A 288358-nucleotide genomic window follows, 5' to 3' on the forward strand; every position below is an offset into this window, starting at 1 on the left:
GGAACTGTATACACATCTAACCATTTGGAGTGGGCGTCCACTATTACTAAGAACATTTTACCCAAAAACGGGCCCGCATAATCGATATGTATCCTTCTCCAGGGCTTTTCTGGCCACTCCCAGGGGTGTAGCGGTGCCTCTTGTGGCCTGTGTCTATGTTCTTGACATGTACTGCAGGACCTCACCTTGTCTTCAATGTCATTCTCCATATGCGGCCACCACATGTAGCTTCTGGCCAGGCCCTTCATGCGGCTCATTCCTGGGTGTGACTGATGTAGCTGTTCCAAAAGGGGGCGTCGACCTTGTTCTGGTATCACCACCCTCGCCCCCCACAGCACACACCCATCCTGCACACTCAGCTCCTGTTGTCTCTGTCTGTAGGGCTGAAAATTAGGATGCTGCGTAGTGGGCCATCCTCTCATAGCATACTCAGGCACTCTGGAGAGTATGGGATCTTTGGTTGTCCATCTTTGCAGCTGCTCAGATGTCATCACGCCCTCCTGGTCCTGATCTACCATCAACACTTGGTCCTCAGCTGCCACCTCTTTAGGGAGGTTCTCTGGAAGAGGGAGACGACTCAGACCATCAGCATTACTGTTATTTTTGCCTTCTCTGTATTTAATGACATACTCATAGGCTCTTAATAACACTGCCCATCGCATGATCCTCTGTGACGCCATCTGAGGGACGGCCTTCAACTCATGGAACAAACTTATCAATGGCTTATGATCCGTGATAATCATGAACTTCCTGCCGTACAGGTACTTATGAAAATACTGTACACCAAATATCACAGCCAATCCTTCTTTATCCAGCTGTGAGTAGTTCTTTTCTGCTGCATTCAGGGTACGCGATGCAAACCCAATGGGTTTTTCCTGACCATCTGGCATGCGGTGAGCTAGTACTGCTCCCACTCCATAGGGGGACGCATCGCAAGAAAGAATTAAATCCTTTTGCTCATCATAGTGTACCAATACACTGCTTGACTGCAACAGTTCCTTTGATTTGCCGAAAACCTTCTCCTGTGCTGGTCCCCAACACCATGGTTCCCCCTTTCTCAGAAGCTTGTGCAGTGGGGCCAACAGTGTGGACAAGTTTGGCAAGAACTTATTATAGAAGTTCAACAACCCCAAATAAGCTTTGAGCTCTGTCACTGATTTTGGGGGTGGCGCCTCCTGCACTGCTTTCACTTTTGCCGGCACTGGATGTAAACCGGTCTTATCCACCCGATGTCCTAAAAATGTCACTTCCTTCTCCATGAATTGACATTTGCTCCTTTTTAAGCGCAGGCCCGCCTCCTCCAAGCGCTGCAGCACTCCCTCCAGTGTTTGAAGATGTTCTTTGTCATTCTTTCCCGTCAGGATGATGTCATCCAGATACACTGCGACATTGGTCAGACCTTGCAACACACTCTCCATGGTGCGCTGAAAAATGGCAGGACTTGAACTCACACCAAATGGCAACCTGGTGTATGTAAACAAACCCTTGTGTGTGTTCACTGTGACATACTTTCTAGATTCCTCATCAAGTACAACCTGTTGATATGCGTGACTCATATCTAACTTGGTGTATTTTTCTCCTCCCGCCAGCCCCGCTATCATGTCCTCCATTCGTGGAATGGGGTATTGTTCTACAGGCGACACCTTGTTAACAGTCAGTTTGTAGTCACCACAAATTCTGGCGCTGGAGTCTGGCTTTAGTATGGGTACAATGGGTGCGGCCCACTCTGAGAATTTCACTGGTTGGATGATTTTCTCCTCCAACAGTCTCTCCAGTTCCTGCTCCACTTTCTTTTTCATAGCAAACGGAACTGATCGGGGCTTATAGAAGCACGGTTTAGCATCCTTAGCTACATGTATCTTTGCCGCAAACCCCTTCAGCGTTCCCAACTCATCCTTAAACACTGTTTCATGTCTGGCCAGTATCCGCTGTAAGGCATCCTCTCCGCCTTCGATCTTATGTACAGGTTGCCAGTCTAATTGGAGGGCCTTAATCCATCCCCGACCCATCAAACTAGTTCCAGCCCCTTCAACCACCACCACATCCAGTGTTTTCTTACTGTCTCTGAATTCCACCTGCACTTGGGCTGCTCCCCACACGGGTACCTTGTGGCCTCCATACGTTCTCAGTTTGATTCCACACTTGCTTACTTTGGGCGCCTTACTGCCTTCAAAAAGTTTTTTAAATGACTCCTTCGACATGATAGTGTAACCACAGCCTGTGTCTACTTCAAATGTCACATTCTGTCCATTTACTTTTAGCTTCTGTCTGATGGGTTCTTCCCTTGGGATGCTAATCTCCTCATGCACATTATACATAGTCACACTTGCCTTTATGTGGTGCATTTCAGCTCCTTCTTCCTCACTCTCCACATTCTCCTCTTCCAAGAAATGGGCTTGTTTACCTTGTCTGCCACGCCCTCCTTTTTGTTCCATTTTCATTCGGCAAACCCTTTTTATGTGTCCCACCTTTCCACAGTTGTGGCATTTTTCTGAAACAAACCTGCAGTCCTTGGCCACATGATTTAGTCCTCCACATCTGTAGCACTTCCTGACAACCTGTTGTGACGTCGAGCCGCCGTCCTCCATCTTGTTCACGGCTCCTAATCCTTTAGTGAATCGCGACTGTTCTGTCATGCTCTTCAAATCCACAATGTCTCTGTTAGCAGCCTCCATTGCTTGAGCAAACTTCAGCGCCTTTTCAAATGTTAGCGAATCCTCTGCTAACAATCTGCGCTGTATTCTGTCGTCGCTTATTCCACATACTAAACGATCCCGCAGCATCACCGTCAGGGAGTCACCAAAGTTACAGTCCTGTGCGAGCTTCCTCAGCTCCGCTACATAATCGCCCACACTTTCCTCCGGCCTTCTATTCCGTGTGTTAAACTTCCACCGCTGCACAATTTCACTCGGCTTAGGGTGAAAATGATTGTTCAACAATCCCACCAACTCAGCATAAGAACGATCCCCTGGCTTGACCGGACTGAGTAGGTTCCTAATCAGGGCATAGGTCTGTGCGCCCACGCAACTCAACAGTACCGCTCGCTTCTTCTCCTCCTCCTTAATATCATTCGCCACAAAGAAGTAATCCAAAATCTCACAATATTCCTCCCAGGATTGCAGCTCGCTGTCGAACGGTGCCACCGAGCCCAAAGTGGTAGCCATTATTCCACACTGAGGGTTACGCTCCACTTCCCACAGATGCTAGCGCTGTACCACTTGCCAACCTCAGTTCATAAGTCACTTAGCACGGTGTAACTTCACAGCAAAACCTGGCTTTTACCCTCGTCGCCATATGTGATATCCTAAGACCAAGGAACCACGGAGACCATGTTTAGCTCACAGTTGCTTCTTTATTAAGAGAACCGGGGCATGCGCCCCCACAGACTGAAAGCTCCCCAACCACTGTTGCCCCCTGGTGGACAAATCCTTGCCACAACATAACAGCAAATGACACACACGGGGCAAACAAAATGGCTGCCATAACCAACTAATACAAAACAACTAAACAAACGTGAAACACCGCCCCCTAGAGAAGCATGTGGTTTCATCCAGTTAGGCTGCCAGTGGTACTTCAGCTCAACAGCAATAAGGGAATACGTAGTTTATTCCAAGAAGATATCGTCTCTCTCCCATATATAATATCTTATTGGAACCGATTTGTTCCAGATATCAAGTGGAAGACAGTCTGGATGGTCCCCCATAAATACTTGATTGTAAATAAGGTGAAAGAAGTCTCATTTAAAATTCTACATAAATGTTATCCAGCCAGTCACTACATGGTCAAATTTAAAAGGGACATAAATACTAATTGTACTTTCTGTGGGGATCATCCAGAAACTGTGACACATCTTTTTTGGTGCTGTTCTTTTACACAGAGATTCTGGAAGGAATTTAGCAGCTTTGTTATTGTCCATATTTTAAGGGAGTTTTCTTTACGATGGGAAAATGTTTTATTCTGTTTCTTTAAGTTCCCCAAGAAGTATGAGAAATGTTTTTTATGATAAATTTCTTAATACTTTTAGCTAAATTTTTTATCCATAAATGTAAGTTTACTAACAAAACACCATATTTCTGTCATTATTTTAAGGATGTGCACATGCACATACAATCAATATCAGACTGCACCAACAAAAAGCAATGGCGTGTCCAGCGGGGTGGCCTGGGGGGGCACAGGCCACCCCCCAAACCAGACTGGCCACCCCAGGTGCCACCCCAAAGGCAAAACAATAAAATTCAATCAAATATCAAATGTCCGATTATGTTTTCACGGTGACGCTCAGATATCCGAGTGTAAGTGAATGCAGCATCGCTTCTGCGCTATGCGCATCACGTTAGCAAAGGTAGGAGAGCCAAGCGCGAAAGATGGCACTGCAGGAAACAATTTTTCGGTGAAAGAAAATGAGGACAGAATAAATGTCCCGGTAAGTAATATCAAGTTTGTTGAGTTTAGTAAACTTCGGTGAAATTAGAATACCAAGGAAAAAAATAACACTTAAAGAATTATTGCAGCTGTGGAATATTTCAGACAGTATGCTACTGAGGGCAGCTAACATAAGAGTTATGCGTTATAAGATATAATCTAAGTCGTAACATTGCTGTATGGAGCTGCAGATTTGGTTGCAGGTTAACATAGCTGGACTGGCCATCGGGCATACCGGGCATATCCCCAGTGACTTATTTTTTATTTTTTTTGTAATGGCATGAACAATGAGAGGTGGTGGATTGGCCAGATGCAGGTCGATGTGTAGAAATAACTCCGTTGTTTGGTGGTGGCTATGACGGGGCTTCCACAGAGGCAACAGGTGGATGAGGGAAGGGGAGGCAGGAGGAGAGACCCGAAGCAGCCACCAGTCCGAGTGTCAGGTGAACTGAACTTCAGGTAAGAAGTTATGACCTGCAGTCTATCTGGGTCAGATATAAACCAAGTTTAGGTGGAGTTTATTTTCATGTTGCTGACTTTTTACTGTCAGTTGCAATAACTCATACTGCGTTCTAGCCAGTTTGACGGAGTTTTTATACAGCTGGGTGGGTGCTATGATGTTACTGATAGTGAACTTTATTTTATTCATAAGGTTAGTAGAGTTGCCAACGGCTCCTTAAAAAAATGGAATGGTCCCTCATTCAGAGAAAATATTACACGTTTCGTATTGAGCTGAGAAGAGACGCAGTTTGTCCCGGACTTTAGCTAGAATGGAAAAAAGACACAAAGCTGGATTTATTCTGTCTTTATGCTGCACAGCTGCCTCTTCTTCTTTCATTCTCTCCCCCTCCCTCTCCTGTTGCTACTTCAATCATGAAACTGATCAATGATCAGCTGATCGGCTTTTCTCTCTTGTTTATCGCCCACTTTGCGCCAGAAAGAGGAAACCAGCAGATGTTGCGCTAAACAACAGCAGCACGTTTAAGCTTGATCGGCTGTTGTTAGAATGTATTTAATATTAATTTCTAGTATCAGCTGATGTTTGCTGGAGCCACAGCTGTAAAGCTGCTGGTCATGATATCGGTTTGGATATGTGGTGAGAGGGAAACATGAAGATGAAACCAGGAGATGTCCTTACTGAACCATCAGAGCTGAACAGGTGATGGAGAAACAGGTTTACCTTTTAGGTGACATGAATGAGTTGAAGGGAAGTTATGAACTGTTTCTGAGAGACAAATAACACCAGGATCCTTTTTTATGTAGCAGACAGCTGGTAACTGTGCAGGGGCGGGTCTAGCAAAGTTTTGCCAGGGGGCAGGTAGGGCATTAACAGGGAAAGGTGGGCACAAAGAAATACTTTTCTTTCTTATTCTCATTTAAAATACCTAGTTTTTATTAAATAATTATCTAAATCTTACAACCAAAGTTTTTATCTGATGTAAAATGTATAGAAATCATACATATACCAACAAGACTGTACATCACTGTCACAACAGGGTTTGTTTTCAGTCAAAGTCTTTATGGCTTTACTACCTGGTGGGTCGGTCTGTAGTAAAAATGCCCAATTTTTTTGTCCCAGTCCAGCCCTGCAGGTTAATACTGGCAGTGTCACCATGCCAGCTGACTGTATTTTATCATCAGCCAGTGTTGTTCTTTATCAATATTACCAAAGTTTACGATAAGGCAGCATAGAAAGTATTTACTTGCTTTCAGGTTTCATTCAAATGTTAGTCTTTTCAGTTGTTTCTCCACTTTTTTCCTGTTTCAAAATCAAACACCAGTTTGTGAGAAGATTATCTTCTTTTTTTAACAGGCAGATAAAGTTTTGCATTGGCTAATTTGTCAATTGTTTGTTACAAATGTTCGTATTTTAATTTTCAAAAATGTTTTTGCCCAAAACATATGTGCACTATATGTCAGTAAAAATACTATGCAAATATTGCTGTCCTTGAATGCTGAGTAAACACTGACAAAGCACTGATTGTATCTCTTGTACTTTATCAACGCAGTATCTAAAAACTTTGCACCGTAGTGGTTAAAATCTCATTCTAATAAGAGTTAAAAGTGCATTTGGTTATTAGGTTTATAGGATTATTGAATTATGGTTAAGGGTTGGTAGAATTTTTTTTTTAAAACATTATCTGCCAATTAAATCTGCCACCCTTCTCCAAATCTGTGCCCCTACCTGGCCCCCCCAACAAAAATTTTCTAGACACGCCACTGACAAAAAGGCTCTCACAACAATATATGTATGTGAATTTTTGCGTGTATTCTTATAATTGTTACCTTTTTCTTTTACCCCTGGCTTTTTGTGTTCATGTTCTGTTGTTTTGTATACTTCATCTGTTCGTATGTTGTATACTCATTGTTTGTTAAATAAAGTTTAAAACAAAAACTTCAGCTCTTCCAGCCCTTTGCCAGACAGAAGAAACCAAACCCCAAAGAAAGATGTATTAATATAACATAAAACACAACTTTGACCATATAAACACTGGAAGGTGTGATGGAAGAATAAATACATTTAATAAAGAAACAATATTGAACAATAAGTAGAATACATTTAAAGTAGTGACTGCAAAGTAAACTAAAGTGAATCAACTGGTGGTGAAGTGTGGAGCTTACCATGTGTGGCTTGCCATCACACACCCCATTACGTTCCCTTCTTAATGTTGGTGAATTTCAACAAATTAAGTCTTTATAAGAATGTGACTTTGTTTTCAACTGTAACCCTTGTTATCCGACAATAAAAAGGGTAGTCTAATTTTCCTTTGAAACCTTGCCAGTTGCCGTGTGAAAGAAATTTTCAATCAAATAGTATTGAAAAAAGATAAATTTAGCAGCTTTCCACATCAAAAGGCGTTCTCTACTTTTTGCTAGTTTGACACAAGACGCAGTTGAACACAGCAATAATTCTTAGAAAGTAAAACCACTTTGCCACATCTGAGAGCTTTATCAGAGAGCGCTGCGAAATGGAAGAGTCCACGATGTAAGAGCCGAGAGACGGCAACAAGTTATTTTAGTCCCGGGTTAGTCTCTGGTGTAAATAAATCAAGCTCAATCTCATTACGTTCACATAAATCCTAGTTTGAATAGTAGGTTAGATTTGGCAGGTATTTCATGTCCTGACACAACCCAAAAGGCTGGTTTGTGTTGGAACTTAACCTGCTTACCCAACAAACTTAATATTGTGAAGGACATTTATTGCAAAAAATGAACAAAAACCTGTCAGTGGATGTAGTGTTAATATTACTCATGAATTGAAAGTGGTGGATTAGCACAGTGTTTAAGCAGTAACCGCTTTTACCTTACCGTTAGCTCCTTTTCATTTATCAGGTTCTTAGTATGACTTTACCTTTCTATGTGGTGGCTGCATGTTTGGAAGCTGTTACTGTCAGTTTGTTTCAGCTGTGGTGCATTCTCACTTCCTTTTTAGTTTCACTAATGCACATGTGCAACTCGCTCTCTCTCTGTGATTGAAAGCCTATAGAGGGAAGCAGAATCCAGTGCACAGGCTGGTTTTTCTTACCTATCCCTCCTCTGTTCCACATCGAGGAAAGCACTTTGATAACTGAAGAATAAAGTTGTCATCAGCATCAACCCGTCTCTTCAGTGCTGTACATACAGCATGGTCAGTATTATGTTTCGTGCCAGAAAACATAAAACTCTGTATTGTAAGTTATGTTTTCAAAGAATATTGATTTTCTATAGAAAGGTGGCTGCAGCAGTGTTTGTTTGGTGCTGTGTTTGTAAACGGATAAAAGGATTTCTGATCAGGAAGAGAGCTGGTGGGATATTTGCATGCCATAGAAGAATACGAGAGCTCAGGCAGAGCTGTGTCATTGCAGCATGAAAGCAAAAAAATTGTTGTGTAGAGAAAATCACGACTACAATCAGCATTATGTTCTCAAACCAAATGGCATATTTGAAAACAAAAAAACAATCGGTAACAGGTAAACATTTTTAATTTGCACTTTAATAAATAAATAATAAATAATATAAATAGAAAGCAACATTAGAACATATCTGAAAACAGGTCAGCATCAGTAAGTTAAATTCCACAAAAGAACTGCTGTCATACTGAGATAGTGTCTGATTTACTCACTGACAGATTAAATAGATTATTTATGAGGCACAGGGACCTACAGGGCACTTAAGATGACTTTTCTTTTGTTGAGAACTTATACAGTGGTCCATTATTTCCCAAACTACAGAGCAAACTTAAATATGCGGCCAGTCTCTACCATAGGAAAAGTGTATCAAAGGAAAGTGTAAACAATAGTATTTTTCTGTGAAAAAGTAGTTGAACACAATTTCATATAAGCTAACATCAAATGTTGCAGCAAATCACTTTAACCAGACTTTCCATGAACACAAAGGATTCAGAATGAATCTGGATGCCAGTTGTATTGCGACAGAAGAATCAGGTGGTAAATTTCGCTGTTTTTAAGCAACTGTTGTAACAATGAAACAGCGTTTCCAGTTTCTTATGAAACTCTTTTGGTTCGATTGATTGATTCGGTTCTGTCTGCACACACCCAGACGTCACGATACTCTAAAGGAAAACACATTAACAGAGATTAATGTTAAAAAGTGACATGAATGATTTTAGGTTCAACATAAATGAACAGTCATGATCGCTTACCTGAGAGAAACGTTTCAGGCGCTCTGACAGGTTTGAGATGAGTGAGTTTGGGTCTGTACAGTTGAGTAACTTGATGCCCTCGATAAAATACTGAATGGAAGAGTTCTTTCCAGAGAAACACAGGAACATTAGTACAAACGTTGGGAATCCTACTTGTAAGTAGCTGTAAGTATCCTACTTATGCTGTTTAACTCCCAGAATGTAGCAGGTTTAGTCCTGCATGTTATAACATAGTAAGTACGTCAGAATGTCAGTTTACACAGACATTCGTTAGAAATTTGATTAAAATGGTTTAAACCCCCAGACTGAATTTAAAAGTGAACAGTAAATCTCTAACATCCCCCATTTTCTCAATTTAACACTTGTACCACAATTATACTTGATTTTTGAAAGCATGCCTCAATTTATACCCTAATGGGAACTATAACTGAGAAACATAAACATCATATTTGAACTAGTTATGAGACCACACACAGGATAGTGTTTTCTGTGGTCACAAAGCAACAGAGCTGAGCCCTGTTGCTACAACACAGCGGCGACAGGACTTTTTAAATGACGAATGTACTTGTGACAATGACAATAAAGAATATTCATATTCATTCATTCAATGCAGTTCATGAAGCAGCTTTCATGCCCAGTTGTGTCCTAACAAAGTATAAATCCAAGAGTAAGCACTTTTAAAGGATCTTTGTGCTCGTTTTCATTACATGTCTCCCTATCCTACATCTACATGCACCCCTTTTAAAACCTCTCACGATTGAAAATTACGGCACTTGGTAATGATAACTCCGACTTACCGATTGTGCTACGGAGATGTTTAACTGCTGAGAAAACACAGTGAGAAAACAGAGATGAGCCATCATATTCTTGAATCAGTAAACCAGCATTTGTCCTTGTGCTGTTGTTCAGTACGAGGACAAATGCAAGAGTTACAACTTGTTTTACTTGTTTCAACTACTGACAAGAAGGAAAGTGGATGGGTGCACTTTATAAGGATGTGTTTCTGTATGTATGTAAAAAAAGAGATGAATTAGAAAGCAAGCATCCTCCAGTCAACAAAGCTGCACATGAATAGCTGAAATTAGTTCAGATGAGATAAGAGGGAAGCAAAGAGGAAGTGGTAAAGATGCAGAATAGAGCACGCATGATAGAAAATGCATTTGTGAACGTTTTTGAACATTTTTTAGTGACAGTCAAAAAAGCATTATCAGTCTGTTTGCTTATTGTATATCACATTTAACCTCGTGTGAATTATAATTTTATATTCTGTTGTTTTTTTTAGAAATGATTTATGAATGCAAGCTGTGTTGTTAGTCCAATCTCTTCCCTCCTGTTATATAACAATCACAGTCACAGAATGAAAGCACGGGAAATAAAAACGCCACCGTTAATGACCAGCGTTAGAACAGAATTTGTTGTGCACTGAAATACTTACTACTCATGGTTCAGTATCATTACTCATATGTTTTCTCACAAGTGCAAGAGCAGTGTAATTATATAAATATATAATGAATGGAAATAATGTAGGAAGCAGGAATACAGATAGACATTGTTCAGAAAGAAAGAAAGCAGAGGCCGCTAAGGGCTAACAGGCTCATGAATTTGAACTCCAATCAATTAAAATGACAGAGAAGTTGGTGAGAAAAGTCATAAGTTCAAGCAACACAAGGTGTCAAATGGGAAAAAATAAATTGTAGGCTTACAGTTTTGCTGGACTTGTCAGAACACTCCTGTCAAAAGGAGAAACAGAGTTGAAGCAACAGCAGTAACAGACAACCTAAATGTCAAATAGATGCCAAGCAGCAACATCGGCTACTTTATCAGCTATCTATTCCGCACTTCACCCACACAAAGTCAGCAGTTTTCTTGTAGCTTACATGAGAATGGTGCAGGTGAATCCCTGAGAAGAGGCTTTTGATTCACCAATTCAAAGTTTTACCCCTGACATACTGAAACCCTACGTTACACGTCTATATAACAACCTAAAACCTAAACGAAAAGAGAAACACTTTGGATAACAAAGTATGTAATCAGATAAAGCAGACAGGACACAATAACATCTGACTGCTTTTTAAAAGATGGTTTTGTGCATAATTTTGTTGAATTTCTTTATAGTTCTAAGTACCACCACATAAAAAGAATCACAATACAATTTTTCACTCACTGGTTGGTCAGCTTACCTTCAGAGCATTAAGCTCTGTTTTGGTCGATAGTACCGATCGTGCTGATGCACAATTATTGGTAGCAGGAGCTGAAAAGGATGAAATGACAAAAAGAGCCAGAAGCATTGGGAGCAGCATCCATGAAGAGGTGGAGGTAGAGGATCCAGTCATGATGACAATAATAGATATAGACCTGAGAGCTTACGCTGAAATATTCTTTTAGATTTTCAGTCAATATTTTAATTCAAATAATTGAATTAAAATATATAAACTGTTAACTGTATAAACTGTTAACTGTTTATACAGCTTTATCAGTTTTCGTCCCAAGTGTTGTTGCATGAACCTTCTACTGAGTTTGTGGATAGGTGATAGCTTGCCACCTTTTTAATACACCGGGTCGACACATTTCCAAACTTTGGGGAATCCCTACTTGTGTGTCCATTAGGTGATGCTCCCACACAGGATGTCCTTAGTCAATAGGACCCTGACATGGTGGCAAGACTGATACAGCATGTTTGTGCTCATGCTAGCCACATATCAGTGAGATCTCACTACTTATGACTGTCGCGGCATTTCCTCACCTCTGTGAAGAGCTGGCCGTCACTGTACAGAGGAAAATAAGTCAGATACTTTCTCTTTTGTAGTTTGGTGGCTGTGCACTGAAATCAGGTTTTATCCAGCCAGCAGCTCTGAGACTTGGTGTCAACTTGGTGAAACAGGTAACAATGTAGCACGATGGTAGAACTTGGAGAAAATTTAATTTGATTGTATTTATACAGCTCCAAATCACAACAAGTTCATCATATTGTAATGATAATAATGTCGTTTATTGATCCCCATGGGAAAATTACTCTCTCTGCAATTGAACCATTCTCTCAGTGAAGCAGTGGGCAGCCTCTAAGCAGGCACTGTAAAGTGCTTTGAGTGCTCAGAAGAGTAGTAAAGCACTATATAACAACCAGTCCATTTACCATTTAGCAGTAAATGCATGTAAATGTCACTTTCCAGTGATTATTTTCATGTTGACTTGTAATAAAATATCTCTGCTGTTACTGCAGTTGTAACTTTGCATACATTTCATCTTTTGGAGCATGAGAAGGACACAGTGGACTTTACAGTTCTGTGTAGCATAGCAGAGAAAACAAAAGACATGCATAGATTCATGCTTTTGTCTAGTTGGCTAAGAATCTTACAATAATAGTATTTTTGTGGGCTAAGTGAATGAGCAGTTGTATTATTTTGTTGGCCATTATATGCACAATGCCAGTTACAGAGGTTGGGGACCGCTGCTCCAGACCATGCACCTGAACATATAAAAGTGATGAGCACCTCTTTCATTGAATTTTGAGTGTTTTAATCAACCTTGTTACACCTGTGGGAATCCACTCACTCGCTTACTGACTGAATTTGGTGGCAAAAAAATGTTTTTGTGCTAATTTAAGAGCAGTTAAATCACACCGGTCCATCTTAACCAGGAACACTAAAGTAAGGGGCGGGAGGTGAACACAACCGGAGGGCTAATCTGTGCTTCTCTTTTTACTGTGTGAGAAAAGGGTGATGGAGAACACAGTGTAGTGGAAGAATGGGTGAAACTGAAGACTTACGGAGCTCAAGGCCGGAGCTGAACAACAACTCCCTGATAACGACTGTGTTGAGTCTCTTCCTTCCCATTCCATGCAAGGCCACCTGGGTTGGCTGGAAGACTGTTTACTTAGCCTGGCAGGGCGAAGGACACTGTCTCAGCTGAGCTATGGACACGCACACACATACATATACTGATAAGCACTCACTGACGCATCACCCTCCCTACCCCGGATCCAACGCTTACCTCCCCTCTGATGTGGACATCGGGTCAGCTGGAGGCGCAGTCGAAGATTGCAGCGGTGCCAGATCAGATGTACACACTGGAACTCTTTGCTATGCTGCTGTCTGTGTTTATTGTGTTATGGTGTGTTGATATCTATGCATTCCTGTATTATCCTTCTGTGTTACGTATTTCCATGTTTTTTTCCTCGCTACCGAGCCTGACCTGTCTCCCCAATGTGATGTTTGTATTGTATGTACGGTCAGCAAGGTCTGTCATCTCGGTTGTGGGCAAAAGACCTGCAGCTGACAAATAAAAGCTATCTCTCACAGGCTAGCAGTCTTGGCACAAGCAGCGAAAGCAGATATGAGGAGATGTGTGGAGATGAGAAATGAAATGAGAAGAAAAATTCTCCCTTGTTTTCTTGTGAACCTATAAACATACTGAAAAATTATGCAAGTAACTGACATTTGTTTGTTATAGAAATCTGCAACCTGCTGTTGTTTAGTAAGATAAAATGTGTCAGACAAAGTTGGATGAACAAATATTAATTTTCATGTAATTACTTGTGCTTTTGGAAACTGTAAAGTTTGACCTTTTATTATGGAAATAAATGTTGGCATTTAATAAAAGTCAAATTCACCCAAGAAAAGCTTAATAATCTTTCATGTTGTGTTCGGGTCCAATTTGACTGATTTACAACTTAAAACACTCATAAATATTGTGTTTTACATCTGATTGCCTCAAGGCCTTCTGACATCCTCCAGACCAGCGGTCTCCAACCTTTTTTTGCGCCACGGACCCGTTTATGCCCGACAATATTTTCACGGACCGGCCTTTAAGGTGTCGCAGATAAATACAACAAAATAAAACTAGTACCGGTACCGAAAAACAGAAAATTTATTCATAACACACGTGAAAAGACCCAGGAAAACAGAGTTAACGATAAAAACGATAACAAAATAACGCTGGAAACCGATAAAAACCCTGAAAACCAGACATTTCACACCTGAGCCTCAACTCTCGCGGCCCGGTACCAAACGACCCACGGACCGGTACCGGTCCGAGGCCCGGGGGTTGGGGACCGCTGCTCCAGACCATGCACCTGAACATATAAAAGTGATGAGCACCTCTTTCATTGAATTTTGAGTGTTTTAATCAACCTTGTTACACCTGTGGGAATCCACTCACTCGCTTACTGACTGAATTTGGTGGCAAAAAATGTTTTTGTGCTAATTTAAGAGCAGTTAAATCACACCGGTCCATCTTAACCAGGAACACTAAAGTAAGGGGCGGGAGGTGAACACAACCGGAGGGCTAATCTGTGCTTCTCTTTTTACTGTGTGAGAAAAGGGTGATGGAGAACACAGTGTAGTGGAAGAATGGGTGAAACCGAAGACTCGGACTTACTTAACATTCTCTTATTAACTGAAATTAAAATCAAGCCTTTCAGAACCTTAACTCTGTGTTTTATGTGACAGAAAGAAATTAAGGCAAACATCTCTAATTTGCACGTCTTCACCCGAGCCATGCAAATGATCAGTTCTGAATTTTGATCAGATTCTGGAACAGCATTCATTATGATTTTGGTAGAAGAACATTACATCAGGAACTGAAAACAAGCAGTACATGACCAAGTTTTCAGAGTTCACTAGAAGTGTTCAATACAAAGTGTATTTCACCCAGCTGCAGTGAAGGGTTGCTGCTGTGGTGAAGACAGATATTAGTAAAGTGTCAAGATTAGCTTTATGAACCATCCCCATCCTTGCATTTTGAAACTAGACACTCTGTCCGGCTTACCATTTACCAGTCACATCAGCTTTTGACATATCATGCCTTTTGAACATGTTAAAGTAGTTAAAATATGAAATAAACACAAGAGAATAAATGATCCTATTAAAATAAATACTAAATGAACATTGACGTTTTTGTAAAAACAAGTTTTGAGGAGTGATTTAAAAGCAGACAGCTTGCTAACTGCAGCTGCTCCATCCCTTTTGCATTGAGGCGGGCTGTGGGAAGAGTTAGGAGAGGTGGGGTTAGGTTAAAGTAATAAATAAAAGTTTAAATGAGTTTGGTATCTTAAACTGATTTAAACTGGTTTGGTATCTGGTGGCCAATGTAGTGGAGCAAGGGTAGGAGGGATATGCAGTCTCTGATAAAGGTTTTGAAAAGACTGGAGGGGAAATATTCCTCTTCCATACTGGTCGATTGCTTGTCATCTTTATTTTAGTCATTAGACACCATCTTGCTCAATTATTCCATTACATTCCCCTGGAATTACCGACCAAGACACTTTGTTAATGTTGGTGGCAATGTGGGTGCAAACCTCACACAGAATTCCACTGATGAAGTAAAATGATAACAACGTGGCTTTGTTTCCTCTGCAAAACTAATTTTGCTTTGAAGGTTTTCAAGCTGCCGTGTGAAAGAAAGAAGACAAAAAGTTAAAAGATCATTTTTTTAAAAGAGGTATCGTGACAAACAAAACAAAATCTAGCACATTTTCGCACTAAAAGCCTAACATATCGTTCGTTTGTGACACAGACGAACTCAGCAGCGATTCTTAGAAAGTAAAACCACCTCGCCACATCTGAGAATTGCTGCTTTATCAGAGGGATACGAAATGGAAGAGTTCAGGAAGTTAGGGCGCACAGAGGTGCACGTCGCTTTGGTATCAAGCTAGTCTCCAGTATAAATGAATTAAACTTAATTTTATACCCATAAATCTCCATTTGAACTGGTCTGTGTTATGTAATTCATTTTGCTTTGCTAGATGACCTCATACGCCTTTGTTAAAAAACAAAACTAATTACAAAAAAGAAGCAGACACCTTTTCATCTTTCTTTCAACAACATGTTATAAAAAGGGTTGTGAAGTAACGTTTTGTGTATCTACAACATTTTGCGGTGTGATGTTGGCCCGCCCTTTGCAGCTATAACAGCTTCCTCTGGCAAGACCTTCCACGAGGTGCAGCTGCGTGTTTATGGACCATGCCGGCCTGACAGGTCTTTAACACGGCAGTATCGCTTTACCCAGCTGTGCTAGCTAATTATAGGTCACTCTCCAACCTCTCTTTATTTTCAAAGATTCTTAAAATATCAGGTTTATTTGGTTTATTTAAAGCAGGGGTGTCAAGCTTAAATGAGCTGTGGGCCACTGCTATCACTGTCGTCTCCTGTGAGGGCCACTTCAGTGTTCAAGTAGCACAAAAAAACAAGCAAACAAACAAATGAGAAAGCACAAACATTTCCAAAATTCTAATGTTTTGTTGTATTTTTAAAATTTCAAATTTTGTATAACAAGACAAATTTTTTCCTCTCACTCTTAACTAACTGAAGCCTTTCATTAAACTACCAGTTAAACACTTTTTCTGTCCGGACCCGTGGCAGCACCTCTGCTATAATTTTGTTCCTATTTGTTGAAATTTAATGCAGACATAAGTGTACACATTAGTTTTTGACTGCTCACACGTGTGTACTCTCTGCTGCACATATTAAACCATTTTGTGCTTTTAAAAAAACGTATTTTAACATTGCACTCAGCAACGAACAGAACAAGTAACTTCAAGGGTCAAACTGCGTTGTATTTATTCACGTCAATATATGGGGTCACAAGTATGGGTGGCGTGGGCCACAAGTGGCCCCCGGGCCACGAGTTTGAGACCCCTGATTCAAATCATCACAGCGACAGTGATTCGGAAATCAGAGACTTTTAATATTAGGCTTCAAGCTTTCCCTTCTAATAAAGCATATAGTTAGGCCTGGATCAGGTGACCCTGTCACGCTGCACAGGCCTCGGCTGCTGGGGATTCCCATGATGCATTGAGCATTTCTTCTTCTCTTCGTTAGTAAAGAGTTGTGAACAAATGCATTTACTGAGACTTTAAAGACAAACTTCAGCTCTCAGCTTTACTTATTGCTTTTGCAATAGGAGTTGGGAAATTCAAATACAATTTCCATAACTGAACTTGTTTTTGCTTTTTTGTGATTTTAATAAATAAATCACCCTGTCTAATGTTTCTTTAACTTTATGGATGTTTTCTTCTTTCGGGACTTGATGAGCACTCGGGCCATATTTTTATACATTTACAGCAGTTGTTGTACTCGTAGATGTGACAATGAGTTTTGTTTCTGATTCACCAAAAGTCACGTTTTCTAATGTTTTCTAATGTAAATATCTTTGCAGATCTTTAATTTGTGGAGCCTTTCATTCAGACCAAAGTTCACTCTAAATGTTCTGTAAGACCTTTTCATCTGAAGTTGCTGATATAAGGTCACCAAAAACACCAGGACACAAACTTGTCAAGGGGTCATCAAAATTATTCATCATGTTGTAGAAACGCGTTGTAAACGTTCCTATGAGAGACTCACACCTCGTTTGTCAGCTCACTGAGGTTAACCACTCTGCAAATATGAAAGTGTTACTAAATAAACACAAAAGGATGTGAAATGAGTAAGAGGCCGTCGGCATTCTCTGTTTAGACATTTTGGGGAAAATACTTGTTTTACTTTTTGGCCAGATAGGATCAGACCTGTTCATCTCAGTAGGTGATGTCCATCAGAGGAGGTGGGGTTTGTGTTACTTCACCAGTAAGCTGAGCTACAGTGGAAGTGGCAAACACAATGCAGAGTTGCCCTTTCTGCTGTGGTTAGGCAGCAGAAATACGAGGCCCTTACTCTGCGATTACTGCTGATGAAATTTCAGTGTTTTACACTTGTTTCAATAACATTTGGCAAACTCAAGAAACGTATCATACATACACACAAACACACACATATATATATAATATATATTTAATATATAATTTATTACGTGATCCTCTTTGAAAGCAACAGATAAAAACAATATAGTAATATAGTATATATAATATAATGTATATAATATAATATAATATAATATAATATAATATAATATAATATAATATAATATATATAATATAATATAATATAATATATATAATATAATATAATATAATATAATATAATATATATAATATAATATAATATAATATATATAATATATATAATATAATATAATATATATAATATAATATAATATATATAATATAATATAATATATATAATATAATATAATATAATATAATATATATAATATAATATAATATATATAATATAATATAATATAATATAATATAATATATATAATATAATATAATATAATATATATAATATGATATAATATAATATAATATATATAATATATATAATATATATAATATAATATATATAATATAATATAATATAATATAATATAATATAATATAATATAATATAATATATATAATATAATATAATATATATAATATAATATAATATATATAATATATATAATATATATAATATAATATAATATAATATATATAATATAATATAATATATATAATATAATATAGCAAAAAACAAAAACAAAACTCCGATGTACAAATCCTGGAATTACCTCACATTTGACTTAAGATAACGGAAATTAGTAACAATAATAATAATAAAAAAAAACCCTACTTAGATTTTTACACATCTGGCATCAAAAATGTGTTTTTGGTGTGTGTGTCATCAACATGTAATCCATTTTTTTCAACTATTTGATGCAAACAAACAGAACTTTCTAGGGAAACAACCTCACACCATCTCTAAGTATGTCTGTGGTTTGGGGTTTCTTTAGTGCCTCGAGGTCTGGGAAACTTTGAAGCATGACACTTTGAAGATAATCTGAGGCCAACTGTCCAAAGTGTCAAAGGCTGAACACACGTTAACCTTTTCCTCAGAAAAACATTGAAAGCTAAAATGTATTTGCTCAATACCTAAATGAATGGAGGAGTTGATATTCCTTGTGATTTTGTGATTTTCAGCTTTATCTGTGGCTGATGAAAGTAAAATAAATTAAAAAAAAATCAGCAAAAATGTGATGTAGCCGACTATCTAAACTGATATGGTTTATAACACATAAATATATCACATTGGTAGGATATGCATAACATAAAATGCTACAACAATAAATAATTTCTTAATTAAATATTTTTGTTTATAGCAAAGTGTAATATACAAATCTGTACTTACCTACTTGGGCTGTGTTTGAATTGTGTGAGCCGTTGTGGAGTGCTGTTTGGTTCATTTTCTTAAGCACACATCTGGTTGTGGTCTATCCACTCCACTGGGGCACAAACTTGGGTTCATCAGGACCCTACACCACCAGGCAGAAAAAAGGGAGCATATAAAAACACAAAAAATAAAGAAAGCAAGAAGACATCAACCACGGAGAAACAGAACCACAGACAGGGTCAGTTTGAATGTCTGAGCACACCCCAGACCCGGAAACACCTTCAGACAAAAAAAACTGGTTGAGCCAAAGAAGAAAACTCCCCACCACAAGCTAAAGAACATCTGTCATGGTCCTCCGGTTTGCCTTGGGTTGCTGTCTTCACCCCCTCCCGCCAGGGCAGCGCCTTCTGCAGACTCATCATTCCTGATCATTCCAGCCTGTACTTAAGACCTGGGCGGCGTACTGTTCCTCCCTGGATCGTTGTACTTACCTCAGTTAGTGTAGTCTCTGCTTAGTGAATTCCCTTGTGTTTCCTGGTTTTCTTCAAACAGCTGTTTGTCCATCTCCTCATACAGATCTCCCTGGATCCTTCTTGGCTGAGGATCAGTGAGGATCTGCGTGGAGTAGATGGAGTACAGGGAGTGCAGAATTATTAGGCAAGTTGTATTTGTGAGGAATAATGTTATTATTGAACAACAACCATGTTCTCAATGAACCCAAAAAACTCATTAATATCAAAGCTGAATGTTTTTGGAAGTAGTTTTTAGTTTGTTTGTAGTTTGAGCTATTTTAGGGGGATATCTGTGTGTGCAGGTGACTATTACTGTGCATAATTATTAGGCAACTTAACAAAAAACAAATATATACCCATTTCAATCATTTATTTTTACCAGTGAAACCAATATAACATCTCCACATTCACAAATATACATTTCTGACATTCAAAAACAAAACAAAAACAAATCAGCGCCCAATATAGCCACCTTTCTTTGCAAGGACACTCAAAAGCCTGCCATCCATGGATTCTGTCAGTGTTTTGATCTGTTCACCATCAACATTGCGTGCAGCAGCAACCACAGCCTCCCAGACACTGTTCAGAGAGGTGTACTGTTTTCCCTCCTTGTAAATCTCACATTTGATGATGGACCACAGGTTCTCAATGGGGTTCAGATCAGGTGAACAAGGAGGCCATGTCATTAGTTTTTCTTCTTTTATACCCTTTCTTGCCAGCCACGCTGTGGAGTACTTGGACGCGTGTGATGGAGCATTGTCCTGCATGAAAATCATGTTTTTCTTGAAGGATGCAGACTTCTTCCTGTACCACTGCTTGAAGAAGGTGTCTTCCAGAAACTGGCAGTAGGACTGGGAGTTGAGCTTGACTCCATCCTCAACCCGAAAAGGCCCCACAAGCTCATCTTTGATGATACCAGCCCAAACCAGTACTCCACCTCCACCTTGCTGGCGTCTGAGTCGGACTGGAGCTCTCCTGCCCTTTACCAATCCAGCCACGGGCCCATCCATCTGGCCCATCAAGACTCACTCTCATTTCATCAGTCCATAAAACCTTAGAAAAACCAGTCTTGAGATATTTCTTGGCCCAGTCTTGACGTTTCAGCTTGTGTGTCTTGTTCAGTGGTGGTCGTCTTTCAGCCTTTCTTACCTTGGCCATGTCTCTGAGTATTGCACACCTTGTGCTTTTGGGCACTCCAGTGATGTTGCAGCTCTGAAATATGGCCAAACTGGTGGCAAGTGGCATCTTGGCAGCTGCACGCTTGACTTTTCTCAGTTCATGGGCAGTTATTTTGCGCCTTGGCTTTTACACACGCTTCTTGCGACCCTGTTGACTATTTTGAATGAAACGCTTGATTGTTCGATGATCACGCTTCAGAAGCTTTGCAATTTTGAGACTGCTGCATCCCTCTGCAAGATATCTCACTATTTTTGACTTTTCTGAGCCTGTCAAGTCCTTCTTTTGACCCATTTTGCCAAAGGAAAGGACATTGCCTAATAATTATGCACACCTGATATAGGGTGTTGATGTCATTAGACCACACCCCTTCTCATTACAGAGATGCACATCACCTAATATGCTTAATTGGTAGTAGGCTTTCGAGCCTATACAGCTTGGAGTAAGACAACATGCATGAAGAGGATGATGTGGACAAAATACTCATTTGCCTAATAATTCTGCACTCCCTGTAGATGGAGTGTGTTTTTGCCACAGACTGAACGAAGAACCTGGAGCCCCCCTTCCCCAGATCACTGTATATGTATATATTTCGCTTGGTGTTGATATTAAATTCCCCCTTCGACTGCACAGTTTGAGACATGGCTCACCCAGCGTGACAGCGTCATATCTGAAAAAACAAACAAAACACTTAAATGTTTGCTTTATTTCCTGTGTTTACCTTTACTAATAGCTCTATCTCTAATATCTCTCTGTGTGATAATAATGTCTGCTATAATGAGACACAACACATTTCCTTATGAAATTTCTCCATGCCTGCAGTAGTGGGCCTACTGTTGCTTTTAAACAAATGTTAAACTGCATGTATCTGACTGTTTTGAAGCGGTTAAGTTAAATTATATTGTACATCAAATTATGTGTGCAGTGATTTCTGTTTTTATTTCAAAGGGGAGAGGTGTAACAATTAAAATGTGCACGTTGTTCAGTGAATGAATGAAATAATTCAACCATCTGTAGCTCCGTAGCAGAAAAGACCCCATCTGTCGTTGTCATCTCTACTTTATGAACTCACTCCTCAGACTGCTGTCACTGTCAGAGAAAGTGAGAAACTCCTTGTCCAAATCTTCCCCCACAGGCCTCTGGGATGTCTGTGCGTTCCCCTCTCCTCCTCTATTTCCCCCAACTCCTGCATCTTGCTTATTTGGCTGACGTCAAAAGAGTCAACAAAGTGCATATCCACGTATACTCACAATGCTTACATATCAAAATTAAGTTCCTGGGAACCATCAGGTGAATGAAAGAAAGCTTCTTGTGATTCTCAGGTCAGAGGTGCTCCCATCATTACTGAGCTGCCAGAGCCAGACTGCACACTTCCTGCTTTCAGCTCATAGAACAACTTGAGTAGCACGTTTCCATGAAGCTGTTACCTGTAACGATAGATAGCATCAATCTCATGTCTTCATGATGAGCCTCTGAGATTAAAGTAAACTTTTATTATTTATTTAAATTGTACAAATTACTGTGAATGATGTTAAGCAAACTCTGTGTACTCAGGCTCTAATCATGCCCTGTTCTCCCTGCCTCAGCTCTTTCTGAGGGTCCTTGGCTTTAGAAAACATTGTTAGGAAAAACTTAACTTGAAATGACACAACTGCAGAACTGATCCAGCATGGTTTTATAATGATGCAAAAACAGCATTGTACGACATGTGCTGGGTTGGCTGGCAGGGAGATATCTGCAAAGTCCCTGGACTTATTAGCAACTGGTGATAATCGTTGGTAAGGACTGGAAGATGGAGACTTGTGGAAGCAAAGTCACCAGCCAAGGATACGTGGTTAGAATTGTCTCCTATGGCAGTTGGAGACACGATAACTGGCGCCTGATATCAGTCACCACCAACTGCTTAGACGGATGCACATTCTCATATAAAACTCTGTGAACTACTGGGAGAGGTTACTCTCTTCAGGGAAGTTGGCTGCAGCTGTGCCTGGTTTCTGAACACAAGAGATCCACGTACATGCTCATATTTAATCATCTAATGACTTAATAAACAACAATCACAAGTTAAGCCTTTTGGCTCGTCATTCCTCAAAGTACATCTGTTGTCACACTTTAATAATTATTTTGCTTTAACATCCATCCATTGGAGCCTGTCCAGCTTCCAGATTTATGAATGCATATATAACATCTAAGGTATTTGTATTTGATTTTAGTTTTTGAGGTATTAAAGCATGTCAGTAAATGATATGTGAGTGACCCTTGATGTGACAGGTTTCCACAGTGGCCCTTAGTAATAGTTTGACTCACCTGCTTAAACGTTTGAAGAGTTTTGGATAAGGTTGTTTTTTTTGTTTCTTTCATTTGCTCAGAAGTTGTGGTTTAAATGACACCTCATTAAATGTCATCATTCATTCTGGCAGTATAGAGTAGATTCATGATAACTAACCTATTTCCTTTGCTGAATTTTAATCTTCTCTCCATTTCTTTTTTGTTTCTCTGGAGGCCTGACTTGTTCCAAGATTTGAGCTTCCATGGAACATCGCAGAAAAACCTGTCAGTCAATTTGAAAAGTGAGAAAGGTCTTTATTTCTCAGTTCTGAAATGTTGACTAATTTATTGGTGGAAAGGGCTCTGTGTGGCCTGACCAACGTGATGGTGGTGATAGGGAGAGAGAAGAGCCGCTGGGTTGTCTTATCTTGTTTGGTTTGAATGCAGAAGCACAAAGTTTTCCACCAGTCTGTTTGTGAAAGTGAAAAATCACAATGTTTCTCTGAACAATCCACAATTCAGTGAATTCTTTTCACAAGAACAATGTTCCTCAAAATGTTTGCACTTTTTGAGGTTTTAGCTTTTTTTACTGCCTTCTTTGTGTCTCTCGGTAGTTGTACATTCATTAATAACTGAACTCAAACATCTGAGGGCTGCGATGTGTTCCTAATGAAACGCTTTGATTTTAGTGACGTCACTGAGTTAAAGTATGTTCCAGGTTTACATGCACATAATTTTCCACAATCTCATCAGAAACTACTCTTGTTGAGTTGAATGAGAAGCAATGCAGCTTATCTTATTGCTGCTCTTTCTATGAGTGTAATGGGAAAGCCTCACAGCTGAACTTGCAGTAAAGACCGTTGATGAGATAGAATCTTAAGATTCCCCTTTTCAGTGTGTAGCTTATCCAGCTGGGGGAGTTCCAGTGTGGGATGTCACAGGGCTGAGACTACAAATGAATATATATTCATTAATATATACATTTAATTTTCTATCTATCTATCTATCTATAGATATGTAGATATATCTATAGATAGATATGTGTGTGTGTGTGTGTGTGTGTGTTTGTGTGTGTGTGTGTGTGTGTGTGTGTGTGTGTATGAACAGAATCAACTTCTGGAGAGTTACTTGGATGATTGAGCATGCGTCAAGACGGCAAACATTTAGTTTTGCTCACTCAGAAGAATCAAGTTATTCTCAGTACTGTTTACTCACAATGTTGTGCTAACTTAGTTATTTTAAGTTCATTTTTTAAACTTTACTTTTTGCATAATTTCCCCCCCAGTTCTGTGGACAAATTAGATTTCCCTGTGTATGTATGCTCACCACCCAAGACTCTGTAGAGTCTTCAACAGCATCTTGAAGCACATGGCAAAGGCACACTTCATATAATTGAAGGGAATAAAATCTGCTGCCATCTTCATGATGAAGATGAAACAAAGACGTTTCAGGAAGATTATGACCCAAGACCAGCCAAGAAAACTCTTAAATGGTTTCAGAGGAATAAAAAATAAAGTTGCGCGGATGGCCCAGCCAATCGCCTGACCTGAATCCAACTGAAAATCTATAAAAAGAACAAAAAAGAAAGTTTTTCCCCTCTCGCACCTGCAGGTGATTTGGGTCCTCTACCAGAGGCCTGGGAGTTTGAGGGTCCTGCAGTATCTTAGCTGTTCCTAGGACTGCGCTCTTCTGGACAGAGATCTCTGATGTTGTTCCCGGGATCTGCTGGAGCCACTCGCCTAGCTTGGGAGTCACCGCACCTAGTGCTCCGATTAAGTTGAAAGTTGAAAGCCTTTGTCATTATACATAGTATAACGAAATTAGAAACGGCTCTATAAAAGTGCACACGTGCTTATAGCACATTATAAAGACTATACAATAATTTAAATATACACTTACTATAAATATAAATACACAGTACAGTACTGACAGAGACAGACCGGCAGAGAGTTGATGATATTTCAGTGCAGATTGCTTTTTGTACAAGTTTGAGGTGAGTACGGTGATGGCTTTGGGGAAGAAGCTGTCCCTGAGTCTGTTTGTTCTGGCCCTTATGGATCTATAGCGCCTGCCAGAGGGCATGAGGTTGAAAAGATGGCAGCCGGGGTGGGTAGTGTCCTTTAAAATCTTTCTGGACCTACTAAGACAACGGGAGTTGTAGACAGCAGACAAATGGTAAATGGCCTGTATTTGTATAGCGCTTTACACAACCTGTCATTCACCCATCCACACACACATCCACACACTGGTGATGGCAGCTACATTGTAGCCACAGCCACCCTGGGGCGCACTGACAGAGGCAAGGCCGCTGGACACTGGCGCCCCCGGGACCTCTGACCACCACCAGTAGGCAACGGGTGAAGTGTCTTGCCCAAGGACACAACGACCGAGACTGTCGGAGCCGGGGCTCGAACCAGCAACCTTCCGATTACAAGACAAACTCCCAACTCTTGAGCCACGATCGCCCACACATGGGCAGCCGATGATTTTTTGTGCTGTGTTTACCACCCTCTGCAGCTGGCGTGCCACACTGTCACTGCACAGGTCAGCAGGCTCTTGATGGTGGATCTGTAGAAGGTCACCAGCAGCAGGGTGTTTAGCTGCTCCTTCCTGAGCACCCTTAGGAACTGTAGCCGCTGCTGGGCTTTCTTGACTAGGGCCGTGGTGTTAGCTAACCAGGAGAGGTCTGCAGAGATGTGGAAGCCAAGGAATTTGAAGGACTCCACTCGCTCTACACATTCTCTGTTGATGTGCAGGCGGGCAGGGGTAGTTCTGTTCTGCCTGAAGTCCAGGATGAGTTCCTTGGTCTTGGTGATGTTAAATGCCAGGTTGTTTGATGCACACCATTCTCCCAGTCTCAGGACCTCATCTCTGTAAGCCGCCTCATTTCCTCCTGTGATCAGCCCCATCACTGTTGTGTCATCAGCAAATTTGACAATGATGTTCTCTGGGTGGGCGGGACTGCAGTCATATGTGTAGAGGGAGTAGAGTAGTGGGCTTAGTACACAGCCCTGGGGGGAGCTGGTGCTGAGAGTGCGAGGGGAAGAGAGGTGAGGACCCAGTTTCACCCGCTGGGGTCTGTTGACCAGGAAGTCCTTTATCCAAGAGCAGGTGGATGGCGGGAGCCCCAGGCTGGCTGACTTGGTGATCAAAATGTCTGGAATGATTGTGTTAAAGGCAGAGCTGAAGTCGATGAAGAGCATTCTGACATAGTTCCCCTGTTGTTCCAGGTGGCTCGGTGCTGTGTGGAGTGCGATGGCTATGGCCTCCTCAGTGTCCGGTATGTGAATTGGTGTGGGTCCAGAGTAGGGGGGGGAGGCAGGTTCTGATCATATTTCATTTAGTTGAACTTGAAATGTTTGTCAGTAAGTAAACAATTAGTATTGTATAGTCAGAAATATCAAGTTATTCTTAATACTGCAGACTTGCACTGTATAAGTCGTCCTAACAGTCATCTTAAGTAAGCTTTACTTTTTTGAGGCAACGAGTTTCCTTAATTTTTTTGAGTTCTGGGAACTAACAAGGCTGTACAGTGTACTCAAAATGAGTAAGTTGCCCTAACTTGGTCATCTTACGTAAACTTGATCCAATTTTTTTGAGTTCTGGGAACAAATGAGCTTGTACAGAGTACTCAAAATAAATAAGTTGTCCTAATTTAGTCATTTTTAGCTAAGCTTTACTCAATTTTTTTGAGTCAACGAGTTTCCCCAATTTTTTTGAGTTCTGGGAACTAATTAGATTTTACAGTGTGGGGTCTGACCCCAGCCTCTATGGATCTTGTGCTCAGAGCTTGTTCCTGTGCTGCCATGATTAGTGCCACTGTGCTGTCTTTCAGTCCAGCTTTGTCCAGCCACTGGAAGGATTTCTGCTTAGCGTACAGCCTCAGGGTGCTGGACTTAGGGTGAAACCCTCCATGCATGGTCAGGAGCTTCCTGGTCTTGATGTTGGTGGCTTCTATCTCCTCCTTTGTCCATCTTATTATCCCAGCAGGGGTGTGTTTCTTTGGAAAGGTATTTTATGTTCTCAAATGCCCCATCCATAGACATCCATAGACATCCATAGACATCCATAGACACTGGAATGCTTGATTTAGACCTCTATGTAGTAGCTTACGATGTAACCTGAAACCCCTTTTAACTCGATGCCATAATCTTCCAACCCATTCAAGCATTACGGCACCAACATCAGGAAAAATGTTCATGAGAAAATAGAGAAGTACCATGGGAAACAGCAGTCCCAGTGGTAAAGAAGCTGTAACCCACAAACTGGAAGAGTGGGTCCTGCAGATACCAGGTACAACATCAGACTCTAACCAGTCCTACGATACAGCGGCGCTCTGTTAAGACAAGGAAGGCAAGGACTGACTGCCTAATCAAATCTAAAAATAGTCATAAACTAAAATGTACTACAGTAAAAATGATGTCTCACCTTTCATTTCAGCATCATAAAGCTCCTTGTCTGTTTGTATCTATCCTTTACATACCTGCCATCTTGTGGCTGCAGATGGCTATTGTCACTGGAAGCATTCACAAGAAACCTGATTGGTTCTTGCCATAATATGAATTCTAACAGTTGTTAAATAGGGCCGCCAGCTGTGTACCAACCTGACTTCTGCACTGATGATCCCAAATCCCATGAAGAAGGCAAGAAATTCCAGAGATGAACCCTGACAAGGCAAACCTGTGGGGTGAAACCATTTCAGGTGACAACGTCATGAAGCTCAGTGAGAAAAGTGCAAGGGTTTGCACTGTCAACAAAGCAAAGCGGGGCTCCTTTCAGGAATCTCAAATATAAAACACATTTAGAGTTACTGATCATTTTTTTCTACTATATTCCCCATTTGTTGTGGATTATGGAGTTGAAGCAGCAGCTGCAGAATGCTTTGACAAAAGTTGACATATTTCAGTTACTTCATTTCAAACCCTATTTACAGGAATATCATGATCAAAATCAGAGTTCAGAACAAGCAGGCAGTCTTTAAATAACAGAAGGGCTCATAAGCACATCGAACTAAGTAAAAAGCATGTGAAATAGCAGCAGCAGGCCAGAACAACAACCTCTAACAACAAAAGACAGAGGAGGGAAGACGCAGTAAGAAATGCTTTTTCTAAGAGAGTACATCACACGTGCACCATTAAAATGCATAGTTTATGTAAATGCTGTTAAGATGAATGGAAAATGGGTAAAAATAAATGGTCAGAAAATAGAGCTCAAACTATTTCTCTCGTGTGTTGTTATGTGTTCAGAAGCGATTGTCCGTTCTTATTTAATTCACTTAATGTACAGACTTTACCTGCTTGCTGCATACATGCTACTACTGCACATCCACCTAATGTATATGTTATATTATATAATGTCCCCCCCCTTTTGCTCAAGTCAAGGAGCGTGTCAGGTTACATTTGATTGTGTGTTATAACTATGCATGTGACGAATAAAGATCCTTGAACCTGAAACATGTGGCAGGATAATGTTTTTAAGTTTGATAGCTGTCCTTAAGTGATGTCACCTGAGTCAGGGTCAGCTGCCCTTTGAGTTATTAAAAGTGCAAATTGGTTGGTGTACATTTACACTGCTCAAATCTGCTGCATGCTTACCTCCATCACTGACTGCCCTGTTGGAGGTTGTGTTCAACTGCAGTAAACTTAGGCTTTGATAAAAAATAATAATAATGTCATTTATTCTCCTTCTTCATAGATTTTTATCCTTATTTTTAAACAGTGTGTGCTTGCAGACTGTCACCTATGGGACGGCAATAAGAGAAATTAACCAGGAAGGTGAAATAATAAAACCACTTAATAAAGCCACTACTCCACTTTTTGTCTGTATAAAGAGAAACTTAGTTTAAAAGCTACGGTGGGTTTGGGGTGAAACTGGTCAAACTGAAATTAAAATATTATCAAAATGATATTAAAAATGATCTCTTTAATTTTAACTTCCCCAAACCACTTTCATTTTCTAGTGTGGTGTCTGTGATGCCTGGGATAGATTAGTATTGCTGTAAAGTACGAATGTAAAAGTAATACAGAGATCCATACATACATTTAAAACACTGATATCTGTAAATACAAGCATGTCAAATTATCAGTCAGTTAATGTCTGCGTGATTATTATTATTATTTATTATTGTTGTTTTTGTTAATAATTGATTTTGGCAACTTCAGTCCTTCACAGATGGAACCAGTTTTCTGGTCATAACTCACAATATGACCGGATGACTGGTGGACAGGTAAATAAATATGCCTCCTAATTAAAATAGCACTCGTAATTAGCACCGCTGCTACCTGAAACCAGCAGCACATTTCTAATCTCACACTCAGACAGGAGTACAGGGCGAGGATGCGAGTGCTTGTGGAAAGGTTGTACACACACTCTGTTTAGTCTAATAAAACCTCAGTTTTTTCTTTCATTGTGCACCTTTAAACAGCTAACAGTGCCCATGTAACCTGCAGCAAGGCAGCTATCAAAAATGTTGTCCTGCCCCCCAGGGCTCCGTTTCGGCATGTGCATTTTGTCCAGATGTGTGAACCTCTGTCCAGCACCTCTTTGTGTTTAGTTCCGTCTCTGACCCGCTTTCTTTTTATCAGTTCTTCCTCCTCTCCTCGATATCTCCAACTCTCCCTGAGCTCCTCTCTTCCTCCAGGTGATGACAGTGAAAAGGAGAGGTCCTGCATCCCAGGTGAGGATGAGTCAGTGCAGCCCAGCCAGTCTGCAGCAGAGGATCGTGGGTATCCATCATGCAGTGATGAACCTGGAAACATGAACTTCCAGTAGGACTCTCCTTTAAAGAGATAGACAGAGCCTGGAGAGAAATAAAAGAAACTTCACTGAATTTAGTCTGGTTCTAGTTAAATTAAGTCAACTTTGTCCGTTTATTTGATCCTTTAATAGAAAGATCTCACACATGAATCAGATCCTCACCATTAGTGTCTGTAGTGATTCCATTCACACCCTCTTTGAGCAGTTGTGTCCAGGTGTCTCCTTGATTCTCTTGTTTGGCATCTCCAATTTTTCCCCACACAGCCCCCTCCTCCGGGTCCCAGACCAGGCCCCATCTCTCTAATGCTCCTGCTGCCTGCTCGTCATCATCGTCGTTATCAGTGTCTGCTAAATCTAAGCTGACGCCCGTCCTGAGAGCAGACAGGGGCTGAGGGTAACCTTCTTGCAGAGACAGGTCCTTGAAGAGCCAGAACTGGTGACCTGCAGCGAGACGTCACATGAAAAGGTTAGTAAGCCAGTTCGATGATTCGCAGTGAAACACCATCGATTGTTTCAAAAAGGTTTAAGCTTGTCCACTGTGACTGCTTTGATGTATTATTTTGTATTTACACTCTCACTTTATCATTGCATGCATGTTCTAGGCAGTGGATGTCTGTTGCCAAAGAAATAAGAAGGAAAGGTTTAAAAACCTGAAGCCACATCCAAGGCCAGATAAAGTTTAATAATTGGACACATCAGTTTTGATGCTGGAGAATTTAGTCCTTAACTATGCTAAAAGTATTTTGGTTATAGAGAATGTAATCTACAGCCAAACTGTAGGAGATGTTCAAAGAAGCTATAGGACAGGTGCATGTAGGTCTTCTGAAAGTAGCAGGAAGTAAGTAATAATCTCATAAATCTCAACAAGTTCTGCTTTCTGAAGACATCACTATCTCTCAAACGTATCACTGCTTGCTTGAAAAGTAATTCAGGAATGGCTATAGGCAAATTCTATGAAAAAGACAATTTTGAAGAACACATTCAGTGTACTTCAGTGTGCAAAATGTAAAGGCTAGAAGAGATATGAGCTAAAAAAAACTCACGTCAATCAATTGTTACAGAAATAAAGAAATAAGGAATCTTCTTAGATTTTTTAAACAGTTTCAGTAACGATTTTAATAGCCAGTTATGGTGCGTAATCTGCACTGACTGTTGTGGCCTTTACACCGTTTTACCCCTCTCACAAGTAGGTTACTGTACTGCACCACTGATAAAGATGATCGCATGATCCGAGCGCCTCTCCAGCACAGCTTGAAGATGAAGCAGGTCAGGGGGTAGACCCCTCCACAACCTCCTCACTGAAGAACCGCGCCCCGACACCAAGCCTCCGCCATTGACCCTCCACATCATCGGACCTGAAGCGATGACCCAATGAAAATAATGAATTGTGGTATCCTGTTACTATAGATACATCTTCCATAGTTAAACTACATAAACTACATTTATAAAAATCTGTTTTCAGACCTTTGAAGAAGAAAGTTTCTCCTCGAATCTTTGCCACAGCATCAAAACTGGTGTTACAGTGATCTATGGAGGGGCTGAAGGGCAGAAGCACACAGGGATACTTGTTAAAGGAATGTCGGGGTTTCATTTGGTTAACAGTAGTAGACAGCACAGCCATACTCTTTGTCCTGAGACAGGGGCGAATTTAGCCCAAAAATGGGCTAAAATCGCCCCATGAATCAACTGACATGTCAGTGCGCCGCAGGGTGGCTGTGGCTACAATGTAGCTGCCATCACCAGTGTGTGAATGTGTGGATGACTGGATGTGTAAAGCGCTTTAGTATAGCGCTTTACACATCCAGTAAAGTGCTATACAAATACAGGCCATTTACCATTTTTTGTACAGACAGACAGCCAGGTTCATAATGGATATAAGGAAGTTTTTTTTATTATTTTTTTTAAAAGGAGCCACATTCAGGTAAAAGTGTAAAATCAAATGATCCGTCAATCAAGAATAATGTTGGATCAGTGTTTCAATATTTATCTTTTATTAGATGTTTGTGTGGTTTGGTTATTTTCCTTTTGGTTGAAAGTACACTGAGAGAGGACTTTTTGTTAGTGATCTTAATAGTATTTTTTTCATATTAATGTAATTTATCATCTAATTGAATACAATATATTTGTGTATGATTGTCAGTCCAAAGAGGGAGAGAGGAAAGAGGGAACGTGAGGAGAAAGTACAAGGTCAGGAAGAACCAGGTAAGCAAACAGACAGGGAGCAGTGACAGGCACAACAGCAACTGTTAAACTGACAAAGAGGAAAAACCTGATTTTACTCACAGTCTGGAAGTTGTGTCCTCCCTATATTAAAGCTGCTGTACAGAATCTGCTAAACAAACTGGTTTGAAACATTTCTGAGCCTCTTTAACAACATTCCAACATAACATTATCATTGATCGGGAGATTAAAATTAATGATATATTTTTATGTGGTTCAGCCACAACTCTGCTAAAACCTCAGCCAGTAATAGGGAGGCCAACCTTTGGACCGTCCAGTTGTCTGTATGACTGCCGCATGTACGTGCATCACATTTGCTCACTATCAGAAAGAGCCAAACAGCCCTGGTGGAGTGAGCAGCTGTAAAGAGAAGCAGATGCTCTGTTTCTACAAATGTTTTAAGCTTGTTTCAAAGATTCTGTACAGCAGCTTTAAATGTTTTCCAAAAGCACACACACACTTATCAGTGTTTCTCACACTTTTTACAGTGTGGACCACCTGATAAAAATGTCAAGCTCTCCTAAGGACCACTATGAAAGCATGAAACTCATAAATCTTACAACACAAAATTATTATTATTAAATTAGTAAAATTAGTGTCTGCAGTAAAGATTTTTATTTGTAACAATTTATTCTGTTTTGAGAGTGTGGTTTTTTTTGTGCATCTGTATTAAATTATACATACACATTAAAAGTGAATCTCTGTCCAAAAAATGCACTCAGTTCACTTTTTACTCACTATGAGCATCATTCATTATTAATAAACCAGTAATTAAGGCTAGGATACGTATTTTTATTATTCCAATCCATTCTTCTTTGGCAGCATTTAAATAACCTTTATCAGATTTGATGGTTTTGTTACAGACTTTGCAAAAAAGTGTTTTGCTTTTCTTTCACAAATGTGGGATTAAATTGTGCTAAAATGTACAAAACAGTGACGTCATGTTTTGAGACGAGGACCCAGGCACAGAGTGACTTGATGAATTTAAGAATCTTATGATTTATCTTGCCTGGCTGGGCAGCTCTCTGGGTGCTCAGCACCCCCAAAGCTCTGATCCTAGACTCGCCGCTGTCCTCAGATGGTAACGAATGTCTGTCTGTTGTAGCTGTTTCAGGCGGAACTTGCTAGCATTAGCTGTTAACTTAGCACTGTAAACATTTTCCTGTTTACAAAATCTATCTATTGTTTATCTAGCTTGTTTATGTAAATATCTTTGGTGGCTGAAATTAAATTTAAAATCTTAATACTGATATTAGATGATTTTGCAAAAATATGGAAGAAAAGAGGCACACAGTAAGAATTCTTGTAGCCATCTAGCATATTTATGACAAAGAGTTTTTGTCTCCTTCTGTCCGTGTGAACGTCCCTTCCCCCGTTTGGCTTTTATGGGATCTAGACCTTCTGCTGCTCTGCTCCTCGCCTCTGGAATTCCATCTCGCCAGACATTCAGAACTCTGACTCTCTCCATCTTCACATCCCGTCTCAAAACACACTCCTTTAAATGGGTTTAATTACTCATCCTGTCACATGAATCCTCTGCTTTTTTTTTTTTTTATAGTCTTATGATTTTATTTATTCTTAAATGTATTATTATTAATAATGATAATATTAATATGATTGTTATTAACAGAAAAATCTCTCAGTAAGTCATACCCATGCCTATGATGATGCTGACGACGATGATGATGATGGCCTCTGTGGTGCAACTCTGTGGTGATACGAGGAGCCTCCGTAGACAGCAGCTTGTTCATTTGGCCTAAATCAAAAATCACAACAATTTAAATGGAAAAGCTTTAAAAAAAACCTAAATTCCCCCTCCGCCCCTGTGGAGAAGAGAAGCTGTGAAGAGAAACTTCGAGCTGCAGGAAGAGAGCCATCAGTAAGATTTCAGGATAAGACAAACCCATAAATCTTACAACACAAAATTATTATTATTAAATTAGTAAAATTAGTGTCTGCAGTAAAGATTTTTATTTGTAACAATTTATTCTGTTTTGGGAGTGTTTTTCATGTATCTGTATTATATTATACAAACACATTAAAAGTGAATCTCTGTCCAAAAAATGCAGTCAGTTTACTTTTTACTCACTATGAGCATCATTCATTATTAATAAACCAGTAATTAAGGCTAGGATACGTATTTTTATTATTCCAATCCATTCTTCTTTTGCAGCATTTAAATAACCTTTATCAGATTTGATGGTTTTGTTACAGACTTTTCAAAAAAGTGTTTTTCTTTTCTTTCACAAATGTGGGGATTAAATTGTGCTAAAATGTACAAAACAGTGATGTCATGTTTTGACTACCGAAGACATCACAAGATGGTGATGGCCAGCACAGTCTCCAGACTTAAACCCCATTTAACTGGAATATAAACGTAGATTCTCAATGGAAAAATTTAGCCAATGCAGAAATGCCTCAAATCTGCTTCTATCTAAAGGGCAGCAGCCAGTGATAGATATAAAAAGTCTTGCAGCACTATATGGGTCCATAGGAAAACGTCATTCCTGACCTCTGCAAACACTTCCCTGCTGAGTTCACGGTGATCCATTTTGGGTTATACTGACTGGTTCTTCAATGCTCCTTCTGCGGTTGGCTCCATGCACCACTAAAGGGGCCCACCTGACAGTCTAAGAACCACTGCTGTCATATGCTGTGGGAGTGTCTGGTTGGGCGTGGTCCAGGTTCCTGTCATTTGTCCCTGGGAGTGGAGTTGGCCAGCTCATCACCTGTTGTCAATCTCTGGGGCTCCACCTAGAGGGTTTTTAAGCCAGCACGGCCTGCCACTCCTCGCCAGTTCGTCCTGCTACCATCTGTGATTCTCCACCCATCGCACTCACCAGTAGTGCTGTTTTGGTCTCCATCCTGTTCTCCCGTCTGCTCGGAACCCGAGGATTATATACTCCACTTCTCCTCAGCCTGCCCTTCAGTCTGTATTCTCCACCTCCTCGGAATCTGGACCGGACTCTCCACTCTTGACCCTCTCTGGAATACACCCATGGCAGCCTTTTCCCCGCCTAATAACTAGGGTCTCCAAGTAAGCCCAAGACTATCCACTGGCACTCCGTACCTCTGTCCCTTACTCGTTTTTTCCCATTCAGTAACAGCTCTCTCCTGTGTTTACAGAAGTTCCCGTTAGAAGTTTCCCCGTGCTCTACGCCGGTTTCTCCGCCCACGGATTTCCTTTAGTTTCTGCGTATGGTTTCTGTTAAACCCAGTTCCGTTCAAGTTTTGTTCTTTTCAATAAATTATACACAGTTCTAAGCAAATTGAGTCTGCTCTTGAGTCCACCGCATTCTCGCCCTTGACAGAACGAACTGGCCATTAAGTTGGCTTTGGAGGAGTGGCGCCACTGGCTGGAGGGGACGGAACATCCATTTATCATCTGGACAGATCACAAGAATCTGACTTATCTCAGAACGGCTAAGAGACTGAACTCCCGCCAGGCTCGGTGGTCCCTTTTCTTTGCCCGATTTAACTTTGATATTTCCTATCGCCCGGGTTCCAGGAATCTTAAACCCGATGCTCTGTCTCGCCAGTACTCCTCGGACTCGGACTCCCGGGACCCGGAGCTCATTCTCCCTTCCACCTGCAGGATTGGCTCCCTCACCTGGGATGTGGAGGAGGCTATACGCCAAGGACTACGGGACGACGTTGATCCGGGAACTGGCCCGCCCGGTCGGCGTTTTGTGCCCTCTGCCGCCCGGTCGGCTGTTATCCATTGGATCCATACAGCCCAGTTTACTTGCCATCCGGGAGTGAGTAGGACCACGGCTCTGTTGAAGAGGTATTTCTGGTGGCGTTCTATGGACAAGGATGTGAAGGCTTATGTGGCTGCCTGTTCCGTTTGTGCCCGTAACAAGACCTCTAATCGGCCCCCGTCTGGCTTACTCCGACCGCTGAGTACCCCGCATAGGCCTTGGTCTCATATTGCCTTGGATTTTGTTACCGGCCTCCCAGCCTCTTCGGGGAAGATGGTGGTTCTGTCCATAGTTGATCGGTTTTCCAAGGCGGCTCACTTCGTGGCCCTGGACAAGCTGCCGACGGCTGCAGAGACCACCCAGATCCTTACAGACCATGTGTTCCGTCTTCATGGCATACCCTCGGAGATTGTGTCTGACAGGGGGCCTCAGTTTGTCTCCCGAGTGTGGAGGGCCTTCTGTACGGCCCTGGGTGCCAAGGTCAACTTGAGTTCTGGTTTCCATCCGCAGACCAATGGCCAGACTGAGCGTTTGAACCAGGAGTTGGAATCCGCTCTTCGCTGCGTCTCGTCACTGCACCCGGCTGCCTGGTCGTCTCAGTTGCCTTGGGTGGAGTATGCCCATAATTCTCTCACGTCTTCGGCAACGGGTTTGTCGCCCTTTGAGGCCTCGCTGGGGTATCAGCCACCGTTGTTCCCAGAGGATGAGACGAATTTGGCTGTTCCTTCGGTCCAGCATCACCTTCGACGCTGCCGGCGGGTGTGGCGGAGGGTCCGACGGGCTCTCCTTGCAACTGTCGACCGGCAACGGGATTATGCGGATCGTCGCCGCTCTGTCGCTCCGGCGTATCGGCCTGGACAACGGGTGTGGCTTTGTGCTAAGGACATTCACTTGCGGTCGCTTTCTCGGAAGTTGGCTCCCCGCTATGTTGGCCCCTATGTGATCACTGCTGTCGTCGGCCCCTCGGCAGTCCGTCTCAGGCTCCCGGCCTCCTGGCGCGTCCACCCGACGTTTCACGTCTCTCAGGTCAAGCCGGTCCGTAGCAGTCCTCTGTGTCCGCCGTCTGTTCCCCCGCCTCCCGCCCGGCTCGTGGACGGTCATCCGGCCTATTCGGTCCGGCGGATCGTTGACGTGCGCCGCCGTGGTCGTGGTGTCCAGTACCTGGTGGACTGGGAGGGGTATGGGCCTGAGGAGCGTTCTTGGGTTCCCCGGTCGCTCATTCTGGACCCGTCCCTGATTGCTGCGTTTCGTTCCTCCCCTCGCAGGGCCCGGTCTGGGGGGTCGCCGGGTGGCGGCCCTTGAGGGGGAGGTACTGTCATATGCTGTGGGAGTGTCTGGTTGGGCGTGGTCCAGGTTCCTGTCATTTGTCCCTGGGAGTGGAGTTGGCCAGCTCATCACCTGTTGTCAATCTCCGGGGCTCCACCTAGAGGGTTTTTAAGCCAGCACGGCCTGCCACTCCTCGCCAGTTCGTCCTGCTACCATCTGTGATTCTCCACCCATCGCACTCACCAGTAGTGCTGTTTTGGTCTCCATCCTGTTCTCCCATCTGCTCGGAACCCGAGGATTATATACTCCACTTCTCCTCAGCCTGCCCTTCAGTCTGTATTCTCCACCTCCTCGGAATCTGGACCGGACTCTCCACTCTTGACCATCTCTGGAATACACCCATGGCAGCCTTTTCCCCGCCTAATAACTAGGGTCTCCAAGTAAGCCCAAGACTATCCACTGGCACTCCGTACCTCTGTCCCTTACTCGTTTTTTCCCATTCAGTAACAGCTCTCTCCTGTGTTTACAGAAGTTCCCGTTAGAAGTTTCCCCGTGCTCTACGCCGGTTTCTCCGCCCACGGATTTCCTTTAGTTTCTGCGTATGGTTTCTGTTAAACCCAGTTCCGTTCACGTTTTGTTCTTTTCAATAAATTATACACAGTTCTAAGCAAATTGAGTCTGCTCTTGAGTCCACCGCATTCTCGCCCTTGACAACTGCAGGTTGGTGGGACACAGCCAGAGCTACTGTCACTTCCAGTGTGTCACACATGCTTGGTTAAGCCCAGCCTACTGTGATGATTACTCATTTAGCTTCATTTTAGAAGGTTAGTACAACACAGTTCAATGTCCCAAACTATTGCCACAGTATTTGGTAACCAAGTATTTTACAGAAAGGCTTGTTTCCTCTCCAGCGTGCTTCATATTGTGAAATTATTCATTTATAAACTACTTGTCAGACGATAGTTTTGCATTTCACTTAAAACCACAGATACAATTCCATATCATATCTGTGGCAAAGATATTCAAGTTTAACTTCTAGGAGCCACAGACCTTAGTATAAAATGTTGTGCCAATGAATAATATATTTTACATGTTCATTAGTTTAAGTACCAAACATTAAAAAATGGATTGTGGTTAGTAAATTTTCACAATGACAAATTGTTAAACCCGAGATGCAAATATAGTTAATGAACCTGGAACGACACTGAGTGGAAGGATGTATTTTTTGGAACATGTGGGCAGAAGCTTGAATATCCACAGACACAGCGGTTTGCCTGTCAAGCATTCATGACATTATGCAAAAGCAAAATGAACTGAAAAAAGTTAAGAATGGTTTCTGAGCAACAGCGCAGTCAGACATTTCCTCGTTTTTATATTTTACAGTATGAGGCTTTCATGAGAGTCTTCGCTGAATGTGGAGGCTAAAGCTGTGAAGAAACTAATTCTGTCCTTCCTCAATAAACACACCAGAGGTCAGACCAGGGAGCTATTTCACAGCTGTCCTCATCCATCCTTTAAACTGCACTTCAGTGTTTATCCTTTTACATCAAACTTTATATTATCCTATGTGTGCTAATACTGAAATTTTACATTCAGTCTAGTTTACACATCCTCACACATCAACTATAATCAATATTAATGATTAAATCATGGTGTGAGAAGCTTCACCATAGAGCTGAGTGATGTGCTCCAGGTCTTGGGGTCCCAGGCGGTAGTGGAGAGGGTCTCCGACAGGACCCAGGTAGTATGGCCTCATGACTGAGTGACGGGATGAGGAATGAGGAAGGCCCAGTGCGTGGCCAAACTCATGAACCAGCACTGTGAACAGGTCGGTACCCTCAGAGACTGGGAAGGAAACAGAAGAGGAGGAACAGAAAACAAAATGATGACCTGATTAGAAGAAGAAGAGAAACAAGTCATGGTTTACTGGTATCCGGTTGTTCAGTCTGACGTCACTAGCCGAGTCTGGACCTAAACTCCGATGCAGGTCCATATATCAAACGATCACTGTGGCATTACTGAGAGTTGAAAAACTGTCTAAAGTCTTTCATCTTCAATAAAATGATCAGCATTCTGCTCTACTAGGTGTAACAACTGAGTTTAACATCCAGGCATCCATGAAAACGGAATTTATGACATTTAACGGAGTTAGAAGTTAGCACGGAGTTAGCTCGCTAGCTTCTATCTAAATACAATATAACATGTCCTGACTGCGGGGTTTTGGAAACAAATTAAAACGTACAGCTCTGCTATCACTTCCAACATAAATGAAGACAGAAAACTAAACAGCAGTGACGTTTGTAGGGTTACTGAAGTTGGGCTAGCTGGTATATAATGATGTGCTACGTGACCGCTAGCGACACAGCTATGTTAGCATAATATAAACAAGCTAACTTTTTTTCCACTCAATAAAAGTTAGCGTGAGTGTTCTCGGTGGTCAGGAACAAATGTAATCGCATGGCAGGATGCTGTAAAAGGACCAAACTTCAGCCAGGAGAACAACTGAGATAATCCATCCACAATACGAGGTTAGTCATTCATATACTGCTGCATGGGCTGGGCTGTAGTTACATCCTAAGGTTTTAAAAACTGAGCTTAAATAAATGATTAGCGGTAATAAAAGCTGAGGGAGGTCAACAGTGATCGCTGACTGTTTTAGGAGCTTTTTGAGATCAAATAGAAGAAAATACAAAACATTAAACATGTTAACAACACAAAAGCCATATTAAACGCAGACTACTTTAGACCCGGAAGTAGGATTCGTCGCGTCATCACTGAACAACCGGATAGTATGGCCATAGAGTGTATGGAGGTAGCATTGTGGTCCAAAGCTCACTGGTTTTGGACTCAGTGTTATTGTTTTGTCCACTGCCATTTGGCAACTTTGGAGCAAGAAAGGACCATAACTGAGTTACCGCCTAGCACTGTCAAGCTTGGTCACCAAGCTGCATTAATCTACACCATGTGAAGACACAAGACAAAAGACTCATAAAAGGTTAGACTTTTATGTTTTTGAAGTGTTGTTCTACCTGGCTGTCTGAATGCCCACTCTTCCTCCGCATCCAAATGAACTACTCCTGCCCGGGCTGGGTCTGAGGGGAAGAAAGCGTGGCCTACTGCTCCACCTGCCCCATCAAAGGGGTAGTCATCACCATGGTAACCATGGAAGAAGTCTACCCGCAGGTCAGCTGCATCTGGACTGCCCACCTGGAAACAGAATGAATGAAACTCATCGACTGTGTGACAGAATGGCTAGTTCTAGTCAAAAGTGGCATCTGACAAACCTCATGGAACTCCAGTGGCGTTGGCTCGGCCCACACTCTTAAAGCGTAGAAGATAAGTGAGCGAATTGTTTCCCGAGACAGATGAGAAGAGGAGGGATATGATTGCAACCTGACGAGGTAAGATAGACGCAAAGACCTCACCGAGTGGCAGATACTTCACCAAGCACAGCTTACTGACAATAGGAAGCCATTGTGAACTACTACATCGAACTGATCACAGTCTCCTCGCAAGTTTTATCCCACCTCCAGTTGATGTTCCTGCGCGTCCACATGGAGACAGCCCATCTTCTCCGCCTCCTCATATTTATTTTCTCTTGGTTGGATGATTCCTCCTGGTCCGGTAGTGAGCAGCGTGGCGTGTTCATCACCGCCATTGTCTCCTCATCTGGACACCAGAGAACAGACTCTATCCAATCACACAGAGAACACTAGATTTGAGAAGCAGCATAAACATCTTTTTAAGACACCATCTGTATTCCTCACCTACAACTCCGCTGTCTTTTAGGCCTGCAAACCTTTGCATGGCCCTCACAGCACTGGTGACACCTGTCCAAGCCTGCAGCTGACCGGTGGAAGGGTCTGAGGGTGGGAGGTAACCATACTTCATCAGCCAATCCTAACAAAGGGGGTAAATGATCTCTTTAACAGGGTGTTCTTCTTCCATTTCTATCCTGCAGTCCTGTATCTATATTATATATAAAGCTCACTACCAATGTAATATATGAGAGAGTTGGTAAAGATATTATTAATTTCCCATCAATAGTTGTATGGTTTCTATTACCACAAGTTTGGAGCTCTCATCTTGAGTGGGTGTCACTGGTGCAGAGGATGGTGACAGAGTCACACTAGCAGCACAAGTTGTTTGCATCCATCCACAGCTCAAGCAGAGGAAAGTCATATACATCTTCATCTTGATTACATGTTTTTGGAACTGAATATTCAGTGGAAAGCAGTATTTTCAGTGTGTGGAAATCCACTGGAAATGAAGCAAAGGCATTTTAAAACATTAAAGACAACGATACAGACAGGGCAGCAAAAAACCCTAAAGCCCGACATTTAAAGAGTTTTCCTTAAGTTATCCAAAGTAAACAAAAATATTTTAACATTTTGCACAGTGGTACAGAGGGTGGCTTGACACGGACACAAGGTCGGGTGCAGTGGTTAGTTCTGTCGCCTCACAGCAGTCACAGAAGTTTGCATTCTTTGCAGTTATTAAAATAGAAAAAACACTATATTCTCTTAAAAGGCCGCAATTCATTTGTGTCCTCTGTGAAGGACATGAACCTCTACATCAACCAGAATCTATGCAATCTGAGTCCTACTGTGGTGTCGAGGGGACACGCTGGGCTTTTATTGATGCCACATTTTGGGGGATTGGGCTAGTAGAGTAATAACAGAGTTCTTTTATAAATGAAAAGGCACTGGAGGTCCCACATTTCAGATTAAGTGATATGATATCCGGTCGTTCAGTCTGACGTCACTAGCCGTGTCTGGGCCTAAACTCCGCTGCAGGTCCATATATCAAACGATCACTATGGCATTACTGAGAGTTGAAAAACTGTCTAAAGTCTTTCATCTTTAATAAAATGATCAGCGTTCTGCTCTACCAGGTGTAACAATTGAGTTTAACATCCAGGCATCCATGAAAACGGAATTTATGACATTTAACGGAGTTAGAAGTTAGCAGGGAGTTAGCTCGCTAGCTTCTATCTAAATACAATATAGCATGTCCTGACTGCGGGGTTTTGGAAACAAATTCAAACGTACAACTCAGCTATCACTTCCAGCATAAATGAAGACAGAAAACTAAACAGCAGTGACGTTTGTAGGGTTACTGAAGTTGGGCTAGCTGGTATATAATGATGTGCTACGTGACCGCTAGCGACACAGCTATGTTAGCATAATATAAACAAGCTAACTTTTTTTCCACTCGATAAAAGTTAACGTGAGTGTTCTCGGTGGTCAGGAACAAATGTAATCGCATGGCAGGATGCTGTAAAAGGACCTAACTTCAGCCAGGAGAACAACTGAGATAATCCATCCACAATACGAGGTTAGTCATTCATATACTGCTGCATGGGCTGGGCTGTAGTTACATCCTAAGGTTTTAAAAACTGAGCTTAAATAAATGATTAGTGGTAATAAAAGCCGAGGGAGGTCAACAGTGATCACTGACTGTTTTAGGAGCTTCTTGAGATCAAATAGAAGAAAATACATAACATTAAACATTAACAACACAAAAGCTATATCAAACGTCCGTAGCCGTCGCTCAACGGTAACGCACACCTGCGGGAAAGCCCTTATGAAAACGTATCCGTCTGAACTAACACTACTCTGCCCTGTGTACTCAGATCACAACTCGGCGTGTTGTGAGCCACCTGCCTGTCCGCCTGCCCGTCTGAGATTTGGATCACGATCAGCACCCGCCGCCTCGACCCTTTTGGTTCTGCTTCTGGGTCCAGCTTGTGCGCGGAACCTCGGTTCATGACAAATATTAGATTGTTATCTTCAATTTAGTAGAATTTCAGAAATGTGCAGTAATGTTAACACTTTTGAAAGAGAACTTTTATTCAGTGTCCTTTGTAGTGGACAGAGGAATTACTAACTCTGATTTGTGAATGAGATTTTAAAGGATTTCACTCAGTTTGTAGGCAGGGAGTCAGACGAATAGCTGTCCCGGGATGGTGAAAGGTCAGAGGACACACTGGTATGTTCTGCACTCATCTTCCATTATGTATAAGAAGCAATGTGTAAGCTAGGCCTTGGAGGTTTTTTCATTAGAGTTCAACTCTTTTGAAATTGGGTAGAAAGACTTTTTAATGAGAAAACAGATCAACTACAAACCAGAGGGAGGTGCTCGTCTCTTAAAATTGAAAGCATCATTCAGCATATCTGTATATGTGACATGACTCGGATTATCTTGGGTCCTAGTTATAGCCAGGACCCGGTGTATAACTCAGCATCTGGCAGTCAGTCAAAGTCACGAGTCATCTTTATGTCTCGGGTGAGAAAGAAAGAATGTCCTCTGGCTGGTGATGCAACAAGGCTGCATTAATGAGACCAACTAAAACCTTTTTCTGGGTCTCAGAAGGATACAAAGATGAGTACATTACATTTGCACCTGCAATGTAATAAAATATAAGAGAATAATGCCTGTACCAGTGTGCTTCACATCCACCACCATCATCATAGTCCCAAAGAGGACAGCTACCTGCCTGCATGACTGCTGCCCATGGCGCGCAATCATCATGAAGGTTATTCATGGCACGTCTCTGGATGCTGTGCAATTTGCACTCCAGTCTAACAGATCCACTAAAGAGTTACTGGTAATCTGGCATGCCCGGTGTGCTGATGTGTCAATATCATTTTTTGGTCGATATAGTTACACAGGCCACAGACTGGATTGAAGGTCTGCTGTGCACTGGCCCTACAAGCACTGACAGCAGCCCATCCATTCATTTTTATCGGTGACACTAGATTACCCAATCAAATCTCTTCATGCAACCAGGCCCTTCCCAACCTTCCCTGTGTGGTGATGCACGTCCTGTGGCTACTTTTGCTACTGCTAGAAAGTAAAGTGCAAAAACTGTCACAGAAGAACAGGAAGCACACTGTGACACTCCATGTCACAATAGCACGGACGCGTTAAAGCAGTGAGTCAAAGAAGCTGATGGGAAACGTCGTATATTCCCACAGGGTGGAGAAACCTACCAGATTCAATCACGAGATGGACGAGAATTTCCATAAAATACAGAGAGGAGGGCATTGTGCCCTGCCCCATAGGACACTGCTAGATATGTGTGTGCCCATGTCAATCAGAAGATGCCTCCATTAATTAAGTTAGAGGGTGTACCATTTCAGTTAGAGCACTGGGGCAGAGAAGGAGGAGGGAGGATGAATGGAGGACAAGGCAGCTTTAAAGTAATGAGATTAAAGCAGCCACAAGAGTAGAGGGCGAAGGTCGAAGGAGCCGACTGTCAGAAAGAACATTCTGAATTAAACAAGCTGGAATGAACATTAGAGGAACTGCTTTGGTGGCAAATCACGTTGCATCAAAGCAGCTGATCAGGTAAAGTTCATGCTCTAAAATGTAAGTGCATACATTTTTGTCTTAACCCCAAAGCTGACTTATTTTTGCATTTCACAGCGTTTGACTAGTTAAGTCAGGCTTTAAATGAAAAGCAGAGTTTGGAGGAATTCGAGCAGCGGTATTGGCACAGCTGTACAGTAATTCAGGCTGTGTATTAGTCCCTGCACATGTAATATTGTCACCATCTGACAATGAAACCTAACATCTCACACCACTGACCACGGCACATTCATTCATTACATTAAGTTACACTAACTCCAAATTTAGTCTGAAAGCTGAATCACAGCAAGTTAAAGATGAGAAAAGTGCTTTTAACACTTACCTTCCTGCTGCTCTGCCTTCTGCTTCTCCCTGCTCTCTCTTCATTTGCCACAATGGGAACAGATGGGTCCTTTCTACTCTCCTGCTCGTTTCCTCAAAGCCTGACTCCTAACCCCCACCCCCTACCCCACCCACTGCCACAGCAGCATGACAAATGAAGAGTTTCATCTTTGCAGAAATATCTTCCTTCCTCTATCCCGAGATTGTGCCTTGGTTTTTCCCAACTTGTTTTTCCTCCTATCAGTCAGTTATTTGCCCTCAGTACACAATTTATGAACAAAGAAAATCTGATTTGAAAACAATTAGTTGTGGCACAATACTCTGTGAGTGCAGAATGCAACATTTGACTCGTGCAGGATTAGTGATGCACAGTAAAGATGGGTTTAGACACGTGTGTGTGCCTTTGCATGTGTGCAACATCTGCATGTTTATGTGTATCTTCTCTCATGATGACATTTTTACACACAATCCTCTTAACATGAGGATTAAAACAAAACCAAGACAGATTTGTGGCTCCCTCTCGTTCTGCTGCAGCTTTTTCCTTGTGTTTCTTCTTTGTGTTTAATCCACTGAACTGGTGGGAGGGGTGGTCTCATGTTGGCCTCTTTCTTTAAATGCAACTGATATCCTACTGTTCATGTCAATGAAAAAAGCATGAACTGCACTAAGCCATGTTCTCCATATTCTTGTCAATGCTAATGTTATTTCTTCCATTGGTGAGTCCTCTTCATGTAAACCCTGCACCATCCTGCTGGGATCATGAAGCTCAATCTAATCTGGTCTTTCTCTGCTGAGAGAAAAAAGCTGCAACTAGAAACACGTGTAGGACGAATGCAGTGTGTTTTCAGGAAACCTGATTCCTGTTATGTGTGTCTGTAGCAGAACAGGCAGATCCAGTGACGGACTGATGCTCAGGACTGACCGTTCTCTGCTCTTTGACTTCAATTTCTTAGACTGAAGTACATTTGTCACGGGTGTGCTGACACACAGGATGCATAGCCAGCAGTGATGGTGCATGTCATTCATGATGTTCATGAACATCATTAGTGGCCTATCCCTGGTCAAAACCACTAAACGAGTCTACAGATGCCCTCGCTGTAGGGGCCAAATGTTCATGTCTAACTAGCATTAGTCAAATGCTCATTTCAGGCTCCTTTTGAACCGTCTCATGTAAACTGTTATACTTGCTTTATGCTTTCTGTTGCTTTCTGTGCTCACGTCACAGCAAAGTCAAGCAGTGTTTTCAGTGGGAAACATTAAGTAATTTAAAAAGACAGCTGCTGATGAATTACTGTAACAACTTAACAACAATTTCCATCTCTGTCTTCACCAGAACCTGTTGGTCTTCATGGGTCCTGGGTTATATGTGTGTGTTTGTGTGTGTGTGTCATTTTTCTGGGTATTTAATTATAAAAATTACAGCAAAGACTGAGTGAATCGTCCTCCTGGTGTACAAGTAGAACATGACTCATGAACCAAGAGAACCAAGTCACTCCCTCATCTAACTCATCACTCTTCTGCACTTCCATGGGTTCAACTTCTGCTCGCATCCTCACACACCTCACTAATGCTCAAGGATCGCAGCCATCAATGAGCACATTGAGCAATCTCAACTCAGACAGTATTCCTGTTCAAACACTGGCCAGTCAACCAGTTTTGTGACTGAACGTTCCACCCCAACAGTGAATCCTCTGTCAAAGACCTTTACCTCTCATTATGAGAAAGATAGTAAAATGTTTTACTAATAATTTTTCCCTTTCTTTGTTGAACAAAATGTCCTTCGCTGCTTCTTTTATTGCAATACGATACGATTGGTGTGATGCAAATTTTGTGTAAACTGCAAATAAGAATGCAGTTGCATGTAAGACATGCTTTTCTTACATGCAAATGCATGTAAGACATGCTGAGGAATGCAGTTGTTTATAGGATAGTAACACAGCAGAACAAGAAGATATTTAAACTGAAGTCAACACCGTCAGGAGAGGACAATAACTCACATTCCTAATGGATCCTGTCTCTGTTTTTAATTGTGGACAGCTTCTGGCTTTGAAAAGTTGCCTTGAACCTGCGTTCTTTTTAATTACCAGCAGGGGGTTAGCTACTGCGGCAGCCAAAATAATTTTGCTTGTATAGACCTACAGGGGAAAACAACGCTAAGCTCCTTTATTCTATGATCGCAGTTACTTTCCTGGTGGGCTCATGGCTTCAGTTGCTTGTTTCAAGGGTTACTGAGTACATCATGAAGCTGATTTTGTAAAATATGGTCTCCTTTAGCTGCTACAGTATATGAGAGTGAACTGTCTGTGATATCCACGTCTAAAAAGCTAAGATTACAGTACAACAACTGTTCTAGTCCTGGTTAGTTACAGCATATGGTACTCCAGCTTAAAACACTTTTGCAGTCAGAAACATTACCATATATATTTCCATACAGGGATAAACATGTGGATAATTTACAAAGAAAGTCAGATTTTAAACTTTTTATTCCTTGTGTGTTTTTGTTCACTGTTTAAGGGGTAAATGAAAATAAAACTGCTCCTCAGTCACCATGACAACAGCCTATTTCCCGATAAATGCAGCTGCTGGGAGGTGTCAAAGGTCACTCTGGGGTAATGGGTGATGGATGATGGGTGGGGGGATCTTGGTAAATATGTGAATGGGGCTGTGTGTGGTTCATCTTGCTGTTACCCGTAGTGACAGAAATGGCCCTTTTTGGTGTGCATGGTGTCTCTGTTAACTTGTCTGAATGAGCCTTTCTGAAGCGCTGCACACATGGGATCGCTCTGAGCACATCTGTGTTGCAGTGGGACTGATGTTCTGAAGGCCATGTGGTTATTTTGAAGCTCAAGTTGTTAAAAGACAATATATTGTTTCAGTATCCATGATTTTAACAGACATGAAGTCAGGGTGTCCGCAGCTGATTACCTTATGATGGAATATGCCATTGGCCTGAGGTCAGGCTGCACTGTATGGCGCTAACAATGGCCAGCCTGGTCCTGATGGAGCTGACCTGGTGATCTGATGATGGCAAACCCCAAACAGAGCTGTGGGTGGAGGAGAGGTCATGACCACAAAGAAGGCAGTGTGAAGAGTGATTACTAATGTAGATGTCAGAACTGAGATCATCAGACTTTATGAAACTCACAACAAAGTTAACTTGATATTTCATGTAAATCTTTCTTAAATTCATAACAGGATAAAATCCTTACTTGGTTCAACAATGACACTGCTGTCAGCTGGAATAGTACAATAGCACATGCTGTATTGCCAGTTTTGAATGCATTTGGCTACGGATGCATTTTCTGTTGCCCTGAGTGTTCTCTCTGTTCCAGTAAAGGTGATGATGGTGATGAAAACTACGGGAACCTTTTTCTGACAAATCATTTGGTTCTGAATTTCTTACACAGGTGGATCTCATGATATGTAAAGTGGGCAGTGGTGTGGTTGTCCATACTGCTGACTCAGAGCAAGAAGATTCTGGGTTTTGCTCCATTCTCCATGCCCTCTCTGTGCCGAGTGGTGCATGGATTCTCTCCGTCTTCCTCCAGCAGTCCAAAGACATGCATGAGTTTGGTTAATCGGTGATCCCCCCCACTTAGAATAAATGGATGGTAGGAAAGAAGTCTCAAAGGAATTGGATTGAGCAGCCAGAACACAATGACAAAAATATAATTGTTCTTTACAACCTAAAATCGTCTTTAAAATATGGGAAACGGGGATATGTCATCTAACTGAAACAGTCACTTCCTGCACTTTGTATTTTGTCTCAGACATCGATTAAAATATATACTTTAAAATAAATAATTAACTTAATTTTACTTTGAGATCTTCCTGCTTTTGTTTTGAACATCATACTAACAGTGCTTTCAAACACAGAGTAACTAGTGCATTTGGCAAACTAGTAGCTTAACCATGAAACGAGATATATATTACTAATTGCTACTTTTTTAAAATGAGAAAATTTGACTCGGACACAGAATCCAACAGTCAATTTATGAATTTATTAAAAAACAAAAAAACAAAAAAAAACGTTGGAGATGCCGGGGATTGAACCCGGGGCCTCATACATGCAAAGCATGCGCTCTACCACTGAGCTACATCCCCACACGAGCGGAGGCTCACACCGTAGCCTATATAAACATGGCACGTTTCGTACTATTATACTCTCAACGTAAGCATAGATTGTCAGTGGCAACATTCCGTACCGTCACTTAGAAGGACTTACACAGGCTACCTTGAAGCACACGTTTCCTTAACCATACTGCGAACTACGAAACACGTGACACTAAAAATGTGCTGCCTACTAAAACTTGGGCTAAGGTTTATTTCTCATGCTAAACCTGAAATATTACATAAAGAGATAGTAAGACTTTCGATTGCTACTATTTATTTTATTGTTCTGTGGGTTCCTGTCATAGACCGGTTCGCCCGAGGCTGTGAACGCCATGACACGGCCAACAGGTGTCGCTGTTGGCCGTGCGTGCCTACAACACGCCAGATTGTGCTCTCGGAGAATTTCACAGCGTTTTGTCAGGAACTGTCATCATGCGACCGTGTAACAACGTTTTCAACATGCGGAAAAGCATGAAAGCGGACACGCGTAGATGCTTGGCTTTGACGTAGGCTAGAATCACAGTTGTGACCAGACACTAAGCGTTTCTTCTAACTTACCTGCATTTACCTGGTCCGCTCACATCCACCTGTTGTCCCATCGGCGGCAAGTAGGCACACAAAGACGGTGGGACTGTGAGTGAGGAATGAGATGAGGTTTTACCCCTATAAGTTAGCATGTCTCTTGGCGTTCGGGTGTTTTGTGTCGGTTACTTGGATTAAATCGATTCCCAGTGATGAAGGTGAGTGTACCTGCTTTTACTTTTCACATGCTGACTCAAACGGAAACTTTATACTCATCTGCTGTTTATTCTCATGGAAACAGAAAATACCGCAGGGTTAAAGTTCGCGTCACAGCGTAGCATGAGCAACTTTTACATTTTTATGTTTTTAAATTATTTATTTATTTTTACAAATTATTAGCATAACCTTCTCGATCGTCGGGCGACGGTCACTCTGTTTCACATGGAGTACAAACGTCTTATTGAAGAGGCTGTGGGAAATGTTGTTTCCTAAGAAAAAAAATGAAAGTTATACCGGTTATAAAGTCTTTCCCTAACGTCATAACATCACCGTGTGAGTTTTAGTAGTAAGCCAACACACCCACCATCTCGGCCTGCCGACCTGCTCCATTACTAACAGCGAGGTATTCAAGGAACAAACTCTTTCTGCTGTTGCTTTTTCACTCTGTTCTTCTCATTCCGAGCTCTTGTATTTTTATTGCGAATGACTTTGTTTATCTTTTAGGTACAAATACTTATTTTACTGGTAAACAGAAGGGAGTAAAATGTCTGTGAAGGTTCTCAGTCTTCCAGGTCATCGTAGTCAAAGGAGCTTGCAAAGAAAAGCGTCTGGACTTCTTTAAGTTGCTTGAAGACGTTTCACCTCTCATCCGAGAAGCTTCTTCAAGTTCTAAGGTCAAATGGTGGAGAGTCCCAGATATAAAGATAAGATAAGATAACCTTTATTAGTCCCACACGTGGGAAATTTGTTTTGTCACAGCAGGAAGTGGACAGTGCAAAAGTTATGACGCAAAAATTAGAATACAATAAGAATAAATACAGTACACAGCTGTACAGAATAGAATAAAATAATATACTATATACAGTAGAATAAAATAGAATAAAAATATACAATAAGATAAAAATAGAATACGAATGCTATATACAACTGAGTAAAAATACAACGATGCCAGAAAAGATTATTGCACTTAGTGTTATTGCACATGTGTGGATGTGTGTGTTTGTTCAGTTAACCTAGTGGGAGTGACCCCCCACAGAGGGACAAAGGACCCCCTGATGATCCTCTAATCACCTGAGCCAAGGTGTGAAACTGGGTGTGGGTCCCAATCAACCAGAGTTTCGGGTGTGTTCATTGTGAAACCTGGCCCCACCTTATCATGCGAATTCCTGAGGTCAGAAGGCCCAGGATGTGAGTGGGCGTTAAGGCGTCTGGGAAGGGATCTCAAAACTGGATTATAGATGGCAGACAGTTGGTGTCGTAAACCCCCGCCTCTGTTCAAAGATGGTCGCTCACAGTGGACTTAGATGGCTTCTTTCTACAAGAAGACAGCTCCTTGGAGGACAGGACCAACTTCACACCCGATCAGATCTGCACACTGTTAGACCTCTGCCTCACCACTACATATTTCAAGTACAACGAAGGCTTTTACAGACAAAAACATGGCTGTGCCATGGGCTCCCCCGTATCACCTATTGTAGCCAACCTTTACATGGAGGAAGTGGAAAGGAAGGCTCTTGTCTCTTTCAAAGGAAGAGTACCCAGCCACTGGTACAGATATGTGGACGACACCTGGGTCAAAATCAAGACACAAGAAGTGGAATCCTTCACTGCGCACATTAACGCTGTGGATAAAAACATCAAGTTCACCAGGGAAGACACAAAGGACAACTGTTTGCCTTTTCTGGACTGCGCCGTGCACATTGAAGAGAACGGCAAACTCAACATCGAAATTTACCGGAAGCCCACACACACGGACCAGTACCTCCTCTTTGACTCCCATCACCCTCTGGAACACAAACTTGGAGTAATTAGGACCCTACACCACCGGGCAGAACATGTTCCCTCTAAGCCTGAAGGGAAAAAGAAGGAACACACACATGTAAAGGAAGCACTCAAAACATGCGGCTATCCTAAATGGGCGTTCTTAAAGTACAGTGCAGCGAGGAATGCCCAGACCTCTACATTGGAGAGACCAAACAGCCACTTCACAAGCGCACATCTGTTATCCAACTGCAATAACACATCTGAATACTACAAAAAAATGTCCATCACGCCACTCTTGTGTTAATCTATGCACGGTCTGAAGCATGTGTGTGGGAATGTATGTGAATGTTTTACTGTTATATCTTATTAGTATTTTAAGTATTCTATCTATTTTATTTATTGAATTTTATTGTTTTATTTATATTTTGATATTGCTAGGGATGATGCAATGATCGGGGACCATTCTTAATTTCGTTGTTCTCATGACAATGACAATAAAGTTTCTGATTCTGATTCTGCATGGCACAACACAGAAGAGCCACCTCCACAGGACAAGACTCAGCAGTCCATCTGCATCTTAAGGATAAAGGTCACTCTTTCGAGGATGCCAATGTTCACATTTTGGACAGAGAGGACAGATGGTTTGAAAGAGGAGTGAAAGAAGCATCTATGCCCACTGTGAGCGACCATCTTTGAACAGAGGCGGGGTTTACGACACCAACTGTCTGCCATCTATAATCCAGTTTTGAGTTCCCTCCCCAGACGCCTTAACGCCCACTCACATCCTGGGCCATCTGACCTCAGGAATTCACATGATAAGGTGGGGCCAGGTTTCACAATGAACACCCGAAACTCTGGTTGATTGGGACCCACACCCAGTTTCACACCTTGGCTCAGGCGATTAGAGGATCATCAGGGGTCCTTTTGTCCCTCTGTGGGGGGAAACTCCCACTAGGTTTATATCTGGGACTCTCCACCATTTGACCTTAGAACTAAAGAAGCTTCTTGGATGAGAGGTGAAACGTCTTCAAGCAACTTAAAGAAGGGAGTAAAGGCCTAGCAAGCTGAAACACAGTTTTAATGAAACCAAAAGTTTTATTGAACATATAATATTTGCATGATTAATAAGGCACTGCAGCTCAGACAACAGACATCTTAACATAACAGCGAAAGCACAGGTATCTTCACAGCTGGGCTCCTCTCAGCTGCTGTCGTGGCTTATTGGGACGCTTGATGGAAATGAGCCATTGTCATTAGGCTTGTCCTTTTTCCTCCTTACCTTGACAAAGTTTTATTAATAGTGGGATAGTAGTTTAAAACCAGAAGTTAATACTAGAACTTTATTTGGTATATTTTGAATTATTTGAGGATTTTCTTTTTGACATATTCAAGCTGTGCAGGTAAATGTTCTATCATAAATACTCCAATAACTGTAGACACCATTAAGTCTGCTGCAATACTGGTGAGCTCTCATACCAGAGCTTTCATCTTAATGCCAGAGCCACACCTGTGAAGTTGGGTAGCTGCATTTTACATTGTTGTGAAGGTATTGTGTTGACAAAACCCGCCCACAGAAAAGCAGACCTATACGGCTAGCTGTAGAAAAGCTAAATGGAAAGGCACATACAGAGTGCTCTTCTAATCAATTTGAGCACCTGATGTGCTTTGTTCCTACAAGCCTGCATTACAACAATGCCTAAACAAAGTCTTATATGAGACTCCTCCTCACCCACCCTCAATTGTATTCCACAACTTAGATATTCACATTATTCACACTCTCATAACACATACATATAGGACCTTGGGGGTGGGCACGCTACACGCTACAAAAAAAAGGGATGGGTATCGTTTAGGTTTTATCCGATACCGGTGTCACACCGGTACTTTTGAAACGGTGCTGGTGCTTAAAGAATGGAGAACACAAACTTTGTCCAAAAACCTCTCATGTTTAGCTGTTTTTTTGTAAAAAGATAACAATGTTAGCCTTTTCTGCAGCTATAGTTCACCGTACATGCATTAATGTAATAACGTGGTTGGCCTACTCAACATAAATTACACACGAATATGAAGCTACTCACGCAGAGAAGAACGGCTGCTGCTGCATCATCATCATTTCTGCTACACTGGCAGGGCTAGGGGCCAGGACTCTCCTCTTCGGGTTTTTGGGGGATGTTGCTAACTCCGATAACAAGGACCACACCCGCAGTAGGTACGGTGCATTTCTCAGCTTTAAAAAAGCTGATGTTTCATCAGATTCGAGGTGTTACCTCCTTTGACAGTATTACAGTATCACCTTAAAACACTTGTTGCAGGCTGCTGAGTTTTCATCTTTTGCTGTGAAGTACAGCCAGACTTTGGACCGCTTCGCCTTGGACATTTTTAATCTGTAGCTCGGCTCTAAAAGAACGTACGTACCTGGGCCCTCCTACTATCCTCGGAAACGTAAAATGATTGGCTAGAATCCAAAGTGTATCACAGCTCAGGAAAAAAAAGCACCGAAATTAAGCACCGAAATGCAGTGTTGGTCAAGTTACTTGAAAAAAGTAATCAGTAACTAATTACTGATTACTTCCCCAAAAAAGTAATCCCGTTACTTTACTGATTACTTATTTTCAAAAGTAATTAATTACTTAGTTACTTAGTTACTTTTTAAAAACACGATTTACAACCTGAAGAGGTGATAAAGTGATAGATCTTTCAGCCCAATTCTACTTTTTCTGCATAATCCATCATACAAAATGTAATCAAATGGAAAAGTCTCTTTTTAAAACTTGTTTTATTAGTTTTAATCTTTTAACTTTATGCATCAAGCAAAAATTTTATTATATGCACCATTCTCTGAGTTGAATAAATTAGTTTAACATTTAAAGCTATTTTCTGCACATTCCAGCACATAAAATAAAATATTTTTTGTGTTTACACTCAGTCTTTCAAATAGATGCAAGTAAAACACAGCAGAACATAAATAAAGTCAAAGACTCAGCGGTCCTGTTGCTCTATTTTCACCTGTAAAGCAGGAGTGCGGTAGGCGGAGGTTTACCCTGGTGCAGGTGTGCCGCGGTCAGTTGAAGAATCCGCGAGTTTCTCTGTGAGTTTCCCATTACGTCGTTACAAGTAACGCATTACCGCCCATCTCTGCCGAAATGTGCGCTGCTTTTCGGTCTGGTTACTACCATTTATGTCAGAACCCAGTACCCATCCCTAATACTAATGTGACCCTAAGAGCCTCTACAGCTTAGGAAAACTCAAAGTCATTCATGCATATAAAAAAAATTGATTGTTGAACGTGTAACATGTCCTTTCAAAAGTAATCAACTGTCATTTATAAAAGTGGCAGATAAAAGCACAAAGTGTGAACTGATTACATGAAAATGTTCCGTGAGTGAACGTTGATGTCGGAGAGTTGAAAGCAGTTGAACAAAGAGATTGGAGTGATTGAAAACAAGAATCTCTTCAAGTGCTGCAGACGTGTCTGCACTATAAATAGAGCTGCCTGGTGTATAAACAGAGAGAGAAGCGTCTGTTAGAAACATGAATGTCATTGTGAAATACAAAAATATGGGGAGATGCTGAAATGCCAGCTCCCAAGCAAAGATGACAAAAGCTTACTGATTCCAACTTCTTTGAAGATTTGCATATTTATTTGTTTTCTGTGGTCATTCAGATAAAATAAGGAAAGTTGACTCAAGTTAGGCTTTCCACCATCTGAAGGGACATATCTGCTTAAGGTGGGCGGTTATTATGGAATGATGTGACTTTAAGTTAGAAATTAAGCCGATAAGCAGTCAGTTTGCTGACAACTAGTGTGTCTTAACTCTTTAAACTTTGCTGTATGCATCCAGGTTCAACAGTGATGCCTGACCTGCAGATCCTGTACAAGCGTCTGCTGATGGCCGAGGAGCTGGGGGGGCAGGTCAGTCAGGATCTCAGCAGCATCCTGGAACAGCTAAGGAACCTTTCCAAAACTGGCAACGACACCTATCTTTACTCTGTCCACAACAGGACAGGCTTTAAAGGTGGGTAGCAGAGAACCCAGCACTATTTGTTTTTATGACTTTGAATAAAGGCAAATGTCTTTGGAAATGCGTCATAAGAGCAAGATATTAGAAACAAAAAAGATAACTACATGGATACAGTACACAGCATCAACAGACCTAAAGCTGAAAACACTGAACACAGTCCATGCTGGATAGCATGTACTGACCAATGCTATTCTCCACTCACTGGGAATCATTCTTTTATGTGTAAGGCAACACTGGACTCAACTTTAAACACAGATTTCTTAACTTTGTAATAAGAATGATAAAAAACAATAAAAAAGACAATCGTGGTGCTAAAGTTCTACAGCATCTTTGAACTTGCCAAGGCCTGTTCATTTCTTATTAGTGATCACGATTGACTCAAACTGGCAGTTCGTTCGACTGCACTGTTTGATGGCATTTATTGGACTGAATAATAGGCCAAGTAACTCAGCGAAGATCTAAGGGGAAAAATTGTAGTTTGGAAGATCTGTTGGAGACATTTTTTAAGCAACTGGAGGTTCCAAGGTCATGAATTCAAACAACTGTAAGTTGGTACAGATTATTCAGTTGGAAGAAGACCCAAAGTGTCACTCTCAGATGAGAGGAAATTGGTTCAGAACAACTCAAAGGCCAACGAGGCTCAAGCCTGCCGAACTGAAGTTAGTTTTATATTGCTGTGGACGGAGGGCGTGCCAAGAAAAAAGGCCTCTGCTCTAAAACTGATCCCTTCGAGCTTGACTGGAATTTGCAGCTTGCGCTATCTGGCTGTAATGACAAAGGTATGTTTGGAGGAGTAAAGGTGAGGCTTTCAAACCTAAACAGTAAAGCCAAATGTGAAGCATGGTGGTGACGGTTCCATGCTCTGGGGCTTTTTTGACACCAGTGGTAGTGGAACATTGCACAAAGTGGACGGAACAATGAAGGAGGACTAGCTCTAAATTCTTTAACGTAACATCAGATGAAGAGCTAGTTGATTGAAACTTGGACACAATTAAATGTTCAAACAGGACAAACACACAGCAAAGCTGCTTTTAGAATGGAAGCAGGCTAACATTATTCTTTCAGAATGGCCTTGCCACAGCCCTGACCTCAACCCTATTAAAACTTTGTAAATGTTTCTTAACCCTGGAGAACCAATGGGGTCGGCTCTGACCCCATTGGTTTACTAGGAAACCATGGGGTCAAATTTGACCCCATGGTTTCTCCAGGGTTAAAATGTCAGTGTTCATGCAATGGTGAATACACAGTATTTCTAGGATTTCTCTGAATCTGGTTAATTAAATTGGTGTTTTTTGGCTTAATGAAGAAAAAAAAAAGTCACAACAGAGACCTCTAGCTGAAACTGTACTTTGTTTAAGCATTTCCACACAATCAAAAGAAATGTGGACCTAAGTCATTTGACTTGTAAAACATAAGGAGATCACCCAGGTTTCTCTCTGTGTAATGTACCACGGGCAGTTTATCTACAGAAGTTGCAGTTGATGGTTGACACAGGAGCACAGGTCTCAAATTTTGTCTGTCTGCCATAATTCCTATTTATTTAGTTTCCTGTATGTATAGGAAACAAAATACATATGAAAGTTAATCATATATTTTTACCTGGCCTATTAGCATGTTGTGTGCTAACTGTGCTAACTATAACACCACATGCCTCTATCCCTTTTTCTTTGTGTTTACAGAAACAGAAAAGCAACCTACAGGCTTGCAAACATTCATTCAGCCCAATATTTACATTTTCATGCCCCACCTCAGACTCCATCCGGGCAGCCTTGTACCTAATGTAGTGCTGGGACAGGGACGTCGTGGAGGTATGAAGCCCTCACATTTAATAAAAATGCACAGCCCTACTATTCAATGAATCTTGGTAGGATTATGTGCGTGCGTGTGTGTGTGTGTGTGTGTGTGTGTGTGTGTGTGTGTGTGTGTGTGTGTGTGTGTATGGCAAATGGCCTGTATTTGTATAGCGCTTTACTAGTCCCTAAGGACCCCAAAGTGCTTTACATATCCAGTCATCCACCCATTCACACACACATTCACACACTGGTGGTGGCAGCTACATTGTAGCCACAGCCACCCTGGGGCGCACTGACTGTATATATATATATGTATATGTGTATATAAATAAATAAATAAAGTGAATGCAAGAGTCAAATAAGGGATAGTCAGTTTTACATCTGCTGTGCTAATGGAAGCAGACAGTGACTATAGTTTTTCTCTGGTTCTCTATCCTGTCATCTCTCAGTGTCCGTGGTGCTTGGCATTCCCACTGTGAAGCGTGACAAGCAAAGTTACCTGGTCAACACGCTTAGCTCTCTGCTATTTAGCCTGACTTCATCACAGTGCCAGGATCTCCTCATCATCGTCTTTGTTGCTGAGGTTACACACACACACACACACACACACACTCTAGCTGGCTAACTGTCCGTAAGTTTGCTGTTACTTTACAAAACAAATGTAAGTTATTTATATCTTTGCTTTGAATCATTGGATCATTTCCTGCTAGACACAGTGTAGTTTCATATTAAACACAAGTTACTAAGAAGAGTTATGTTAGCCAGTGAAGTAATTTGGCCTGCTATATAACTTTAATTTCTGCTGCGATGCAATTATGCTAAGTTATAGTTAGCCAGCTACATGTAACTTAGCTACGGTGCATTCATGTGGTGGTGGTTAATTTATAAAGTTAGCTGATAACTTTAAAAAACAACCACCAAATCTCAAGCACAGTGGTAAAAGTTTCACATTGTGGGGATGTGGTTTTCCCCTCTCACTCAGATGGGCTTCATTGGATTAAAGTTGTTTTTTTTCCTTTCCAGTTTATGCTAGCTAATTTTAGCTTGCCTATAATAAATTCCTTGATATGCAGTGTAGCAGCTGGCTTGGCTTACCTAAGGCACATCAGTGTTTGTTAGCCTATCCTAATGCACCTGACCTCATAACACTCCTGAACTCAAACACCATAATTTAGTGGTGAACAAGGTAAATTGTTCCCTACTGCAAACCATTAATTTCAATTGCATGTCATAAATTATAATAAATCATAAATAAATACCATAAATAAGTATTCAGGACCAGAATGACCTTTGCTTCCTTCTTTGCTCCCACATGCTGATTTACATATTGGGTGAGATGTGACACACAGCTGTTATACAGTGCCACTAAAGAACTTTTTTCTGATGTCAGTCTGACTCACTGAGAGTGCTCTTGCATATGGACTATAATGTGCTGTTTGCTAGACATCTGAGAGAAAGGACACATGAACACCTAACGATTTTCATACCTGCTCATCTTTGGGGTTTTCTTTTATTGTTTTTTTTTTTTTTTGTGAGTAACAAAAACTATAAACAGGAACACAACGAGTCTTTATCAACCCCCAAACTGAAACTGATAATATGTCTGGCCTTCAAAGGACTTACAGTCTCAGTCTGTAAGAGCACCAGCGTGTATTCATTGTTGCAAAAGCCTCGAGGAGCTCAAGTTTTATATTAATTCAGTCAAATATGCCCCCTCTCCCCATCACTGACCCAGTCCTGTCTCTCTCTCTGTCTTTCAGACAAACTTAGACTATGTGAACAGTGTAGCAGAGACCATCATGAAGAAGTAAGTGAGCTAGATTGCCTCCCATGGGGCAGTTTCTCTGTTGTATCAGTGTTCACGTTAGACTTAAGTTTCATGCTCTTTATTGCTTGCAGTAACTTATCTTCATACATTCATTCATTTTTTTGAACTCAATTAGATGTTCTGGTAAAATGGAACTGGAAACGCCTGATTACATTTCTGTTTACGCAAATGCTTCAGTGTAGTCTATGTGCACTGATGCTTTACATTAGCCTCTACTACATGCTAACAAAAGCTGCCACAAAACAGGTTTTTAATGTTGTTGCTGCTCTTCCTCCCGGCAACGGGAAAGTGTGAAAGTTGGTTCCCAGCATATGTTTTCAGGAATTTGTTCTCTGATTAACCTAAACGCCTGTTGGTCAAATACAATGTTTGATCTGTGATTTAGGAAGAACTTTTCAGGACAGCTAGGTAAAGTGTGAGAATGAAACGCCCTACAGTTCATAAGACTTGTTATTACATATTTTGTTAGCATACACATAACTGTTTGATTAACCTCTAAATACTAACAAAGAATGTCTATTATTTCCTTTGTATCTTGATGTTGATCTCTGCAGTTAACTAGCTCATTCTTTGCAGTTTTCCCAAGGAGGTGCAGTCTGGATTGCTGGAGGTCATCTCTCCTTCACAGTATTACTACCCTGACTTCGCCAGCCTTAAGGAGACTTTTGGAGACTCCAAAGAAAGAGTCAAGTACGGTGCATATACAAAATCACATGATGCAGTCTCGAAATGCTACAAATGTTTTGTCAGTGATGGTAATTCTGAAGTGTTTTTTACCGTATTTTTCGGACCATAAGGCGCACCAGATTATACATTACAGAATCCTGCCATGCAATTGCATTTGTCCATAACCATCGGGAACCTTCGCATTAACATTTTTGTCGAGTGGGGAAAAAAAGTTAGCGTTCATCCTCCAGCTTCACTGTGTTTATGTTATGCTAGCATAGCTGTGTCGCCAGCGATCACGTAGCACAACATTATATACCAGGTAGCCGAACTTTAGTAATGCTACAAACGTCACTGCTGTTTAGTTTCATTTATGTTGGAAGTGATAGCAGAGCTGTACGTTTGAATTTTCTCACAAATCTGTCAGTCAGAACATGCTATATCATGTTTAGGTGGAAGCTAGCGAGCTAACTTCCTGCTAACTTCTAACTCCGTTAAATTTAATACATTCTGTGTTCATGGATGCCTGGATGTTAAACTTAATTGTTACACCTGGTAAAGCAGGAACGCTGATCATTTTATTAAAGATGAAAGAATTTAGACAGTTTTTAACTCTCAGTGATGCTGCAGTGTTTGTTTGACTTTGGGACCTGAGGATGACGGAGTTTAGGACCCAGATTACTGCGCGAGGCTCCTGCCTATGGTAGCCGTAATGCTCCAACAATCCATCAAGTTGTGCGGCTTCGTAGCAACCAAAGTCGTACTAAAACATTTTTTGACAGATTTTTGAGCACCATGTACCACATAAAATCGGTTCAAGGTCAGTAAGCACAACCAGAATTCATACATAAGACGCATCAGATTATAGGGCGCACTGTTGATTTTGGAGAATATTAAAGGATTTTTAAGAGCGCCTTATAGTGCAGAAAATAGAGTAGGTGCTGCTGCAGTGGCACAGAGGACACAAAACCAACATATACACTACATAACCTAATAAATAAATGATGAAGAGTAGGAGACTTATAATGTGTTTGGTGTGTTAAACAATAAACTGTTATTTATTGAATGCAGAGTGGTGTATAAACACACAGTGAGTACCAAAACCAAAAAGGTGAGTGAATTTCTGCTCGGGTTATATTTGTGCTTCTTGTTTGATTTTAGATGGCGAACAAAACAGAATCTGGACTTCAGCTTCCTCATGCTCTACGCTCAAGACAAAGGAACGTTTTATGTTCAGGTTAGGGTCAGACTTTAGTTATTATTTATTAAACACCTTATTTCTATTGTGTTTTGCATATCATGTTTCAGGAAAGTTATTTTTAGCACCATTTATTTGTTTGTGATATCAGCCAGAGTAGCTTTGTATGTTATAATTCTTCCTTCTATATCTTTCGCTTTCACATTGCTTGTCTGGGTAGGGGCACTGCAGATGAGCTCAGACTATAAATGCTTACAGAAGACCCAAAGATGACATCACAGAAATGTGAAATACAAAAGTCTGAAATGATAGCCTGTTGTAAACTCTTTCTCCTTTTCACCAGGAGTGGTCTGATTGGGCTGTAGCTGTGCTTATGTTTAAACTTTTTATAAATAGTGTCTACTTCCTGACACGTCTGTTTTTAACAAGCTAAGCAGATCTAAAATGTGTGGTCGAATGCCTAAGTGCAGCACAGAGTCCTGTTACGTTTAGGATAACTAAGAAAAAGGATAAAGGAGCAAATTATTATTTGTTGTCTGTTGATTTCCAGTTAGAGGATGATGTTGTTGCTAAGTCGGGCTACTATGACGAGATGAAGGCCTACGCCACAAACGAAGCTTCAAAGCCATGGCTCTACCTTGAGTTCTCCCAGCTTGGATTTATAGGTGTGCTTTTGTGTAAAATACTGAAGTAATTTTTGTGTGTGTGTGTGTGGATTTTTTTAGGTAATATTACACGAATGCATTTGTGTGTATGTGTGATTCTCCAGGCAAGTTGTTTCGCACCCGGGACCTCCCAATGATCGCCGAGTTCTTCCTCATGTTTCACAGAGACAAACCTATTGACTGGCTGCTGGATCACATTCTGTGGGTGAAGGTTTGCAACCCCGAGAAAGATGATGTAAGTCAGTTATATCAAGAGTCAAGAAATGTAAAGTATAGATTCATTTGTGTTTTGGGAAAGAGTCAGACCACTTCATTATTTTTTTTTACACACTTTGCTGTTTGTTACAGCCCTACAAATAAGAAAAAACACGTTGTTGTTGAGGATTTTTGTTAAAATGGAGCATAAATCTCTAAATAAATCTGTGGTTAAATAGATCTGGGACTCAGACTCTACACACTCTATGTAGATGACACCTCTTGTCTATACAAAGCATGGTATTTCCAGTACTGAGAAAGCATTGAACAGTACATTTTTTCCTATTGCTTGTTTTTTTTGTTGTTGTTGTAAAGAGCAGCTTTTACAGTGCGTTTCAAACTCACATGTTCTCATATTGTATATAGAAACACTGCACAGAGCAGAAGGCACTACTCAAGCAGAGGTACAAGCCTTCCCTCTTTCAGCATGTTGGTCTCCACTCTTCTCTGCCCGGGAAACTGCAGCATCTGAAGGTGAGAGTTCTGTTGGGGTTTGAATATATAATCCGAATGCGTATTTGCTGATTATATTGTTTTAATATAAGAGAGGCCTAACTCTGAGTACAGTCTGTGCCAAAAAGCACTGACAGGGAACTGCATGCTTTTGCAGAGCAAGCTTTTGCAGCCGGAAAGTGAAACTAAGCAGAGTCTTTGATTGAAACTTATAGTGGTGTGATGTAGAGAGCAAGTATATAAATACCTCCGTTTGTGCTTCAGACCTGGGGTTGTGTGTTTTGTGTTCAGGTCTCCATATCAAGGATATGTAAAATAGAGATCATTTTTAAAGTAAAAGGACCACTTCTGAGCTGTGTCTTTCTTGGCCGTAAAGAATACAAAAGAACCAGATTTAATAGTTCAAATTCAAATTTTACTGCTTTGAAAGCAGAGTTATCCAAAAGCATGAATCTGCCGTAGTCTGTCTTATGGCTTCTTTGTACACATGACTGCTCATTTTAATTTTTCATGGGTTATTGAATTTATGTTTGACGAATGTAATTGTCTGATAATTTACTCATGATTGTGTTTTTCCTTGCGAGCGACCTTTAGAATAAATAGAACTCCACAGATGTCTGCCAACCTGTATTTTACAGAGAGAGAAGGCTTGAAGAAGGTCCTTGTAAACACACAAACAGAGCTTGGTGTTCCTTCCTGGAAGTCAAGGTTCTTTATTTGTCACATGCATAGTTATACAAGTATAAGTATATATATAAATAAATATATATATATATATATATATATATATATATATATATATATATATATATATATATATATATATATATATATATATATATATATATATATATATATAGTATATACACTGGGTGAATGTGCAGTAGTAGTAGCAAGCAGGTGAATTCTGTACATTAATATGAATAGACATCTGACTATTTTACAGGATAGACAATATAAACATATTTAAAATTAAAGGAATTGAAATGTACGTTGTGCCTTGGTTTAGTGTCTGGAAGAGAGTCCTGTCTCAGTCAATTATAGATGATGTGAGTGGGCGGGTGTGTGTGTTTAGGGCACGGATGGCTTGGGGATAGAAGCTCCTCTTGAGTCTCTCTGTCCTTGCCCGGAAGATGCGGAACCTTCTACCAGATTGCAGAAGTTGGAACAGTTTGTTGCCTGGATGGGACGGGTCCTTCAGTATCTGCGCTGCTCTAGTCCGGCATCTCCTGGTGTAGGTGTCCTGAAGCGGGGGGAGAGCAATCCTGCAGCAGCGTTCTGCTGTACGGATCACTCTCTGGAGAGCTTTTTGGTCCTTCACACAGCTGTTCCCGAACCACGATGCCAGATTCTTCACTTCATCCATGTAGGCCGCCTCATCGTTGTTGGAGATGGCACCCAACACCACTGTGTCGTCAGCAAACTTCACAATGGTGTTGGAGCCGTGGGTGGCCACACAGTCTGAAGTGTAGAGGGAGTAGAGCAGTGGCGAGAGGACACATCCCTGAGGTGCTCCTGTGTTGATGGTGATGCTGTTGGAGAAGCACCTGCCCACCCTCACCACCTGAGTTCTGCCAGTGAGGAAGTCCAACACCCATGCACACAGACGGCTGTTAAGTCCCAGATCCCTGAGCTTTGTGAACAGTCTGCAGGGCACTATTGTGTTAAACGCTGAACTGTAATCTGTAATCTGAACTGTAATTTGATAACGAGGTTCAAGGGTCACATGTGCAGGGGTTGCATATTACTAGAATCTGGTGGTAATGGTGTCAGGACACCTGAGTGGGAGTAAAAGAGAAGGTGCTTTTCTAGTCATCTTTTCTTCTGTTACATTAGTAGGCCTTTATTGAAAACTTGTAAAATATTTTTCAGATTTAAATATTTAAAACCTGTTTTACAAATATGAACCAGGAAATGTGTCAAACGTGACTTAAACAACAGAAGAAGGCTAAAGGTGAACAGGGTGGTAAAACAGCTCTGTGAACTACCTGTGAAACTAGTAGAGTTAAATAAGGTGTGACAGCTGAGCAATGAAAAGCATTCCTGTGAAACACTTCAAGGCTTTGGAGCGTGATGTCACGGGAGGGGGCGTGACCGCCGAGGCGCCATTTTAGCAGGCCAAACAAAGGAGCGAAAGCATCAGCAGTGGTTCGCACTTGCTGTGTTGTCGGTTGTAATGTTAGATCGCACGATCGGGAAGGGAATAAGCTAGAAAATTGGCTCTGTTTTTATCATTTCCCCACCTGGAAGCAGCATGAGGGAGCTCATGTGTCGGATGTTACCGAAAGAAGGCGTCTAGCCTGGATAGCAGCTGTGAGATGAGCTGATATCCAGTTCTCTTCCATCTCCAGATATCTGTTGGTGCTCCAGACATTTTCATTCAGGTAAGATCTAAATAAGTTCATATTACTCTTTATAGCCTAATAGTTGTATTTTCAATGCGCTCTGAGGTCGTAGCAAATTAGAACAAACATCCTAATGAGTGATTTTGTAGATATATATATATATATAATAGAATTCAACTTTATTGTCATTGCACATGTCACAAGTACAGGCAACGAAATGCAGTTTGCATCCATCCAGAAGGGCTTTAGCCATAATATAGCTATATTACAGAAACGGGTCTGTTATAGGTATGAGGGTACAAAATATGGGTCAATTATGGGTATGTTACAGTGTACACAGTATGAAGGTATGTTATGAATATGCTATAACTATAAGTATGTACAGACTATGAACAGGATATAAATATGAAAACTATACAGAAATATGAACTATGCAAGTTATAAACAGTTATAGAATTATAATTATTATATACATTTTCTTTATAGAGTTGCTAATTGTTTGTCATTATTGCAGCAAACCAGTCTATGAAACGGATGAAACAAATCCTGACTGGGTTCCAGCGCTACACATGGGGCACTACGAAATCCCTGCTTCAAACCACATGCTACACACCACCAGGCCACTCAGATTACTTCTTCCATGTGAGGGTGAAGAGGTGACCCTTCTGGATAAGATGGTGAAGGTTTTGGTGAACATGTGCCCCAGTGTGGTAGTAAAACCAGGGGAAATGCTCTTGTTAAATACTCTCAAAAGTCTTGTGCTGTATATGTAGAGATAAGTTTTCAAAAGAGACAGAATGCTAGCAGCGGGTGATATTATTTAAATGCTCTCATGATTTTATGTGAACATTTTGTCATTTGTAAACTATACATTGATTCTACATTGTAACTGATGTGATGTTTTAATTAAAGGCAAACATTTATTTGTTTCTTTATTCAACTTTTGAACAGTGTTACTTAGTAAGTACATATTCAGTAAATGCTAATTATTTACATGGCAATGCACTTCAGGCACAAATGTAGACCCCCTAAATACAACATTATGGGTTATCCCTCCATTGAAGAATGAAGGGCTTTGGCTGGATCTGCCCCTTTGACCTAGGTCAGAGCCACGTCACCAGGCTCCTGATTGGTTGTCGCGGCGCGATTTGACGCTGGAGTTCAGATTTTTCCAACTCGAGCGGTAGACGCGAAACGCGCGTATGCACAAAATGCAACACAAAAACTGGGTTTGTTTGCGAGTCAAACGCGCCAGACGCGCTACACTGACGCGCGTTTCACGTGTTTTCGCGACGCAAATCTGCTTCGGAATTTTCGCGGGACCCGCAATCACGTGTCATCGCACTTTTCCATTGACTTTACATGTAAACCTGACGCTCTGTTCGGTGTGGACACACCGTAAGTCAATAGCGGTTGGCCTAGTGTTTCTACTCCACTGTCGTTATTTCATACGGGTCCACATTTCCAGTGCACGCTTTTTTTTGCAAGTACCGTGTCTTTGCATCCGGACGCAATCTGTCTCTATACCGTCGTTTTTATTTTGAGCTGCTTTTAAGTGTGGTTCGTAGCAATCTTCCTTCCAACACAGTGTGGTTGTTTTGATTCGTGGCCTGCTGAAATGGTGCCGCGCTCCCACAGTGCATTGCGGCGTGACGTCAACTCCAAGGCCCTATAGGATCAGCCGTACAGTTTAACCTGAGCAGAAAAAATGTTGTTGATCTGCTGTTTGCTTAGCTGACAATAGAGTTCAAGACAAGAGAAAGCGACTGAGATGAGTGTGAAAGAATGATGGTGTTTGTCATGGAGTAGCTACATGACAGCACAGCCTGATTTAACATGAACACTGGCATATAATGTGAATGTGCAGCTTTAGCATTTTAACTGTATGTGTTTTGAATTGACCCAGAATCATTCATTCATGTTGTTAAGGCAAGGCAAGTTTATTTGTATAGCACAATTCAACAACAAGGTGATTCAAAGTGCTTTACAGAGACATTAGAAACAAGAACAAATAAAAAGCATGATTTAAAATTGATTAAAACAAGCAAATAAACTAACTAATTAACAAAAAACAAACAAACAAACAAACAACAGTATATAAAATCAAAACAGATAAAATCAGAACAGTAGATAAAATCAGTAGTTTAAATGTAAGTTTTGAAATTTAAGCTTAAAGTGTGGATTTGGTGCTTTATTCAAATGCAGCTGAGAACAGGTGAGTCTTCAACCTGGATTTAAATAAACTGAGTGTTTCAGCTGATCTGAGGCTTTCTGGGAGTTTGTTCCAGATATAAGGAGCATAAAAGCTGAATGCAGCTTCTCCGTGTCTGGTTCTGACTCTGGGAACTGATAAAAGACCGGATCCAGATGACCTGAGGGATCTGGAAGGTTCATACTGGGTCAGGAGGTCATTGATGTATTTTGGTCCTAAACCATTCAGAGCTTTATAGGCCAGCATCAGAACTTTAAAGTCTATCCTCTGACGGACAGGCAGCCAGTGTAAAGACCTCAGAGCTGGACTGATGTGGTCCACTTTTTTGGTCTTAGTGAGGACTCGAGCAGCAGAGTTCTGAATGAGCTGTAGTTGTCTGACTGATTTTTTTTAGGTAGACCTGTAAAGATGCTGTTACAGTAATCAAGCCTACTAAAGATGAATGCATGGACTAGTTTTTCCAGGTCCTGTTGAGACATCAGATCTTTTATCCTTGATATATTCTTGAGGTGATAGTAAGCTGACTTTGTTATTGTCTTAATGTGTTTTTCTAAGTTTAGGTCTGCATCCATCACTACACCCAAATTTCTCGCCTGGTTTGTGGTTTTTAGATGTATAGATTGAAGTTCTCTGGTGACCTGTAATCGTTTTTCTTTGGCGCCAAAGACTATTACTTCAGTTTTGTTTTTGTTTAGCTGGAGAAAATTGTGGCACAACCAGTCATTGATTTCCTCAATGCATTTACCAAGAGCCTGTACAGGGCCTCGGTCTCCTGGTGACATTGTGATATATATTTGTGTGTCATCTGCATAGCTGTGATAGTTTATTTTGTTGTTCTTTATAATCTGTGCCAGTGGGAGCATGTAGATGTTAAACAGAGGGGGTCCCAAGATGGAACCTTGGGGAACTCCACATGTGATACTTGTCTGCTCAGATGTGAAGTTACCTATTGATACAAAGTATTTCCTGTTTTCTACGTATGTTTTGAACCAGTTTAGTACAGTTCCTGAAAGACCTGTCCAGTTCTCCAGTCGTTTGAGTAATATGTTGTGGTCAACTGTATCAAATGCTGCACTGAGATCCAGTAAAACTAGGACTGACATTTTTCCACTGTATTCAGACATATGTCATTAAACACTTTGGTCAGAGCGGTTTCAGTGCTGTGGTTCTGTCTAAAACCTGACTGGAAGGCATCGTAGCAGTTATTCTGTTTTAAGAAGTAACTGAGCTGTTGAGAAACTGCTTTTTCAATGATCTTACTTAAAAATGGGAGATTTGAGATCGGCCTGTAGTTGTTCATTTGTGTCTTGTCAAGATTGTCCTTTTTCAGTATAGGTTTGATTACAGCAGTTTTTAGTGGTTCTGGAAACACACCTGATAATAAAGAAAAGTTGACGATCTGTAACAGGTCTGACTCTAAAGTCTTTGAGACCTTTTTGAAAAAACTTGTTGGCAGGACATCTAAACAGCAGGAGGAGGAGTTCAGTTGACCTAAGATGTCCTCCAGGTCTTTGCTGTTAATCGGGTGAAACTGTTTCATGGTGTTTAAACAGTTTTTGGTGGACACAGTACATATCCTGGATCTGCTGTTGATGTACCAATTGCTTGTCTAATTTTTTGGATTTTTTCTGTGAAGAATTTGGCAAAGTCATTGCAGGCCATGGTCGAATGAAGTTCAGCTGCCACTGACACAGGAGGGTTTGTTAGCCTGTCAACTGTAGAAAATAAGACCCGAGCATTATGGCTGTTTTTAGTGATGATGTCAGAGAAGTAGGACCTCCTTGCATTCCTCAGTTGTAAATTATAATTGTGAAGTTTCTCTTTATAAATGTCATAATGAACCTGGAGGTTTGTTTTTCTCCATCTGCGCTCAGCTTTCCTACACTCTCTTTTTTCATTTTTCACCAGTGTGGAGTTTCTCCATGGAGACTTTTTCCTTCCAGAGATAACCTTCACCTTAATGGGAGCAATAGTGTCCATTACATTTAACATGTTAGCATTGAAGCTATTGACGAGCTCATTGACTGACCCTCTGGACAGGCCAGGTGTTAATGGGAAGACCTGGTTAAAAATTGCACTACTGTGTTCAGTTATACACCGTTTTGTGATCACTGCTGTTGATATATTTGTGTGGGCTGAGATTTTACTTTCAAAGAAAACACAGTAATGATCAGACAGGCCCACATCAGACACAGTAACCTTTGAAATGCTCAGGCCTTTGGAGATCAGTAGGTCAAGAGTGTGTCCTCTATTATGTGTGGCCTCTGTTACATGCTGAGTCAGCCCAAAGTTGCCCAGAGTGTTACTCAGGTCTTTAGTCCCTTTGTCCTGAGGGTTGTCCACATGAATGTTAAAATCCCCAGCAATAATTACACAGTCAAAATCAACACAGATCACAGACAGCAGTTCACTGAGGTCATTAAAAAAAGTCTGTGCAGTATTTGGGAGGCCTGTAAACATTAAGAAACACAACTTTGGATGGGGCCTTCAGCGGCCTTCTGTTAAGTGTTCTCGCCTGTGGATGTGCTGTGGTATGTGCAAAGATATTTTTCTCTTCTTTCTCTTATCCACTTCAGGACAAAGACTTTGGGAAGCAGACGCTGTACAAGGCTCACAATAACCCACCTGCAGAGGTGAGCAGCACTTTGAAACACTACCAGACGCACAGTTTGAAAAGTGCTTACGAAGGACGAGATTTCTTCTGGGCAATAACTCCCCTCCAGGGTGACTACATCCTCTTCAACTTCTCCCAGCCAGTCTACACTTCTGGGTTAGTTTGTTTAGTTATTTTCCATACATTCTGTAAATTTTGCAAATGAATGTTTTCTATTTAAAAAAAAAAAAAAAAAGAAGAAAAGAAGAGGACAAAAACACAAATGATGGTGACCCAGTCTGCACATTAAACTGCTTTACAAACTGCTTTCATTCATACACACGCATGAAACAAGCAGCAGCTAGAGGATGACAAGGTACAGCACAAATGCTGCGGCAAGGCAGAGCTAGGATGTTGGGTCAGGGGGAAATGTCATTATCACCACCCTCAGAGATTGGGTACCAAGCCCTAATAGCAACTGGTGCGTCGAAGGTGTTGAATGTGAGAGCAGCTGACCCGAAAGTGAAGGTCATGGCTAAGCTGGAAAACATGAAGTACCCTCTGAAAGTCTACTAGACGATGTGAATGCAGCATTAGAAACAATCCCTACTGTGACCATTACTGAAAGTGACTGATGTACACCACAGCAACAGTGATCATCAGTGTTGGGAAGGTTACTTTTAAAATGTATTCCACTACAGATTACAGATTACATGCCCCAAAATGTATTCTGTAACGTATTCCGTTACGTTACTCAGTGACAGTAACGTATTCTGAATACTTTGGATTACTTAATATATTATCTTGCTTTTTACAACTACATGAATGTACTATTGCTGTGTGATTTATTACTTTTACTGAAGGTTACTCTCCATATCAATACCAACTAGATTTTTAAATCTGAATATATTTGCAGCGATCTCGTATAGAAAACTATTCCTCGCGTATATAAAACAGGTCCGCGGCTCCGAACCGTAGTAAAGGGACCTCTGGCTAATACGTCGGGCTTATAGCCGAAAACTAGCTTTACTTTGTTGTCTGGGTCAAGTTTTAGAAAGAGGCGTTGAAAGGCTGCTCCAATGGAGCTTATTGTTTCAGAGGAAAACACGAACACAGCGTACAGTCGAGTCTTAACAGCTTACTTACAGCTGGGCTCGTCAGGCTCTCTTCTTGGCTGCAGTGGTTATTATTATATTTACATGCTTCCAGCTCCCGTTTCTGCTCGGTGACAGCTCGTACTTTTCCTTTTTCTCCCTCCCTCGCTCACAGACACATAACGGGTATGGCAGTCCATCCTCCCTGCAGCACGGACTACACTGCCCATCAGGCTGCATGCTTTAGGGCGATGCCTGTAACACTCTGCCTTCATATTAAATCATTTTTGTGAATAATTCTTTAACGTATTTCTTCACGTCATTATGCTGCTGCAAGCAGTGGTGACATGGGCGGCGAGATTGAGACACAGACATTAGAGCCTCTTAATGCGTGTTTTGTTTGGGGCGTGGAAACCAAAAATAGAGAGGGCATAGCCGAACATATGAAACAGGAAAAGACCGCCGTGTAATCCCTTTATTTCAGCAAAGTAACTGTATTCTGAATACCACCTTTTTAAATGGTAACTGTAACGAAATACAGTTACTCATAGTTTGTATTTTAAATACGTAACGGCGGTACATGTATTCCGTTACTCCCCGATACTGGTGATCATTCAGATGCTTGACTATAAGATGAACAACGGCTACAAGGAGCCGTACCCTCCATGGAAAACTGGAAATCAAGGCTGCATGGAGGGAGGTTAGCCAACTATCAGAATGGCAGAAAGGATTAATGAAGATTGTAGTGGCAGATTGTTGTACAACAAACTGCCACTACCTGAGGCCTTAGAGACAGTCAAACAAAGACTCAAAGCCTTGGCTAACTGCTTGAACAAGACCGATAGGACCCAGGAGAATAAACCAGCCCTGCCCCACTGAACTATCCAAGCTGTACTCTCAGTAGTAGGGAAGCAATGTGAGAACAACCCCATAGAGTCTGGAGACGGAGCAATACTGGAAGAACATATAGGAGAAGGACACAACGTATAACAACAATCCTTATTGACTAGTGGATCTAAGAATAGACCACAGCAACCTCCCTAAACAGGACCAACCATCACAATGGCAGAAATCCAAGAAAAGGTTTCCACTATAAAGAGTTGGACAGCAGCACACCCTGACATGATTCACTCCTGCTGGCTAAAGAAGCTAACTGCACTCAGTGAATGTCTAGCAGCACAAAGGAACCAGCTGCTACCGGATGAGATGCACCCAAAATTAAGGCCGGACCGCCCTTATCCCCAAGAAACCCAGGAGTACATCAGGAAGATGGCCACAACCAACCACGTGCTTGGTGAGAAACCAGAGAAAGAAGAGGAGCAAGGAGAAGAACCATAATGGACCAGGTAGAGGAAGTGTCTGACAGCACAGAGGCTGGGATCTATCACACCAGGCAAGACCCCAGGTGCAGGCTGGTGCAAGATGCTAGCATACATGGAACGCCATAACCAAGCGGCTGCCATAGTATACCGAAACATCGGTATACTATCACCCGCTAGGGTGATTGAAAATGACCGAGCTAAGATTCTGTGGAACATGTACAGACAAACGGTGATGGCTAACCAATCGGGCTTTCAAAACATGAGATTTAAAATGTGTAACTAACAGATATCAGGAAGAAGGAATATGGGTGGCTCAAGAAGTCCCAATGATTGAGAGAAGAGCGAGAGAAGATGTGGAAGGTGAACGCATTAGTAGTCCCCGTGGTAATTGGAGTACTCAGGGCAGTGACGCCCAAACTGGGCGAGTGGCTCCAGAAGAGCGCAGTCTTAAGTACATCAAAGATACTGCACAGGAAAAAGATACTCAGATAGTAATCTGAGAATCTATTTCCTAAGAATGTTTAAATCTCCTTGTGCTACTAAGTAAAGAGAAACTGGAGCATCAGAGTCAGTATGTCACTCGTTTTGTGAAACCTGTGCTGTTATGGTCGAACAAAAAGCGATGATTGGTTGCAGCACGTCTTTCTGGAAAGTCAACATTCTAACTGTATGAGCTTCATGACTTTTCCTGTACAGTACATGTGCCAGACTGTGATCCTGTGCTGACAGGACTGTCTGGTAGTCACACAGCTGTTTGCTTGGTTCCAAAGAATGACTTCCCTCCATAATATGAACCAACTACAAAAATGCATCAAGACGAAAACTAGAAAAATGACAGTTTCTTTGTTCAATTTTAAATATTTTCCTCCTGTCAAGTGATGCTGTAGCAGTTTAAAACATCTTTGCACAGGTTTCAGTTATTATTCAGAATCATTTCTGTATGTTAGAGCAGTAAAGTTTAAAGTGATAGGTTGAAGTTTGTTGGGGGTTTTTTTTTCATTGCACAAATGAACATGAACGCCAGTTTAAAGGAAAATGTAATTTAGAAATGAAACTGATATGACGTGATAATAATGCTGCGTGCAGTATTTGAGCCCAGGAGCATCTTTGTGTGTAGATGTTACCAGTTTGGTGTATTTATATTCCACCTGTGCTCTTTTCTTTAACAATGCAGGTACCTGTTTCGCAGTGGAAATATCGAGACCAATGGAGATAAATTCTTCAATACAACAGTGGAAGTACTGCCTAGCAGTGTGAGTAACGTGTGTAAGATAAGATAAGATAGAACTTTATTAATCCCTCGGGTGGGTTCCTCTGGGAAATTCGGTTTCCAAAAGCACAACACCGACAGAAGTTACAGTTACAGAATATTATATATATATATACACACACACACACACACACACACACACACACACACACACACACATATATATAAATACAGAGACAAATATAAATAAAATATACGAAGGGGATAAATAGAATAAATAGGAATAAAAATAAAAATACAAGTGAATTGCACATTTCAAGTATTGAGTCTATTGCACTGTTGACTATTTACAAAAAGTATTGCACAAAAGGTATTGCACAGTGAGGTGAAGAGGCACTACAGCTTAGTTGTTCCCTTAGTTGTGTGTGTGTGTGCGTGTGCTTATTTTCTGGGCGTGTATTCTTTAGTTCTAATGTTGCGGTTGAGTGGGCCTTGGTTTTCATCTCGGGTGTTGATGAAAAGAGTAGCAAGGCAACAAGAAACATCTACCACAACAAGCTATCTGCTATCAGCCTGCTGCCTCTATTTAGCCGTGTGTGTGTGTGTGTGTGTGTGTGTGTGTGTGTGTGTGTGTGTGTGTGTGTGTGTGTGTGTGTGTGTGTGTGTGTGTGTGTGTGTGTGTGTGTGTGTGTGTGTCACGCTGAAGGGGAAAAGTGGTCAGGCCAGCAGTGGCCTTTGAGTAAAGTTAGACAGACATGGAATCCCTGTGTGGAAGATAAGAGGGAAACCTCATCGTTTAGTTCCAGGTCCACAAGCTTTTCAGTTCACAATAACAACAAACAAACAAAGGATTGGAACAAGATTTCTGTTTTTATTTTTTATTATGAAATATCCAGTGCTAGATGTGGTTCCTTAAAGGCCAGGACAGTTGATTCTGCTCATCTGCACACAGCAGTGTCAGTGGGAGAAACGTTTCATCTCATCCAAGTGACTCAAGTCAAGTCATCTTTATTTATATAGCACATTTAAAAGACATCAAGTGTCGGCCAAAGTGCTGAACAGAGGGATAATGTGATAAAAAGAATTAAAATAGATAAGATGGAAACTATCACCACTCACAACAAGTTTTTCAGTCGCAGTCATGCACAGACAAATCCCACAGTTGTGCAACTGATCACAACCATAAAACAGCCGTTTCAAACAATAACGCTGCAGATGTGGAAGCAAAGTAATTGTGGATGTCTGATCAGGCCTCATAGCACAGAGTGTACCCGGGGAAATTACACCAAGTCTGTATAGTTTGTCTAAGATACACAGCATAAGCAGCTGAGGCCTTTAAACTTCTCATAAGTGATCGTGATTGACTGCGAGGGCTAGTTTCTTTTTGCCATTATGTATTTTAACAGAATGACATCACTAGTCCCCAGAGTCCGTGTCTGTTCCCAGATCAGCTAAATAGAACTTTTGACTCAAACAGTAAAATGATCAAATGTGGACTATCCAGTATTATGTTACTCTTTTCTAAGTTAATAAATGATTTAATAATTGATCAAAATACAGATTTATTTTGTTTTCCTTCAAAAACCTGGCTGCAGCTGGATGAATTTGTCTAAATGAATAACCCTCCCAGAGTTCTGCTAAACCGCTATCTGGGTCCTCACAGCACAGGCTGAGGACGAGTGGCAGCAAATTTTTACTCAAAGAATTATCAAGAAATCCAAATAATTTGACAGATTCATGATTCATTTGAAAGCCTCACTCTTGGCCTTGTTACCCTCTAACACATGAAGAAGTTTGGTTTTGTTTCTGTCTGATTTCTTAGACTTTTTACCTGAATTGTTGCTCATAACATTCACGTGGATGCGCCAAATGACAACCCCTACACTGCATTGTTACTCTTTGCTAAATATGAATGAACTGACTGACTGTTTTGATCACACACGACATAGAAACTGACCAATAACCCAAATCTGTCTGGACAGTAACGTCCATTTTACAATAATGGACTGCACAGTTTCAGTACACTCTTCTTCTTTTTTTTTAGGAAAGTGCTGTAAGGCAAGGCAAGTTTATTTATATAGCACAATTCAACAACAAGGTGATTCAAAGTTCTTTACAGAGACATTAAAAAACAATAAAAAGCATGGTAATCATTTTTTTTAAAGGTGCTTCCTTCTTATCTTCTTCAGTGGAAGAATATGCCACAATAATGTAGAGCAGCTATGTAAATGTTATTCTCAGAAGTCAAATATCTCGTGTTACATCCTCACTGCATACGTTGCAGAAAACTGTGGCTCCTCTGAAAAAAGCTTGAAATCAGAGGTTTGATCCCCTGATGTAAGACAGATAACTTGAAAACTGGAGAGGAAATGACATTGCACTCATTTAAAAGAACTTTGTTTTGCACGGAAGGATAGTTTGCAGCTCTACAAAAACCCTTCCACAGACTAGGTCATTTTACTACTGGCTACTGATGTAGTAAAATGAGATAACCCCAGGCTTCTTTCAGCACTGTTGCCAGGCTGACAGTCAGGGCCAAGTCTTCCTTTTTTACCTGTTTTATCTGAACTAATAATGAATTTCACCACAAATAAAATGTTCCAGTCACAAAGAAAAAAAACATGTACATTTTATTGCATATGTATACATTTTATTTTTGCGGGTCATACCCAGATGTATTGAGCTATGAAGCTGGATGACACCAATTTAAAGCAGCGGTCCCCAACAACCAGGGCACCGGTACCGGTCTGTGAGCCGTTTGGTACCGGGCCGGGAGAGTTGGGCTCAGGTGTGAAATTTATGGTTAACTCTGTTTCCCGGGGTCTTTTCCCGTGGTGTAGCTGTGTGTCTTATTTTGAAAGAAATATTTACACGTTACCATAGTGACCAGAGAGCGTTAAGGGGCAGAGAGGAGGATGTTACTCTGTGTTGTCTGCGAATTTCAGGAGGGCGCTGCTAACAAAGTTACACGATTACACAGTGAATTCACGTTTGCTATTATTATATTTACAAAATACAGTTTTTGTCTTTGTCCTATCAAAGACAGCTTAAAGGTGAAAATACCGTCTGATATTAAACCGACACGTGGCGCAAAAAACGTTGGACTGCTGATTCAAAGTCATGTCTTAAAGACATAAAAGGCTGGCTGACTTCTAATTTCTTACTTCTGATCTCAGACAAAACTGAGATTATGTTACTCGACCTGAAAAATCTTAGTAACATTGTTTCTAACCAGGATGGCATTAGCTTAGCCTCCAGCAACACTGAGAGAAATCTTGTCCTTCAGGGTCCAAATGAAGCAAATATGTAGCGCTGCTTTCATCCACAGAGCATCTCTAAAGTTATATCCTGTCTCCGAGTGATGCCGATGCTTTGGGGCTGGACTGCTGCAGACCAGGATTAGGTTGTTCTAAAAGTTCCTGAAAAGCCTCCAGTTAATTCAAAATGCTGCAGTGGGAGCACAGAGACAGAGTTATTTCTCTAATACCATGATGTCTTACCAGTTTGGATTTGGGAGACAGACATCCTCTCTTCTTTTAAGATTAGATTCAAAACTTTTGGATAAACCTTATAGTTGGGGCTAAATCACATGACCCTGAGCCATCTCTCATTTTGAAGTGCTATGACATCAGAGACAGATGGCACCTATGTGTGCAGTCTATTCTGATTGTATGGGTAGAGAGCTGTCGGGAATATGTCGCGCAAACCTCAGCTTAAAACTGACTAAAACTCTGCAGAAGACTGCCTGCGCGTCCTCAGTCTTCTTGTGGTGACGTCTTCTTGGCACACCTTCAGTTTGGAAACGGTACTAGTGCTTGTACTGAGTTTACACTTTCAAATGATGACATATAAGCGCATGATTTCTCCCCTTATATTACTCGTTGACTCTGACTACATGTCCTGATAGGACTTCATAAAAACCTGTAAAAATGCCAAAGCAGTAAGGTAACCAAAAAGACAACACGTGTGGTCGTTACGTAAATTTACAAGTTCGTAATTGTTCCATAAACATGGGCAGCATTACCAGTGTTGGGCAAGTTGCTTTGAAAAAGTAATTAATTATAGTTACTAGTTACTTCTTCAAAAAAGTAACTGAGTTAGTGAGTTAGAAGATTCTAAAAGTAATTAATTACTTGAAAAGTAACTATTGCGTTACTTTAAAAAAAAAAAAAAGTTTAGCCCTCTGGGCTCCAGGGTATAATTGGCCATTTTTAACCACTTTTCTTCCTCACGTGTCTGAATTTACAGTTATGTTTTCATTTTGACAAACTGTAGTAACACAATTGATCTACAATCAGACAAAAAATATAACTTTCTACTCGGATTTTATATTTTTTACTGTAACAACCACAAACATGTTTATTGAATCATATTTCATAACTTTAAATTTCATGTGCACAAGTTTTGCAAACAACAAAGATATTTGCAGCCATTTACCTTTTACCCTTTTTAAAAAAAATAAAATAAACTATTTACAGAACAATCAGCTGTTCTTCAATAAGATGCCACACAAGTTATTTGTGCCACTGCAAATATTTCTGTCCACTATAAAGGAAACATCACAGCCTGATACCTGCAGGTCTGACAGCAGCAGGTGTGTCACTGCTGTTTCTACCTGGAGACAGCAGCCGCCTCATTGTTCTGACACACAACACAAAACTATCCACAACACTACACACTAACTACACAAGACAACACATGAACTACACACTCCAAACACGCTAAACGTCACATCTCAAAACTCTCTCTCTCTCTCTCTTCCTAAACAACCAAACATCATGTTGCCATGTCATTTCTGATTGGTCGACATGGTGCATTTTTCCACCAACACGAACGGGCTGTTTTTTGTTTAGTTTTTTATGTTTTGCTCATAAGCAGAGAGCGCTCGCTGCGCTGTCTTTAGACGTTAAACGTGACGAAACTATTCAGGAAAAAACACGCGTACATATTTTTTTATCATGACTCTGGTTTTACTGGCCCATCAACACAATTTAAAACCTGGTATATATCACATTGTTGCTTTGTCATCTTGAAGTGGTCATGTGATTGACCACGACTCTGAGGTCTGAGGTCTGTTGTTCGTCTGTGGCACAGTTTTTAAAATATAATCATCCATGTTTGCTTCTGTGGGGAATACGTTACCCGCTGTCTCTGGAATACCACAGCTCCTGCTGATCATGCTGAACTCCAAATGATAGGCAAATGTCAGTGTTGTGCCTTTTACACCTGAGATACTTGTTTTCTTCTTTTAGGTGCTGGCAAGACACAAAGTGGCCATTCCTCATTACAGGGAGTCGGGCAATGGCTTCATCATTGTTGGTAAGTGCATAAACCAAAGGAAGGGGCTCCCAGCGTCTCAAAAACACTCATTTATCGTACATTTAGCAGCAATCACACATTATTCATCAACCATCTGTGTTAACCCTCTCAGGCTCAAATTAAGTTTTAGTTGCTAATGCACAACCAAGTCCTGCAGTGGTACTTCTGAGTAAAAAAACCTCATAAAATATGTATGTGGGGGAATCAGGTTGTTAGTTTTTAACTGTTGTAAATCTGCAACGCCTGCCTGGAGAGGGTTGAAACTAATGAAGAAGGAAAAGCATGCCAACAGGTTCCTATTAAACGCTGTATGGCCGAGGATGAAGTAGCTACTTATTATTCTAAAAGGGAAATATTATTGTACATTTAGCCGCTGCTCAGGTTGCTCTACCTGTTGTACCAGCAGCTGGTGCTTTGAACCTCTGCTGTGATGCCTGAGTGAAGCTTCCCTGTTATAAAGCGGCAGGTAATTGGCCAGTAGTTTGATGGTGTCACAGCCTTGTAGGGATCCTTCATAATCAGGACTGTTCTGCCTCTGTTAGCCAGTCCCTTTGTGGTGTTCTTGTTCTGGGAGAGTACTTCACCAAAGCTCTGAGCAGCTGTTCTTAGTTTGTTCTTATTACCATTAAACGTGTTCACAGCACTAAGTATTTCGCATGTTTGAAAAAGCTTTTGCATTATATGAGAAAAGGAAGTTACTCTGTTACCTGTGCTTTTTATAGACACCCCCCCCACACACACACACACACACAACCAACCTACTGCTGTGTGTTTCCAGGTGAATTTGTGAATGGATTAGCTGAAGGAAAGATTGAAGCAGCACTGCAGCCGGTCTCTGCACTGCGCCTGGTGGTCCACTCCGACTCCGATGTCTGGGCTCTGCTGAGTGAGGTCTGACCCAAATACTTGTGTTAAGTGTGTTTTTATGCACTTAAAAACAATCTCGTGTAAGAAAATAAATAAATAAAAACAGTAAAAAAAAAGAAATGCACAAAACTAAAAGCAAGCAGCCATCAAACAAACAGTTCTTCCCTGTTCTTATGTCACATGATGTAATTTGATGTTATGAAACGTATGTGATCAAAGTATCTTGTTGGATTTCTGTCATTCAAGTTGCTGATTCTTAAGATGAACCTTTAAAACGGACTCAGTACCACTGTGGTCAGCTCACAGTAGTGCTAGTAGGCCACATGCTCTGGATGCAGCAGTTTCTCCCATCAGTATCCCAGCCACTTCACATACGGCTGCACCCCCACTCCCACAGAGTGCACTGAAGATCATCAGGAAACAGGAGTTGTGGCAACTAGTACAAGAAAAGAGTCAATGTTGTGGTTTCATATGGGCTCAAAATGTGGTCATAAATATTTTGTACTTGTAAAAAAGATTTGTGTGTGGACTTAGCCAAAAAAACCCTGCAAGTTACAAGTACGAATTTTGACCCTATTTTTCTTCCTTTCATCTGATTGGTCAATGTCATGTCAATCACAAATGTAACAATCCAATCAGAGAACAGATGGGTTTGGCTGTCAGAGGGGCGCTTTTTTGAACTGCAGGTCCTTGAAGGGTGATACCGTTTGAAGCTGGAGGATCTCTATATAAATATCCGATAGCAGCTAGGTCCCCTAACTTTCAGCAGCTGTTGAAAGGAAAAAGTTGTGCTATATCAGTGGTTAGAAATACCATCATTACTTTAGGATTAGTTTAACACAAAGTCAGGGCTGACCTGGGACCATTGCTGTGAGTCACAGTGCGCAGCATAAAAGTCCTTTCACATCGGACGCAGGATGTGCTGCTAATGCTAACTGCTAACTAAAAGCAAAGGATCCAGAATTTGTTGCTGGCTGCTGGGCTCTGTGGGTTTTTGCAGCAGCTCTACCTGTACTAGATGCACCTGCTCCTTGTCTTTTCTATCTCTGACTTTATGTCCTCTACAAGTAGGGTTGCCAACTTCCTGAAAAATAAATAAGGGACACCTCGTGGCCAGGGCCAGGCGACCCAGTTGTCTTCACCCTTCCCAGTGTGGTGAATTTTCTAGCTCTTTTTTTTAACCATTTGACTTGAAGTTGATTTAAGTAGATATGTTCTACTTAAATCCTATTCTATTCTTTGTGATATGAACACATGTGAAACAAATGATCATTTAGCCATTTATTTTTAGCTCAAAATGACAACATTAACACAATAAAACAGGTCTCTTTCTTAAACAGAAGCCTGTCATGCTTAACTTTTGAGAATATAAGTAAATCTTTCTTTAAAAGAACTCTGTCCTGCTTAACTTAAAATAATAGAAAACAATAGAAAGAAAAACATTCTTGTAACAGTGCACATTTAGTGCATTTAGTACAATTGGCTTCAGTTGAGGTATTATTTCAGCTTTTCTAATGCTAATCAGCTGCTCCTGTTTGTAAACCCGCTTGTTCCCATGATTACGCATCATAACTCATCATCATTATTCATCTATGTATTACTTTTATGTATTAGTCATCTATTTGTTGTAATCATCTATCCTTGCAGTTGTTTCTTACACAAAATAAGTTATATTATCACACTTCTGGCCACATAGCGCTGATATTCACTGCACATGCCCATATTAACGTTTTCCAGCCAGGTGTTTTCCTTTTCCCATTCTTCCCTTTCTCTGAGGGGAACAAACATTGCTGCTCTAACGCTGGGCTCACACTGTGCGGTTTTAGGCCCATTTTGAGCCGATTTTTGAGTCGTGCGACCGTTTTGGTGATCGGACCGTTTTTTGGCCTTCGTCGTGCGTCGTGTAGTATACGTGGGGTAACGAGAAGCGATTAACACCTCGAGCAGCTCCTGATCATCAATCGCTCGTGAGCCGCTCACACTGCTCACGCGCAAACACATAAACGTCGGTGAAAAAGCAGCATGGCTGTGCAGCGTGTGATCTGGACACAAGCGATGGAGGCACAACTTGTAGAACTTTGGAAAGCTCATCCGAGCCTTTTCGATGTGGCCTCACAAAATTATCACGACCACAACAACCGTGAAAACAGTTGGATTTACATGCTGCTTAATCACAGCTGCCTGATCATGTTTTTCATTAGCAATTTAGCAAAGTTGATGGTGGTGTGTGTGTCTGTGTGAGTGAGAGACAGAGAGCGACAGATTTTCTGCTATAACCTTCATTTTATGGAGGCACAGTGTGAGCACTCAGGTCGCATCAGAGCATCGGGCCGTATAGTGTGAGACCTGCATCGTGACCTACCAACTTCTAACCCCTGCGAGTCAATCCTGCAGTTTGAGCAGGAGCTGAATAACGTGACTGAAAAAAAAATCGCACAGTGTAAGCCCAGCATAAAGCTGGGCAGACACTGTGCGATAAGTGTGCTGTCAGCTCATTGGTCACAAAGCAGGAGAGGGGCTGGGAATTATGTTTTCAAACAAAGTGTTAATTCCATTAAAAGTTATAGACTACTTTTGATTCTCACTGTATTACGGGACAAAGTGCGTCCCTTATTAGCTCAATACGGGACGTGAACTTTTGTTTCGAAATACGGGACGATTCCGTATTTTAAGGGACGGTTGGCAACCCTATTACAAGAGTTTCTGTTTTTTTTGCTGGTTCTTCAAATGTTCAATAAAAACATGTATGCTAATTCATAACGAAGAAAGCTTTGTAATGAAGACTGTCATTTCCAAAACACTGCGCGCCCCCACCCCGCAGCGCTGTTGAAAAGGCTGTGGAAGTCCCTGTATTAAACACGTAGACCTGTGACACAAAAATCACCAAACTCGGACGACCACAGACTGTTTTCCTTCGTGGTGATGAAGGAAACCGCTGGGTTGGCATGTAAAAGGGCATTTATTCCCTTCAAAGACCTGCAGTTCAAAAAAGCGCCCCTCGACAGCCAAACCCATCTGTTCTCTGATTGGATTGTTTAATTTGTGATTGACATGACATTGACCAATCAGCTTAAAGGAAGAAAAATAGGGGTCAAAATTCGTACTTGTAACTTGCAGGGTTTTTTTTGGCTAAGTCCACACACAAATCTTTTTTACAAGTACAAAATATTTCTGACCACATTTTGAGCCCATAGTTTCAGACTACTTTCAGTTCCTGTTAAATCAAACAGGAATATTCATTAAAAACAGATCAGGTAGAAAACCAGGCTTGTTGTACAACCGGTCTGACCTCTAACTCTCTTCCTATGAAGTATGAGGTCAGACTGGAAAGAACAGAAATAATAGAGAAAAAAAAATTATGACGAAACGCCCTTATTGAGCTCCGCTGTTACTTTCACAACTGGGCTTGTGGTGGCATGCAGACGTTCAATCACACAGCAGCTAGTCTGACTGAAGTTATTCTGAGGTGCACCAAGTTGTTTCAACATATACCTCATGCATGCGTGCAGGTTTCCCTGCAATAACTCGGTCTGTGAAAATCTACAAAGCTCAGTTTTTCTTTGTGTTACTTGTTAACCTAAACAATAAGCCAGGAAGAGGTAGGTGGTGGCGTCAGTGGATGCTGTGTGTGGTTAACACTTTTCTTTTTCTTTCTGTCTGTCAGATACTCATTAAAGTTTGAAGACCACAGACAAGAAGGAAACTCTCACTCAGGCTGATTAGTGCGCCACCTGCTGCACAAAGACTTTGTCTACATGGACGTCCAATAAAAGGCTTACATGTGCCTAAACTGCCTGTTATGTGAATAATCCTTATTCACATAACAGGCAGTTTATGTGAATAAATTTGGACACTTCCATCCATCCTGGATGGAAGTGTCCAAATTGGCCACAGTGGTGGCTCATATTAGCTGCTTAAATTCACTCCACCCAAACGTTTCACTGATGTAACACCAGAGCTATTCACTGAGTAAATTACTGCACTATTCTATTTTTGTTACAAATAAAGAATATCAAGTTGTCTTGTAAGGATTTCATTTCAGCTCATTTTACATGAAAAAAACGCAAAACAGGTTCTTCAAAGTCCAAAGAATCCCCTGCAGCGACAGCACTCTTTAGTTTGATGCTCAAAGATGTCAAGTTTCATCTCATCATGCATCTGATACAGGCCATTCCTATAGGCTGTCCAAGTATGGTGACACTCTATATTTTACTTGACGCAAGCAAAATCCAGCATTAAAGCATGCAGAGGATTCTGATGTAGTGTTTGTATCCACAGTCTGATGCTATATGGATGCACAGAAGGTAGCAGCTGCATCAGTTCCCTGAGAGCTAGACACACACTGTAGTTTCTTCTGACTCAATGATACTAATGCACTGCTGATATAAATATAACCGAGCAAAATATTTTGAAATTCACATCTGCAAAAATTTTATATTGCATTTTTTTTGTTCTTGAGCAGCAGGTCTCCAGGCTTTCTTTGGATAGTGGCGTTTGATACTGGTCACTTTCACTCTAGTCCTTTAACTGACCATCCATCCATCTTCATCCGCTTTGTCCGGGGCCGGGTCGCGGGGGCAGCAGCCTAAGCAACTTTTAACTGACCACTTCCAGAGAAATCTTTTGTTTGTTAAGCCACTTAGCATAAATCTATGAACCATTCAAGCATGAGAAAGGCACCAAACTCGAGATGATCCAGTGTTGTTTAGACCAGCGGTCCCCGACCTTTTTTGCGCCATGGACCGGTTTAATGTCAGACAACATTTTCACGGACCAGCCTTTAAGCTGTCGCAGATAAACACAACAAAATAAAATGATACGACCAAGACAAAATCTGTGGTATCTTGTAAATATAATAATAAATGCAAATTCACTGTAATTGTGTAACTTTATTAGTCCTTTATTTTATTAGTCCTCCTGAAATGCGCCAACAACACTGAGAGTAGCATCCTCCTCTCTGCCCCTTAATGCTCTCTGGTCGCTATGGTAACGTGTAAATATTTCTTTCAAAATAAGACACATAGTCACAAAGCAAATATAAGGCACATGAAAATATATCGAAAAGTTATAACACACAGGAAAAGACCCAGGGAATCAAAGTTAACCATAAAAACAACTCAACTCTTACAATGCAGATGTAACACTGTAGCAAAGATACTATTTTAAATTGCATCTTTGTCATCATTTGTACATATTCTTCTTCTTCTTCTCGTTATTATATAGTTGAATATACCAAAATAGTTTCTTTCCTTTTTTTAGTTTGACCACCTTTCTGTGTTCTTATTCATACACCAGCTGTTAAATGCATAATGGATGGTATCAGGTCCTGGTGAGCACCTTTAGTTGACTCCGTGAGCGGCAAATAAAACAAAGAGATTGTTAGCTCAAGAAATATCACTTAGAAACGTCATGAAAAGATCGTAACTTTATTTAACCAAGACTTGCCAAGTCAAACTGGCAATCGAACAAAATGTAAACAGTATACAGCATGGTTAAAGAGAAGTTCATCAATCAGCGCACACAGGCTCAAATCAAAATGACACATCATGGTTTTAGCTGTGAACTCAAACAGTGCCACTAGTGTTGTTTAATCCCAACCCAAGCAGCAAGAAAGAGGAAGTGACATCACGCTGAAATGACAAAGACCAGGGGTTTGGAACTAAAGTAGCCATTCAAAGATCCACTGGAGCTGTAGCAATGGCAGCAACACTGACTCAGAATTAAAACAAGGTGTGTCAATCCCATCTTAGATCAAGCCAAGCTCCTCACTAACAAGTATCGAGAGCAGAAGACAGAATTTAATGTAAACACTTCAACATCTGTGGTGTGGAAGTTTTCTTTTTGTGTGTCAGGCCTGTGTGCAGCGCTCAGGAGCAGTAACGTCACCGGTATTTTCAAAGCATCATCTGAACTGTGACAATTGTAATCCAGTGTCAGTTCTTCGGTGATGCCTTCCTGTGTATCAGAAGATCTGCAGGAGGTGTAACACTAACCACACTGACTGGAAGCTAATCTATTATTCTTGTTTCTGCTGATTTACATCTGTGAGCACCGAATACATGAAAACACCGAGACTTTTGTCACACTCACAGAATAGCCATATAAAAGCAAACCATTATTTATTTAATGACTCCAAAACGTACATGCAGTACAGCTCACAAGACTGCTGCCCCTCGGCAGGCTTCCTAAAGGTGGAAACCTAACCACGAGTTCAGCTTGTTTGCTGATACACAAAAGGCCAGTGTAAGATTGCACTTTTGTCTTTGCTTTGTATGTGTGCAAAATGCCAAAAAACAAAGTCTGAATATATGAACATGGCACAAAAGCTGAGCTCTTACGTCTTCTGAAACTCAAAGCACTCACCGTCGCTTAAACAGGAAGCCCGTCTTACACACTGATTGGGTCTGGTTTCTTTGTTTACATCAACACATTACACAACAGGATTCTAGAAAGTCTAGTTCCAGGTATCTCACCGGTTTCCTGTTTGTGTGCCACGAGTTTGCAAACATAACTGAACTGACTAACTGTGATGTCCACAGAGTTGGTGTTACAGTTAACCAGGTGACAGCTGCTTGAATCGTATCTCATCATTTAGATATTCCAGAAGAACAAATGGGATTGACAGTGTCGTGTAGAAGTGTTCCTCCAACTTCCTGAGGTCTTTTACATATTTGTCACACTTACATGTTTCAGATCAAACAAACGTTCATATTAGACAAAGATAACCGGAGCAAATATAAAATGTCGTTTTTAAATGATTATTAATTATTTAAGGGAAATAAACGATACAAACCCACCTTTCTGTCCCTACTTATGGTTATTACCCCCAAAGACCAAATAACTGGTTGTGCAACAACTGCTGTCAATTATTTGTGTTAAGTGGCAACGAGTGTCTCACATCACTCAATCGGATCAAGTCGGGATTACTTTTCCCACATAGGTTGGTTTGCACAGCTTTAACATGTGTAACAATCATTTAAAAACTGCATTTTACTCATTTCAAAGTCTAACTTTTGATGATCTGTAACAAATATGTAAAGAAAATAAGAAATTAGGAAAGTGCTAAACACCTCACAGAACTGTACTTTATGAAATAGGACTCATTATGTGGGAAAAACAGCAAAGCATGTTTTCCTTCTGTAGACTTGCACAGATTTCAGGCACTCAGATATCAGAAGAGGATTCAGGCCAGCTGTCCTTCCTGACAAGTGTGTGTCAGCTCGTGAGTTAGGTTTAATATTAATGTGCAGCTCTGGATCAGGTCTCCCTTTCTTCTTTTTCTTCTGGACATTCTCTTTTAATGAATGCAACACTGGCCACTGCAGCCACATTACGAAAACAACAAATTCCCTTATTTGCACATGTTAGAGACAGAAACGGGTTTCAGGTTTCAGCAGTATTAAAGGGTCCGTGAGTCCAGTCCTCTGGTACGGTCTGGGCTCTGTTAGGGACGGTGGAGGGGTGGATTTAGGTCAGGCCTCTCTGAAGGTCTCCTTACTTTCGTTTGCTCTTGGTGTCAGTGGTCTGAAAGACACTGGAAGCCGACATGAGGTTCTCAATGTACTGACCCAGGACCTGGTTCTCCGACTTCAGCTTCAGGTTCTCTTCCTTTACAGCATCGACTCGGGCAGACAGGTCTGAACACGTCAACAAAAACATCAGTCAACCATACAGGAATGTGGAAACTACAAGGGTGGTAAACGTATTCATTACAGTTTAAAACATCATCATTATCCAAGAATCCATTAAAAAAACATTTAAAGCTCATTCATAGTTCAGCAAACACTGTTATGTTAGGTGCACCTATTCTGTGTTTCCTTCATTTCTGTCACACCTCCTGATCTTTCCACTCTCCAAACACAAAATAAATGTGTGTGTCTGTTCACACAACACATCTCAGTGCTGCACGTGCAACAGGGAAATTATATTTAACCATAATAAGAAGATTTGTATTGATTCAGAAAGTAAGGCAATCGCTGAGGCCACCATCGACCACTGACTTGGCGTGAAACACCAAGGACTTTGTCCACACTGCAGAGACTGTAGGGTTGTGTTGAAGTCACCTTTCCCCACTGATGTTCAAACACTGTGCAACCAGAACTCTCAGAATGAGTTTCTACTATCAGCCAGACGGTGCAGAGTTCAACGGGCCAAACTAAGCTGGTTTAAAAATGAGGCTAAACAGCTCAAATCCACTCTGAGTGATGCAGTGTTGCTGTGTGTTATCAATCTGTGAACATTCTGCTGGCACAGATACATTTATGAGTAACATTCACATAGAGAAATCAACATTCTGATGCTTCCCACCAAAAGCCCATCCACAGTGCGTAAAGTTAGGGGCAACTTTTAAAAATGTAAATGCACAATTTCATCTACAAATCCCAGCGTGACATGAAGCTGCAACACGAGTCTAAGCCACCCCACAAGAAACCTTACAGTTTATATTTAAAGAATTCATTTTCCATTTTAGCAGGTAACAGCTGTGAGGCTGCACGTGCCTACCCTCTAAAGTGTGCTGAAGCTCCAACACCTGGTTGATGAGCCTGGTCTTCTCTTCCAGCTCAGCCTGGTTCTCCATGTCACCTGCAGCAGGCGAACGGAGCCGTCAGGCGCAGGAAAGAGTGAACATGCACACTGTGGAGGGGTGTGTGTGTGTTGTCTCACCATCCTCTGAGCTCATGGTGAAGTACTCGTCTTCCTTTTTGGAATGCAGGGCTGCGACTCTCGGGGACACTGCAGGAACATTTGACAGTTAAATATCTGTAAGTTAGCTTATCCACTGTTTGTAGCAAAAGCTACGCATGCTTGAAAACGACCGTACAGCTTTTCACACGTATGTTACACAACGTGATGAAATGCTGTTTACCAAAACTGCTCTGGGCAGCTGCCTCAGCTGTCACTTGGCAGTAAACGCTTACATTTTGTTGTCATGCGGTGCACACAATTCTTTTTAATCATCACTTTTGCCACACCTATAATAATAACAACACATTTTAACAAGAGTTTATTATTCTCAGCACACCAGTGCAGCGCCGTGACTAAGAGACAGTGCCTACAACAGCGTTAATAATGCTAACAGCTAAACCCTATGACCGCTTGTTTGTCTGGTATCGGACCCTTCTAAAGGTCACGTGAACCACGGGTATTTTTAAAACTGATCAAAGAGACCAGCTGGCCAAAGTAAACCACACCGTGCTAACAGTGTGGTGCTAACTAGCTGCTCCTATGCTAATAACCGTTAGCCGGAGGCTATTTAAAATTAGCTGCCACACGCAGTTAGGTATAAGCCGTAAAATGAAAGGACCCATACCCAGCGACGTGGAAAAACAAACGTTGCAGCGCTAAATATCGATAGGAAAATTAAAGACTAGCGTAATTCAGCACAGCTTGAATGTTCTCGGCAGTGCTAGAATTCATTGGCTATTATCAGGCACTTGCACCTCACAGCCGCCAGGGGGCGCCGTACACCCCGCTGGGACAAACAACAGAACGACATCATAGTTCATCTTTCCCCCCTTTTTTCCACTGTTTGCAGTTATTTTATTGTACCACAGTTCTTGCCGGAAACAACACTTAAGGTGTTGCACACTTGAAGGTAAATCGCTTAAAGCCACTCCTTTTTTGAAGTTGGAAAATGCTGTTTTAGATAAGCTATGCAGGCCATGGTCACACAGTTAAATCTAACAGATATTTATGCTATTATATGTCTTTGTTCCAAGATTATATTAATGAATAAAAACCAAGCTAAAAGTATAGAGAAAGAAAATAGTTAACTCGAAAAGTAAAACTGAAAAGTTAATTGTAAATACACACATAGTATAATAATAAGGAAACATACAGCACTGAATCAAACACTGAAACTAATTTAGAAACAACAACAACTGAACATGTAAACCTAGTCTAAACTATAAAGAACTGAAAATATAAACATTGGAAAATAATTTTATAAAAACTTCTACCAAATACAAATAACTTTATTTGTTGGTTTGCACAGTTTGATGACATTTTTCAAAGTTAGATAAGAAAGTATTTGTATAGTATTCCACGCAGCACTCCAATCGAACCCAGCAGAGACAGAATGCCGAGGACAACCAAATTCAGAATAAAGCCAGGTAACCTGCAAACCAGAAAGTACTCAGTCAGCGTGCTGTAATAGGTCAAACATCAGATACTTTAAAGTCAGCGCTGCCACCGTGTGCTTTTAAGTATTTGATATTTTAGTATCATGAAAGACCTTTTCTTGGGGGACGTGATATATCCACTGAAATACATCTGTCGAGCGACCATGTACACTAGCCCTCCTGCAGCTGCAATCACCTCACTGAAGAAGGTACCACAGGTCCACATCGACACCAGGAAGAGAGGGTAGAACTCCACACAGTTCTGACTGAGAACAAACACAGGTAATGTTAGGACATCCTTGGAGCTCCACCTTGTCCCTACTCTGACTGCAGATCAGCTCCCTCCGCCACACTGCTGCTCACTGATTGTCAGCTCTCTTCTTAACCTAGCTTCAGAAACTCCTTTGAATAACTTCATGGTGTGGTACCAGTAAACTGTTTCTCCATTCCTCAGGCATTCTCTCCCATATCACTCTGTAATCAGACTACTACTTTAAAGTAGTCTGTTTAAACTAGTTTTACCCTTCAGTTCATTTGACTATAGCATTACAATCAGGTCTTCTTACTGTGCACGGAATGTCCTCTCAAATTCTGGAGGTCCAGTGACAACAGGAGGTACGATGTTGTAAGCCATCCTGGATCTTCCTACCCGCCGAGCCAGGTAGCCTGAGAGGAGACAGTGACAGAGGTTTCTTTACATGTTTCTTTATACAATTCACAAGTATATTTCCTATTTTAGCCACCTAATTTTTTTTTTTGCACAGTTTAATAAATTGTAGATTTTGTTTTCAAGGGATAAAATTGAACATTGGAACAAAATCCAAGCCATGAACTTCTCTCTGTAGACCACCATGATAAAACTGACCAAGCTCCATGAAGTGTCAGTTGAACAGCAGGCACTTCTCAGCTCCTCCGTCTCAAAGCAGATTCGTAGTTGTCCAAATGCTCTACAGAGTCTAGATTCTACCCAGAAGAATATTCTGAGCTTCATGGTGAGCCGTGGTGTTCGCATTATCATGTTTTTGACATTCTCCTCAGAATGATTCCACATTAGAAAATGCATCAACAACAGCCATGATCAAGAATTCCGGTTAACACTGGCCTGGTGCTAGTTAAACCTGCACACAATTTTTCTGGGCGAAGAAACGCTTGAAGCCACATTAAAGGCCCACAAGAATCAAAGTCTGAAAATACTATAAGAATACTATACTATAAAACACGGCAACATATACTGCTCAACATATGTGTAAAAAGTGGAGATTGCTCAGTATAAATCAATAAACTAGTATAAAGGGGAGGACCTTCTATCGCTGTGCCATTGAGAGCATCCTCACTGGATGCATCACCACCTGGTATGGCAACAGCACCGCTTACAACCGCAAAGCTCTCCAGCGAGTAGTGCGGTGCTCTGAACGGATAATTGGAGGTGAGCTTCCCTCCCTCCAAGACATCTACAGGAAGCGCTGCCTGAGGAAAGTGGGGAGGATCATCAAGGACTCCAGTCACCCCAGCCATAAACTGTTCAGACTGCTTCCATCAGGAAGGAGGTTCTGCAGCATCCGGTCCCGTACCAGCAGACTGAGAGACAGCTTCTTCCACCAGGCCATCAGACTGCTGAACACGTCATAGACACCTCAGCTTCACTACTGGAACTTCAACATTATGCACTCCATACTGTATAGTAATGCCACTTGTTTTGCACAATATCCAACTAACAACCTCTGTATATTTACAGATATATATAAACAAATAATTTCCCCCAGGGATCAATAAAGTATTCTGATTCTGATTTTATATATTTATTTTATTTTAACTCTATTTAATTTGTAAAATATGTGCACACACACATACACACATGTAGACATACATATTTAGTATACACATTCAGTAATGTGCATACACTCTTATATTGTACACATATTTCTTCATATAATTCTCAGATTTAGCCATTCTTATATTTGCTTATGTTATTGTACTTTGCACACCTCTGTTGCTTGTGAAGCTCGCACACAAGAATTTCACTCACATGTGCTGTACCAGTGTACCTGCACATGTGATGTGACAATAAAAGTGATTTGATTTGATAAATGCACACATTTAAAATAATAAGGATGTTGTTTGCATTTAGAATGTATGTGCTTTTCTGTGTGGGAAACCATGTTCAAGCTGCTGACAAGAGGAAATCCGCATCCTAGATGTGATCTGATGATCACTAAATGAGTGGAGTGCTAAGTGTAAAACTTGCCTAGTCTTGCTGTTGCACAGTACCTACACAGGAGTGGGAAACCACACCCACATTATTATTAAGTTGGGACAATACCTTGACATGCACAACATCCATTAAGCTGCTGTGTTTTACTTACCCATGTGCAGAACTGACAGCAGGGACACTGCAGCCAACAAAAGAGGGGAGTCCGCTTCCATCAGACTGTTGGGAAAAAACAGCCGTCCTCACAGTTTGCTCCTAAACACAAAGTCAGCTTTACATAACAAATAGGAGGTACTTCCTGGGGCAAAGGGACTTTAGCACATCCCACAAGTTGTGCAAGTAAGAAAGTCCCGTGACTCTTATGCAGCTAAAGATCTGCCATGAGTGGGCAGGGCTCTCTATGAACTCTATCACTAACACTCCACAAGAAAAACCTGGCTAAAACTTTAATACCTGCTGTTAGTTTATCATCAGCATATCATACAGTTATATATGCACATGTATAAATGCATGCACAGAACTGAACAATTAAAGTGTGATGGTCCTTAATTAATTACAGTGGCTCGAGCTTCATTTATCATGCCACTGTATACCACGCACTGTTATCAGTGTGAGTTTATTCTGCAGGCCTGGTACTGTAGGGGGGGCATTTCTTAGAGCATAGTCCAGGGGTCGGCAACCTGCGGCTCCACGTGGTTTGAAAAAATATATATAAGTATTTAACTGAAGTGTATTTTATTTGTGTTAGTTCTTTTTTAACTTCTAGTTGTAAATTGGAAGATTCTCGTGGTCTTCAAATATCAAAATAAAATCATATGTTATTATCATCGCTCAAAATAAGCGTCACACTCGCATAAACCATATCAGCCGAAATGCCCTGCATTTATGGAGAGTGTCAACCCCAGGCAGGCCAAGTATGGAGCTTCGGATCCACATACGTATGTGAGCAGCTGTTCTCCACCATGAACTACGGTAAAAACAAACAGCGCTCACGCCTCACAGATGGCAGCTTACAGTCCTGCGTAAAGACGAAGTGACTTCGTACAGCCCCGATTTGCAGACGCTGTGCGCCATGGCAGACCCAGCGATGTTTGCATGTACATGCTTTTTTTCTTTATTGAACATTTTTACACATTGTTGCTGTAGCCACACAGTCGACACAACAGCAGAGAGAGCACAGACTTTAAGCCGGGGGGGCTTGATTGCGGATGCCGCTCAGGTGCGTCCGCCTCCCCTGTAGCGTGCAGACCACGCCCCGCCACACACGTCAACCACTTAAAATAAATATTTATACAGATATTTTGCAAATATTTCTTTTTCTTTCTTTTTTTAGCAGTTGAGTGAATTTTTCCAATTACTTTTAAAATTCAGCTCAACGCTACAGTTTTTGTTTGGTATATGAATAATTTAAGATCAGCTTTTTAATTCATTTAAAAGAGACCTTCAACTGTCTTTCCTTTGTGTTATATTTTTTAAGAGTTCAAAATGTGTTCATTCCATAAATAAAAATTTATTTTTCTCTGTAGCAGTTCATTGATTTCATAAGTCAAAGTCAAGTCAAAGTCAACTTTATTGTCAATTCTGCCACATGTACAGGACATACAGAGAATAGAAACTACGTTACTCTCAATCCCTAGATAAAATAGCAAATGAACATTTAAATATAAGAGTGATTAAAAAATGCAGGTAAAATAATTAAAAAGTAAAAATTTAAATAAATACAATACAATTTTACATATAACAAGAAAGCTATACAATATACAATATAATGGGTAAATGACATTGGGTGTAAACCAGGCAGAGTAGTGCAAGTAGGCAAATAGTGCAAATGGAGATTTAGTAATGTACGGTAAGAGAAAGTGTAACAACAGAGTCTTATGAGGTAATGGCAGTCCAATGCTCCACAAAGTGACTGGTAACTGGTGCAGGCCAGTGAGTGAGTCAGAGAGTGTGTGTGTGTGACAGAGTTCAGTGAGACCGTGGAGGAGAGAGGGGAGAGGGGGCAGAATCGGGAGGGAGTTAAGCTTCCTGACAGCCTGATGGATGAAGCTGTCCTTCAGCCTGCTGGTCCTGGCCTGGAGACTCCGCAGTCTCCTCCCTGACGGCAGCAGCTTGAAGAAGCTTTGCATTGGGTGCGTGGGATCAGCCGCTATGCAAAGGGCTTTTTTAGTGAGACGGGTGCTGTAAATGTCCTGGAGGGAGGGGAGAGAGACACCAATGATCCTCTCTGCAGCTCTCACTATGCGTTGGAGGGTTCTATGACAGGACGCATTGCAGGCTCCAAACCACACAGTGATGCAGCTCGACAGGATGCTCTCGATGGTGCCTCTGTAGAAAGTGTACATGATGGGGGCTGGTGCTCCTGCTCTTCTTAGTTTGCGGAGAAAGAAGAGACGCTGCTGTGATTTCTTGGCCAGTGCTGTGGTGTTGTACGTCCAGGAGAGATCCTCTGTGATGCAACACAATACACAATACAGGTGTATACAAGGCATAACAATAACAGTGTTATCTTCATTTTAGATGACAAAAAGTATTTGCGGCTCCCAGTGTTTTCTTTTCTGTGGAAACTGGGTCCAAATGGTAGACAAAAGTCCGTCGAGACCAAGACCACGTAAAAGTGGTCTTGAGACCAAGACCGGTCTCGAGACATCCAACTCTACCAAATGGCTCTTTGGGTGTTGCTGACCCCTGGCATAGTCTGTATAAACTGCAATTGTATGTGAATGCTACGACAAAATATAATGTATGTATTTAATGTTTGAGAAATGAATGATTACATCTGTATGGAAGCTTTCACCACATATTTTTTGTTTGGACATAGTGGTGATTGGTTGATTTTAGTGGATTTGTAGGTGAAAGAAAATTGATAATGAGAAGATGTTGGGTAGGTATGGACATGAGAGTAAGAGGATGACATAAAGGAATGTTAATGAATCAGGAAGTATAAGGAGGAAGTGAGGGCAGCTGTGGAAAGGTAGTGAGTCCTGATGATTTACATGTGGAGGTATAGAGATGTCTGAGAAACAGGGCAGTGGACTTTTTAAACCAGATTATTTAACACAGTTTTGGAAAGGACGCCTGAGGAACGAAGAAGAAGTGTTCTGGTACTGCTCTTCAACAAGGATGCAGCTATAGGAAAATCAAGCTGATGAGCCATACAACGAAGTAGAAGCTAGAGAGGTGACGGTCAGCGAGCAGCAGTAGGGCTTCATGCAGAGAAACAGTGTTGAGAGAGTTCATGAAGACGTACAAAGAAGGCAGGTGTAACACTGAAGCTGCAAGTAGATGTAGGGAATGAGGAATGGTTGAAATACCAGGAGTCAACCATGTAAAGAGGCATTTTATAGAGAGGTGATGGAGAGATTGTTACAGAAGGATAGGAGTAAGAGTGAATGGGTGGATTTACAAAATGGCAGTAGGACCTGTTATGATGTTTGGTTTGGAAGTGATGCCACTGACAAAAAGACAGGTGGCAGAGCTGAAGGGGCTTTTCCCCTGGGAGTGACCGGCACTGACAACATTAGAAATGACCACATCAGAGGGACAGCTCAGGTGGACTGCTTTGGAGATGAAGCTGAGCAAGTTTGCACATGCATGTTGACAATGAAGTCGCCCGGCACAAGGAAAAGAGGAAGACCACACAGGACGTTCATAGATGTAGTAATGGAGGACACGCTGGTGTGACAGAAAAGGTTAGGGTGAGATGGCCTTTTCTTCTTCTTAGTGCAGAAAGAAGAAGAAAATGTGACCTTATAGCTATAATGGTTATTTTGTAGAAAACCCCACTTTGAGCAGCGACGGCTAAGAAATGCCATTAAATGTTTACAGAAATTCTTTATGTAAATGTTGGCTCTACTGGGGGGATCTAAGTGCACTGTCAGTTTATTTACTCTTATGATTTTTTTTTATTAAAGTAAGCTCGTTGAGATTTCTTATTTTTAATAATAACCTACTAGTTTTAAACACGCTATATTTCCGTGCAAATATAATGAAATGCCCACGAAACGTGTGGCATGTGAAAAAAGGTGTCCCCGGTTGTCATGTTACCGTCCCCAAACGACGCCACATGGGTGGCAGGAAAAGCAGTCGAAGCCGTGGTGCGGTCACAGCGGTCTCCTGCAGCATGGACAGCGACGATGAAAATGTAGAAGAGGTTGTAGAAGGTACGTAACCTCTGCCATTCGTGCCGTGTATGCGTGAACGACTGCATTTGCACCGTGGAGAAGGTATTCTCAGCACTTTGACTGAGTGGTGTCGATTGTCTTTAAACAAATCTTCATGAGTGGATCTGTCGGCGGGCCTGCTCGGGAGCTCGCAGCGCCAGGCCCTCTGTTTGACAAGGAGATCCGCCGGTCAGGCGCGTGAGGGCGGTGTGTGGGGTATTAGTGCTCCGCTGCCAGCGTGGCTGCTGTGTTTAGTCAGCAGGGCAGGAAGTGCAGAATGACACCAAATGTTACTTTTTGTTGTAGTGCTGCGCGTCTTTGTTGTTAAACTAGCACCACCGTTACACGCGGGTTCTTTCTCCCTCGTTCAGAGGCTGGACTGAGATTTCACTGCGTCGGACTAAAGTAGTGCTGTCGCGTTAGGAGACCCGGGCTGAAAACTCCGCTGTGGCGCACACAGTGCTGAAAGCTACGGACCCGAAGCCCCCGTTAGCACGCAGCCCTCACAGAGCTAATCACAGTGCTCTTTCAAAGGAAACCGACTGGACACGCTGTAAGAAGTCAGAAGGTTTAAAAAGCCCCAACACCGCCGTAAAGGGTTTCTGCCCACCCCGACTAAATAACTGCCCTCAGAGGTTGAAACGGTTTAACCCGTTTCCCTGACTCAGTACTGCTTTGCACGTTGGAAGTCTGGCCTACTGAATTCTGCAAATACAACGGTATCGTGTTGCGCTGCTGTTTGTTTGCCTCGTTTATATTCCAGCTGTAACTTAGTTTCATTTGCTGTAATCTCAGTTATCTACTCACTGTGAGTGAGTAACAATTATGTACGAATATGCTGTCAACCAAACTCTCACATAACACATATTAAGAAATGTTATTGTTACTTGGTGGTTGGTTAAAAGTGTGTCGAGTTATTATTGTTGAATTTATTTATTTCCAGGAGTGTTGTGATGTGATTAGCACGTGCAAATGAAGCTTTTATTTCCACTCCAGGGACGTACTGATGCTTCCTTTTGCAATAAAATAGATTTTAGTTGGTGTTTTGTCGCCAGCATTGCCGTTTCATTTCCTGACTGAAGTAAAATATTGTAACTGGTTCCGTGTGTCATTAACAACTAATGGGAACTGATTGAATTATTCTTCTGTTCGAGTTTTCTTTGAAAGGAACTTTAGTGCAATTAAACATAGAGGAACAACAGTGTTTGGTGTTTAATTGCATTAGAGCCTGACTGATTTATCAGCAGGCTGATGATATTTGCTGTTTGCCGGATTATCGATGGCTGATAAGAACCTATAAATCCAATAAAAAGAAGAGATGGGAGAAGCACTCAACAACTTTGAGTGTTGATGTTGCAGTTTGTCCATCAGAGGGCACTCTTCAACGTCATTGCTTTTTAATTTGCATTGTCACGATCTTATCACAAAACCTGTGATATTAGAAACCCGGGTTACTAAATCACCAAATATGAGTATCAGTCTTTAAAGAAACAAAAAAACAAACCTTGTATCAGTTGGGGTTTAATTTCTATCGCCGTGTGTAATGACCAAGTGTTTCTGCTGAGCTATGTCAGCACCACTGAAGAAACCACCTGATGTAACCTGCACTGAACTTCTGGAACATTGAAGGATACTTTGTTTATTGTGAGGATTTTGAAAATAATGACCCATCTATGCTAAATAGACTTTAGGCATCATTTGGTTCATACTTTACAAATCACAACTGATGTTTTGGTTGGATGTAACGGTTAAAGCAAGAGGTTAACAAGTAAGTTGTTGGAGTAGACCGAGAGAGTAAAAAATAGAGATGTCACTGTTAGCAAAAGTGTCCAAAAACAAATTATTAGAGCTCTAGACTGACATGTCCTTTTAGCCAGGTGCCTCTGTAATCATCCACGGGTCTTGTTGCTGCTCCATGAGGGACGTGGCTAAAATGTAACAGTAGATACAGGAAGTGCTTTAGGCGTTTAAGAAAGGAGCTTGAGGACCTCAGCAGAAACCTTTACAGGCTTTATTTGTAGTACTCGTTTAAATCAGCTGAACATGCTTTGTTTAGTATTTTATGGTAGATCCATGAAAACAAATGGATGGGCCTATCTGGGATCTATTTCTATAACCTGATTTCATTAAAAACTCATCCTCATCACACTGAAACATTGTGTCTGCATGAACTTTCAGGTCCATTGGATGAAGATGGTCAGCCCCATGGTTTCTGCACTGTGACCTACTCGTCCAGTGATCGCTTTGAAGGACATTTCACCCATGGAGAGAAAAATGGCAAGGGCAAGTTCTTCTTCTTTGATGGAAGGTACTGTAAACATAACAAACTAAGGACTTAAATAATCTGTTAGGATCACTGATGGGGACGTAAATCTGACATTACTTGAATTAAAAACATTTACTATATCTGACCGCTGTCACTGCCAGATATGAAAGATGTATGTTCTGCATTTATCTGACAAACGCCTCATTATTGTGGATATATTGGTAATAATAAAAGAAAAGTACGATTATGCATGTGACAGCAGAGGACATGGCTTTGAGCAGCGGTCAGTTTCCTCCAAGGAGAAGAGTGTAACACTGCAGGAGCAGTCAGACGCAGGTATTGTGATAGTGTGCTGTGCGATAAGTGAACATCTGTGTTACTGCAGCTGTGTAATGGCACCTTTCCAAAGCTACATATGTATTTGCCAATAGAAGGTTTTGAGACTTACTTATTAATATTGTGTTAATGCATGTGTGCTTTTCAGTAGAAAAACAGAGTAAAGTTCTTGAGCATTACAGTTACAAACATTACTGGATTACAGGCAGCGGCATCAGAAGTAAACAAGAAAACAACTACTCTCCTCCTCCAAGTCCAAACATGCAGTACAACACATGACTGAGCGGCTTGCCCCGTAGATGGAATAGATTATTAATGGGACCATTGCAGATATACCAACACAGTCTGATTGTGGGCTGCCAGAAAACCTGTCCGATGTAATTACAAAACCATCACAGATGTAATTTCCTTTTAAAACTACCCCTAAAATTGTCGTGCAGTATACATTGAGTTATTTTATGCCATACCACCACTACCTCTCTCAAAACAATACCGCAGAAATGTGAAAAAGTTTTGTTTGTTCTTTTTTAATAAATGATATCATATGGCTGATATAATGATAATATTATGTTGTACTTTTTAGAATGTCAGCACTGGTTTTGTTTTTCAGGATTAAAGTTTGTCCTGAATAAGAAGGAACAGTTAGACAAACCTCAGAAAGAAATACTGGAGACATAAATAACCTTTGTCTGGCCCTATTCACCTTGAAGATTGAATTTAGACTTCAAATGTAAAAATCTTAATTGCAGTTGTCCTTCTTTTCCCTCTCACAGCACTTTAGAGGGGTTCTATGTAGATGATGCTCTGCAGGGCCAAGGAGTGTACACCTACGAAGATGGGGGCGTCCTCAACGGGACATATGTGGACGGAGAGCTTAATGGGCCTGCTCAGGAGTTCGATGGCGAGGGTCACCTGGTGTTCAAGGGCCAGTACAAAGGCAACAACCGCTGTGGGGAATGCTGGGTCTACTACCCTGTGAGTCAGCTTACTGTCTAACTTCTGCTTATACAGAACATAGCAGAAGTATTTCTAACCATGTGTATTGTGCATGTTGGCGTGTACTGTGGTGCGTCTAGGACAGAGGCTGTGTGTTTGGGGAGGTAAACGAGGACGGGGAAATGACTGGTGACTCTGTAGCGTATATCTACCCTGACGGTCGAACGGCTCTATATGGAAGCTTTGTGGATGGGGAGCTCATTGAGGCCCAACTTGCTGCTGTCATCTCCAACCAGACTGGGAGACCACGCTTCGAAATCAGCCCCAATAGTAAGGAGTGATGCCAACGTCCACATTTGTTTGTCGAGACTTTTGTTCAGGAGTTGATGCATTTAATAAGAAATTGCCCTTTTCCTAAAATTGATTATGTTGGATTTTCAAGATGCAAAAGGCTAAAGCGTTAATAGATGTGAATAAATAATAATACATTTATTATCAAGAAACTGTGTTATGGTATAATGCATGATGACATGGATTGTTTCAGTGCAATGTAATATACTGGAAACGTAATGATAGAAACCTCAATCATGTGCACGGGCAAGCTGTTAAATTGTTTAGCAGTTTAATAGCTTGCAGCTTGACAAATGGACCAGACTAAAACATCCCATTTCATAATTTGTACTTCCTGTGTGAAAGTCTCTCCTTTGCATTTTGCTGCACTCTGCCTGGACAGCTTTACTTTCTGCTCCTACCAGGTTTAAGAAGATTAACATATAACCAAGTTCACGGTCCATGGATGCTAATATGAAAGTTTTCGGTTGAGCCAAATTGTGAAACTGTGTTAAAACCTACAAGAGCTGATCTTATGTTCTTGAAAGCTTCCCCTTATAGTTCTAAAGGATTTATTAAAACTGCTTTAAGTTATACACTAACTTCTTCACATCATCACTAAGTGCTGCTCCTCTCTCAGCTGGTCAGTGTCCAGAAACGTGAGACACAACGACTATTAATATTTAGGCTGGTTTCAAGAGCCGAAAGCCAGCAGGAGCCATGGATGCAACCGTTTATTTAAGCTGGCTAATGTGACTGAACAGTTCTGAGATATATGTAGAGGAATTACTGTCACTTTGGTATCATTCTAATTGAAGTTTGTTTTTTTACATTTCACTCATTAACCAATGCTGCCTTGCATGTGCTGTCCACCACCCATGCTCGTGTCATTTCCTCTGGCCCTGGTTAATATGGTTCCACTTGTATTTCATGGAGAAAGGCCTGTGGTTAAAGAATCCCACTAATCTGACCATCTTCTTTTACAGGTCCTGTGTACTCGTATGACAAATCCACATCCACCTGTATCGCCACCCATACTCTGCTTCCAGATCCTTATGAGAGCCAAAGGTAGATACGTTTTATAGGAATCCTGACCAATCACATTGTTCCTCTTGAATTCGTGGTCAGTATTTCATTGTCTTACCCCTGCCTCTGTTTGTCAGAGTGTTTGTGGCAGACTCTACAATCAGAGGAGCAGGACAGGGACTTTTCGCCAAGACAGATGCTGAGGCCAACACTGTGATGGCTTTTTACAATGGAGTACGCATCACCCACTCTGAGGTATGAAACACAGACCACAAACAACGCACCAAGGTCATTAAGAGTCATCATGTAGCAGTTTCAAATATCCAGTGGCCTTGAGGTTTCCAGTGATGAAGAATGGACCCACTATCGTTGTGCCCCATATACCACACCAAACCATCACTTTTGTAGTTCCAACAGTCTTGGAGGGATCCATCCAGTGTGGGTTAGTGTCAGACCAATAGCGGTGGTTTTGTTTGTTAACACCATTCACATAGAAGTTTGTCTCATCACTGAACAAAATCTTCTGCGTGAACTGAGGGTCCTGTTCCAGTTTTTGTTTTGCCCATTCTGCAAATTCTGTGGCCGATCTGGGTCATCCTCGCTGAGATGCTGCAGTAGCTGGAGTTTGTAAGGGTGCCATTTGTGTGTAGCTGATATCCGCCGAAGGGATGTTGGACTAATGCCACTCTCCAGTGACATGCGGCGAGTGCTACGCTGTGGGCTCTTGCTGAATGAAGCTAGGACAGCCACTGATGTTTCTTCATTAGTGACAGTTTTCTTGCGTCCACATTTTTGCAAATCCAACACTGAACCAGTTTCACGAGCAAGCAGTTTGCTGACTGTAGCATGGGAGATGGGTGGTCTCGTAGGGGGTCTTGCATTGAAATGTGCTGCAATGACCCGGTTACTGCGTTCACCAGATATCAACACAATTTCGATCCTCACGTGTTAACCTCTTCGACATGTCAATGGCTGTGAACAAAGAGAAACTTGTAAATAACTCATGAAAGAATAAAGTTACGTTGAAACCAAGCACACCATTGTTGTGACATTACCAATAAGTTTGATGTGTCACATGGCCCTCTTCCTATTGAAGAAACAAAAGTTGTATCCAAGATGGCCGACTTCTAAATGGCCACCATGGTCACCGCCCATCTTGAGGAGTTTGCCCCTCACATATACTAATGTGCCACAAACAGGACTTTAATACCACCAACCATTCCCATGTTGTTACGCTGTATCCATATGAATGGCCCACCCTGTAGAATTATCCCCATTAAATGCGCTTGTGTTTTCTTTGTGTTTTTATCCGTGACTCATCAGGTGGACAGCAGGGACTGGGCACTGAATGGAAACACAATTTCACTCGATGAGGATACCGTGATTGACGTCCCTCAGCCATTTGGCCAGACGGACAGATACTGCGCGTCTCTGGGTCATAAAGCAAACCACTCTTTCATCCCCAACTGCAAATATGACCCGTGAGTATAAGCTGACAGGTTGACCAGCAGAGTCTGACATTTAAAAAAAAGAAGCCTGATGTGATTACAAATTGAACAGAAATAACCTCACTCAGACCAGCTGAAGACTTTCTGTAGTCATGCACCACCAATGTTGTTACTGCTCCCGAAGACATCAAGCAATCTTTGATGAGTTATACAGAAGGGAATTATTTTTAATAGAACTGTTTTTCCTCAGCTAGATCAGTGGTTCTCAAACCTTTTCATCATTCCCCACACATTCACGCCCCATCGAAGCAAAACAGTGACAGAAAGCTGCAACTTTATTTAGATAACAAAGTCATTCACAATGAATCCTTCAGTAATTTTTGTTTTAAACAAACAACTTTCATTTAACTATTTGAGGCTTTTGTCACTAGACTGCTTCATTAGTCTGCAGCACTTCTTCAAAAACGCAACAAGTTAAATAGAACGTGAACATTGCCAAACATGGAAAAATAAAGTTCAGTCTTAGTTTTATTAAAGAAAAGAAATCCAGAAACTTGTTCACAGAGATGAAAACATATAATTCAGTGAGAGTTTAATACTCTTCACTCTTAGTGGCTGCAGTGAGCCTGTTTCTGACTGCAGAGCTGTGCTGGGGCACGGTCTGCAGCTGCAGGGGAGACGGGCACACCTGATCAAGCCGATCACGCCAATCCCCAATCATGCCTCGCTGGCTTAAAACTGAATGAACTGGGTCCTGTTGTTGTTGATGTGTGTAGGCTGTAGCACAAAAGCTGCAGCCCAGTGTGTTAGTGGACAGCTGCAATAAGAAGTATACTGAAAATGTGAACACGTGGTCGGGTCTCTCGTGACCCAGTCCTGGTTTTCGGCACCACTGTAAACGATGCACGACAGACCCGACCACGTGTTCACGCTTTTCAGTGCACTTCTTCTTCTTCTTCTTATGGACACACGGCTGCAGCTTTCAGCAGATGTGCATATTATTAATCCTAATTAATTATAAATTTCTTTGTTCTGCCGTAAAAGTTAGTTCAGCGCGACTTTTCTGCCAGGTAACTTGTGCCCCACCTGTCAGAACTGAGAACCACAGAGACAGTTTGAACAGTTCAGTGGTCATGCTGTCTTAATAACACACAGTGTCGTATAGTGGGGCTGGAGCCGTTTTCAGCTGTCGGTAGGTGAACAGTGAGCCATAGCCTGGACAGTGAACACCTGATTTGCATGTGGTTATTCCCCTTCCAGTAACAGCAAGTTAAAGATCAAGAGAGAAAAAAGTACATGTACCCCGCTTTAACCCCCTAACAGCAATGGTCCCATTAATGTTGTTATGGAAAATATCACATCAGCACCAGCAGTGGATTCTTTGGTTTTGGTTTTTTTGGGGGGCTAGTCAGTGTAAGGAGGCTAATGCTATATTCATATATACCTCTTGACACAGGTTGCAGTTATTCTGTGTAGTTGGCCACACTTGTACAAAGATGACAAACGATACAGCTGCTCAGGAAAGCCTGAGCTAAGAGCTCATTGAACTAGCGACATGTAGTGATTTGATTATTTTATTTTACTAAGCTTCAAATGACAAAAAGCTAACTTAGCATGTGAGCACTGTCAAGTTTTAAAGTTAAACCAGTAGTTGTTTTTATAAGCAAATATTAGCATTAGCAGCTTATATCTCATCTGTGTAGAGTAAACACTGAGTTCAGGGTCATCAATCAACCATCATTACTCTCATCATGCACACATTTATTTATTTACGTGTTCGTCTTTGTAAACCAGCAAGGTTTCTTTCCAGGAGCAGGTGCTTAGAGCATTGTTTGCCATCCCATTCAATAAAATAACCGTTGTACCATTCATGTGGAAGCTCCGTGTATTCTATCCTTGTGTTAGCCTGCGTTAGCCTGCTGCACCATCTGAGAGTACAATGTAGAAGTCTCTAAAACACAAAGTTAGATGCTTTGAGAATAAATTCAGGCACCTGTTTACTTTAGTTAACTTTAGTTAACTATTTTAAACAACACTTTCAGTCACTGCCACTTAGGGCAGTGGGTGATTCTAATAGGACCAGTCCATGGTACATCCTGCCTCCGGCCCTGTCTCATATCACCTTTCCTACACCAAAAATGTTCCAAAGATTTGCCCCGAGACCCAGTAATATACTAAGCATCTAACTTGTGGTACCATGACAGACGTCACTGTAGCATATCTCACAATGAAATCACAAAGTAGTGTTTCTTGCCTGACTTTGTGCATTTGTGTTTATCCTGGGTTTGCACAGGTTTGTCCATCCTCGTTTTGGGCCAATCAAGTGCATCCGAACCTTGAGGGCTGTGCAAAAAGATGAGGAGCTAACGGTTGCCTACGGTTACGATCACCAGCCAACTGGAAAAAATGGCCCGGAGGCTCCTGATTGGTACAAGCGAGAGCTAGAGGCGTTTGAGCAGAGAGGAGGGGCTCCTACTGGACAGTGAGATTGCAGATGAATACCTCTGGACAATGAAAACGTTCCCCTCTACCTGTGCTACCACCTTACAAGACTGCTGGAGCATTGTGGCAATTGATATTAGAGAAATATTTGCAAAGTTACCAAGTTTAGTATTCAAATGGAATACTACTTGAGCAATTCAGGATGATTGGAGGCCTCTCTCAGGCCAAAGAAACACAAGAACTATGCAAGAAACCAAATGATATTAGAGGAGACACATCTGTGGCTGGAGGCGCCGCTCTGTCTGACATCCTCTTCATCACACACACCCTCATTCAAGTCAAGATTTCTGTGCAATGATGACTTCCTTCAGTTTCCACTGTCTGAATCCTCACTCACTGTATGTGTCTTCTAGCTGCTGTTTACCTAACAGAGCTCCCCTCCAAACACCACTATTTGGACCCCACAGTCTTTGTGTCATCTGTTGCAAACTGTTCAGCCCACACTTCATTTGCACTAATTTACGTATCCCAATCTATACATTTCATAAAGTGTAACTTGACAGATCTGTTTACTTGCCGTACAGGATAAACATCGCAGTGGCTAATTTATTTCTAAGATCTGAAGTGGTTAGGTACTGTACGCCCTGAGCTTTGTAAAGGGCGTTTCTAATCCAAGAACTTTGGGAGAAAATAATGGAATGTCTGCCATTACTCACCTGTGAGCTTGTTTCACTTTTCTAACCAAACTATCTGTGTGCATATGCTCTCGGAAATAAAAGTACAAGGTAAGGAAACCCAGTCTGCATGCATCATCATCTTAAGACACAAGAATGGAAAGTTTCGACTTTTTTTGTTTTAATTTTTAATTGGTAGAATCTCCTGTAGCAGCAACGACCCCCATAACATCGCTGCTGATTTATAAAACGATGAGGACAGACTATTGACGAGTTCTCATCCTCTCTTTACCCATGTGCTCATTATCCTGTGTCCTGATTTATCACATCAGCCAAAACAGCGCTATCATTAATATTTTAATGTTTACAAAAACACAAATACAGTCACTGAAGAAAACAAGTTTTCACCGCTCTGGTTTCAGATGTCCAGGAGGCTACTTGGTAAACATGAAAGTAAATCTTGGCTTCCATATTTTTATTCCTTGACTCTAGCTTTGTGTGATTCACAGTTTACTTGCGTACTTGTAATAAGAGCCGTGTGCCGGACATCATACAGGTGCACGAATAGAAAGACTGTTTGGATCCTAAAGGTTTGGTTCGTGTGGATTAGGTGTAGATATCACAAAGAAAATCATGATCAAGATCTTAAAGATAACCTGTAAAAACACACTCACGGTGTACAAGAACAGCTTCTTACTGCAGCAAAACAATGTTCTGTAAACTTCTCCATAAAGCTACTTGTGCAATAACCATTAACCTGACAGAGATGAGAGATGGATCAAAATGTCTAAATCGGGAAAGTCTGGGGGCTCCAAAGCAAGTTTTATTTCAGGGAAAAGCCTAGCTTCTTCTATGCAACGTGTCTTATCGATTTAATTGATTATCGTGGCTCAAAAGTCCACACAGTTGAGAGGATCGCTGTTTTCAGAGTCCATCCATTTTCGTTCCTGGTTTTGCCCATCGTTGTGCAGCTTAGGAGACCGGGCCGGTCGCAGGGCTGAAAGTCTTTGGACCGTGGAGAGCACGGACACTCCACGCCGAAAGGACCGGGCTGGATTTAAGGTCAGGAGCTTCCACGGTGTGCGTGTTAAACCTGCAGTGAGGGTGGGGCTTGGCTGCCCACGGTCCAGACTCTGGACTCGGAAATCCCTTCCTGCTCTCCACCTGCCGCCGGGCACAGGTTAATGGATAAACTTCCTACCTGCTGAACCAACATCGAGATCCGTCGAGTGCCCGGAAGATTCACTTTACCCGATAAAAGGGCCGTCGGACGAGAACAACAACGACACAGGTGTCGGTAGCGGGACTCATGTTTCTGAAAGCCGCTGCGAGCATCAAAGTAACTTCAGGTTTCCACCGTCGAGCAGCTCCACTTTTCTTCTGACCAGAGTTGGCACACGAAGGACTTCAGGGTGCTTTGCGTCGGGTTAGCACCCGGACATGGACCGGTACAGGTACTTTATTTTTAACCAGAAGGGCGTGCTCGGCCTCGGTATCCTCCAGGTGGCTTGTGCTGGTCTCTGTGTGGTCTGCGGGCTCATGGACGCTGTTTTTCGCAAGGACACTCCGCTGAGTACCACCAGGACGCCGCTGTGGGGAGGACTGGTGAGACTAACGGGCATTCAGTATAACACAAACCCGCAGGACACCTGCCTGTTCGGGTATAAAACTAAACGGGTTTCGTCACTTAGATCTCCCGCTAGGATCCTTGTTTTGTCATCACTTTTCTTCTAAGCACTGTTTTGACCAAAGCTTTAGGCAACGAGTCTAGCGTTCTCTCCGTGAGAAATACACGGAGGATTTCCGCGTGAACAGTGTTAAAGACTTTCTCCCTGCATTTTAAACTGTGTCACTTTCTTTAGATCATGGCCTCTCCAGGTGTGCTGGCGCTGTTTGCCTCCCAGAGGAAGAACCCAGTACTGGTCAGTGTGATGGTTGCCATTTATTCTTGACTGATAACATCAGCAGGACTTTTAGAATGAATGAACGTGTCCGTTTCTCTGGAAAACAAGCAAACAAAAATAACAAGTAACACAACTAACAAGAAAATAAAAAGATTCCGCAAAGTAGGAGGAGTAAATTCAGAGTTGTACTTTAGTTAAGGTGTTGGTGCATCTCTCACATTCGCATTAAAGGCCAACCATGCACCTTTGCTGAACTCCTCTGTTATTTGATGCCTGGCCACCATTGTTATGTTTGGCCCCCACACTGCACTCTGAGCACTACAGCCAGTGAAACTTCACACAGATACAAGTGTGTGATGGGTGTTACTTCAGCAGCCCTGTCACAATAAAGAACCGTTTAAGGACCTCTGGTTAAAACTTGGATTTGGGCCTTTCCTCACCTGCCAACCTGCTAATGTTTACATATTAAATCTGCCACCAGCAGGTTCCTGTTCAGTCCATCAACAGGGCTTTGGACTAAAAATAAATTATTTGGATTATGATGGTCAAGGATGCAAGGGACCAGGCGAGGTAGATGCAGATGGTCCAGTGTGGAAGAAGAAAGTTTATGATGTACTTAATTTATTTTCCTCTTCAGACAACATGTTCTCTAATCGAACTCTAACAAACCGATACCCCGCCCTACACCTAATTCTAAACCAATACAAAACTCATACAGCTCTTTGGAGCGCTGTAAGAACCAGCCAGACTGTATTCACTTTCTAAAAATGTCCTTTCTCCAATGGTTTGAAACTCAAACTTGGCTTCATTAAAAGGTAGTCGTACACACATAAGCACAGAGTCCTCTTTCTTTGGCTGAACTTGTGTGTCTGTCCTCAGGTGAGTGTGATGGTGGTGGCCTCAGGCCTGTCTGTTTTGGCTGCAATCATCATATCAAGTTACTCCTGTCTGACCCTCACCTATGGGCAGGAGGATAAAGAGGTCTTCCATCACCACAACAGTCCTGAAGTGGTAACCTGCACACACACAATCACTGTTTTAATCAGTGACTCATTTCTTGACGAAGTCAGTTGTAGTAAATAAGACCTGGTTGCATTTCATCAAGAACTAACAGGTCCTGCTGTTGTGAATGACCAGCTTGAGGTGCTTTTACACAACGAGTTTCAGGAACTTTAACTTCTCAAGATCATCTGCAGGGGTAAAGTGGTTGAAACATTCAGGAAAATACGTTCAATCCCTGTCTGCTCCAGTCTGCATGCCAAATATCCTTTGGGAAGATACTGACCCCAGGTTGCTCTCCAGTACATCCATCGGAGTGTGAATGTGTGTGAATGTTAGATAAGAAGTGCTTGTGCAAATGGGTGAATGAGGCAAGTTGCTTTGAGTGCTCAGAGTAGAAAGTGTTATAGGAACAGGTCCATTTATCATGTTCCGGAGGTCTCCAATTATTTTAGATGTGACACTGGTCACCTGCATCTCCTGCACAGTTACTTGTGCAGGAACCTAGCATAACCTTTCTGAATGTCCTGACACATTAATGTTGTTCAGCAAACAAACGAATCAAATTCCATGTTTGGGGTTTTTTGTTGTTGTTGTTTTTCTGTTCCTCTGAGTGGGTTGATGATTTACATATTTACCAGCAGCTCATGTTAGCATGCCTTTAAGCTCACATCTTCCAACAATGTCAGAGGCGTCCTATTGGAGAGGGAAACCTTGCTATGCGCTCTCCTGATGTGATCTTGACTCACATCAGCAGCACTTCTGGCCAGCTGTTTCGCAGTAGTGCAGACACTAGGATGAAGCATGGATGTGTGAGTTGGTGTTGCTGCTAAGGATGTGGGACGTCAGTGCTGCCTGTCTGTCACATCCTGATGTTTTTTATATGCCCTCCTTTGTACGACTCTATATATGCAGACTTATCCACAGTTCATGGAAGTTGATTACACACAAACATGTCTTGTGGCTTTCCAGTTTTGTTTTGTTTTTGGGTAGTTTGCTGAAATGTGTAACAAAAATGTCCAACACATGGAGGGATAAATAAATGTGCAGCTTTTTGTTTCGGTGCTGGTGTTTTAGAGAGATAATTTCACTCTGATCTCCCCCCATTTCTTTATTACACACACACTTCATGGCTGTAACATTGTTCGTCTCCCTGCACAGACGTTTGTGCTTCATCGGATGGTGAAAGGTGCCAACGCCACCATCCTGCTAACCTGCGCCATCAGCCTGGTTTTCTCCTCTGTCATCGGCTACATGGGCTGTCGCAGCATCCCCTTGTGTGCCTGCTATGATGCCAGAACTGGACTGGTAAGGACAGCATAGTAAAAAATCATAACATGTTTTCATCTCAAATTATTTATTTAGAATGAACAAAAAACACAAAGGTCAAATTTACTCTAATGTGCTGTAATTGTAAGGAACAAGAACCCTGAAAGTCATGATTTCATTTGAAAACGCTAAGATTAAAGCAACATGATAACCCTCACATTAAAATATGAGTAACAGTGTATTTCAGAGGAAGACGACTCTGGTTTTTAACTAAAGAAAAACATGAACTAATAACACGTGCAGAATGTTTTTATGTTGCAAACATACTTGGACAAAGACACGGGTCAGGACTAAATGTGTTTGCCACACAGATTTAAACAAAAAAAGAAGCTACCTATGGTTGTTTTCGTAGGATTGTCCACATTCACTAAGGAGCTGCTAACATTAGCCTAAAATATTAGTTACAGCTTGCTAGTTCCAGCATAGCTCCGCATGTTTCCAGACTAGATGCTGCAGATTTTGGTCCATACTGACAGTTGCAGCAGTTGCTATAGATTTGCCATTTGCACATCCCTGATGCAAATCTCCCACTCTGCCACATCCCTGTAATGGATTGAGGTGTGGTGACTGTGGAGGTGATTTGAGTGCAGCGAACTCGGTGTTACTGAGCTGTTTGAGATGAGCTTTGTGACGCTGTGCAGCCATCAGAAGATGAGCACACTGAAAGACGACATGGTCAGCTTCATTTATAACGAGTCTCCAAAAGTGTCTCCACCATTACAAGTGGCACCAGCATCCTGAGGAGCAGCTGAAAGCCAGGATGGAGCCGTGCGCAGTTGATAACATTTTGGTGAGTCACTGTGACCTGATCGGCTCATAGGAGCAGCACCCAACGGCGTCTTCTGCTTTAGCCCGTTTGATTCAAAGTTCAACAAGGCTGTGCTTTCTGAGATTCTCTTCGCCACACCTTGGTCATAACGGGTGCTTATTTGAGTTCACGTTGCATCAGTGTCAGATTGAAATAGTCTGGCTCTGATCTCTGGCATCAACAGGGAAGTGCAGCACACTATACATTTACATCAAAAGGGCTTTGGACAGGCGTACCTAATGAAGCGGATCCTAAATGTTTGCAGGAAAATGGCCCAGCTGTTTGAGCTGGTTTATTGATTGTGCGATATCAGCAAGCGCTCTCTGATTAGTTTAACGTCTCATTACAAAGTGCTGTGAATTTCCCAACTGTGGGACTAATAAAGCCTATCTTATCTTACGCGTCTTATGATTATTTTCAAAATGATGGTTCCAGTTGGAGTAAACAAGGCAATTAAGGCCAGATATGATTAAGGGTGGGCGTTGTGGTTGTCAGGTTGCTGCCATATAAGTCCAGCGTGTCTTCATTTCTTAGTTGGGTCCACCCCTTGGTTCTCATGTCCAGTTTCCTAAAACCAAGCTGGTGACGTCTTTAAAAAAACCCTTTACTAACCAGTGTGACATAATCACAGTGGGGTTCTCACGAGGCCACACCTGGATGTTCTGTTTTCACTTCAGTTTGTTCACTATGTGTCGTGTGTGTGTTTTCAGGAGAGCCTGGTTCCTCAGTGTGATCCCGGGGACACGGAGATGTGCACTTTGCAGAGTAAGCTTTAAATGTGGATCCTGTGTTAGGAAATTTTCTCAATAATCAAGGTGAACCCAGCATATAACATTTTAATGTGGTGGATTTAGGTTAAGTGTGTGTTGGTGTTTTATCACCAAACAATGATAACAAAGAAAGAAATTTCAGACACTACTCAGGAAATCTCACCATGAAGCCTCTGACAGAGAATGAGACAATCATGTACAATGAAGCAGCAGGTTCAAAGGTCACGGGGGCATCCACATTAGTGTGCTGCTCTGTCAGGTTTGTGTAGCAGTGTGCCTGATTGGTCTCTAGTGGTAAAAGGAAGTAGCATGAGCACTCTTCCTCTGAAACATATTCATTAATCTTTTTTTCTTGTACTTGTCACATGAAGCATTGTGGGAGGGGCTTGAATCTAATCTGCAAAACAACAGCATCGTTTTTCTGATGCCAAACAACATAGGCTGAGCGGGCCACCATTATGATCCAGAGACTTCTAATAAACGTCCCACCCATTAACTAGTCGCGCCTTTATGCACCACAAACTCAGGGGACCTAAGTCTCGCCCGTGTTTCTGTTTTTTGTTGTCCAACTCTCAGCAGTCCTGTAATGAAGTTCTCATGTGTGTCCAGCAGGAGGAGACAACAGGCTGTTTAACTCTCCAGCTCAAACGACTCACAAAGACGATCCAGAAGAAGAGGGTTCCTCCAACCTGCCCCCATACAGCAGACTGACCTGACACCATGCCTGTTGGGGACTTCATACTCCTGCTTGCTTCCTTCTGACTGCAGGTTCATTATATTTAAAGCTAAAGTCTATGGGTTTACTTCTGAGCACAGGCAGAGGCGGAATTACATAATTCAAGTGAAGCTCAAGATGCCAAGTCTTGAAAAACAGGACTTTTTACAGATCTGTTGGAGAGACACGAATTGTTGCGCTGTGGGAGTTTCTTTTGGTTAATGGCCTCACAATTCCACAGTCAGACTCATTTAAACTTGCCAAAGCCTGAACACCTGTGTGTGCGTCGTGTCAGTACTTTCATGTTTAATTCTTTTTACGCTGTGTGAATGACTTTTGCTCTGACTTAATATATTTGATATGTATGCATTAAATACAAATTGGACTGAACTGTTGGAGAGCTGAAACATTATTGCACATAAAACCACAGAATCTCCCTTTTTCTCCACCAGTTTAATGGATTTAATTCATTTCTTTCGGCCCATTTACAGTAAGATATACAGCAATCCTGTCTTGCATCTTTAAAGAACAAAAGTAAACCAAAGGAAGTTACAGTAGAGCCCAGTGTGAAGGCGGACTTGGAATGAAAACAAAGGACACTTTGCGAACAGAAAAAAGCAGCCGAGCCCACAACAATTAAAACCCACGCAGTGCCCACCCCCCCATTCCAGTCACATCACTGACAGGCTCCACAGATGCTTGGGCTGTGAACAGCAAGTCCTGAGAGAAAGTGGTGTTTTCATTTACTGTGTGTCTCTAGTGTACCAGCTGTGGTCAGACATGCACAAACTGACACAAAGCCACAAAATGACTCTATGGACACCAGCAAAGGGGCCGTCGCTGCTTGTGGACGGAATGATGGCATTTATTGTAGAATGCTGCCAGACATGCTTAGTATTATATCACAAGCTTATGTGTAATCTAAGTAGCAGATGTAGACATTACTCCACATGTTAAGACACCTGAGCGACGCACTATGAAGTAGGGAAATCCAAGGTCAGCGCAATGTCTGCAATAACAATTTGCCTGATAGTTAATTTTCCCTTTTTTGTAAAGAAAAAACTATTTAAAACTTGAGTCCCGGGTATTTAACCCTTTGATGAACTGTCCTCTTGGAGGTGGTTCCAGAGCAGATTCACATCTCTAGGTCACGCTAGCCAAGGTGTCAGTCCTTCATCAGGTGTCCCCCCCTCCCCACCATCCTGTGAGTTGTTATGGTCACACAGACAAAGGTGTGAGTGAGGGCTTAATGACCTGGGAGGGGATCTGAAGAATGCATCGTGGGTGGATGATGGCTGGCGTCACCGCCACCACATTGATACATACTTAACTTATTTGTTTTAATCATCTGATTGGCCAGCAGAATTGTACCCTACACATAAAAAGCAGTATTTAACCAGTATTTCCCGTAAAGGTTCCCGTTTGACTGACTGAGCACATTCCTTATATGTCATTGCTCCTGAATTACAGACAAGATTAGGAATTGGAAAAGCAATAGCGCCATATTTTTGTGGGGCATCTTAGAACATTAGCATCAATCTAAAATGTTTCAAAAAGCCAAAGGTTTTTCAAGATTTATCGATATCTTAACAAAAATGTATTTAAATTTATTTATTAAGCTATAGGTCCTGTTACATTTTATATTCCTGGCAACTTCTGCAATGCCACAATCTCAGTGTTCATCAGCAGGGTATTTAGTCCCAGTTTTTATGTTATAGGAAAACTACAGATCTTGTTTCAGGAAGCAAATCCATTCAAAAACAAAAACCTGGAGAAAAGAGAGTGAAACAGTGCTAGCTCTTTTCAGACTGTGGTACTCTATTGCAGTATACAAAGGTTCATTTAAAGGCCTAATAATAACAACTGCTGCACACAGACTGTACATACATAGTGAAACAAAAACAGAGGAAATTAGCAAACTAGATTAGCAGCTAGATGGTAGCCATGATTTCCTGGATATTTTAGCTCCAATTATGAGGAGCTATATTAAGGCCTGACATGAAAAAGACTTGATCATTTCCTCACCTTTTATTGGCACAATGTTTCAGTAAAGGTGCGAAAGATAATACCATTTGTTAACTGTCCGCTAATGCTAATGCTACGTTTACAAACAATTTATTAGCAAAGATTTTGCTCAAAAAACAAATTTGAGTTGTCTCGTAATTATGTGGATGGTTTTGTGCTTCCCTGGGACATTTATCAGGACATTAAGTACCAAGTATATCTACTGGTAGCTGTGGTTAGCAATGACTGTACATGCACTGAAAACACCTTAGCAGTTTCCCCCACTGTTACGAGGAACAGGAAGTGGATTAATATCGTTTTCTCTGAAGCAGCTTCAGCTGTAAAAATAAAAGTGAGCTGACACAGACGGGAGTGGTTCACTAGGTGCGATGCCAGTAGCAGACATCACGGCATGAACTTGATGTTGAATCTTTTTGTTTGGCTGGAAAAGATGTGATGAATTGGTCATAATGGACACATGATTGTTGTACATGCTCCCAGACCCTGCTGTGGTTTGAGGTTGTCCTAATAATTGACAAATAGCTAAAATTTGCCTTTAACTTTACGAAACCACTCTGTAAAACTGTCATTGAAGTAATCATACTTCTTTACTTTCCATCTACTCTTAATATTAAACAAACTTCACTTCGGCATAATAATAAAGTTCATATAGTAGGAGGAAAAAGAAAGGTTGTCCATAACTCAATGAATCAGCCCAAAACCGAGTGGAAAAAACTCCACTTTTTCTATAAAAAGTCAATAATGTGGATATTGTTCCCTCCATGCATTTCATTCCAATTTAGTATTTCAGTGAACTCGTTATGACTAAGTTACACACAGAATATTAATATAAGTGGACAATTTTTTGATCACTGGAGTAAAAGCAACAGGATTTAAAGGCACCCTGTGAAGTTTTCAACTCATAGTTGTAGCCGCTGTTTTTAACGGTCTGCACACTCTGCTAGCACGCGCCCGTTTCTGCTTCTTATAATTAACTTTAGCATTAATGGTGATAACAAGCTAAGAAAGCAAGCAGTTCAGCAAAAACACCCTCAGCTTCTGGAGGGCGACCAGTCAGAAGAAAGTGTATGAACAGAGGGGATACACTGGAAATTCAAAGTCCCAGGAATAAAGAATTAAATGTAGTGTTACTTGAGAAAAGTTAGTCTGATGGTGTCCCAGAATAGAAACATAGACCGTGGACTGGGAAGACCAGATCCCATGTGAAATATTCAGAATACTGCATCTGCATATTCACACTCAACATAAACAAAGAGTGAAAATACTATTTAGATGCAAACTTCACATGGAGCCTTTGATGAGACAACTAAAACCAGCCACCTGTGGAGTGTTACACCCACGAGGGGGGCAGAGATAACATGACCAACACCTTTAAGATAATGCAGTCTACAAACATTATAATACCACAGTGACACCGCTCTTCTAACATACAGTCTAATTAAACGGCATGTAGTGCATTACTTTGTAAAGTGCTCTGTTATTTTGACCCTACATATCTGCCTCTACTGAAGGAGTTAAACGAATAATTACTGATTTAATATCAGATTTTTGGCCCCAGTTTTCCAATCATTCATTGGCACAGTTCATTTCCGTGAACCCTGCCAATCCTAGACAGTCACATACTGCCTCAAATGGTTATAAGTCAGTTAAGCACAAGCAGTGAACTAATATATCCTCTACTGGAAACATTCATCTGTTGTTCTGATTGTGAAGCCATTTTTTAAGAACAATTTTCTCTTTTTTTGACATCCGTTCTTCGCTCTGCCCCGTCTGCCTCCAACCTCATCAGCCATCAGCCACCTTGGGCCGAGCTCGTCTCCTTCTATCCTCTCCGTTAGCCTATCTCAGCAGCTGGTGCAGCCCCAGCTCCTGGTCCCGTCCCCCCCATCATCCTGCCCCCTGTTTAGGTTGATGGTTCCCCCTGATGCCTCAGGGGGCTGGCTGAGCACCAGGGGCTTCTGAGACTTCAGCTTATGGGCGACTGTCATGAAAATAGCCTCGACATGGTCACTATTTCCATAGTTTCTGTCTCCTTGGCTGTTGGGATTCTTTGCAGATGTCTCAAACAGCGGCATGGAGTGGGCGTCTGCGAACTGTTGAGCCAAGTCCGTGTTTACTTGCACGGAGTCTTGGAGGTCACACTTGTTTCCGACTAAGATCCTGGGTACCTCTGTGCCCAGTGCATGCTGCTTGCACTCTTCGATCCAAGCAGGGAGGCTGTGGAAGCTGGCAGCGTTGGTGATGTCATAGACAAAGACAACAGCGTGCACGTTGCGGTAGTAGTGCTGCACCATGGACTTCCTGAAACGCTCCTGGCCTGCAGTGTCCCACAGCTGGATCTGTACGAGACAATACAGAAGTGAAATCCTGCCAGAAGACAAGCAGTGATGTCATTTACTCACAAATTACATTCATTATTATAATAAGATTATTATTATTATACCGTTTTTCTAATCTTACTGACTGCTCCAAGTGGTTTTAGTTAGAACAGTCCAAACTAGAACTGTGTTTTTATCCATATTATTGTGTCACTAAGTTCTACTGTCAGCCAAAAACCATTACAAACACAACACTGACACACTGTTTCTACATTGTTGCAGGTCTCATGATCTGTGCATCAGTATTAGAAATTAGGGAAGAGTCAGTTAGTCTTGAAATGTGGCTGTCATTGTTAATGCCAGTTAACTGAATTAACTGCCAACTGGAGATACCACAGCAGCTGTTCTTATTGTATTACTTCCTATGATGACGTATGTGTCGCTGGCACTCCTGTAGTGCAGTGCCTGCAATTGTGCAGCCACAGCAAATGAAGCCCTTTACGATCACACTTATGCAACACAGAAATCCAAATATCTGTGCAGATCATTGATGCAGCTAGCTCATTAACTGAAATACCTGGTCTAAATATGTGTTCAAAGTTCTTTCTCTTATAAAGACCCCCCCCCAAAAAAAAAGGTCACATTAAGTGGTACATTGTTCTAAAGTGAGCGCAGTGGAGTAGGCGAGGTTAAACATTGGCCACACAAACATACATTTGAGTGGATTTAGGAGCCATTAAAATCTTTGATAATCAAGTCATGTTTTAAATGTTGTAGGAATGTGTGGCACTTTGTAAATATTACTGAAAACAGATTCGTTTGTAAAGAGTGGCTAATGTTAGCAAAGCTAGCAACAGCAACCTTTCCTTCTTTACAGGCTCACAACTGTACAGACAAAATCAACATGGTGTGGACCAAACTGTTGAGGCAGTAGAGTGCAGTAAAAAAAATTAGAATCACAATTGACAGAACATTTTACTCAACTCGATTAACATTCTTTTATACGCTTGTCTTCCTGCATGGTCAGTGACTGTGTAATGCTTATCTATAGCCATTTTCCACTAGTACCTACTCCGGTCGGCTCGACTCGACTCTGTTGTTAGGGTTTTCCATTAGCTGGTACTACCTGGTACAAGATACCTTTTTAGTACCTTCTCGGTTGGGGTTCCATACCAGCCAGGTGGTCTGAAAATGTGACGTCAACAGACTGCATACCAAATATTGGCTAGTCAGTGGCACCACTTCTAAAACCAGATCAAAGTGAGGTTATTGTACTTGCTCCTAAAAATCTTAGAAATATGGTATCTAACCAGATTCTTACTCTGGATGGCATTACCTTGGCCTCCAGTAACGCTGTGAGGAACCTTGGAGTCATTTTTGACCAGGACATGTCCTTCAAACAAACTTCAAACAAATATGTAGGACTGCTTTCTTCATTGTGTGTAATATGTGCACCAATATCTCTAAAATCAGAAATATCCTGTCTCAGAGTGACGCTGAAAAACTAGCTCGTGCATTTATTACTTGCAGGCTGGACGACTGTAATTCATTATTATCAGGAAGTCCTAAAAACTCCCTGAAAAGCCTTCAGCTAATCCAAAATGCTGCAGCAAGAGTCCTGACAGGGACTAGAAAGAGAGAGCAGATTTCTCCTGTTTTGGCTTCCTGTTAAATCCAGAATTCAAAATCCTGCTCCTCACATACAAGGTCTTAAATAATCAGGCCCCATCTTATCTTAATGACCTTGTAGTAGAGTTGGATGTCTCGAGACTGGTCTTGGTCTTGAGAAAACTTTTACGTGGTCTTGGTCTTGTCTCAGTCTTGCTGTCTCAGATCGACATAGTGCTCCAATCCCTCCATATTGTGGCCAATCACATGCGAGGATATAGGATAATATCATTATGTGAAAAACAGAGAGGGTGAGAGACGCGACAGTCAAGTGGAGCGTGCGTCTGTCCTCTCGGTAAGTCTTGGTATTGGTCCTGGTTTAGGCGGTCTTGACTACAAGTCTACCTTATAGTAACATATATTTTTTAAACCTGGCAACGAGGCTTTATAAATAACAACGTGGCCCCCACATGTGACAAATAGCCATAGACTAAGCAATAGGTATATCATTGCTCAACGTCCTCCATTGTTGTGGTGTTCACAACAAATGACATCACAGGACTTTTGGCCAGTTCGTGGACGAGTTGAAAATTCCGACTTCAACTGGAAAACACTACATGATTTAAAGGAGACAGAATTTAGAAAGAAAAGATGGGCAAGAGTACTTCAATTAGATCTTCTGAATGTTGGTTTTCATTTAATATCGATTAAGTGCCCATGGCTGATGTCACGATGACTACGTCCATCGTTTATATACAGTCTGTAATCACTTGCCTACAGATGAGAACTTGTAACAAGGATTAAATAGTGCTGTTTCAAAGTGACCATCCAAATGATCCTAATGACCTGCACATCAGGGTTGGTATCCAGTGAGGTCGAAGTAAAACATGTCCCAAGTACTACAGAAGGCATTTTTTACATAGCTGCTGCAGTGGACCTGATCAGAGGCCCACTGATAAGACCTGCCACTAGCTGTCAATCACCATATAGCATAAACCGTTTTGTGTTGTCGTTGAACCTTGAAGTCCAGCCAAGACACCCTGAGGAACTGGATGTGTAACAATGAAGCTCCTCTGCAGTACACACCTTGATATTTTCGCCGTCAATCTCGACCAGTCTCTCCCTGAAGTCCACCCCGATCGTGGCCTCGGTCTTCTCGGGGAACTTGCCGGCACAAAAGCGGTAAGTGAGACAGGTCTTCCCGACCCCGGAGTCCCCGATGACGATGATTTTGAAGATGCGGGTCCTCGGCGGTGGAAGACTGGAGCTCGTCAGGGAGCTGGAGAATTCAGCTGACGACCCGCTCTCCGCCATATCACAACGAAGAGCTGGACGACTCTGGGCCCAGTGTCCACTAGCTGTCAGTTATCAGGCTCCACTGCAGCTACTGCTCGGTCTGAACTCAGGCGGTTACAGGACGAGAAGAGCAGCTGCTGCGTGAGCCATCTTTAGAAAATGTCAATGTATACACTGATCTTTGTCTCTAAACGAGCGCATCCCTGTAAACACTCCTATCCGCAGCCTACCTAGGAAGACACGTTCAACGTAGTCCAAACAACGTGGCGTCTCGCGAGATTGTATTTTACGTGAGGTTCATGTCCAGTGAGAAATAATGTAAAAATGAACTTCATATAAGAAACCTCTAATCACTAAAAAAGGACACTGAATTTAACCGGTCATCCATGAGCTGTGTGGGAAATGCATAAAGATTGGGATCACTGAATTACGTCAGAAATCTTGAAGGGACAAAAACAGATAGCAGAGGATGGTTTCGATCCATCGACCTCTGGGTTATGGGCCCAGCACGCTTCCGCTGCGCCACTCTGCTGCAGCTGAAGACAGTTGACTGTTACGTGTATTCGTTTTTAAAAAAAAGCATAAAAAAGGACTAGGTTTAATTTCCGAGTTCAGACTCCGCTTCAGGTCCCAAAGTCAAACACACACTGCGGTATCACTGAGAGTTAAAAACTGTCTAAATTCTTTCATTTTTAATAAAATGATCAGTGTGGCTGATCTTTTTATTTAATGACCATTCGAGCTCGAATGCACATTGGATGTGCTTTTGGCAGACTGAAAGCGCGGTTCGGGGCATTGTGGACATTAATCTAAATGCCCCCGCGCGATGCTTGGGTTTGTTTAGCTAAACGGCCCTAAACTGTTTCCCATTCATTCTCTATGGTAGCGCTAAAGCACTACGGGTGTGATATATTTTTGGCCACTACGGTCTTCCGGCGCTGTTGCGAGTTTGAGATGCGGCGGCACTTTGAAAAAATCTCCTCTTTTACGTTTCGGGAGAGAAAACAAGTAACTCACCTCTCGCAACACATCCCAACGCTCCTCATTCATTGATCAAAGGTAAGAAACGTCGTTTGAAATAAGAATAAACAAACAGAATACATTTACAGCTGTATATTACAGGTAATAGGCGTGTTGCGATTGCATTTACGAAGCATCCATCGCTCAGTTAAAGACGGTGGGAGTTTATCTGCTGTTGTAAAGTGGCACGGTAAAAAATGAATGAACGTGATCCTTAAATAAATTGCGTGTTTCATTGACGTGTTTTACTGTTAAATAAACTTTGTAGGTTTCTGACTGCTGTGACACTGACATTACTATAATGTGGTACAATTAAATAACCGATAAGTGGCTTGTTATGAGATGACATGCTAAATGACTGAACCTGCTTAAAAAATGTATTGCTTTCATCTTGTAATGGGCAGTAATCTTATCAATGCGGAAGTCTGTCTTGATATCTCTCTAACATGAGCAATGCCCACTCGTGTATGAATAAACACGATAGCTTAAATAGATATGTTGATAATCTACCAGCAATTCTTATGTGCCATGACTGCTAAGCAGTTACCACAAATTTTGCAGATAATCATTCAACCATGAAAGGTTTTTATTTACAGACAGAACAGTTTGTTATACCTGGAGGAAAAAACAATTTTATCGCAAATGTTGTCAATGTTCTTTCAAATTGTGTCTCTTTATTGTTCTCCTGCATCCTGCTGTCTAAACCAAGCAGCAAGATTATAACCTGGAATGTCTTTGTTTCTGTTTGGAATCAATTTTGTTTAATATAATTGTTTATTTTTTCACTGCATGTCAAGATGCACAAAGGTTTGTTGCGTCATATCCAGGGAAAATCTCTGTGGCGTTCCGCAAGAGGCCACTTGGATATTAAAAATGACCCCAAGCTTCAGGACAAGTCTGCACCTGTGAGGGAAGACGATGCTCTGACTGTCATCTATCAGAGAGGAGGCGATGCCTCCAACATGAAGGAAGTGCAGGGAGAGTACATCCTGCAGTTTGGAAAATATAAAGGGAAATCTTTCCGGTGGCTTCTGGAGAATGATGTCGGGTACACCATGTACCTGATCAAAGATCTCAGGAAAGAAGTGGATGCAGGGACCTCTTTGGAAGAAGGGCATGGCAAGGAGAGCTTGCATTCATTTGTACAGTATACCCTCAGCTTTGCAGAGATAAAAGCTCTTCTGGACTATGAGGCCAGCAGAGTGAGTGTTGCTGCAGAAGCCTCTGAGGATGATCAGCTGGTTGGCTTTGGCTCATGAGCCAAGAGCACCTGGAAGGAGATTTGGGACGGCAGAGGTGACGGCTATGCAGACCTTATCATGAGGAAGAGCTGCAGTCAAGGAACACGGATGCATAAGCTGCAGCAGTCTGCGCCTGCTTCCACAAATGCTCCAACTAAACCCCTGGGTAAGTTGTTTTAATAATATTTTAATAACAGTGTTGATGTGAAATATAAGTTCATTATATATTTATCTAATTGTTGCCCGCATCATAGGGATGGATGAGGATAAAGACCTGGAGGACGCAATGCTGAGCATGTCACCTGTAAAACTACACATGCAGAGCTGTAAGTACTGCGTTATTACTAAATGTCAGAAGCGATAATTGCTAAGTCTGTTTCTGTCTCATATGTCCCTGTCCTCTGTCTCTGTATAACTAGTCACTGTGCCAGCAGCAGCAGGGTCCACACCCAGAGGAGCTTCAGGAGCAAACACAGGTTTTCAAATGAAAGGTTTCAGAACTGGAGTACAATTGTTTTACATAATAATAATGGATTGGATTTATATAGCGCTTTTCAAGGCACCCAAAGCACTTTACAATGCCACTATTCACTCACTCTCAACACTGGTGGAGGCAGCTACAGGTGTAGCCACAGCTGCCCTGGGGCAGACTGACAGAAGCGAGGCTGCCATATCACGCCATCGGCCCCTCTGGCCAACACCAGTAGGCGGTAGGGTAAAGTGTCTTGCCCAAGGACACAACGACCAGGACAGAGAGCCCGGGAATCAAACCGGCGACCTTCCGGTTACAGATACGCTTCCCAACCCCCTGAGCCATGGTCGCCCATAATTGCTCTCCAAAGCTGAGCCTGAACTTTTATATATTGTCTTGTTCTTGTTTTGTGTGTTCTGGCCACGTTCTGGCGATGTTCCGCTAATAGTATAGTTGTATGCTGGTGTTAATAGGAAAATTGTACTTAGTAGTCAGTATAATCTTTTAATGATATAAGTTTGCATATGGTAGAATGCTGCATGTAATTATTTGTGTGTAGAAGTATATAGTTGGTGGCATATTGAAAGAATGTCTCATCCTAGGAGGTCTGTAACATTCTAGGGTGTTCACCCCCACATCCTAGGAGCATGGGAGAGGTCGTACCTTGTCTTATTGTTTTACGGTAGGATTAACGTAGCTATGTCAGTTTTAGTCTAAGTGCTTTTTGGTTTGATGAACTGCTGGACTTCGAGACCAGCAGGTTTAGGGAAGTTGTTTATGGGGCCACACTCTGACCACACACACACACACACACACACACCTCCACATTCCAATGTAAGGAACAAACGCTCACTGAAGTATAAATAAAGACCGGGGCAGTTTCTCAGCGCGAGTCTCTCAGTCTGGAGGCTGCCCTTGCTAGCAAGAAGTTCTGTGTGTTTCTCTTCTCTGAGTCTTTACTGAAGAAGTGTTTTAGAATATATTTCTTAACAGCTGGCATTATGCTAACTGTCCTGAGGACTCAACCACAAAGGGTGAGTATGTGTTCTTGTTCTCTATGAATGTGTTAAAAACAAGTAGCAGTAGTTACTAACACCTGAATGCATGTTGTTCACTGACTTATACCGCTCCTCCTGCTTCGATGAGAAGAGGTTAAAATGATTTGGTTTGGCATCTCGGTTGCATATAAATAAATTACATTTGTTCTGCAATGAGAAACAGGAGAAGTAAGAGTATGGATGTGTGAGTTCCTACTAACAGCAACACTCACATACAGTGTAAATTATGAAGCTGCTGACACGTTTTCTTGTTGTAGTTCCATCTGCTGCACTGTCCATACCACCGTCCAGTACAACTGCAGAACCTCAGGCATCATCAGCCGATGGTACAAAACAACTATAATGTTTTTCATATAATTAAATGTTCTGTTTATTGTGTCTAGAGTAAAAAAATGTTTCCATTACTCTTTTCGATTACTATACCTGTAGGTGCAGCCTCAAGTGTGAAGAGGAAGTCACCTGCGCCCCTCCCACAGGAGCTGGCATTTCTACTTAAGGAGACCACAGGTCAGTGAAACAGAAAGGTCTGAGTCAAATCCTGGTCCCTCTCTATTTTCATTTACAGTTGATGTTCAGTTAAACGTCTGCTTAAAGCATAGATCATTAATGATAGCATATTATTCACGCTCAGGTTACATTTTGTCATCTTGCTCATAATTTGCACAAATGAATTACAGAATGACTGCATTCATTTGTTTCAGGACCGAGTACAGATGCTGCTTCCACATCTGTGTGCAAAGTGCTGACTTTTGAAGACAGCAGTGAAGATGGTGAGCGTATACTGCATGTCTTTTATTTTTTTCTGTGTATTCCAACAGTAACAATATAAGAGTAGCACTGTTTTGTCAAATATTTACGTTTCAATCCCAGATCCTTCAGCTCAGCCAGCTGTTCCAGTTCCAGTGGCTGGTTATGAGTATGACCTCAGCAGCTGGAATTGTTCTACTCACCAGCAGCTGTGGATGAAGACTGAGCTTCAGGACCTTGGACTGTGGCCTGGGTCTCGACCAGTGCGTCACACAGGGAACGCGACTTCACTCTGGCGTCTCCCTCCACAGCCTGAGCTCATAGATACAGTGGCTGACCTACCATCGCCAAATTTCTTCCAGCTCCACCCCTTCTTCAGCCTTCTTCTCCAACCTGAGAGTGTTAGTGCTATCATGGTCAGGTTAAGAAACAATTATATCTTGCCATGTCTCCATGATTGCTTTGGTTCACAAGTGGTCTCTGCTGGTGTGGGCAGGCCACGAGTAATTGTTGGCACCAGTGGTCAGTATTACATCCTGTCCTCACGACTCTGCTGCAGGGCTTGTCGCAGGAACTGGTTTGCTGACAATCCACGATGGCTGGAGAAACTGCCCAAAAGGTTTACCAACCTTCTCCCTGCTTTTCTTACATATAAAAAGGCCATCTGCAAGTCTGTTATGGATAAGCTCAGGAGGACTGGGAAATCTCCAGCAGATATTGCAAAACAATTAAATGAACTCATGCACCTCAAGTACGAGCGAGCTCACCTGGCGTACCTCCATGCCACAGAATCGGTCTGGGATTCTGAGGCAGGAGCCCATGGACAGAGGACCATTGGGAAGTTCCTGAGGAAGGAAAATAAGCCACAGGAGTTCAGGTCTTATGAAGACCCACATGCCTGGTGTGGTGTTTCTGTGTCCAGCCATTACCTGACTGACTGCCTGCTCGACGAATTCCGACGTCAACATCCAGTCATATCCAAACTCATCCAGGCCACATCTTCAGGTCTGACCACACCAGGAAGGTGGCACGAAAAGTCACGCTGGCATCTGGGGTCATGTCCAGTTATTACATAATGAATGAAAACTGGCTGAGTGTTTCGTGGGTCATGGTTCAGTCTGAGACAGAAAGGTCTCAGACTGAACCATGTACCAGGGAATGGCCAAAAGGTACAGTGATGCAGGAGTGGAAAAGGCCGGCTACCACTGGTACCAGTGGACCCGTTCCACTGCCTGAGGCGAGTGGAGTGTACCTCTGAGCATCATCCTCTGTTCAGCACTTTCTGCCAGCTTCTCTCTGCTGCATTCTCAGTGGTTGATCAGGCGGACCTGAAGAGGCTCCAGGATGCTTATAAGTTTTGTGGCATCCATCCTGCTAATCCCACAAAGCAACACATATGGGAGCACTGCAGGATCCAAATACCACAACCCACTGAGCTGCTGAACAGAGCGGAAAAGATCCTGAATCATTTTCACCTGGCCACAGACCCCAACAATGTCCCACTCTTCAAGCCATCCATGCTGAAGACGTGGTGCATTCAGAGAGTCCACATTCTGCGTGGCTGCCTCAGTGACCCTGAACTCTCAGAGGGTGTAATGTTTAGGTACGGTGGGACTCTTCAGCTTAACCATGTCCCTGGTGAAGGTGCCAAGGTCCCCATCTGGATTCCTGTCCGAGGCACTTCACAGCAGGAGGGTTATCATTTCCACCAGGCCCAGTGGATTACCGGGACTCATGTATCCAATGAACTATTCCAAGTCCAGGGCATGACAGGGGTGGCACGATGGAACTACCAAAGACTGGTGGACCTTAAGCATCCAGGTGTCATTCTCCCTTCTGTTTTTGATCCAGCTCTAGTGGTGGAGTTGAATGCAGCCTCCAGAAGAGTGACTGATCAGGAGAAGTACCCTGCACTTCACCTCTCTGACAGAGACACTGGAGAGCGATTTGGGCTTGAACACAGAGAGCCAGGCTGCCGTCCAGTCCCTCTGAACTGGGACAAACACAAAACCCTGAGAAAAGATGAACCGGCTGCCCTTCAGCCCCCATCCTCTGTTCCAAAACCTGTGGCTGCCCAACTTCAGGTTCCAGCAGCAGGACCCTCCTCCAGCCTGGCACCGCTAGGTGTGGCATCCCCCACACCAGCACCACCTGTCACCCACCCTTTCTCTGGTGCACTTTTAAAGCAGGAGTTAGCATCAGAAGACACCCAGCAACCTACAACAGTCATGGGTAAGTTAACATAGTGGTATTGTCAAACAATTCCGTGTACTTACTATTATTATTATTAATGTATACGTTATTATTATTAGTTCATTACATGATATATGAGTAACTATTATTAATGTTTCCCAGAAATCTCTGAAGCTCTACCTCTGCCGATGCGGGCCTCACCAAGGAGTGCTCGCACTGGACCTATAAAGACAGGTGGACGGGTTTTTGTGCTGGACCACACATGCTGGACACGACCCATGAAAGAGGCAATAGATGATCTGTTGCAAAAGTACCATGGGAAGAAGGACATCCTGAAGCTTGTGGATCAAGATTATGCAGACATGGTCCATCACTCGGCTACAGATCCCAACAGCCTGCTGCGTCCCACATCCAAGGTGCACATATCCTGGTAGTTGAAGCACTTGGCTAAGCTTCTCAACACCAGTTCATCTTTGAACATAAGCCCAGAAAAACTACTGGAGACTCAGCAGCTGTGGCACTCTTTAACTGAAGGCAGTGAAACAACTAGTGTCCCTGTAATCACCATAGAGCCTGCCGCGTTTAACCCACCTCCTCCTGCCCCGTCTACACCACTGACACAAGTCTCAACAGAGAAGATTGTGGACGGCATCTTAGAAAGGCAACAGCAGCAGCAGCCACAGCAGCAGCCTGAGGGGAAAAAGGGCAGACAAAGACTTGTCTTGCCTGTGGACAGCCCAAGTCTCAATGTGAGACAGATGGATCCACCGTCGATTATTTTTACCAGAGAGGGCCTGTGCGCTATTTCTACAGTTCCCACAAGGTGCATCAAACTTATGCTGCTGAGGGAATCACTAACCCTAAAATGACCTTTGAGGAATTTGCCCAGACAGACTTTTTCCAAAGGGAACTGGATGCTACCAGGAAGAGGTCAGAGGAAAGGATGGAGAAAAAGAGGAAAAGGCCAGAAACCCAACAAACAGGCCGCCTCTGCAGGTTCTGCCACATGGACCTGAAACAGGGCCCAAATAGCTCACATGTTCACACAGGCTTCCCTGGAGTGGCAGGGAAATATATCTACTGCCCTTCAAAAGTGCACTCTCTGCCCGGGCACAAGGGCTTGGCCAAGGGGATGACCTGGAAGGAGTTTCAGGAGTCTCCTTTCTATGAGGCAGAGAGACAAAGATGGGTGGAAGAAAAGAGGAAATAGGGGAGAAACTGTTGATATTGTACATAATATAGTTTTGTTCTAGTTTTGTAATGTTTATTTTATTTATATAAATAAAAACTGATTGTAAATATAAAAATGTGAATAAATTGTGTTCTTTAAAAATAGCAGCACAGCTCTCTTCTTTATAACCTCTTAGAGTTCACCTGTATGTTTATATACCTGTGTGTGCTCACCATCAGGTAATCAGTTTTAAAAAGCTGTGAGTGCTGCCCTGAAAGCTTACATATTATTTCTAAATCACTTCATGTAATGATAACAAGCCATCCTTTCTCTAGTGGGGTCTCACAGCTTTTATCTTTATAATCTTTCTGGTTGATTTATATCATTAGAAACATGACTGCTGTCTTGTATCTGTGTGACTGTACAGCCTATTTCAGACATGACAACCAGACAGTGTCTGAAGTTATCTTTAATGCATGAAACACAGCTGGAGATAGTCCACACACTTTCTCACTGATATTTTTGGTTTAGGTATTGTTGCTTTCTGGCTTGAAGCTTATCTACAAAAGCAGTTCAATAAGGAGAGATCATGTGGAAAAACCGAACATGATTTATTGAGATACAGAAATCAATGTAACTGTTAGGAAGTTAGACTCCAATGACCCATCATAGCAGAAGAAATCTCAGCAGTGACAGGATTTTACACAAGCCACACCCCAGTCAAAATGCTGGTAGTGATGAAGATGGAGGCTGGGACAGGGTTCTGAGTGACCACGGTGAGGAGGAGAAAGGAGAGAGGGCGGGCTGCATGGCTGTGGATCTGAAACGCAGAATGGTAGAAGCAGAAGAGCAACAGATTTAAAGCATGCAGAGTGGAGGCTGAGTTGCTCGGAGAAGATCTCTGTCTAAATAAATAAATCTGGGTAAATTCCCAGATGATTAAACATGCAACTATTTTGTTGGTAATAACTGAAATGAGTAAAGAAAATCAACAGCCTATTTATGTAAGATAAGATAATTTTATTGAAGGGGTTATATTGGTTGGGTCTGATTATTTGGAGGGGGGGGGGGGGGGGGGGGGCTGTAAATTACAAGGAAGACCTCTTACACTTAAGTCAAAGTCAAAGTGCTGTTTTGAACAAAGGATTTGAGCTGCATAATAGCTAATAGAAAACATTTAACATGCCAACAGTTGAGCATACAGATGCAGCCCCAAAAGTTCCCAACATAAGTTATTAATTTCCCAGCATAGGTAACGATGCAGATTATTTCAAATATCATCCTCCAAAAGTGCTTGTGTGAAGAAAAATTGCCCTGCTCCCTGCAAAGGTAGGGGTGGGTAGGGTGTGCTGCTTGGCAGCTCAGTTATGGTACTGTTGGGTGGAAATGAGCCAGGTACAGCGTGTGGTGGTGGTGCACATGCATAGATGTGCCCACCATGGTGTGGTGGCAGGTTGAAAGGTTGTGGTGGTGGATGCATGACTTGTCTTAGCAGTAAAAATCCATCTGCAACTGAACTTGTCTCTCAAGAGTGACTTATAATTTACTGTGATGTTCAGAAGCTCGCCTCTCAGATGTCTCCATCATATCCAGAATTCTTTTCTTCATCTGTATGTCCACCTCTGCAACATTACGCAAATGTGTTTCAGTTGAAAGTCTTCTTTCAAGTCTGTCCTGTCTGTGGCCCTTGAGTTTTGCCTTGACAAAAGGTAGAATAAAACAATGAAAAACTAATTAACCACAATAAATGTTAAAAATAAATCAGTGGTGGAATACCAAGATTAATATTTACTTAAGTGCTACACTTAAATATTTTAGGTTAAGTGTTCTCTTTTCCTATACTTTTAACTCTACAACATTCTTGAGGTAGGGATTCAACACCAACACAGTTACACTGCAGATTCAGATGAATATAAATCTGTCATTATGATGACTTCGTGTAGGTTAAGCTACACAGTAGTTAAAGAAATGAAGCCGAGCTGTATCATTACTAGGTCAAACCTAAAGGCTACTGAAATACAGTAGGGCATTCGTTTATACATGTATGGTAGGCTAACCTTATTTCCCCTGACAAGTCTCCCAGTCCACGTTTTCTTGTTTTGTTTTTTTTGCTGTTTCATATTCCAGTGTGATATTGAGGAATAATTCCACCTCACTGTCTGTCACATGTACGACTCAGTTCTGCTTCTATGCGATGTCTTATCGGATTTTGTGCTTTTTTACCTAAATGTGCTATTTGGCTATACTGACTCTAGTAGGAAAGACTCGAATGCTTTTAAGTTCTCAAGTAAGAAGCCAAACTTTTTATATTTGTTGTTATTGTTCTTAAGAAATAAAGTTGGAAGTAAAAAAAAGTTCCACCGTCTTTGTTTATGCTTTCCCGCCCTGGCTTCAAGACTTCCGATTGGCCAACATTTCTGCAAGGTTAGGATTATATCGCCACCTGTTGCTTTGGCGTGCTCATTACAGCGTTTGCCTTTGTTTTTGTTTTGTTGGAGGGGGGGGGGGGGTTACGCGTGGACTGAGATATTTTTCTCAAAACTTCACGTGTGGACGGGATTTTTTTTTTTAAAAAACGAATACGGAAAATCTCTGTTTTCAAAAATACCCGTGTACGTGTGGACGTAGCCTAAACAGTAGAGATGTTTGTAGCTTTACGTTAGCTGGACTGACCGGAAGCAGGGTCCATGCGTCACGACTAACCGGATAGAGTTTTGAATCGGTTTAGTCCTGCACGTGCTGGCAAAAGGGAAGGCAAGAGAAACGATCTCCTGGCCGCATAAGGAAATCTATTTAAATATCCGTGATATCCAGTCATCATGAACTCTGAGTACGAGGATAGCTCCGCGTTATCCCCCGTGGAATCTGGGGACGAGGAGGAAGAGGTATCGGAGGCAGAAACAGAGCAGCTGGGGTCCAGTTCCGACTCGGATGAAGATGAAAGCGAAGAGAAAATTGATGAAACAGCAGCGGCCGGAGATGAAAACGGAGAGAAAATTGATGAAGCAGCATGGACGTCAAAAAATGGAAAAATATCTTGGTCTCCCACAAACGCTGAGACGTTCCGCTACATCCCAGCAGCCACTGGTCTGACCCCGGGACCTACACGCTATGCCACTCTCCGAATCGTTGACCCCATATCCAGCTTCGCGCTGTTTCTAACGGATGAGATCGTGAAGCATATTGTGTCCATGACAAACCTGCATGGGAATCGCAAAATTCCCGGCTGGCGAGATATAGACGCAGAGGAGTTTCGGGCTTATGTGGGGCTGCTCGTTTTGTCCGGTGTTTACAGGTCAAAACACGAATCCACGTTGAGCCTCTGGAGTGAAAAATGGGGACGGAGCATTTTCCGGGCTACGATGTCACAGAAAAGGTTTAAGAACATCAGCAGAGCACTGCGGTTCGATGATAAGCTATCCCGCCCCCAACGCCATGTTGACAAGATGGCTCCCTTCCGCAAAGTCTGGAATATGTGGACGCACCGCCTGGAGATGCTGTTCAGCCCAGACAGAGATCTCTGTGTGGATGAACAACTCGTCGCGTTCAAAGGCAGGTGTAGCTTCAGGCAGTACATGCCAAAGAAGCCGGCCAAATATGGTATCAAGATTTGGGCAGCCTGTGATGTCAAAACATCCTACGCATGGAGACTGCAGGTGTACACGGGCAAAGCAGCTCCAGATCGTGTTGAAGTCAACCAGGGGATGAGGGTGGTCCTGGACATGACAGAGGGGCTCCAGGGACACGTCGTCACCTGTGATAATTTTTTCACTTCCTGTGCACTGGCAGATGAGCTACTCAAGAGGAAAATGGCCCTGGTTGGCACAATTCGCCAAAACAAGCCTGAGCTTCCACCTCATTTGCTCCAGGCAAAAAAGAGAGAGATCTTCTCCTCCATCTTTGCTTTTACAAACACCCACACACTTGTGTCTTACATCCCCCGACGGGGCAAGAATGTGCTGCTACTAAGCACAAAACACCGCCGCCCAGACGTGAGCAAAGAAGGGAAGAGAAAGCCTGTAATAATCGAAGATTACAACAAATGCAAAGGAGGTGTCGACAACCTTGATATGGTAGGTGTCATTATGAACCAGTTATGCATATATTTATTCATTCTTGCTCATATTCATGTCTAATATATATGTATGTTTTATGCTTCTTTTTTTTGTTAGGTTGTTGGCACCTACTCCTGCAGGAGGAAAACAAATTACTGGCCACTGGCCCTCTTCCACAACGTCCTTGATGTTTCACTTTACAATGCCTACGTCCTGTGGACATCAATCGAGTCATCCTGGCCGAAGCAGAAAGGACACAGACGGAGGGTCTTCATTGAAGAAGTGGGAGAAATGCTGGTGAACCCACACATAGCAAAGAGAGAGCGCCTTCCTCGCTCATCAGCCGCTGCAGCAGTAGTCACAAATCTGACTGCAGCGGCTTCATGGACCGCTCCCATCATTCAATTTAAGGGCAGGAGGCAGTGCGAACTTTGCAAAGAAAAAAGGAGAAGAGTTGTCAACACCTGCTGCAAATGTGAGAAGCATACATGCAAGGACCACAGTGTGTCCATTTGTAACGACTGTGCCGTCTGAGCAGGACTCTCACACCCAGACACATACTACCTCTCTCCCTGTCTGTCTCTCTCCCCATCCCCAACAACATAAATGTTCATGTTTATCTTTCTAAAATAAATGTTTTTCTAGTTCAAACTGAGCTTGTAATGTTATTTACGTTAGCAAGGTAATAAACATTTAGTGTGGAAAAAGTGAAAAACATCATATACCATTATAGGTTATGATTATTACATTTACTGTGCCCCTGCAAAAAAATAATGATGAATCAAAATCAACCTTGGTGCCAATCTAAAGGCCTAATTATAATAGCAATGAAATCTTTCTTGAAATGTATTTTATGGAAAATATTTTATTTTTTAAAAATAAAGGTTAAAAAATGCCAAACACGCTACGGAGAAGCAAGACAGTCATAAGAGTTAGTTGTCAATACCGGCCACCAGAAGCTGTTTTTGATACGGGCAGTTGCCCGGGGCGGCATCGTGGTGAGGGGCGGCATCACCGGCACCGGCAAAAAAAAATGCTCGCACTCATGCTGCCCCGACGTCATGCCAGCGCATAGCGGGGATGTCACAGGCACCGATCGGTTTTCTATCGCCCATTTGCTGGGAGTAAGGGCGCCCTCCGTTTGCGAGGTGCGCCTGCTGCTTGCGGCTCAGGGAGGAGAGGGCGGGGCGGCGGGGGAGTCTCTGACCGGCTGGGGCAGCGTCTAATAACCAACTCGCAAAATAAAAGAAAATAAATACAAACACGAAAACACCAGACATTATAATACAGACTTATAATTTGCACCGATGTCTTTTTCGAAATTCTATACCCGAAAAGTGAGCGCGAGAGCCCTCGGTGCGCATGCTCGCTGCTGAAGTCAAAGTAAACTTTATTGTCATCTCCGCTACATGCAGTCCAGGATATAGAGAGACGAGACGACGAGGCTCCAGTTACAGCAGTGCAAGTAAACCAACAGTATATATAAGAAGAGTAAGAAAATAAATATACACTTTAGGACTCGGGGTAAAGGATCAATAACAATTTAAAATTTATATTTATTTGATGATTTAAAGTCTCACACACAACCCGTCGAAAGGGGAGGAAGACCTGCTGCTTCCAAGTAGAGCACATTTCATTCATAATGTTGTAAATCCAAGCCCATTATGTATTCATGATTTGAATCCTGGGTTGTGTGAAATCCCAGGAATAAACAAAGTGAATCTGTGAACTAAGGTGTAGGTCTGTTAGATCATGTTGTGGTGATCCTCGAGTTGGGGGATGATTGTTCATACTGGAGTGCAAAATTAAAACCAAGATGGACAAGAAAAGTTCAAAGCCATCAGGTGCTCAGTTTAGAAAAAAGAGAAAAGAAGACGAGGAGAAACGAGCAACAGATGGAGGTAAGCAGATGTGTGATTGGATGATGGCAGGTCATCCTGAAACAATCAGAATCAGAATACTTTATTAATCCCTAAGGAAATAATGTGGGTCACAGTTGCTCCAAGAAGAAATGGTAAAAATAGCAACAGTAACAGACTAAACTCCAAACATTATGTTACAGATTTTAATATTAATTAGTCATTGTCAGTTGTTGATTTGTCCTGTTCTCATTGTATGACAAATTATGATGGCTGTTTGGTATTCGTTTGAATACCATGCATACTCTCTCTCTCTTCATATGTGTGTGTCTGTTTCTCTGGTGAAATGGTATGGTTCTGACAACAGTTTTGTGTTAATGTACAATCCTTAATATGTTTTGTGTGTGTGTGTGTCTGTGTGTGTGGTGGTGGTGGGGGTTCTGGGAGGAGGAGTTGGCCGTTCAATTGGGGTCTGTAGCGTGGGGCCTCCCTGCTGCTGCCGAGTCGGGGCGGTCTGCTTCTCTCCACCCCAGGGAAAAGGGTAACACTACCTCGGTCTGGGTGCAGTTTCCCCTCCAGGGGCAAAGGTACCTAGACCTGGGGTATAGAGTATGCTTGGGGAGTGTGATTGTGTGTACAGTGTCTATTTTTGTCTGTCTCCACATGTTGAGTAAGTGCATATGAGAGCATGAGGGTGGGAGTGGATGTTTGTGTCTGTGTGTGCCTGTTTGTCTATGTCAATATGTCAGGTTGGGTATCAGACGCCACCTCTCTGGGGACATCTCAGGCCCTCCAAGGTATGGAGGCCTATCTCCCCCCACCACTCCCCCTGCCAGTGGCAGATGCCCTCAGACATCGGTGCATTGGTGGTTCTTAGTGTCCAGGGATGGGCGTTCAGGTATGCACCGGCTCAGTCCTAATGGCTGCTTGCCGGGGCGTGGAGCCTGGGGCTCCCTTTGGGGCCCGGTCCACTCTGGCACAGCTGGCTGCCGGCAGAGCTCACGGGCGCGTCACTGCAACTCCCTCTGGCTTCTGCTCCGCGGCTGCTGAGTGACCCCTCATCTGGGGCTCTCCTCAGCTCTTTCTGAGAGAGTGGCACGGTTGCCCCTCTGTTGGTCTTCCTTGGTCTCTTGTGCTCCGAGGGACTCTGGATGTCTGGAACCTGAAACTCCTCCATACCTGCTTCATGCCCTGGAGGACGGGGCTATGGCTCCCCACACCCTCTAGCAGATCATCACAGGTGCTCACTGACACAAACTACACCTTTTTTGGCTGCTAACTCAAAGCACACTGTGCACTGTCGATCTTATGTGCTGCACAATAATATTCAATATTTAGTATTTACTGTTATATTTACATAGATCATCGCAATGATGTTGTTTATTATATTGCTCTCTTGTTGTTCTCTCTGCTTGTTGTTCTCTTTTTTGTTTCTCAACAGGTGATCCAGGTGATTGATATTTGTATTTTTTGTCTGTTTGTTTGTTTTTGTTTTTTGCCTTTGTTCCTCTTCCCTGCTGTTTTTCTTTCCCTACCTCTCTTTCTTTCCCCCAGTCATGTTTGTCCCGTGTGTAGCAAGTGAAAATAAAATAAACAATAAAGACAAAGGTCAATCGAATGGACCAATACAGTAATGATCAATTTGGTAAAGTAAATCCGTTGGGCATCTTTCTTGGCCTTTAGACAATAATTCTGATGGCAAAAGAACAAAAAGGAAAAAGAAAAAAAAAGAAAAACTCATGCCCTGTATAAACTGGAAGTATTTGTAATGACCAATGTGGTGCAACTGCTGTGGTTCCAAAGAAAAGGCCAGTTGTCTTGCCTTTGGTTTCCATGACCACTGATGTCAGAAACTTTTCAAATTGTATCATTTATTTAGAGTTTATTATTTGATTTTCTGGTTTCAGGTATTAGTGAAGACAGTATACATCATGGTTATTTTGTGATGTATGACAAAATAACCCATTACAGTCTAAATGGACAGTAAAGCAGCGTATGCTTTCAGCTTGATCTTCAGGTTGCTGCTATATAACTGTAGCAAGTCATACAATCACTTGATCAATTTCTCAGGAAGATCCCTCTCTGGCTCACAGCCAATGGGTGAGTATTGATCAAGTGTGCAAACCATTCCTCCCTCAAAGTGGTTTATGCAGTTGATTAATGGTGTCAATTTGGGTTAAAATAGTATTAAATGCCTTTTGTTTTTACTTTAATCAATGCATAAAATCTTGGTCTCGTCTCGACTTTGTCTTGGTCTTGACTCGGTCTGTCTTGGTATTGTCTTGGTCCTGGTTTAGGCGGTCTTGACTACAAGTCTACCTTATAGTAACATATATTTTTTAAACCTGGCAACGAGGCTTTATAAATAACAACGTGGCCCAACACGTTCGCACACCCAAAGCGTAACATTTTACGCTAGGTGACAAATCGTCACCATATTACGTTTTCGGCTACCCACCACGTGCCTAAATGACGACCTCGGAAAAAACAGGAAATATGAGAACCGTCTGGACTGAATCTACACATGTTCGCTCTTTTTCTTCAAATCGCTTAGAAACACGCTATTTAACATCATTAAAGTCCTGGTTACGGTCAGGAATAAGGTTATGGTCAGGGCTAGGGATAAGGTTAGGTTTAGGGCTGGAATACAGGGCTGGAACGTCTATTACCGCGGGAGCGTCATTGCACTGGATTCCAGCCATAACCCGCCACGTACCATAAGAACGCCGAAGGTCTCCTTTCGCGTTCCTCAGGAACGCCGCGGGACGTGACAAAAAGGTCGACATGTTACGCCTCGGGAGTGAGAACGGGCTGCGTGGCCCCCACATGTGACAAATAGCCATAGACTAAGCAATAGGTATATCATTGCTCAACGTCCTCCATTGTTGTGGTGTTCACAACAAATGACATCACAGGACTTTTGGCCAGTTCGTGGACGAGTTGAAAATTCCGACTTCAACTGGAAAACACTACATGATTTAAAGGAGACAGAATTTAGAAAGAAAAGATGGGCAAGAGTACTTCAATTAGATCTTCTGAATGTTGGTTTTCATTTAATATCGATTAAGTGCCCATGGCTGATGTCACGATGACTACGTCCATCGTTTATATACAGTCTGTAATCACTTGCCTACAGATGAGAACTTGTAACAAGGATTAAGTAAGTAAGTAAGTAAAACTTTATTTATATAGCACCTTTCAAGATAAAAATCACAAAGTGCTTCACAGAAGCTAAAACCTAAAAATAAAAATCAACTAAAAGCAAGTTTAAAAAGATGGGTTTTTAGCTGTTTTTTAAAAGCGACCACTGAGTCCACAGATCTCAGGCTCAAAGGGAGAGAGTTCCACAATCTGGGGGCCACAGTTCCAAAAGCTTTGTCGCCTTTTGTTTTCAGCCTCGTGTGCTGGACAGCAAGCAAGCCCTGGTCACATGACCTCAGGGACCTGCTGGGAATGTATGGATGCAAAAGTTCACTTATATATGTTGGTGCTTGTCCATGCAGGGCCCTGAAAGTCAAGGTCAAAACCTTAAACTGGATCCTGAATTTAACGGGGAGCCAGTGCAGCTGAATCAGCAGGGGTGTGACATGGGAAAACTTGGAGGACTTGGTCAGAAGCTTTGCAGCAGCATTCTGAACAACTTGCAGACGATCCAAAGAGGCTTTACATAAACAAGTAAACAAAGAATTACAGTAGTCCAGACGAGATGAAACAAATGCATGAATGACAATTTCTAATTCGGAGCGCGATACAATGGGACTCAGCTTAGCAATGTTTCTCAAATGATAAAAACAGGAGCGAACCAAAGATTTTACATGGGCATCCAAAGTCAGAGCTGAGTCAATACTAACACCAAGGCTCCTGATAGATGGTTTTGCAAATGTAGCAAGTGGACCCAAGTTTTCCATAACACTAGGTAGTTAGTTAATTAAATAGTGCTGTTTCAAAGTGACCATCCAAATGATCCTAATGACCTGCACATCAGGGTTGGTATCCAGTGAGGTCGAAGTAAAACATGTCCCAAGTACTACAGAAGGCATTTTTTACATAGCTGCTGCAGTGGACCTGATCAGAGGCCCACTGATAAGACCTGCCACTAGCTGTCAATCACCATATAGCATAAACCGTTTTGTGTTGTCGTTGAACCTTGAAGTCCAGCCAAGACACCCTGAGGAACTGGATGTGTAACAATGGTACACATATTTTCGATATTTTCGCCATCAATCACGACCAGTCTCTCCCTGGTCATTGGATGTGCTTTTGGCAGACTGAAAACATGGTTTGGAGTATTGTGGACATTAATCTGAATGACCTTCCCCTTATCATTTATGCCAGATTTGTCCTCCACAACTACTGTGAGGCTAACAGGGACATGATAGATTACAGTCACTGAAGTAATTCAGCAGGAAAAGGACAACCACCCAGACACACAGACTTACTACAGAGCTGATTGCATGACATCAGAAAGGAGGAGGGTCAGGAGAGTCCTTACTAAATTCCCCATCGATAAAAAAGGGTTTCTGTTCTATTGAAGGACTGTGTCATATCTACAGAAATTGTAAGTCAGGATATGTGACACTTTACAATCTATGCACTGTGATCCTGAACATGCATCGGTGTAACTTTGTGCTGAACATTGGGGGGGGGGGGGGGGGGGGGGGGGGGTTAAGATCTCTGTCTAAATAAATAAATCTGGGTAAATTCCCAGATGATTAAACATGCAACTATTTTGCTGGTAATAACTGAAACGAGTAAAGAAAATCAACAGCCTATTTATGTAAGATAAGATAATTTTATTGAAGGGGTTATATTGGTTGGGTCTGATTATTTGGAGGGGTGGGTAGGGTGTGCTGCTTGGCAGCTCAGTTATGGTACTTGTTGTGATATTTTGATACCATGGTAGCATTTACAGGATATTGTTTTATACAGGAAAACTGTTACTCAATAAGGCCCATCTACTAGTTGCTTTTCTCTTTCTCTCTGACCCAAGAATTAATGTGTAGGACTCACAGGCTGGTACCCCAAGGTCGAAAACACCACAGAGATGAGACCACTTCCTTACTCCCATCCTCCCTTTTTCTTTATCTCCTGGAAAAGGCTCGTTAAAGGCTAGGTGGTTTGTTTCAGAATTCACTAATGAAAGAACTCTGTATTTTATGTCTAGGAGTGTATTTTGCTGGGATGATCATAAATTGTAGCTGAACTGATAAACTACACAAGGAATACTTTGCTCAGAAGGCAGGAAGACGTTTCCTTATTTAGTCTGTACCGGTTTGAACTGGGAAAGCTGACACACGAACCTTTTTTTCTCTATATAAACTGCTGTGTATCAAATAAACCTTTGAGTCGATTTGGGAAGACAACCTGAAGCAGTCTGTGTTTCCTTGTTCTCCCAAGCTGCTCCCGACGTCGTAACTAACCCAGCTGAATGGCATACCTGAGTGTTACTTTAAATAATTAGGAATCTTAGAAGGAAAGGACAGAACTCTGCTTATCGCTCGTGCCTTGGAGGGAAAACCGGGATGGACATTTTTTCCTTCAATTTGGCGTCAGAAGTGGGATTGACTGACAGAAGGTAAATATGCGTCTTTCATATTTATATAAAGACCGTATTATACCTCTCTCAGTGATCGATCCATAAAAAAACGGGATATGCTGACGAAGTTTCACTTAGTGATCCAGAGAGATACACTGACGACTTCCTCAGTCCCCGAATAAAGTAAATTAACCCTTGTGTGGTGTTGGTGGACACAGGAAGTTGCCTGTTGTCTTGAAACGTACGTTAAAAAGTGAGAAGTTGCTCACTCAGAAAAAGTGACACAGGAAGTTGCCTGTTGTCTTGAATATTTCTCGTTAAGTGAGAAGTTGCTCACCAAAAAGTGACAGAGGAAGTTGCCTGTTGTCTTGAAACGCACGTTAAAAAGTGAGAAGTTGCTCACTCAGAGAAAGCTAGTAAATAATTAAATTTAATTTTGTTAAAAAAAAAAAAAAAAAAAACGAAAGAAAACTGAAAACGGGTCTCACAGACCCGATTACCATACAAGGGTTAAAAGCAGTAAATTAAAAGCAGAAAGACACAGGAAGTTGCCTGTTGTTTTACGAGAAGTTGCTCGTTAAGCGAGAAGTTGCTCGCTAAGTGAGAGTTGCTCACACAAACAAAAAATTGCTAGCAATAAATTTAAAGTAACCTCAGCTGTGCCGCAGCGAAAATACTAACATAAATCCTTCAAGCGTGTAAACCCCTCTGGAAATCACTGAACATGAGTCAGAATTATTCAAAGACCACAGACAGGTCCGATAAAAAATCTAAAGTACCTGTAAAACCAAAAACTAATAAAATACAAAATAAAGTCTCAAATAACGGCTCAGTATAACTCCCATTTCCGGTTACGTGTAACCCACGTCCGCGAATCGGTGAAGACGTCCATGATCACGTATCCAGAACATGCGGAAGTGCTTATGTGACTGACTTTGTTTACAACTTACGAACTGTAAGTACAATGCATTCTAATTTATTTCCGGAGCCCTATCCCGAACGATTATCGCCAGAAACCAGGTCAGTAGAAATGTTGAATATCATTTGTGATAAGAAAAGTAGTCTGCTTAAAAAGTCCTGTAGAAAATACATGATAGAATGCCGCGACGTGATACATCAAATGTTACCACTATGGAAAAAGGGACCGGAACCAGGTGTAGATGCTTTAACATCAAATAAAACTAGTGCAGGCTCTAGCAAAGAACATAAACCTACCGCAGGAAAAGCTAGTCTTGCATGTTCAGCCGTTCAGCCTACAGCCCCAACTCATTACGATGAGACCGAATTAATAGTCGCTGTAGCAGCTGCACGTAAACAATGTCAGCATTCTGATCCAACCAGCTTAAAAGACAGTGACAAAAAACCTGAATCACATGCAACGGATCTTAGCCATCTCTTTAAACAGGATCAGGAAAAACAATATATACGCCGCAAGGAAGAATTAGCAGAACATAAAAAAAAGAGAAAAACTTTTGAAAGAAGAATGTGAGGAACTTATGAAAAACAATTTAGACGACTATGAAGAAAAACTTTTGCATCAGGCAGTGTCCACAATAGACACCCACATGAAACGCCACGATATCGTAGCTAGAGGTTTAGAGGTAGCTAAAGAAATACCTGTTACCCGAACTTTAATAAAGACTTATCTAAAAGGAAAAAAGGAAAAACAAAGCCGGAATGACAAAGGTCCTCACGCCAACACTCGCGGTAGTAAACAAACAGAACCAAAATCTAGTGACGTCAATGACACTTACCCCTTTATGATAATAGGAGATCAGTGTTGTATTCAGCCCCCTAAAATCTCAGAATTAGTGACAACTATTAAAAAGCTTCCCGATCCTCTTAAAAATCCTACAGCCTTTGTCTCTGCACTACAGAGAAGTACCAGATATCACCATTTGGGTGGTCCGGATTACAGGTACATATTGTGTCAATGCATTCCTGGAGTAACCAAGTCACAACTCATAAGAGAGATAGGTGAATTAGACCCAAAGCATGATAAAGCATCCACAACTGCAGAGTTTTTGTGGGTAAATAATGACAAAATCACCGATTTCTTTAAGAATCTAAAGAAATTCCTGCTAACAATGTCCAGAGACAAAATTGACTTAAATGCAGTAACTATGTGTAAACAGAAGCCTGATGAATCTATCCTAGTATTCATAAAACGCTTTATGCACTGTTGGACAAGCTAGAGGTGCAAATTTAGCTCAGTTTTCCAGCAGCCGCAGACACCCAGAGCAAAAATGAATTTGTGTATTTAATTTAACACAAAGTGTGAAATGTTTGCTGACACTGATAACAGCTTATGTTTTCTCTGCCCTATGTACCGACATGATGGAGAAGGAACATCCTCTGTGTCAGCTGGACCCTCAGCAGAGAATGAACTCAACATCCTTTTTGTCCGGTACTCTATGTCACACACTGTGCCAAAAAAAAAACGTGTACAGACGCCACTACCAGGTAATCCCATGACTGGGAGCCACACTTTTGTTTCTCTAAGGTCAAACAGTGATTTTGTCACATAACTCAGACATAGGTTATGATATAACTACACCATGTCGTCACATAGATCTAACCTACCCTATCGACTGTACTATTTCTGCACTTATGTTGCCAGCTGAATACCAGAATATGACATTGTGGTCTAAAAGTGAGAATGATATAGGATTTATTGACTGTACACTTTATCACGTACACCTATTAAAACACAACAAGCCAGTATATGTCAAGCAACATCCCATTTCTGCCGAAAAAGCCGCAGCCCTAGATGTCATGATAGGAGATTTATTGACTACAGGAGTAATAAAGCCCACACTCCTGTCAATCCTGTGCCAAAGCCTAACAAACCTGGCGTATGGCGTTTCATACAAGACTTAAGGCAAATTAATGCAGTCAACATTCCTCTGCCACCTCTCGTTTCAGATGTTCACAGCATATTGACATGCATTGCATACACATTTTACCGTGGTGGATTTATGCTCCGCTCCTTTTTCTTAGTACCTGTGCATGAAGACACACAGCCGTTATTTGCATTCACACATAGAAATAAGCAGTACACTTGGACTCGTTTGCCCCAAGGCATGATAGACAGCTCTGCTGCTTTCTCAATGGTGCTTCACTCCTCCAGGGCTGCACCCTGATCCACATGTGGATGACCTCCTCCTCTGTGCTGAAAGTGAAAAACTATGTCAAACTGCTACACACATGCTTCTCCAGCACCTCCAAAAGACTGGCCACAAAGCATCTGCAAAGAAAATGCAGTACTGTCAGACTTCTGTTCAATATTTGGGATTCACACTGTCTCACGGAAAACGTTCCATGACTGCAGACAGGGTCAAAGCTGTGACCTCTGTCCCTCGGCCCACTACACAGAAGGAAATGTCCTTCCTGGGCATGGTGAACTATTGCAGACAGTGGATACCAGACTGTTCTTTTCATGACCACATTCTGCGTGACTGTTGTAAAAAAGACAAGCCTCCTCGAATACTGTGGTCCACAGAAATGACTGCCTCTTTCAATGCATTAAAGGGAGTGCTGACCTCCGCCACTCAAAGGTGCTGCCTGAATTGTTCAGGGAATGCCGGCCTGCCTGAGGGCAGTAGCAGCTTGCTCTATCATGATAAGGGACTGCGAGAAGCTCACACTCTCACATGACACTATTCTACACACCAATCACCAGGTCACGACCATTCTAGCAAACATAACTACTAGAGATGGCACGATACCACTTTTTTATGTCCGATACCGATACCGATATCATAAATTTGGATATCTGCCGATACCGATATGAATCCGATATAGTGTTTTTTAATCAACAAAACTGTTTTTTAAAATATCTTGCTGCATTTTGCAAGTCTGCAAGTTCATACTCAAGTTTAAAACAACAACTACACTAAAGCTATTCTGTTATACCTGTATACAAAAAAAATATTTCATAGTTCAGCAATACTGATCAATCTAATAAACTTAAACCTACACCATCCTCCCTATTCTGGTATTTTAAAGAGTACTTAGCGTAAATATTAAGCAACCTAACTAATAGGGTTCCAACTCCCAGCAACAACAAAAATAAATAAATAAAAAATAAGGAACCACCCCTCACGCTCCACCTCATGATGCTTAATCGACGTAATCAACTTTAATTTGATGCAGTGTGAAAAAAAATGCACAGAAATCAATTATTTTTCAAGAAATATTAAATAGATTCAACATCTTTCTTCAACAAAATTGCAGACTGCACAGATGGTACCTTCCCAAAGTAAAAAGTACTATAGCTTACTAGGGTATATTAGACTTAATAGTCACTATATACAGTAATTGACTTCTATTCATTTTACATCAAATTAAAACTTTGGGTGTCAGATAATTATTTATTAAAAGCTCGACATTTTAAATGAGAATAAGAAAGAAAAGTATGTCTTTGTGCCCCCTTTTCCCTGTTCATGCCCTATCGGCCCCCCTGGCTAAACTTTGCTAGATCCGCCCCTGCACAGTTACCAGCGTCAGCTACGTAGAAAAAGATCCTCGAGTAGAAAGAAATATTAAATAAATTCTAACAACAGCTTATCAAGCTTAAACGTTCTGCTGTTGTTCAGCCGCTGGTTTCCTCTTTCTGGTGCAAAGTGGGCCAAAAACAAACAAGAGAGACGGACTCGCAACAGAAAAGCCGATCAGCTGATCATTAAGCAGTTTCATGATTGAAGTAGCAGCAGGAGAGAGAGAGAGAGAGAGAGAGAGGCAGTCGCTTGTTAAGCTTAACGTGGGAATGCTTTACAAACATTCAGAGATGGACTTACACACTTGCTTTACTTCTCTCGGGGATAACTTTGTCGGAGATGAAATGCCGGGTTGCTAGCGAAGCTCTGCATGCTATCCAGACCACCGACAGGTCCGGCATGCCACAGCCGCTCTATCACGTGATGCATACTGCTCCGACTGCTAACGTTCTGAGGTGAGTTACGGCGTGTTGCAAGTTTTGTGAGGTGCTTTCGTGATATTTAATGGATCGGATTACATTTTTTATTTTTCTCCGATATCCGATCCAGTAATTTAGGTCAGTATCGGACCGATACCGATACGTAATATCGGATCGGTCCATCTCTAATAACTACACAACATATGCAAATCTCACTATAAAAGCGAGCAGCACACCTGATTCGCCAGCACATTTATTGATCCTATGCTGTGTTCTTCTGACCGACAGGATGGCTCAGACAGGCTTGACGATCATGACTGCATGACACGTATACAGGAATCCACAGCACCACGTCCAGATTTAGAGCAAACACCTATCCCAGACTCAGCCACGGTTTATGTGGACGGGTCCTGTTCAAGGCCGAGTGACAACTCATTTCTTTGTGGCTATTCAGTGGTAACAGTGCCTGACATCATACTAGAGGCTCACTCATTACCATTTCACTCAGCACAAAAAAAGCAGAGCTCATGGCTTTAATACGCGCCTGTGAGCTCCATGTGGATAAGCATGTGACGATTTACACAGACAGCCGCTATGCATTTGGCGTTGTGCATGACTTTGGCACATTGTGGAGACAGAGAGGATTTAGATCTGCTGATGGAAAATAAATTGCTAAATTCTGATTTTGTTCGAAGACTTTTTCAGGCTATACAGCTACCATCGGCCATTGCAGTTGTAAAAACGAAAGGACACAGTACAGCTGACACAGACGAAGCAACAGGTAATGCCTTAGCAGACGTGACTGCCAAGGCTGCAGCTGCATCACAGCTCCCACCTCCGCAGGAAGTATTATCTGTGCCCCTACAGCTGCCACTTGTTACACTCCCAGACTATTTAGACACAAATGTTGATTTAAAATTCATACAAGAGCAAGCCTCTGCATGTGATTACACCTATTGGGAGAATAATGACTGTACCTTAGATGACAGAGATGGCTTATACAAAATCTTAAGGGTTTGATTGCCCTCCCATATTCCCTGATGCCAGTCCTTGCCCGACATTTTCACTGTGTGAGTCATGTCGGACAAAGAGGGGTAATAGGGGCAATAAAATCAAGATTTGTAATTAAAAAAAACATCACATGCAGTAAAAAGCATATTAGCAACCTGTCTAACATGTGCGCGAACTAATGTAGGTAGCTCAAAAGCGAAACATCAGCATTTACCACAACCAGATTTTCCATTTCATACATTATGACTCCATCTGCAGTAACCAAATTATTTCCATTTGAAATAAGACTATTTCCAACACCATGGTCAGCTTCCAGAGGGGCACCGCTAGTAGAAGGTGATGTATATTGCATTGTCCACTGATGTTCACAACCTGGTAGAAAAACTGAATAATAACTATCAGAAAGTTTGTCTCTCTCAGCCTTTCCCCTCCACAGTTCCACCAGTGGAGACAAGGAGATGCATGTTGGAGAAGCCACTAAAACCAAGGACACTCTGGGAGGCCGCGCGTGTTCCAGCCCCAGACTGTACTGGCAATGACGAAGAACCAGCATCCTCACAGACGGACAACCTCAGTGGATTCATGCCAGCAGGGTTAAGACCAGCCCAATCGGACCATCTCAGGCGTCGGATCAAGCAGATGACATCTCCGGCGGGCCAACGCCCGGAACCAGAGCAAATAAACACACGGGTAGATGACATCTCAGGCGAGCCAGCGCCCGGATCCAATGTACATACACACACGCAATCACTGATTAACACACAACGTCTGAAAGAACAACAACAAGGTACTCAAACATCCAGCAGGAACAGAAAGCCAAAAGTACCACATGATGTCTAACCTGATAAAGCTAGACTCACTCCATCCTGATAATGGAGAAAATGAAATGCCCATTGTCATCATACGACGCTTATTCAATGTCTCTCGAACCTGGGACCAGGCCAGGAGACAACTGAAGAACTGTTTTTCTTATATACTTTCTTATATATTTAGGTTATTTATCATATCTATCGCATTAACCTTAGGATTTTTCTTTGCTATTTTGTATTGTAGACTGCAACCATGTTCACATTTCTGCAGGTCATATTTTGCTGACTATACCTCATGCTCTATTTTGCAAGACACCTACTTAATGCACTCATTACGTTCCCTAAAATCAGTAAATAGCAACATAGACGCCACTAATAAACCATTTTATGCACCCTCTAGAGCAGGAGCTAACGCCTGGTATGAAAATGCCAGAACAGCCGCTCGTGATTTAGGAAACAGTAACTGTTATGTCTGTTCAAAGGCTAATCCAGAACAGGTAATAGTAGGATACCCCATATCCGGTTTTCCCCTCACTGAGGGACTAGAGAAAATCGGCGGAGATAATGCTCTCTTTAAAGACGCTTTACAGTTGACTCTGAGCCCTCTCGACTGCTTACTTGGACACACACACACACACCAACTAACCCTGAGACTCCATTAGGCGAATTAGTGAAGTTATCTAATGACACCGCAGGGACCTGCGCCCCAAGAATAGGTTAAAACCCTCACTGCCCTTAGGACAGATCCCTTTCCATTTTAATACTAGTATGATATGTCTGCGCAGACTAAAGTTAACTGGCCCAGACACACACATAGATTATACAAAGGATAACTATACATTTTTCTCTGACTCCCCAGGTGCACGCTGTAATGAGACATGGCTAGCTGTCTCTGTGGCTGAAGTTGTATCATATCTGGAGGAACACACACACAGTTCAAGTTCGAGCAGAGACTCGATCATTGTTCCCCCAGACGGTGTCTTAAATGATACTGACTGGGGGGAGTTAGTTAAATCACACATGGTCACGCGCCTAACTAGAGCAATCCCTAACGCTTATTGGTTGTGCAATAATACCCTTAGATTAGCTTTACCTGTTAATTGGACCGGTACCTGTGGTCTAGTGACCGTTGATGTATGCTGTACTTTCATTCCCAATAACACCGCTCCTAACGGTTCATTCACACAAGCTATGAATAAACTTGAAGCATTGAAGATAGAACTAATTGCCAATACAAGTCACGGTCAGTGGCTAGATAAGTGGCTACAGGACACGTTTGGAAAATGGAAGGAACTAATTGTAGCCTTTGTAACCGTTGCAGCATGTTTTCGATGATTATTGTCTGTTGTGTGATACCATGTATACGCTCTCAGAATTTTTGATATTAAGCTTGCTCGAAGGACCAGTTACATTTATGATTTGTCTTTATATTATGTTATTACATTCTGTCTTTATACTATGTTATCATTTCATGATAAAAGGAGAGAACTGTTGTGATATTTTGATACCATGGTAGCATTTACAGGATATTGTTTTATACAGGAAAACTGTTACTCAATAAGGCCCATCTACTAGTTGCTTTTCTCTTTCTCTCTGACCCAAGAATTAATGTGTAGGACTCACAGGCTGGTACCCCAAGGTCGAAAACACCACAGAGATGAGACCACTTCCTTACTCCCATCCTCCCTTTTTCTTTATCTCCTGGAAAAGGCTCGTTAAAGGCTAGGTGGTTTGTTTCAGAATTCACTAATGAAAGAACTCTGTATTTTATGTCTAGGAGTGTATTTTGCTGGGATGATCATAAATTGTAGCTGAACTGATAAACTACACAAGGAATACTTTGCTCAGAAGGCAGGAAGACGTTTCCTTATTTAGTCTGTACCGGTTTGAACTGGGAAAGCTGACACACGAACCTTTTTTTCTCTATATAAACTGCTGTGTATCAAATAAACCTTTGAGTCGATTTGGGAAGACAACCTGAAGCAGTCTGTGTTTCCTTGTTCTCCCAAGCTGCTCCCGACGTCGTAACTAACCCAGCTGAATGGCATACCTGAGTGTTACTTTAAATAATTAGGAATCTTAGAAGGAAAGGACAGAACTCTGCTTATCGCTCGTGCCTTGGAGGGAAAACCGGGATGGACATTTTTTCCTTCAGTACTGTTGGGTGGAAATGAGCCAGGTACAGCGTGTGGTGGTGGTGCACATGCATAGATGTGCCCACCATGGTGTGGTGGCAGGTTGAAAGGTTGTGGTGGTGGATGCATGACTTGTCTTAGCAGTAAAAATCCATCTGCAACTGAACTTGTCTCTCAAGAGTGACTTATAATTTACTGTGATGTTCAGAAGCTCGCCTCTCAGATGTCTCCATCATATCCAGAATTCTTTTCTTCATCTGTATGTCCACCTCTGCAACATTACGCAAATGTGTTTCAGTTGAAAGTCTTCTTTCAAGTCTGTCCTGTCTGTGGCCCTTGAGTTTTGCCTTGACAAAAGGTAGAATAAAACAATGAAAAACTAATTAACCACAATAAATGTTAAAAATAAATCAGTGGTGGAATACCAAGATTAATATTTACTTAAGTGCTACACTTAAATATTTTAGGTTAAGTGTTCTCTTTTCCTATACTTTTAACTCTACAACATTCTTGAGGTAGGGATTCAACACCAACACAGTTACACTGCAGATTCAGATGAATATAAATCTGTCATTATGATGACTTCGTGTAGGTTAAGCTACACAGTAGTTAAAGAAATGAAGCCGAGCTGTATCATTACTAGGTCAAACCTAAAGGTGCTAAAGGCATCTATAATTGGGCTACTGAAATACAGTAGGGCATTCGTTTATACATGTATGGTAGGCTAACCTTATTTCCCCTGACAAGTCTCCCAGTCCGCGTTTTCTTGTTTTGTTTTTTTTGCTGTTTCATATTCCAGTGTGATATTGAGGAATAATTCCACCTCACTGTCTGTCACATGTACGACTCAGTTCTGCTTCTATGCGATGTCTTATCGGATTTTGTGCTTTTTTACCAAAATGTGCTATTTGGCTATACTGACTCTAGTAGGAAAGACTCGAATGCTTTTTAGTTCTCAAGTAAGAAGCCAAACTTTTTATATTTGTTGTTATTGTTCTTAAGAAATAAAGTTGGAAGTAAAAAAAAGTTCCACCGTCTTTGTTGATGCTTTCCCGCCCTGGCTTCAAGACTTCCGATTGGCCAACATTTCTGCAAGGTTAGGATTATATCGCCACCTGTTGCTTTGGCGTGCTCATTACAGCGTTTGCCTTTGTTTTTGTTTTGTTGGAGGGGGGGGTTACGCGTGGACTGAGATATTTTTCTCAAAACTTCACGTGTGGACGGGATTTTTTTTTTTTTTAAAACGAATACGGAAAATCTCTGTTTTCAAAAATACCCGTGTACGTGTGGACGTAGCCTAAACAGTAGAGATGTTTGTAGCTTTACGTTAGCTGGACTGACCGGAAGCAGGGTCCATGCGTCACGACTAACCGGATAGAGTTTTGAATCGGTTTAGTCCTGCACGTGCTGGCAAAAGGGAAGGCAAGAGAAACGATCTCCTGGCCGCATAAGGAAATCTATTTAAATATCCGTGATATCCAGTCATCATGAACTCTGAGTACGAGGATAGCTCCGCGTTATCCCCCGTGGAATCTGGGGACGAGGAGGAAGAGGAGGAGGTATCGGAGGCAGAAACAGAGCAGCTGGGGTCCAGTTCCGACTCGGATGAAGATGAAAGCGAAGAGAAAATTGATGAAACAGCAGCGGCCGGAGATGAAAACGGAGAGAAAATTGATGAAGCAGCATGGACGTCAAAAAATGGAAAAATATCTTGGTCTCCCACAAACGCTGAGACGTTCCGCTACATCCCAGCAGCCACTGGTCTGACCCCGGGACCTACACGCTATGCCACTCTCCGAATCGTTGACCCCATATCCAGCTTCGCGCTGTTTCTAACGGATGAGATCGTGAAGCATATTGTGTCCATGACAAACCTGCATGGGAATCGCAAAATTCCCGGCTGGCGAGATATAGACGCAGAGGAGTTTCGGGCTTATGTGGGGCTGCTCGTTTTGTCCGGTGTTTACAGGTCAAAACACGAATCCACGTTGAGCCTCTGGAGTGAAAAATGGGGACGGAGCATTTTCCGGGCTACGATGTCCGAGAAGAGGTTTCACCACATCAGCAGAGCACTGCGGTTCGATGATAAGCTATCCCGCCCCCCACGCCGTGTTGACAAGATGGCTCCCTTCCGCAAAGTCTGGAATATGTGGACGCACCGCCTGGAGATGCTGTTCAGCCCAGACAGAGATCTCTGTGTGGATGAACAACTCGTCGCGTTCAAAGGCAGGTGTAGCTTCAGGCAGTACATGCCAAAGAAGCCGGCCAAATATGGTATCAAGATTTGGGCAGCCTGTGATGTCAAAACATCCTACGCATGGAGACTGCAGGTGTACACGGGCAAAGCAGCTCCAGATCGTGTTGAAGTCAACCAGGGGATGAGGGTGGTCCTGGACATGACAGAGGGGCTCCAGGGACACGTCGTCACCTGTGATAATTTTTTCACTTCCTGTGCACTGGCAGATGAGCTACTCAAGAGGAAAATGGCCCTGGTTGGCACAATTCGCCAAAACAAGCCTGAGCTTCCACCTCATTTGCTCCAGGCAAAAAAGAGAGAGATCTTCTCCTCCATCTTCGCTTTTACAAACACCCACACACTTGTGTCTTACATCCCCCGACGGGGCAAGAATGTGCTGCTACTAAGCACAAAACACCGCCGCCCAGACGTGAGCAAAGAAGGGAAGAGAAAGCCTGTAATAATCGAAGATTACAACAAATGCAAAGGAGGTGTCGACAACCTTGATATGGTAGGTGTCATTACGAACCAGTTATGCATATATTTATTCATTCTTGCTCATATTCATGTCTAATATATATGTATGTTTTATGCTTCTTTTTTTGTTAGGTTGTTGGCACCTACTCCTGCAGGAGGAGAACAAATTACTGGCCACTGGCCCTCTTCCACAACGTCCTTGATGTTTCACTTTACAATGCCTACGTCCTGTGGACATCAATCGAGTCATCCTGGCAGAAGCAGAAAGGACACAGACGGAGGCTCTTCATTGAAGAAGTGGGAGAAATGCTGGTGAACCCACACATAGCAAAGAGAGGGCACCTTCCTCGCTCATCAGCCGCTGCAGCAGTAGTCACAAATCTGACTACTGCTGCAGCAGCTACAGGCCACTCTCCCATCATTAAATGTAAGAGCAGGAGGCAGTGCGAACTTTGCAAAGAGAAAAGGAGAAGAGTTGTCAACACCTGCTGCAAATGTGAGAAGTATACATGCAAGGACCACAGTGTGACCATTTGTAACAACTGCCCCATCTGAGCAGTAGTGATGTGCGGATCGATCCTGAAATATCGATTCCTCCGATACCAATCGTTTATGTTCTAGAATCGATTCTCATATTAAAATATCAATATTTTAGTAATTTAGGGTAAAAATATTATCATTAACAGGAACACAGAGGAAAGAAACTATATCATTCGGATTGTCTACATTCCAAGGAACTACTTCCTCTTCCGCCTTTCATAGTCATGTGCGAAATGCGGCTGTATAAATGTCTTGCTGCCCCTTGGCGCGCGCACTCACAACACTGGCTGAGCGTAATTGGAATCATGTGCGGGCGTATTTTACATCAACAAACAGCCGAGGCGTGGTTTGCGATACATGTGTCAAAAAAGGGAGGTGTTGTGGTCATACTTGCCAACCTTGAGACCTCAGAATTAGGGAGACATTCAAAAAGGGGGGGGGGGGATAAATAAATTACAGTGTTTATTTATCGGATAAAATATGTTAAATATCACCATTCTAATGGGCCGGCCCGGAAACAGCAGGGGTCCAAATTCAGAGGCTGCTTCCACCTGAGGACCCGGCCTTCGCGGTCTAAAGAAAGCCAGGTAGTGCGTCACGAGCTCCCTCGGTGGAGTGAAACTCTGCCGTCTGCTCCTTGCTATCTAAAATATAACCGGGCGCTGGTGTAAACCCTCGACCGTCTCACACTTCTATTTAATCATTTCCTGTTTGACGTTTATTCAGCTGTGTGAAAACCCCGGAGGAACCCTCCCGAGGGATTAATAAAGTTAAATTTAATTTAATCTAATAACTTTAATCTCAGCCAACCCGATTTACTCCCGAACAAATAAAACACTGAAAAAGCCAAACAATAACATTTTTAATTATCAAAGTGACTTATACATCATGTTTAACCCGAGTAGCGAAAGACCGCGGGGGTTTGAAGACGATGTGTCGGCTCAGATATTTGAAATTCACACAGCTACATTCTCACCTGAAAATATGTTAAAAGTTTTTTTGCGACCCAGAAAGAGAAATAAGAGTAATATTAAAACTAAGTATCTGGAAACTGGAATTGGCTGGGCCCTATGAATTCTGCGATATGGTTTTTCAATTTTGTTGTCCGGGTGTAAAATCGGGAGAAATTCGGGAGAATGGTGGCTCTGGGGCACTGAAATTCGGGATTCTCCTGGAAAAATCGGGAGGGTTGGCATGAATGGTTGTGGCAACATCACTAACCTTGTCAAACAGCTCAGAGTAAATCATATCACAGAATATGACGAGCATATGTTGAGGCGAACTGAAGAGGACAGGGACAGGTGCTCTCACTGAGTCCTTTAGTGCTACAGGCTGGCAAGGTGTTCAAATAGTTCAAATAACAACTTCAGATTTTTTATTTCTATATGATGAATTCTGCATTATTAAGTGATAAGAACAAGTATCTGATGTCCTGTAATCATTATGACGCTATAATTTGAGATACAATAAAAGATACAATAAATAAAATAAATTTTTGTACAAAGTATCGGTATCGGATCAGTATCGTTGATATTAGTTGGTATCAGATTGGAAAGGAAATCAGTGGTATCGCACATCACTACTGAGCAGGACTCTCACACCCAGACACATACTACCTCTCTCCCTGTCTGTTATCAGATTATTCTGTTATCATATGTTACCTTATATATGTAATCAAAGTAGTTGAATTAGAATACTGCTGTAGATCATATTATACCCTTTAATATAGAGTGTGTGATCTGTATATAGTTTAGTTCTCATTATACTTTTGAGTTAAAAGAACATATTCACTTATTAGTTTATTAGATAAATGTGCATCACTCTGTATCCTTGATCTGCTGGGAATGTATTACACTGTTTTCTTGACATGCTTAATTGTTGAATCATAAAAAGAAGGTTGTAAGCAGGAGACTCTGTGTCTAAGATAGGGGAGATAGACCACATTCCACACCCCCACCTTACAGAGAGCAGAGAAACAACTGCCGAGGTCATAACTTAGGCGCCGTAAGAGAGAAAGAATGTTAATGTTTGGGCTTGCATTTTGAGATTGCTGTGACCCTCTTCAGGCATGTCTCCCCATCATGATGTTTCTAAATGCTCTTTGTGTTGAATTGTATGGAAATAAATGATTGTTGATTGAGCATATATACACCGAGTATTGTCCTTCCTTCAGCCCAAAGATTCAAAGAATTGGGAGATTTCAACACTGTCTCTCTCCCCATCCCCAACAACATAAATGTTCATGTTTATCTTTCTAAAATAAATGTTTTTCTAGTTCAAACTGAGCTTGTATTTTTATTTACGTTAGCAAGGTAATAAACATTTAGTGTGGAAAAAGTGAAAAACATCATATACCATTATAGGTTATGATTATTACATTTACTGTGCCCCTGCAAAAAAACATAATGATGAATCAAAATCAACCTTGGTGCCAATCTAAAGGCCTAATTATAATAGCAATGAAATCTTTCTTGAAATGTATTTTATGGAAAAATTTTTAGTTTTTTGGGTGTTTTCCAGTTAAAAAACAGTGCAGCTATGTAGTGATGGGACGTTCTGTATCGAGGCTTCGGAGCGTGTGTCGAGTAATGGAGGGGGCGTTTCCGCGAAGCGCGTATCGAGGCTTGCTTCATTTATGGGAGGAGCTGAAAATGATGACGTCCGAAGCCTCGCTGCCCGGCTGTACCACGTGACTGGTTCATGAAGTGGTTCGAACTTTGCCGCGAGATATGACAGCGATATAAACCCCTCAGACTTCATTCAAAATGTGGGTGTTTGATGGAGAGTTGCGGTTAGTGAGAGTTTGGAGACCGTTTGGAGGTTTATGAGAGTGAGGAGAGAAACTCAGGAGAGAATGGAGCCAGCTAAGAAGAGGAGGATGTCCTCCCCTGTGTGGGAACATTTTGATTTTATCCCTCCCAACAAGGTATGTAAATTTCTACAGAAGATGTATTTTCATGATACTGATGGTGCAATACAATTTATGTTGAGCTGTCTTGACTTTTGTACAAGGTGAAGTGTTTGCTATGTGCCAGGGAGCTGGGATATAACAGCAACACCTCATCCATGCTTAGGCACTACAGAGCTTTGCATGAGAATAAGGGGAACACCGATTGTGGAGCAAGACCAGGTGAGCCATCAAATGCAATGATAATATAGGATGCAGTAATGTTACTAAATGATATAACAATATTATACAACTGTTATAAGTTACGTGTGTGATATTTATATTTGTGCTTTATCTTTATTGTCTTTCCTCAGGAGAACAATCTCAAATAGATGAAGACCTGGTCAGCATGGTGATTGAGGACTCCCAGCCATTTAGCATTGTGGAGGACAAAGGATTCAAAAGATTTGTTAAATCATTAAATCCCAGCTATGTTCTCCCCACTAAAAAGGTCGTAAAAGCAGTGAAAATTTAGTTTTTACAGAATAAAATGTGAACAGGCAGGACTGTCCATACCTCAACGTTACAAAAGCACAACTACTGTCCACACCCCAACCACACCTCACCTCACAGTAAATGATCATTTCCATTTCAAGCATTTCCAAATAATCATTTCCCATACTGCCACTATAAATATACACAGTATACTGCCATCACTACAATATACATGTTTTACACACTCCTTTTGTTGTTGACATTTACAGGCTGTGTGCAAAATGCCACACTCTTCAAATTCATGCCAGCTATTATTTTTACGTCCAGTAGGTGTCCTGCTAGAGCAAATGAAGCTTCATGAAGCTTCGCGTTGGGGTGAACCAATTGGATGAAAAGCTTCAGTGCTTCATGGGGCTTCATCTGCCCATCACTACTTTTTAGTTCTCAAGTAAGAAGCCAAACTTTTTATATTTGTTGTTATTGTTCTTAAGAAATAAAGTTGGAAGTAAAAAAAAGTTCCACCGTCTTTGTTTATGCTTTCCCGCCCTGGCTTCAAGACTTCCGATTGGCCAACATTTCTGCAAGGTTAGGATTATATCGCCACCTGTTGCTTTGGCGTGCTCATTACAGCGTTTGCCTTTGTTTTTGTTTTGTTGGAGGGGGGGGTTACGCGTGGACTGAGATATTTTTCTCAAAACTTCACGTGTGGACGGGATTTTTTTTTTTTAAAAACGAATACGGAAAATCTCTGTTTTCAAAAATACCCGTGTACGTGTGGACGTAGCCTAAACAGTAGAGATGTTTGTAGCTTTACGTTAGCTGGACTGACCGGAAGCAGGGTCCATGCGTCACGACTAACCGGATAGAGTTTTGAATCGGTTTAGTCCTGCACGTGCTGGCAAAAGGGAAGGCAAGAGAAACGATCTCCTGGCCGCATAAGGAAATCTATTTAAATATCCGTGATATCCAGTCATCATGAACTCTGAGTACGAGGATAGCTCCGCGTTATCCCCCGTGGAATCTGGGGACGAGGAGGAAGAGGAGGAGGTATCGGAGGCAGAAACAGAGCAGCTGGGGTCCAGTTCCGACTCGGATGAAGATGAAAGCGAAGAGAAAATTGATGAAACAGCAGCGGCCGGAGATGAAAACGGAGAGAAAATTGATGAAGCAGCATGGACGTCAAAAAATGGAAAAATATCTTGGTCTCCCACAAACGCTGAGACGTTCCGCTACATCCCAGCAGCCACTGGTCTGACCCCGGGACCTACACGCTATGCCACTCTCCGAATCGTTGACCCCATATCCAGCTTCGCGCTGTTTCTAACGGATGAGATCGTGAAGCATATTGTGTCCATGACAAACCTGCATGGGAATCGCAAAATTCCCGGCTGGCGAGATATAGACGCAGAGGAGTTTCGGGCTTATGTGGGGCTGCTCGTTTTGTCCGGTGTTTACAGGTCAAAACACGAATCAACGAAGAGCCTCTGGAGTGAAAAATGGGGACGGAGCATTTTCCGGGCTACGATGTCCGAGAAGAGGTTTCAGAACATCAGCAGAGCACTGCGGTTCGATGATAAGCTATCCCGCCCCCAACGCCGTGTTGACAAGATGACTCCCTTCCGCAAAGTCTGGAATATGTGGACGCACCGCCTGGAGATGCTGTTCAGCCCAGACAGAGATCTCTGTGTGGATGAACAACTCGTCGCGTTCAAAGGCAGGTGTAGCTTCAGGCAGTACATGCCAAAGAAGCCGGCCAAATATGGTATCAAGATTTGGGCAGCCTGTGATGTCAAAACATCCTACGCATGGAGACTGCAGGTGTACACGGGCAAAGCAGCTCCAGATCGTGTTGAAGTCAACCAGGGGATGAGGGTGGTCCTGGACATGACAGAGGGGCTCCAGGGACACGTCGTCACCTGTGATAATTTTTTCACTTCCTGTGCACTGGCAGATGAGCTACTCAAGAGGAAAATGGCCCTGGTTGGCACAATTCGCCAAAACAAGCCTGAGCTTCCACCTCATTTGCTCCAGGCAAAAAAGAGAGAGATCTTCTCCTCCATCTTCGCTTTTACAAACACCCACACACTTGTGTCTTACATCCCCCGACGGGGCAAGAATGTGCTGCTACTAAGCACAAAACACCGCCGCCCAGACGTGAGCAAAGAAGGGAAGAGAAAGCCTGTAATAATCGAAGATTACAACAAATGCAAAGGAGGTGTCGACAACCTTGATAAGGTAGGTGTCATTATGAACCAGTTATGCATATATTTATTCATTCTTGCTCATATTCATGTCTAATATATATGTATGTTTTATGCTTCTTTTTTTGTTAGGTTGTTGGCACCTACTCCTGCAGGAGGAAAACAAATTATTGGCCAATGGCCCTCTTCCACAACGTCCTTGATGTTTCACTTTACAATGCCTACGTCCTGTGGACATTAATCGAGTCATCCTGGCAGAAGCAGAAAGGATACAGACGGAGGGTCTTCATTGAAGAAGTGGGAGAAATGCTGGTGAACCCACACATAGCAAAGAGAGGGCACCTTCCTCGCTCATCAGCCGCTGCAGCAGTAGTCACAAATCTGACTACTGCTGCAGCGGCTACAGGCCACTCTCCCATCATTAAATGTAAGAGCAGGGGGAAGTGCGAACTTTGCAAAGACAAAAGGAGAAGAGTTTTCAACACCTGCTGCAAATGTGAGAAGTATACATGCAAGGACCACAGTGTGTCCATTTGTAACAACTGCCCCATCTGAGCAGTAGTGATGTGCGGATCGATCCTGAAATATCGATTCCTCCGATACCAATCGTTTATGTTCTAGAATCGATTCTCATATTAAAATATCAATATTTTAGTAATTTAGGGTAAATTTGTATATTATCATTAACAGGAACACAGAGGAAAGAAACTATATCATTCGGATTGTCTACATTCCAAGGAACTACTTCCTCTTCTGCCTTTCATAGTCATGTGCGAAATGCGGCTGTATAAATGTCTTGCTGCCCCTTGGCGCGCGCACTCACAACACTGGCTGAGCGTAATTGGAATCATGTGCGGGCGTATTTTACATCAACAAACAGCCGAGGCGTGGTTTGCGATACATGTGTCAAAAAAGGGAGGTGTTGTGGTCATACTTGCCAACCTTGAGACCTCAGAATTAGGGAGACATTCAAAAAGGGGGGGGGGGATAAATAAATTACAGTGTTTATTTATCGGATAAAATATGTTAAATATCACCATTCTAATGGGCCGGCCCGGAAACAGCAGGGGTCCAAATTCAGAGGCTGCTTCCACCTGAGGACCCGGCCTTCGCGGTCTAAAGAAAGCCAGGTAGTGCGTCACGAGCTCCCTCGGTGGGATGAAACTCTGCCGTCTGCTCCTTGCTATCTAAAATATAACCGGGCGCTGGTGTAAACCCTCGACCGTCTCACACTTCTATTTAATCATTTCCTGTTTGACGTTTATTCAGCTGTGTGAAAACCCCGGAGGAACCCTCCCGAGGGATTAATAAAGTTAAATTTAATTTAATCTAATAACTTTAATCTCAGCCAACCCGATTTACTCCCGAACAAATAAAACACTGAAAAAGCCAAACAATAACATTTTTAATTATCAAAGTGACTTATATATCATGTTTAACCCGAGTAGCGAAAGACCGCGGGGGTTTGAAGACGATGTGTCGGCTCAGATATTTGAAGTTCACACAGCTACATTCTCACCTGAAAATATGTTAAAAGTTTTTTTGCGACCCAGAAAGAGAAATAAGAGTAATATTAAAACTAAGTATCTGGAAACTGGAATTGGCTGGGCCCTATGAATTCTGCGATATGGTTTTTCAATTTTGTTGTCCGGGTGTAAAATCGGGAGAAATTCGGGAGAATGGTGGCTCCGGGGCACTGAAATTCGGGATTCTCCTGGAAAAATCGGGAGGGTTGGCATGAATGGTTGTGGCAACATCACTAACCTTGTCAAACAGCTCAGAGTAAATCATATCACAGAATATGACGAGCATATGTTGAGGCGAACTGAAGAGGACAGGGACAGGTGCTCTCACTGAGTCCTTTAGTGCTACAGGCTGGCAAGGTGTTCAAATAGTTCAAATAACAACTTCAGATTTTTTATTTCTATATGATGAATTCTGCATTATTAAGTGATAAGAACAAGTATCTGATGTCCTGTAATCATTATGACGCTATAATTTGAGATACAATAAAAGATACAATAAATAAAATAAATTTTTGTACAAAGTATCGGTATCGGATCAGTATCGTTGATATTAGTTGGTATCAGATCGGAAAGGAAATCAGTGGTATCGCACATCACTACTGAGCAGGACTCTCACACCCAGACACATACTACCTCTCTCCCTGTCTGTTATCAGATTATTCTGTTATCATATGTTACCTTATATATGTAATCAAAGTAGTTGAATTAGAATACTGCTGTAGATCATATTATACCCTTTAATATAGAGTGTGTGATCTGTATATAGTTTAGTTCTCATTATACTTTTGAGTTAAAAGAACATATTCACTTATTAGTTTATTAGATAAATGTGCATCACTCTGTATCCTTGATCTGCTGTGAATGTATTACACTGTTTTCTTGACATGCTTAATTGTTGAATCATAAAAAGAAGGTTGTAAGCAGGAGACTCTGTGTCTAAGATAGGGGAGATAGACCACATTCCACACCCCCACCTTACAGAGAGCAGAGAAACAACTGCCGAGGTCATAACTTAGGCGCCGTAAGAGAGAAAGAATGTTAATGTTTGGGCTTGCATTTTGAGATTGCTGTGACCCTCTTCAGGCATGTCTCCCCATCATGATGGTTCTAAATGCTCTTTGTGTTGAATTGTATGGAAATAAATGATTGTTGATTGAGCATATATACACCGAGTATTGTCCTTCCTTCAGCCCAAAGATTCAAAGAATTGGGAGATTTCAACACTGTCTCTCTCCCCATCCCCAACAACATAAATGTTCATGTTTATCTTTCTAAAATAAATGTTTTTCTAGTTCAAACTGAGCTTGTATTTTTATTTACGTTAGCAAGGTAATAAACATTTAGTGTGGAAAAAGTGAAAAACATCATATACCATTATAGGTTATGATTATTACATTTACTGTGCCCCTGCAAAAAAACATAATGATGAATCAAAATCAACCTTGGTGCCAATCTAAAGGCCTAATTATAATAGCAATGAAATCTTTCTTGAAATGTATTTTATGGAAAAAATTTTAGTTTTTGGGTGTTTTCCAGTTAAAAAACAGTGCAGCTATGTAAACATACTGGCCTTCAAAGGGTTAAACCCCCCAAAATATAATTATACTTGATACGAATATCTTAGGCAGAAGTAGTTTTAAAAGACTGACTCATTTAAAGTGCAAAACAATATTAATATATAACAGTATTACTGCATTTTTTTGGGAAGCTGCCAGTTTTTGTCATTAGGAACAATTACTTTAGGATATTTACAGTTTTTTCTGATTGCTTAAGCACATTTTTTGTAACTATTGGCTAATTTTGCAAAACTCTTCACACAAATAAGAAAACCTGTCACCCAATAATCAAAACATTGTAGTTCTCTTGCAAAAGCAAACACAGCTAGATTAACTCTTCACACCTTCGTAAAAATGGTGTTTCCGTATCAAACAGTACACACAAGCCATCATCTACTAAGCACACAATGCGCCAACTGCGCACTGATGGTATGAATACAAAACACATCTGGCTTTTGCTTTCTCTGTGCACAAGGTAGGCTATGTCAGTGTGAGCTCATACTTCTGTCATAGATCCATAAGCATGGAGGGATCCAAACTTCAAGTACTGGTGTTTATTCACACACATCAAAACAAACACAAGTGTTTATTTCCAAGTATAGGATTATTTGCAATCGCCATAATGACTATATGGGTTACTTGGTCTGCAGTGAACATGCTTCCTCTGCCCCCAGCATCTGGTCATCTAGCAATTCTGTAAAGTAACAATTTCAGTATTTTTACATCAATGGTATTGGTGTGTTTCTCATTGGCATATGGCAGTGCTACAAATCTTTGTGCGAAGTGACTGTACTCACCGATTCTCATTTCAAAATGTCCTTATGGTGCTTGCTACAGTGTAGCGGCTCGAGTTAGGCTGGACCCGTTGGCCAGCTTCCCTCAGGGTCATTCCACGGTTGATTACATGGTCCACTATTGTAGCTCTGATGTCATCAGCAATTCTATTTCTTACTCTTCTTACCCTTCCTCTCCCCCCTCCTCATCTTCCTCTCCCCCCTCCTCGTCTTCCTCTTGCTCCTCCTTGTCCTTGTCGTCCTCTTCATCCTACTTCTTCACCTCCACGTCATCTTCCTCGGCCTCCTCTACTTCTCACTCTTTCTGCTCCCTCCATTGTACTCCGCACACACAGCTTACCTGTATTATAGTGCTTAGGCTGATTGCAAAGTGAACTAATTATCTAAAAAAGTTTTCACATGTGAAAGTGTGCCAGACAGTTGGCAAGTTAGTGTTAATGATAGCCATACATGTGTATACTTTTGCTAGGAGTGTGTTGGAAATTTGGTAATTGAGTGTTGTGCAGTGAATTGTGCCTACAGTTTTGCAAAGTGTGTGTTACAAAATTGCAAACTGAGTGCAAAGCAGTTTTTGTGCTTTTAGTTTTGCAAACTCAGTGAGTGGTTTTGCTATAAGTCTGAATAGTTTTAGAGATTGTGCTACAGGAATCACAGTTAGGGTTTAAGCATTCAGAAAAAACTGTAAGGATCTCCTTTGGGTTAAAGGGGACATGCAATGCTACACGTAACTGACATAGACGTAACACCGTGTGTGGAGCTGGATTTAAGAAATAAGTGCTTAAAGTTTTAAAAACATGTTTACTGCCATTTTCTGTCAGTGGCGACCGTATCGATAACGTATTGATCCAATATCAGGACTTCATGTTGCAGGATCAATTCCCATATGAAAATATCAATATCTAATTTGATTACATTTGTTTTTAATCATAAATACGACGTACAGACAAAATTAAACTCAGTAGTATGTTTTGTCTGTCCACATTCACTCCGACCCACATACTGAATACATAAAAGTTGTGAGCATACTGCATGCCTCGACTGTACATTTAGTTCAGTTAGCTGTAAGGCTCAGATGAGCACAGAGCTTTTAGATATAACATTCCTACTGCTTCAGTACTATATTCGGCCACAGCGTTCACCTGGGTAGCCTGCATGTCTGTTTTCTATAGTTCTATAATATGACAACCTGCCCAAGTATCTTTATCTCTAGTTTGCTGGCATATTTTTTTTATTCATTAAATCAGGAAAAAAAAGGTTTTCATTACATTACAACAGCATTCTCATCCTTCTGGCGGACAAGGCTAGGTGCACAGTTTTGCTAAACCAAAAAGACTATGATAAGAAAATTTTGTCACTGCTCAGTGACAAAATTATTTATGAGGCCCTGAAACAAGACCCAGGAAGTGGCTACAGGAAGAGGGTGATAGATGTCTGAAGCAGTTATAACAGGACAATGCTATTAACCAGACCTCATACCACAGGATATTCTCATTACTCTGGACGTCCTAAGTTCACACGGGAGTCCAGGCTTCCCGAGAACGCAGCACGATCGTTCTACAATTGCAATGGCAGTGTACTTGATGACATCACAGCTCTATCCCCTCTTAATTTAACTGTGATTACTATTTGCAATGAAAATTACACATGACATAAAAAGTACACATGATGTAGTAGATTTATTTAAGAAAAAAGTAGTTGTAAAAAGCATGACAATATACAAGTAATCCAAAGTATTCAGAAAACGTTACTCTCATTGAGTAACTAACGGAATACGTTATAAAATATACTTTGGGCCATGTATTCTGTGATCTGTAGTGGAATACATTTTAAAAGTAACCTTCCCAACACTGTAGCGTTGTCCTGTTAAAAAAAATCCAGTCGTTACCACACAGATGAGGAGCCTCAGTCATAACAGATGCTCTCTGCAACATCTGGACACAGCCAGCAGCTGTTTGACGCCCCTGCAACTCCTTAAGCTCCATTGTTCCACTGAAGGAAAAAGCACCCCAGACCATTATGGCGCCCCCTCCACTGTGGAGCATAGAAAACATCTACTTGTCATGCCAGTAACGTTGGAAACCATCAGGACCATCAAGGTTACATTTTTTCTCATCAGAGAATAAAACTTTCTTTCTCTCTTGCAAAGTCCAAACGGTCAGTTCTGTGGAGTTCAAGGAGACGAGGCCTTTGAAGACGACAAGGCTTCAGTCGGCACCAGTAACGGCCTTAATTTGGGTGGAGGATCATCCAGTGTCTTGATAAACAGCCAACTGGATCCTCTGGCTCAGTGCTGGTGAAAATTTTTTTGGTCTTTCACTTGACTTGTTCCATAACCCCCAGGATCATTTAAGAAATGCCAAATGACTGTCTTACTGCGTCCCACCTCAGCAGTGATGGCGTGCTGCGAGACACCCCGCTTATGCATTTCAACAACCTGACCACAGTGTGACTACCTGACAGAAAATGACAGCGAATCCACACTTTTGCACAGATTTGGCCTTTTAAAGGCACGTGGTCCTAAACTTTTGCTCAGCTGTGAAACAGCCTGTCTCAGTTTAAGAGTTGTTCTCAATAAATGTTTTGTCTCACTCCCATTTCTTCTTGTTGCATGTTGTTAAGATCCATCCATGGAAAATGTGATTTTTCTTTTTGCCATTTTTCAAGTGATCTTAAACTTTTGATCGGGACTGTAGTCAGTTCTGTCTGCCTAAGTTTTTCTGTCAGTATTTCATCTCTGTCTTCATGTGTGTTGTGAGTCTTCTTATGGTCGTGTTTGATATGTTCCTGTAGGCTGTTCCTTCATCGTTCTTTATGTTTCAGTGTTAATGTTTGTATCAGTCCTAAGTTTTACTTTCCATCCTGATTTCCTGATTGCTCTCTGCTGTTTACTCATCTGATTTCTATTAGCTCTTGATATTTTTTAAAACGAAAGGTTAAAAAAATGCCACCAGAAGCTGTTTTTGATACGGGCGACACGGCCGTTGCCCGGGGCGGCATCGTGGTGAGGGGCGGCATCACGGGCACCGGCCAAAAAAAAAAAAAAGCTCGTTCTCATGCTGGCCAGCGCATAGCGGGGATGTCACAGGCACCGATCGGTTTTCTATCGCCCATTTGCTGGGAGTAAGGGCGCCCTCCGTTTGCGAGGTGCGCCTGCTGCTTGCGGCTCAGGGAGGAGAGGGCGGGGCGGCGGGGGATTCTCTGAGTGGCTGGGGCAGCGTCTAATAACCAACTCGCAAAATAAAAGAAAATAAAAACAAAACAACAAACACGAAAACACCAGACATCATGATACAGACTTATAATTTGCACCGATGTTTTTTTCGAAATTCTATACGCGAAAAGTGAGAAGCGAGCAACAGATGCAGGTAAGCAGATGTGTGATTGGATGATGGCAGGTCATCCTGAAACAATCAGAATCAGAATACTTTATTAATCCCTAAGGAAATAATGTGGGTTACAGTTGCTCCAAGAAGAAATGGTAAAAATAGCAACAGTAACAGACTAAACTCCAAACATTATGTTACAGATGTTAATATTAATTAGTCATTGTCAGTTGTTGATTTATCATGTTTGTCCCGTGTGTAGCAAGTGAAAATAAAATAAACAATAAAGACCAAGGTCAATCAAATGGACCAATACGGTAAGGCCGCGATGACCCATTTGGTAAAGTAAATCCGTTGGGCATCTTTGCCAGGTTGGGCACCTGTGCTCAGATGATTCAGTGCAAAAAATATATATAATTTTTTACACTGGCTGAAAAGCTGCGATTTGATTGGCTGATTCTATGTTACACCTATATGCGAAGGACCCCGCGGGGACATGATAGATTACAGTCACTGAAGTAATTCAGCAGGAAAAGGACAGACGCACAGACTAGATTGCATGACATCACTGATATCCCTCTCAGGCTCAAATTAAACTTTTCGTTGGTAATGCACAACCAAGTCCAGCAGTGGTACTTCTGAGTAAAAAAAACTAATAAAATATGTATGTGGGGTAATCAGGGTGTTCGTTTTTTAACTGTTGCAAATCGGCAACGCCTGCCTGGAGAGGGATATAAACGGTTATATCTACAGAAATTGTAAGTCAGGATATGTGACACTTCACAATCTATGCACTGTGATCCTGAACATGCATCGGTGTAACTTTGTGCTGAACATTGGGGGGGGTTAAGATCTCTGTCTAAATAAATAAATCTGGGTAAATTCCCAGATGATTAAACATGCAACTATTTTGTTGGTAATAACTGAAATGAGTAAAGAAAATCAACAGCCTATTTATGTAAGATAAGATAATTTTATTGAAGAGGTTATATTGGTTGGGTCTGATTATTTGGAGGAAGACCTCTTACACTTAAGTCAAAGTCAAAGTGCTGTTTTGAACAAAGGATTTGAGCTGCATAATAGCTAATAGAAAACATTTAACATGCCAACAGTTGAGCATACAGATGCAGCCCCAAAAGTTCCCAACATAAGTTATTAATTTCCCAGCATAGGTAACGATGCAGATTATTTCAAATATCATCCTCCAAAAGTGCTTGTGTGAAGAAAAATTGCCCTGCTCCCTGCAAAGGTAGGGGTGGGTAGGGTGTGCTGCTTGGCAGCTCAGTTATGGTACTGTTGGGTGGAAATGAGCCAGGTACAGCGTGTGGTGGTGGTGCACATGCATAGATGTGCCCACCATGGTGTGGTGGCAGGTTGAAAGGTTGTGGTGGTGGATGCATGACTTGTCTTAGCAGTAAAAATCCATCTGCAACTGAACTTGTCTCTCAAGAGTGACTTATAATTTACTGTGATGTTCAGAAGCTCGCCTCTCAGATGTCTCCATCATATCCAGAATTCTTTTCTTCATCTGTATGTCCACCTCTGCAACATTACGCAAATGTGTTTCAGTTGAAAGTCTTCTTTCAAGTCTGTCCTGTCTGTGGCCCTTGAGTTTTGCCTTGACAAAAGGTAGAATAAAACAATGAAAAACTAATTAACCACAATAAATGTTAAAAATAAATCAGTGGTGGAATACCAAGATTAATATTTACTTAAGTGCTACACTTAAATATTTTAGGTTAAGTGTTCTCTTTTCCTATACTTGTAAATTACAAGGAAGACCTCTTACACTTAAGTCAAAGTGCTGTTTTGAACAAAGGATTTGAGCTGCATAATAGCTAATAGAAAACATTTAACATGCCAACAGTTGAGCATACAGATACAGCCCCAAAAGCTCCCAACATTCCTACATGCTTTTTAGTTCTCAAGTAAGAAGCCAAACTTTTTATATTTGTTGTTATTGTTCTTAAGAAATAAAGTTGGAAGTAAAAAAAAGTTCCACCGTCTTTGTTTATGCTTTCCCGCCCTGGCTTCAAGACTTCCGATTGGCCAACATTTCTGCAAGGTTAGGATTATATCGCCACCTGTTGCTTTGGCGTGCTCATTACAGCGTTTGCCTTTGTTTTTGTTTTGTTGGAGGGGGGGTTACGCGTGGACTGAGATATTTTTCTCAAAACTTCACGTGTGGACGGGATTTTTTTAAACGGAAACGGAAAATCTCTGTTTTCAAAAATACCCGTGTACGTGTGGACGTAGCCTAAACAGTAGAGATGTTTGTAGCTTTACGTTAGCTGGACTGACCGGAAGCAGGGTCCATGCGTCACGACTAACCGGATAGAGTTTTGAATCGGTTTAGTCCTGCACGTGCTGGCAAAAGGGAAGGCAAGAGAAACGATCTCCTGGCCGCATAAGGAAATCTATTTAAATATCCGTGATATCCAGTCATCATGAACTCTGAGTACGAGGATAGCTCCGCGTTATCCCCCGTGGAATCTGGGGACGAGGAAGAAGAGGAGGAGGTATCGGAGGCAGAAACAGAGCAGCTGGGGTCCAGTTCCGACTCGGATGAAGATGAAAGCGAAGAGAAAATTGATGAAGCAGCATGGACGTCAAAAAATGGAAAAATATCTTGGTCTCCCACAAACGCTGAGACGTTCCGCTACATCCCAGCAGCCACTGGTCTGACCCCGGGACCTACACGCTATGCCACTCTCCGAATCGTTGACCCCATATCCAGCTTCGCGCTGTTTCTAACGGATGAGATCGTGAAGCATATTGTGTCCATGACAAACCTGCATGGGAATCGCAAAATTCCCGGCTGGCGAGATATAGACACAGAGGAGTTTCGGGCTTATGTGGGGCTGCTCGTTTTGTCCGGTGTTTACAGGTCAAAACACGAATCAACGAAGAACCTCTGGAGTGAAAAATGGGGACGGAGCATTTTCCGGGCTACGATGTCCGAGAAGAGGTTTCACCACATCAGCAGAGCACTGCGGTTCGATGATAAGCTATCCCGCCCCCAACGCCATGTTGACAAGATGGCTCCCTTCCGCAAAGTCTGGAATATGTGGACGCACCGCCTGGAGATGCTGTTCAGCCCAGACAGAGATCTCTGTGTGGATGAACAACTCGTCGCGTTCAAAGGCAGGTGTAGCTTCAGGCAGTACATGCCAAAGAAGCCGGCCAAATATGGTATCAAGATTTGGGCAGCCTGTGATGTCAAAACATCCTACGCATGGAGACTGCAGGTGTACACGGGCAAAGCAGCTCCAGATCGTGTTGAAGTCAACCAGGGGATGAGGGTGGTCCTGGACATGACAGAGGGGCTCCAGGGACACGTCGTCACCTGTGATAATTTTTTCACTTCCTGTGCACTGGCAGATGAGCTACTCAAGAGGAAAATGGCCCTGGTTGGCACAATTCGCCAAAACAAGCCTGAGCTTCCACCTCATTTGCTCCAGGCAAAAGAGAGAGAGATCTTCTCCTCCATCTTTGCTTTTACAAACACCCACACACTTGTGTCTTACATCCCCCGACGGGGCAAGAATGTGCTGCTACTAAGCACAAAACACCGCCGCCCAGACGTGAGCAAAGAAGGGAAGAGAAAGCCTGTAATAATCGAAGATTACAACAAATGCAAAGGAGGTGTCGACAACCTTGATATGGTAGGTGTCATTATGAACCAGTTATGCATATATTTATTCATTCTTGCTCATATTCATGTCTAATATATATGTATGTTTTATGCTTCTTTTTTTGTTAGGTTGTTGGCACCTACTCCTGCAGGAGGAGAACAAATTATTGGCCACTGGCCCTCTTCCACAACGTCCTTGATGTTTCACTTTACAATGCCTACGTCCTGTGGACATCAATCGAGTCATCCTGGCCGAAGCAGAAAGGACACAGACGGAGGCTCTTCATTGAAGAAGTGGGAGAAATGCTGGTGAACCCACACATAGCAAAGAGAGAGCGCCTTCCTCGCTCATCAGCCGCTGCAGCAGTAGTCACAAATCTGACTGCAGCGGCTTCATGGACCGCTCCCATCATTCAATTTAAGGGCAGGAGGCAGTGCGAATTTTGCAAAGACAAAAGAAGAGTTGTCAACACCTGCTGCAAATGTGAGAAGTATACATGCAAGGACCACAGTCTGTCCATTTGTAACAACTGTGCCGTCTGAGCAGGACTCTCACACCCAGACACATACTACCTCTCTCCCTGTCTGTCTCTCTCCCCATCCCCAACAACATAAATGTTCATGTTTATCTTTCTAAAATAAATGTTTTTCTAGTTCAAACTGAGCTTGTAATTTTATTTACGTTAGCAAGGTAATAAACATTTAGTGTGGAAAAAGTGAAAAACATCATATACCATTATAGGTTATGATTATTACATTTACTGTGCCCCTGCAAAAAAAATAATGATGAATCAAAATCAACCTTGGTGCCAATCTAAAGGCCTAATTATAATAGCAGTGAAATCTTTCTCGAAATGTATTTTATGGAAAAAAATTTATTTTTTAAAAATAAAGGTTAAAAAATGCCAAACACGCTACGGAGAAGCAAGACAGTCATAAGAGTTAGTTGTCAATACCGGCCACCAGAAGCTGTTTTTGATACGGGCGGTTGCCCGGGGCGGCATCGTGGTGAGGGGCGGCATCACCGGCACCGGCAAAAAAAAATGCTCGCACTCATGCTGCCCCGACGTCATGCCAGCGCATAGCGGGGATGTCACAGGCACCGATCGGTTTTCTATCGCCCATTTGCTGGGAGTAAGGGCGCCCTCCGTTTGCGAGGTGCGCCTGCTGCTTGCGGCTCAGGGAGGAGAGGGCGGGGCGGCGGGGGAGTCTCTGACCGGCTGGGGCAGCGTCTAATAACCAACTCGCAAAATAAAAGAAAATAAAAACAAAACAACAAACACGAAAACACCAGACATCATGATACAGACTTATATATTATATATATTATATATATATTATATATTTTGCACCACTATGCCTTCTTACTTAAATATTGTATATTGTATATTACATAGCTTTTTTTTGTTATACGTAAAATTGTATTGTATTTATTTAAATTTATTTAAATTTTTACTTTTTAATTATTTTATTTGCATTTTTCTAATCACTAGGGTTTGAGAGTAACGCAATTTCTATTCTGTGTATGTCCTGTACATGTGGCAGAATTGACAAATAAAGTTGACTTGACTTGACTTGACTTGACTTGACTTATAATTTGCACCGATGTTTTTTTCGAAATTCTATACGCGAAAAGTGAGAAGCGAGCAACAGATGCAGGTAAGCAGATGTGTGATTGGATGATGGCAGGTCATCCTGAAACAATCAGAATCAGAATACTTTATTAATCCCTAAGGAAATAATGTGGGTTACAGTTGCTCCAAGAAGAAATGGTAAAAATAGCAACAGTAACAGACTAAACTCCAAACATTATGTTACAGATGTTAATATTAATTAGTCATTGTCAGTTGTTGATTTATCATGTTTGTCCCGTGTGTAGCAAGTGAAAATAAAATAAACAATAAAGACCAAGGTCAATCAAATGGACCAATACGGTAAGGCCGCGATGACCCATTTGGTAAAGTAAATCCGTTGGGCATCTTTGCCAGGTTGGGCACCTGTGCTCAGATGATTCAGTGCAAAAAATATATATAATTTTTTACACTGGCTGAAAAGCTGCGATTTGATTGGCTGATTCTATGTTACACCTATATGCGAAGGACCCCGCGGGGACATGATAGATTACAGTCACTGAAGTAATTCAGCAGGAAAAGGACAGACACACAGACTAGATTGCATGACATCACTGATATCCCTCTCAGGCTCAAATTAAACTTTTCGTTGGTAATGCACAACCAAGTCCAGCAGTGGTACTTCTGAGTAAAAAAAACTAATAAAATATGTATGTGGGGTAATCAGGGTGTTCGTTTTTTAACTGTTGCAAATCGGCAACGCCTGCCTGGAGAGGGATATAAACGGTTATATCTACAGAAATTGTAAGTCAGGATATGTGACACTTCACAATCTATGCACTGTGATCCTGAACATGCATCGGTGTAACTTTGTGCTGAACATTGGGGGGGGTTAAGATCTCTGTCTAAATAAATAAATCTGGGTAAATTCCCAGATGATTAAACATGCAACTATTTTGTTGGTAATAACTGAAATGAGTAAAGAAAATCAACAGCCTATTTATGTAAGATAAGATAATTTTATTGAAGAGGTTATATTGGTTGGGTCTGATTATTTGGAGGAAGACCTCTTACACTTAAGTCAAAGTCAAAGTGCTGTTTTGAACAAAGGATTTGAGCTGCATAATAGCTAATAGAAAACATTTAACATGCCAACAGTTGAGCATACAGATGCAGCCCCAAAAGTTCCCAACATAAGTTATTAATTTCCCAGCATAGGTAACGATGCAGATTATTTCAAATATCATCCTCCAAAAGTGCTTGTGTGAAGAAAAATTGCCCTGCTCCCTGCAAAGGTAGGGGTGGGTAGGGTGTGCTGCTTGGCAGCTCAGTTATGGTACTGTTGGGTGGAAATGAGCCAGGTACAGCGTGTGGTGGTGGTGCACATGCATAGATGTGCCCACCATGGTGTGGTGGCAGGTTGAAAGGTTGTGGTGGTGGATGCATGACTTGTCTTAGCAGTAAAAATCCATCTGCAACTGAACTTGTCTCTCAAGAGTGACTTATAATTTACTGTGATGTTCAGAAGCTCGCCTCTCAGATGTCTCCATCATATCCAGAATTCTTTTCTTCATCTGTATGTCCACCTCTGCAACATTACGCAAATGTGTTTCAGTTGAAAGTCTTCTTTCAAGTCTGTCCTGTCTGTGGCCCTTGAGTTTTGCCTTGACAAAAGGTAGAATAAAACAATGAAAAACTAATTAACCACAATAAATGTTAAAAATAAATCAGTGGTGGAATACCAAGATTAATATTTACTTAAGTGCTACACTTAAATATTTTAGGTTAAGTGTTCTCTTTTCCTATACTTTTAACTCTACAACATTCTTGAGGTAGGGATTCAACACCAACACAGTTACACTGCAGATTCAGATGAATATAAATCTGTCATTATGATGACTTCGTGTAGGTTAAGCTACACAGTAGTTAAAGAAATGAAGCCGAGCTGTATCATTACTAGGTCAAACCTAAAGGTGCTAAAGGCATCTATAATTGGGCTACTGAAATACAGTAGGGCATTCGTTTATACATGTATGGTAGGCTAACCTTATTTCCCCTGACAAGTCTCCCAGTCCACGTTTTCTTGTTTTGTTTTTTTTGCTGTTTCATATTCCAGTGTGATATTGAGGAATAATTCCACCTCACTGTCTGTCACATGTACGACTCAGTTCTGCTTCTATGCGATGTCTTATCGGATTTTGTGCTTTTTTACCTAAATGTGCTATTTGGCTATACTGACTCTAGTAGGAAAGACTCGAATGCTTTTAAGTTCTCAAGTAAGAAGCCAAACTTTTTATATTTGTTGTTATTGTTCTTAAGAAATAAAGTTGGAAGTAAAAAAAAGTTCCACCGTCTTTGTTTATGCTTTCCCGCCCTGGCTTCAAGACTTCCGATTGGCCAACATTTCTGCAAGGTTAGGATTATATCGCCACCTGTTGCTTTGGCGTGCTCATTACAGCGTTTGCCTTTGTTTTTGTTTTGTTGGAGGGGGGGGTTACGCGTGGACTGAGATATTTTTCTCAAAACTTCACGTGTGGACGGGATTTTTTTTTTTAAAAAACGAATACGGAAAATCTCTGTTTTCAAAAATACCCGTGTACGTGTGGACGTAGCCTAAACAGTAGAGATGTTTGTAGCTTTACGTTAGCTGGACTGACCGGAAGCAGGGTCCATGCGTGACGACTAACCGGATAGAGTTTTGAATCGGTTTAGTCCTGCACGTGCTGGCAAAAGGGAAGGCAAGAGAAACGATCTCCTGGCCGCATAAGGAAATCTATTTAAATATCCGTGATATCCAGTCATCATGAACTCTGAGTACGAGGATAGCTCCGCGTTATCCCCCGTGGAATCTGGGGACGAGGAGGAAGAGGTATCGGAGGCAGAAACAGAGCAGCTGGGGTCCAGTTCCGACTCGGATGAAGATGAAAGCGAAGAGAAAATTGATGAAGCAGCAGCGGCCGGAGATGAAAACGGAGAGAAAATTGATGAAGCAGCATGGACGTCAAAAAATGGAAAAATATCTTGGTCTCCCACAAACGCTGAGACGTTCCGCTACATCCCAGCAGCCACTGGTCTGACCCCGGGACCTACACGCTATGCCACTCTCCGAATCGTTGACCCCATATCCAGCTTCGCGCTGTTTCTAACGGATGAGATCGTGAAGCATATTGTGTCCATGACAAACCTGCATGGGAATCGCAAAATTCCCGGCTGGCGAGATATAGACGCAGAGGAGTTTCGGGCTTATGTGGGGCTGCTCGTTTTGTCCGGTGTTTACAGGTCAAAACACGAATCAACGAAGAGCCTCTGGAGTGAAAAATGGGGACGGAGCATTTTCCGGGCTACGATGTCCGAGAACAGGTTTCACCACATCAGCAGAGCACTGCGGTTCGATGATAAGCTATCCCGCCCCCAACGCCATGTTGACAAGATGGCTCCCTTCCGCAAAGTCTGGAATATGTGGACGCACCGCCTGGAGATGCTGTTCAGCCCAGACAGAGATCTCTGTGTGGATGAACAACTCGTCGCGTTCAAAGGCAGGTGTAGCTTCAGGCAGTACATGCCAAAGAAGCCGGCCAAATATGGTATCAAGATTTGGGCAGCCTGTGATGTCAAAACATCCTACGCATGGAGACTGCAGGTGTACACGGGCAAAGCAGCTCCAGATCGTGTTGAAGTCAACCAGGGGATGAGGGTGGTCCTGGACATGACAGAGGGGCTCCAGGGACACGTCGTCACCTGTGATAATTTTTTCACTTCCTGTGCACTGGCAGATGAGCTACTCAAGAGGAAAATGGCCCTGGTTGGCACAATTCGCCAAAACAAGCCTGAGCTTCCACCTCATTTGCTCCAGGCAAAAAAGAGAGAGATCTTCTCCTCCATCTTCGCTTTTACAAACACCCACACACTTGTGTCTTACATCCCCCGACGGGGCAAGAATGTGCTGCTACTAAGCACAAAACACCGCCGCCCAGACGTGAGCAAAGAAGGGAAGAGAAAGCCTGTAATAATCGAAGATTACAACAAATGCAAAGGAGGTGTCGACAACCTTGATATGGTAGGTGTCATTATGAACCAGTTATGCATATATTTATTCATTCTTGCTCATATTCATGTCTAATATATATGTATGTTTTATGCTTCTTTTTTTGTTAGGTTGTTGGCACCTACTCCTGCAGGAGGAGAACAAATTACTGGCCACTGGCCCTCTTCCACAACGTCCTTGATGTTTCACTTTACAATGCCTACGTCCTGTGGACATCAATCGAGTCATCCTGGCCGAAGCAGAAAGGACACAGACGGAGGCTCTTCATTGAAGAAGTGGGAGAAATGCTGGTGAACCCACACATAGCAAAGAGAGGGCACCTTCCTCGCTCATCAGCCGCTGCAGCAGTAGTCACAAATCTGACTACTGCTGCAGCGGCTACAGGCCACTCTCCCATCATTAAATGTAAGAGCAGGAGGCAGTGCGAACTTTGCAAAGACAAAAGAAGAGTTTTCAACACCTGCTGCAAATGTGAGAAGCATACATGCAAGGACCACAGTGTGTCCATTTGTAACGACTGTGCCGTCTGAGCAGGACTCTCACACCCAGACACATACTACCTCTCTCCCTGTCTGTCTCTCTCCCCATCCCCAACAACATAAATGTTCATGTTTATCTTTCTAAAATAAATGTTTTTCTAGTTCAAACTGAGCTTGTAATTTTATTTACGTTAGCAAGGTAATAAACATTTAGTGTGGAAAAAGTGAAAAACATCATATACCATTATAGGTTATGATTATTACATTTACTGTGCCCCTGCAAAAAAAATAATGATGAATCAAAATCAACCTTGGTGCCAATCTAAAGGCCTAATTATAATAGCAATGAAATCTTTCTCGAAATGTATTTTATCAAAAAAATTTTATTTTTTAAAAATAAAGGTTAAAAAATGCCAAACACGCTACGGAGAAGCAAGACAGTCATAAGAGTTAGTTGTCAATACCGGCCACCAGAAGCTGTTTTTGATACGGGCGGTTGCCCGGGGCGGCATCGTGGTGAGGGGCGGCATCACCGGCACCGGCAAAAAAAAATGCTCGCACTCATGCTGCCCCGACGTCATGCCAGCGCATAGCGGGGATGTCACAGGCACCGATCGGTTTTCTATCGCCCATTTGCTGGGAGTAAGGGCGCCCTCCGTTTGCGAGGTGCGCCTGCTGCTTGCGGCTCAGGGAGGAGAGGGCGGGGCGGCGGGGGATTCTCTGAGTGGCTGGGGCAGCGTCTAATAACCAACTCGCAAAATAAAAGAAAATAAAAACAAAACAACAAACACGAAAACACCAGACATCATGATACAGACTTATAATTTGCACCGATGTTTTTTTCGAAATTCTATACGCGAAAAGTGAGAAGCGAGCAACAGATGCAGGTAAGCAGATGTGTGATTGGATGATGGCAGGTCATCCTGAAACAATCAGAATCAGAATACTTTATTAATCCCTAAGGAAATAATGTGGGTTACAGTTGCTCCAAGAAGAAATGGTAAAAATAGCAACAGTAACAGACTAAACTCCAAACATTATGTTACAGATTTTAATATTAATTAGTCATTGTCAGTTGTTGATTTATCATGTTTGTCCCGTGTGTAGCAAGTGAAAATAAAATAAACAATAAAGACCAAGGTCAATCAAATGGACCAATACGGTAAGGCCGCGATGACCCATTTGGTAAAGTAAATCCGTTGGGCATCTTTGCCAGGTTGGGCACCTGTGCTCAGATGATTCAGTGCAAAAAATATATATAATTTTTTACACTGGCTGAAAAGCTGCGATTTGATTGGCTGATTCTATGTTACACCTATATGCGAAGGACCCCGCGGGGACATGATAGATTACAGTCACTGAAGTAATTCAGCAGGAAAAGGACAGACGCACAGACTAGATTGCATGACATCACTGATATCCCTCTCAGGCTCAAATTAAACTTTTCGTTGGTAATGCACAACCAAGTCCAGCAGTGGTACTTCTGAGTAAAAAAAACTAATAAAATATGTATGTGGGGTAATCAGGGTGTTCGTTTTTTAACTGTTGCAAATCGGCAACGCCTGCCTGGAGAGGGATATAAACGGTTATATCTACAGAAATTGTAAGTCAGGATATGTGACACTTCACAATCTATGCACTGTGATCCTGAACATGCATCGGTGTAACTTTGTGCTGAACATTGGGGGGGGTTAAGATCTCTGTCTAAATAAATAAATCTGGGTAAATTCCCAGATGATTAAACATGCAACTATTTTGTTGGTAATAACTGAAATGAGTAAAGAAAATCAACAGCCTATTTATGTAAGATAAGATAATTTTATTGAAGAGGTTATATTGGTTGGGTCTGATTATTTGGAGGAAGACCTCTTACACTTAAGTCAAAGTCAAAGTGCTGTTTTGAACAAAGGATTTGAGCTGCATAATAGCTAATAGAAAACATTTAACATGCCAACAGTTGAGCATACAGATGCAGCCCCAAAAGTTCCCAACATAAGTTATTAATTTCCCAGCATAGGTAACGATGCAGATTATTTCAAATATCATCCTCCAAAAGTGCTTGTGTGAAGAAAAATTGCCCTGCTCCCTGCAAAGGTAGGGGTGGGTAGGGTGTGCTGCTTGGCAGCTCAGTTATGGTACTGTTGGGTGGAAATGAGCCAGGTACAGCGTGTGGTGGTGGTGCACATGCATAGATGTGCCCACCATGGTGTGGTGGCAGGTTGAAAGGTTGTGGTGGTGGATGCATGACTTGTCTTAGCAGTAAAAATCCATCTGCAACTGAACTTGTCTCTCAAGAGTGACTTATAATTTACTGTGATGTTCAGAAGCTCGCCTCTCAGATGTCTCCATCATATCCAGAATTCTTTTCTTCATCTGTATGTCCACCTCTGCAACATTACGCAAATGTGTTTCAGTTGAAAGTCTTCTTTCAAGTCTGTCCTGTCTGTGGCCCTTGAGTTTTGCCTTGACAAAAGGTAGAATAAAACAATGAAAAACTAATTAACCACAATAAATGTTAAAAATAAATCAGTGGTGGAATACCAAGATTAATATTTACTTAAGTGCTACACTTAAATATTTTAGGTTAAGTGTTCTCTTTTCCTATACTTTTAACTCTACAACATTCTTGAGGTAGGGATTCAACACCAACACAGTTACACTGCAGATTCAGATGAATATAAATCTGTCATTATGATGACTTCGTGTAGGTTAAGCTACACAGTAGTTAAAGAAATGAAGCCGAGCTGTATCATTACTAGGTCAAACCTAAAGGTGCTAAAGGCATCTATAATTGGGCTACTGAAATACAGTAGGGCATTCGTTTATACATGTATGGTAGGCTAACCTTATTTCCCCTGACAAGTCTCCCAGTCCACGTTTTCTTGTTTTGTTTTTTTTGCTGTTTCATATTCCAGTGTGATATTGAGGAATAATTCCACCTCACTGTCTGTCACATGTACGACTCAGTTCTGCTTCTATGCGATGTCTTATCGGATTTTGTGCTTTTTTACCTAAATGTGCTATTTGGCTATACTGACTCTAGTAGGAAAGACTCGAATGCTTTTAAGTTCTCAAGTAAGAAGCCAAACTTTTTCACCTTCAGGAAAGAAGTTGAACTCTATGTGAATACAATCCTTTCTTCTCACACCAAAAAACCTTTAAAAACCATCTATTTGTAATATGTTTAATGTCTTTGTTTGATTATTCAATGTCTCGCACCCCTCTCTTTTCTTTGCAGTACCGCTGCACATTCTCTGTTTGATGTTTTATATTTGTTATTATTGTTCTGACTCACTACTAATTTTTATAAATTCTTCTGGAAGGACCTAAGAACTTTATTGTTTGATGCATTAAAGGAATGGATAGAGAAAAAAGATCTGATGCCAAGCATGAAACAAGGGTTGATAACCCTGATCCCTAAATCGGGTAAGGATAAAAGAATTTTAGACAATTTAAGACCCATCACCTTACTAAACACTGACTATAAGATCCTGTCTGGAGCTGTAGCTGAGAGGCTAAAGAAAGGCATCTCAAACATTATCAGTGAAACACAATCAGGTTTTTTGAAAGGAAGACTAATGCATAACAATATTAGGCTGGTTTTGGACCTCCTTGAGTACAGTGAAATAATCCAAGAGAGAGGATACATCTTGTTCTTGGATTTTTACAAAGCATTTGACTCAGTTGAACATACGTTCATATTTAAAACTCTGCAGTCTTTTGGTTTTGGAGAGGAATTTATCAATGTTATAGAGATGCTATATAATGACATTAACAGCTCTGTTTTGCTATAACATGGTACATGTTCAAGGTTTGAGGTTAATAGAGGGATAAGGCAGGGATGTAGCAGCTCACCACTTCTGTTCCTCATGGTTGCTGAGCTGTTGTCTATTTTGATTAAAAACAGTCACATTGACGGGTTAACTGTGATGGGTGAACAGATAATAATCAGTCAGCTGGCAGATGATACCACCCTGTTTTTAAAAAATGAGGACCAGATTCCTTTAGCCTTAGAGGTGATCAACCACTTCTCCAAAGCTTCTGGCCTACAGCTGAATATTAATAAATGCGAAATTCTAGCTCTGCACGAGTGTCCCCTGCAAGCAATAAATAATATACAGATCAAAAAAGAGGTGAAGTATCTGGGCATTGTAATTTGCAAGGATAAGACATCAACAGAAAATAAGAATATCTGTGCCAATATAGAAAAGTGTAAGTCTATTTTAAACAGGTGGCTGCAATTGGACATAACTCTGTTTGGGAGAATCTTGCTAACCAAAATGGACAGTCTGTCCAGACTAATCTATCCAGCCTTTTCTCTGCCCATATCTCCAAAACTAATTAAATCTATATATAATCTTGGGTGGAATAGACTTTTTGTTACGTTGTGACTTTGCAGTTCGTTACATGTTAAACTCTCAGGTTTCCATCAGCAGGTCCTTCTCTACTGGAAATTAATCTATAAACATAACTTTATTCCTCACAATACCCCTATATGGAACAACAGGTATATCCGTTTGTGTAGGAAATCTGTGTACATGGATGAATGGAGATCTAAAGGGATTTGGGCTGTAGCTCATTTTATGGATGATAATGGGGTCTTATTAATACATGAGACGTTTTGTGAGAAATTTGAGGTAAGATGTACTGCTAAGAGATATAAATCCCTAGTGAAAGCCATCCCAGTCCCTTTGAGATCAATGATAAAAGAAGATATTGTGCACTCTAAAATTTCTCCTGGACTGAGGCAGCTCTGCATAGCTGGAGTTGAATTTGGTGACAGCAGGTTTACAAACAAAGTGATCAGGAATATTTTGATAAATGAAATTTGCCCAAATCCGGTTAAAAGAAATTATATCCTTAAAGAATTTGAGACCATGGAGGTTAAGGCGATAAGAAAAAAGTATATTTCACTTCCTCTTTCTCCTAAAGTAAAAGAGGTTCACTTTAAAATCATAAATGAGATTTATCCAACCAATGAATTCTTAAGACGGAAATTTAACGTAGATGTGAACGCATGCATATTTTGTGAAAATGATATTGAAAGTCTGGATCACTTGTTTTTCTACTGTGAATCAGTGCACTCCTTCTGGACTGACATGTGGAGCTGGCTACAGTCCAGGAGAATTCAGTTACCGCATTTGACGGTGACAGTAATAAAATTTGGAATATTTGCTGAGAATGCAGATTTTGACCTGTTGATTAGGACGTTTTTGTTAATGGGAAAAATTTTTATTCACAAATGCAGATACTTAAAAGCTAAACCATGTATAAACAGATGGCTGAATGACTTTAAACTCTGGGCTAAATTGCTGAAACTTGTGAATAACATGAAAGCCCATAAACTTGTTGTCAAAAGAGCTTGCAAAGAAAAGCGTCTGGACTTCTTTAAGTTACTTGAAGACGTTTCAGCTCTCATCCGAGAAGCTTCTTCAGTTCTAAGATCAAATGGTGGAGAGTCCCAGATTGACCTTAGAACTGAAGAAGCTTCTCGGATGAGAGGTGAAACGTCTTCAAGTAACTTAAAGAAGTCCAGACGCTTTTCTTTGCAAGCTCCTTTGACTACGATGACCTGGATGACTGAGAACCTTCACAGACATAAACTTGTTGTTTTATTTAACGAGTTTAATCTATGTTAAAAAAAAAAGAAACCTCCCTATTTTGTAATCATGACTGCCCTTTTTTGCTCATGTTATTGTAACGTTCGCAAGAACCAGATGGTTGGATCTCAGTTTGTCCGTTTATTCGGTAACACAGGCCGTTAACTCTGGGGAGAGTGCACTCGTACAACCCCTCACTTCAGCCCCGCACAGTCACACAACAACAAGGACCCCCTCCCCTTCCTGCACACATTAACTCCCTTTTTCCTGCAGCACAACCAAACATGTATCTTAAAGAAATAACAACAGTGTGCAGAGATAACCAACATGTCACTGTAAAATAACATTTAACCATCGTTACACTGCCCCCCAGCAATAAGTTCCTCGTCCCCGAGGGAACAACACAGTCTCTGAGGCGGGGTAGTTGCCTACGTTCCCTCCTTGACCTCCTGAGCCCCTGGGGTGTACACGGAGCTTCGGGGCTTTGAGGTGAAGAGTCCGAGGGAGGGGAACGCAGCTCTGGCCGGGGGCCCCTCTGAGCAGGGTCATGGGAGCTCTGTACACGTCCCTCAGGGAAGGAGGGGAGGGACTGCCCTCTGTAGGGGGCCATCCGGTCTCTGTGCAGCGCCACTTTCCTCCCTCTAGGAGGCAACTGCACCCTGTAAACAACTTCCCCCACTCGCTCCAGGACGCTGCAGGGCCCCACCCAGCTGCTATCCAGTTTAGGACACCGTCCTTTCTTCTTTTTGCTGTAGACCCACACCAGCTCCCTAGCACGGAAGTGCCTCCCCTTAGTGGTGATGTCATAATTCCTCTTTTGGCGCAGGCCTGCCTTCGCCAGCTGCTCCCGGGCGTAGGAATGTGCAGAATCCAGCCGGTCCTGCAGATTCCTTGCGTAGTCCCGGCCTGGTGGTGCCTCTGGCGCATCCGGGGGCTTCCCAAAAGCCAACTCTGCAGGAGTTCTCAGCTCTCTCCCTAACATGAGCAGGGCAGGCGTACATTGGGTGGAGTCTTGCACTGCCGACCTGTAGGCCATGAGGATAAGGGGAAAATGGTAGTCCCAGTCCCGTTGGTGTTCTGAGGTAAGGATGGCTAGCTGCTGGGCCAGCGTCCTGTTAAACCTTTCCACCAGTCCATTGCTTTGGGGGTGAAGTGGGGTGGTGCGGGTTTTCTTAGTCCCAAGGCGTTCACACATGGCAGCAAATGCCTTGGACTCAAAGTTACGCCCCTGGTCACTGTGGAGGGTCTCTGCTGTTCCAAAGCGGCTGAACATCCCCTCCACTAATACATCAGCGACAGTCTCAGCCTCCTGATCTGGGATGGCATATGCTTCCGGCCACTTGGTAAAATAGTCCATGGCCACAAGGACATAGCGGTTTCCTCTGTCTGTGCGAGGAAATGGGCCCATGACGTCCACAGCTACTCGCTCCATTGGGGCTCCTGCTGGTTGCTGCTGAAGCTGCGCCCGGGACTGGTCCTGTGGCCCTTTGTGCGAGGAACATGCATCACAGCTGCGGCAAAAGTCCTCCACATCCCTCCACTGCTGACCCCAGTAGTAGCCCTGGCGGAGGCGGCGGAGGGTCTTGGAGACCCCAAAGTGGCCGGAGCCAGCGCTCCCATGGCAGGCTTCCAGCACAGCTGACCTCAGCGACCTTGGCACCACAACCTGCCACCTCTCCTCCCCTGTGGCAGGATCCTTCCAAGCACGCTCCTACACCCCCTCCTTCAGCCTGAGAGCTGCAAACTTGGCCCACAGCCCCCTGGTACAGATGGAAAACCCAGTGACCACTCCCAAAGGGGTTGCTCCTCCCTCTCCAGCCACTGCAGGACTGGCAGCAGGTCAGTGTCTTGTTCGTGCCGTGCCCTCCACTCCACTGCATCCACCACCAGAAGAGCCCTGCAGGCGAGCTGTGTTGCTCCGTCTATTGTCGTGAGTTCCCGCTCTATCTCATCTCGCTTCTCACAGTAACGGCAGCCAGCTGCAGCACATGGGCGGCGAGAGAGGGCGTCTGCGTTAGAATGGTGCGTCCCTGCTCTGTGTTCCACAGTGAAATTGAAGGCTTGGAGCTCCTCCAGCCAGCGAGCCACCTGTCCCTCTGGCTCCCTGAAAGACATCAGCCACTGGAGGGCAGCATGATCAGTTCTGATAACAAATGATGTGCCACACAGGTAGTACTTAAAGTGTCTCACCCCTGCCACCACGGCCAGCAGCTCTCGTCGTGTGAGACAGTAGCGCCACTCACTCCTGTTCAGGACCCGGCTGAAGTACGCCACCACCTTCTCACCTTCCGGCCCAACCTGCGACAACACAGCTCCCAGCCCCACATTACTTGCGTCAGTGTCCAGGACAAAAGGCAGGGTGGGGTCAGGGGGGGCAAGGACTGGGGACTCTGTCAGCGATCTGCGGAGGGTGTTGAATGCCTGCTGACAGTCCAGATGAAGTTGTGGTCCTTCTGCAGCAGGCGGAAGAGGGGTGCAGCTATAGAGGAAAAGCCCTTCACAAACCTCCTGTAATAAGACGCCAGTCCTAGGAAGCTTTTGAGCTGTTTCTGGTCTGCTGGTGTGGGCCACTCAGTAATGGTGTGAATTTTTTCCTCCAAAGTGCTGATTGCCTCATGACCCAGCTTGTGGCCCAGAAACTCCACCTCCCTCCTCATGAAGTGGCACTTGTCGGGATGCAGCTTCAGGCCTGCAGCCGCTACCCTCCCCAACACTTGTCTCAGGGCATCCAGGGCAGCATCAAAGGAGCTCCCGTGTACTAGAAGATCATCCAGGTAAACCAGACACCGTTGCTGTGGGACGCCAGCCAGCACACTGTCCATAAGCCTCTCGAAGGTAGCAGGAGCGTTGCAAAGACCAAAGCTCAGGACTTTGAACTGCCATAGTCCCCTGTTAGTGCAGAAGGCTGTCTTCGGTCTGGATTCAGGGGCCAGTGGCATCTGCCAGTAGCCACTCCGCAGGTCCAGGGTGGAGAACCAGGAGGATCCAGCTACTAAATTGAGAGACTCATCAATCCTGGGAAGGGGGTAAGAGTCCTTTTTCGTCACTTTGTTGAGTGGTCTGTAGTCCACACAGAAACGCATCCTTGGGCTTTTTTTCTTAGGCACCATCACCACAGCGGAGGCCCACGGGCTATCAGATGGCTCTATGATGCCCGCCTTCATCATTTCACACAACTCTCTGTCAGCAGCCTCCTCATGAGCCAGGGGCAGGTGGCGGGGGCGCACTTTAATAGGCTGGGCATCCCCGGTCTCAATGACGTGCTCTACCAAGTGTGTCAAGCCAACATCACTTTCTTTCAGGGCAAAAATGTCACTAAACTCTCTTAGTACCTGCCATAGACTCTCTTGCTGCTGTGGAGTCAGCCCCTCACAGTTCTTTGACCAGATGCTCCTCACTGCTGAGAGCCTCTCCTCCTCCCCCGCTTGCTGTTCTGCTGGCGGGTCTGCGGGGGTCTCCGAGGTGGAGGTGGACGCCGCGGCAGATGCTGGGCAGACCGGGGGAGGAATAAGCTGCACCTTCTTCCCATCAGGGAGTATGAGGAAGCCTTTGCCTAAGTCCAGTACACCACCAATGGCTCGCAAAAAATCCAGCCCAATGGTAAATGGCCTGTATTTATATAGCGCTTTACTAGTCCCTAAGGACCCCAAAGCGCTTTACATATCCAGTCATCCACCCATTCACACACACATTCACACACTGGTGATGGCAAGCTACATTGTAGCCACAGCCACCCTGGGGCGCACTGACAGAGGCGAGGCTGCCGGACACTGGCGCCATCGGGCCCTCTGACCACCACCAGCCCAAGGATGCAGGCATCCTGCACGTCAGCCACCCAGGCAGCATAAGGCACACCGAAGTCCCCAACCTTAAACTGGAACACTCCCCTCCCTCTAATTGGGGCCAGATCACCGGTCACAGTCTTAAGTCGCACATTAGTTGGTTGCACAGCAGCTCTGGTTGGGACGACATCGGGTCGGACCAGCGTTGCATTGGACCCCGTGTCCAGAAGGGCCGTAGAGGACACCCCCGCAATCATCACTGGAACATGGCAAAAGTCGCCAACCTGGGTCCAGCCCACAGCGATGACCGCACCAGGTGGAAATGGCGGTGGTGTGGGGATGTCGATCTCCCTGGCCCGTGTACTCCCACCTACACGGGCCCTTGAGCGTTTCCCTGAACCGCTGCAAGCTTGGGGCACTGCCTGATGAGGTGTCCGACTTGTCCACATCCCCAGCAGCTCTGTGGTCGGCGGCGTGGTCCAGCCCGAGGGGAAGGCGAATGCCGAGAAGCCGTCTGAACCAAACTGCTCAGGCCCGCTGGCATCTCCATCTGCTCCACAGGTGCTGACATAGCCCTCACCACATGTGTCATCAGCGCCCCCAGAGGATCCTGCAAGCATCTCCCTCTCCAACGCTAGCTCCAGGGCTGCACTTAGTGTGGCCGGTCGAGCAAGCTGAGTTTGCATACGGAGCTCTTTAGGGCTCAGGGCCTGCAGGAACTGGTCCCGAGCTAACTCCGCCTGCACTGATGGTGGCATGCTGTCATACGCCCTCCGGCAAAGACACTCGACTTCATGGGCCAAAATGCGAAGGGGCTCTCCTGGCAATCTGCGTCTGTTGTGGAACTCTGACCTCAGCAGCACTGGTTGGTTATACTGCCCGAAACGTCTCTGAAGTGCCCCAACCAGAGCATCATAATCTCCCCTTTGTTCCTCGGTCAGCAGCAGCAGGCATGCAGCTGCATCCTCACACAGGCACAAAGCCAATTGGAAAGCTTTATGTTCCTCAGACAGTGCAATAAACACTTCCCATGGCGTCTTGCCGCTGAACTTAGGCGTTTTTATATTCGCCGCAGCTTGCTGGGCGCCGCCATGCTTGTTTACATCACGTGACGGTGCGCCAAGCGAGGTCGACTCCCTCCCACCGGAATCGCGGCGACTGTGCGAAAAGTTCCCGAAAAAATCCAGGCTCAGCAGACAGCCGCATCGCTGTTTCCCTCACTCTATGGGCAGGCGAGCGTGGGCGAACCTCCCTCTCCTCCGTCTCCTTCTTAATCTTGTCCGGCAACATCCTCGTGTCTCATGACGGTCAGCGTCGCCAGCAACAGGGTGTCGGGCGTTTTCTGCGTTTTTTTTTTTTTCTTCACTTCTGACACCAGTGTAACGTTCGCAAGAACCAGACGGTTGGATCTCATTTTGTCCGTTTATTCGGTAACACAGGCAAACGGGCCGTTAACTCCGGGAAGAGTGCCCTCGTACAACCCCTCACTTCAGCCCCGCACAGTCACACAACAACAAGGACCCCCCTCCCCTTCCTGCACACATTAACTCCCTTTTTCCTGCAGCACAACCAAACATGTATCTTAAAGAAATAACAACAGTGTGCAGAGATAACCAACATGTCACTGTAAAATAACATTTAACCATTGTTACACTATTTTTTGCCTTTGGTTCAAATCCTTCAATGACTGTTCTTTCTTTTTGTACTAACTCTTTCAGTTCCACCGTCTTTGTTTATGCTTTCCCGCCCTGGCTTCAAGACTTCGGATTGGCCAACATTTCTGCAAGGTTAGGATTATATCGCCACCTGTTGCTTTGGCATGCTCCTTACAGCATTTGCCTTTGTTTTTGTTTGTTTGGAGGGGGGGTTACACGTGGACTGAGATATTTTTCTCAAAACTGCACGTGTGGATGGGATTTTTTTTAAAAAAAAACGAAAACGGAAAATCTCTGTTTTCAAAAATACCAGTCTAAGGCTACGTCCACATGTACCCGGGTAATTTTTAAAACGCAGATTTTTCTATTTTCTTTACACCCTCGCCCACACGTAAATGCCGTTTTTGGTCACTGAAAACTGAGATTTTTAAAAACTCTGGCCAGGGTGGATATTTTTGAAAGGTGTGCGCCTTTTTTGACGTCACACAGTGTTATTGTTTCAGTGAAATGAATTTCGACAATACTGTTACTGTTACTTGTACTCTCTGCAGTGTTTATATGCTTACATATAACCAAAATCAAATCAAATCAAATCACTTTTATTGTCACATCACATGTGCAGGTACATTGGTACAGCATATATGAGTGAAATTCTTGTGTGCGAGCTTCACAAGCAACAGAGTTGTGCAAAATACAATAATGTAAACAAGCAAAATACAAGAATGGCTACATCTGAAACTAATAAATATATGTACAATATATGATAGTATATGCATTTCTGGATGTGTATACTAAATATTTTTCTGTGTGTGTGTGTGTGTACACATATTTTACAAATTAAATAGAGTAAACAATAAATAAAATATATAAAATATACAAAGTGAGACATGTGCAAAACAGTGGCGTTACTGTACAGTATGGAGTGCATAATGTTAAAGTTCCAGTAGTGAAGCTGAGGTGTCTATAACGTGTTCAGCAGTCTGATGGCCTGATGGAAAAAGCTGTCTCTCAGTCTGCTGGTACGGGACCGGATGCTGCAGAACCTCCTTCCTGATGGAAGCAGTCTGAACAGTTTATGCTGGGGTGACTGGAGTCCTTGATGATCCTCCCCGCTTTCCTCAGGCACCGCTTCCTGTAGATGTCTTGGAGGGAGGGAAGCTCACCTCCAATTATCCGTTCAGAGCACCGCACTACTCGCTGGAGAGCTTTGCAGTTGTAGGCGGTGCTGTTGCCATACCAGGTGGTGATGCATCCAGTGAGGATGCTCTCAATGGCACAGTGATAGAAGGTCCTGAGGAATCTTTTCAGTCTCCTGAGAAAGAAGAGGCGCTGCTGCACCTTCTTCACTGTTTTGTTTGTGTGTACTGACCACGTAAGATCCTCAGCCAGATGTACACCAAGGAACCGGAAGCTGCTCACTCTCTCCACAGCAGCGCCGTTGATGGTGATGGGGGTGTGTACTTCTCTGCACCTCCGGAAGTCCACTATCAACTCCTTTGTCTTTGCGACGTTGAGGGTGAGATGGTTGTCTTGACACCAGTGGGTCAGGGCGCTGACCTCCTCCCTGTAAGCCGTCTCATCACCGTTGGTGATAAGACCCACCACTGTAGTGTCGTCCGCAAACTTCACAATGATGTTGGAGCTGTTAGTGGCTGTGCAGTCGTAGGTGTAGAGTGAGTACAGGAGAGGGCTCAGTACACACCCCTGTGGAGCACCAGTGTTCAGTGTGATGGGGGATGAGGTGATGCTGCCCAGTCTGACCACTTGGCGTCTGTCAGACAGGAAGCTAAGGATCCAGCTGCAGAGGGAGCTGCTCAGTCCTAGATCCTGCAGTTTCCTGTCCAGCTTCGAGGGAACGATGGTATTGAATGCTGAGCTGTAATCTACAAACAGCATCCTCACATACGTGTCTCTCTTCTCCAGGTGTGACAGGGCAGTGTGTAGTGTCAGGGCTATGGCATCATCAGTGGACCTGTTGTGGCGGTATGCAAACTGTAGAGGGTCCAGTCAGTCGGGTAGTGCAGAGCAGATGAAGTCCCTGACCAGCTTCTCGAAGCATTTGCTTACGATGGGGGTCAGGGCTACAGGTTGCCAGTCGTTCAATGAGGAGATGGTGGAGGATTTGGGTACAGAGACGATGGTGGCCATTTTGAAGCAGGCTGGGACTACAGACAGAGAGAGGGAAAGGTTGAAGACACATATACACACACAGTTACTGTCCCTTAACACAGCGGTCCCCAACCTTTTTTGTGCCACGGACCGGTTTATGCCCGACAATATTTTCACGGACCGGCCTTTAAGGTGTCGCGGATAAACACAACAAAATAAAACTAGTACCGGTACCAAAAAAAAGAAGATTTATTCATAACACACGTGAAAAGACCCAGGAAAACCGAGTAAACGATAAGAATGATAACAAAATAACGCTGAAGACCAATTAAAAACCCTGAAAACTATACATTTCACACCTGAGCCTCGACTCTCGCGGCCCGGTACCAAACGACTCACGGACCGGTACCGGTCCGAGGCCCGGGGGTTGGGGACGCTGCCTTAACACATATGACTGGGTTCTGCTTCTATGCCCCAGCTTTGTTTACTTTTTCCCGCCGAGGCTTCTAGACTTCTGATTGGCCAACATTTCTACACGGTTAGGACTACATCGCCACCTGTTGGTTTGGCATGTTCCTAGCAGCGTTTTCCTTCATTTCTGCCTTCACGTGTGGACGGGATTATTTTTTTAAAACGAAAACGGAAAATCTCAGTTTTTAAAAATACCCGTGTACGTGTGGACGTAGCCTAAACAGTAGAGATGTTTGTAGCTTTACGTTAGCTGGACTGACCGGAAGCAGGGTCCATGCGTGACGACTAACCGGATAGAGTTTTGAATCGGTTTAGTCCTGCATGTGCTGCCAAAAGGGAAGGCAAGAGAAACGATCTCCTGGCCGCATAAGGAAATCTATTTAAATATCCGTGATATCCAGTGAAGAGAAAATCTCCGTCCCGGTTTCCCTCCAAGGCGTGAGCACCGATAAGCAGAGTTTTGTCCTTTCCTTATAAGATTCCTAATTATTCAAAGTAACGCTCAAGTATGCTGTTCAGCTGGGTTAGTTACAGCGCCGGGAGTAGCTTGGGAGAACAAGGAAACACAGACTGCTTCAGGTTGCCTTCCCAAACCAACTCAAAGGTTTATTCAGTACAAAACAGCTTATATAGAGGAAAAAAAGGTTCGTGTGTCAGCAGGTTCTCAGTTCAAACCGGTACAGACCAAATAAGGAAACGTCTTCCTGCCTTGTGAGCAGAGAAGTATCCTTTGTATAGTTCAGCTTCAGTTACAATTTATGGTCATCCCAGCAAAATACACTCCTAGACATAGAATACAGAGTTCTTTCATTAGTGAATTCTGAAACAAACCACCTGGCCTTTAACAAGCTCTTTTCTAAAAGATAAGGAAGGGAGGATGGGAGTAAGGAAGTGGTCTCGTCTCTGTGGTATTTTCGACCTTGGGGTACCAGCCTGTGATTCTTACACATCAATTCTTGGGTCAGAGAGAAAGAGAAAAACAACTAGTAAATGGGCCTTATTGAGTAACAGTTTTCCTGTATAATATCACAATAAAACAATATCCTGTAAATGCTACCATGGTATCAAAATATCACAACAGTCAGTCATCATGAACTCTGAGTACGAGGATAGCTCCGCGTTATCCCCCGTGGAATCTGGGGAAGAGGAGGAAGAGGAGGAGGTATCGGAGGCAGAAACAGAGCAGCTGGGGTCCAGTTCCGACTCAGATGAAGATGAAAGCGAAGAGAAAATTGATGAAGCAGCAGCGGCCGGAGATGAAAACGGAGAGAAAATTGATGAAGCAGCATGGACGTCAAAAAATGGAAAAATATCTTGGTCTCCCACAAACGCTGAGACGTTCCGCTACATCCCAGCAGCCACTGGTCTGACCCCGGGACCTACACGCTATGCCACTCTCCGAATCGTTGACCCCATATCCAGCTTCGCGCTGTTTCTAACGGATGAGATCGTGAAGCATATTGTGTCCATGACAAACCTGCATGGGAATCGCAAAATTCCCGGCTGGCGAGATATAGACGCAGAGGAGTTTCGGGCTTATGTGGGGCTGCTCGTTTTGTCCGGTGTTTACAGGTCAAAACACGAATCAACGAAGAGCCTCTGGAGTGAAAAATGGGGACGGAGCATTTTCCGGGCTACGATGTCCGAGAACAGGTTTCAGAACATCAGCAGAGCACTGCGGTTCGATGATAAGCTATCCCGCCCCCCACGCCATGTTGACAAGATGGCTCCCTTCCGCAAAGTCTGGAATATGTGAACGCACCGCCTGGAGATGCTGTTCAGCCCAGACAGAGATCTCTGTGTGGATGAACAACTCGTCGCGTTCAAAGGCAGGTGTAGCTTCAGGCAGTACATGCCAAAGAAGCCGGCCAAATATGGTATCAAGATTTGGGCAGCCTGTGATGTCAAAACATCCTACGCATGGAGACTGCAGGTGTACACGGGCAAAGCAGCTCCAGATCGTGTTGAAGTCAACCAGGGAATGAGGGTGGTCCTGGACATGACAGAGGGGCTCCAGGGACACGTCGTCACCTGTGATAATTTTTTCACTTCCTGTGCACTGGCAGATGAGCTACTCAAGAGGAAAATGGCCCTGGTTGGCACAATTCGCCAAAACAAGCCTGAGCTTCCACCTCATTTGCTCCAGGCAAAAAAGAGAGAGATCTTCTCCTCCATCTTCGCTTTTACAAACACCCACACACTTGTGTCTTACATCCCCCGACGGGGCAAGAATGTGCTGCTACTAAGCACAAAACACCGCTGCCCAGACGTGAGCAAAGAAGGGAAGAGAAAGCCTGTAATAATCGAAGATTACAACAAATGCAAAGGAGGTGTCGACAACCTTGATAAGGTAGGTGTCATTACGAACCACAGGGCTTGCGATATCGCTAGCCCGACGTCCCGGGGCTAGCGATTTTTCCAGTCAGGGTACCAAAATCTATCTCTGCCCTGCCCGTCGGGCTGTCAGAGGAAGGAAAAATATATGTCAGTGCTTTTGCATTCTTTCGGAAATGTAGCTGGGTAATTATGTCATTGGGTGAGCCACTGTCAATATGTGACATATTGAAATCGCGTTTGAATTTGCGCTTGTTTTTTGCTTTCACTTTGCAATCGCGCGAACTGTGTATAGAGAGCGACAGCACTGATTGGTGAGTGATGATAATTTGTGCACCAATTCCTCTGACATCGTCTTATTAATCGTTAGCTTACTATGCAAACATTACAAGTGAAATCTCCCCCAGCTTAAAACCCTCAGAGGTCCTTAGGGACATTTATGGTATTTTGCATTTTTAATTTTAAACCATTTTCACTGTGTTGAGTGGAATATAGCCAAATTTGTCAAAGAATTTTCTTTTTAATTATATTTTATAATTGTGGTGTAAATTTAGTTTTAGTTTGAACTAGGGGCCTTAGAATTGTAATTTTCTTATTTGTCCACCGGGTGGCGCCCTTGCTTCACATTTGACCCCTGCTGGAAAACAGCGGGCTGCTTAGACAGACCTGCGGGAAAGGAAGCCTGATTCCCGGCGTGCAGCAGCGGCTTCGCCCGCTGATCGGGTGGGACCATTTTCGGTCCCTAGGGCCGTGAGACGGTGCATTTTTTTTTAATCAACAGGAAATGACGTATTTGTTGTCACGTGGTGTGTGCTGTAGAAAGGAGTCCCCAGTGATCGTGCCCTGGTGATCGTCGCGACTTACCCCGGGAAGATGCACTTCTTTCGGCCTAGAGCAGCAGCATTGGCCGCCTGGGGACCATTTTCTGGTCCTGAAAAAAAAAAAAAAAGGCGATCGAAATGAATGTTGGTGCCAATCTTTAGTCCATCTAAAGGCCTAATTATAATAACAATTGAATATTACCTCAAATGTTTTTTTTGGAAAATATTCAAGTTTTTTGTTTTTTGGGGCAAAAAAAGCAGTGCGCTCATGTGACGAAACCGGGATATAAAGGGTTAAAATCCGCGAAATGTAATTAAAACTTTATATGAATATTTCAGGGAGAAGTAGTTTTAAAAGACTGACCAATTTAAAGTGGAAAAAAATATGAATATATAAAGTTTTTATAGCACTTTTTGGGGAATTGTCCTTAGGCATAAAGGTGGATGCATTTTTTTTAAATCTGCTCCTGCAAAAAAAATAAAAGTGGATCGAAAGGAATGTTGGTGCCAATCTTTGGTCCATCTAAAGGCCTAATTATAATAACAAACAAATATTACTTCAAATGTTTTTTTTGGAAAATATTTAGTTTTTTGTTTTTTGGGGCTAAAAAAACAGGACGCTCATGTAATAAAACTAGGATTTAAAACAACGAAAATATAATTAAAACTTTATATGAATATTTCAGGGAGAAGTAGTTTTAAAAGACTGACCAATTTAAAGTGGAAAAAAATATTAATATATAAAGTTTTTATAGCACTTTTTGGGGAATGGACATTTATGTCCATTAAAAGCAAAGGTGGATGTCTTTTTAAGGATCTCCAAGGGTTAAACATGTAAGAGGTTGATGGCGCAGAGAATCGCTGACCGTTATGTGAGTCCGTGTGTAAATGCAGCAGGATATGTATTTTAGTTCTGCTGAGCCAAATAAGACAGGTCAGGGTGAAGAAGTGACAGCCAAAGAAAAGCTTACCACAAAACGGAAAAGTTATGACAAATCAGACTATAAGGCAAAAAGAAAGTGCAGCTTTATGGTTTCATGGACAAAATAATTTCTGTGGCTGCGATATGATGAGCTAAATAACCAGGGCTGCACATAAGTGGTCCGCAGGTGTGCATTCGCTGTCAAAATAAAAAACACGCACAAGATAAGAAGTTGCAACGCGTGTTTGCGTACATAAGATTTTCTGGAGGAGGACAGACATTTGTTTAGAACTTTTCAAGATGTCGAAGAAGCTCCTTTAAGCAATTGCTTTGGCGTTCCTCCACCTCCAAACAAATGTCAGAAGGAGTCCGAACCACAAAAGAAGCACGTATTCTCGGAAAAGTGGTTGCAGGAGGTGAGCTGGCTTCAAACAAATGATGAACGCACAGAGATGTGGTGCAGAATGTGCCGTCAAAATCCCACTCTAGCGGACAAAAACTGCTTTTTATATGGACGCAAACGCGCGTTGCAACTTCTTATCTGGTGCGTCTTTTATTTTGACAGCGAATGCGGCACCTGCAGACCTCTTATGTGCACCCGTGTAAATAACATAATGTTCTGCCGGGTGTGTTGTTGGTTTTCCCTGGAAAGGCCCCCATTAGAACCCATGAGAAATGCAAGAAATGCATTATTGCTCAGTCTGCAATATCTTTCCCAGAACAAACACCAATTGCAAATAGAACAGCGTACTATGTTGCAAAGAGTGAACTACCACTGGCACAATTTAGCAGTCTTTGCAAGCTTCAAAAAGCAAATGGCCTCGATCTTGGTTCCACTTGTCTCTTACCCGTGACTTCAGTGGAAATTTCAAATTCTGATCTGACACAGACTGATTCATGTCCTACACAGTTCTTACAAGTTCATAGAAATTTCTGTTCAATTAGAACCAAGTATTTGAGTTGATGATTGTAATTTTTATACAATGTTGTAATTTGTGTTTCAACAATTTTTTGTTTAATGTTTTGTTTCCGTTACAATATTATACTTTAATGTATAATATTGTAAAGGAAACTAAACAGGAAACAAAACATCAATCAAAAAATTGCTCTCTTCTTTATTCGGGCTACTTAAATTTATTTTGGGCTACCAAAAACTGAAGAGTCCCTGCCCGAAGGGCAACCGGGGATTTTGAAATTTTGCTAGCCCTGAACCAGTTATGCATATATTTATTCATTCTTGCTCATATTCATGTCTAATATATATGTATGTTTTATGCTTCTTTTTTTGTTAGGTTGTTGGCACCTACTCCTGCAGGAGGAAAACAAATTACTGGCCACTGGCCCTCTTCCACAACGTCCTTGATGTTTCACTTTACAATGCCTACGTCCTGTGGACATCAATCGAGTCATCCTGGCAGAAGCAGAAAGGACACAGACGGAGGCTCTTCATTGAAGAAGTGGGAGAAATGCTGGTGAACCCACACATAGCAAAGAGAGAGCGCCTTCCTCGCTCATCAGCCGCTGCAGCAGTAGTCACAAATCTGACTGCAGCGGCTTCATGGACCGCTCCCATCATTCAATTTAAGAGCAGGAGGCAGTGCGAACTTTGCAAAGACAAAAGGAGAAGAGTTTTCAACACCTGCTGCAAATGTGAGAAGTATACATGCAAGGACCACAGTCTGTCCATTTGTAACGACTGCGCCGTCTGAGCAGGACTCTCACACCCAGACACATACTAGGGCAGGGATAGCTCAGTAGGTAGAGTGGTGGCCCCATGATTGGAAGGTCGAGGGTTCGACTCCACTGAACGGCTACCCTGAGGTACCCCTGAGCAAGGTACCGTCCCTACACACTGCTCCCCGGGCGCTGCATGGGTTAAATGCAAAGGAACTATTTCCCTATGGGGACTAACACGCACAATTTACTTTACTACTTCTCTCCCTGTCTGTCTCTCTCCCCATCCCCAACAACATAAATGTTCATGTTTATCTTTCTAAAATAAATGTTTTTCTAGTTCAAACTGAGCTTGTAATTTTATTTACGTTAGCAAGGTAATAAACATTTAGTGTGGAAAAAGTGAAAAACATCATATACCATTATAGGTTATGATTATTACATTTACTGTGCCCCTGCAAAAAAACATAATGATGAATCAAAATCTACCTTGGTGCCAATCTAAAGGCCTAATTATAATAGCAGTGAAATCTTTCTTGAAATGTATTTTATGGAAAATATTTTAGTTTATTGGGTTTTTTTCCAGTTAAAAAACAGTGCAGCTATGTAAACATACTGGCCTTCAAAGGGTTAAACCCCCAAAATATAATTATACTTGATACGAATATCTTAGGCAGAAGTAGTTTTAAAAGACTGACTCATTTAAAGTGCAAAACAATATTAATATATAACAGTATTACTGCATTTTTTGGGAAGCTGCCAGTTTTTGTCATTAGGAACAATTACTTTAGGATATTTAAGGATCTCCTTTGGGTTAAAGGGGACATGCAATGCTACACATAACTGACATAGACGTAACACCGTGTGTGGAGCTGGATTTAAGAAATAAGTGCTTAAAGTTTTAAAAACATGTTTACTGCCATTTTCTGTCAGTGGCGAACGTGACATGTGGTTTTTGTGGCTTACTGACTAGTGATGGGAAGTTCAGGTCTTTTCAGAGAGTCAGCTCTTTTGGCTCCAAAATGGCTCCTAATTTATTATCATCCGTAGCCTCATATTTTAGCTTTACTAGGTTAATATGAATGCTTTGTGTTTTGATAAACCCTTTTGCATTTAGTGTTTTTTATGAGAAGTCTTATAATTGCCTAATTTTGTTTATTTGTTCTGTTACAAAAGCAGGCATTCTTACTTTTGTTTAGTATTTTAATCAAACTTTTAATTTCAGTTCAACAGACAAACAAAACACTGCAAACAAATCCACAGAACAGAAACAGAACCAAACTCAGCAGCCAGACAGTCTGTCCTCAGTGCAGGTCTACATTCAGAAAGATCAAATGCCTTAGCTGATTACTACTAGTAAAAATTACGTAACAGTTTGGACATTCAAACTTGTCAAATTTCTTTCAATTAAATCATGAGTAAAAACCAATCAACAGCGTAAGTTTGACAATAGCAGTGGCAGTGTTATTAAGAACTCTGTTAGTGGAGGTTTTGTTGAGGTGTGGATTCTGACTTCTTTTCCTCCACAGGACACAGTTCTGTAAAGGGAATAAAGATTCACAGACAAACAGGAATAGATCGTTCTGGAGAAGTGACATCAAATGCAAATCCTTAGGTCCTCCCCACCTCCAAGTGTCCTTTACCCTCCATTAAATGCTAAATATACAGATTACCTTTCTCTCCAAGGGGTCATGTTCTTACACAATAGATGGCAGTGGCTGTAAATTCTATTGTTTCTCATCCTGTCTTACTTTAACTACAATGGCACAGATTCTTGTGATGAGATGAACTTTGGAGTCATTAACATTGTGAAACATGCAAAGATAAGTTTGCTGTAGTCTTTCTTACTTCATGTTTATATATGTTTTTTCTTTAACTTTCATCTTGTATTACCAGATACTGCTATAACATGGAAATCATCCAGCAACTAAACTGCAACCAACAGCAACCAGCAACTGCATGACAATCTTCTTGAGAAGCTTTGCAATCTTAGCTTGGATTGGGGACAAGCAGGGTCCAGAGTGGTATTTGAGAAAGCTGAAGTGCATTAAGAAATGTGGGAGTAAAACAAATCTTAGCTAGTCGGCCATTAATTCTGCTACCCAAAGAGCTCCATCTCCATTCACTGTGTTTTTCACTGCCTGTCCTTCAACATGATTCCCAAGATGTGTGACTGACCAGAGGGCCGACTGGATGTTACAGTGACTCACTGTAACTATCAGATTTGCATTGTGTTTGCAGTGGAGGTCGGTATAAGGATCAACATGCATTTGTGTGCACATTTCAAGTGAAAGATCAAATAATTGGGATGTTATGTTTTTCATGTGCAAGCAATTTATTTGGTAAGTCTTTCACTAGCTGGGCCCACGTCCTCATTATAAGTTGGACAGCGTTTTAGTAGTGAATGCTTTGACATGAATTGAGCTGCGGTTTGGGGAAGGCCTCGAAGGGGACTGGCAATGGCTCCCGGGCCTGGCAGATCCCCATGTACTAAATAGGAGTGAAGAAGTTGAAGAATGGAGTAGAAGGAGAGAGTGAGGGTGGGACACGTAAACGAGAATGATCAGATTGCAGAACTAGGGGAACCTATATAGATGGCAGCCGGAAGGAGCGTGTTTGGAGGTGTGGTCCTCCTCCTGAAATTCTGATACATAATCTCCAATTCTCGCTGGCCGTGAACTCTAACTCTGGTTGGAGTTGTTGGAGTGCAGACTATTGTCATTAGCTACAATTAAAGGTGGTGGAGTTGGTCCCTCTGTCTGGTTGCTCCCTTGAAACCACCACAACTGCTTGGCAAGTACATGTTTTTGTATATAGCGCTTTTCTACTATACCTGAGCGCTCAAAGCACTTTATAGAACTTGTCTCATTTGCTTTCTTTCTGTTTTTTCTGTATAATTACTTTATAACACCAACGGATCCATCAGAGAGTTATCACCTTGTCCAAGGATGCAGACTGGAGCAGGCATGGCTCAAGCCACCATTCTTGTGATAAGTAGATAACCTGCTCTACTGCCTGAGCTAAACCAACCCATTGAACCTTAAGCCTATGTGCTAACTGGCTAGCATGTTATTTTCATCTGCAAAACAATAAATCATCCATCAATTCACTTCCGCTTATCCTTATGAGGGTCACAGGGAGCCTATTCCAGCTGTCACAGAGGTGGGGTAGACCCTGGACAGATCACTAGCCAGAAGCAGGGCTAACGCTTAGAGAAAGACAACCATTTAGACCTATGGGCGATTTAGAATCACCAATTAACCTAACCCCAATGACAGCATGTCTTTGGACTGTTAGAGGAATCTGGAATTTGCTGCCCATCACAATAAATCAACAATAAATCTTTAGAATTATTTTATTTATTATCCTAATGCATGGACAGATTCTTATATATAATCTCTACTCAAGCACTATATACAATATCCCTCACTGGATGCATCCCTCATGTATTGGAGAGCATTTAGTTTCTTCACCAAGGATACATTGCATAGGCTACTGATTAGAGCAAAAAAAAAAAAAAAAAACCCTCCCAACTATTAGATGACATGCTGTACTTCCTGAGTTACAGCTACCAAATAATCTAACAAAGCTTACATTGTATTGTGCCTTTTCTTTATAGACCTCCTTATGTTAAGTTTTACTTCCTCACACTCAACTGAGAAATTGTCCATGATGTATGAGATGATTTCTTTCAGCCAAAAAATGATTAGACCCCCATCTTCCAGCACCTCTGAAGCTTTATTGTACTCATGAACCGAAATGCTAAAACAAGTTCAGGGATAACCTGTTCTACAACACCATTTTCAGTGTGTGGTAACTGTCAGGTTTATATTATTAGGTTGTCATTTATGCTTAGAAATATTTACTCATATATGCTTAGAGTTTTATAATCAATTGCATATTGATAGAGGTTTGATCCTTAGCAGTCTGTAAAGACTGTGTGCCTTCCAGAGTGTTCTGGCAAACACACTCACATCCTGGGAATTCATTTATGGGGTCACATCTTGACCACACACACACACACACACACACACACACACACACACACACACACACACACACACACACACACGCACACACACACACACACACACACACACGGTACTCTTTGTCTACATGTAAACATGTATACCTATGTAAGACTCATATGTTCATTCATGTAACCTCAATAAAAGAGCAGTGTTACGAGGGGGCAGACGAGAGCAACCTATGGTCAAGCGAAGGAACGGCGCTCGTCCAGTCCTCTCCCTCATGCATGAGTAACACAAAGAACTTTGACTACTTGTGTCTTGCTTTTGCTGTGTAGTAGAATTGTCTTGAACGTTCCAGCCAATAGGTTTATGCTACGAACCTATCAGTAACTTGCTCACTGGGCAATCTACTGCATTTAAGTTATGTAGCAGATTGATTTCATATTCTATTTCAATGTAGACGATATGTGGTGCTTACCATTGTTAGGGTTGTAGTTAAACTTGGGTGTCGTGGGAAACCTGAGGCATTCACCTTGTTTTCTGAAGGTCTCTAAATCAGAAGCTGTCACAGTCTTGTTCCTCGCTGCAGAGAACAACAGCAGGAAAAGCACCATTAGAATGTATTGTGTTCACACTAGTGTTCGAGGATGTTTGAATCCTAAAGCGTATTTTGTTTGTTTCGTGTGATCGGGCAGCTGCCTCCTTAAAGAACTACCTCCACTACTTAAAAGAGTTTACTCTATGTTGCACTTATTTGACAGCTTCAGTTAGCCTGCTGGTTACTTAAATGTTACAATATCTGTTACAATATAAACCTGCTACAATTAACACAGATGTGTTGTTTAACAATTTTATGAAATAACAACAAACAGAAGTCAGACATGTTAGCTAAATGTATTGGCCAGTACTCAGTCTGTATAGCACATGGAGGGCAGTCTGCACAGCCAGGTGTAAAAACAACCTTTTGTTTGTCCTTTTCTCACTCTTTTTTAAGTGCGTTGAGACAACTATTGTTGCAATTTGGCACTATATAAATAAAAGTGAATTGAATTTTGCTAAATAAAAAAAAAATGACAGGGAACTTTTTAAACCCAGAAATGGAATGTAATTGTGTTTTTGAAGTACTGTGACTGAGTATCGGGCACAAAGGGCGATGGTGACTTTTAGTTTTTATGTTTTTTTGTAACGGTATAAACAATGACAGGTGGTCGATTGGCCAATTGGTCATGATCGACTCTGGGCTGGAACAATTACAGCCGAGGAGGTCGGATACACTCTCCTCCTTGTTTGGGCAACGGCTCTGAAAGCAGTCTCATCACATTCAAACAGAAGAAAATGGTATTGAGGCGAAAAGGAACGCAGTTTGTCCCGTGCTTCAGCTAGAATAAAAAAACAGACACAAAACTGGAGTTAATCTGTGTCCTCCGCTGCACAGCTTCTTCTTCTCTCACTCTCTCCCCCTCCCTCTCCTGTTGCTACTTCAGTTATGAAACTGATCAATGATCAATGATCGGCTTTTCTGTCTCAGGTCCCGTCTCTCTTGTTTGTTTATCGCCCACTTTGCGCCAGAAAGAGGAAACCAGCGGATGTTGCGCTAAACATACATGCAGCATGTTAAAGCCTGATAAGTTGTTTATTTAATTTATTTATTAAATCATTTATTTAATTGATTTAATATTACTTTCTAGGATCTGCTGATGTTTGTTGGAGCCACAGCCGTAAAGCTGCTGGTCATGATGTCAGGTTGGTTATCTGGTGAGAGGGAAACATGAAGATGAAACCAGGAGATGTCCTTACTGGATCATCAGAGCTGAACAGGTGATGGAGAAACATGATAGGTGACATGAGTGAAGGGAAGTTATGAACTGTTTCTGAGAGACCAATAACACCAGCATCCTTTTTTTTAATGTAGCTGACAGCTGGTAACTGTGCAGGGGCGGGTCTAGCAAAGTTTTGCCAGGGGGCCAAGTAGAGCATTAACAGGGAGAGGAGGGGGGCACAAAGAAATACTTTTCTTTCTTATTCTCATTTAAAATGTCTGAATCTTACAACTGTGGGAGACAACGCCGCTCTCTCCGATCCTTTCGTGTTGGTAGAGATCATGCAGAGATGTTTCCAAGTTTCACACAATCCTTTTGTTACCCATTTTTCCTTACAGATACATCTGGAGATCAGCACACTGCAGTCCTTTGCAGTCCTATTCTAAAGGCTGATCTCAAGAATTCAACACAACAGCTACAGTTTTAGTCTCTGGTATCCTCCCCCTATAGTAAACACCCCCACAATGGAAAAACACTGGTACAGTAGCCAGGGGTGCTGACACCCTGACCCCCATCTCCTTTTAAGGTAGTGTCCTTTTGTTATTTGTCTGCCCCTCACCCTCAGTAACTCTTGCAGTAACTCTTGCTTCTGTCCTGGGGGTGGGGGTTAATTCTTCTCCTGCCCTGCACCCCAGTTCATTGTTCACATTCCAGGCCTTTTCTGTTTGTATTCTTACACACTAGCAAACTCCATATTATAATTTTGCAAGCCACCCTAAAATACAGTCTCTTTAGCTCTAATGTATATTCAGCAATCTATTATTCTCAAAACAACCAAAGTGGTCATCTGATGCAAAATGTATAGAAATCATACATATATACCAACAAGACAGTGTACATCACTGTCACAACAGCATTTGTTTTCATTCAAAGGTTTTATGTCTTTGTGGTTCTCTAGTCAAAATGCCCAGGACGATTTTTTGTCCCAGTCCAGCCCTGATTGAATTCAAGCTACTTTGTATTCAGACATGGCTACAATTTAGATGGAAGACAATTATAGTCTAGTTGATGAATATTAAAATGATTAATCACTTGATCAGTTAACTTGTTGAAGAAAAATCCATTTGCGAAAATCCATACTGGGCTCTACAACTAGTTTCTCATTGGTTTGGGGATTTTTATATTCTTTTCTTACTTCTTCACAAATAGGAAAGTGAGATACTAAAAGAAATGATGAGTTGAATGCCAAAGTGGTCCACCCTTCCACCCTTATTTGAAATAGCCAAAGAATTGTCAGTTGACTACAACTCATTAATTACAGTTAAAATATACAATGAATAGTCCATCAAGTAAATATTTTACTGTTTTACTTGTCAGTTCTTTTAGTAAATGCTCCATCACTGCTCATACTTACCAAACAAGTAGAACAATTGGTGATTGGCTACTTTATCGTAGGTGTGCATGAGCAGACAGTCAGGGCAGGTCTGCAGGAACCTGTGATAGGAACTGGCAATTTTCACTGTGCAACAAAACACAAGCATTCATGATGGGAGGATAACAATTCTGATCAACTGAGCATGCAAATTGTACTGTGACAAACATCACACACCTGAGTGACAGATGTAACTGATGTGATTACATGTGTACATGCTGTATGTTGTTCACTGAAGCAACTTACTGTAGAACTCTAAGTCTTTGCCATCAACTAGGGACATGTTCTGAACATTCCTGAGGCAGCGATCCTCCCTAAAACAATGATCAAGCAGAATGGAAGTGGAAAATGGCAACATTAAAATTTCATCTGGATAGATAATGAGACACCAAAAGAAATATTGACTTGCACACCATGACGTTTTTCTCATCTGAATGCATCCTTGACCGACACTTTCAAACCTGATTTGACTTTAATAATAGAAGACTGAGTTCTAAACAGAGTAATCTGTGGCATTTTTTAATCAACACAAATGAGGGCGGCATGGTGGCTCAGTAATGACCACCGTTGCTGTTGCTGTTCCTGGGTTACCCCAGAGTGGACCTCTTTGTGTAGAGTTTGCTTACGTGGGTGTTCACTGGGAGTTCTGGTTTCTTCTGCCACTGCTCTTACTATAGATACTCTTAATCTGAAGAGTTTCACTTTCTGATTAAACTAATATTTTGCAGAATATAAAAATTGCATGATGCAACCACACTAGTTTTTATATAAAGTTGCAATCAGTTCATTTCAGTATCAACCAGCTTTCTGCCAACAGTATAGCAAATTGGAAGTATTGGAATTTCAGGAGTGGGACCACACCTCCAAACATGCTCCTTCCGGTTCTGATCAATGTCCGGTCGTTAAGCGATGACGTGACGAATCCTACTTCCGGGCCTAAAGTAGTCTGCGTTTAATATGGCTTTTGTGTTGTTAACATGTTTAATGTTTTGTATTTTCTTCTATTTAATCTCAAAAAGCTCCTAAAACAGTCAGTGATCACCGTTGACCTCCCTCGGCTTTTATTACCTCTAATCATTTATTTAAGCTCAGTTTTTAAAACCTTAGGATGTAACTACAGCAGACTGAACGACCGGATATGTTCCCCCAGTTCACACCCTCCCTCGCCTTTTCAACTTCTTCTCTTCTATTTTGTACATCGGGAGCCGTCACCAGTCCCCTTCGAGGCCTCCCCCAAACCACAGCTCAATTAATGTCCAAGCCATTCACCTTTATCTACTGAAACACTATCAAACGTTAAATGAGGATGTGAAATTTGAGGTTAAAAAACCAGCAGACCTGTTGACGCAGCGCGAGGTAGGGAGTAACATGCTAGCCAGAATAAAACAGTGTAAATGCAGCTCTCTGAGTGAGAGTTGAGAAACAGGTGGAGAATAGGATATATCCAGAGAACAGCTTTGCTATCAAAAACTATTCCACCATTATCTCCGCCATTATGATTTGTAGAACAGCACAATACATCTCAGTTAATCTGATCACCTCTCAGATGAATGAGCTCCTCACCCTACAGTTAGGTCCATGATTGAAGGCTGCTTCTAACAGCTTGGATGAGTTTACGGACACTGTCACCTCCTATATCCACTTCTGTGAGGACAGCATTGTGCCATCACGCACCAGGGTGAGTTATAACAATGACAAACCCTGGTTTACTCCTAAACTCAAAAAGCTGTGGCTGGAAAAGAGTAAGGCGTTCAGAAGCGGAGACAGGGACTGCTACAGAGAGGCCAAGTACAGGTTCACTAAAGAAGTGGACGTTGCTAAACATCAGCACTCTGAGAAGACGCAGCAGCAGATCTCAGAGAATGACTCGGCCTCTGTGTGGAAAGGTTTTAGGAATATCACCAACTACAAGCCTAAAACCCCCCACTCCACTGATGACTTGCTCTTGGCCAACACCCTCAACGACTTTTACTGCCGTTTTGACGAGCCATCAGGCAGCCTTCACACCTCCAACGGCCCCAACAATAGAGACACTTTGGACACTCATTCCCCCACCTCTCCCCCCTCCATAGAGCCATCACCCCCATCAAACACTTCACCTACAACACCTCCCTCCAAACCCCACACCAAGGAGGATTTCACACCACCTCCTCCCACCACAACTCTTCATATTCATGAAGCAGATGTGAGGAAGCAGTTTAAGAGTCTGAATGCTCGGAAAGCTCCCGGCCCAGACGGTGTGTCTCCTGCCACCCTCAGACACTGTGCAAACGAGCTGGCCCCAGTGTTTTCTGGCATCTTCAACTCCTCACTGCAGGCATGTCATGTGCCTGCCTGCTTCAAGTCCTCTATCATAATCCCTGTCCCCAAGAAACCTAGGATCACTGGACTAAATGACTACAGACCCATGGCTCTGACATCTGTGGTCATGAGGTCATTTGAGCGCCTGGTTCTCTCCTATCTCAAGACCCTCACGGCCCCCCTCCTGGACCCCCTGCAGTTTGCATACAGAGCCAACAGGTCTGTATCTCGGACGGGGATGAGTCTGCCTACAGGAGGGAGGTTGAACGTCTGGTGTCCTGGTGCAGCCACAACAACCTGGTGCTGAATGCCCAGAAGACAGTGGAGATTATTGTGGACGACATCAGGAAGCACACAGCCCCACTCCTTCCTGGACTCATTCCGCTTCCTGGGTACCACCATCACCCAGGACTTGAAGTGGGAGCCCACCATCACCTCCGTCATTAAGAAAGCCCAGCAGAGGATGTACTTCCTGAGGCAGCTGAAGAAATTCAACCTGCCAACACGGTTGAATTTCTACACTGCAATCATCGAGTCCATCCTCACCTCCTCCATCACCGTGTGGTACGCTGGAGCCACTATCAGGGACAAAGAGAGACTGCAGCGTGTTGTGCGCTCTGCTGAGAAGGTGATTGGCTGCAGACTCCCATCTCTGCAGGACCTGTACACCTCCAGGACACTGGGGCGTGCAGCTCGGATCTCAGCTGACCCTTCTCACCCTGGACACAGTCTGTTTGACCTGCTCCCCTCAGGCAGGAGGCTCCGGTCCATTCGCACCAGAACCTCTCGCCATAAGAACAGTTTCTTCCCCTCTGCTGTTGGACACATGAACAATAACCGTATGACTGTTCCCACCACTAACACATGACCCTACGCTGTGTTCACTGCATCATTCCATGTTTGGCACTGATCACCACCTGCACTCATGTATATATCATGCATATATCTTTCTACGTAGCACTTTTAATTCTTATTTTTATTTTTATGTCTATTTAAGCGTAATTTATGACAGTATTTATAACAGTATGTTTTAGAGATGGCACGATACCACTTTTTTATGTCCGATACCGATACCGATATCATAAATTTGGATATCTGCCGATACCGATATGAATCCGATATAGTTTTTTTTAATCAACAAAACTGTTTTTTAAATATCTTGCTGCATTTTGTATAAGTTCATACTCAAGTTTAAAACAACAACTACACTAAAGCTATTCTGTTATACCTGTATGCAAAAAAAAAATTTCATATTTCAGCAATACTGATCAATCTAATAAACTTAAACCTACACCATCCTCCCTATTCTGGTATTTTAAAGAGTACTTAGCATAAATATTAAGCAACCTAACTAATAGGGTTCCAACTCCCAGCAACAACAAAAATAAATAAATAAAAAATAGGGAACCACCCCTCACGCTCCACCTCATGATGCTTAATCGCCGTAATCAACCTTAATTTGATGCAGTGTGAAAAAAAATGCACAGAAATCAATTATTTTTCAAGAAATATTAAATAGATTCAACATCTTTCTTCAACAGAATTGCAGACTGCACAGATGGTACCTTCCCAAAGGAAAAAGTACTATAGCTTACTAGGGTATATATATTAGACTTAATAGTCACTATATACAGTAATTGACTTCTATTCATTTTACATCAAATTAAAACTTTGGGTGTCAGATAATTATTTATTAAAAGCTAGACATTTTAAATGACAATAAGAAAGAAAAGTATGTCTTTGTGCCCCCTTTTCCCTGTTAATGCCCTATCGGCCCCCCTGGCTAAACTTTGCTAGATCCGCCCCTGCACAGTTACCAGCGTCAGCTACGTAGAAAAAGATCCTGGAGTAGAAAGTAATATTAAATAAATTCTAACAACAGCTTATCAAGCTTAAACGTGCTGCTGTTGTTCAGCCGCTGGTTTCCTCTTTCTGGTGCAAAGTGGGCCAAAAGCAAACTAGAGACACGGACTCACGACAGAAAAGCCGATCAGCTGATCGTTAAGCAGTTTCATGATTGAAGTAGCAGCAAGAAGAGGCAGTCGCTTGTTAAGCTTAACGCAGGAATGCTTTACAAACATTCAGAGATGGACTTACACACTTGCTTTACTTCTCTCGGGGATAACTTTGTCGGAGATGAAATGCCGGGTTGCTAGCGAAGCTCCACATGCTATCCAGACCACCGACAGGTCCCGCATGCCACAGCCGCTCTATCACGTGATGCATACTGCTCCGACTGCTAACGTTCTGAGGTGAGTTACGGCGTGTTGCAAGTTTTGTGAGGTGCTTTCGTGATATTTAATGGATCGGATTACATTTTTTATTTTTCTCCGATATCCGATCCAGTAATTTAGGTCAGTATCGGACCGATACCGATACGTAATATCGGATCGGTCCATCTCTAGTATGTTTGCACTGAAGCACCGCAGCAATTTCCTAATGTTGTAAACCTGCTCAACATTTGGCAATAAAACCCTTTCTGATTCTGATTCTGATTGGTTGGACAAAGACACAGTTTTCTTAGTTTTGCCTCTGTGCACACAGTGGGTTTTTAATTAAACAATCTACTGTTCAGCTACCTGCGTCTACTATGAGAACAGCTGTCTTACCTCAATTTTCTCCTGACTTGTGGTGGCTATGGTAGCTATGATGAAGCTATGCACAAACAACAACAACTCACCTGTGTATAACACATATCACCTACCTGCCTCATAACACCCTTAAAAAATCCCTCCAGAAATGTGACATTGATGAAAAACTCTGGGAATTCAGTTCTGAACAGAGGTTAGCGATTTACAAAGGAACAGATGTATGTAAATGAAAGACAAAGGCCAGAGCCAACATTGCAGAGAGTTGCTTGGAGCGTGGTTGCCTGTGTGCAGCAGACTTTGGCCTTAGATCCCACACCAGAGTACACAAATAAAAAGTGGTTGTTGTTTACTTTGACTAGTAAGTGATGAAGGTAGGGTTTAATTCTCTCTTAATAATATTAGAAGCATGGCTTACTTCATGACCAGATGGGGTGTGGAACTGCTGACAGGGTGGGAGCTAGGGTTTGAAGAAAGCTCAGGTCCCTGGGAATTGGTTGGGATGGAGGCATCCTCCATCTTTGGAACTCTAACGTCAAAATGTAAAGAATTAGCTCAATATGCAAAAAACATGTAATTTTAGTCTCTGTAAATTACAAATATAGGTAAGTTAAATGTATTGGTATTGGCACTGATATAAGAGATATATCACTTTTTTAACAGAAGCCCATGTAGGTTTGGATTTTCTTCTCCAGTGTCTCGTGTTTCCGTTGAAACAGTGTCATCATCTAGTTGTCTGCCTCAAGCAGTTTTTGACTTATGGCCATTTGCTTTTGCCAGGATCACCACTGCTATCTGAATATTTACTGCCCCCCCCCTCCCCCTCCAGATTAGAGAACAGGGAAAAATACTTAAAAATACTTACTGTGGCTGAACAGACTGGTCCAGCTGTTGAACCACTCGGCCAGCTATCTCTGCCTGCAGGGTCCGACTGTCTGATGTTGTATTCAGCACCATCCATGTACTTTCCAGAAACCTCAAAGTGTCGCCCAAGCTACCGTTACCGGCAAGCCCCTGAATAAAGATCCACCTACCCAGGATCTATTCAGAGTGAAAGAACATACAGTTAGGTTCAGAAAGGTTTGAATATGGATACAATTTTTGGTATTTTACCTCTGTATGTCACTGCAACTGCTTTCTTATGAAACTGCAAACAATAGCTGCTTTTAATGAACTTCAAAAATTAAAAAAGAGGAAAAGATATTGCATTAGCTGTTGTGAAATAACAGCCACTTTTCTACATTGTCTCACTTTTCGGGTCTCAAATGTATATAACATTACAATATCATCATGAATAAAATGCTGCCTGTCAGTATCTTGCAGACTGGAGCAGCCTGGGATCAAACCACCAACCTTCTGGTTAGTGGCTGACCTGCTCTGCCAACTGAGCTACCGCCACCCCAATCAGCCCACTACATGGCAAGGTGTGAAGAGCCAAAGCTGGGAAAACTGACAAAACAACTCTAGGCCTAATTGTCATATTGTGAGGGAGAAAGACAGCTGAGGTTAGAGGTCAAGGGACCTGTACCTGGTGAAGCTCGTTAGCTTGCAGAGGCTGGGTCAGCTGATTGCAGTCGTCTACTGTTGGTGCTGCTGCGCTGAAGGACAGCAGAGAGATGAGAGCAAAAGCCCGGTGTGTTGCAGGCATGGTGGATAGCTGTCAGCTGCTGTTTTCCCTCACATCTGAAATACCTGGCATTTAGAGGCTATTACAAAACCTACTATGTTGTGCTGTACTTTGCTCTGTATAGCAGCTAAAAACTCCACTGGATTGAAGAATTCTGGAAAGCTGAATTGTGCAAACATGGTGGAGGCACATAAGCAAACATGTCACTTATCAGCTGTTTGAGTAATGTCTGCATGTTGTTTTGCCAACATGTATTGGCCTGCAACAAACTGCCGAGCATAACTAAGTCCTCCCGGGTTTCCCTGCTACAGCTGTTTTCACATAGTGAGCTTGTGCTCATACTTCACATTCTTTTAAACATTTCAGCACAAAGTTGGGCATGCATAAACCGAAAATACATGCCTGTTCATAGTGAACGGAAGGCAGAAAACAGCTTTGGTGTGTACAAAGTTTATAGGTCTATAGAATTATTTTGGCATTTGAATTTTATTTATTCATTTATTTAGGACAGTGCATGTTAATGAACATAAATGTAAAAAAAGAATTACATGAATGTAAACATACCAGATTATAGCCAAGGGCTAATTTTCATCTGTTGTCCTTAAGCATAAAAATAGACATAATAATTCATAAAAATTCATCATTCATTCATAATAAAAACTCCGTCACCAAACTTACACATACACACCATTCTGTTCCCAAATAAAACATTAAAACTATGCAACTCATACATGATCACAAACTTGATTTGTCCATAACCAGTTTTTAACCTTTGCCTTAAACAAATTGAATGTCGAGCATTCTCTAATGGGTTGAGGAAGACTGTTCCACAGATGACCACCCTGGACAGAAAGGACGTTCTGCCCAAATGCTGTCCGTCTGTGGGGTATAAACAAGTCTCCTCGGATTGTAGCTCGAGTGGTCCTGTCTGAGCTTTCTTTATGCCTAATGAACTGCTTTAGTGGTGGTGGAGCAAGGGAATGTAAGACTTTATATATTAAACTCACTCTTTTAAGTTTCACTAAGTTATTGAAGTTCATATGAGAGATGATCATTGAGTAAAAATACGTTTTTGCTACATTCATATTTAAATTATTACGTATATGATTAAAATTTCGATTATTAAATTTAAGTACCTGGGACACTTTATGTGATAGTGTTGGGAAGCTGGGAAGAAGGCAAGAAAAGAACAGTTGCTTTGGACACAACCCTCCACACCTAGCCCTGGAAAAAGAGCCATGTGTCAGGTCAAACACAAATGCAAGAATAATCATGCCACTGTGCGATGTGTTCGCTGCTACAGATACACATGTGGTAAATGCAGACTACAGATACCATGGCAGTGCCAGGATTGTGAGTGATTGCTGAAAATGTTGAAGTGTACTCACTCACTTTTTATTATTATTTGTAAATATGTGTACAAATGGTTGGTTTTTTGTACTGTTTTTATCAATAAATCTCAGCAACAAAAGAAATACACCCATATGTGTTGATTTCTCCCTAAGATGGCAAACTGAAACACAAGTTTCCTTGTAGCTCAGGAAACTAACCACTCCAAGTGGCTCAGCATGGCCCCACCTTATTTACATAACAAAAGCAGCTGTTCACAGGTGATTAAGGATATTAGCTAAAAGCCTACCAGCCATTTGGCTGGAAGGCGGGTTTTAGAGGTAGAAAAGCCAAATGGCTGCTCTCTGAGATAAAGTGCTTGAGTAGAGATTATATATAAGAATCTGTCCATGCATTAGGATAATAAATATGTCACGGCTGCCGAGGCGAGCCGTGTGGAGTTGGAAAAAGGACCCAAGAGCAAGCAGTGTATGAAAAGATTAGTGGAGTTTATTTACAAGGTGTCAGTGGCAGGAACAGAAAACGAATAATGAGACAAACTAACGGAAACCTAAACTGGGAAAACTAAAGAGCAACTAGAAATCCACAGGACACGGGGAGAAAGGCAGAGAGACGCAGACTGACGGAGGATACAAAAACGCAGAGAGACACAGCTGAATGCAGAAAAGCGCGGACTTACATGGAGTAATACAGACAAACCGGCAACAGGCAGGAGAACACACAGGGCTTAAATACACACACCAGTAATCAGGGGATAAGAGACAGGAGGGCAACACAGCTGGGAGGAATCAGAGCTGACGGGACAGGGGAAATGTAAACTGAACACACTCACATCAGACATGAACCTTCAGAATAAAACAGGAAATTAACAGACAGAGAACCAGACAGGACACTGAATTTGACAGGCAGACTCATGAGCAGACACAAAAACACCATGGACAGACAGAGGGAACACAGAGAAGTGGGAGCAGGCAGGCAAAGAACAGAAACCTAACAAATGGCAAAATAACAACAGAATACACACTCGGAATGAACAAAAGCATAAGGAAACACAAAACACTGAGTCCTCAGACTCAGGACCATGACAAAATAAAATAATTCTAAAGATTTATTGTTGATTTAAGATAAGATAAGATAAGATAAGATAACCTTTATTAGTCCCACACGTGGGAAATTTGTTTTGTCACAGCAGGAAGTGGACAGTGCAAAAGTTATGAGGCAAAAATTAGAATACAATAAGAATAAATACAGTACACAGCTGTACAGAATAGAATAAAATAATATACTATATACAGTAGAATAAAATAAAATAAATATACAATAAGATAAAAATAGAATACAAATACAAATGCTATATACAACTGAGTAAAAATACAACGATGACAGAAAGGATTATTGCACTTAGTATTATTGCATATGTATGGATGTGTGTGCTTGATCAGTTAAAGTCTTTATTATGGAGTCTGACAGCAGTGGGGAGGAAAGACCTGCGAAATCTCTCCGTCCCACACCGTGGGTGCCGCAGTCTCCCACTGAAGGAGCTGCTCAGTGCTGTCACAGTCTGCTGCATGGGGTGGGAGATGTTGTCCAACAGTGATGACAGCTTAGCCGCCGTTCTCCTGTCACTCACCACCTCCACTGGGTCCAGAGGGCATCCCAGAACAGAGCTCGCCCTTCGGATCACCCTGTTCAGTCTCTTCCTGTCCCCAGCAGAGATGCTGCCGCCCCAGCAGACCACACCATAAAAGATAGCAGAAGCCACCACAGAGTCATAGAAGGTCTTCAGGAGTGGGCCCTCCACCCCAAACGACCTGAGTCTCCGCAGCAGGTACAGCCTGCTCAGCCCTTTCCTGTAGAGGGCGTCTGAGTTATGAGTCCAGTCCAGTCTATTGTTCAGATGAACACCAAGGTACCTGTAGCTGTCCACAGCCTCAATGTCCATACCCTGGATGTTCAGTGGTTGCAGTGGAGAATGCTTGTGCCTGCGGAAGTCTACCACCAGTTCCTTGGTTTTACTGGCGTTGATCTGGAGGTAGTTCAGCTGGCACCAGTCCACAAAGTCTTGGGTCAGACCTCTGTACTCCTTGTCGTCCCCATCAGTGATGAGGCCGACTATTGCAGAGTCATCAGAGAACTTCTGCAGGAAGCACTGGGTGGAATTGTGGGAGAAGTCTGCAGTGTAGATGGTGAAGAGGAACGGAGCCAGAACCGTTCCCTGTGGGGCCCCCGTACTGCAGACGACCCTGTCCGACACACAGCCCTGAGTCCTCACATACTGTGGTCGGTCGGTGAGGTAGTCCAGGATCCAGGTAGTGAGGTGATGGTCCACTCCAGAGTTCACCAGCTTGTCCTTTAGAACCGAGGGAAGAATGGTGTTGAAGGCACTGGAGAAATCAAAGAACATGATTCTCACAGTGCTTCCAGCGGTCTCCAGGTGAGCGAGGGAACGATGTAGGAGGTGAATGACGGCATCATCCGCTCCAATGCCAGGCTGGTAGGCAAACTGAAGTGGGTCCAGTGATGAGCTTGTTAGGCGCCGAAGCTGAGCCAGGACCAACCGCTCCAGGGTCTTCATCAGGTGGGATGTCAGAGCCACCGGCCTGTAGCTGTTGAGGTCCTTGGGGCGTGAAGTCTTTGGCACTGGTACAACACAGGAGGTTTTCCAGAGCTGTGGGACTCTTCCCAACCTCAGGCTCAGGTTGAAGAGGTGCTCCATCACCCCACACAGTTGGTCTGCGCAGGACCTGACGACCCTCGAGCTGATGCCATCTGGACCCGCTGCCTTCTTGCCATTAATCCTCCTCAGTTCCCTCCTAACCTGGGTGGTTGAGAGAGACAGGCTGGAGCCTTGTGTTGAGTGTGTATTGGATGCTGTTGTTGGGGGTGGGGGGGAGTGAGCAGGGTGAATAGAGGAGGTGTGAAGTGTCAGAGGTGGAACAGCAGCAGTGGGGGTGGGTGAGTCTGCAGCCGATGTTGCAGACTGCCTCAAACAGAGTCAAATCTGTTGAAGAAATGATTCAGTTCATTTGCCCATCTCACATCCCTCCCAGGCAGAGAGTTCTGCTGTTTGTGGCCCGAGATGGTTCTGAGGCCTCTCCAGACTTCACCAACGTTGTTTTGTTGAAGCTGGTTCTCCATCTTTATTGTGATGGGCAGCAGATTCCAGATTCCTCTAACAGTCCAAAGACATGCTGTCATTGGGGTTAGGTTAATTGGTGATTCTAAATTGCCCATAGGTCTAAATGGTTGTCTTTCTCTAAGCGTTAGCCCTGCTTCAGGCTAGTGATCTGTCCAGGGTCTACCCCACCTCTGTGACAGCTGGAATAGGCTCCCTGTGACCCTCATAAGGATAAGCGGAAGTGAATCGATGGATGATTTATTGTTTTGCAGCTGAAAATAACATGCTAGCCAGTTAGCACATAGGCTTAAGGTTCAATGGGTTGGTTTAGCTCAGGCAGTAGAGCAGGTTATCTACTTATCACAAGGATGGTGGCTTGAGCCATGCCTGCTCCAGTCTGCATCCTTGGACAAGGTGATAACTCTCTGATGGATCCGTTGGTGTTATAAAGTAATTATACAGAAAAAACAGAAAGAAAGCAAATGAGACAAGTTCTATAAAGTGCTTTGAGCGCTCAGGTATAGTAGAAAAGCGCTATATACAAAAACATGTACTTGCCAAGCAGTTGTGGTGGTTTCAAGGGAGCAACCAGACAGAGGGACCAACTCCACCACCTTTAATTGTAGCTAATGACAATAGTCTGCACTCCAACAACTCCAACCAGAGTTAGAGTTCACGGCCAGCGAGAATTGGAGATTATGTATCAGAATTTCAGGAGGAGGACCACACCTCCAAACACGCTCCTTCCGGCTGCCATCTATATAGGTTCCCCTAGTTCTGCAATCTGATCATTCTCGTTTACGTGTCCCACCCTCACTCTCTCCTTCTACTCCATTCTTCAACTTCTTCACTCCTATTTAGTACATGGGGATCTGCCAGGCCCGGGAGCCATTGCCAGTCCCCTTCGAGGCCTTCCCCAAACCGCAGCTCAATTCATGTCAAAGCATTCACTACTAAAACGCTGTCCAACTTATAATGAGGACGTGGGCCCAGCTAGTGAAAGACTTACCAAATAAATTGCTTGCACATGAAAAACATAACATCCCAATTATTTGATCTTTCACTTGAAATGTGCACACAAATGCATGTTGATCCTTATACCGACCTCCACTGCAAACACAATGCAAATCTGATAGTTACAGTCGGCCCTCTGGTCAGTCACACATCTTGGGAATCATGTTGAAGGACAGGCAGTGAAAAACACAGTGAATGGAGATGGAGCTCTTTGGGTAGCAGAATTAATGGCCGACTAGCTAAGATTTGTTTTACTCCCACATTTCTTAATGCACTTCAGCTTTCTCAAATACCACTCTGGACCCTGCTTGTCCCCAATCCAAGCTAAGATTGCAAAGCTTCTCAAGAAGATTGTCATGCAGTTGCTGGTTGCTGTTGGTTGCAGTTTAGTTGCTGGATGATTTCCATGTTATAGCAGTATCTGGTAATACAAGATGAAAGTTAAAGAAAAAACATATATAAACATGAAGTAAGAAAGACTACAGCAAACTTATCTTTGCATGTTTCACAATGTTAATGACTCCAAAGTTCATCTCATCACAAGAATCTGTGCCATTGTAGTTAAAGTAAGACAGGATGAGAAACAATAGAATTTACAGCCACTGCCATCTATTGTGTAAGAACATGACCCCTTGGAGAGAAAGGTAATCTGTATATTTAGCATTTAATGGAGGGTAAAGGACACTTGGAGGTGGGGAGGACCTAAGGATTTGCATTTGATGTCACTTCTCCAGAACGATCTATTCCTGTTTGTCTGTGAATCTTTATTCCCTTTACAGAACTGTGTCCTGTGGAGGAAAAGAAGTCAGAATCCACACCTCAACAAAACCTCCACTAACAGAGTTCTTAATAACACTGCCACTGCTATTGTCAAACTTACGCTGTTGATTGGTTTTTACTCATGATTTAGTTGAAAGAAATTTGACAAGTTTGAATGTCCAAACTGTTAAGTAATTTTTGGTTCAGGTTTTGACTCGCCTACTAGACTCTATGTGACTCCTGATAGCTTAGCCAACATGAATGGGACAGGAAAGTTATGTTTACGTATCTTCAGTGTCATATCCATCCATCAACCCATCCGAAGCTTGGATGGTCAGCTTGATATCTAAAAAAACTGAGTTAATTATAAACAACAACAAAAAGGCATTTAATGCCATTTTAACCCAAATTGACACCATTAATCAACTGCATAAACCACTTTGAGGGAGGAATGGTTTGCACACTTGATCAATACTCACCCATTGGCTGTGAGCCAGAGAGGGATCTTCCTGAGAAATTGATCAAGTGATTGTATGACTTGCTACAGTTATATAGCAGCAACCTGAAGATCAAGCTGAAAGCATACGCTGCTTTACTGTCCATCTAGACTGTAATGGGTTATTTTGTCATACATCACAAAATAACCATGATGTATACTGTCTTCACTAATACCTGAAACCAGAAAATCAAATAACAAACTCTAAATAAATGATACAATTTGAAAAGTTTCTGACATCAGTGGTCATGGAAACCAAAGGCAAGACAACTGGCCTTTTTTTGGAACCACAGCAGTTGCACCACATTGGTCATTACAAATACTTCCAGTTTATACAGGGCATGAGTTGTTCCTGATATGTTAACCATGTGTTTGGACAAAATAATTTGAGACAAGAATCTGTCAGAACTTTTGTAATTATATTTCTCTGTTATTGTGTTTTGTTTCACCAGTGCATGTGTGTGATTTATTTCCCCCCTGTGCATTTCCAAACCGATGATTAAAGTGGCCGGTATTGTCAACTAACTCTTCTGGCTCTCTTGCTTCTCCGTAGCGTGTTTGGCATTTTTTTTAACCTTTCGTTCTAAAAAATATCAAGAGCTAATAGAAATCAGATGAGTAAACAGCAGAGAGCAATCAGGAAATCAGGATGGAAAGTAAAACTTAGGACTGATACAAACATTAACACTGAAACATAAAGAACGATGAAGGAACAGCCTACAGGAACCATCAGCACCGGCTCCCCTCAGGGCTGTGTTCTTTCTCCTCTGCTCTTCTCCCTGTACACCAACTGCTGCACCTCCACCCACCAGTCTGTCAAGCTAATCAAGTTTGCAGATGACACCACCGTTATTGGGCTCATCTCGGACGGAGATGAGTCTGCCTACAGGAGGGAGGTTGAACGTCTGGTATCTTGGTGCAGCCACAACAACCTGGTGCTGAATGCCCAGAAGACAGTGGAGATTATTGTGGACTTCAGGAAGCACACAGCCCCACTCCCCCCCATCATCCTGACTGACACCCCCATCACGTCTGTGGACTCATTCCGCTTCCTGGGTACCATCATCACCCAGGACCTGAAGTGGAAGCCCACCATCACCTCCGTCATCAAGAAAGCCCAGCAGAGGATGTACTTCAGAATCAGAATCAGAATCAGAATCAGAATACTTTATTGATCCCTGGGGGAAATTATTTTTTGTTACAGTGCTCCATTTTAAACCAACATTAAGACAAGACAGACAATACACTAACTAAGAATAGTACAATATATACATATATATACATACATACATACATAAGTCACTTATAAATAAATATTTGGAAAAGAAACATGTGTAGTTGTAGCAGCAAACAGTGTGTTAAGTGGATGCGTTGTACAGGGAGATGGCCACAGGCAGGAATGATTTCCTGTGTCGTTCAGTGGTGCTGTTCGGTAATCTCAGTCTCTCACTGAATGAGCTCCTGTGACTGACCAACATGTCATGGAGTGGGTGGGAGGTGTTATCCAACATTGTCTTTATCTTGGACAGCATCCGCCTCTCCGACACCACCTTGAGGGAGTCCAGCTCCATCCCCACAACATTGCTGGCCTTACGGATCAGTTTATTAAGTCTGTTGGCATCTGCGACCCTCAGCCTGCTCCCCCAGCATGCAACAGCATAGAGGATCGCACTGGCCACCACAGACTCATAGAAAATCCTCAGCATTTTCTGGCAGATGTTGAAGGACCTCAGTCGCCTCAAAAAATAGAGACGACTCTGGCCCTTCCTGTAAAGTGCTGTGGTGTTTTTAGCCCAGTCCAGTTTATTGTCAATGTGTACTCCAAGGTATTTATAGTCCTCCACAATGTCAACACTGACCCCCTGGATTGAAACAGGGGTCAAGTGTTTCCTGGTCTTCCTGAAGTCCACGATCAGTTCCTTGGTCTTTGCCACGTTGAGCTGCAGATGATTCTGCTCACACCACGTGACAAAGGAGTCGACCACAGCCCGGTACTCTGTCTCATCATCCCTGCTGATGCATCCAACCACCGCAGAGTCATCAGAAAACTTCTGAAGATGGCAGGTCTCTGTGCAGTGGCTGAAGTCTGTGGTGTAGAGGGTGAAGAGGAAGGGGGAGAGGACAGTCCCCTGTGGTGCCCCTGTGTTGCTAATCACCTTGTCAGACACACACTGTGGGAGACGTACATATTGTGGTCTTCCTGTCAGGTAATCAACAATCCAGGACACCAGAGACTTCCTGAGGCAGCTGAAGAAATTCAACCTGCCAACACGGACGATGATGCAGTTCTACACTGCAATCATCGAGTCCATCCTCACCTCTTCCATCACCGTGTGGTACGCTGGAGCCACTATCAGGGACAAATAGAGACTGCAGCGTGTTGTGCGCTCTGCTGAGAAGGTGATTGGCTGCAGACTCCCATCTCTGCAGGACCTGTACACCTCCAGGACATTGCGGCGTGCAGCTCGGATCTCAGCTGACCCTTCTCACCCTGGACACAGTCTGTTTGACCTGCTCCCCTCAGGCAGGAGGCTCCGGTCCATTCGCACCAGAACCTCTCGCCATAAGAACAGTTTCTTCCCCTCTGCTGTTGGACACATGAACAATAACCATATGACTGTTCCCGCCACTAACACATGACCCTACGCTGTGTTCACTGCATCATTCCATGTTTGGCACTGATCACCACCTGCACTCATGCATATATCTTTCTACGTAGCACTTTTAATTCTTATTCTCATGTATATATCTCATGTATATCTCATGCATACATCTTTCTACTTAGCACTTTTAATTCTTATTCTTACTTTTATTTTTTCATGTCTATTTAAGCGCAATTTATGACAGTATGTTTGCACTGAAGCACCGCAGCAATTTCCTAATGTTGTAAACCTGCTCAACATTTGGCAATAAAACCCTTTCTGATTCTGATTCTAAATGACGCTCCGCAACGTGGTGACGTCATTCGGGGCGACTGGAATCGATAAGGGAATCGTTTGCAAAAATGGCAAAAGATTCCAAGGAATTGAAACAGTGGGAACCGGTTCTCAACAAGAACCGGGTTTCGATACCCATCCCTACTGCCAGTATTAACCTGCAGGGCTGGACTGGGACAGAAAATTGGGCATTTTGACTAGAGACCAGCCCACCAGGTATTAAAGCCATAAAGACTTTGAATGAAAACATGCTGTTGTGACAGTGATGTACAGTCTTGTTGGTATATGTATGATTTCTATACATTTTATGTCAGATAAAAACTTTGGTTGTAAGATTTAGATAATTATTTAATAAAAGCGAGACATTTTGAATGAGAATAAGAAAGAAAAGTATTTCTTTGTGCCCCCCTCTCCCTGTTAATGCCCTACCTGCCCCCTGGCAACACTTTGCTAGATCCACCCCTGCACAGTTACCAGCTGTCAGCTACGTAGAAAAGGATCCTGGTGTTATTTGTCTCTCAGAAACAGTTCATAACTTCATAACTTCAACTCATTCATGTCACCTAAAAGGTAAACCTGTTTCTCCATCACATGTTCAGCTCTGATGATTCAGTAAGGACATCTCCTGGTTTCATCCTCATGTTTCCCTCTGACCAGATATCCAAACCATATCATGACCAGCAGCTTTACAGCTGTGGCTCCAGCAAACATCAGCTGATACTAGAAATTAATATTAAATAAATTCTAACAACAGCTGATCAAGCTTAAACGTGCTGCTGTTGTTTAGCGCGACATCCGCTGGTTTCCTCTTTCTGGCGCAAAGTGGGCGATAAACAAACAAGAGAGAAAAGACGATCAGCTGATCATTGATCAGTTTCATGATTGAAGTAGCAACAGGAGAGGAGAGAATGAGAGAAGAAGAGGCAGCTGTGCAGCGTAACGACAGAATAACTCCAGCTTTGTGTCTTTTTTTCATTATAGCGAAAGTCCGGGACAAACTGCGTCTCTTCTCAGCTCAATACGAAACGTGTAATATTTTCTCTGAATGAGGGACCATTCCATTTTTTTAAGGAGCCGTTGGCAACTCTACTAACTAACCTTATGAATAAAATAAAGTTCACTATCAGTAACATGTTTTGCCTTTGGGGTGGCACCTGGGGTGGCCAGTCTGGTTGGGGGGGTGGCCTGTGCCCCCCCAGGCCACCCCGCTGGACACGCCACTGATCAGGGATAGGCACGATTGTGGCACTGATTCAGTCTTTAGCACTACGGTTACCCCGGTGTGTCGGCCAGAACACCACCTAAGGCCAAAATGTCCCAGAGTATGGAAAAAGGAGCTTGAGGTTCGGTTTGAGGCACTTTATTGTCACAACTCAGTTCCTGTGGCTGTAAAAACAGTTGCGTGTGTGTGGTTTTTCTACAAAGGAAATACACAATACAAATAAATGATAAATAAGATGAATAGATAAGTGACATATTCAGATATAGACATAATACAATATAGTATAACCATACAAAGATCAGAGCAATGTAGCAAAACTTCTACCTAAACTGTGCAAGTGAACGGCATTGCTGCGAGGTTAAGTTATCGACAGTACTCCCGATAGTTGCATAAAATAAAAGCTTCCCTATTATAACTCCGCCATAATGCTCTTATTGTGAAGAGCAAGCGGGAACGCGATACTTCCGGTCGAACTACGATCGTCATTTAACGATCCTCATAACAAATTGTCCGCTACAAACTCCGTATTATAAAGCAAACAATCACAAGCACCAGATACAACATACAGAGAGGCTCTGATAATACAGAAATGACATACGAGCGACCGTACATGTGTCAACTAGAGCTAAACCAGGATAAGCTAAAGCATAAATTAGCATATGAAATGAAGGTGAACTCACGCGTTGCATCCTATACCGCTCCAACTACGAACTACATTAGCTTCTAAATGGTAAACATAGTACAGTATCAGCATAAACAAAGGCAAAATGCAACACAGGTTAATACTCGTGTGTGATAATATTAAAATACAGAAAAAAATTAAAAGTAATGTAAAATTAAACATCATGGCTCTCGTCACTGAGTATTTAAGTCAGTGCCTTATATAATATCAAAATATGCAATTGAAAATTAATTTTTACACATTTGTTAAGTGAGGCTTGTGGCCATCATCAGGGTCATCTGACCATCATGACCCTGATGAAGGCCACAAGCTGAAACACATCGGTCAATTATTAAAGTTGTTCATCTTCCCTCAAGTGTTGCTGGAGTTCCTGCTTTGTGAATTATTTCATCCTCTCCATGCACCTTGGAAGCACGTGAAGTTGTGCCAGAAATATCTTTTTGCTGCGATAACAGATATTGTTTCCAGGTGGAGGAGATGACCATGGGACAAAGAAATGCTCTGTCTTATGCAGGTGCTCTTTGAGATTTTTGGATGAAAATACATGGGCTTGGGGTAATGGTGAGGATCGGTTTAGAGAGTTTATGAACTCTCATGATGTTTCGATTAACCTGAAATCTGAAACTAGACATTTGGAGGTCATTTATTTGGATACCACAGTGTTTTTGAAAAGGGATCAGAAGGCAAAATGATGTTAACAAAAGTTTAAGCCAGTCTGATGTCTGATTGCACGGATCGAGCTATCATTTGGCCCATACTTTTTGAAATGTGTAATCATTGTTGTGGACCTGGAGACCAATCTGGGCTGGTCCACAGGGCAGCAGATGTTGTGGGAGAATTTGGATCGGAAAGCTTGGCACATATGAACACAATGGTTTGAACAGATTGTGTAACGGTTGATTGTTCTTAAATTGATAGGTATATCTTAATATACCTATCGATTTAAAGTAAATGTTAATATGATGATATATTAATATATTAATATATGAAAATGTGTGTGTGCTGAATTTGCTTATATAAAGGAAAGAATTTAATTTAAAAATGCAAAACATCCAACACCTAAAACAAAACATCTGTTATAAATAAATGCACCTTGAGAATGATTCTTAAATTTGCATTATTTTATAGTTATTATGATTTCAGATTTAAGCAAGTTTATTTTGTTTTTTTTAATATAATTTCAGCTTCATTGTCAAAGTTTTAGATCTTTTTTTTTTTTTATTGATTGGTTTGGTGGGAGATGTTTATGAAAAAGGAATAGAACACAATTTTCCCCCTTAGTCCTGGGAAAGTGCACCTGAATTCATTCGAAATAAACTAAATAACACTTTCTAACATACCTAACCCTAACCCTTCCCCCTCCCCTAATCCCTGAAACCCTGACCTCAGGGTAAAAGGAGAGATCAAAGGGGATCAGGTGACTAAGTCAGGTGACTTCTTGCCGACACCAGGTGGGAAATAGAGGTGCAAAAGATGGGAGCAGGAATGGCCTGTGCATTACATCCCTGTCGTCTTCTTCCATTCCTCCAGGAGATGGCAGTAAAAGCCTGTATATGATGAATGATGCTGTAGTGCCAGGGCTGCTGTTGTTTCGTTAAAAGCTAAAACTTGTCATTTAAAATGCATGGATATTTAAACAGCAGTGGAGCAGGACAAGACCTCACTACACTGCCAAAACACACGAGTTCAAGCCTGAAAAAGGCAAATATATCCCGAAACGTCGTGGCGAGCTCAGTGGATGCAAACGGCCATTCTAAACCCAAGTTAGACAAGATTTAGAAGATTTGGTGCCCCCACAATCGTCAACAGATTGTTATCTGTTGGCAAGGCTCTACAGCAGGGTGGGAGGTGCTGCAACCCAACCCTACCCCTTTCCCTCCCCTAACCCCACAAAGCCTAATCTCAGGGTGAGTGATTAAATTTAAAGGGGGATGAATAAACCAGATAGAAGTGCCAGAGCCTGGAGCAGGATCCTCGATGATAAATAGTTTTTGACATCATGCAGATAGTGTTCTTGTTAACCCTCTGACCTCCACCCTTCCCTTTTTCTCCCTCTTTCTTTACCTCTCCCTGGACATTATGATGTCATGTCTCTCCCCTGCAGCCTCCCCTCCCCCCAAATCCCATGGGAATATAACCAATTAGCCAAAGTGCTGTCCTCCCACTGAACCTCTTAACTCTCCAAACCTCCTTCAAACTTCTGATCTGTCATCTCACTATCATCTGCTTGGCAACATTCATCTGACCCCTCCAGAGGGTTCAGAGAGAAAGAGTCAGAGAGCTACACTACATAGGTGGAAAGAGTATCTTTGTGGTGGCTTAAGTGGAATTTATATTCCAGCAGAGGTAACACGTTTGCTATCTGCTGCCTGTATTCCTGCAGAGAACTGTTGCTAGATGGAGCCAGTGTACAAAGAATGTGGTACAACTGATATGTGGGACCTTTTTGCCTGTGCTGTTGGTAGTCCATGGAGAAGAGCAAAATTATAATATACAAAAAGCTGGAATTCAAAATATGTATTAAAAACAATGAAAAGTTCCCACTGGAGCAAATGTCTGTGCTTTCTGCAACATGAATTGTATAAAAAGCATAAAAGATGTAACAAAGCACAGACATTTGCTGTCTAAAATTTGCTGTTTGGCGGTTCTCCCGTTTCCAGTGAATTTGGCTTTTACTCTCCTTCCTTAATTCGACCATCTTATCAGCCAGTCAGCATTCGGTATACGTACATCTGCTTCCAGTAATGCTCAGTTAGGATCTTGGAGGACTGCACAGGAGCATTTTTGGGTGAAAACCCCTCTCGCCACAGTGTCAGAACAGACTATGTGCACGCAGATTGACCATATATTATACTTTATTTATTCTGGGAAATGAGTGAGTGAATCCAAGCATTGTTGTGGGTCACACCCAAGAGCTTTCTCACTTATATATAAGTATATTTTGAATGAGTACTAACAGTTTAGTCCTATAATCACCAATAGTTGAGCCAACACTGTGGCTAATAATTCGATTATAAAAATAAATTATTTGCTTTTGTCACCCTTTCTAATTGAGTAGTCAGAAATAATCAAATCCACAGTAATCTGTCATCTAAGGTCAAATAAAAGTATCTGAAATCTACTCTGTTTGGTTCAATTAGGATCATAAGGAGACAGGCAGTGGAAACTCAGCTTCAGGAAAAACCTCCACTCAAAATGAGACACTGACGACTTAAAGGGGAAAAAAAAGTAAAATGAGTGTATTAAAATTTGAAACATTTAAATTGCCCCAAAAATGTAGGCATGAACCAAAAACATTTAAATCCTTTCAAACATTTAGTTCGACTCAATAATTCGCCCTTCAAAATGTTCAATACCGTCCCTTTAAGTGTCCACAAATGTACCAGGTACGCTGTCCATATCAGTGGAGTGCACTTATTGTTCTCTATTTGGTAAGTATTTCAACATTATTTGGATTGTCATTAGTTCACAGTTTTTCCCTCTGATGTGTCAGTTTATGTTAGGTGGTATCAAGCCTGACCCAAAAAATAAGGTAGCAACATAAGGCGCTCTGAGAGCCCAGTAAAAACGTGAATCCTGTTCCTTCGGATTGGGAGCGTCCTTTGTAGACATCTCGAGTGGCGTCCAGTCCTTAGATGACACCGCTCAGTCCTTCGCAGCAGATTTCTTCCATCTAGAAAAAAAAAAAAAAACAGCTCACACACAAATGCTCAGTGCAATCATTTGTAAAATAAAGCACATATTTCTACCAACTCATTGTTCCTGTATCCCATTTGTACAAAATCTAATTTCTCTAAGTGTTATCTTTTGTCTTCACATATCACTCATCTATACAGTTCTTATTGGTCAATAAAAATATTTCAATAACAAAAATACATTTCAGTGCAAATAAAATGAAGCATGAAAAGTGTCTCATATCGTGTATTAGCTAAAACCTCACATACAGGTGCATTAGCCCAGGGAGCGCATGCTTTCTACAGGGCTAACACAGCTAAGAAATCATTAGCAGCTTCTACAATCACATTTCTAACAAAATATCATATCCTGACTGGTTTTATACTCAGCCAGACTGTGAATCACAATCCGATTTGCAAACATACGAGACTCACCAGGTTCTCTGTCATATCGAGGCTATCTCTACACTCCGTTACATATTTTTATGTACGGATTACGGGGTATGACCCCACCCCACAGGTAGTGGTGTGTGGATACTTCTTTAAGACGCTCAGCTAGCCCGGCCACACCCCATAGCTTACGCATAAAACTACTGTGCAAATGTGAAACCAGTGATTGTTTGATCTCCACAGGTTTGTGTTTGTGGTTGACTGGTGGTACCTACGTGTGTGTGTGGCAGTGGTGTCCGCTCGTGGGAGCCTGTCTCGGCAGCCTCCCTGGACGCTGCCTATCCCCGAGCCCCTATCCCTTTAAAAACTAAGGCAATCAAAGCTGCTGTGCTCGAGTGGCTCCTGTAGGCTGTGTTCCCCTGGCGTATTGCCCGTGTCTGCCGGCTTACATGCCAGTCGGACCTCGCTGTGGTGAGTGAGAGTTCTCCATCCTACTTAACTGGGTTCTTGTCTGGCATATTGCCCGTGGTTCGCAGGTTTACACAGCCAGTGGGGCCCCACTCATTCGCTCAGCAGTTAAGTTGCCTAACTTTCTAAGCACTCCACACACCAGTAAAAAAGAAACAAAGACCTAACACACTGTGTTAGCTTACCTGAGAGTCAGTGTTTTCCACTGAAGTGAAGGCAGAGCATGCAGGCCCGTGGACGGGCTTTCCTCCCCTGCCTGCTGATTTGCTAGGCCCTCCCCACAGTGTTTCCTGGAGTACTGGAGCTGGCCCTCCCTGAGGTCCCTGCCACAGCAACCTCAACGTTTAATGATGTCACTCTGCTGCAGCCACTGCTTCCAGATTTTCAGGACCTGTATGCAGGGAGTTTGAGGCCAATGGTGCTCTGCATCGATGGTCCCCTGCCTGCATACAGTTTGCTGCCATGCATGGCTTCTCAAACCACATACTCCTGCTAGAACACTCAGATCTGCCACTCAACTACTTCTGACCCAACCCAGATCTCGACTGAAGTCCCGGGGTGACCGTGCGTTTGCTCTGGCTGCCCCGGTACTGGAATACCCTTCCTCTCGACCTCCGCGCATCTGATTCCATTGCACTGTTCAAATCACGATTAAAAACCCACTTATTCAATCTTGCCTTTCCCTCTAGTTAATATTTCTTTTATGATTTTATATCATGCACTTTTATGCTCATTTAAATTCTTGTTTGCTCTGTACCTGTTGCTTTCCTATGTATTAGTGACAGTTATCTGCTTGCATATTTAGTACTTGCTTTGGTCCTATTTCTATTATCCTCCTCCTATACTCTATCTTACTTGTTAAGCACCTTGGCACACCCTTGGTTTTTAAGTGTGCTTTATAAATAAAGTTTTTTATTATTATTATTATGGCCAGGAGCAGATTGCCCGCTGGTCGCACCTCGGGCACCTCGGGCTCCTTCCTGGAGAGGGCTGCATGTCTTAACAAGGACCTGAGGGTGATGGACTATCTGTTGGCCAAGCTGCACAGAGCCAGGGCCACTCAGTCTTGTCTATCCAACTCGACGGCCATTTTGTTGCTCCACTTGCAACAACTGGCTTGTCAGTTTCAGGCGAGCTCTGGGGACCCAGTGGAGCTTCTGGCTGCTTTCTTGCACCTAGTCTCGCTCATGAAGGAGCAAGCTACAGCTACTGGCTGCTCCTTAGCCTCATTTTAGGTGACATGCCGCCGCCTCTCTCACTCAGAAAACCAAGGTTGCAATGTAACTGTATGATAAAGACTATGTGCACCTTGCATGTGGGTGGGGGAACTCCCGTATAGCGCTTCGTTTCTGGTGTGATATTTGCTCCTTTTTTAAGGTCGGGTTTTCCCAAAACAAGTCAATTAAATGGATGAATCAAGCGGCAATTTACATATTCAAGATATCTTGGGCATTTACCGAATATATCTGTAGATGATGTTCATTGACTTTTGCGATATTTTTCCCCCCGTGCCTCAGAGCAAAAGAGAGAAATTTTATATTTTTCAGTATTTGTATACAGTGGTCCCTCATTTATCGAGGGTGTTATGTTCTAAAAATAACCTGTGATAGGTGAAATCCACAAAGTAGCCAGCTTTACTTTTTACAATTACAGATGTTTTAAGGCTGTAAAACCCCTCACTACACACTTTATACTTTTCTCTCTTGTTTAAACACTCTCAAAGTTCAAACCTTCACAGAAAGCTAAGTCCTGTATTATAGAATGAAACCAAAGATCAAACCCTGTTTTCAGGTCTAGAACACGGGAGTAGAACAGCTGCCAGAAAATTCAATATCAATGAATCATTAATGAATCAATGAATCAGAAGTCCAACTTTGTGTGTGATGGTTATCTTCTTCAGAGTCACACTGCTAGCGATCGATGTAGCAATTCTGTACTGTACTGGACGGACGGCACGGAGGAGATTGACAATGGTGAACCGCGTTATAGCGAGGGACCACTGTAATTTTGAAGGTCAGTCAAAACATACCCTTCATAAATACTAATATGGTATTCACGGTTTGTTGACATGCAGTGTGTAATTGACTGTGCTAGCTGATATCGACTTTACTGGGGAAACATCCGACTTTGACTATTGTTCACCTGTAGTTTGAATGCTGAACATTTGTCTGTTTAAATCATAAGAACCATCACTATACAGAGATGTGCTTCTGATTTTGTAATGCGGTTCTGCTTGTGCTGAATGATGTAAACAACCATCGATCCACACTCTTCAAAGGTCAAACTTGATCATTTGATTTTTTTATGACATGGCAATGGTGAGTGTTCCCACCTTCTGCTCTTGTAAAGGGACCTCTGGCTAATACGTCGGGTTCGTGTCGGGCTCGTAGCTGAAAACTAGCTTTACTTTGCTGTCTGGGTCAACTTTGCTAGCGAGAGACAGAGAGAGGCGTTGAAAGGCTGCTCCAACCGAACTTACAGGGAGTGCAGAATTATTAGGCAAGTTGTATTTTTGAGGAATAATTTTATTATTGAACAACAACCATGTTCTCAATGAACCCAAAAAACTCATTAATATCAAAGCTGAATGTTTTTGGAAGTAGTTTTTAGTTTGTTTTTAGTTTTAGCTATTTTAGGGGGATATCTGTGTGTGCAGGTGACTATTACTGTGCATAATTATTAGGCAACTTAACAAAAAACAAATATATACCCATTTCAATTATTTATTTTCACCAGTGAAACCAATATAACATCTCCACATTCACAAATATACATTTCTGACATTTCTGTTGACTATTTTGAATGAAACGCTTGATGATCACGCTTCAGAAGCTTTGCAATTTTGAGACTGCTGCATCCCTCTGCAAGATATCTCACTATTTTTTGACTTTTCTGAGCCTGTCAAGTCCTTCTTTTGACCCATTTTGCCAACGGAAAGGAAGTTGCCTAATAATTATGCACACCTGATATAGGGTGTTGATGTCATTAGACCACACCCCTTCTCATTACAGAGATGCACATCACCTAATATGCTTAATTGGTAGTAGGCTTTCGAGCCTATACAGCTTGGAGTAAGACAACATGCATGAAGAGGATGATGTGGACAAAATACTCATTTGCCTAATAATTCTGCACTCCCTGTATTGTTTCAGAGGAAAACAGGAACACGGTGTACAGTCGAGTCTTAATAGCTTACTTACAACTGGGCTCGTCAGGCACTCTTCTTGGCTGCAGTGGTTATTATTATATTTACATGCTTCCAGCTCCCGTTTCTGCTCGGTGACAGCTCGTACTTTTCCTTTCTCTCCCTCCCTCGCTCACAGACACATCACGGGTATGGCAGTCCATTCTCCCTGCAGCACGGACTACACTGCCCATCAGGCTGCATTCTTTAGGGCGATGCCTGTAACACTCTGCTATTGCCTTCATATTAAATCACTTTTGTGAATAATTAAAAAAAAAAAATTCTTCACTTTATTTTGCGGGCAGCAAATAGAGGTGACATGGGCCGCAAGATTGAGACACAGACATTAGAGACTCTTAATGCGCATTTTGTTTGGGTTTCCACCACCGTGGAAACCCAAACAGTACATGGGAAAACTCAGTACTGAACATATAAGTAACACTTAAAATAAAAATAAAATACCATTGCGAATAAATTAACCATGTGTTATATGTTGATTCTTCGTTTAATGCATAGCCCTGTTGCGCGCCGCTGTCCCCGTGTAAACACGAGTGCCTCACCCACATTTGTGACTAAAAGCAGCCCTACAATAAAAAGTATTTAGGAGCAGTGTATGAATTAAATGTCTGAAGACATTAAAGCCCACACAGAATCCAGGTGTTCAACAAAAAGACTGATAACACAACAGCAGCAGTGACGATGACACTGGCAAGGTTTAACATGGAGCCTGCTGACACACACAGACTTTAGCTCTAAGCTATTACCGAGATCGTGAGCTCAGGTCATGTGAAAAAGCATGTTTCTAGTGTCCAAAACAGTGCCACCTTATTCTGTAATCATGATTAAAACCTTTACTGGGAAAAAGCTAACTAGAGGATGTCTACAGGAAGGGCCAGAGTCGTCTCTCATTTCCTGAGATGGCTGAGATCTTTTAATATCTGTCAGATGATGCTCAGTATTTATTGCGAGTCTGTTGTGGCCAGTGCCATCCTCTATGCTGTTGCATGCGGGGCAGTAGGTTGGGGGTCGCAGATGCTCCTCGGCAGAGGCCAAAGAACATTATCAAAGCCAACCATGGGCACCAAGCAGACATCAAGAGGATCCAGGAAACAGAGACATACACAATCTTGGGAACAATCCATGTGCTGGTCGGAGAACAGCAGAAAAAAAATCCTTATTGAAAACTTTGGCTTCCTCAGCGTACTGCTTTGTTTACCACGGCACCGATGATGTCAAGGTAGCGTGAGAACCCATTATGGGTAACCTGGGATTTCCGATGCAATTGGGGCCAAGGGTTGCTGCCCTCCAGCACCAAACAACACAAAGTTATGGACCAGAGGTTGGAGGTCCAGTAGTGTCTGGCTATCAAAGCTCAGCAGAGACTTTGTTTCATGAATGACACAAGTCAGAAACATTAGAAAGAGAAACAAGCTTGGGAGTGACACACCGGCGCCATCATGGATCAGTGCCATATATTAGTCCAGCCATCCATCCATTCGCTTCCGCTTATCCTTTTCAGGGTCACGGGGGGCGCTGGAGCCTATCCCAGCAGTCATAGGGCAAGAGGCGGGGTACACCCTGGACAGGTCGCCAGTCTGTCACAGGGCTAACACACAGGGACAGACAACCATTATCACTCACATTCAGTCCCGCATTCACACCTATGGGCAATTTAGATTTTTTAATTAACCTATCCCAACAAAGTGTATGTCTTTGGACTGTGGAGTAAAGCCGGAGTAAACACGGGGAGAACATGCAAACTCCACACAGAAAGACCCTGGCCTGATGGTGGAATTGAACTCAGGACCTTCTTGCTGTGAGGCAACAGTGCTATTTCTTATATTTGTAAACTTTGTAATGTACTGTATTATTTAATTAGTTTAGTCTGTTACTGTTATTGTCTTGGAGCAACTGTAATTTCCTTAGGGATTATTAAAGTATTCTGATTTTGAGAGTCCTCCATGAAAGCACCTGATCACAGCAAACTTTGTAGCTGACAGCAGCTGTCCAATTTTACATAGAAGCAATACCTTTTTCACAAGCCAATAAAAATGTACATGAACAAAAAGTCATAAATATGGACACACACCTCATCCAGGAGATAAAATCCCAACTCTATTAAAGCCTCCAAGAAGACAGAGGAAACATACATTTTTTTATGCCTTACTTTAGATTGCATATATATTTAATTTCATTTGACCTTGCCTTGGACTCTACTTGAGATTATTATATGATTTGCATCAAAACACAGGACTTTGTTTACAGACAGCATTTTAATCATGATTTTATAGGCTGCAGGTTGAAGCCATTGCTCTAATACACTGCATATAAATGCTGGTCCTTATAGTTTAAGTACACTCAGAGGTTCAACTCTTTATTTCGCAGCAGAGCTCCTTACATTCTATGGGGTGGCTGTAGCTCAGGTGGCAGAGCAGGTCAGCCACTAATCAGAAGGTCGGTGGTTCGATCCCAGGCTGCCTCCTGGCTGCATGCCAAATATCCTTGGGCAAGATACTAACCCCATGTTTGCCTACTGGTGGTGGTCAGAGGGCCCGGTGGCGCCAGTGTCCGGCAGCCTCGCCTCTGTCAGTGCGCCCCAGGGCAGCTGTGGCTACAATGTAGCTTGCCATTGCCAGTGTGTGAATGTGTGAATGACTGAATGTAGTGTGAAGCGCTTTGGGGTCCTTAGGGACTAGAAAAGCGCTATACAAATGCAGGCCATTTACCATTACATTGAACAGCATGGCTAATTTGTATTTTTCTCTCCACAGACCAAAAGACTCATGGAAATGCTAAACAGGATAGCCAATCTGTTAGCTAATCCTATAGCAAATCCCGTAGTTAATACCAAAGCTAATACATGTGCTAATATCAGAATCAGAATCAGAATACTTTATTGATCCCTGGGGGAAATTATTTTTTGTTACAGTGCTCCATTTTAAACCAACATTAAGACAAGACAGACAATACGCTAACTAAGAATAGTACAATATATACTGTAAGAACTAATTAATTATCTAACAGGAAAGGGAAATGTAGTGAGGAAATGGATTTGAGGAGTGGAATTTGTATTTTGAATGTCTCTGTGAAGGTTCTCAGTCTCAGTCAAATGGTGGAGAGTCCCAGATATATATATCTGGGACTCTCCACCATTTGACCTTAGAACTGTAGAAGCTTCTCGGATGAGAGGTGAAACGTCTTCAAGTAACTTAAAGAAGTCCAGACGCTTTTCTTTGCAAGCTCCTTTGACTATTTTGAATGTCAAAAAAATCTTTGATTTTTGAATCAGTTTAACTATTTATGAAATTCAAATTGTCAGGTTTAAAAGAGCTTTGAAAATCTGTTACCTTGGAATTTGAAAATTTAAAAAGGGGTTTCATAATTGCTCTTTTCATTTTCCGTTTATTTATTATTATCATCTAAATAAATAAAAGTATTAAAAATGAATTTGTAAATACATTTACTAATGTATATTTTATAGCACAATTCATTATTCAAACACAGAATACTTGATGCACGTTACTCTTCTGGTGCTTCATGCTGGAGACCTGAATGTTTCTGTCCACTTTCATAACCAACTGGTCAGTATTATATTAGTTTATAGCTCTGGACTCAAATGTTTACTTTCTGCTTGCTCTCAGGTTACTCTGATTACTAGCTTGTATTGCAGTATAGCGTCTTTATTTGTACCTTCTGCAAAGTCTGTTTAACTATTCCTCAGCCTCCTTTTAGTAATAATGGCACTTGCAATAAATGTAGACTGTTTGTTACTCAATGAAGATGAAAGGCCTTGCAATGCACCCTTGTAAATCCTGTAGCTCTCCAGGCCCCAGTGGATGTAATGGTAACAACTGCTAGGTTAGCATTAGCAACCCCAACAGATTGTCCTAAGCAGCTGGAAAACAAGGCCAGCTGGCTCATGAGAGGAGGAAGTGTAACCCTAACCCTGGTACCAACCTTTCACATTTCAAAGTTTTCCCCGCTTTGCATATGTTCGCCAATGTAGTGAGGAACAACATTGGCGAACATAGTGAATTGTCTTCCAGGAGCCAGAGCAGGGGACACTGAAACAAACCACTGAAACACGGAAACTTCTGGTTTACGATAAATGTAGATTTCATAAAACTACATATAAAAAGTCTAATAACACTTGGTTGTGTCAATTGTAGCTTACCAGAATTAGTAGTGAGAATTAGTAAGTCTGTGTGTAACAATGTCAGATGCTGTCACCTCCCCTGGCACAGAATGCTGGATGAACAGCTGGATTAAAGGGCAATGTGAGATACATTTTTTTTAATTGCCTAACTTTCATACTTTATGTGATGCTATGGTTTACATGACTACTATACATATACCCCTGACTTGACTGTTCTTTTAAAGGTGGACACACCTTCAAGCACATTCACAGTGAGAATTCAGTGTTCAGAGACATGCTAATTCTGCATCAAATAGATGCAGCAGCCTGGAACAGTTATTTTGCTTTTAGGATTCTGTAACTCAGGAAAACACTTATTACATGCAGCATGTAATCAGTGAAGCAAAATAGAGGATCATGCCACAAACAAGCATGCCTGAATGAGTCTTCTGCTGGATTGACTTCATGACACTAGTTTGAGAGGTTCCCTTTTACTTCAGGTCTGTGCATCTAAAACGACCATGAACATGTGCTAAATTGAAGGTGTGAGATTGAGGGAAGCATATCTAAGTGAACTTATTTTACATGAGAAGTGTATGAGAACTGTACTAAGCAGGATTGGACTTCATCATTAATGAAAAATACACAAGTGTAACAAATATCATTAACAATGCTTCCACTATGTATCTAAGTCAGTCATGCCTGTGAGCAACCATACATCATGTTCAGTAAATAAAAGACAAGTGGAAAGCACTGATACTGACAATACCCTTTCTTTTCTTGCTTCTTGGAGCTTAATCAAGTTTTTTTCAGCCTATAGTCAAACATCCTGCTGGGATCGCTTAGATTCACACAAGGTATCTGAGAGACAACAGACCCCAGTGCCCTTTAGCACTGATCGGTGACATAGCAGGTTGTGGTGTCGCATCTCACATTTTTTGCTAAAAATCTCTAGGTTGAAAAATTATGGATTTCCTTTCTCAGAGTTCCGTTAATTTCAGAGAACCAGAAATCACAAGAGAAGAGCAGAGTTTGATGCCAGCTGTTTTATTGAACAGGCAGGTTCAGCAAAAACATAAAGAAAGCAAAAGCTCCCCTGCGGATGAAGATGGATGGATGGATGGAACAGGACCCTCAGTTCACGCAGAAGATTTTGTTCAGCGATGAGGCAAACTTTTATGTGAATGGTGAAGTTAACAAACAAAACCACCGCTATTGGTCTGACACTAACCCACACTGGATGGATCCCTCCAAGACTGTTGGAACAACAAAAGTGATGGTTTGGTGTGGTATATGGGGCACAACGATAGTGGGTCCATTCTTCATCACTGGAAACCTCAAGGCTACTGGATATTTGAAGTTGCTACATGATGATGTGTTTCCCTCTTTATGCACTGAAGCTGGCACGTTCCCTGAGTTTTTCCAGCAAGATGGTGCACCACCACATTATGGGTGCCAGGTCCGAGCATTCCTAGATGAACAGTTTCCTGGAAAGTGGATTGGTCATCGTGGGCCAGTTGAATGGCCCCCAAGGTCTCCCGATCTGACCCCCTTAGACTTTTATCTTTGGGGTCATCTGAAGGCAATTGTCTATGGTGTGAAGATACGAGATGTGCAGCACCTGAAACTACGGATACTGGATGCCTGTGCTGGCATTTCTCTTGCGGTGTTGCTATCAGTGTGTGAAGAGTGGGAGAAGAGGGTTGCATTGACAATCCAACACAATGGCAGCACATTGAACACATTTTATGAGTGGTCAGAAACTTGTAAATAAGTCATGAAAGAATAAAGTTACGTTGAAACCAAGCACACCATTGTTTTTCTTGTGACATTACCAATAAGTCTGATGTGTCACATGGCCCTCTTCCTATTGAAAAAACTAAAGTTGTATCCAAGATGGCCGACTTCTAAATGGCCACCATGGTCACCGCCCATCTTGAGGAGTTTGCCCCTCACATATACTAATGTGCCACAAACAGGACTTTATTACGGTGTATCCATATAAATGGCCCACCATGTATTCTATTCATGTATCAAGTGGCTTTCTGTTTATATTGTTGTTAGGCTCAAATGTGCAGTGTTATCAGAAGTTTTCATATGTACAGATATATAACTACACATCCTGGTCATGTTTATAAAAATCTAAAATAGTCACCACAGCTTAACTGTAAACATCATGCTATATCCAGGCATTGAGGACTGAAATTCTGTATGTCATGTGTTACTCTGGAAGTTTTAACAAGCTATCTCCCGACTCCTTATTTTTATCTACTTCCAATTTATTTTAGCCCCATTATTAAATCTCCATCTCTCAAACTCAGCTGTCTTCTCTCTTGCTCTCCCTCCAGTCCTCGCTGGCAATGAATTCTAATGACAAAACACAGGGGACCAACAGAATAATTAGTTTAATGTAGATTTGCATGCCCCCCTTCTTTGTTTCTGAGCATTTGTACACACACACACAGATGTACACAAACTTGTGTTAACATCTGTACAGTATGCACACACAGACATGAATTGTCCCGTTAGTTCTCTGCGCGCGCGCATGTGTGTATGTGTATGTGTGTGTATGTGTGTGTATGTGTGTGTGTGTGTGTGTGTGTGTGTGTCCCTGTTTCTATTTCTATGTCTCTCCGGGGAGTAACAGATAGCATCCATTACTGTCAGGCTCATTTCCCCTAATAAGCTGTGATTGGAGCCTGTCGACCCTGTAAGGAGGGGCCTCAGATTCAATTAAACCCTATGATAGGTCCCTTTAAATATTTAATATCCAGGACTAAAAACAGCCAGTGCAACACTTCCTGTAACCTAACTTGGTATGAATAATACCCTCAAGTGTTCATACATGGATACAAAGAGAGTAAATGCACAAATACACATTTGTCTTTCTGTAAATGTATTATGTATCATTGTGGTGTGTATGTGACACCCTTTTAATTTTCTTCTTCTTTATATTATTTTTTACAATTCAATTCAATTTTATTTATTCCGTGCTAAATCCCAACAGGGACCTTTTCGTCAAGGTTTTAGCCAAATTATCATTTGTGAGATGTTCACTGTAGCCTTTTGTGGCTGGTATCTGGACTGAGTTTGATTGTGGAAACTTAACCCTCTGGGTTTGTCCAAAATCACGACCCTTTCAGCTTGCTCATGGCCAAATGTGTCCACCAACAAATTGGGTCTGAAATTTTTATTATCTTTGTGTTTTTTGCCATTTTTTCTGCATAAAGCTTTTAACTAACTTTGGTTCTTTTCATAAATATAAAATAGTTATTACTTTTTACATTTCTAACCCTTTAAACACCAGTTTGTTTGTCCACTGCACTGGCTGGAAGACAACCTCAAATCTCACAATTTTGTATATTTACATTGCTACTGGAATTTCTTGTATTATTAATAGTAGAGTCTGGGAGATGTAATTGCTTCACATCAACACTGATTATAATGCATTGTTATTTTTGTGCAAGGAGAGCAAAAACATAAAAACTCCCTCTAGGCTTGTTCTTGGCCAAAAATGGCCACACCTTGTTTACGTTTAGAAAATGCTATAAAATTTATATATATTAAAAGAAAAATTCCACTTTCATTGACTTGATTTTTTAAATTGGCGTCAGTGCTGTTCATGTAAATCAAATTCAAATTTAATTCAAATTCAGAATTTTAACCCTTTAAATACCAGTTGGATCACATAATTGTTTTTTTTGTTTGTTTTTTTGGCCTGTCCCGTTTGGCTCTTTTGCCATCAGAATTGTTGTCTAAAGGCAAAGAAAGATGCCCAACGGATTTACTTTACCAAACTGACCATCCCAGCCTTGCCGTAATGGTCCATTTGATTCACCTTTTATTGTTTATTTTATTTTCACTTACTGAATACGGGACAGACTTGACTGGGGGAAAGAAGGGGAGAAAGAAAGAGGGAAAGAGAAACAGCTGAGAAGAGGGACGGGGGAGAAGGGCAAAAGACAAAAACCAACAGAACGGGCAGAAAAAAAAGAAATAAAAAATGCATATATCAATCACCTGGATCACCTGCTGAGAAAGAAAAAAGAAAGCAAGCAGAAGAGAACAAGAGTAATAGAATAAACAACATCACAATGATATATGTGAATATAACAGTAAATACTAAATATTAAACATTATTGTGCAGCACATAAGATCAACAGAAAACAGTGTGCTTTGAGGTAGGAGCCAAAAAGGGTGTAGTTTGTGGGTGTGATCACCCGTGTGTACACCTGTGAGCATGGACGCGCTTGTTTTTTGTTTTTTAAAAGGTTCCTTCATGTAATAATCTGCTAGAGGGTGTGGGGGGGCCACAGCCCCGTCCTCCAGGGCATGAAGCAGGTGTGGAGGAGATCAAAACTCCAGACATCCAGAGGCCCCCAGAACACAAGAGACCAAGGAAGACCAACAGAGGGGCAGCTGCGCCACTGTCCCAGAAAGAGCTGAGGAGAGTCCCAGATGAGGGCTCACTCAGCAGCCGCGGAGCAGAAGCCAGGGGGAGTTGCAGTGACGCGCCCGTGAGCTCCGCCGGCAGCCAGCTGCGCCTGAGTGACCGAGCCCCAGGCCGAGAGGCCGGGGGCACCCCACCTCCGAAGTGGCCCGAGCGAGCCCCAGGCTCCAGGCCCCGATAAGCGGCCGCCAAGGAGTGAGCCGGTGTGTACCTGGACGCCCATCCCCGGACACAAAGAACCACCAACGCACCGATGTCTGAGGGGGTCCGCCACTGGCAGGGGAAGTGGTGGTAGGGGGAGATAGGCCTCCAAACCTTGGAGGGCCTGAGATGTCCCCAGAGAGGTGGCGCCTGACACCCAACCTGACATATAGACACAGACATACAGGCACACACAGACACAAACATCCATTCCCACCCTCATGCTCTCATATGCACTTACTCCACACTCAACCAACGTGGAGACAGACATAAAGAGACGTTGTACACACGATCACACTCCCCAAGCGTACTCTACAAACCGGGTCTAGGTGCCCCCGCCCCTGGAGGGGGGAACTGCACCCAGACCCAGGTGGTGTTTCCCTTTTCCCTGCGGTGGGGGGAGGCAGACCGCCCCGACTCCGCAGCAGCAGGAAGGCTCCACACTCCAGACCGCAGTCGGACGGCCAACTCCTCCTCCTAGTCCTAGCCCCCCTGCTCCAGCAGGTCGCAGAGAATGGGGGTGAAAGAAGACTCCAAACCTCCCTCCACCCGCTCATTGTAATGTTGATGCATGTGTGTTCTAAGGTGCATTTAAAACCCAGGAGGGCATGGAGCTACCTGCCAGAGAGCAGCAGGTAAGCGCATGGTCCCTCCTGCTAGCCCTCAATGTCTACGTGTATTTAAAATTGAGAGGTGGGCAACAATGCCAGGGGTGGGGTGTACACCCTGATGGTACTTTGGATTCCGTGTATCGTGCCCACCCCCAAGATCCTATATGTATGTGTAATGAGAGTGTGAGTAATGTGAATGTCTAAGTTGTGGGATAAAATTGAGGCAGAGGCAGCCAGAAGGGGACAGAGGGGGGGTAGCCTCCTCTGCACCCTGGTGACATACCCCTACTCCAAGGCCCTGCATGTGTGGGTGGTTGTGGTGGAGCGGGAAGAGGGAGGCAGCTGGAGATGGGGAGGGAAGGAAGGGAGGGGCAAGTGACCCCTCCCTGGGGCCAGCTCCCCCGCTGACCCCAGTAGGCACCCCCATACTCCGCGACCCGCCAGGGAAAGGGGGCCCAGGCCCATCCAGACCGGGCCCAGTGCAGCAGCGCCGCCCGGCCCCACAGAGCCCGGGACAGTCCACCCAACCCCACCACAGAGAAAACTGCACCCACCCCACCATCCACTCATCTTCCAGACTACATAAGACAATAAACACCCAGGCTGAGATCTTCCTCCACCTCTCCTGTATCTCCCCCTCCTGCAGAGGGAGCTCCTGAGGAGAGGAAAGTTCCTGCAAGATGTGACAATCTCCCCCACCAGTTGAAGAGCCCCCCAGGTGGCTCGACGCACCGGCGGCTCCCTGCTCCAGGGCTGGGCCCCCATGCACCCACCCGCCCACAACCCCGGCAACACACCAACCAGGACCCAAGCCCCCGAGGCCCGGTCCGGGTCCCAGCCCAGAGACGGAGCGCCCCCAGAACCTCACGCCCATCCCGGACCCACCCAGGGGCAGCCAGGCTACCAGGTCAGTAACCCACGTCCGTCAGCACAGACCCTCCCCTAGCCCCGCTGCACGCAGCCGCGAGGAAACAGTCACCTGAGAGCCAACAGAGCCCCTAACCGGACATGACCGCTACCCCGGGTTGAGCCCCCCAAGGAAGATGCCTCCGGGGAACCCCCCGACGCCCTAAGCCCACATAATTGTAATGATTTACATAGGGATAAAAGCATAAAATCCCAATTTATTTTCTAAATAATACATGGTTAGAAAATAAACAGATTCATTTTCTAAGCATGTTGGAGGTTAGATGCATAGCAATAATTAACAGTATCAATGATTTTTGTGCATCATTGTTTTTTGTGCAGTGATAGAAAAACAAAAAAACTCCCTCTCAGCTTGTTCGTGGCCCAAAATGGCCACCTCCTGTCTATGTTTACAAAGTGCTATAAAATTAATATATATTAAAACATTTTTCTTTCATTGACTTGATTTTTTAAATTAGCCAAGTCATAAAAACCAAAATATAATTCACATTCAGAAATTATACCCATTTTTTTGTTTCCTGTTCTCATGCTGTCCTCCCAGGAGCCCAGCATGAGTAGAGGTCCTATTTCACTGCAGGGCAACCTGCACGTGGCGAATAAAGCCTTGATTGATTGATTGATTGAATATCACTCAGATTACGTATTATTACTACGTTTTGGGGGGAAACAGCAATAAAGATCACATTTTTTCAGCATATGAATGATGAAACCGAATATTTTTTTAATCATCATTGCAGATCAGTACCAGTAACAGTAACAATTAATTATTTTTTTTACTTTATTTTATTTTCTATTATTTTCAAAAAGAAAATCACACATGGTGTGTTAGTGGCCAGAAAGGCCATTTAATGACCAAATAACCACTGAAACGACCACTAAAATGATCAAAATTTATATTCCAGTGTGTGCTTCTGTGTGCATCCACATTAGCAGCACGGTGTGTTAACCACAGTAGAGTGGTTTTTGTAGGCACACTGTCCACACGTTTTGTTTCTGTTTTTTTTTTCTTCTCGTTTTTTTTAATTTTTTTATTTTATTTTATTTTTTCCCCTCCTCTCTTTTCCCCCTCTTGGTTTTATGCTGCTCACCCCTGTCCTTGGTTTCTTTCTTTATTCCTTTCACTGCCTCGATCACCTGCTTCGACACTCATCCACAAACATCCTTTATTTCGACACATACGCACCATGCGCTCAACGGCAGCACATTTACATCAGTCAGACAGCGCACACAGTCATATAAGATACACACACACTTAAGCCAAGCCTACTCATATTAGTAACTATGCATACACAAAGTCAGACTCAGGGAGCATATCGCCACACATTTTTTCTCTCTCTCCTTCTCTTTATTTATGAACAAGTGACGTATTCTCTCCACCTGTCTAAGCGACGCACACAGCATACATCCCTAGTTATACACAAACATCTATGGGTACACTGAGGTTCATTACATGGAATATAAATGGAGCTGGCTCCAGAGAAAAGAGGTTAAAATTATTTAACCAACTCAAAAAACTACAGGCAGATGTTGTCCTTTTACAAGAGACCCACAGACCTCTTAGAGGTTCGAATGAACTTAAAACACCTGAGTTTCCTAATGTGTTCTCAGCTTGTTATAATTCTAGACAAAGGGGAGTAGCAATTTTAATACATAAAAATATTAATTTCACAGTACTCGATACAGTTATAGATCCAGAGGGCAGATTCTTAATCATTAAACTATCTATACGTGATAAAAAGCTATGTATTGCAAGTGTATATGGTCCAAATGTTGATGATCCCTCATTCTTTCACGGTTTTTTCAGTGCACTCTCTGAACACTTAGATGGCACACTTGTTCTTGGAGGCGACCTCAACCTTGGACTAAATGAAGACATGGATAGGCTCAATACAGCTGGAACTCAGCGTAATTGGCAGTCCACAAATATAATCAAACAATATATGAGCGACTTTGGTCTTTGCGATGCATGGCGCTCCCTTCACCCCACCAGTAAGGAATATACTTTTTTCTCACATGTCCATCACTCCTACTCTCGTCTGGATTATTTTTTGGTCAGCAGCTCACTGCTGAACGACATTTCAGACACTGAGATTCACCCTATAGCTGTCAGCGATCATGGTCCTGTATCTTTAACACTAATGCACAAGAATAATACTACGCCAAGTAAAAACTGGAGATTTAATATATCACTACTTAAAGATGAAGACTTTATTAAATATTTTAAAAAAGAGTGGACTTCATATTTGAACTATAATGACACTCCCGAAACATCAGCTTCTGTTCTATGGGAAGCAGGGAAAGCTGTGATGAGAGGTAAAATAATTTCTTTCTCATCACATAAAAAGAAAAAAGAAAACAAAAATATTCAGGAATTAGAAAAAAACATCAAATCACTAGAAGAAGCCTACGCGTCCCACCAAGATCAGGAAACATTGAACAAAATACGCAAAACAAAACTAGAATTAAATGAGATAATTGATAAAAAAACAAAATTCTTAGTACAAAGACTACGCCTACAAAATTATGAACATGGTAATAAATCCGGTCAATTTCTAGCAAACCAGCTAAAAATAAATAAAGAAAAAACAACTATATGTGCTGTTCAAGATTCATCTGGGAACACATTATATGATCCGATACAAATAAACAACATTTTCAGGGATTTCTATAAAACGTTGTATTCACCACAAATAAACCCATCTAAAAAAGAAATTGATCAGTTTTTGGACAACATAACTCTTCCAAAATTATTGGACACTCAAGCAATGGCACTGGATTCACCACTGACACCAGGTGAACTCCAGGAAGCCCTGATAAGTATGCCCAATAATAAGGCTCCAGGTCCAGACGGCTTTCCTGCAGAATTCTACAAAGAATTCTGGTCGATTCTAGCACCAGTTTTCTACAGAACGTTGTTGGAAATTAAAGAAAAGGGCAGACTTCCATCAAATATGAATTCTGCAAACATTAATCTCCTGCTAAAACCAGGCAAAGACCCTGTATATCCCTCAAGCTATCGTCCAATATCCCTTATAAATGTAGACCTTAAAATAATCTGCAAAGCTCTCTCAAAGAGACTGGAGAAAATAACCCCCCTCTTAATTCATCCTGACCAAACTGGTTTCATAAAAGGTAGGCACTCATCAACAAATACACGTAGATTACTTAATTTGATAGACTACTCATACAGTAAAAACCTAGAAACTACAATATTCTCTTTAGACGCAGAAAAAGCATTTGACAGAGTTAACTGGAAATTTCTATTTGCAACTTTACACAAATTTGGTTTTGGATCCGCTTTCATAAACTGGTTAAAAATATTATATAATTCCCCAACAGCTTGTGTTAGAACAAATGACCAGACATCCTCCAGCTTCTGTCTCTTGAGGGGCACCAGGCAGGGATGCCCACTCTCCCCTTCACTGTTTGCAATTTTTATTGAACCACTAGCAGCAGCAATTAGACAGAATTCAGTAATTAAGGGCATAAAATGCAAGAACGTGGAACATAAAATCAGCCTTTATGCGGATGATGTGTTACTCTTTCTCCAAAATTCACAAACCAATATCTCTGGGGTGATTGAATTGATAAACTCTTTTGCAAGAATATCAGATTACTCAATTAACTGGTCAAAATCTACAGTCCTACCGATTAATTGCTCCTTCCATAATTCCTCTTCTACACCACTGCAATCGGGAAATATAAAATATTTAGGTATTAATGTTTCTCCCAAGCTTGCAGATCTAACTAAATTAAACCATATCCCACTTTTAAAGAAGGTAGAAGATGATCTGGCTAGATGGAAATGTCTACCCATATCACTCATGGGAAGGGTTGCCGCTATAAAAATGATGGTCTTACCAAAAATAAATTATTTATTCTCAATGATCCCAACTAAACCGCCACAAGATTGGTTCAGATCTCTAGATTCATGTATGTCCAAATTCCTTTGGAAAAATAAACCCCCACGTATAAGCTTAAAAACACTACAAAAGACCAAGGATAAAGGAGGACTAGAACTGCCTAACTTTCAGCACTACTTCTTAGCCAACAGGCTTCAGTTTATCTCAGGATGGCTAAAACACACCCTCTTAGATGAACCTTGGCTAGATGTAGAACAAGCACTCTGCAATAATCTAGAGATCTCAGACCTACCATTTATCAGCTCAAACATCCAACGACATGAATGCTTTAAAAGCATCAACATCAGCTCTTCTCTGACAGCATGGTGGGAGTTTCTAAAATTGACGGAGTCTTCATTAATCCCATGCAAACGTACACCTATCTGGAACAACCCTGACATATTACAAAACAATAATATGATAAACTTTTCAGATTGGAGTGATAAAGGAATCAAATATTTAGAACATATACTAGAAGGAACAGAATTTATTTCATTTGACGGACTAGTTACACAATATGGGATCAACAAGAAAAGATTTTTAGAATATCAACAAATTAAATCCATAGTAAAAAAGAAATTTAAACCGGGTCAAGTTGAACTACAAACACCACCAAGTGTGGTTCAATTTCTTACTCTTAAAACCCCCAAATTACTATCCAAAATATACAGAATGCTTTCTAAAACAGATGAATCAATATCACTTCCTATTGCAAAATGGGAAGCGGATTTATCAGTTAACTTAGACCTAAACTTCTGGTCTCAGATTTGCTTAAAAACCTTTCATCTAATTAGAAATCCCAGTCTTCAATTAATTCAATACAAAATATTACATAGAGTGCACTATACAGGTCATCGGATGTTCAAGATGGGCTTTACGTCTACCAACAACTGCTCACACTGCCAAACCAATTCACCGGACAATTATATCCACGCTCTTTGGTTCTGTCCACCAGTTCAGAAGTTTTGGCGCGAGATATGTGAAGACTTATCGAAGTGTCTGAAATGTAACATTCCAACTTCCCCCTTAGTGTGTTTGTTGGGCAGCTTAGATAATGTCACTTCAGAAAAGAATATCGCCCATATGGTTTTCACTGCCCTATGCATAGCCAAGAAAACAGTCCTCATGAACTGGAAAAATAAAAATAATCTTAATTCTAACCAATATAGAAATTATCTATTAGATTACATTAGTCTTGATACAGCCTCTGCCACCACATCAGATCAATTGCTCTGGGCTCCTTTGATCAGCTCCATCACCTAGTGGGGGTGGGGGGGTCATAGTTTGGTCCCGCCTTCACTGTTGTGATTGGTGTGGGGGTAGGGACAGGCTTAGGGCGTCGGGGGGTTTCCCGGAGGCATCTTCCTTGGGGGGCTCAACCCGGGGTAGCGGTCATGTCCGGTTAGGGGCTCTGTTGGCTCTCAGGTGACTGTTTCCTCGCGGCTGCGTGCAGCGGGGCTAGGGGAGGGTCTGTGCTGACGGACATGGGTTACTGACCTGGTAGCCTGGCTGGCCCTGGGTTGGTCCGGGATGGGCGTGAGGTTCTGGGGGCGCTCCGTCTCTGGGCTGGGACCCGGACCGGGCCTCGGGGGCTTGGGTCCTGGTTGGTGTGTTGCCGGGGTTGTGGGCGGGTGGGTGCATGGGGGCCCAGCCCTGGAGCAGGGTGCCGCCGGTGCGTCGAGCCGCCTGGGGGGCTCTTCAACTGGTGGGGGAGATTGTCACATCTTGCAGGAGCTTTCCTCTCCTCAGGAGCTCCCTCTGCAGGAGGGGGAGATACAGGAGAGGTGGAGGAAGATCTCAGCCTGGGTGTTTATTGTCTTATGTAGTCTGGAAGATGAGTGGATGGTGGGGTGGGTGCAGTTTTCTCTGTGGTGGGGTTGGGTGGACTGTCCCGGGCTCTGTGGGGCCGGGCGGCGCTGCTGCACTGGGCCCGGTCTGGATGGGCCTGGGCCCCCTTTCCCTGGCGGGTCGCGGAGTATGGGGGTGCCTACTGGGGTCAGCGGGGGAGCTGGCCCCAGGGAGGGGTCACTTGCCCCTCCCTTCCTTCCCTCCCCATCTCCAGCTGCCTCCCTCTTCCCGCTCCACCACAACCACCCACACATGCAGGGCCTTGGAGTAGGGGTATGTCACCAGGGTGCAGAGGAGGCTACCCCCCCTCTGTCCCCTTCTGGCTGCCTCTGCCTCAATTTTATCCCACAACTTAGACATTCACATTACTCACACTCTCATTACACATACATATAGGATCTTGGGGGTGGGCACGATACACGGAGTCCAAAGTACCATCAGGGTGTACACCCCACCCCTGGCATCGTTGCCCACCTCTCAATTTTAAATACACGTAGACATTGAGGGCTAGCAGGATGGACCATGCGCTTACCTGCTGCTCTCTGGCAGGTAGCTCCATGCCCTCCTGGGTTTTAAATGCACCTTAGAACACACATGCATCAACACTACAATGAGCGGGTGGAGGGAGGTTTGGAGTCTTCTCTCACCCCCGTTCTCTGCGACCTGCTGGAGCGGGGGGGCTAGGAGGAGGAGTTGGCCGTCCGACTGCGGTCTGGAGTGTGGAGCCTTCCTGCTGCTGCGGAGTCGGGGCGGTCTGCCTCCCCCCACCGCAGGGAAAAGGGAAACACCACCTGGGTCTGGGTGCAGTTCCCCCCTCCAGGGGCGGGGGCACCTAGACCCGGTTTGTAGAGTACGCTTGGGGAGTGTGATCGTGTGTACAGCGTCTCTTTATGTCTGTCTCCACGTTGGTTGAGTGTGGAGTAAGTGCATATGAGAGCACGAGGGTGGGAATGGATGTTTGTATCTGTGTGTGCCTGTATGTCTGTGTCTATATGTCAGGTTGGGTGTCAGGCGCCACCTCTCTGGGGACATCTCAGGCCCTCCAAGGTTTGGAGGCCTATCTCCACCCACCACCACTTCCCCTGCCAGTGGCGGACTCCCTCAGACATCGGTGCGTTGGTGGTTCTTTGTGTCCGGGGATGGGCGTCCAGGTACACACCGGCTCACTCCTTGGCGGCCGCTTATCGGGGCCTGGAGCCTGGGGCTCGCTCGGGCCACTTCGGAGGTGGGGTGCCCCCAGCCTCTCGGCCTGGGGCTCGGTCACTCAGGCGCAGCTGGCTGCCGGCGGAGCTCACGGGCGCGTCACTGCAACTCCCCCTGGCTTCTGCTCCGCGGCTGCTGAGTGAGCCCTCATCTGGGACTCTCCTCAGCTCTTTCCGGGACAGTGGCGCAGCTGCCCCTCTGTTGGTCTTCCTTGGTCTCTTGTGTTCTGGGGGCCTCTGGATGTCTGGAGTTTTGATCTCCTCCACACCTGCTTCAAGCCCTGGAGGACGGGGCTGTGGCCCCCCCACACCCTCTAGCAGATCATTACATGAAGGAACCTTTTAAAAAAACAAAAAACAAGCGCGTCCATGCTCACAGGTGTACACACGGGTGATCACACCCACAAACTACACCCTTTTTGGCTCCTACCTCAAAGCACACTGTGTTCTGTTGATCTTATGTGCTGCACAATAATGTTTAACATTTAGTATTTACTGTCATATTCCCATATATCATTGTGATGTTGTTTATTCTATTACTCTTGTTCTCTTCTGCTTGTTTTCTTTTTTCTTTCTCAGCAGGTGATCCAGGTGATTGATATATGCATTTTTTTTTCTCTGCCCGTTCTGTTGGTTTTTGTTTTTTGCCCTTCTCCCCCGTCCCTCTTCTCAGCTGTTTCTCTTTCCCTCTTTCTTTCTCCCCTTCTTTCCCCCAGTCAAGTCTGTCCCGTATGCAGTAAGTGAAAATAAAATAAACAATAAAAGGTGAATCAAATGGACCATTATGGCAAGGCTGGGATGGTCAGTTTGGTAAAGTAAATCCGTTGGGCATCTTTCTTTGCCTTTAGACAACAATTCTGATGGCAAAAGAGCCAAACGGGACAGGCCAAAAAAAAAAAAAAAAAAGGCACACTGTCCACAACTGGAGAAAGGGGCTGCTGTTCCAATCCTGGAGGTGTGCCTTTTGCACCTTCTTCTGATTTTGTTGGTGAGGCGTGGGTCACACTCTGGGTCACACTCTGGGTCACACTCTGGGTCACACTCTGGTTCAGACTACTGTATCTTGAGATCAATGGCAGAAGTGGCTGAGAATCAGGGACAAGGGTGTCTTGCAGTTAGAACAACCTTTGTACAGTTAAAGCCAGCAGTTACTACATGACGGAAACACCAACGTTATCTCTTTTATATGTTTATACACAGGTCACGCTGATTACTGAACAAAAACCCAAAGATCAGATGTTAAACAGATTTATTTGCTCTCTCTCCTCCTTAAACATGTTTTTAATGTTAGTTATAATTCAGAATTGGCGACTGAAACACGTAGGACACATAAGAACATCAGGAAATAAAACATCGATAAATATAACCTCAGTAAAAGAAGTCAGCGGGGGTTACTACAGCTGTGTACCGGGGCCTGCGCTTTGTCGGTGGGATTGCTTGCGAGGCGAGCGGGTCTATCCCACGCTTTGCCGTGAGACTGGGGAGACATCTCCGAAATCATCGAAACACTTTTGCAAATGATGATGTGTTTCCCTCTTTATGCACTGAAGCTGGCACGTTCCCTTTCCAGCAAGATGGTGCACCACCACATTATGGGTGCCAGGTCCGAGCATTCCTAGATGAACAGTTTCCTGGAAAGTGGATTGGTCATCGTGGGCCAGTTGAACGGCCCCCAAGGTCTCGCGATCTGACCCTCTTAGACTTTTATCTTTGGGGTCATCTGAAGGCAATTGTCTATGGTGTGAAAATCTCCATCTCTCAAACTCAGCTGAGAAGACAGCTGAGTTCGAGGGATGGAGTTTGTGTACATCTGTGTGTGTGTACAAATGCTCAGAAACAAAGAAGGGGGGCATGCAAATCTACATTAAACTAATTATTCTGTTGGTCCCCTGTGTTTTGTCATTAGAATTCATTGCCAGCGAGGACTGGAGGGAGAGCAAGAGAGAAGACAGCTGAGTTTGAGAGATGGAGATTTAATAATGGGATTAAAATAAATTGGAAGTAGATAAAAATAAGGAGTGGGGAGATAGCTTGTTAAAACTTCCAGAGTAACACGTGACATACAGAATTTCAGTTCATATAATCCTCCAGTCTTCACACCTTTGCCTCTCGTGCAGGTTTGTAAGGGTGCACAGCAGCTAAAAGATCTCTTTTGTTATATAAAAGTCAAAAGTAGATATCAGGCTGCTATTGCAGGGAACTGCATACAGCAGGGGTGGGCAACTCCAGGCCTCGAGGGCCGGTGTCCTGCATGTTTTAGCTGTGTCATTGATCCAACACAGCTGATTCAAATGGCTAAATTACGTCCACAACATGTCTTGTAGTTCTTTAGAGGCCCGGTAATGAACTAATCATTTGATTCAGGTGTGTTGACCCAGAGTGAGATCTAAAACTTGCAGGACACCGGCCCTCGAGGCCTGGAGTTGCCCACCCCTGGCATACAGGGTGAGCATTGCACTGTTAAAAAAAACATCTTAAAAAAACGGTAATATTCTGGCAGCTGGGGCGCCAAAATACTACCATAACATAACAGAAAATAACTTTCTCATGAAAATACAGTTCGTTTCAGTAATGAAAATACAGTTTGTTGCGCTAATATCACATGGGTCTTGCCTTTTCAAGTGATTTTAAACATTAAATTAGGAACATGTTAATGTGATTAAACAATGAAATAATCTATAAATAGGAAAAAAAAACATCCTAAAAAAACGGTAATATTCCGGCAGCTGGGGCGCCAAAATACTACCGTAAAATAACAGAAAATAACTTTCTCATGAAAATACAGTTAGTTTCAGTAATGAAAATAGGGTTTGTTGCACTAATTTTACATGGGATTCTACCTTTTCCAAGTGCGTTTAGACATTAAATTAGGAACATTTTAACATGATCAAACAATGAAAATGTACAGAAATATACAGTCAACAGTCGGTTTAAATAATAATGGATTGCATGCCCTGGGACAGACTGACAGAGGCGAGGCTGCCATATCGCACCATCGGCCCCTCTGGCCAACACCAGTAGGCGGTAGGTGAAGAGCCTTCACCACGGACACAACACCGCGAGTGTCCGAGCCGGGGTTCGAACCGGCACATAATACTTATGTGATGTAACACAAGCTTATAAGAATCATGTTATATACTTTTCCATAGCATTACATTTGAATTCAACAGTTCGATCTTTCAAATAACGGACAGATATTTGTGAGATCATGATACATTTGTGAATGTATTTTAATCTAAATATGCATATGTACAGACAGATACATTTAATAACCATGAAAATCATGTTTATTACATTGCAGTGATTTAACGTTAATTTACATTTGAAATGTGAAATCAGTCTATTTACGTAACTTTAATGATATTCTAGAAGAACAGAACAAAACTGTGAAATGCAGTAAAATACTTTTGTATTAGGATGTTTTCCTACAGTGCAGCCGCGACCTTGTGGTTGTTAGTTCACATTCATTGGCCGATGCTTAGCGTCATGTTATTATGTGTCCCAACATCCAATGGCATGTCACATTGTTTTCATGGCCACACCCTCATCCCAGGTGCAGAGGCCTATTTCTGTTCAGGAACGTTGTGAATACTTTGAGATTCATTATAATTGCAATTCCTACCTCTACATTAATTTTTTAAAAATATATAATTAGCACAGCGTGGCCGTGCAATGTTTTATATCTTTTTTTTTTTAGTTTTTATTCCTATTAATTATATTTTCACTTGTTACCTCTGAATTATTAAATCAGACCTAGATGACATGTAATTTTCAGCAAATTTAGAATTCAAATACTCTTTTAATTATTGATTATTCTAATTAATTTTCTATCATTTTATATATTTTTCCATAGTATTACATTTGAATTTAACAGATCATTCTCTCACATAACAGACAAATATTTGTGAAATTGTGATACATTTCTGAATGTATTTTTACAATCTAAATATGCATACAGTATGTACAAAAAAATATATATTTAAAAAACAAGTAAATTGTGTTTTACTATATTTACAGTGATGTTATATTATCTTACCTTTGACATGTAAAATCACAGTCTTAAAATAGTGATGACCTTATTGCCATATTGCCAGAATAAATGATCTGGAAGCTGTTAGGCTTACTTACAGAACAGTACAAACAGTGTTTGTTGTTGTTTGTGCTGCAGCTGCAAACTCTGCAAAATGTCCTGTGATTGGATTTTTTTTAGAGTTAATATCTTGGGTATGGTATCTTTTTATGAAAAGTACAAGAGTAAAAGTGCTTTTAATATGTGCTTCGAAGCTAAGTTTGACTGGGGACCTCAAAGCTCAATAGTCTGCATCCACAGAAATTCACTGCAGCCCATGTAATATTTGAGGCGTCATAATTTATTCCAGTCTGTCTTGCAAATACGTGTTTGTGCTGCAATGTCATGCACAAACACAAACTATTAGATCCTTAAGATCAAACCTATGTCAAAATTGTTCCATTCTTTTGGTCCACTGGAGTGTGGTAACCCATCAAACGCCACTATTGGAAACTAAGAATATTACATGAAATCGCTTGTTTGGCCAAAAATGGGTAAATGATGTTATTTGGTAAAAAACATTAAAAACTACAATTTTCATGTGTTGAGTTTAGAATGAAAGCAATTTTACCTAAATTGCATGATTTAGTACTGTCAATAACAAGGAATCAAAAAAGGTGGTTATAATGGGTTTCAATTGGCCAAAAATGGCCACGATAGAGTCAAGAGGAACAATTTGGTGTATAGTGAATATTACTGACATTATTAAGGAGCTGATGTTGAAAATTAAAAATTCTGAATAAAAAATTTAGACCATGCGAAGTTTCATTCCATTTGCATTAACAGAACAAAAATGGTTGAAAAAAGAAAAGTGAAGTGGCCACAAATGGCCAGGATGGAGCCCAGAGGGTTGGGTGAGTAAGCTAACATCACTGAATTAAGTTAAGTAAACCAAAGCTAAAGACAAATCAAAGGTGCATATAAGTTTCTTGCCTACTGAGTTTGGTTGGAGGAGCAGACTTAAAGAGTCCATCACATGGACTCTTCACCCTCCTGCCCTCTGGGAGGCGCTACAGGAGCCTCCGGACTAAGACCACCAGGTACCGGAACAGCTTCTTCCCCACAGCTGTCAGACTCCTGAACTCTGCCTCCTGACATCTGACCCACGTTAACACATGGACTGAACATACACACACCCACAATGGACAACTGTACCCTCAAACACACAATAATAACATGGAGTGAACCACCACTCACAACCACCAGCACTTTATATAGCCTCTGTAGAAACTATCTACACCCTCACTTATCTTAACTGCACTACTGTATAGCTCTGTGTAAATAATCACTCTGCACATTTGATAATTTTTAATCCTACAACTGTTTACAACTTGCATAGTTCCCATTTCTGTATAGCTGTATATCTCAGATTCTGTAAAGTTATTTATTTCATATTCTGTATAGTTTTTCATATTTATATCCTGTTCATAGCCTGTACATAGCTTGTACTCACTACAGCCTGTACATACTTATAGTTATAGAATATTCACAACATACTTCATACCGTGTACATTATAACATACCATAATAGACCCATTTCTGTAATATACTCACATATCTATATTATTGCTAATATATATTGTAATATATCTATATCACTAAAGCACTTCTGGATGGATGCAAACTGCATTTCGTTGCCCTGTACCTGTGCATGTGCAATGACAATAAAGTTGAATTCTATTCTATTCTATTCTAGAATAAAAACAAACTGTTAAAAATCAAGATTTATTTTCGTTCCCTGTCCCCCACACATCACCACCTCCTTTATGTAGTACGGCTATGTCAGATCTTTTCTTTCTCACCTAGTCACCAAGTTTGAATACTAGCTTGTAAACAGTGCAATGTATCAACTGTTAACACAATATCAAAATGCATAGGAACCTAGCTAACTCCGTGTTCGGTTGTGGCTTAGTGAATCGTCCTTGCAGTTTTGGAACGTTGGCTACATTTAAGTCACCCCTGAGTCGGAATCACACAGTAAAATAAAAAATCTTCATTGCTTTACACCTACTAATATAGATGCCTTGATTTGCAATGTTGAGGGATGCTTCCTTGTTCTGCTCTGCAGCCTTCATGAGCTTTGTGTGGTGGCTCATGAACCAATCATCTGCAGGGTCTGTTAGAGTAACGCCAGCTCACAGCTCAGGGCAGCATCAGCTGCAGTCTAAGGGCTGGGCTATCCAAATGCAAACAAAATACTGAAAATACATTTTGTTGTAATACATGATTCTAATTTTAATTATTTTATTTAAGTTACAATGCATAGAAGAACAAGGATTGTGAAAGGAAGTGGATTTAAAGAAATTATATATTTTGTCTTGTGCTTGCAGGTTCATTTTACAAATTAATCCTGAGGGAACCAAATGCACAACCAAATGGAGCCAATGAAGAGAAACCAATACAGCAGAAATCTGCTCTCTCTTTCTAGTCCCTGTCAGGATTCTTACTGCAGCATTTTGGATTAACTGTGTCATGGTCCTGAGTCTGGTGATTCAGTGTTTATGTTTTTGATTATTAATATCATTGATTCAGTTAGTTTCTGCTTATATTTTAGTGATTTTTAGATCTCAGGTTTTGTTACTGTGTTCCATGTTTCACGTCGAGTCAGTTATGTTTTCTCATCTGTTCTTTCCTGGTCTCTGGTCGTGCATCTCCTGTCAGTCAGTCAGTCACTCACTCGTGTCTTCTCGTCAAGTTTGCGTCTCCATGCCTGTCTTGTGTTTCCTCTTTTACTTTGACAGTCTCGTGTCATGTGTTCAGTGTTTTCAGTTTTGCTTCCGCCCTGTCTCGTTTTGTCAAATTAGTCCGAGCTGTGTTTCCCTCTTGTTTCCCATTCCCTTGTTACTCCCTGGTGTATTTAAGCCCTGTGTTTTCCTCTGTCCGTTATCGTGTCGTTATTTCTGTTGTTGTTTTTTGTCAGCTCCTAGTCTCTAGTTTTTCGTTTTTGTAGTTTTCTAGTTTTCTGAGTTCAGTGTTTCCAATTATTATGTTTTTTCTCTTGTATTTTGTATTTGAGTTTTTACACTACAATAAAAGCTGCGTCATTTAGTTTATCCCCCCGTGTCTCAAATCCTGCATTTGGGTCCTACACCCTGCCTGCCACACAGCTAACCATGATATACTGAAGGCTTTCAGGGAGTTTTAGGACTTCCTGATAGTAATGAATTACAGTAGTCCAGCCTAAATGTAATACATGCATGAACTAATTTTTGAGTTTCTGAGACAGGATATTTGTAATTTTAGCAATATTGTGCAAAGGGCAAAAAAATAGTTGTACACATTTGCTTATATGCACATTGAAGGGCATATCCTGGTAAAATGATTCCAAGATTCCTCTCACAGTGTTACTGGAGACCTCCACAGTAAATATCTGGTTAGATACCATATTTCTCAGTTTTATCTGAATTTAGAAGTAGGAAATTAGAGGTGATCTTGTAGTCTTCAAGACATTCCTGCAGTTTATATATCCATAACACAGACTAATAAGTTAAAGTTGGGTGTCATATGCATAGCAGTGAAAATGTATGTTATCATACTTTCTAAGGGAATCATATTGTAAACAGAATTGGTCCCAGCACTTAACCCTGTAGAGCCTCCTTCAGTAACCTTAGTGTGTGTGAACAGGACTCTCCATTAGATAGATATGATTCAAACCACTGCAGTGCAGTAGCTACAGCGTGCTCTAATCACTGTAATAATAGCATAGCATAGCATCTTTATTTATAACGCACTTTACATCCAACAATGTTGACCAAAGTGCTACAAATATAAAACAGAGAGGAAACAGTTTAAATTACATATAAAATATCTTAAAATTAAAAATAATATAATTAATAAGAAACGTATTAAGAGACATCAACAAGTCCTGCTGTGCTAAAAGCCAAGGTAAATAAATATGTTTTAAGACGTGATTTAAAAACAGATAAGGAAGGTGCCTGTCTAACATGTAAAGGCAACTCATTCCACAAATAATGTTGAAATGATTGTGTGCATACCCATACCTGCACATATATATTCATGAGTTCCTATTTAAACAATGCGTTCTGACATACAGTAAACATATCTGTGTTTCATTCAATCTAATGCAGTTTATACCAGTTTATGTGTGTGTGTGCATGGGTGTGCGCGTGTATTTGCTGTGCATATATCTGGTTCTTTCTTTGTTTTAATTTTGGATGTGTGTCCAGTTAATCCAGCAGGATCAAGGGAGAGTGACTGGAACATCAGGGGCTTTTCTCCTCATCCAGCCAGTGCCACACCACAAACACACACACACACAGAACACGCACACACCCCCCCGCCCATTGGTGGTTAACATGGACCGCCCTTTCCAGAGGTCCTAGAGCCCTGGGAATAAGGCTACACTGTTCTAAAAAATCAGACAAACATTTGGGCCCCTTAAAGCCCCATACACTTTGTATAGAAGTCAGTAAAACCTCATACACATCAACCTAACGGTATGGTCAATGGAGACATTTTAAGTTTTGACAAATATGTGGTTTACAAGGTCAAAACAAGAACTTTATAAGGACTTTAAAGGGGCAGTGATGTCACTTATTAAACCTACCTCATTAGCATAAATACACCTCTGTCTATCTGTATGTGTGTGTGTGCTTATATATTTATATATTACAAAAGTATTACATTAAAATATAGAACATTTGATTTTTTAATCTGGCTTTACTTTTTTCTTTTTTTGCCTGTCCCGTTTGGTTCTTTTGCCATCAGAATTATTGTCTAAAGGCGAAGAAAGATGCCCAACGGATTTACTTTACCAAATGGACCATCCCAGCCGTAATGGTCTATTTGATTCACCTTTTATTGTTTATTTTATTTTTTATTTTCACTTGTTAGATACAGGACAGACTTGAACGAGGAAAAGAAAGGGGAGAAAGAAAGAGGGGAAGAAAAACAGCAAGAAGAGGGACGGGGATAAAAGGCAAAGGACAAAAACCAACAAAATAAGCAGACAAAAAAAAGATACATATATCAATCCTGGATCACCTGTTGAGAAAGAAAAAAGAAAAAAGTAAATACTAAATATTAAACATTATTGTGCAGCATGCAAGATCGACAGTGCACAGTGTGCTTTGAGGTAGCAGCCAAAAAGGGTGTAAGATAAGATAAGATAAGATAACCTTTATTAGTCCCACACGTGGGAAATTTGTTTTGTCACAGCAGGAAGTGGACAGTGCAAAAGTTATGACGCAAAAATTAGAATACAATAAGAATAAATACAGTACACAGCTGTACAGAATAGAATAAAATAATATACTATATACAGTAGAATAAAATAGAATAAAAATATACAATAAGATAAAAATAGAATACGAATGCTATATACAACTGAGTAAAAATACAACGATGCCAGAAAAGATTATTGCACTTAGTATTATTGCATATGTGTGGATGTGTGTGCTTGATCAGTTAAAGTCTTTATTATGGAGTCTGACAGCAGTGGGGAGGAAAGACCTGCGAAATCTCTCCGTCCCACACCGTGGGTGCCGCAGTCTCCCACTGAAGGAGCTGCTCAGTGCTGTCACAGTCTGCTGCATGGGGTGGGAGATGTTGTCCATCAGGGATGACAGCTTAGCCGCCGTTCTCCTGTCACTCACCACCTCCACTGGGTCCAGAGGGCATCCTAGAACAGAACTGGCCCTTCGGATCACCCTGTTAAGTCTCTTCCTGTCCCCAGCAGAGATGCTGCCGCCCCAGCAGACCACACCATAAAAGATAGCAGAAGCCACCACAGAGTCATAGAAGGTCTTCAGGAGTGGGCCCTCCACCCCAAACGACCTGAGTCTCCGCAGCAGGTACAGCCTGCTCTGCCCTTTCCTGTAGAGGGCGTCTGAGTTATGAGTCCAGTCCAGTCTGTTGTTCAGATGAACACCAAGGTACCTGTAGCTGTCCACAGCCTCAATGTCCATACCCTGGATGTTCAGTGGTTGCAGTGGAGAATGCTTGTGCCTGCGGAAGTCTACCACCAGTTCCTTGGTTTTACTGGCGTTGATCTGGAGGTAGTTCAGCTGGCACCAGTCCACAAAGTCTTGAGTCAGTCCTCTGTACTCCTTGTCGTCCCCATCAGTGATGAGGCCGACTATTGCAGAGTCATCAGAGAACTTCTGCAGGAAGCACTGGGTGGAATTGTGGGAGAAGTCTGCAGTGTAGATGGTGAAGAGGAACGGAGCCAGAACCGTTCCCTGTGGGCCCCCGTACTGCAGACGACCCTGTCCGACACACAGCCCTGAGTCCTCACATACTGTGGTCGGTCGGTGAGGTAGTCCAAAATCCAGGTAGTGAGGTGATGGTCCACTCCAGAGTTCTCCAGCTTGTCCTTCAGAACCGAGGGAAGAATGGTGTTGAAGGCACTGGAGAAATCAAAGAACATGATTCTCACAGTGCTTCCAGTGGTCTCCAGGTGAGCGAGGGAACGATGTAGGAGGTGAATGACGGCATCATCCGCTCCAATGCCAGGCTGGTAGGCAAACTGAAGTGGGTCCAGTGATGAGCTTATTAGGCGCCGAAGCTGAGCCAGGACCAACCGCTCCAGGGTCTTCATCAGGTGGGATGTCAGAGCCACCGGCCTGTAGCTGTTGAGGTCCTTGGGGCGTGAAGTCTTTGGCACTGGTACAACACAGGAGGTTTTCCAGAGCTGTGGGACTCTTCCCAACCTCAGGCTCAGGTTGAAGAGGTGCTCCATCACCCCACACAGTTGGTCTGCGCAGGACCTGACGACCCTCGAGCTGATGCCATCTGGGCCCGCTGCCTTCTTGCCATTAATCCTCCTCAGTTCCCTCAGTTCCCTCAGTAGTTTGTGGGTGTGAGCACCCGTGTGTACACCTGTGAGCATGGACGCGCTTGTTTTTTTAAAAGGTTCCTTCATGTAATGATCTGCTAGAGGGCGTGGGGGGGCCACAGCCCCGTCCACCAGGGCATGAAGAAGGTATGGAGGAGATCAAAACTCCAGACATCCAGAGGCCCCCAGAACACAAGAGACCAAGGAAGACCAACAGAGGGGCAGCCGCGCCACTGTCCCAGAAAGAGCTGAGGAGAGTCCCAGATGAGGGCTCACTCAGCAGCCGCGGAGCAGGAGCCAGGGGGGGTTGCAGTGACGTGCCCGTGAGCTCCGCTGGCAGCCAGCTGTGCCAGAGTGACCGAGCCCCAGGCTGAGAGGCCGAGGGATCCCCACCCCCTTGTGGCCCGAGCGAGCCCCAGGCAAGCAGCCACCAAGGAGTGAGCTGGTGTGTACCTGGACGCCCATCCCCGGACACAAAGAACCAACAACACACCGATGTCTGAGGGCGTCTGCCACTGGCAGGGGAAGTGGTGGGGGGAGATAGGCCTCCATACCTTGATGTCCCCAGAGAGGTGGCGTCTGATACCCGACCTGACATATAGACACAGACATACAGGCACACACAGATACAAACATCCATTCCCACCCTCATGCTCTCATATGCAATTACTCAACACTCACCCAACATGGAGACAAACATAGAGAGACACTGTACACACAGTCACACTCCCCAAGCGTACTCTAAGCCCTGGGTCTACGTACCCTTGCCCCTGGAGGGGGAAACTGCACCCAGACCCAGGTAGTGTTACCCTTTTCCCTGGTGTGGGGAGAAGCAGACTGCCCCGACTCGGCAGCAGCAGGGAGGCCCCACACTCCAGACCCCAATCGGATGGCAAACTCCTCCTCCTAGGCCCCCCCCCCCCCCCCGGTCCAGCAGGCCGCAGAGAATGGGGGTGTGTGAAGACTCCAAACCTCCCTCCGCCCACTCATATGTAGTGTTGATGCATGTGTGTTCTAAGGCCCATCTGGACAGGGGCCCATCATAGCAGCGCCGCCCGGCCCCACAGAGCCCGGGACAGCCCACCCGACCCCACCACAGAGAAAACTGCACCCACCCCGTCATCCACTCATCTTCCAGACTACACAAGACAATAGACGCCCAGGCTGAGATCTTCCTCCACCTGCGGCCTGACTCCTCATCAGCATGTTACCTGTTGAAGTTCAGCACTTTGTCACGATGGTGGGTTTGGGGTCTGTGTTTACTCTGCATTCTTGGCTAGCTTAGCGTTAGCATGCTGTCTGTGCCAGTGTTTGCGAAGAGCTTGTGAAGTTGCATTAATAGCATAATGCAGTTGTTCCTGACCTGGAGCAGTCTCCACTTTACCAGCGCACTTTCATTCTTTTGGGCAATAAAAATAAAAGTAATGTCCATATGGGCAGCACGGTGGCACGGTGGTTAGCACTGTTGCCGCACAGCAAGAAGGTCCTGAGTTCAATTCCACCATCAGGCCGGGGTCTTTCTGTGTGGAGTTTGCATGTTCTCCCCGTGTTTGCGTGGGTTCTCTCCGGGTACTCCGGCTTCCTCCCACCGTCCAAAGACATGCAGCTTGTGGGGATGGGTTAATTGAATAATCCAAATTGCCACTAGGTGTGAATGTGAGTGTGAATGGTTGTCTGTCCCTATGTGTTAGCCCTGCGCCAGACTGGCGACCTGTCCAGGGTGTACCCCGCCTTTCGCCCTATGACAGCTGGGACAGGCTCCAGCGCCCCCCACGACCCTGAAAAGGATAAGCGGAAGCAAATGGATGGGATGGATACATCCTGCCACTCCACTCCCGGGTGGGGGGTCATAGTTTGGTCCCGCCTTCACTGCTACTACTGCACATTCACCCAATGTATATACTATATTTAAATATATATATATATATATATAGTGTTCTTCCTCTACCCCCCCCCCCCCCCCCCCCCCCATTTTTTTGCACATGTCGAGGAGCGTGTCAGGCTACATTTCACTGTGTGTTATACTTGTATAACTATACATGTGACAAATAAAGAACCTTGAACCTTGAACCTGTTGTGATTGGTGTGGGGGTAGGGACAGGCTTAGGGCATCGGGGGGTTCCCCGGAGGCATCTTCCTTGGGGGGCTCAACCGGGGTAGCGGTCATGTCCGGTTAGGGGCTCTGTTGGCTCTCAGGTGACTGTTTCCTCACGGCTGCATGCAGCGGGGCTAGGGGAGGGTCTGTGCTGACGGACATGGGTTACTGACCTGGTAGCCTGGCTGCCCCTGGGTTGGTCCGGGATGGGCGTGAGGTTCTGGGGGCGCTCCGTCTCTGGGCTGGGGCCCGGGCCGGGCCTCGGGGGCTTGGGTCCTGGTTGGTGTGTTGCCGGGGTTGTGGGTGGGTGGGTGCATGGGGGCCCAGCCCTGGAGCAGGGTGCTGCCGGTGCATCGAGCCACCTGGGGGGCTCTTCAACTGGTGGGGGAGATTGTCACATCTTGCAGGAACTTTCCTCTCTTCAGGAACTCTCTCTGCAGGAGGGGGAGATACAGGAGAGGTGGAGGAAGATCTCAGCCTGGGTGTTTATTGTCTTATGGAAGATGAGTGGGGTGGGTGCAGTTTTCTCTGTGGTGGGGTTGGGTGGACTATCCCGGGCTCTGTGGGGCTGGGGGGCGCTGCTGCACTGGGCCCCGGTCTGGATGGGCCTGGGCCCCCTTTCCCTGGCGGGTCGCGGAGTATGGGGGTGCCTACTGGGGTCAGCGGGGGAGCTGGCCCCAGGGAGGGGTCACTTGCCCCTCCCTTCCTTCCCTCCCCATCTCCAGCTGCCTCCCCCTTCCCGCTCCACCACAACCACCCACACATGCAGGACCTTGGAGTAGGGGTATGTCACCAGGGTGCAGAGGAGGCTACCCCCCCCCCCCCCCCCCCGGGGGTGGGCACGATACACGGAGTCCAAATTACCACCAGGGTGTACACCTCACCCCTGGCGTTGTTGCCCACCTCTCAATTTTAAATACACGTAGACATTGAGGGCTAGCAGGAGGGACCATGCGCTTACCTGCTGCTCTCTGGCAGGTAGCTCCATGCCCTCCTGGGTTTTAAATGCACCTTAGAACACACATGCATCAACACTACAATGAGCGGGTGGAGGGAGGTTTGGAGTCTTCTCTCACCCCCATTCTCTGCGGCCTGCTGGAGCGGGGGGGGCTAGGAGGAGGAGTTGGCCGTCCGACTGCGGTCTGGAGTGTGGGGCCTCCCTGCTGCTGTGGAATCGGGGCGGTCTGCCTCCCCCCACCGCAGGGAAAAGGGTAACACCACCTGGGTCTTGGTGCAGTTCCCCCCTCCAGGGGCAAGAGTACCTAGACCCGGTTCGTAGAGTACGCTTGGGGAGTGTGATCGTGTGTACAGCGTCTCTGTATGTCTGTCTCCACGTTGGTTGAGTGTGGAGTAAGTGCATATGAGAGCACGAGGGTGGGAATGGATGTTTGTATATGTGTGTGCCTGTATGTCTGTGTCTATATGTCAGGTTGGGTATCAGACGCCACCTCTCTGGGGACATCTCAGGCCCTCCAAGGTTTGGAGGCCTATCTCCCCCTACCACCACTTCCCCTGCCAGTGGCGGACTCCCTCAGACATCGGTGCGTTGGTGGTTCTTTGTGTCCGGGGATGGGCGTCCAGGTACACACCGGCTCACTCCTTGGCGGCCGCTTATCGGGGCCTGGAGCCTGGGGCTCGCTCGGGCCACTTCGGAGGTGGGGTGCCCCCGGCCTCTCGGCCTGGGGCTCGGTCACTCAGGCACGGCTGGCTGCCGGCGGAGCTCACGGGCACGTCACTGCAACTCCCCCTGGCTTCTGCTCCGCGGCTGCTGAGTGAGCCCTCATCTGGGACTCTCCTCAGCTCTTTCCGGGACAGTGGCGCGGCTGCCCCTCTGTTGGTCTTCCTTGGTCTCTTGTGTTCTGGGGGCCTCTGGATGTCTGGAGTTTTGATCTCCTCCATACCTGCTTCATGCCCTGGAGGACGGGGCTGTGGCCCCCCCACACCCTCTAGCAGATCATTACATGAAGGAACCTTTTAAAAAAACAAGCGCGTCCATGCTCACAGGTGTACACACTGGTGATCACACCCACAAACTACACCCTTTTTGGCTGCTACCTCAAAGCACACTGTGTTCTGTCGATCTTATGTGCTGCACAATAATGTTTAATATTTAGTATTTACTGTCATATTCCCATATATCATTGTGATGTTGTTTATTCTATTACTCTTGTTCTCTTCTGCTTGTTTTCTTTTTTCTTTCTCAGCAGGTGATCCAGGTGATTGAGATCATAAGATGTCGCCGGTGAGGTCGGCTGCCATCACGACTGCTCCGACCACTTTTTCTTTGTCTTTGTTTTTTAAGTTAGTTTTCAGCGTTTCTAAATCGGCAAAATCATCACCATTGGGTACATTAGGTATGACAGTGACACTCTTGTTTCTATTGGTATACAATGTACTCACAATTCGAAGTTTTTAACTCCGGATCCGAGCTGGCCGAGTGAGATCTCGAGGGAGAACAAAGGGAAGCGGCGGTGGCCTAGAGGGAAGCGAGCCGGCGTCAGGAACAGGCTGAGAGCTCGTGCACACCGCACACCTCTGCCTAGCATCCTGCTCGCCAACGTCCAGTCACTGGAGAACAAGCTTGACGACCTCAGGGCCAGGATAAAGTTCCAGAGAGACATTCGGGACTGCAATCTCCTCTGCTTCACCGAGACATGGCTGAACCCAGCGGTGCCGGACCACGCCATCCAGCCGGCCGAGTTCTTCTCGGTTCACCGCATGGACAGGACACGGGACTCGGGGAAGTCAAGGGGAGGCGGCGTGTGTTTAATGGTGAACAACAACTGGTGCAACAGTGCGAACGTTGTTCCTCTCACACGCTCCTGCACACCAAATCTGGAACTACTGTCCATCATGTGTCGTCCTTTTTATCTACCTCGGGAATTTACATCGGTCATTGTAAGTGCCGTTTATATTCCACCACAAGCGGACACGGTCACCGCCTTATGCGAGCTGCATGAGGCACTCACACAGCACCAGACACAACACCGGGACGCTGCGCTTATTGTGACGGGGGACTTTAATAGCGCCAACCTCAAACGCGCAGCGCCGAACTTTTATCAACACATCACCTGCCCCACCAGGGGTGAAAGGACACTGGACCACTGCTACACTACGGTCAAGGACGGCTACAAGGCACAATCCCGCCCCCCGTTTGGCAAATCTGATCACGCCGCCATCTTCCTCATGCCAAAATACAAACAAAGGCTAAAACAGGAAGTTCCGGTTCAGAGGAAGGTCGCGCGCTGGACGGATCAATCGGTGGCCGCGTTACAGGACGCACTCGATGACGCAGACTGGGGCATGTTCAGAAACAGCTCCGACGATGACGTCAACGTGTTTACGGAAGCGGTTGTGGGATTCATCGGGAAACTAGCGGATGATACCGTGGAGACAAAGACTATCACAACGTTTCCCAACCAGAAGCCGTGGGTGGATAAAACCATCCGCAACGCTCTGAGATCCCGCACCGCTGCCTACAACACGGGACTCATGACGGGGGACATGGACCCGTACAAAGCCGCGTCATATAACGTGCGGAGGGCGGTGAAAGAGGCGAAGCAGCGTTACGGGAGGAAACTAGAGTCACAACTCCAACAGAGTGACTCTAGGAGCCTGTGGCGGGGACTAAGGACAATAACGGACTATAAAGCACCAACAACCGGTATGACGAACGCGGCCGTGACTCTGGCAGACGAGCTGAACACTTTCTATGCTCGCTTCGAGGCTGCAGCTAAGGTCTCCAACAATGCTAGTGTTAGCGGCGCTAACGGCTGCAGACAGGAAGATACTGCCAGCACCGGAAACGTGCTCGTCATCTCCGAGCATGAAGTAAGGAGAGCCTTCAAGAGAGTGAACACCAGGAAAGCAGCAGGACCAGACGGCATCCCAGGTCGTATCCTAAGAGACTGTGCATACCAGCTAGCTCCTGTGTTCACTGAGATATTCAACATCTCTTTATCTCAGTCGGTGATCCCCACATGCTTCAAAGAGTCCATCATTGTTCCTGTCCCGAAGAAACCCCACCCTGCTTCTCTCAATGACTATCGCCCTGTAGCCCTCACCTCAGTAGTGATGAAGTGCTTTGAACGCCTGGTCAGAGACTTCATCATTTCTTCACTACCAGACACACTGGACCCACTACAGTTCGCTTACCGTCCAAATCGTTCCACAGACGATGCCATCTCTCATCTCCTCCACACATCACTCACTCACTTGGACACTAGAAGGGGGAATTATGTTAAAATGCTCTTCATAGACTACAGCTCTGCATTTAACACCATAATTCCCTCCACACTCACCACCAAGCTGGAGCATCTGGGACTCAGCTCATCTATGTGTCAGTGGATCTCCAACTTCCTAACTGGCAGACCACAGGCAGTAAGGATGGGCGGACATGTCTCAGCCTCCACCACTCTCAGCACTGGAGCCCCCCAGGGGTGTGTTCTGAGCCCCCTGCTGTACTCTTTGTACACATATGACTGTGTGGCCACTACCAGCTCCACCACCATCATCAAGTTTGCTGACGACACCGTCGTGGTGGGCCTGATCTCTGATAACAACGAGACGGCCTACCTGAAGGAGATTAGGAATCTGGAGAACTGGTGCCAGAGGAACAACCTCCTTCTAAACGTCAGTAAGACAAAGGAGCTGATAGTGGACTTCAGCACTAAGCAGGAGAGGAACTACCAGACCCCCGTCATCAACGAGTGCCCAGTGGAGAGAGTGGACAGCTTCAAATACCTCGGAGTTCACATCACGCAGGACCTGTCATGGTCCTGTCACATCAACACCGTGGTGAAAAAGGCCCGACAGCGTCTCTACCACCTCAGACGCTTGAGAGACTTCCAACTGCCCTCCAAGGTGCTCAGGAACTTTTACTCGTGCACCATAGAGAGCATCCTGACGGGAAACATCTTAACCTGGTTCGGGAACAGCACCATGCAGGACAGACGAGCTCTACAGAGGGTTGTGCGGTCAGCTGAGCGCACCATCCGCTCCGAGCTCCCTGACCTGCACTCAATCTACAGCAGGCGGTGCTGGACCAAGGCCAGGAAGATGGTGAAGGACCTCAGCCATCCCAACAACAGACTGTTCTCTCTGCTGAGGTCAGGAAAGCGATTCCGCTCCCTATTTTCAACTTTAATTTATATATTTATCTTTATCTTATTCTTCCCAGTTAAATTTACCCTTCATTCTAATTTGTGTTGTACAGTTATTTCATTTTTAACCTTAATTTATATTTTATTCCTTCCTAGTTAAATTTACCCTTTTTAATTTTTCATATTTATTTCCTTTCTTATTCATAGCCTTTTCCTTTTTTGTTTTCTTTAGGTCACGAGCAGTTGTCCAAGCATTTCACTACATATCGTACTGTGTATGACTGTGTACGTGACAAATAAAAATTTGAATTTGAATTTGAATTTGAATTTGATATATGCATTTTTTTCTTTTTTTTTTTCTGCCCGTTCTGTTGGTTTTTGTTTTTTGCCCTTCTCCCCCGTCCCTCTTCTCAGCTGTTTCTCTTTCCCTCTTTCTTTCTCCCCTTCTTTCCCCCAGTCAAGTCTGTCCCGTATTCAGTAAGTGAAAATAAAATAAACAATAAAAGGTGAATCAAATGGACCATTACGGCAAGGCTGGGATGGTCAATTTGGCAACGTAAACCCGTTAGGCATCTTTCTTTGCCTTTAGACAACAATTCTGATGGCAAAAGAGCCAAACGGGACAGGCAAAAAAAAAAAAAAAAAAAAAAGAACCCCCCACTCCCGCCCTCCTCTCATATTCCCTTTCCATACATGACTGCCACGGCTTATAAACAGTACATTTCCAAATGTACTGGGCACAGAAAGCAATTTGCAGGAAAACCAGAGTGGCGAAACACCAACTACTGGTCGATAGAGTAGTCGCCCATGAGACTGTGGACTTCCTGGACTGACTAAAAGAAAGCCTATTGCTCAATGCCCCACACATGGATCCTGGAATGCCTAGAACTGTACAAGATCATTGGGACCCATAGGGCCTTCAACCAGAACATCAATGCGGGGATGTGTCGAACAACACTACAGGTCAACTTCAAGCCAACAGCACAAGTCACACTCAAGTACGGGATTTACCAAGTAGATGCTCTGTCCCCACTGCTGTTCTGCATACACCTGAACCCCCTCAGTTAGATTACTGACAAGACCTCCACCCCAGAGAGAAGGGTAACATCTCCTGGGTCTAGGTGCGGCTTGCCCCTCTGGGGGCGGGGGTACCTGGACCTGGGATATATAGTATGTTTGGGGAGTGCGACTGTCTGTGCAGTGTCTATTTGTGTCTGTCTACACGTTTGGTGAGTGCCGAGTATTTGGTTGTGCATATGGGGTGGGAATGCACATTTGTGTCCGCGTGTGCCTGTTAGTCTGTGTCTATATGTCAGGTTGGGTCTTAGACTCAACCTCTCTGGGTACATCTCAGGCCCTCCTAAGTACGGAGGCCTATCTCCCCTCACCACACTCCCTGCCGGTGGCTGATGCCCTCAGACGTTGGTGTGTTGGTGGTTCTTGTTGACTGGGGCTGGGCGCTCATGTATGTACCGGCTCACTCCTGGTGGCCGATTGGCGGGGCCGTGCGCCTGTGGCCCGGCTGGGCCCCTTCCGGGGGGCGGGTGCCCTCAGGCCTCTGGGCCTGAAGCTCGGTTCCTTTCTGGCACAGCTGGCTGCCGGCAGAGCCTGCGGGCACGCCACTGCAACCCCCTCTGGCCTCTGCTCCATAGCTGCTGGGTGACCTCTCGTTTGGGGCTCTACTCAGCTCTTCCCAGGAGGGTGGCACGGTTCCCCCCCTTTTGGTGGTCCTCCTCGGGTCCTCGTACTCTGGGGCCTCTGGATGTCTCGGGCCTGGATCTCCTCCATACCTGCTTCATGCCCTGGGGGACGGGGCTATGGCTCCCCACACTCCCTAGCAGATCGTTACATGGAGAAACCTTTGGAATGCAAGCATGCTGATCCACACAGGTATGCACACAGGTGTACACACGGGTGTTCACAGACGCGGACTACAGCTTTCTTGGCTGCTGCCTCAAAGCACATTGTGCGCTGTCTATCTTGCGTTCTGCACAATATCGTTTATTATTTAGTATCTACTGAAATCTACTGCTAGCTAGTTTATTGTGATGGTGCTGTATTTATTATGTTGCTTTTTTTTGTTTGCTTCCTCTTCTGTTTTTTTTCTCCATACAGGTGACCCAGGTGTTTTGTTTGTTTTTCTTTCTTCCCCCCTTTCTCACAGTCTCTTCTCCCCTCTGGTTTTCTTTCTCTCCCTCTCTTTCTTTCATTCTTTCTCCCTGTCCTATCCCCCTGTCATATCTGTCCCGTTTGTAGCAACCGAAAATAAAATAAACACATAATTATAATAAAGGTCAATCAAATGGACCAATATGGCAAGGCCATGATGATCCACTTGGTAAAATAAATCTGCTTGGCATCTTTCTTGGCCTTAAGACAACAATTCTGATGGCTAAAGATCCAAACAGGACAAAAAAAGAAAAAAAAAAGATTACTGACAAGACTGGCTAGGGATACCAACCATAGAATAGAGCTACTGTCAGCTTGGATGACATGAAGCAAGGAGTGAAAAAGACCTTGATTCACTGATACACACCACAAGGATCTAGAGCAATGACATCGGAATGTCATCCGGATTGATTAGCCTCTTGAGATAATGAGCTGGTCAAACAAGGCGATAGAAGTTACTGACATCAAGAAGAGGAAGCTCCTGACTGTGCATGGAGGGTTTTGCCCCACATCCAGGACCCTGAGCCTGTAAGAACAGGATGAGACAACAAACATCCAGGAATACATCAGGAAGATGGCCACAACTGAGTGGTGTCCCCTCCTCTTGCGGGGGAAGGGTGGAGCAGTGGGTTCAGGGTTTGGTTCAGGGGAGACTGACCAACACAGGTGTTGTCTTTCATCTAATCATGCCTGTCCTATTTGAGTTGCATGTCAGGACCTGATTGGAGAGGTGCAGTGTGTGATGATCAGGAGAAGGCAGCAGGAAAGCTGCGCAAACAAAAAGTGACAAGAAAACGCTAAAAGACTCACCCGCTTGCACCAGTATGTGTGTCTGGTCCTTTTGTACCACACATATCGTCCCAGTATACACCATTGTTCCTGTAAACCATATACCTAGGTGACTGCACACATACACACAAATCCAGCTGTTAAACTGACTTGTACTCTCAGGTCAATGTCAGATTGCTGGTTAAGGCTTCTAAATCTGAGTTGTCAGTTTTCATCTGTAGCCAATAAAGCACAAAAGAAAGTAGCTATAGCTGGCAATACCATACCACCTTTACTCATAAAGCACTTGAAAATAAAACTAAGGTTCCTGCTCTTACTGCTACCTGTCCTGAGACGGCAACAGTCGCACATTGCCTTGGACTTGGTGACGAGCATCCCGCCATCGACAGGTAACACCGCAATTCTTACCATCATTGAATGAACTTTGTGGTATTACACAAGCTGCCCACTGCCTTGGAGACCCCAAAGTTACTAACCCAACGTGCGTTTCGACTACTTGGCATTCCTCAGGACATTGTCTCCAAACGCGGGCCCTAGTTCACGTCACAAGTTTGGAAGGAGTTCTGTTCTGGGCTGGGGGCGCAAGTGAGTCTATCTTCGGGGTTTCACCCTCAGACAAATAGTCAGGCAGAGTGGGCCAACCAAGAACTGGGCTGTTCTTCGGTGTTGCGCCTCCTCCAACCAAACCACTTGGGTGGACCAGCTTGCATTGGTGGAGTACATAATTCAACATCCACTGGGGTCTCACCATTCAAAGCATCCCGGGGGTTCCAATCTCCTCTGAGGAAACCGGTTTCCTAACTCAGGTTAAAAGCGTGATTATTAATTGAGCGGTAGATTTGTCCCTGCCTAATTAATTTAATAAATGTTCTATCTGTATTTAAAGACTCTATGAGCTAAAATGAAGATACTTAAAAGAAAAATATAAACTTAAGATGAAAACACTTTCTGATGGAGAGAGACATCAGAAAGTGTTCATCCAGCAGCAGCAGGAGCAATATGTCAAGATCAGGGTTTTAATAGTTTTGCAATTTTCATTAGTTTTTATTTTTATTTAGTTTTGACTTCAGATTTTCAATTTTATATCAGTTTTAATTAGTTTTTACCAATTGTTTGCTAGTTTAGTTTAGTTTTTATTTTTTTGAAAATCCTTAGTTTCAGTTTAGTTTTGATTAGTTTCAGTTATAGTTTTAGTTGTGTTTGCAATAATTAAGTCTAACAAAATCCCAGTTTCATCATATCAGTCATTGACTTCTGCTTATCCTTGGGTATGTTGCTATTCCAGCTACCATACCCTGCACCCTGCACAGGTCGCCTGTCTGTCGCAGGGCTAACAAGCAGAGACAGACAACTCACATTCCCACCTATGGGTTCTTTAAATAAATAAATAAATAAGAAAGAAAGAAAGTGTACTTTATTGGTCCCCGTGGGGAAAATCCCTCTCTGCATTTAACCCATTCACTCAGTGAAGCAGTGGGCAGCCACTGGGCGCCCGGGGAGCAGTGTGTAGGGACAGTACCTTGTCCTAATATTTGTGTACAGCGCTTTGTGATTGCCTGTCTGCGAAAAGCGCTTAATAAATAAAGTTTACTTACTTACTTACTTACTTACCTTGCTCAGGGGTACCTCAGGGTAGCTGTTCAGGGGAATCGAACCCCCGACCTTCCGATCACGGGGCCACCACTCTACCTACTGAGCTATCCCTGCCCTAAAAAAAGTGAGGGCTTCTCTTTATGAGAAACCTACTAGACAAATATCTAAGAGCAAAGATTCCTTATAAATAAATAAATAAATAAATAAATAAATAAATAAATAAAGCCAGATGAACAACCATTGATACCAGGCAACTATAAAATGTATATCTTGGCCCCAATGAGACTATAACTCTTGCAGCACCGGGTGTTCATAATTTTGGTTCAAGTGAATTGATAAACTTTTTGAAGCCAATTGACTCACACAGTTATGTAGATGTCCCCGTCCTGTTGTCTCGGGATGCATCACGCTGCCTTGCCTGGGGTTAGCTTCTGTTTTCTGGGGGTGAGGGTTGAGTGTGCTCCCTTCTCAAGGTAAGCTAGGTTAGCCTTCTTGTGTGAGCTTTTCAAGTGCACTTTAAGGTTTGTGGGATTTTTTTCCCTTTAGAAATGTCCCTCATAATTTGTCTCTTTCCACTACAAGACACTTGTTTTATCCAAAACACAGTCATATTCAAAGTAATCCCAAATTGGACTCTGGCGCTTTCTCCCGACTTTTCCTGACATGATTCTGCGCGTGGACGGAGCAGCAACACAGACGACTCGACTAACGTGCTGCCACCTGCTGGCATAATGAGACACAGCAAGAAAAAATCTGGAAACTAAACTTCATTTTCACCCTTGGCTATTGTAGGACACGCACACATCAATGAAAACTAAACACATTTTTGCTATAAATTCAGTTAATTTTAGTTTTGTGAACACTCATTACAGTTTTAGTTAGTTTTCCTTTTTTTGTTTTTATTTTTATTTCCGTTAACGAAAATATTTTTTCACTTCTAGTTTTCGTTATTTCGTTAGTTTTCGTTAACGATAATAACCTTGGTCAAGATAATCCATTTTCACTTGGCAAATGGCCTTTAAGGTGAAGTTAAACATGTCTCTGACCAGGTTTAATTTAAGTCCTCATTTAGACCTGGATTAGCGCTAGGCTTAATTCAAGAAATTATATTATTTAACTCCAGACTAGAAAAGTCTGACACTATTTTAATTAATGTCCTAGAAACACAGTTCAATAAGTTCTTATTTAAAATGGGATTTAGTCTACAGTAGGGGGCAGACCAGTGAAAGAAGTGTAACTACACATTAAATCGCTGCGATATCTTAATACAAGACAGAAAAAATAAATAATAAATAAATAATTAATGGGGAAAAGATCACTGTGTTCTAATGCATGATAAATCACAATTTTGGTAGGGCAGAGAGACCGGGAGAGCTATAGGAACAGTGACTGTTAAAGGCAGGCTTCAGTCAGTCTAAGCTGTATTTCTTCCCATGACTGTGTTGTGTCATCATGTGATGTATGAGCAGAGATTTATGAAACACATCTGCTGCTGTATTGAATTTGACTGTTCTGAAGACCAATAAAGAATATAATATTTACTGTACAAACAACAGCAAGCTGGCTCTTTGCTGTGTGTGTTGAGTGAATCAGTATCTGTTATTAGGTTATACAACATACACACACATTCATGCAGAGCCCACTGTAGAAGTCATTACTACAGTGTGCTCTGATTCACTCAATGTACAAGTGCCCATGTATTTTGGGTATTTGTGTATAATTTTGCTGAGTCACATATCACACAGATATTCCTGTTTATCTGTTTGTCTGTCTATCTGTCTGTCCACATGTGTGTGCATCCATGTGTGTTTGTGAGTGTGTGTACATGCAGTAATGCGTTGCTGCTTGGTCGTTTAGCTTGTTGACACTTTGGGGTCAGAGCCATGCAGGGTGAATGGTGTTGGCTGACAGCGTGGAACCTCTTCATTATCCAGCCATAATGTTCTCATTGCCGTTGGCTCCTCAGGCCCCCTCCCCCACCATCATCCCCTTGCTGCCACCATACTCACACACACACACACACACACACGCACGCACCTTCACCCTCAATCATTCTTCTTCTGCCCTTTCTGTATCCATCCCTCCTCTCCTCACCTGGTTATTTCTCCCCCTGTGCTCCCATTCATTCCTGTTGATTCATCCTCTGGCTCCCTCCATGTCTTCTTTATTGTCTCTGTCTTTCTCTTGCTCTCTCTGTGCATTTTGTTGTTTTCTCTTTCCAGCTTTCTGACCCCATTCCACTGAAATTATTACTTTTTCACTTTTTCATGCTTTCCCCTCCTGTCATTTTTACCTTCATTTATAAATTTTCTTTGATTTATTGGCTTAACTGCTGTGACTTTTTGAAAGAAACTAGTTTGCCAAAACCAACTTTGCAAAAAATATCTAATAATACTTTGCATTCACATTCTATCATCTGCATGGCCACAATCTGCAGAAGGAACTGAAATGATCAGACTTGGTTACCTTGGGAGAGTTTAAGTCTGTCTTAAAGGAATTAATTTGATCTGCTATTGTATATTTTACACATGTTGGTATGGGATATTGTATTTGTTTTAAATGTTATATACTTATGTGGTATGTGTATTTTGACTTTTGTTGCCATGATGCCAAGTCTCTCTTGAAAATGAGATTTTTAATCTCAATGAGATTTTTTACCTGGATAATTAAAGGACTAATAAATAAAAATCATGGTTATAAGTTGGATAATTTGGTACAGAGAATATGAATAATGGCACGTGATAGGCAAAATGTAAAATCATCTTCATTAAACATAGAGTGTGTAAAATGTCACCATTGCATGTCAGATTATAGATTCCAACTAATTGAATTTGGTTTTCCTATTGGTATAGACTGGTATAGATGGTCTCAATGAATACAGACCTATAGCCCTCACGTCAGGAAGTGTTTCGAGCGGGTAGTGTCTCAGCACATCAGAGACTGACTACGTCCCTCGACCCCTCCCGTTTGCTTACAGAGTAAATCTGTCACGGCCAAGGCCACACAAGACAGGTTGACTCAGAGCAGGACTCACACAGAAAAGCGGGACTGCGTGGTTTACGAAGCTTTATTTACAAGACAACACAGTAATGCAAGAAATCAAGACCATGAACTATGAACTAAAGTCCAACTCAGCCCTCATCGCTTCCCCCACTGTCACTCAGCATTTGATCCCTAGCACGGCTGCATTCTCAGCCCCTACTGTATGCCCTGTACACATATGACTGTATACCAACCCACCCAATTGCCATTGCCAGATATGCTGATGACACCACAGTAAGGGGTACTTGACCCCTGTTTCAATCCAGGGGGTCAGTGTTGACATTGTGGAGGACTATAAATACCTTGGAGTTCACATTGACAATAAACTGGACTGGGCTGCAAACACCACAGCACTTTACAGGAAGGGCCAGAGTCGTCTCTATTTTTTGAGGTGACTGAGGTCCTTCAACATCTGCCAGAAAATGCTGAGGATTTTCTATGAGTCTGTTGTGGCCAGTGCGATCCTCTATGCTGTTGCATGCTGGGGGAGCAGGCTGAGGGTCGCAGATGCCAACAGACTCGATAAACTGATTCGTAAGGCCAGTAATGTTGTGGGGATGGAGCTGGACTCCCTCAAGGCGGTGTCGGAGAGGCGGATTCTGTCCAAGATAAAGACAATGTTGGATAACACCTCCCACCAACTCCATGACATGCTGGTCAGTCACAGGAGCTCGTTCAGTGAGAGACTGAGATTACCGAAAAGCACCACTGAACGACACAGGAAATCTTTCCTGCCTGTGGCCATCTCCCTGTACAACGCATCCACTTAACACACTGTTTACGGCAACAGCTACACCCTTTTTGCACATGTTCTTCCTTTTTCAGCTATTTATTAATAAGTGACCTTTATGCCATGTTCCCTCTAAGCTGCGCGCGTGCGCAATTGTGCACTGCTGGCACGTCTCTGCGCACACACAAAAAAAAATCTAACCTGAATTGAAATTAAAATTAATACATTAACAATTCTGTTTTGCAGTGTTAGTCAGTCAGTGACTGGCTGCTCCTGTATGGGATTACAACGATGCCACCTTATCCCATAGTCCAGCCAATGATGCGATTCACATTCGTATATACGCAGCTGATCAGCGTCGGTGACAGGCTATGACAGCGTCCTTATGTGCCGACACCGGTGTTTTAGCAAAGCGGCTGATGTGGAGTGAAGCCACGTTAATGACAACCTGTACAACCATTGGAGATGTGAGCAGGACAGACGGAACAACTGACGGACAAAGTGTGGACTTTATACCAGTTTTTAAATTGTGTTGATCGGCCACGTAAAACCAGAGTTATGATAAAATATCTGCAATGTTTGGTTTTCTTCCTGAATACTGTCGTTGTTTATATTTCCTACGGTAAAAACGGCGTTTTATAAGGAAAACGCTGGAAAGCCTGTGATCAAAAACAACACCAAAAAAACACCACCCTTTCCTATTGGTGGAAAAATGTACCATGTCTACCAATCAAAAAATGATATGGCAACATGGCATCTAGTTGTTTAGGGAGGGGGAAGTTTTAGGAGTGACGGCGGTGTTTTGAGATGTGAGAGATTTGCGACGTTTAGCGCAAATCTTGTGTAGTTAGTGTGTAGTTAGTGTGTAGTTAGTGTGTAGTTAGTAGTTTTGTTGTGTGTCAGAACAATGAGGCGCCTGCTGAGTGTTACAGGTGTTACAGCAGTGACACATCTGCTGCTGTCAGGCCTGCAGGTATCAGGCTGTTGTTCTCCTTCATCTCATAGTGGACAGAAATTATTTTGTGGAGCGGCACAAATAATTTGTGTGGCATCAGATTTGATGCAGAACAGCTGATTGTTCTGTAAATAGTTTGAAATGTTTATTTAAAAACGCCTTGGCTGCATTTTTAGGTAAACAGCTGCAAAAAACTTTGTTGTTTGCAAAACTCAGTTACTTTTTTGAAGAAGTAACTATATAATTAATTACCCAACACTGGTCATTATATACTGTATTTTGCAGACAGAGTTACAGACTCTCTCCCAGACCACAGACTCATAATACAAGTCAGAGCTTTATTTAAAAAAAAGAAAAAGAAGAAAGTTGTGTTTTCAAAATTGGAGTTCAAGTTATTTTTCCTTCCAATAGTGTTAACATGCTACACAGGTCATCAACAAGATTTTTTTTTTTTAATTTTCATCGTAAGTGGGCTAAAGCAGTTAATCAAAAGTAGTCTAACATAAATGCTGTAATTTGATTATTTTAATAAACATGTAACTTGGATGGATTCGATGCTGGCGTGACCACAGGGCACACGTCTGCTGTCGCTCACAGTGGTCCAAGTGTCCGCTCAGGGAGTTTGTGTGTTCGCTCAGACACATGAAACATCAGAGGGAACATTGCCTTTATGTATATATATATATACACCTGTATATATTGTGCTATTCTTAGTTAGTGTATTGTCTGTCTTTGTTAATGGTTGTTTATAATGGAGCACTGTAACGAAAAAGAATTTCCCCTAGGGATCAATAAAGTATTCTGATTCTGATTCTGATTAGTTTGGGCTCACCTCTGATGAAAAGGGTGCAGGCAGAGAGGTTGTCCCAGTGGTGCTCAAAAAATAACCTGAAACTGAATGTCCTTAAAACAAAAGAACTCATAATAGACATTAAGAGTGTGGCGATTATATCATTTTAATATCATGTTTATTCTTTTATATCCTTTTTATTAAGCTTTGAGTAATGGCATTTGATTAAAACATTTATTCAATATATTACACATATAGTTTCAATCATGTTATTACTAGAGATGGACCGATCCGATATTCAGTATCGGTATCGGTCCGATATTGACGTAAATTACTGGATCGGATATCGGAGAGAAATTTAAAATTTTTATCCGATCCAGTGAATATCACAAAAGCACCTCAAAAACTCGCTAGCATGGTATAACCCAGGTCATGACCATAGCACGTCAGAGCAGTATGCGTCACGTGATCGAGCGGTTATCGTGTGGGAGAGCTCAGAGCCATCATGTCAGCAGTGTGGATTTATTTCAAACTAAAAGACAAAAAAAGCAAGACTGCCGAATGCAACTTATGCGATGCAAGTGTTTCGCGGGGTGGTAGCAGTGTGGGGAATTTTAACACCACAAACATGATTAAACACTTACAGAAACAGGGGGGACACGGAATTTAGCCTGGCCTCCAAAGCTAAGCAGAAAAGTGTACCGTATCAACAAACGCTTTTGAAAAATATTCAGAGACGTGAGAAATTCCCTCCGGAAAGCAATAGAGCGAAGCTGATAACGGAGAAAATAGTTGAATTTGTTGTGCTTGATGACCAGCCCCTTTCCGTTGTGGAAAATGATGGTTTTCGACGCTTGATTGAGCATTTAGAGCCTCGCTACATGCTGCCAAACCGGCATTTCATCTCGGAGGAAGCTATCCCAGGCAAGTACAAACAGGTGCGCAAGTTCATCTCCGAAAGTTTGGAAATAATTCCCACGTTAAGCATGATGACTGATATCTGGAGCTCGGACGTTTGTCCGTTGTCCCTGCTAAGCCTGACTGTACACTGGATAGACTCGAGTTTTACAATGCAAAAAGCAGTGTTGCAGGCCAAAGAGTTTCGTGGTTCACACACAGGAGAGTCCATCGCTGCAGCTATGGAGGAAAAGTGCAAACTTACCTTAGTGAGCCAACCATTCAACGCTCAGATAATCCACTGCTGTACTGGCAAGCCAACAAACTTAGATTTCCCACTCTGGTTTCTACAGCAGCTAAATTTCTCTGTGCACCTACCACAAGTATTGAGAGTGAGAGACTCTTCAGTACAGCCTCCATTACCATTGATGAAAGGAGAAGCAGACTGACAGCTGAGAAGGTTGAAATGTTGATCTTTCTGAAGAAGAACCTACCTCTCAAGTGAAAAAAAAAAAGTTACAACTGCATTATTACAAGAATGTTGTTTGCTCTGCTAAAATTGCACCTTTTTTCAGTACCAAAGGGGTTCTGAAATTTACATAAAGTTGCACTTTTATTTACTTGAATTTTACTTTAAATACTTCAAGATTTAAAGTTCTGCATAATGGTGCGCACTTTCAGGATGGATATTTTGATAGTGGTGACAGCTAAACAGTGCTAAAGTTTAAATAAAGAGATATGCATTGTTGAAGTGAGCAATATTTTGGGTGCAGTCTTTTTCTTGCATTCAAGTATAAGAGAATAGCTTTAGTGTTTTGTCTTTTTAAATTTGACTTTGAACTTATACAAAAACAGTTTAAAAAATAGATATATCGGATTCCTATCGGTATCGGCAGATATCCAAATTTATGATATCGGTATCGGTATCGGACATAAAAAAGTGGTATCGTGCCATCTCTAGTTATTACACATATTGTAAAATGTGCTCATAGAAGAGTTGGCCTTCTGTCTGTAAGAGGTTACAAGCTGTATCTGGCGAGGTGAGAGGTGAGACAGAGTGCAGTGAGGTCGAGACAGCTTGCCTGCATAGACAGACAGTATATAGATTCATTTCTAGGTAAGAATTAAGACATATTTAGCTTGTAACTGCATTTTGTGCCTGCATAAGCAACAGCGTTTTTTGTAGAATGTGCTTCTGATGTTCCAGAGATAAGCGAGAAGAAGATCGACAGGAAGCACCTGGCGTGGAGACGGAGAAAATGTCTTTTTGAGTGTGTGTCAAAGGTTGTCAACAGAAGAGCTGTGGTTACTGTAACTTATGCATGTTATGTAGAGGCGGCGTGATACCCTGACATATAAAAACATTTTAAGTATGCTTTCTTGTGGGATTCATGCTGAGGATTGTGACGGTGTATTTCCTCCACACGTGTGTTTAATAAAATCATTGTTTTGACGCACTTGGACCTGTGGTCGTTTGTCTCTCACCTCAATCACGAATCGGGACAGGAGGCACAGACAGATCCACTTTACTCTCTTTATAAATGTAGATCAGGACCCACAACACAAACGCCCTGATAAAGAGGGCCAACAAAGGCTGCACTTCCTCCGAGGAAGAATAACCTGGACTGGAAGCTGCTTCTGCTCCTCAGTGGGGAGAAGCCTGCCAGCAATTGAGAAAAACTGTAAATATGCCTGTTCTCAGTGTTAATCCTGCATGTTGTCAAAGGATACCTGCTGAGCTCAACTTCACTAAAAAGAACAGACAACACTCTCTCTCCCTCTCACTCACATAAACACATTCAACAGTGTGAACATACAGTATAAGAGTTCCTGAAAGAGAATCCTTGACTCCATCCTTCAGACAAGCTGAAAGCAAGATGAGGAGAGAAGGTGGAGGACGATAGGGAGAGATAATGACATGAAGCACAGGATGAATGGAGGGGTAGATTAGAGAGGAGGACAGTAAATTGAAAGTATTGAGTTATTGGGAAAAGAGTGGAGGGTTTAAGAAAGAAGCATCCCCAAGTGAGTCAAGTTGGCAGTCGAAAGAGGAAAGAGACAAAGAGAGGCGAGAAAAATAGGGTTCGGGCTGAGGAGTGGAGAGTATGTGGAGAAATGTTAGAGAGAGGATCAGAATCCTTTTATTGTCATTAAATATCAAATGTTCAATGAAATTAGAACCAACGCCATGGTAGCAAGATTTAACAATAAAAACAAATAAATAGCTAGCAATAGAAACAAATCTAAAACTACAAATTATACAATCACAACTATACAAATGTAAAACAGACAGATAAGAGAGAGAAGAGAGACATGATGATATATGGTTATACCAAAACTAGAGGGCCAAAGTTGAACAAGGGAGGATAAAAAAAATCGAATCAGAGAAACTTTATCAATCCCAGAGGAAAATGTAGTCGTCATAGCTGCGCATACATACAACAGACAAAGTGATTGTATAAAATGAAGCATAGAAATAGAGATATAAATAAATGTATACATAAAAAATATATATATATTAACATTTATGTTTCTGGGATATTACAGATTAAGTGTACAAGCGTGTAAGTATACGTTGCATACATAGTGACAGTGCTAGCAGTCTTGCCAGAAATCTGTCACTGAGGGTGGCGAGCTTCATGCTGAAAATAGACTCGGCCTTCCTGATGACTTTATTCAGTCTGTTTGCATCCTCTGCCTTGATGCCTGTACCCCAGCACACCACAGCAAAAAGAAGAGTGCTTGCAGTACTGATAAAACAGATGCAATAGCATGCTGACTGAGCTGAAGGACACTTTTTGCAGGCAACGTGTCTGTGTTGGCAGACCACTCCAACTTGTCAGCTAGTTGGACTCCCACTTGTAGGATGTGACTATTTCCACATTGGTCCCACCAATGCAGACAGGGCAGGGTGGGGATTTCTTCCTGCCAAAATCCACCTCCAACAGCTTTGTTTTGGCCACATTCAGGTGTAGGGGATAAAGCGGTCAATCAGACCTCTGTATTCCTCCTCTTGTCCCATCTGAATTTCTGGAGAAAACAAGTTTATGTGATGTGCTTTAAGTCGACCATATAGATCGTGAAGAGAAATGTGGACAGCCAGCCAAATTAGCCAGAAAGCTATGATGGAAAGAAAGAAACCAGCACATGACACCAAGTGTTAGTGGTTTAACACCATTTAAAGTAATACAGCTGTTCTCCAGGGAGGACAAAGAAGTGGAACCATAACCCTTCCATTTTATGAGACAAATCAAAGAAGTAACGGCAGCTAACATTTTTCCTCCAAACAACAACACACAGGAGGCGAACTGGTGAAGCCTGGAGTCTGGGTCAAAGCGATAAGGAGAAAAACATGATCACAACCCTGGTTGGAAGGCCCATATCAGGTACTCTGTGTCATCTGCACCCACCTATAAAACCACAATGTTAAATTCACTTTTATACTCTTTTTATGGGAATAGGCAAGGTTGGGACCTGCACGACTGGTTTAACATCAACTATTACATTGCACAAGCCACTGACCCTTACCACAAGCACTGGTTTGTTAACCATACCACTGGAAGGGCTAATGTGTGATGATTTTGTGGGGATTGAAGGCTGAGAGCTAAACTCCCTCCTGATTGGAAAGAAACCTGTGCACCAGTTTTGCCTTTTAAAATGTTCACCTTCTTGGACTTTAAGCAACTAACCAAAGCCATAAAGGACCAAAAAAACGTGAGTTAATATCCCCAGACTCTGGAGGTGTGTTTGTGGACATGACTGGTGTTCAATGAGGAGTGCCCAACAAATATAAAACTAGAAGTCAAATAGCTGTTGGGTTTGAGTCACCCTTTTTTGGTGACTATAACAATTAATAAAAATGGAGATTGGATCAATTATCTCTACCACAACCAACAAAGATTCCCAAATCACATCTGGGATGCTGTGAATGGGCTTTCTGAACAACTGCATGCAACTTCTGTGATGGCTTAGGAGAATAGATTGGCTTTGGCAGAAAGGGGTGGAGTATGTAGAAAGTTCAAAGGTACCTGTTGAACATTTCTCCCTAAACACTGCACCTGATGGAACAGTTGCTAAAGCATTAGAAGGGTTCACTGCCCTTGCCTGCCCTATGCTTACTATTAGCATTATGCTGTAGAACGCTGTTTAAATGAACTGTGTTCTTTGAAGGAATATGCAGGTAGGTCACGTCTGTCCTGTGGATGAGTGTAGATTGGTTCACATAAATAAAAGATGTGTAAAAAGACTTGGCAGAATCCCCCCACCCCCCAGTGAGCACTTACATAAACTTTCTGTGTTGTCAAGACTCACTCTCATTTCATCAGTCCATAAAACCTTAGAAAAACCAGTCTTGAGATATTTCTTGGCCCAGTCTTGACGTTTCAGCTTGTGTGTCTTGTTCAGTGGTGGTCGTCTTTCAGCCTTTCTTACCTTGGCCATGTCTCTGAGTATTGCACACCTTGTGCTTTTGGGCACTCCAGTGATGTTGCAGCTCTGAAATATGGCCAAACTGGTGGCATCTTGGCAGCTGCACGCTTGACTTTTCTCAGTTCATGGGCAGTTATTTTGCGCCTTGGTTTTTCCACACGCTTCTTGCGACCCTGTTGACTATTTTGAATGAAACGCTTGATTGTTCGATGATCACGCTTCAGAAGCTTTGCAATTTTGAGACTGCTGCATCCCTCTGCAAGATATCTCACTATTTTTGACTTTTCTGAGCCTGTCAAGTCCTTCTTTTGACCCATTTTGCCAAAGGAAAGGATGTTGCCTAATAATTATGCACACCTGATATAGGGTGTTGATGTCATTAGACCACACCCCTTCTCATTACAGAGATGCACATCACCTAATATGCTTAATTGGTAGTAGGCTTTCGAGCCTATACAGCTTGGAGTAAGACAACGTGCATGAAGAGGATGATGTGGACAAAATACTCATTTGCCTAATAATTCTGCACTCCCTGTATATCATTCGGATCATCTAATTTGGAAGGAACTACTCCCTCTTCCACCTTTCATAGTCATATGCGAAATACGGCTGTATAAATGTGTCGCAGCCCCTGGCATGCACACTCACAACATTGGCTGAGCGTAAACAGTCATGTGTGGACGTATTTTACCTCCACAAACAGCCAAGATGCGGTTTGCGATACATGTGGTAAGATAGTGAGATGTTGTGGCAACACCACCGACCTCGTCAAACACCTCAGAGTAAATCATATCACAGAATACGACGAGCTTATGTTGAGGCGAACTGAAGAGGAGGACAGGGACAGGTGCTGCTAGGGAAGACAGACGTCCCTCGTGGAGTCCTTTAGTGCTGCAGGCAGGCGATATGCTCAAATAGTGCACACCTTCAGGATTTTTTTATTTCTATATGATTATTCTGCATTATTAAGCAATAAGAACAAGTAGTCTGATGTCCTGTAATCAGTATGAAGCTATAATATTATATTATTATTACAATTACATAGTGTTTCATCGGATTTGAGGTGTTACCTCCTTTGACAGTATCACAGTATCAGCTTAAAGCACTTGTTGCAGGCTGCTGAGTTTGCATATTTTGCTATGAAGTACAGCCAGACTTTGACCGCTTCGCCTTGGGCATTTTTAATCTGTAGCTCTGCTCTAAAAGAACGTACCTGGACCCGCCTACTATCTTTGGAAACGTAAAATGATTGGCTAGAATTCAAAGTGTATCACATCTGAGGAAATAAAGCACCGAAATGTGCGCTGCTTTTCGGTCAGGTTACTACCGTTTATGTCAGAACCGGTGCCATCATGGCACCGGATACCGGTACCCATCCCTAGTGGAGACACATGAGGACACAGCTGACACACATGAACCTAATGATGGGACAGGGGAGGTGAAACTAAATACAATGAACAAAGAACACCAGAGTCTTTCAAAATAAAACAGGAAAGTTTCTTTACAGATTCAAATTTGACCCTCTCACAGGCCACTTCATTGCTGACAAACAGAAATATCTCACTTTATATTTTTCAGAAAAAATTCAATAAAGGAATTCGGTGTGGTGTGTGTAGCAGTCTGAAATTTACACAGACTTGCGATTGTCCTCATTACAGTAAATTTTACAGCCAACAACCCTTTCAAATGTATTAATGCCATTAAAGCTCACTGGTGTCTGATTACTTAGACCCCGTTTTTGTTAAATTTATCTACGGAAGGTTTCTGCCTGAAGATCGTGAAAATGTGGATTCAGAAGGTGAGCCAGACTTATTGCAAAACATAAATGAATTTTTGGGTTATGGACCATGCACAAAAAACACCTTTTCTTCAACTTTTAATCACTTCATTGTGTTAAGTATCTGTCTAAGCAAACGTTTAGCGCTACCAGAGAGGGGGATCTGATGATCTGTGCTCTGATACTCAAGCGACCCGTCGCACATTACTGACTAATTAGACTGTACAGTTTCAAATTTTCAATTTCAGACTAGTTATGATTATATGCCCCCTTAGCTCTAACTGTACAAGGTTGCCAGAATGAGCTTACGTGCACTCCCCATAACACCTTCATAATATTCTGCATAATTGGGTATATTGTCTGGAGGTGGAAAATTCTAAATTTGTCTAATTTCCATGTTATTGAATTTATTTCTGACATCTACAGTAGAGTGTGATGAATCATCACTGTGACTCTGTTCTGCATTTCCACCTTGTTAAAATGAATCAGCTACTCAGAGGGTATATGAACATCTCCCGCTCTTTGTGCCAGCTCCTCTGAAGCTTGATTAATGGCTTTAATGGAAAGGATCAGCTGAAATGTTTTGTGACAGTGTGTTTTGAGCCTCATTATCGTTTGACTGCATCTGGGGTACTTCTGTCTCCACACCTGAACAGTGACAGCTATTTTGCAAAACACTTCGTGGTAATTGAGCTAAGGCAAAATTGAGGTCGTTACGATTGTTCACAGTGGGGTCATTGTTTTGTGAAAGTGTGTTGTCAGAATCAGAGCTATTGAGTTTATCATGGCTGGAGCTAAGTTTCTGATTTCTGATTGATGTCCTTTCCCTCCGACTCTGTTTTCACTCACAAATGTAAAATAAAAAACTTAAAAAAACCCCAGATAATTTATTCTTATTTTAACATTGAAAAGAGACAGACTGTACGAAACAACAAAGAGACATACTGATGTCTGTTATTCCTCTTCTTCCTCCTCCTCCTCTTTTTGACCTTCCCGTTCTTCACGTTCTGAGACGATTAAAGTTCCCCCCTAAATAGACAGTGAAGAGAAAAAGGAAGTAAGTAAGCCAAGTTAAAACACCCCTAGAATGGGATTCGTTCATCTAGGCCTCTGAGACTCGGAGGCCTCTCTCACTGGTCATTGCGTGGCCTGAAAGTCAGGTGGCCTAGCTCCTCCAACAATCGGTCTCTTTCCGAAACTGTTAAGTGAATATTTTTGTGTCCCACGACGGGGGCTGGTGGTGTTGGTGGTGCTGGACCCACTTCTGAAGACAGCGGTGAGGCTGACTAAAGAGAAAATAATCCAAATCCAAGAAATCTAAACAGTTTTAAAAAACAAACAAAACATTAAAATAATGTTATTGTTATTGTCTAAAATTATACACATTCATCAGAACAATTACAAACTCACCGATATCTGGAATGGATAGAGGGCTGGAAAAGACTTTACTTAAATCAGAGTCTAAAAACGAATAAAGAAAAGAAACAAGTTTAAAAACATTTAAAAATAAGACACGAGCAAAAATGCTGTGACGTACCAGAGGAAGCCATGTTATCTGGCCGAGAGTTTAACTGTTTTTAACCTGAAGTCTTTTATATATTTTAAAGTGTATAGTAGTGTGAAGATGCACCTGACTCTCTTGGGGATTTTTGCTCCGATACGACCCTCTCACCCTGAGGTGGAGCATGTGTAAGTCTAACTTTGATTCTGATTTTCCTTTTTTGAATTAAACAAACACAAATAAAACAAATGAAAGCCTTCCAGCGGAGCATGCAGCCTCCAACTCCCCCCCCCATCCTCACTGCCCTCTGTTGTTACAAAAGCAGCGGTTTAATTAAGAATAACGTTTTTTTTTATTTTTTATCATGGTTTAACACATAGTGGTCGAAACAGGTGACATTTGTGGTCATAACTTCTTTTTTGTCTAAAATGACATCTGCGCTTCAGTTGTTTTCACTTGCACATGCTAAAGCTTATGCTACAATAAGTACTAAAAGGGACTAAAACGTTAATCTATGAAAATTCTAATTTGAATAAAATAGAGCAGTTCACTCCTCCTTGAATTGCTACCTTATCGTGGTGGAGGGGTTTGTGTGTCCCAGGGATCCCAGGGGCTATGTTGTCTAGGGGCTTTTGCCCCCTGGTAGGGTCTCCCATGGCAAATTGGTCCTGGGTGAGGGACCAGACAAAGAGCGATTCAGAAGACCCTTATGAAAAGGATATCGAGGGAACAGTTTACCCTGCCCGGGATAGGGTTACCGGGGCCCTGCCCTGGAGCCAGGCCCGGGGAGGGTGCCCGAGGGCGAGAGTCTGGTGGCCGGGCCTTAGTCCATGGGGCCCGGCCGGGCACAGCCCGAAGAGGAGCCATGGGCCCATCCTCCCGCAGGCCCACCACCCGCAGGAGGAGCCATTGGGGTCGGGTGCATTGTGTGTCGGGTGGCGGCCAGGAGCGGAGGCCCTGGCGGACTGACCCCCGGCTGCCAAGACTGGCAATAGGGACATGGAATGTCACCTCTCTGGTGGGGAAGGAGCCTGAGTTAGTGCGTGAGGTTGAGAGGTACCGGCTAGATATAGTCGGGCTCACCTCTACGCATGGCTTGGGCTCTGGAACCAGTCTCCTGGAGAGGGGCTGGACTCTGGCTCAGTCTGGAGTTGCCCCTGGTGAGAGGCGGCTGGCTGGGGTGGGTATTCTAATATCCCCTCGGCTTGCTGCCGGTATGTTGGGGTTTTTCCCGGTGGACGAGAGGGTTTGTTCCCTGCGCCTTAGGGTCGGGGAGCGGGTCCTGACTGTCATCTGCGCTTATGCGCCAGTTCAGAGTACCCAGCCATCTTAGAGTCCCTGGGGGGGTGCTGGAAGGTGCTCCACCTGGAGACTCTGTTATCCTGCTGGGAGACTTCAATGCTCACGTGGGTAACGACAGCGAGACCTGGATGGGCGTGATTGGAAGGAACGGCCTCCCTGATCTGAACCCGAGCGGTGCTTTGTTATTGGACTTCTGTGCTAATCACAGTTTGGCCATAACGAACTCCCTGTTCGAACATAAGAGTGTCCATAAGTGCACGTGGCACCAGGACGCTCTAGGCCGTAGGTCGATGATCGATTTTGTAATCGTATCACCAGACCTGCGACCATATGTTCTGGACACTCGGGTAAAGAGAGGGGCTGAGCTGTCAACTGATCACCACCTGGTGGTGAGTTGGATCAGGTGGCGGGGGAGGACGCTGGACAGACCTGGTGCACCTAAACGCGTAGTGAGGGTGTGCTGGGAACGTCTAGCAGAGGCCCCAGTCCGCGAGATCTTCAACGCACACCTCCGGCAGAGCTTCAACAGCATTCCGAGGGAGACTGGGAACATTGAGTCCGAATGGACCATGTTCAGCGTCTCCATTGCCGAAGCTGCTGCATTGAGCTGCGGCCGCAAGGTGGTTGGTGCCTGCCGTGGTGGTAATCCCCGAACCAAATGGTGGACACCAGAGGTGAAGGGAGCCACCAGGCTGGTTAGCCTGTGGGACTCCGGAGGCAGCCGACAGGTATCGACAGGCCAAGCGGAATGCTGCTCGGGCAGTGGCTGAAGCAAAAACTCGGGTGTGGGAGGAGTTCGGAGAGGCCATGGAAAAAGACTTTCGGACTGCCTCGAAGAGATTCTGGCAAATCGTCAGGCATCTCAGGAGGGGAAAGCGGTGCTCTACCTGCACTGTGTATAGTGCTGGCGGAGCGCTGCTGACGTCGACTGAGAAAATTGTCAGGCGGTGGAAGGAATACTTCGAGGACCTCCTTAATCCCACTGACAAGTCTTCCGAGGAGGAAGCAGAGTCTGGGGATGAGGGGAATGACCCGCCAATTTCCGGGGGCGAGGTCACTGAGGCAGTTAAACAACTCCTTGGTGGCAGAGCCCCTGGTGTTGATGAGGTCCGCCCCGAGTTCCTGAAGGCTCTGGGCTGTCCTGGTTGACACGCCTCTGCAATGTTGCATGGAGATCAGGGGCAGTACCTGTGGACTGGCAGACCGGGGTGGTGGTCCCCATCTTTAAGAAGGGGGACCGGAGGGTGTGTTCCAACTACAGGGGGATCACACTCCTCAGCCTCCCTGGGAAAGTCTATGCCAGGGTGCTGGAAAGGAGAGTTCGTCCGCTAGTCGAACCTCGGATACAGGAGGAACAATGCGGTTTTCGTCCTGGTCGCGGAACACTGGACCAGCTCTTTATCCTCTCAAGGATACTCGAGGGTGCATGGGAGTTTGCCCAACCAGTCTACATGTGTTTTGTGAACTTGGAGAAGGCATTCGACCGTGTCCCTCGGGGTGTCCTGTGGGAGGTTGTTAAAGTTCGTTCAGTTTGGGTAAGAGAAGAAAAGCAGGCTGAGTCCGAGTAGGTGACAAAAATAGTGATCTTTATTGTACACACTTTGCGCAGTCAGTGTGGGAAGACAATTTGCAATACAATCCTTCCTCGAATGGACCGTCTCGCCTCCTTATATTGCCATGATGACATCACAGTTAGATCTTTACTGGAAATGATAACAATTGCCCACCTCTCAAAAAGTTCTCCTTATATGGACATCAACTGCTACTTTTAGAGAAAAACAAGTGTGTATTATATTGTGCATTTTGTGACAGTATATCTATCAGAAAAACTGTCCTCAGACAACCTTCCTACTCTTACTAAGTGTGTGTGTACGTGCGTGTCTTACATAAGTGTGTGCATGTTGTTACAGGCCTGAGTACGTGCAGAACTGCCTGTTACACAGGGCTGGGTCCAAAAGGACCCACCAGTCCGAGCGGTTAACTGCTTAAGCAAATAGAAAGAATCATACAGAACAACAATAGACTGACTAGAGTACTGATAATCTGCGTGCATTAATATTTGCTCAGAGTAACATAGATGTGATTCAAAGATTATTCTGTCAACTGATTCAACAATGGTAAATGATTAATCAATGATAATTCTGATTATAACTGTGGTCATAAGAATACAAAATAAAATATCTCCTGGGCACAAGGTGTTGCGGGAGTATGGGGTGTCTGGCCCATTGCTACGGGCCATTCAATCCCTATACAACCGTTGCAAGAGCTTGGTTCGCATTGCCGGCAATAAGTCGGACTCGTTCCCGGTGGGTGATAGGCTCCGCCAGGGCTGCCCTTTGTCTCCGGTTCTGTTCATAATTTTTATGGACAGGATTTCTAGGCGCAGCCAAGTGGCGGAGGGCTTTTGCTTTGGTGGCCTCAGAATCTCATCTCTGTGCTCATTCTGTTGGTTTTTGTCTTTTGCCCTTCTCCCCCATTCCTCTTCTCAGCTGTTTCTCTTTCCCTCTTTCTTTCTCCCCTTCTTTCCCCCAGTCAAGTCTGTCCCGTATTCAGTAAGTGAAAATAAAATAAACAATAAAAGGTGAATCAAATGGACCATTACGGCAAGGCTGGGATGGTCAATTTGGTAAAGTAGATTCGTTGGGCATCTTTCTTTGCCTTTAGACAACAATTCTGATGGCAAAAGAGCCAAACGGGACAGGCAAAAAAAAAAAAAAAAAAGAATCTCATCTCTGATTTTTGCAGATGATGTGGTTCTATTGGCTTCATCGGGTGAGGGCCTCCAGCTCGCACTGGAACGGTTCGCTGCCGAGTGTGAAGCAGCGGGAATGAGGATCAGCACCTCCAAATCTGAGGCCATGGTTCTCAGCTGGAAAAGGGTGGAGTGCCCACTCCGGGTCGGGGATGAGTTCCTGCCCCAAGTGGAGGAGTTCAAGTATCTCGGGGTCTTGTTCACGAGTGATGGGAGAAGGGAGCCGGAGATCGACAGACGGATTGGGGCTGCAGCTGCAGTAATGCGTAGGCTGCACCGGTCCGTCGTGGTGAAGAGGGAGCTGAGTGTAAAAGCGAAGCTCTCAATTTACCGGTCGATCTACGTCCCTACCCTCACCTATGGCCACGAGCTGTGGGTAGTGACCGAAAGAACGAGATCGCGGATACAAGCGGCAGAAATGAGCTTCCTCCGAAGGGTGGCTGGCCTCTCCCTTAGAGATAGGGTGAGAAGTTCGGCCATCCGGGAGGGGCTCAGAGTAGAGCAGCTGCTGCTCCACATCGGAAGGAGCCAGCTGAGGTGGTTCGGGCATCTGACAAGGATGCCCCCTGGGCGCCTCCTGGGTGAGGTGTTCCAGGCATGTCCCACCGGGAGGAGGCCCCGGGGCAGACCCAGGACACGCTGGAGAGATTATATCTCTCGGCTGGCCTGGGAACGCCTTGGTGTTCCCCCGGATAAGCTGGAGGAGGTGGCTGGGGAGAGGGAGGTCTGGGCCTCTTTGCTTAGGCTGCTACCCCCGCGACCCGGCCTCGGATAAAGCGGATGAAGATGGATCGATGGATGGATAGAGCAGTTCACATGCAAAGGTCTTTAAAAAAATCTCCTGGCAGTGATACGGTAATCAAAGTATAAAGTGCTCAGCTAATGTGTGGCGATCCTTAGTCTGGTAAAATATCTGCCACAGTCATATGCAGGAAACAAATACAAACACAACTCAGCTCCATCTGTAACCAACTGTTCATGTTTTACACTCACATAAGGACTTTAAGGACTGTTAGGAAATCGTTATGCATTGTTCTACATATTCACTCACATTCATACACACATGTATCTATTGCTGACACATTGTTTTCTACATCTCATATGTGTACACTCTTGGTCTGTAAATGACACACTGCCTTTCAACACCACAGTACAGTTGTATTGTTGCTATAGTAAACTGTCAGTTTAATTTGAACTGATTCGATCAAGCATAACAATGATTATCTCTTCACTGTTGCACCTGTTGGTATTTTAGGGAGTGAACATTTTGTCCCCAAAGCTGATGTGTTAGAAAAGTAGGAAAAAACTGAAAAAATTTAGTTAGTTAGACAAGGGACAGGTTGTTGGACAAATGTATATATATATATATATATATATATATATATATATATATATATATATATATATATAGCCTGCACCTGGCAAGACCCCAGGTGCAGGCTGTGTAAAGATGCCCCAGAGACAATCCAGCACATAACAGCAGGGTGCAAGATGCTAGCAGGCAAGGCATACATGGAACGCCATAACCAAGTGGCCGGCATAGTGTACAGGAACATCTGTGCCGAGTATAACCTGGAAGTCCCGAGGTCAAAATGGGAGATGCCCCCAAGGGTGGTGGAGAATGACCGAGCTAAGATCCTGTGGGACTTCCAGATACAGACGGACAAAATGGTGGTGGCTAACCAACCGGACATAGTGGTGGTAGACAAACAGAAGAAGACGGCCGTAGTGATCGATGTAGCGGTTCCGAATGACAGCAATATCAGGAAGAAGGAACACGAGAAGCTGGAGAAATACCAAGGGCTCAGAGAAGAGCTCGAGAGGATGTGGAGGGTGAAGGTAACGGTGGTCCCCGTGGTAATCGGAGCACTAGGTGCGGTGACTCCCAAGCTAGGCGAGTGGCTCCAGCAGATCCCGGGAACAACATCGGAGATCTCTGTCCAGAAGAGCGCAGTCCTGGGAACAGCTAAGATACTGCGCAGGACCCTCAAGCTCCCAGGCCTCTGGTAGAGGACCCGAGCTTGAAGAATAAACCGCCCGCAGGGGCGTGCTGGGTGTTGTTTTGTTATATAGATATAGATATATATAGATATATATATAGATATATATAAATATAGACATATGGTAAATTTATGTTTGCACCTTTCACACAAAGGGGAAAAACCACTTTATTGTAAAAGTATCCATGTGCGTGTGTCAGCTGTAAAAGATGCGTCAGTGTAACTCCACAAAGCCAATGCAGATAGCTGTATGCGAGCCTACTTGTGTGTCCATGTATGCGTGAGTGAACTGTCAGTAGTCACAGCACTGCCAGTACTTCATATCCACAGCTCTCTCTTCATCTCTCTTTCTTTCTCCGTGCGTCTCTCGCACCTGATCATTTGTTGCTGCTTGACAGTTCTCATTATTGCCTTGGCACTAGCTCAGCATGTCCTGCCAAAGCAAGACACTGAAATGGAATTTGAAAAAGAGGGAGTGTGTAGAAGACTGTAAATGAAGAAAGCTAGGAAGATGCTGACAGAGAGAGAGAGAGAGAGACAGAGAGAGAGAGGGGGGATCAGGACAAAGGGGGAAACAAATGAGAGAAAAGCAGAATAAGACAAAGTAAGAGAGGAGTGTTGGATGCTGCTGCACAATTAAAAGCACTTACCTCTCCCCAGAATGACAATGAAGCAGCAAAAACAATGCTGACAGAGGTATTAACATGGACATATTTACCTCTACACAGACAATCAGACAACAACACTGACACTGCTAAGCATGGAGAGGACCACACTGTTGTCACAGCAGTCCCATTCAAACATTAAGGGGAGAAACAGCAGCAGTAAAGGCCTTGATGCTAACTGAAGGTGGTACCTGTGTGACTGTCTGTTCTTGTATTTGAAGTTTCTGTCAGCAGTACTCACTTCTTTGTCTACTCATTCATGTTGGCAATTGATCACCATCTTTCTTTTTCAGAAGCAAGATGAAACTCAAAGAGGTTGCAGTGCTCATTGAGCAAAAATAAAAGCCCATTTACCATACAATGTGTTTGAAATGACCCAAAATGAATTTTACTCCCTATCAGAGTCGCTTGTGTGTTTTGCATTGACACAACAACAGTCTTAGAAGATATCTGAGTCTTTAATTCATACTGATGAATGCATCGGAGAGAAACTTGGGGTTAGCATCTTCTAAGGATATTTGGTGTGCAGACTGGAGCAGACGGGGATCAAACCACCACCCATTAATAAATGACCTGCTCTACCTCCTGAGCAACAGCCACCCCTTCATCATGTGTTACACCTGACTAATTTATATTTCCTGTGCAAACCAGAGGTATAGTGATGTGCTGGTCGCGAACGAAACGGCTCTTAGAGCCAACTCTTTGAAGTGAACGACGTGAGCCGTGGGTTTTTTTTCTTTCTCTCTCTCTCGCACTTTTTCCCCGCTTCACTGCACGCGAGCCTTGTGCTTTGCGCTGAGCAGAGAGGGGAGGGGCGGTAGTTACACTCGCAGTAGCACAGGAACAGAGCGGGAGGGAGAGAAAGAGAGCCAGGGACAACAACATCACATTAGAAAGGTATAGTAATCACCCACAACTATTTTCAGTTGCAGATGATAAAGGATTCAGAAAGTTTATTCATGCAGGTCCATATAGAATAGAATAGAATAGAATTCAACTTTATTGTCATTACACATGTCGCAAGTACAAGGCAACGAAATGCAGTTTGCATCCATCCAGAAGTGCTTTAGCCATGAAATAGATATATTACAAAATACATATTAGCAATAATATAGACACATAAATATATTACAGAAATGGGTCTGTTATAGGTACGAGGGTACAAAATATGGGTCTATTATGGGTAAGTTATAATGTACACGTTATGAAGGAATGTTATGAATATGCTATAACTATAAGTATGTACAGGCTGTGAACAGGATATAAATATGAAAACTATACAGAAACATGAAATAAAAAAACTATACAGAAATGTGAACTATGCAAGTTATAAACAGTTGTAGAATTAAAATTGTCGTATTGTACAGAATGATTATTTATACAGAATTATAACAGTAGTGCAGTTAAGATGTGAAATATAGAGAATGTGCATTTTCTTTTTGTTTTCATATTTTAATTTATATTTATTTATAAATATTTATATTTATTTATTAATTTATTAATTTATTAATTTATTTATATTTGAGCATGCAATTTATTGAAAACAATGCTTAAACTGAAATAGGCTGTTTCAAGATTAGATAAGATAACCTTTATTAGTCCCACCTCCTGCAGCTCCATTGTTTCACTGAAGAAAAAAGCACCCCAGACCATTATGGTGCTCCCTCCACTGTGGGGCGTAGAAAACATCTCAGGTGGGATCTGTTTGTCATGCCAGTAACGTTGGAAACCATCAGGACCATTAAGGTTAATTTTTCTCTCATCAGAGAAGAGAACTGTCTTCCTCCTTCCAGTGTCCCGTGTTTGGTGCTCTTTTGCAAAGTTCAAACAGTTGGTTCTGTGGCGTTCAAGGAGAAGAAGCCTTTAAAGACATTTTTTGTTTTTTAAGCCCTTCAGTCTCAGATGCCGTCTGTGTCACGCTACTTGGTCATGTGACCCAGTGTTTGAGTTTTTATGTATCTCTGGTATTCATTTGTGTTCTAGTTTAGCTCATCTAGTTAATTTCTAGGTTGCAGTTTAGTCCTTTGTTTCTTAGTTCTTTTTGTCAACTCCCCCTGTACTAAGTCTCCCTGGTCCATGCGTCTACCTGTCATGTTACATGTTTGTGTGGTCCTAGTTGTCAAGTTCGTGTCATGTCTATGTCTCCATGTTTCCTGTTTTATTTTGAAGGAGTCTGGTGTTCTTTGTTCATTGTATTTAGTTTCATTTCCCCTGTCCTGTTATTAGGTTCATGTGTGTCAGCTGTTCTCCTTGTGTTTCCACTTCCCCTGATCATCCCTGTGGGTATTTAGTCTCTGTGTCTCATTCAGTCTGCGTTGCGTCGTCTGTGTTACATCCCTCATGTGATGTCAGGTTAAGTGGTTTCAGGATTGTTGTGCAGTTCATGTTCCTGTAAGTGATTCATGTATTTCATAGTTTTGTCATGCACTCAGGTC

At 42.8% G+C, this 288358-nt stretch overlaps 8 protein-coding genes, 1 long non-coding RNA gene, 3 other non-coding genes and 1 pseudogene across 21 annotated transcripts; 4 read left to right on the forward strand and 9 right to left on the reverse strand.

The window, feature by feature from the left end:
- Positions 1-8395: 8395 nt before the first annotated feature.
- Positions 8396-11031, reverse strand: LOC147338345 (uncharacterized). Of its 2 annotated transcripts, XR_015125079.1 has the most exons (4): positions 10768-11031; positions 9862-9888; positions 9065-9169; positions 8396-8974 (listed from the first exon to the last, which is right to left on the reverse strand). It is a non-coding gene; the product is annotated as an uncharacterized LOC147338345 (long non-coding RNA). The 2 variants fall into 2 exon arrangements; XR_015125078.1 differs by lacking the exon at positions 10768-11031 and having other exon boundaries at positions 9862-9963.
- Positions 11032-28039: 17008 nt separating this feature from the next.
- mmp17b (matrix metallopeptidase 17b) lies at positions 28040-49549 on the reverse strand. The gene is made up of 13 exons (XM_086261187.1): positions 49355-49549; positions 47609-47727; positions 41054-41248; positions 40756-40888; positions 40516-40657; positions 40273-40381; positions 40018-40195; positions 38657-38833; positions 33675-33777; positions 31266-31339; positions 31007-31156; positions 29964-30242; positions 28040-29844 (listed from the first exon to the last, which is right to left on the reverse strand). Exons 3-13 carry the CDS (start codon positions 41180-41182, stop codon positions 29462-29464), a joined length of 1857 nt encoding a protein of 618 aa, XP_086117313.1. The 5' UTR covers positions 41183-41248; positions 47609-47727; positions 49355-49549; the 3' UTR covers positions 28040-29461.
- trnaa-ugc (transfer RNA alanine (anticodon UGC)) lies at positions 48716-48787 on the reverse strand. The gene has a single exon. It is a non-coding gene; the product is annotated as a tRNA-Ala (tRNA).
- Positions 49200-83179, forward strand: LOC147338348 (alpha-1,3-mannosyl-glycoprotein 4-beta-N-acetylglucosaminyltransferase B). Its single transcript, XM_086261202.1, has 15 exons — positions 49200-49536; positions 55144-55317; positions 57003-57131; positions 57566-57699; positions 58877-58923; positions 59521-59634; positions 60772-60847; positions 61359-61473; positions 61578-61708; positions 62095-62202; positions 69315-69508; positions 72922-73000; positions 78210-78276; positions 79055-79167; positions 82808-83179. The coding sequence occupies exons 1-15, from the start codon at positions 49446-49448 to the stop codon at positions 82823-82825; spliced, it is 1590 nt and encodes a 529-aa protein (XP_086117328.1). The 5' UTR covers positions 49200-49445; the 3' UTR covers positions 82826-83179.
- An 843-nt stretch (positions 83180-84022) lies between these two features.
- LOC147338349 (short coiled-coil protein B-like) lies at positions 84023-88958 on the reverse strand. 2 transcript variants are annotated; one of them, XM_086261243.1, is made up of 4 exons: positions 88454-88958; positions 87808-87876; positions 87646-87726; positions 84023-86780 (listed from the first exon to the last, which is right to left on the reverse strand). In XM_086261243.1, exons 2-4 carry the CDS (start codon positions 87821-87823, stop codon positions 86638-86640), a joined length of 240 nt encoding a protein of 79 aa, XP_086117369.1. In that variant the 5' UTR covers positions 87824-87876; positions 88454-88958; the 3' UTR covers positions 84023-86637. The 2 variants fall into 2 exon arrangements, with proteins under 2 accessions (XP_086117369.1, XP_086117359.1); XM_086261233.1 differs by lacking the exon at positions 88454-88958 and adding an exon at positions 88062-88442.
- A 138-nt stretch (positions 88959-89096) lies between these two features.
- Positions 89097-91769, reverse strand: mgst2 (microsomal glutathione S-transferase 2). Of its 2 annotated transcripts, none has more exons than XM_086261212.1 (4): positions 91628-91769; positions 89831-89930; positions 89378-89530; positions 89097-89260 (listed from the first exon to the last, which is right to left on the reverse strand). In XM_086261212.1, exons 1-4 carry the CDS (start codon positions 91686-91688, stop codon positions 89158-89160), a joined length of 417 nt encoding a protein of 138 aa, XP_086117338.1. In that variant the 5' UTR covers positions 91689-91769; the 3' UTR covers positions 89097-89157. The 2 variants fall into 2 exon arrangements, with proteins under 2 accessions (XP_086117338.1, XP_086117347.1); XM_086261221.1 differs by lacking the exon at positions 91628-91769 and adding an exon at positions 90566-90828.
- A 3738-nt stretch (positions 91770-95507) lies between these two features.
- On the forward strand, positions 95508-105214 carry setd7 (SET domain containing 7, histone lysine methyltransferase). The gene is made up of 8 exons (XM_086261255.1): positions 95508-95636; positions 97815-97944; positions 99012-99213; positions 99315-99504; positions 100491-100572; positions 100668-100785; positions 101854-102011; positions 104272-105214. The coding sequence occupies exons 1-8, from the start codon at positions 95540-95542 to the stop codon at positions 104462-104464; spliced, it is 1170 nt and encodes a 389-aa protein (XP_086117381.1). The 5' UTR covers positions 95508-95539; the 3' UTR covers positions 104465-105214.
- A 140-nt stretch (positions 105215-105354) lies between these two features.
- Positions 105355-112009, forward strand: LOC147338352 (uncharacterized). 2 transcript variants are annotated; one of them, XM_086261282.1, is made up of 6 exons: positions 105355-106699; positions 106957-107016; positions 107878-108009; positions 109159-109305; positions 110845-110899; positions 111514-112009. In XM_086261282.1, the coding sequence occupies exons 1-6, from the start codon at positions 106535-106537 to the stop codon at positions 111618-111620; spliced, it is 666 nt and encodes a 221-aa protein (XP_086117408.1). In that variant the 5' UTR covers positions 105355-106534; the 3' UTR covers positions 111621-112009. The 2 variants fall into 2 exon arrangements, with proteins under 2 accessions (XP_086117408.1, XP_086117417.1); XM_086261291.1 differs by having other exon boundaries at positions 111517-112009.
- A 49-nt stretch (positions 112010-112058) lies between these two features.
- rab33ba (RAB33B, member RAS oncogene family a) lies at positions 112059-119135 on the reverse strand. The gene is made up of 2 exons (XM_086261268.1): positions 118657-119135; positions 112059-115983 (listed from the first exon to the last, which is right to left on the reverse strand). The coding sequence occupies exons 1-2, from the start codon at positions 118882-118884 to the stop codon at positions 115489-115491; spliced, it is 723 nt and encodes a 240-aa protein (XP_086117394.1). The 5' UTR covers positions 118885-119135; the 3' UTR covers positions 112059-115488.
- On the forward strand, positions 118054-127041 carry LOC147338354 (uncharacterized; annotated as a pseudogene). Its single transcript, XR_015124649.1, has 9 exons — positions 118054-119925; positions 120684-121293; positions 121382-121453; positions 121547-121603; positions 122915-122983; positions 123087-123164; positions 123359-123427; positions 123528-125636; positions 125760-127041. The product of XR_015124649.1 is annotated as an uncharacterized LOC147338354 (transcript).
- On the reverse strand, positions 119327-119398 carry trnam-cau (transfer RNA methionine (anticodon CAU)). The gene has a single exon. It is a non-coding gene; the product is annotated as a tRNA-Met (tRNA).
- Positions 127042-173934: 46893 nt separating the features above from the next.
- LOC147338356 (uncharacterized) lies at positions 173935-207126 on the reverse strand. Of its 5 annotated transcripts, none has more exons than XM_086261375.1 (9): positions 207039-207126; positions 205804-205958; positions 205141-205316; positions 204694-204804; positions 199633-199700; positions 199369-199473; positions 196673-196777; positions 189671-189737; positions 185723-186057 (listed from the first exon to the last, which is right to left on the reverse strand). In XM_086261375.1, exons 2-9 carry the CDS (start codon positions 205921-205923, stop codon positions 185856-185858), a joined length of 954 nt encoding a protein of 317 aa, XP_086117501.1. In that variant the 5' UTR covers positions 205924-205958; positions 207039-207126; the 3' UTR covers positions 185723-185855. The 5 variants fall into 5 exon arrangements, with proteins under 5 accessions (XP_086117510.1, XP_086117501.1, XP_086117519.1 ...); XM_086261393.1 differs by lacking the exon at positions 207039-207126 and adding an exon at positions 205389-205422 and having other exon boundaries at positions 205804-205934; XM_086261384.1 differs by lacking the exons at positions 185723-186057; positions 207039-207126 and adding an exon at positions 173935-175318 and having other exon boundaries at positions 205804-205943.
- Positions 207127-265210: 58084 nt separating this feature from the next.
- LOC147338357 (U7 small nuclear RNA) lies at positions 265211-265266 on the reverse strand. The gene has a single exon (XR_015125130.1). It is a non-coding gene; the product is annotated as a U7 small nuclear RNA (small nuclear RNA).
- Between the last annotated feature and the right edge of the window lie 23092 nt (positions 265267-288358).

This window comes from Aulonocara sp. 'chitande type north' Nkhata Bay, linkage group LG2, assembly GCF_057382095.1.
Source record: "Aulonocara sp. 'chitande type north' Nkhata Bay isolate Kocher_YH1m ecotype deep benthic linkage group LG2, A_spYH_male_GT1.1, whole genome shotgun sequence".
Classification (NCBI taxonomy): domain Eukaryota; kingdom Metazoa; phylum Chordata; class Actinopteri; order Cichliformes; family Cichlidae; genus Aulonocara; species Aulonocara sp. 'chitande type north' Nkhata Bay.

Bases quoted from the DNA above. Each gene is read 5' to 3' on its own strand.
- rab33ba (XM_086261268.1), bottom strand. From the start codon at position 118,884: ATGGCGGAGAGCGGGTCGTCAGCTGAATTCTCCAGCTCCCTGACGAGC. The intron at 115,984-118,656 runs GTGTGTACTGCA...TGTCTCGTACAG, and splicing joins TTGACGGCGAAAATATCAAG to ATCCAGCTGTGGGACACTGC.
- mgst2 (XM_086261221.1), bottom strand. From the start codon at position 90,779: ATGGCTGGGGTGACTGGAGTCCTTGATGATCCTCCCCACTTTCCTCAG. The intron at 89,531-89,830 runs GTAAGAAGACCT...GTTTGTTCTCAG, and splicing joins GAGAGGACATTCCGTGCACA to TCAGAACTGTGTGGAGTTCT. The intron at 89,261-89,377 runs GTCTTTCATGAT...TCTGGTTTGCAG, and splicing joins ATCACGTCCCCCAAGAAAAG to GTTACCTGGCTTTATTCTGA.
- LOC147338348 (XM_086261202.1), top strand. From the start codon at position 49,446: ATGAGGTTTTACCCCTATAAGTTAGCATGTCTCTTGGCGTTCGGGTGT. The intron at 57,700-58,876 runs GTTACACACACA...TCTGTCTTTCAG, and splicing joins TCATCGTCTTTGTTGCTGAG to ACAAACTTAGACTATGTGAA. The intron at 73,001-78,209 runs GTGAGTAACGTG...TTCTTCTTTTAG, and splicing joins TGGAAGTACTGCCTAGCAGT to GTGCTGGCAAGACACAAAGT.
- setd7 (XM_086261255.1), top strand. From the start codon at position 95,540: ATGGGTGGCAGGAAAAGCAGTCGAAGCCGTGGTGCGGTCACAGCGGTC. The intron at 100,573-100,667 runs GTAGATACGTTT...TCTGTTTGTCAG, and splicing joins GATCCTTATGAGAGCCAAAG to AGTGTTTGTGGCAGACTCTA. The intron at 100,786-101,853 runs GTATGAAACACA...GTGACTCATCAG, and splicing joins TACGCATCACCCACTCTGAG to GTGGACAGCAGGGACTGGGC.
- LOC147338349 (XM_086261233.1), bottom strand. From the start codon at position 88,101: ATGATTAAAAAGAATTGTGTGCACCGCATGACAACAAAAT. The intron at 87,727-87,807 runs GTGAGACAACAC...CGCCTGCTGCAG, and splicing joins CACCATGAGCTCAGAGGATG to GTGACATGGAGAACCAGGCT. The intron at 86,781-87,645 runs GTAGGCACGTGC...TGACGTGTTCAG, and splicing joins GCTTCAGCACACTTTAGAGG to ACCTGTCTGCCCGAGTCGAT.
- mmp17b (XM_086261187.1), bottom strand. From the start codon at position 41,182: ATGAAGATGTATATGACTTTCCTCTGCTTGAGCTGTGGATGGATGCAA. The intron at 40,889-41,053 runs GTAATAGAAACC...CCCCTTTGTTAG, and splicing joins ATGAGAGCTCCAAACTTGTG to GATTGGCTGATGAAGTATGG. The intron at 38,834-40,017 runs GTAGAACAACAC...TTTCCTTCCCAG, and splicing joins GTGGGCATTCAGACAGCCAG to TCTCTGAGGGTACCGACCTG.
- LOC147338356 (XM_086261375.1), bottom strand. From the start codon at position 205,923: ATGCCTGCAACACACCGGGCTTTTGCTCTCATCTCTCTGCTGTCCTTC. The intron at 205,317-205,803 runs GTACAGGTCCCT...CACTCTGAATAG, and splicing joins AAGCTAACGAGCTTCACCAG to ATCCTGGGTAGGTGGATCTT. The intron at 199,474-199,632 runs GTAAGTTGCTTC...TTTGTTGCACAG, and splicing joins CAAAGACTTAGAGTTCTACA to TGAAAATTGCCAGTTCCTAT.
- LOC147338352 (XM_086261282.1), top strand. From the start codon at position 106,535: ATGGACCGGTACAGGTACTTTATTTTTAACCAGAAGGGCGTGCTCGGC. The intron at 106,700-106,956 runs GTGAGACTAACG...CACTTTCTTTAG, and splicing joins CGCCGCTGTGGGGAGGACTG to ATCATGGCCTCTCCAGGTGT. The intron at 107,017-107,877 runs GTCAGTGTGATG...GTCTGTCCTCAG, and splicing joins AGAGGAAGAACCCAGTACTG to GTGAGTGTGATGGTGGTGGC.